This window comes from Podarcis pityusensis, assembly GCF_964106645.2.
Source record: "Podarcis pityusensis genome assembly, chromosome: 13".
NCBI lineage: Eukaryota > Metazoa > Chordata > Lepidosauria > Squamata > Lacertidae > Podarcis > Podarcis pityusensis.
In genome coordinates, this window is record NC_138038.1 from 4,370,554 (window position 1) to 4,658,911 (window position 288,358).

The 288,358-nt window shown below is 43.5% G+C and overlaps 4 protein-coding genes and 4 long non-coding RNA genes across 27 annotated transcripts in view; 6 read left to right on the forward strand and 2 right to left on the reverse strand.

Moving 5' to 3' along the window:
• The first annotated feature begins 12,496 nt into the window (after positions 1 to 12,496).
• Positions 12,497 to 139,195, forward strand: LOC308460592 (uncharacterized protein). 4 transcript variants are annotated; one of them, XM_080977177.1, is made up of 5 exons: positions 12,514 to 12,636; positions 64,851 to 64,909; positions 136,274 to 136,320; positions 137,556 to 137,639; positions 139,031 to 139,195. In XM_080977177.1, exons 1-5 carry the CDS (start codon positions 12,605 to 12,607, stop codon positions 139,112 to 139,114), a joined length of 306 nt encoding a protein of 101 aa, XP_080833303.1. In that variant the 5' UTR covers positions 12,514 to 12,604; the 3' UTR covers positions 139,115 to 139,195. The 4 variants fall into 4 exon arrangements, 1 of the variants encoding a protein (XP_080833303.1); XR_013978588.1 differs by lacking the exons at positions 64,851 to 64,909; positions 139,031 to 139,195 and adding an exon at positions 54,568 to 54,701 and having other exon boundaries at positions 12,497 to 12,636; positions 137,556 to 138,319; XR_013978590.1 differs by lacking the exons at positions 12,514 to 12,636; positions 64,851 to 64,909; positions 139,031 to 139,195 and adding exons at positions 47,861 to 49,255; positions 54,568 to 54,701 and having other exon boundaries at positions 137,556 to 138,319.
• On the forward strand, positions 12,648 to 35,482 carry LOC308460658. Its single transcript, XR_013978694.1, has 2 exons — positions 12,648 to 13,668; positions 34,234 to 35,482. It is a non-coding gene; the product is annotated as an uncharacterized lncRNA (long non-coding RNA).
• On the forward strand, positions 40,333 to 40,728 carry LOC308460684. Its single transcript, XR_013978720.1, has 2 exons — positions 40,333 to 40,423; positions 40,460 to 40,728. It is a non-coding gene; the product is annotated as an uncharacterized lncRNA (long non-coding RNA).
• LOC308460608 lies at positions 55,553 to 139,910 on the reverse strand. 12 transcript variants are annotated; one of them, XR_013978604.1, is made up of 7 exons: positions 139,203 to 139,910; positions 138,314 to 138,378; positions 133,164 to 136,499; positions 132,008 to 132,123; positions 126,601 to 126,799; positions 124,421 to 124,533; positions 122,077 to 123,724 (listed from the first exon to the last, which is right to left on the reverse strand). It is a non-coding gene; the product is annotated as an uncharacterized lncRNA (long non-coding RNA). The 12 variants fall into 12 exon arrangements; XR_013978600.1 differs by lacking the exons at positions 122,077 to 123,724; positions 124,421 to 124,533; positions 126,601 to 126,799 and adding exons at positions 55,553 to 56,310; positions 57,013 to 57,680; XR_013978606.1 differs by lacking the exons at positions 122,077 to 123,724; positions 124,421 to 124,533; positions 126,601 to 126,799 and adding an exon at positions 128,093 to 130,308 and having other exon boundaries at positions 133,164 to 135,999; positions 136,420 to 136,499.
• A 2,141-nt stretch (positions 139,911 to 142,051) lies between these two features.
• On the forward strand, positions 142,052 to 166,684 carry NR4A3 (nuclear receptor subfamily 4 group A member 3). 4 transcript variants are annotated; one of them, XM_080977647.1, is made up of 8 exons: positions 142,052 to 142,204; positions 144,494 to 144,625; positions 146,451 to 147,358; positions 150,895 to 151,024; positions 153,144 to 153,316; positions 158,751 to 158,950; positions 159,625 to 159,803; positions 163,508 to 166,684. In XM_080977647.1, exons 3-8 carry the CDS (start codon positions 146,453 to 146,455, stop codon positions 163,768 to 163,770), a joined length of 1,851 nt encoding a protein of 616 aa, XP_080833773.1. In that variant the 5' UTR covers positions 142,052 to 142,204; positions 144,494 to 144,625; positions 146,451 to 146,452; the 3' UTR covers positions 163,771 to 166,684. The 4 variants fall into 4 exon arrangements, with proteins under 4 accessions (XP_080833773.1, XP_080833775.1, XP_080833774.1 ...); XM_080977649.1 differs by having other exon boundaries at positions 159,746 to 159,803; positions 163,508 to 163,646; XM_080977648.1 differs by lacking the exon at positions 144,494 to 144,625.
• A 939-nt stretch (positions 166,685 to 167,623) lies between these two features.
• On the forward strand, positions 167,624 to 178,880 carry LOC308460651. Its single transcript, XR_013978688.1, has 3 exons — positions 167,624 to 168,088; positions 175,287 to 175,441; positions 178,658 to 178,880. It is a non-coding gene; the product is annotated as an uncharacterized lncRNA (long non-coding RNA).
• A 14,153-nt stretch (positions 178,881 to 193,033) lies between these two features.
• ERP44 (endoplasmic reticulum protein 44) lies at positions 193,034 to 229,465 on the reverse strand. Of its 2 annotated transcripts, none has more exons than XM_080976924.1 (12): positions 229,277 to 229,465; positions 213,071 to 213,143; positions 212,182 to 212,221; positions 211,677 to 211,792; positions 204,978 to 205,162; positions 204,087 to 204,202; positions 203,597 to 203,654; positions 202,164 to 202,280; positions 200,148 to 200,259; positions 198,488 to 198,629; positions 195,912 to 196,014; positions 193,034 to 193,547 (listed from the first exon to the last, which is right to left on the reverse strand). In XM_080976924.1, exons 1-12 carry the CDS (start codon positions 229,334 to 229,336, stop codon positions 193,446 to 193,448), a joined length of 1,224 nt encoding a protein of 407 aa, XP_080833050.1. In that variant the 5' UTR covers positions 229,337 to 229,465; the 3' UTR covers positions 193,034 to 193,445. The 2 variants fall into 2 exon arrangements, with proteins under 2 accessions (XP_080833050.1, XP_080833049.1); XM_080976923.1 differs by lacking the exon at positions 229,277 to 229,465 and adding an exon at positions 228,319 to 228,405.
• A 207-nt stretch (positions 229,466 to 229,672) lies between these two features.
• INVS (inversin) overlaps positions 229,673 to 288,358 on the forward strand; it is a 59,938-nt gene continuing 1,252 nt past the window's right edge. Inside the window, exons 1-16 of one of the 2 annotated variants that reach the window (XM_080976554.1) lie at positions 229,673 to 229,817; positions 236,708 to 236,842; positions 242,987 to 243,153; positions 257,182 to 257,355; positions 257,940 to 258,107; positions 258,747 to 258,927; positions 259,621 to 259,730; positions 263,252 to 263,423; positions 268,232 to 268,387; positions 269,456 to 269,685; positions 270,808 to 270,914; positions 275,564 to 275,776; positions 279,710 to 280,026; positions 281,610 to 282,381; positions 286,664 to 286,899; positions 287,531 to 287,614. In XM_080976554.1, the coding sequence (XP_080832680.1) occupies positions 236,737 to 236,842; positions 242,987 to 243,153; positions 257,182 to 257,355; positions 257,940 to 258,107; positions 258,747 to 258,927; positions 259,621 to 259,730; positions 263,252 to 263,423; positions 268,232 to 268,387; positions 269,456 to 269,685; positions 270,808 to 270,914; positions 275,564 to 275,776; positions 279,710 to 280,026; positions 281,610 to 282,381; positions 286,664 to 286,899; positions 287,531 to 287,614 (3,193 nt within the window). In that variant the 5' untranslated portion in view covers positions 229,673 to 229,817; positions 236,708 to 236,736. Of the gene's footprint in view, positions 229,818 to 236,707; positions 236,843 to 242,986; positions 243,154 to 257,181; positions 257,356 to 257,939; positions 258,108 to 258,746; positions 258,928 to 259,620; positions 259,731 to 263,251; positions 263,424 to 268,231; positions 268,388 to 269,455; positions 269,686 to 270,807; positions 270,915 to 275,563; positions 275,777 to 279,709; positions 280,027 to 281,606; positions 282,382 to 286,663; positions 286,900 to 287,530; positions 287,615 to 288,358 lie in introns of both variants that reach the window. The other variant, XM_080976553.1, reaches the window with a different exon arrangement.

Below are 288,358 nucleotides of genomic sequence, written 5' to 3' on the forward strand. Positions count from 1 at the left end.
TTGATGTGGTCCAAAGCAAAGCACAGAAATACATTTGGCACCAGCTTGCCTGTGGAAATTGCTGGAAGGAGACACACAAGGCGCATCCGACCATCTTAGGGAATCCACTCTGGATTTGTATGGGGTTTATTCCTTAGCCTTTTCTTCTTCCAAGGGAGGAGAAGTTTAGGACCAGAGATTTCCTTCTCCTCGATGGGCTACCTTCCCAGGTTGTTGAGCTCTATCTGCCCCTCAATTCCCTCTACAGCATGTGCAGAAACCACCTTCTTCTTTTTTTCTTCTTCTTTTTTTCTATGATCTGGTAACTTTCATTTTTTTTTATAAGATATTTATTGAAATTTTCAAGGTGTTACCAAATAAAATAAAAACAGTAGAAAATACAAAATAAAAATAATTAACAAAGTAGAAAAAGGAAAAGAAAAAACAAACCCCTTCCGACCGTATGTGTACAAATTCAAAAATGAGAAAAAGTGACAGAAAGAGAAAAAAAAATGCAAAAATACATCACACAAAATTAAAAAACATTTAGAAACAAATTCATTATTCTCATATCCTCAACTGTCATTACCCTCTTTCTTTGACCTCCTCCTCCTCCCTTTCTTTGTATCCTAGTTATTAATTATCCCAGCAAATCCTTACCATATTTCATAATATTCTGTCATTACATTACCCTAAACTGTTTTAATCTTATCTTTCTGTAATAAAATAAACCTTAAAGTTTAAAACTTAAATCTTATCCTTACCATCTTCTCATAACCATAATATTCTTTCATAATTCTTTAAACATCTTTACTAAAGCCAAGTAATTTCATTCCAACATTTTTCTAACATTCATCAATTTTATAAAACAGTTCTAATGGTAGAAAAAAGAAATACAAACAAATCCAATCTTCATCCAACGTCCCTTCCTCCTGGTTCCGGGTTTTGTCAGTCCTTATTATCCCATCGATCTAGCCCATTAACCTGGCAGCCTTATGTCCGAGGCCCTCAAGTCTCTTCCATGTCCCTTCCGCCGCTCTTCTTCATATTTGTAACTGTATTTTCCCTTGTCTCCTGCTCGTGGTGACTCCAGCTTGGCAATATTTTTAACCCTTCTCGATAGATCAACCCCTTTTCCATATTCAACGCTGAATTCCATATGGTATTTAAAAGCATGTTTCAAAGACCCTCCGAAATTAAGAGCCCCCACAATCCCAGACATCCCACGGCCCATTGTCAGATTTGAAAAGTCCAAACATCCCAGCATAGGGGGGTCAATCCAGCCCCCCATTTCCAAGCCAAACCAAACTTTTTCTTTCCAAATCTGGCTTTTTCCAAGTTCATTTGTCAAGTCCGAAAGCTCATATTCCTGTTGGGCCTGTTCTATCAGGACACACTCCTGATTTACTTCCTGAGTGGGCTCCACATATTTTCCCACTGTATGTTCAAAATTTCCCACTGCCTGTTCAAAATTTCTATTCGAAGTCGCCATCCAATTCACCTTTTCATGTAATTGTTCCAATAGGGCATTTGTTTTATAGAAAGCACACAACAAAGCTTCTGAATACATTGTCCTGCAAGGTCAAATGCCTGTTCCCACGATTGTTATCTTATAACAGCTGCCGGCTCCCTGGAGTTGGTTACAGTTACACAGTCTCCCTCTAGGGGAAAACTTCTATTTGTTCTTGCAACAAAGTTTCCCTTTTTGAGATACTTTGTCAATATTTGTTACTTAAAGATGCGAAGGGAAGCAGTGGAATCGCTATGTTTCTCTTCTTTTAGCTATCTGTCAAAATGCTTGTCTCTGGTCAATGAACTTCAAACGTCAGTTCTGACACCCCGCTCCAGGATCAGGACGGGGGAAAGTTACTTTACTTTAAACTCACTTTAAACAATCCAGAAAAGATCCCCCTCCTTCTCCTGCTGTCGAAGGGGGGTTCCACAATTTTAAATGATGAAATCCAATCCTTTAAAGACGATTTCCTAAGTTCTAGTTTACGTTGTCTTTGCTTTATTCTGTCTACAGAAGACCAGGAGACTGACTTCCTGTTTAGACCTTCCCGTTCCGTACCAAATTAAAATAAATTTTTAAAATCCAGTTCCTTTCTACTCACAAGTCCTTATCTAATGTCCAGTTGTTCAGAGTCTAAGTACTCACGGGTGCTTATTTTAGAGTTCAAATTGCCCCAGGAAAAAGGCAGCGCTCTCCGGCAACGGCTGTGCGGCTTCGCTCCACGGAAATAGCAATTGACTCACAGCACCGCGCCACTTCCCCCTCTTCACTTCGGAGCCCGTTAGTGGGTTCCTTGGAGAGTTGGGGGGGCGCTAAAGGTGCCCGCTGAGTCCCATGGTCACAGGCTTCATCCGCCTGTGATTTTTAAAAGGGTCCCCGCTTCGCCGTAGCGGAAAAGACCCGTTTCCCACAGAGCTAGTCTCTCCTGTTCAGAGGGAGTCCGCCATTGCCGATGGCGCCACCCCGGAAGTCCCAGAAACCACCTTCTTGACAGTGATGGTGGTTGTGGGGAAAGGGAAATAGGAAGAAAACAATTAACTAAAGCAATATACATGGCTATCTAAAGTTCGTGGACGTAAGACTCTTCAAGTTCAGTATCAGAAATCACCACTGCATGCTGTCTCAGATCCATCACTGCAATATTGAGATGCCCAGATCGTATCTGAGAACCTGAAGCAGAAAAATTTGTCAAGTCAAGGAAGCAGAACAGAAAATCCCACACAAGGAGGAGATGAACACTGTGGCATATATTATTAATTGTGAATTATTCACTCAGCTGCACAGAACACTGTAACCAGGGCTATTGGCTTAATCTGCAAAGTTTTCACATCCCTGGATTTGAAAGCCGGTGGTAACAGTCATCTGAGCTGACTGAATATAGCAGTGTTTTCCATGTTCACTGGCTCCATTGCCCCTCCCCCACCTTGTCACAGTGCCTTTATATTTGCTTTATATGTGTCTATGAATGATAGACGCGTAGCAGCCCTAGAACATCTTCAAAAAACTAAAGCTGATCTAAAGAGGCAGATCTTTAGGAAGGCCATAAATGCCGTGGTGGCTAATCTGTTAGAAAGTGTGCCCCAAGTCAAGACCGCTCTGGTGTGTGCTGCAATACTTACACAGATTTCCCTGCTATGGGGAGGTTTTGCTTCTTGAGCGCTGACCCAGGCAGCAATTTATCTGTCTGTTTGTTTGTAGTACTAGTAGCTTTCAATAAGTTTAATCAATAGAATAACCAACTTGGCTGATTGGCTAAAGTGGGGGCCAGTTTAAATAAGTGAAGATACAAATTAAGGACACCCAAGTTTATTTTAGTGTACTATGGCACAGCGGAGGGAGAAAGCCTTTCTTTTCCTTTTGTATGTTAAATTGCAAGTTATCGTGCACTATGTTTAAAATCTCAGAAAATGCACTGCTACTGACGTTTTGCTAATACACACATTTTATTGAGATTGGATTGCTGAATCAGTCCATTAAAGGGGAAAATTATTCACCAGCTACAAATCCTTTCTCTGGTTGACAGCCTTGTTATTAATAATACGGTATTTCCTCAAGTGTTTCCCAATGAATCAAGAGTACATGACTTTTGTGTCACATGTTGGCCAGTCATGTACTAATGATTATCCTAGCAGAGAACGCAAAGGAGACCAATTAAAGCACCAAAAAATATATATACTATGTTTCATTGCAAGTCAATACAGCCACTTCATATTTTTGCTTTTGGGTATGAGCACAGGAATGACTCCTGAACAATTTGTAAAAGAAAAAAAAAAAGCTTCAGATAAATTGAAACACGATGACAGTCTCTGGGGAGAAGGAATAAATTCCTTGACATTCAAGGGAGCAGAAGGAACAATATCAGGTACCTCCGTCGTAAGATAAAAGCAGGGGGCAATTGAAAATGATCTTTGATGACTTGTGACTCAGTATCACGGCAGCCCAGGGTGCTAGCTGACTGTTATGTATCCCTTGGAGAGGGAAATGAATAGCGCAGAGCCGCAAAGAATGTGCGCAGCGAAGAGGCGGGAGAGAAAACTCAGCCTTGCAAATGTCACTCTGGGTGTAGAATGACTGTGAAGGTGTGCCAGGTCTTGATATTACCAGGTAGGAAGGCAGGTGGGCAAAGGGAGTTTTTACACAGTCTTAAAAGAGAGACCCAGGAATCTGGCATGACCACGATGATTTCCCATCTCACTTTTTATGTTTCAGGGAAGCTCCTGAAATTTGCCCTGAGGTTTCTGAACTAATGTGTGCTGAATTTATAGACATGTTTGGTGGAAGAACTGAACCAATTATCCACTCCTGTAGTCTTGTCACACTGTTAATTTTCTTCATGGAGCAATTACTGTGCTCTGATCTCAATAGTTAATGCAGAATTTGGTGTGTGTGTGTCTATAGCAGCCCTTTGCTGATTTAGCTACCGACTGGCCAGGAGTGATTATCAGTATTACAATTTTAATTTTTTCTACTTCGCCTAATTTCCCAAAGGAAGCCAAAGTGGCTAGCAAATAAGTTAACAGCTGTATAAAAACAAATCATATTCATCAAATTAAACTGAAGAACAAGTACAAATGTGAAAAACTGAAACAAGTTTAACAAAAAACAGAATTACAGAACAGCCATCAAAACATTAAAGTAAGATAGCAAAAAACAACTCAGCTAAAGTCCCTTTCAAGAAGGCCCAACATGGGGTTGTGCTGGGTCCTGCAGTGTGCTGAGAGAGGATTATGGCTCCCCATTAGTGACCAGGTGCCTCCAGGCTTGAGAGGTCAAAGCAATGTTCCCTTAGGATGTTCAAAGGATCACGCTGCACTCACTTCTCATATATTTCAAAACATGCTCAGATACGGTTGCCATATTTCAAACAGTGAAAATCCGGACAGAAAAGTTGTTGAGCTTTTTTGGCAAAATAACAAAAAAAAACCCGTTATCCAGCTATTTTTATGGAAGATCGGTAAAAACGACACTGCTGACATGGATTGCCATATGTCAGGATTTTCCCAGACATTTTACCAATTTCTGCCAGGACACTGTTGCCAACTGCAGTATTCCGGTTATGTCCGGGAAATTCCAGACATATGGCAACCCTAGCTCAGAACCCATCGGAAACTAGGCATGTCATGGGCCCATTCTGAGAATATTTCTCCACAACCAGAAACTGAGGTTGCAAGTTCTGGTTTGGGTGGATATGTGAGGAATTTCTTCAGTTTGTACAAACCTGTGATTAGCAGGTTAATTTGCCAGACATCAGCTGGATATCTTTGATATTGATCTCAGTTCAGGCTCTCAGGCCTTGGTCTGAGACAATAGCTCTGTTCCCCCTTATTGCACATTCTCTGCCAGAATTTGTAAATCCATTCCGGATGGTCAAGGCCACGGCAGTGTTATTGGCCCTGCCCCGCAGTGTGGGACTCCCTTGCAGACGACTGCAGTGCCTAGAGACAGTCAGGCCAGTGACCAGAGGAGAAATGACCACTGGGAGGATTGCAGCACCACCACCAGACGCCTTCATCTGCTCCATCTGCAATGAAACATGTCTCTCCCATATCAATCTCTACAGCTGCAGCAGGCGCTGCAACTGGCCAACAGTTTGACTTTCACCCCCCAAACTAAACTCCTCCATTGTCTCCCGAAACAGATGGATGCCAACCAGTAGGCAAGCCCAGAGAAGGTATATGCAGAACAGGCTAACCCGAGTCTTTGACTCATCCACAATGGATGACTGCAACAAAGGCGGTGGGTCCAGTGGCTTAATGTGTGGTGGCATCTTCAGCCTAGTTATAGGATGGAGACTGCTTTGGTTATCCTGAGGGATGGCCTTTACCCGGACAAAGGAGGTGTCCTGCTGTGCTGGATCTCTCAATTGCTTTCAATACCATCAATCATGATATCCTTCTGACCTGCCAGATTGGAGTGAGATTGAGTTCCAGTTCTTATCTTATTTGTCTTATACATTTAAGACAAATAACAAATGTTGGAAATGTAAAGAAAAAGAAGGAACATTTTATCATATGTGGTGGGAATGTAAGAAAGTAAAGAACTTCTGGGAAATGATATATAACGAGATGAAAAAGATGTTGAAATATACGTTTTTTAAAAAAACCAGACACATTTTTACTTGGTATTATAGGTCAGGACATTAATAGGCAAGATGTTAAATTGTTTTTATATGCAACAACAGCGGCAAGAGTATTGTTAGCCCAGAAATGGAAGCAAGAAGAAATTCCGATGAAAGAAGAATGGCAGACAAAATTAATGGACTATGACAGGAATATTCGAAACCTGCGAGACCAGAGATTTACAGAAGATTGGGAAAAGTATACGAACTATCTGAAGAGCAATTGTAATCAACAAATTACTATAGTAGGACTACAATAAGTTTTGTAAGGAGAAATATACGAAACGTTACAAAGTAGAAAAAGAACAGAGATATTAGTTATGAGATTTAAATGCAATAGGGAAAGTAAGAAATGGATACTAAGTGAGTAGATTGGAAAATTTTCAGATGAGATTGATGGAAGTAAAAAAAATGGTAAAAGATGTAAAAGTATGTTTAATTATTGTTGAAAATGATATGTTAAAAAATTAATAAAAAATTTTATATACGAGATTGAGTTCCAGTTCTTCCTTGAGGGATGGTTTCAAAAGGAGGTGCTGGGAAACTCCCATCCTGACCTCCCCACCACTTTGCTCTCCCCCCCCCCAAGCTACAGTAAGACAGCTGTTGGGAAGTCAGGTAAGGGCTGCTGCCTCACTAGGCCACCTGCTACTGCTATTCTCTGTTGCAACCTGCAAATGCTGGGTTATTTATTTTATTTACTCCCAGCACCGGCCTCTGCCAAATCCTGTGGATGCTCCCCATGGTCAGCAGAAAGGTAGATCGGGAAATTGGGATTCCATCTGCTTTGGATGAAGCTGTACCACTCCAATTGAAAAATCAGCTTCATAGTTTAAGGATTCTCCTGGATTCACAGCTAAACTTGGGTGCTCAGATTCCTGCGGTTGCCAGGAATATGCCAGCTTTGTCTGTGCCTAGAAATGCCACATCTGACCACAGTGACACATGCCTTAGTCGCATTTTATTTGGATACTGCAACATTATCTGCATAGGGCTTCCTCTGAAGGCTGCAAGGCAACTTCGGTCTAGACGGCTGCAGCCACTGATGGGGGTTTGGCTGCGCCCAAACTTGAGCATTCCTTATTGAAGGTGACTTGTCTGGAACCTTGTGGATGATCTTCTGCCAGCAGGCAAACATCTTTTTATTTGAACAGCTATTTGGCCTACGCAGCTGATTTGTTTTTCTCTGTTATATAAATCTGTCTTTAAACTTTAAATTAAGTCCAGCTTCCTTTTTATTTATTTCTAATCTAATTTTTGAAAAATGTGATATTCTTCTCTGTCATGTATTTGGATTTTATTGTAAGCAAAGGGGGTGGGGTTTAAAATAGAAAAATAAATGTTTAATCCGGCCAGCCCAGAATGGAGTTAGGCCTGTGCTCTGGGATAGTTCATCTTCCTGAAAGTTTTGATTTAATGGGAAAAAATGTGAAGTGAGATCTTGTTTCTTTTTTAAGAATTAATGAGTGGTGCTAAGTGCTGTGAGTTTAACTAATTAAGGCTGGCTTGTTGCCACACCATCTTGGGCTCTGGTATTTTCAGCATTTATTTAGTAAGGCACATCAGACTCAGCAGCACTAAACACAGGAGACGTTAAAATGAATCCCAGTTCCTGCAAAAGGGGGCACTAATGACCATTTTAACATCATGTTGCCTTACCCCATCCGTAGATAGGTGATAGCTGCTTGTCAAATTTGGATCTAATTAAAACCATTTGATTAAAGGAGATCCAGTGATGCAGTTACTAAATGTAGATTATCATAAGGTCTTTCTGGCCCTCACATCAGTACGATTCTAGGTGCTGACACTTAAAATTGTCTTAAATAGCTTGTAACTTACACGAGCCCCCAAAGACGAACTTGAAAGGAGTTACGTTCTCCACAACTGCATTGCTTTTTAGAGTGACAAATGGAAAGCCAGCTTCAATTCCGCAGGAGCCCAAATTTTGCCCAAAGACCAATACAGTGGTATCTCAGGTTAAGTACTTAATTCGTTCCGGAGGTCCGTTCTTAACCTGAAACTGTTCTTAACCTGAAGCACCACTTTAGCTAATGGGTCCTCCCGCTGCCGCTGCGCCACCGGAGCACGATTTCTGTTCTCACCCTGAAGCAAAGTTCTTAACCCGAGGTACTATTTCAGGGTTAGCGGAGTCTGTAACCTGAAGCATTATGTAACCTGGGGTATCACTGTAGTTGCCCTCCCAGCAGATGTCAAGACAATAAATAACTATTTTACTTTTAAAAAACAACTGAAGTAGGGAAGTTTTTAATGTCTGATGCTGTATTGTTTTTAATATTCAGTTGGAAGCCACCCAGAGTGGCTGAGGAAACCCAGCCAGATGGGTGGGGTATAAATAATAAATTATTATTATTATTATTATTATTAATTATTTATTATTATTATTATTATTATTATATAAGCAGCAGGGCAGTCCATTGGCTCTGCTGAAAGCCCAACTCCACTGAACTCCTCTTTTCCCTGAACAGTTTCTATTCCCGCTGATCGTCATATTACGCAACTTTAACTCTTCCCTCCTTACCCTTTTTCCTTTTGTGCCATGTCTTTTAGATTGGCAGCCTGCAGGCAAGGGCTGTCCTGTTTTTATTGATCAAACGTAAGCTGTTATGTGGAAGAGTTTCTGGCTGAAGAGCAGGCTGCGAACATGTTGTAAATTATATTCCTGCTATTATATTATCGGTGGTGATTGACACTGTTGTGATTTAATGGTATTTAATTGTGATCTTCTGCCAGCTGAAACCATTTTTGATCACCTACTCCAGAAACAAATGGGGAAAGACGTGATGTAAATGTCTTAAATAAAATCATCATAGTTCCATTGTGGGGAAGGATTTCATAATAGTTTAAGGCCTGCCCACAGAGGACCAAAGAAATTTCAAAGACATACTACAGTCACAGGACATTGCCTAAGGCCAAACACACCCCAGCTGACTTATTCCTTCCCTGGGGTGCATGACATAGGTCTGAAACTGGATTTTCTTGTGGAAAACCCGCTGGTTAGCAATTCTGCTATGCGTCAGTGGGAGAGAAACAAACGTACATTTGCTACTTATGCTTTGAATCCCATGTAATCAGGTTATGCAAGACAGAGTTCACAGCTGAGGTAGTAGCCACAAGAACATAGCTATGTAGTTTGGGACCCAGGACCATGATACAAATTTGCATTTGTTAATATTGAGGTATTGGGTAGATTAAGATGGCAGATAGCTGGAGCGTAATCAGCACTGTGCTTTGCAGTGCACTCTGCTGCCCATAGAAGCAGATACGTGCAGGTTTGGGGTGGGTTCCCCCCCCCCCCCAATTATAAAAAGAATATGGGACTGTAGATCTGGAGCCTGTTGCAAAAGACCTGGGGCTATGGCCCCCTGGCTAGGCCACCTTTTAACAATGTCCCTGGCCACCAATATACATCAAGGACTCCAGTACAACTTCGAAATTAATCTGAGTCTCTTGCACGCTTGTTCTTTCACTTTCTGCTTGTTATAAATATTACCGGAAGCAGCCTGTGCAGACGTAACTGTAGCACACAGTCTGTTATTTTTGAACAACCATTCGTGAAAGGCTTAGAAACGCTCTCACAACCATAACCTCCTTCCAGGCATCTAAAAGCCTGAAAATGTAACGAAGGAAATAAATATTGTTTTGCTCCTCCAATGGTCCTGAGACGATGATAATAATAATGTAATTTGACATGCAAGTACTTTTCTCTGAGTTAAAAGCTAAATGAGGGTTTGGGGTTGTTTTTTTAATGTAAAGCATGCATTGCCCTGAACACAATGGTCTGCATCTATTCTATAGACACAGGATCTTAAATCCTATTGAAAATCAATGGTGCTTGGCTCCAGCTGTGAGCTGGATTGCTGCCAATGTGTGAATTTTCCTTCCACTGTGAGGCACACAGACACAGGGCCAGTTCCCACTCTATGTGGCAATGCTATACACACAGCTGGGCATCAGGGCTGTGTGCCCTTCCCACTGCTCTCCGTCTTAATTACAAAGGTGTGTGTGTGAAGTGAGCTGTATTGCTGTTCATCCAAAAGGGCTGGAAGAATTACAGAGGTCCAGCATATCCATGCCAGGCTGTACATATCCATTGCCTCATGCCCCCTATTATATTGGTACATGGGTGGGGGTGGCAGGGAGAGGGGAACCCAATGCCTCGCAATGGTGAATTTGTGAGCAAGCCCACAACTTTTAAAAGCCACACTTGTACTTCTGGCTACAATTGCTCTGACGTCCTCCAAAGAACTCTGGGAATATCTATTTTCCTGAGCGTACTTTTGCAGATTCCTAAAATCTGTGGTGGGGCGGGCGAAAAAGAAACCAGCTGCCTAAACTGTTGCAGAAATAATTACTTAGTGAGATTTCAAGCAGATTAAAAGCATAAGAAGCAACACACTAAAATTACAATGTCTCGCTTCAGGCAAAAGCAGTTTTGTTTTGCTTTTTCATTCCCTGTTGCTGGGAATGGCTGAAAAGTAACTGAAACTTGCACAGGAGCCAACTCCTAGGAGCCCATGAAGAGTCTGGGGCTTCTTCAGTAGCAAAACAGGTGACAAACGCCGGCACCCTGTCTAACTCTTCTGCGTAAAATCACCAACACTTTTGTTTGATCAAACTTATCCTCGTTGATATCTACAGGAGCCTGGCTAAAGGAACCTTTAAAGACTGAATCTTCCTTTTGGACACAATTTGAATGAGTTTTCTGTTTGTGGCTTCTGTAGTAGATCTTGTACATAGCTCTCTCAATTTTTGGATTATTAATATAAGATTTAGTACGTAGAATGGTTTGGTAGTGTTTTGTGTGCCGCTTATGTGCCGCTTACTTTATAAGCGAGAATTGGCAGCATAGGTTCATTTTTTCAATACTATGAGTAAAGCATGGAATCTAAAAACCCTACAAAGGGCATTCCGTGCATTCAAATAATTAAGGGTTCTGAATAAGCAATATTCAGATAATGAGAGTTTTGCTTCAGCTAGTATATACCAAAAATGGAAAAGAAAGTAAAATGTTAGATTAGTCATTGCCTTTCAAGAAGTTATCACCATCATACTTTACAAGAATTACCCAAAATCTGTCAGTCCCATTTCCTTTAATGAATCAGGTAATCTGGGTTAAAAACATTAATGTATTAAAAAAAAAAAAGTTTTTTAAAAAAGATGTAAGCATGCTTCCGTTCATTTTTTATACCAAGGTTACCCTTTTTAGTCCAGTACCTCTAACTTGGATGAACCCGACTGCTTTAATTTATAAAAATGGCAAGGGGCTGATTTTTTTCAAAGGCAAAAATAGCATCCAGGCACCCAGCAACTAAAAGGGGATCCACTGGAGTGAAGTGCCAGGGTGTGGGGTAATCCTCACCTGTGAAAATCTGTCCTCGCGTGTTTTGTCTGTAACTTTAGCCTCTGTTGAGCTATTCATTCTTTTATGTAAGTCAGAAGCCGCTGGCAGTGTTCAAGAGTAACCGGAGAAATCATGACAAGAGCATATGAGCGTACAGAAAACCCAGATGCATGATGGAGGTATCAAATGAATCTGGCATTCCAGGCTGACACACAAAATGAATGACTCGAATCTCAGAAGGGGGAGTTCCTCTGGGGCCAGATGAGGTTACCAGAGAAAGCCAGGGAAGCCCTTGCTGCCGTTGCATGAATTATGCATCTCTCACATGCTGCACATTTTTCAGGACTTCAGGGTGCAGTTGGTTTTCCACTGTGCTATTCATTAAAATCAAACGCATTCACTGTCGTCAGTGAAAACAAAACTCACCCCATCTTGAACTGCTGAAAAACATATTGCTATTAATAAAAAGCAGAAATTGGAATTTGCCCGTCTCCTGTTCAAAGTGCAACGTAACCGACACAGGGTGCGGACATTTGTTTTCCAAGGACGTTAACGTCTCGTGAAAAAATGGCAGTGATGACAATGACACCAAGGACATGCTCAGCAGTGGCTGCATTTTAGAGAAACGTCCGGGCCATAAGCCAGGGGGGGGGGGGGTCCCTCCACAATCACCAACTATCCGAGTATGAGGGAAATGGAGCGGGCAGTCCTGGAAAGCAGGTTTGCCAGCAGCAACACTGAGCGGCCTCTCTTTTGGTGATAATCTGGGAATCTGCAGTTATACAATAGCATTCTCCAAGACTGGGCTGCTGAAACAGATTACTTCATTCTCTCAAAAGCAAGCGGATAAAAAGAAAGGAGGCAGATCTGGCAAAGGCTCAGTAAATAAAAATAAGAAGCATATGATGCCCGAGATTCATGTGAACATAAAGTGACGTTGGCAGCCCCCACAAATAGAACTCCAGATAAAATTAGCTTTTGTCTAAATGTGGAAAGTGTGTAAATATAGTAGCAGGTTTCAATTTACTACACAAGCTCACAAGCTCCAAGTTGCAGCCACCTATTACAGAGCTCGTGCGTCAGAGGAAAAAGGGGGCAGGGAGAGAGAGAGAAAGAGAGAAGAAGGAAGACAATGCACTCTGCAATTAGTAGCTTCAATGAGAGGTAAATTAATTTCCCCAGCTGTATTGTGGTTATTATTGCTGTTTAGAAAGTGGACAGGGGTAAAATCGCATTGAAGTGCAGATGTCAGCGTGGTGTAAATGGTACTTTAAAAAGGCCAAAGAGTGGAGGAACAACAAATACAGAGGCACCTTTTCAGGCAAGGAATTTTAATTGCAAACACAAATGCTTTGTAAGAAGAGTCCCTGGAAAATACTTTTGTGTCATTTAAGCTGCTGCAAATGACAAGAACAGACGTGTCTGAATCCGTCTGCTCCAGACTGATGTGTTGTGGGGTCACCTGAAACTAGAACTCACTTCAAGCTCTTAAGGTCTGCGCTTGGAGGAGCTAAAGTAAAGAGATTTCAGGAGGGGGCGAGATACTCAGCCAGATTTAATAGCTTGCTTTAGAAAACAGTCAAGATTAAATTAACAAAATCTGGTGTATTAATGCTATAGTATGTGGAATCACTGACAGTGTGTTGCTCTTGTGGGCAGGGAGAAAGTAACACCTTTTCCAAATGGAAGCAGCTGTGCCAAAGGGGGAAACAGCAACACGGGCCACTGGTTATTTTCATTTTAAGAGAAAAACACGTATTTGTGATAACCATCAGCAAATCACCTTATATAAAATGTCAACATTAGAACATAACTTATTAAGATATATTTTTTAATTTATTTATTATGAGTAGTGGTAGTATAAAAATATGCAAAACGGGTTCCAAAAATACACAGAGGGCTTCATGCTTCAGGCAATTAGGAAAATGAGTAAAACATATCATCTGCATTGATGGACATGAGGAGCCTTCAGACTGACACACGCAAACGAAATAGCGCAGGCCCTCTTGACAAAGGGCATTCCATGACGGAGGGGCCACCACTGGAAAAGCCCCTTCCTTTGTTGCTACAAAGCGCAGCTCTGATAAGCAAAGCCCTTGCAGAAGAACTTCAGCAGATCTCAGAACACGGGCAGACAGGGACGGGAACTGGCACGCCTTCAGGTGCCGAGGGCTCCTCCAGTTTAGGGATTTAAAGGTAAGTTCCAGTGTCCTCCTGCACATAGGCAGAATAATAGCTATAGTAATAACAAATGTGTTTAGCACTTAAAAATCCTGGCAGCAATATTCCACACTAGTTAAAGCTTTTGAGTCATCTTTAATGACAGCCCCACATGTAATGCATTGTCGAGGCTTTTCGGGATTCCTGTGCCTCTAACTGAAAGTTTATTATTTGCAGACTCATCCCATTTCATTGCCTGTTAATCTCCGTTTGTGGGGATTCGTGGTGGAGAGTCTCTTAATGGCCTCGCAGTCGCTGCCTGCTCCGTGATGCTGTTAATTCATTGTCTCCAGTCGTGGCTTGTTTGTTTTAATAGTGAAATAGTGCTTTAAAAATAACAAAGGGGTGGAGGATGATTTTTTTTTTTTTTGAGGTTGTATTTTGTATTATATCGTAAGACGGCCTGGGGAAAGGATGTTTTCTTTCTTTTTTTCTGTGAAAGAACAGGAATTCAAATGCTTAAAATATATATTGGAGGAATGCCTGTGTTTAAGTACCTATCATATCGTGCTTTTGCAGGGCTCAAAAATATTATCTCAACAATCTTAAAATGGCCCTGTATGGTATTGGCAATATTAATATCCTCCTCACGCAAATGTGAGGCTGAAAACAAGTGGATGGCTGAAGGCCGTCTAGTGAGTCCATGGCCAACGCGAGGTTTAAAACAGGTCCTACTGACTCGTGGCTTTAGCTTTACACCAGCTCTGAGCAGGTGGGCTTTTTAAATATCAGGGCATGTTGTTGCTGTACACACAGATATCGCCTCCCCTGAGGGAAGCAGTTTTAGGATGGAGGCCTCTCTGTCACACACTCTCATCAAGGAACTTTTTCTTTTAAAAGTCAATATTGCAGAAGGTGTTTTTTGTTGTTTTTTTACCTTGACACATTAATTTTAAGTAACATTTCCCAGTGGACAAATTCAAAATGGGCCCCCTAAGGATGTCCATTTATTAGTGACTAAATCATTATCACCACTGTAAGTTATGTTGCACCTTTGGAGCGGTCAAAATATTTCACATATATTACCTCAAGAATTCTGTCAATCCTTTTTAGTACTAAGTAACTTAATATCATTATCCCCATTTTGCAGATGGAAGACTGAGGCCAGGACATGAGTGGCTTGCATAAGGCCACTTAGTGTGCTTGTGGCTACAGTTCACAAAGCAGACAACATCTGGGAAACTCATGACCAGATTCCTTTAAATTCTGCTGTTTAAAAAGCTACTAACTAAGCCGGGGGGGGGAGGGGGGGAGCAGGGAACAGGAAACAGGACAGTTAAACCATAAAAATGACATGGGTGGGGAGGTTAAGCACCCTTTCATTCCCGTGCTCCTTTCCAATGCAAGTCAGATCCCTTTGTGGCATCTGTCTTGTCCCTCAGCCACTGTGCTGGCCTAGATCTCAAGTACCGGCCCAATGAATAGCACTCCTAATAAATGGTGCTTCTAGCAGAACAATCCTGCCAATTGCTGAGCTGTTAAATCCATTTTCAGATCAGGTGCAAAAGCACTAACAAGCTGCCGCATTGCATAGCCAGTGGCTTGCGAGTCAGTTTGGGTCATTGCGCTGGTACATCTGCTGAGTCAGCTGCTTTCCTTACAGTTCCCATTGCTGGCTGTAGTGCGATAGGGACTTTCCTAATACGGCCTTTTCTCCTGGCAGCACTATGCCGTGGTGACTGGAGCAGCCGAGCGAATTCACCCCACCAAACATTCTCCACTTTGAAATAATGGCTGCCGATAGCAAGCATGGCACTACCGGTCATTGTTGCGGGGAGAGCAGTTCCCAAATAGCGCATCCGTTCCATGTGTTCAGTTGCTATCCTAACTTGCATCATTTGGGGAACAGGTGAGCTTCATTTTGCAGATGCCCGGGGATGTTGATGGCCAACATAAGTGAGAAACTGCAACAGTGGCAAAGCTGGAATAGAAGAGAAGATAGGTTTGCTCCAGGCCAAAGATTGCCTTTGTGAGTCACATAGGAAAGTGAGGCTGCTCTGTTTCCTCCAATCCGGCTTCGCTCTGTAACAACTTCACTTCCCTTCTGCTAGCAATGGCCTTATAAGGCTTGTTTGGGCAATTTTGCAAGATGAATAGTTCCGTTATAATAAGTTGCCAAAATCTTAAATAATGATCTCTTACAAATCTTGCAAGAGAGGAGGGTTGGCTGCCTTACAACGTTCTGGCTAATGTACAAATTGAAGCTACAAACTCCCACCGCTGCCGGCACCAAAAAAGGAGCTTCCTGGGAAACATCAGCCAAGCTCTTAAGATTCGCAGCTTAGCATTATCAGAATCTATTTAGTCAGCTTCAAATACCAAAACACACGTGAGGGACTCTGGACTTCAAAACCTCAAGAAATCTCAAAGCTGTAGTGTTTGTGTTGTTGTTGTTCGGACTTTTACCCCACTCTTCTTTCCAAAGAACTCAGGGTACGGCATCATAAGTAACGCAATATAATGGGGAAAGTATTACAAAAATTTAAAACAACTAAAAACAGATTTTCAGGATCCAGGAAAGGTCAGAGTGGGAAGCTGAGGGCAGGAGCACTTCAGGAAGCAATTCTCAGATTTCTCTAGCCACACCGTCGGAAACGGGGGCTGAAACTGCCCCCCTCCCAAGCCATTTTTTCTGCAAGGACCCCCACCCCAGATTTTGGCTGCATCAGCAAAAGTATTTTTTTCCCTAAAGGAAACATGGTGTTGGGGCGGGTGGAGCTCAGGGGTCAGCAAACTTTTTCAGCAGGGGGCCAGTCCACTGTCCGTCAGACCTTGTGGGGGGCCGGACTATATTTTGAAAAAAAAAAAATGAACAAATTCCTGTGCCCCACAAATAATCCAGAGATGCGTTTTAAATAAAAGGGCACTTTCTACTCATGTAAGAACATGCTGATTCCCGGACCGTCCGTGGGCCAGATTTAGAAGGTGATTGGGCCGGATCTGGCCCCCGGGCCTTAGTTTGCCTACCCATGGTAGAGCCCATCATGCTCTACCTTGAGCTGGCCCCGATTCTCAGCTGGCGTTTCCTTTCCCTTACATTTAAGTCAGCTGGTTCCTCTCCTGAGAGTCAGAGAACAGTCCCAGGGCTGCCTCCTGTCACCAGCCGGCCCTGATGCTGTTTCCCCCATAAAGAAAAAGAAACACACAAGCATCAGCTTCTCTGCTGGGATTATTTTGGCTGCATCCGTTCTAAGGTTCATCTTTCTCCTGCAAAGTATGCTTATGTTCCTGATGTTTATTTTATTGCATTTATATCTCACCTTTTATCCAAGGAGCTAATAATTTGGTGTCATCAGGAAACTTGACTGTCTCACTGCTCACCTCTTAGAACCATGGGACCTTGTTCAGTTGTTCAAAGCAAAGGCTACAATCTCAATCCTTGAGGGATTCCACTTTCTACATCCCTGCACTGGGAGAACTATCCATTTATTTCTACTCTCTGCTTCCTGTTCTTTAACCAGCTACTGACCTCTTTTCTTATCCCGTGACTGCTTACTCCTAAGGGGCTTTTGATCCATGAGCGATATATTCAAAGAACCCTAAAAGGCTTTTTAGATGAGACTTATCCTTGCCGAAGCCATACTTCTTTTTCTTCAGCAAGACTTGTTCTTCTGTATGCTTGATAATTCTATCTTTAATTATCGTTCCCACCAGTTTTCCCAGAACAGATGCTAAATTAACCAGATTCTAATTTTCTTCAGATTCCATTATTAAAATTGTCGCATTAGCCACCTTCCAAGTGTCAAATATGAAGACTGATCTTAGAGAAAAATTACATATTTTTGTTAGAAGATACTGGGTTAAGAACACTTAGGTGGATGATTTCCTTATTTCCCCACGTTTTTAATTTCTCACTAATGCTTCACCTGTTGTCACTGTGATTTGCTGCAGTTCCTCAGATTCCCTTCCTGAGAAAGGGAGTCACAGTGTGACAGTGAAGACAGACGCAAAGAATTCACTCAGCTTCTTTGCAATCTTCTTTTCCACCTTTAGCACATATTTAACTTCCTTGTTGTCCAATGGTTCGACTACCTCCCTGACTTGTTTCTTGCTTCTAATGTTTTAAAGAAATAGTTATTGTTGGACTAAATGTTTTCAGAGAGTTTGGGAATTTTTTCACCCCTTATTGTCTGTTTGCATTTCTTTTGCCAAGGTTTATGTTCCTCGTTCTCTTCTTCTGGACATTCTTGCCTCTCATAGTTTCCTCGCCTCTGCTCATTAACCCTGCTGGCCATCTCTTGGCCTTGCTGGTCCCTTTCCTGATCCGCAGTGTACAGTCCAGCGGAGCTTCTGTTGTTGTGTCTTTTAATAACCTCCAAGCACTCTGGAGAGATTTGACCCTCTTGACTTCCCTTTCGACTTTCTTCTGTCCCCTCATTTTTGCAAAGTTGCCTCCGTTGAAGTCAAATGCGTTGGACTTTCTTGGCAATTGCCCAGTACGTTGAATATGTTAGGACAGTAGTCACTGTTCCCAGTCAGCTCAACAAGACTTACACCTCACAGCTTTGTATTATTTCCCTTTTAAGCCATCTCCACAAAGCTCTACACATCCTGATCCATAGAAGCAGGTAGGGGGGTGTTATTGACTTCTGTCAAAACACATCCGTGATCAGTGCTCTCAGCTGAATGTCATTCATCTGAACCAGGCCAGCCGCAAAGCCCAGGGACTGCTATCTAGCCTCACTAGGCTCCCTTCTTATAGTAAAGCCTGGCAGTCTGGAGGTGGTTATTCTTTGGATTCTGTCACAAAAATCAGGAAAATTGAGCCATGTTTCTTGAGAAATTTCTATTGCTCCATCTGATTGGGAAGAGATTTCCTCAGAGCTGCCAAATTTCAAATGCTACTCAAACATTTGGCAACTGTGAGCGATGAACAGGGGTTCCATTTACGCTGAAGAATTTTCTTGCCAACCATCTTTGTGCTCAGGAGACTGTTTCCTGCATTGATGTTATGTGGTTTTTTGTTCAGTTTCCTAAAATAAATATTGACGGGTCACCGGGAGCCTCCTTATTAAGAATCATGTTTATTCATAAATCCCCAGAATTTATTTCCAGGCACAACACGGACCTACTCCATTAGCTGCTTCATTATGTATTCCCCACCTCTTATTATGCTACATTTGTGACTTGTGGGTGAGTCTCATATATTTGGATTATAAATTTCTCATATTATGTTGATGTTGCTTGTATAATCTGTTTCACCTTTTCTTTATGTGCACTTTCTTCCTGATCTTTTTTTTAAAAAAAAAACTTATTATTTCATCATAAAATTCCAACCTCCCTTTCCTCCCAGGAAATCAAGTTCATGGTTCTTTCTCCCTGTTTAATCCTAACAACAACCCTGTGAAGTAGGTCAGGCTGAGAGACTTTTCTCTCTAAATCCTAAAATAATAAACATGAGGACTGTTCAGATAAATAATTAGCAAATGCATATATTAATCTCTTTTCAGAAAATTAGATGTGTTAGACTGTTGTAACAAAAATAGCCGAGGGAGGGAGAAATCTGTTAAACTTGCTCCATACCAGCCTACAACAGTGTTGAAGAGCAGGACAAGCGCATGAACGCTGGGGCAAATGGATCAAGAGATGGAGGACTCACACTTGTATTTCCCACCAGCTTTATTTTTCTCAAGCCACAGAGCTGAACTGATTTAGACTGGACTAGCTGTGCCTAGAGAGGTGGCTTGATCTCAAGGGTTGCCAACATGGTGCACCCAAAATGTTGGGCTTCCAACTTGCATCAGTCCAAGTCAACATGGCTAATGGTCAGGGATGAGGCGAACTGTAATCCAACAGCATCCTGAGCGCACCAAACTGGCTATCCTTGGATGAACCTGTTAAGTTGTGGGTTGACATAGCAGACAACACAGCAATTTCTCCAAAGCAGCTCTTTATTTTGTAAGCTGGAACAGAACTAACTGAGGAGCTCAGTCAGCCTGCTTATATAGAACTCCAAAACAATGTAACTGTTGCCATTTTCTAAAACTATCCAATCACTGAACGTCACTTTTCGATCCTTCATTTGCATAACAATCTACAGTATCCCCCTGCTGGCCCAGGGTGAGAACTTCAGTACATAACAGAACCATTTCCCTCAAACATCATTTTCTGCCAGTCTAATTCTTGCCCCCACCAATCTGCTACTGGCCCCGCAGGAAAAAATATAAAGAAACATTTTCTCAGAAAACCACCATTACCCTATAACTGCTACTATTCCCCTGGAGGAAAAAAAAATACAGGCGAGAGCATCTGTTCTGCTCATAGGCACATGCACAGGGTGTGCAGGGAGTGCCCAGGCACCCCATGATTTTATTTTTTCATGAGGATCATGGCAAGGAGGAGACACAGGCAGAATAAAAAGGCTGGACTGGATCTGCAGCAGCACCTGTCTCTTGAGGCAGTGGCGGAGTGAAGGAGGAAGCCACTTCCAGAGATGGAGATCTGTTCCTGCTTTGTTCCTCTGCCTGCACCTCTGTTTTGGTGGCTCTGTCTCAGTCCAAGCTCCACCCGCCTTTTGTGCAGAGAGGCCTGTGGGGATGGCAGGCTGATTTTGTGGTGCGCAAGCAAAGAGGAGGGGAAAGCGTCTTGCCCTCAGTCCTCCATATCTTCCCATCTCCGCCCAGTTCTTTTTCTCTACAGGAATAATATTCTCCTTTGGCTTCTTGACCGCTCCTCTTCTTGTTGCCCTGTTAGCTTTTTGCCTCTTTACCTCTTTCCTTATTTGTCTTGCCATTCTCTCTCCTCCATTCTTTCTTCACTGAAATAAATAAATAAAATTTCCCCAGGTGCAAACCCTAATGAAATGTGCTGCACATGCTCCTGCTACATGAGTAATAGCAGCTGGGGGCAGGGAAGCAGATAAATGCCCCCACTCCCCAGTTGTGGCTGTTCTAATCCAATTTCTGCAGCTGCTTTTGATAACTTTTAGGTAAAAATAAAAACACCAGGAGATCTGATCCTGGAGCTCCTGTCATTCATGTCCTTTGGCCCTTACTAAGATTAATGCTTCTTGTAGCATAAGGTTTGTTTACTATAGCCCATTCAAAGTGGCTTCCTATATTCATTTGGCACATATACATTGGTGTTTAAGGATGCATACTTTCCATATTCATTCCAGAAAGACCCATGTATGCGTACTACCCACTGCAAAGGCAATTATTTCATGATATTTGGAGCCACCCTAGTACACTACCTTGTGTGTCCTTTTTCCTATACCAGTGATGTAACTCTAGCAAGATGGGCATCAGAACTTGCACAAAAGAAATACTCTGAATATATGTTGTTCTCTGACCAGCTGTGCTGATTATAGATTGCAACAGGGAGAGATGCAGATGGATCTTTTGATGGTTCTTGATTTTGCTTAAAAGGCTGCTAATTTTGAGATGGTGGTTTTCTGTAACGCAGCTGGCAGTTTCTCTGAATTTATGGTAACATATTTCAAAGGACCAGTTTGGGTTACTTACACCACTCATATTATTTCACCTGATTGGGTAGATGTTCGCAAGGGGTTACCAATGTTAGATGTCTCTTCTCTTTCTGCCCCAAAGACAAGAAATAGGATACAACCATTGTGTAAATCCCTTAATTTCCTTGCTTGTCATAATGAGACACAGTATTCAGTTTGGGGTGATGATGTCTCATTATCAAGCCCCCAGGCTTGATAAAGAACTGGGGGGGGGGGGGATACTAAGTCGATCTGCTCTAGATGCCTTAAAGCATTGCCATGATTTGGTTGTCACGATGGATTTACGCAGAAAATAAATACTAGGTTGTTACTATATGCTTATTTGCACTCCTGGCATGTCTATTGTCCTTACAGATTATTAATGCATATCTATTTAACCTTATTATGTTAAAAAGATTATAAAGAAGAGAGATAATTCAGCCACCTCTTTGAGACTGACGCTCCTCTCTTGCAGCTTTTCCTTGGGAATGTTTAAAAATGGCAGTGATCAGAGATTGAGAATGCGTAAAGCTAAATTAATTGTGAAAATGTTACTTGAATGTTGCATTCCGTGCTTTCAGTGTGGGCCATCTGTGGGCTCAAGTGTAATAGTAAGTGTAGACTCTCATGGGTAGGCAAACTAAGGCCTGGGGGCCGGATCTGGCCCAATCGCCTTCTCAATCTGGCCCATGGACGGTCCGGGAATCAGCATGTTTTTACATGAGTAGAATGTGTCCTTTTATTTAAAATGCATATCTGGGTTATTTGTGGGGCATAGGAATTTGTTCATTGTTTTTTTTTCAAAATATAGTCTGGCCTTCCACATGGTCTGAGGGACAGTGGACCAGCCCCCTGCTGAAAAAGTTTGCTGACCCCTGGTAGATCATCGAAGAGGGACATTGCCTATCAGCTTGTAGAGAGAGCTCCCCTCAAAGCCAGAAGGAGGTGGAGGGCCATTCTGACAGAAATACGGTGGTACCTCGGGTCACAGGCGCTTCAGGTTACAGACTCCGCTAACCCAGAAATTGTACCTCAGGTTAAGAACTTTGCTTCAGGATGAGAACAGAAATCAGGTGGCGGTGGCATGGAAGCAGTGGGAGGCCCCATTAGCTAAAGCGGTACCTCAAGTTAAGAACAGTTTCAGGTTAAGAATGGACCTCCGGAACAAATTAAGTTCTTAACCAGAGGTACCACTGTGATAGAAACTTAGGACTTTTGGGTTAGAGTGTGGTGCTGAGAACGCCAAGGTCTCAGGTTCGATCCCGGTAGGGGATAGCTGCATATTCCTGCGTTGCCAGGGGTTGGATTAGATGATCCTTGGGTGTCCCTTCCAACTCCATGATTCTTTGAGACATTTATGAGGGCCCAACCACACTTTCATTTGTCCCATGATTTCTAGTATTTCATATCCATCTACGATCAAGGGTCCGAGAGGTCTCTTTTTGGTTTACAGTATTTGTTTTGTCTTGTCTGTGGGCGTGGACATGGGAGCTCCACTACCCATTGGCTCTGACTTGTCTGCGCTGAGGAAGCTCCCTGGGCTCATGGAACACAGGAACGCCCCTCCACATGAGTATTGGAGGTATTCCTACTGGCAACGGTTGTCCTTGAACCTATGGAGGGTGATGGGGTCGAGGACAGGACCTAGTTCTCTCGCGTACACATTCTCCCCTCCTAGCTTGCACTCTGAATGCCTGAATGAGGCTCTTGTGACCACTGATTCAACAAATTTTGAAATCACCAAACAGAATTACAATGCGCGACGGGAGAAAGGCATGATAAAACCACCTTTACAGATGTTTTCGTATGCAGTATATGGGAGGTTAATGCAATCTGAGTTAGATTACTGAATTGGCTTTTTATTATTGAATTGTATCCACTTGAGCAATTATCAAACCAGGTGCTGCTGATTGGAATCAATTATTTGTTCACCTGATCACTATAAAGCTGACAAGGGCATACGATTGCCACTTGAGGGTGCTTCCACTACTACTGAAGCCTTGTTGAAAGGTATTTATTAGTTTGTGATGCTCCAAAAATTCTCCCCTATTTGGCGAGGGCAAAAAATTTAAACTGGCAGGGGAGAAAGTCTTGATTAGATTGTCGTGTAGCCTTAATGTCTGGATAAATTTAAGAAAGGTTATTCACGGTGTTCCTGCATTAAACTTCTTGGGTACTCCGGGGGGATACTGCCCTACAGTAATATTTCCTTCTTTATTTATTTCCTAAACTTTATTCGCCGCTTGATTGTAAAACAAACAAACAAACTTCAAAGCAGTTTACAAAAGATAAAACAAGAAAATCAAGAAAAAGTCAAAACCTTACTTTGAAACATACAGAAATTAAAATACTAAAACAGATAAAAATTACCTCACCTTACCTCACCTTTCTAAGCATCTGGGTAGGCTTCTCTAAGCAATGTTTTTAGAGGGAACTGAAGAGAGGCTCCTGGTTAATCTCAATAAGTAAGGAGTTCCAAAGTGCAGGCGCTGCCACGCTAGTTGACCAAGTTCTTGCCAATGCAGAAGAGATATTATGTGGCACGGAGATAGTTTATTGGAGAGTAGTTTAACAACGCAGCATGAGCTGATTTTCAGCAGCGATGAGAGAGTAAGCAAAAGCATTAATAACATGAGATTTGGCCAGAAGGACACATCCTTACACAGGTCTTTTGGATGTTAGCAGTATTTTCTGCCATGTTAAGTCGAGGGGTTTTACATGGTGTATTGCCTAAAACCTTTCAGCCTGGTTATTTCATTATTCAATAGACCATAGAGTTTAGAATCGCTATACAAAGGAATGTAGAGTAATTATGAGTTGTGCATGGATTTTTGCTCCTTTCTCTAATTCCCTATTACTCCAAGCTCCAGGGCTTGTGGATTTTAATATGGCATACTAATATGTTGCATCTTGATGTATGAAAGTATAATATTGTTGACCATTGGTTTAGTTATTATAAATAAATTTTACAATAAGATGTCTTTAACATTTACTCACTGTTAACGGACAATATCTGTGTTTTTCACCAAAGATTTGTCAAAACTTTCTGAGCTTTTTTTAATACAAAAAATAAATAAATACATGCATCTCCTGGAATCTGTTGTACTGATTCCCTAAAGCTATACCTAAATGGAAAGCCACGTGGAACTGGGTTTTGTGAAGGCTCTAAGTTGCAATGACAAAGGCAAGAATCTTCAAAGCCAAGCCTGTCAGACTGACTCACGTTGATCGTGTCTGATGGTGGGCCTTTTTCATGACCTTGTATTTTCTTCAATGGAACATGGGGAACCAGGAATAAAAACTATACCACAAAAACATTCCCTGATAACTTCACACATTCAGTTTTACACACACACACCAGCAACCCATATCATCACTTTGCAGTGACTGATGCTCCTCAGGGCTTAGAATCATAGAATCATAGAATCATAGAGTTGGAAGAGACCACAAGGGCCATCGAGTCCAACCCCCTGCCAAGCAGGAAACACCATCAGAGCACTCCTGACATATGGTTCTCAAGCCTCTGCTTAAAGACCTCCAAAGAAGGAGACTCCACCACACTCCTTGGCAGCAAATTCCACTGTCGAACAGCTCTTACTGTCAGGAAGTTCTTCCTAATGTTTAGGTGGAATCTTCTTTCTTGTAGTTTGGATCCATTGCTCCGTGTCCGCTTCTCTGGAGCAGCAGAAAACAACCTTTCTCCCTCCTCTATGTGACATCCTTTTATATATTTGAACATGGCTATCATATCACCCCTTAACCTCCTCTTCTCCAGGCTAAACATGCCCAGCTCCCTTAGCCGTTCCTCATAAGGCATCGTTTCCAGGCCTTTGACCATTTTGGTTGCCCTCCTCTGGACACGTTCCAGTTTGTCAGTGTCCTTCTTGAACTGTGGTGCCCAGAACTGGACACAGTACTCCAGGTGAGGTCTGACCAGAGCAGAATACAGTGGCACTATTACTTCCCTTGATCTAGATGCTATACTCCTATTGATGCAGCCCAGAATTTCATTGGCTTTTTTAGCTGCCGCATCACACTGTTGGCTCATGTCAAGTTTGTGGTCAACCAAGATTCCTAGATCCTTTTCACATGTACTGCTCTCAAGCCAGGTGTCCCCCATCTTGTATTTATGCCTCTCATTTTTTTTGCCCAAGTGCAATACTTTACATTTCTCCCTGTTAAAATTCATCTTGTTTGTTTTTGCCCAGTTCTCTAATCTGTCAAGGTCGTTTTGAAGTGTGATCCTGTCCTCTGGGGTGTTAGCCACCCCTCCCAGTTTGGTGTCATCTGCAAATTTGATCAGGATGCCCTTGAGTCCATCATCCAAGTCGTTGATAAAGATGTTGAATAAGACCGGGCCCAAGACAGAACCCTGTGGCACCCCACTAGTCACTCTTCTCCAGGATGAAGAGGAACCCTTAGGGGAAAACTAGACATTACCTTAAAGCTACTTTTGGGTTCACACCCTTTAATACTGGAGGTGGTTTTAATTGGATCTGCAGCCTTGATTCTGAGAAAAATCCCACACCCCAGTGGCAGTAGAAGAAGATTTCAGGACTTCCCATTTCACGAGCCATCTTTAGTGCAGTCTCAAAAGTTAAGTTGACTCCCTGCAACAATTCCTCTTGTATATCTTTGGAGATCAACCCCACCGTCTTTTATCATATCATCTGCATCATGAAATGCACAGTCCCTTGCTATAAAACAAAGCGGCGTTAACCATCCATCTATGGATTCAGCCTGTACTTGTTGGCTCTCAAAAAAGTGTTTTCTCTGCACAGGGACATTCATATGTGGAGTGCAACATGCTTCAAAGTTTGCAAACAATATCTCAAGTTTCTTCTTGTCCTCAGGGGCTGGCTTGCCACTTGCAGTCCGTGATCTGCAAATATCTCTGCCCTTCTGGCCTATGTATGTCAGGAACTGTGAAGCCTCGTGCTCCTCAGACCACTTGTCTGCTTCAGGGCCTGCGGAAATCAGTTCCATAATTCCCCTCCATTGTGACCAATTTTCTGCCACATTCCCTGAGACAAAAAACCAAGCGTCTTGAGCTGGAGGCCATTCTTTCAGGTGCTCCTGCTGGGTCCTGCTTCTGCCTGGCTTACGGTATAAGGCAGATGGCAGGAGATGCGGGGGAGCAAAGCAGCAGCTGAGGCTCCAGGCAGCTGATACTTTCATTTCCTCTAAACACCTTTGGACCCATGTGGCCCAAGAGACAGGCTGTTATGGGGCAGGGGAAGGAGCAGGCCCCAGCCCAGTGGTCCATGAGTTTGCCCACATGCCAAGTTGGTTGCTAACACTGGCCCTGTTTTCTGACATCTCCCATTATCTGCTGCTCATGTTGTGGGCATTTGGGAGATCTTTGACCAGCCCCAACAACATCATTAGGGGTGGGCAAATCTGTCCATTCCAGTTCCTCTCTCTTCCAGTCCTGTTCAATCCTTCACATTTCCAAATCAGTTTGTGAATTTCTCCTAATATGCACTTTCCTCTGCAGAGCAATGTTCGCCTAATATTTTTGTATTTTGTTTTCACTTTACCCTAGTAAAAGCATTTTTGTACCCATTAAAAAAGGTAAAGGGACCCCTGACCGTTAGGTCCAGTCGTGGCCGACTCTGGGGTTGCGGCGCTCATCTCACTTTATTGGCCGAGGGAGCCGGTGTACGGCTTCCGGGTCATGTGGCCAGCATGACTAAGCCGCTTCTGGCAAACCAGAGCAGTGAACAGAAACGCCGTTTACCTTCCCGCCGGAGTGGTACCTATTTATCTACTTGCACTTTGACGTGCTTTCGAACTGCTAGATCGGCAGGAGCTGGGACCGAGCAACTGGAGCTCACCCCGTCGCGGGGATTCAAACCGCCGACCTTCTGATCGGCAAGCCCTAGGCTCTGTGGTTTAGACCACAGCGCCACCTGCGTCCCGTGCATTGTTTAGATTGTTTAGGACAGTGCAAATTCGGCAGCTTCACCTTTAAATGAGAACTGTATTGAATTTCCCTCTCTTGGCACCATCAAGACAGAATGATGTCTTATAATAGTAGAGTAATACATGTAAGCTCTGCCTGATACTTTGACTAAATAAGACTATAAAATGGTTTAATGTGCTCCATAGAAGTAGACACCATGCCATAGCACTGATGATCCCCAATGCTGGGATCAGAATGACTCAAGTGTCTGCTAGTATAACACAAAATTAGATCTCCTTTTCTACCCTAATTTGTGTCTGTTAGTATTAAACGTGACAAAGGCAAAAAACTTTAAAGATATTCCTATGGGCAATGGAACAAATCTTACAGTGCCAAAAGAAGATTAATCACAGATAATTGCAGGACAAAAAGAGAACACTCACATTGTGGCATGTATGGAATCCGCATATTTTCTGGAAAAATTAGATTCTAAACAATAGCTGGATTCTTCCATTCAGCCAGATCCCTTTCCAATAGCTCTGAGGGTACCGTATAGGATGAAATTTGGCGCCATTTGCAAAAACAATATGAGTACATAGGAACTTGAGCGCACCTCTTTTTTGCTTGAACTACTCGATCAACTTTTTTTGTGAGAATCCCATGTTCAGTACACTTCCATGAGGTACCCCCCTGTGTCCCGATTTTCCAGGGACAGTCCCAGAATTTGGATTTGATCCCAGAATGTCCCGATTTTCCCTGCCAGCACCAGGGACGAGCTCAGGGACGAAGATGAGCCTGTGGTTGTCCCAAGTGACGACAATGGCAGGGTGGCGGCTGCGGGGAATCCTCCCATTGCCTCTCCCTGGCTGTCACCACTGCCCTCCTTCCCTGGGCAGCTCACAGCAGCTGCTGGTGAACGGGCAAGAAGGAGGTGAGGCTGCTGCCACCGAGGCCCAGCCCAACGTGGCGTGCCAGCTCTGAGGGGGCAGGCAGAGGGCAGGGCCACCCTGGGTGGAAAGAAAGGGGGAGAGGAGCAGAGCGCAAGGAGTCTTGGTGTGTGTGTGTTTTAATGCTTTGTGCATCCATATCTAATATTGCCCCTTTCTAAAATGCATTTGGGACACGGGTGGCGCTGTGGGTTAAACCACAGAGCCTAGGACTTGCTGATCAGAAGGTCGGCGGTTCGAATCCCTGCGATGGGGTGAGCTCCCGTTGCTCGGTCCCTGCCAACCTAGCAGTTCAAAAGAACGTAAAAGTGCAAGTAGATAAATAGGTACCGCTCCGGCGGGAAGGTAAACGGCGTTTCCATGCGCTGCTCTGGTTCGCCAGAAGCGGCTTAGTCATGACCCAGAAGCTGTACGCCTGCTCCCTCAGTCAATAAAGCGAGATGAGCGCCACAACCCCAGAGTCGGCCACGACTGGACCTAATGGTCAGGGGTCCCTTTACCTTTAAAATGCATTTATTGGTGTGTGTTTTTCTTTTAGTACATCTACCAAAGTATAAAATAAAATAAAGTGGGATAAAGGGTTTTTTTCTCAGGACACTGGAGAGTGTGTGTGCTGTGTCCTGTTGGTGTTGTGGTGTGATAGGAGTCAGGGGAGTGAGAAATGTCCCTATTGTCACCCAAGGAATGTTGGAGGGTATGCCAAGTTTCAGAGACTTTACCTGATGGCTATCATGTGGCCCAGTCCTGCATCATATTATTCACTCTGCTCTTATGGGGCTCATGTGGCCTGCTTATTTTTGGTGCCACCAGAAAAAGAAGCTTGGAATCTAAATCATCAGCATGAGGCGGCAATAGCTTTCCAACTGCTTATACCAAGTAAAGGCTGCTGCATAAGCTTAGATTGCATCTTATTTCACTTCCAAAGGCCGTAGCTGAAAAAAATCTTTAACGTGAAACAAAATGCGTAAAATATAATAAAAACAGAGAGATGACCCACAGAACCAGTAATGATTGACAGATTGTGTTAAAGGGTATGAATGATCAGAAACAGCTATAGTTCTTTCAATGGCTGATCTTCAGCTTCTATAAACAGTAGAGCCAAAGTATGTGTGGCCAATGCTCAGCACAGGGACCATTAAGTGGTATGGAGAGTGGGAGCTTGTGGCAGTCCTTGGCTGTACCGTGAGAGCCAGAAAGCCTGGACTATGGAATAAAGGCCGACTCACTCTCTTGCCTGGTCCACAGTGGCTCAACAGATTGCATATCTGTAACTGCTCTGAGCACAAGAATGGCATTGTCGCATACTCTGGGCTTGACTTGCTGCACATGCTATCTTGCCACCGCTAACCTACCTGCTCTTAGGTAACCCTCTGTGTTCTGTCAAGAACTGGACAAGAAATTATGGCGTGATTTATGGATGGAATTTGGCACTTCTGACTCCAATGAGCTTTTTCTGCATTGGACCATCTCATGCATTGTTGAGTGTTTGTTTTAAAAGCCCAACTAATTATATGCAAAAATGTGCATATTACATGTATCCTATGTGTAAGAGAGTTAGGCTCCATGCACTGCTAAATTTCTGTTCCATAATTTGGGAAGTAATAGAAATTTTTATATGGCATTATTGTATGTATCTGCTTATGTGCTGTATTTTAGGAAACCAGGGGTGTATATGCACATCAAATGTGAGTGTAATATTGGGTATAATAAAAAAAAATCCACTATGCTAAAATTGTTCATATTTTTAGCAGAACCAGGCTAGGGGGAGGAGGAAAGAGAATTCTTACTTCCAATTTGAGATCAAGGAGTGAGGCAGGGGTTAGGGAAAAAATCCATGTGCATAAACTCGACATTAAGATTTTCAGTGAAAGCCATCCCTAGTTCTGTCCCTCCATCTTTGGTACTATACAACTTGTGCCCCCCCCCCTCTCTGTGTGTGTGTGTGTGTGTGTGTACATCTTGTTCTCTCTTACTTCTCCCAATGTTTTGCTTGTTTATTTACTGCAATAGTCTTATACATTTTATTGTATGACAGGCCATCATATGGCGCCCTGAGGCTGCTTCTCAGTAACATGGCACCTCATGCATGTTATCAGAAAGCGTACTTTCTTTCCTATTTCCTGCCCAGAGCGTCCTTCATATCTAAACACATTCGGGGGGGGGGGGAGTCATTTTATGCACCATTGCAAAACTTTGTATATTAAATTTATGGTTGCTTGGCATATAAAACACGAAATATTTATTGCATTTTTAACAACCAATATTTATAGTAACATGTCACTCACTTGGTATGTACTTTGCATATGAACCTGGTACATGCCATGGATACTCATTTTGGAACAAACTGCTCTAGCAAACATTCAAAACCGCAAAGACATGGTGCAAGTGTAGAAGAAAAATGTTAATGTATTGTATGCCTATGCAATCTAAGCATACTGTACTGTAATTGGTCTATGGCTGTTAAGGCAGCCCTGTTTAGGGTAGTTTTAAATGTTTGATGGTTTGTCATTTATTTATTTTTTTTTTATTATTATTATTATTATTATTATTATCATTAATTCTGTTGGGAACCGCCCAGAGTGGCTGGGGAAACCCTGCCAGATGGGTGGTGTGTGTGTGTGTGTGTGTGTGTGTGTGTGTGTGCCACTTTCCATGAAACTAAAAATGGAGCCTCATGAACCAATTGCCAGTTGTTGGGAACAAATGACAAGAACTCACAGGTTCGTCACCATCCCTGGTGCTCCCTTGTCCTGAATGAAACTTCTGCCTTATCCAACCAAGGCTGTTCCATCCTGTTTTCACTGTTAATACATTTATTTAGATTTGTAAATTTAGCTGCTCAAAGCATTGTTACTGGAAAACTGCTGGGGGGAAATCATATTGTATCTGGGCAGAGGCTGTGAACAGATATTAAGCAGTCAGGGCAAAGGGCACCTGTCATAATTTGGTCCTTTGCACATTTTTTCCCAATAAAGTGCTTTGTGGGAAAGGTAAAATGTGATAGTTTGGGCTCCAAAGAGAAGAAATCACTACAAAAAAAGAGGGTCAGAAGACCAATTGACCAATTGGTGGAATCTTGCATACTTATGGGAAAGCAAGGATCCCACAGAAACCTCTCCTGTTCCACTGGATCTGCTGCCAGTGCTCCAAGCTCTCTCAGCTTAAGCTTGCAACTCAACAAGCAGGGCATTCTTGGTGAAGGCACCACATCTATGAAACTCCCTCCCTCCTGTAAAAGCAGCAGTGGTGCATGCAGGGGGGCGAGAACAGGGCTCTCCTGGTTACTATTGCCATTACCAGCAAGTTGGGGAGAAAATTGAACAAAGGTTATCTACAAAGATTGCAACTCTGACCATTGCAGACAGTTGGTTACATTCCTCCCCCCCCCCCCGAAAGCTCATGTCTGAATCCAGAATCAAGTTGATGAAGGTTGTGGTTCTTATTAAGTGATTAACGGCAAAGCAGTCTTTCTCTTCTTTCCCCTCCTCCTTCAGAAGCATTCAGTATGAAAATGTAATTTAAAACTGGAATTACATGAGTTTCAAACAGATGGCAGAATGTATGCTTGTTCTTCCTAGCCTATTTTGATACTTCCAGTGTGCCATTAAAAAATAGGAATAGTTTAAAGCAAAAAAAAGAAAAAGAAAAAAGATTAAAGACAATGGATAGAATCTTTAGACTGGAATTTTAAAAGAACATAGCAATTCATGGGTGGGGGGGGGGGAATAATTTGCCATACTTTAATGAACAGTATCCCGGATGCTTAAGGCAAGTCTGCCGATAGGTTTCCCTAGGAAATTAGCAGAGCAAATATAATGACCTTGAAATTGCACTTTAAAATGTCCCATATATTTTGCAATTTGGCTTTGAAGCAGTAATTACATTAAAAACAAAAGACTATAATAGCTTGTGTTGTAGTACATCCAGACAGGTCAGGTACTGTACATGGCTGAAAAAGGGAAGTGGCAGAATTAATTGGGTGGTATTTGTTTGCATTTGAATAAAGCAGACAGTGTCCCCGGGGGAAAATCCTGGTCAAAGTTTACTGAACAAGCCAGTCTGCAACTTGAGCAGAAAGAAACTGAGGGGTTTTGCTTTTTGATGAGCCCTATTCAGAGCTGGACTAGATTCAGCTTAACTTTCACAAGAAAACTTTCTACAGCTAAATAACATATCTGAGCATGCGCAGCCTCAGGGCAGATCACACCACCGTCCCTGGCTCCTAGATTAGGGTTACCAGGTGTCCCCGGTTCCCAGGAACAGTCCCCGGATTCACCAATCTGTCCCCGGAATGTCCCCGGATTTTAATTAATGTCCCCTGATTTATGCCTGGGGACTTCTGGCAAGCAACATGGTGGGTGCCAAGGCAGCGAGCAGCACCAGAGGTCCCGGCCACGTCAAAGTTCCAGACAGCCAATCCGCTGGCTGGGGGGGGCTATTTAAACCGAGGCGCGAGCCACAGAGCTTCCTTCTGGCTCGCTTCCTTGATCAACGCTCGCCCTTGTGCAGAGCCGCCTGCAGCAAAGGAGCAAGCGGGGCTCTTCTGCTGTGGGCTCTGCGCACCCAAGTTGGGGGGGGCAAGCAAGGCAGTGAAAAGGAGGAGGAGAAGCCTAGAAAAGAGCTGTGCTGCTTTGCGAGACAAAGAGAGAGAGAGAGAGAGACGGAGCCTTGTGTGTGTGTTTTAATGCGTGTTTTCCCAAGACCAACAAGCGCCTTTACTCGATCTCTCTCTCTCTCTCCCCCCACCCCAACCTCTTTGGGGGGGGTGTTTGTGTGTTTGTAGATGGGCTTCTCCGCCTGCCTTGTGTCGAGGTGCACGCCCGACAACTTTGGGGTTCCCCCCCTAAAAAAAGGTCAAGAACTCTGGGCAACCCTTTCTTAAAATACCGTATTTTTTGCTCTATAAGACGCAACAGACCACAAGACGCACCTAGTTTTTGGAGGAGGAAAACAAGAAGAAAAAAAATATTATGAATCTCAGAAGCCAGAACAGCAAGAGGGATCGCTGCACAGTGAAAGCAGCAATCCCTCTTGCTGTTCTGGCTTCTGGGATAGCTGCGCAGCCTGCATTCACTCCATAAGACGCACACACATTTCCCCTTACTTTTTAGGAGGGAAAAAGTGAGTCTTACAGAGCAAAAAATACGGTAATAAAGCATGAAATTTTTTAAAAAAGTGTCCCCAGATTCCTTGAAATAAATCTAGTAACCATATTCTAGGTAACACCTCGACTTTCCCCTTCTTGCTAGCTGACTTACGGACCACATAAGTTACCCACTGAATGCTCTCTGCTGCTGCAGGTCCAGCAATTCAATGTTATGTTAACCTGCGTGAGATACATATATTGCTTTCAGTATTGTACAGTAATACTCTCCATTTGATTATGCTCTTTGAAAGGCTGAAAATGTAGATGAATCCCCTCCATGCTGTAATGCCATCATCAGGACCATCAGATTTGACTAAGTAATGGCATCACTAAGGATTATTAGAGTGAAGGCTATTTAGTTATATATTTGTTATTTTTATCCCACTCTTCAGACTAGCATTTTGTCCCAGTCTGAAATAATCAAAAATTTAAGCAAAGCATCTCTCTCTCTCTCTCTCTCTCTCTCTCTCTCTCTCTCTCTCTAACTCTGCAGAACTTAGTTCCAATAGTACCAAGTTTGCTTCCATAAAAAGCTGCATTGAGAGGGAAACAGAAATAAAGTCTGACCAATTTAAATCCCAATGGAATTTTTAACACTCCATATGTTAGGCAATGTTCCTCTTAAATGTTTTAAAATAACACTGAGCTCATAAGCAACTACTAGGCTTTCTTTCACCTGGAAGAGGTGGCAGCTAAGAACAACTTTTGATCAATAGTTCTGTGCTGATGACAATGGACTTTGGATGGACTTGGGCGGATTTCTTAATACTCTGCAGCAGTTCCAGAAGGTCTCGAAAAGCGACTTGCCCAAGCGAATCTATTTGTCAAATCTTGTCAAAATTATAGTTCTGGAGGCAGAGCCTTGTGGCCTTCCTGCCTTTGACGCCTAGGCTGCCAACCCTACAATAGTTCTGGCAGTGAACAAGTACACCGCTTCCTTTGTTCATTTAATTTCAACCATTTGTATGCTGTTTAATCACAGTATGATGAAACAGCATGCAGGAGACCCAATACAATAATGAATCAAAATTATAAAATCAGAATTAATTCAGTTAAAAAGTCTAAAAGTATTTATTTATGTTTGTAATCTTTGGTTAAGGCTGATCGCCGAAAAATTGATGCTTTTGAATTATGGTGCTGGAGGAGACTCTTGAGAGTCCCATGGACTGCAAGAAGATCAAACCTCTCCATTCTGAAGGAAATCAGCCCTGAGTGCTCATTGGAAGGACAGATCCTGAAGCTGAGGCTCCAATACTTTGGCCACCTCATGAGAAGAGAAGACTCCCTGGAAAAGACCCTGATGCTGGGAAAGATGGAGGGCACAAGGAGAAGGGGACGACAGAGGATGGTTGGACAGTGTTCTCGAAACTACTAACATGAGTTTCACCAAACTGTGGGAGGCAGTGGAAGACAGAAGTGCCTGGCGTGCTCTGGTCCAGGGGGTCACAAAGAGTCGGACATGACTAAACGACTCAACAACAACAACAACAAGTGGCAGAAGTTCAAAGGGGGGCTGTCTGCCCTCAACTGGAAGGGAGTTCCACAGATGTGGGCCCATGACACTCAATGCCTTGCTCTTGAACCTTCTTGGCATAGAAGGGAGAGGTGGACGCATAAATGGGGTAGAGAAAGCAAAGGTAAAACGCCAATTTATGTTGAATTTATTTTTTATGGGGGATTTACTATGCCTTGGAATTTGCCATTATTGCACATTACCAGCTGCTAAAGACAAGCACAAAGGGGTGCTTTCCTCCCTTCGATCTCTGCTTGTGTGCTCTCCTGAGGCATCTGGCAGATCATTATGGGCTGGACGGGCGTTTGGCTAATTGACTGTGGCAGCGCTTATTAGCTATGGCCAGAAACAGAATTCCGAGTGAGATGGACAATGTTTGTAGAGCAGATTTGCCAGTGAAGAGAATATATCGCAATTAACTCTTGATCTCCTTAAAAAATTACGGAAGCGTTGCCATCAAGGATTTTCACCTTTTAACTCTACTTTATCTTGCAAATAGTCTGGCTGCAATCCAGCCCACAACCATCACACTTCAATCCCATTGAAATCAATGGGAATTAAGCACAGGCAACTGTGAGCTGGATTGGAGCCATGATTCGAAACACTTCAGTTCTGCATTTCCTTTTTCATTATGATAGATAATAATTTCTCTCTTGATGAACAGAAACTGAAACTCCATTAGGAAGAGAGAGAAAAAGACGCCACAAGTAACTTTTGAGGCATTTAATCAAAACCTACTGGTATTACACGAGGAAGATAAAAATGTGCATTTGTTGAAGTGTTGTTGGTTATATACTGTTAATGACTTTTCTTTAAAATACAAGTCTTCAGCAAAGTTGAATAGTTTATAAGTATTCTTTTTTTAAAAAGTTGAACCAAAACAATCAACCAGCCGCCTGCCCACCCCAGTTGCAACACTTTCAGCATTAATTGAATATTTTAAGTTATGCATTATTTTCATTGCAAGTTTTACACAACTCTAAAAAGTGTGGCTAGCCCACATCACAACAATCAGTATTCTCTGATTCTTGGGATATTTTGCCACATTATGCTGAGGCAAACCTCAGCTACAGGAAGCCTAGGGACATCACAGTAACCGTATGGATTTAGCTGCATGACACCTGGGTTCACAGAGTTCTTGAATTGGAAGGGACCCTGAGGATCATCTAGTCCAGAGCTTTCCAAACTGTGTGTTGCGACACGTTAGTGTGGCAGCTGCTCCTTCTGGGGCCAGAAAGGGCTTAGTTTACCCTCCAGTTTGCTAGGGAAACTAAATTACAGTGGTACCTCGGCTTAAGAACTTATTTCGTTCTGGAGGTCCGTTCTTATCCTGAAACTGTTCCTAACCTGAAGCACCCCTTTAGCTAATGGGGCCTCCCACTGCTGCTGTGCAATTTCTGTTCTCATCCTGAAGCAAAGTTCTTAACCCGAGGTACTATTTCTGGGTATTTAGCGGAGTCTGTAACCTGAAGCGTCAGTAACCTGAGGTACCACTGTACTGTGTCGCAAAATGATGGCTGTCTAAAAAGTGTGTCACCAACATGAAAAGTCTGCACAGTTCTGATCTAACCCAACCACCTGCAATGCAGGAATATGCAGCTGTTCCATGCAGGGATCCCTCCTGCAACTTTGCCATTGTCAACACCACGCTGTAACCGACTGAGCCATCCAGGCTGATGTGTTCCTTGTGCAGATATGTTTCTTGTATCATGATTTACCATTGTAGATGGACACATAAAGCAGGTCTATGGTTTTGTGTGTTTTTTTAAAAAAAGTACTGTGTGAAGTGGCTTTGTACAGACTTCCTGTGGTTTCATGCTTTCTCTCGCATGACACAAGATTGGCTTTGTTATGAAAATACATGTCAGTTTTGTCCAGACTCACATGGTTCAGGCAGGCTTAATTTGAAAGTGCCTTTTGTGGGAATATTCAGGGATGCAGGAGAGGATATATTGTTTGATTATATCCTTTCCAACTTGTGTTAACAAATTCTACAATTTAGCAGAGTAACATTCCCCTTTTTAAACTTGCACAGCGGATGCATTTGCTCAGGCTCGCAAAAGCCTCTAAAATACGTTTTGTTGGCAATTTCCCCCTTAGTCCCTCATAAAAGATAGACACGACACAGTCTTCTATAAAAGTATAAAAAGAGTTTACTCACACATTCTGTCCACAAATGGATCCCAGAAGGCAGACTTAAGTTACAAAAGTAATATACACCTAGAAACTATCCCATAAGGAGATAGCCCCTTTGTCCTCTCTTAGCCAAGAGAGCGTCTTAGGCTAAGCAGATGTTGCTTCTTCGATGAATGTAGTCAGAGAGAGAGATGGCTGACCAGTCCTGCTCTTTTGTTACCTGGGCAGGTGAGGTCACGCCCACCTCTAGTCACATGCAGAGGAAGTCTGTCCCAGCCTAGAAAACAGACAGACCCAAAAAAGAAAATAACAGAACACCTCTAGTCATCACATACAGCTCCCAAGTTAAAACAGTACAACGCATCATCAGAGATCTACAACCTCTCCTGGACAATGACAGTTCTCTTTCTCAAGCTCTGGGAGGAAGACCTTTCATTGCCTACAGACAGCCACCCAATCTTAAACAACTCCTAACCCACAATAATACTACAACCAGACTTAACACGGACACTGGCACCAGAGCCTGCAATAAACCCAGATGCCAACTTTGCTGCCACATACACCCGGACAACACCATTACTGGCCCCAACAACATCACACATACCATCTCGGGACTATTCAATTGCTCATCATCTAACATTGTGTATGGCATCAAATGCCAACAGTGTCCTTCAGCTCTCTATATTGGACAAACAGGCCAAACCTTACGCCAAAGAATAAATGGACATAAATCTGACATCAAGAATCACAAAACAGAGAAACCAGTAGGAGAACACTTCAATCTCCCAGGACATTCTATACAAGATCTCAAAGTAGCTGTTTTACTACAAAGGAATTTCAGAAATAGACTGGAAAGAGAAGCTGCTGAATTGCAACTCATTACCAAACTTAAAATCATGGAGAGACCTGGTTTGAACAAAGACATTGGATTCTTATCCCATTATACATGACTAAGCCATTTCTCACCTTCTCACCCCTTGCCTTTTCCTGTAAGACCTATTACAGTCGTTAAGAGTCGTCAGCAGGCTCATCTCAGCTATCTGCCAATCTCCCATTCCCACCACCCTTCTGAGTAATACCCCTCCCCACCTTCTCACTATATAGAAGGATCTGGCAACTTCTGTTTCAGTGTATCTGAAGAAGTGTGCTTGCACACGAAAGCTCATACCAAGAACTAACTTAGTTGGTCTTAAAGGTGCTACTGGAAGGATTTTTTTATTTTGACTATGGCAGACCAACACGGCTACCTATCTGTAACCAGCCTAGAAGAAACAGGAAAGTCCGACTGGCTGGTCCAGACATCCCCTTTTATGTCCACTCTAGGGATGTTGTACTTGACTGCTCTTGTGTTTCACACCCCACACCTTTAGACACAGATTTGTTCAATTCATCTTTTTTAAAAAAAAAAACAACATCCCCCCTCACAAAGAAGCAGACCTGCTTTTGCAGCTTTTAAAAACAGATTCTAACTTCCTAACTTTACAACTCTCCTACTCAACCTATTTTTCCACAGCTGCAAGTGTGTGTGTGTGTGTGTGTGTGTGTGTGTGTGTGTGTACACATATGGAATAGGAAAGTTACTGTTGGGTGAGGGGAGGAGGGGGAAAAATAAAAGAGATTTGATCAAGATAATATAGGCAACATTGGCTTTTGCATTCATATCTGACTAGGTCATGCAAATCAGCCTTGGCCTGTCACACATAGCGTTGGATTGGTGCCACTGTGTTGAACGGCATAAGATAATGTATTATCTTTAATATCTCTCAGAGATTTAATCTTCCTTAATTTTGAATACATAGGTTATGCCATCTCTGAGCAATAACATTAATGAGGTGGATATAATTCATCTCTTTGGGGCTTTTGTATACATATATAAAAAGTAAAACAAATAATTTTGTATGGGATCTGCACACTCATCAGCTACAAAAGCAAACAGTAAAATATATTGGATATGGATAATAATTTCAAAAGTTCCAGTACAAGTATTGCCATGTATGGTTTTTTTGCTCTGTTGCTTGTTTTTTTAATGTTAATAGTGAAACTTGACTGAATATCTTCACAGGAAACTTACTCCATTTTAAAATATGGAACAGATTCACTCTTGTGTTATTGTAGGCAATGTGCCCACCTAGACTGAGCTGAACTTGGTTCACCACCGTTAATTAATTAACTTGGATCATTGCGCAGTAGTTTGTTACAATACAAATGTGGGGAATCGTACATGTGAAAAGGATCTAGGAGTCTTGGTTGACCACAAACTTGACATGAGCCAACAGTGTGACGCGGCAGCTAAAAAAGCCAATGCAATTCTGGGCTGCATCAATAGGAGTATAGCATCTAGATCAAGGGAAGTAATAGTGCCACTGTATTCTGCTCTGGTCAGACCTCACCTGGAGTACTGTGTCCAGTTCTGGGCACCACAGTTCAAGAAGGACACTGACAAACTGGAACGGGTCCAGAGGAGGGCAACCAAAATGGTCAAAGGCCTGGAAACGATGCCTTATGAGGAACGGCTAAGGGAGCTGGGCATGTTTAGCCTGGAGAAGAGGAGGTTAAGGGGTGATATGATAGCCATGTTCAAATATATAAAAGGATGTCACATAGAGGAGGGAGAAAGGTTGTTTTCTGCTGCTCCAGAGAAGCGGACACGGAGCAATGGATCCAAACTACAAGAAAGAAGATTCCACCTAAACATTAGGAAGAACTTCCTGACAGTAAGAGCTGTTCGACAGTGGAATTTGCTGCCAAGGAGTGTGGTGGAGTCTCCTTCTTTGGAGGTCTTTAAGCAGAGGCTTGACAACCATATGTCAGGAGTGCTCTGATGGTGTTTCCTGCTTGGCAGGGGGTTGGACTCGATGGCCCTGGTGGTCTCTTCCAACTCTATGATTCTATGATTCTATGATTCTATTCTATGAATCTTTGGCTCTCCAGATGATGCTGAACTACAAGTCCCAGCATCCCTGGCTATTGGACTTGCTTGCTGGGGCTGAAGGGAATTATAGTCCAACAACATGTGGCGGACCAAAGGGTCCCAACTCTGAAGATGGGGGTGTTGTAAAGCTGAACACACAAAAACAGGACAGCAGTCGTTTTACCCAATGCTTTAATTGTTGCATTCCACTGCTTTTTCTTTACAGCAAAACCAGATACAAAAACAAAACCAGTTTGCCATCTGAACATGTATAGTTCCACATTTTAAATTCATTTAACTCATCATTATTGTTATGTACTGAAGTTCTCACCCTGGGCCAGCAGGGGGATACTGTAGATAGTTATGCAAATGAAGGATCGAAAGTGACGTTCAGTGATTGGCTAGTTACAGAAAATGGTTACTGTTGCATTCTAGTAGAGCTCTATATAAGCAGGCTGACTGAGCTCCTCAGTTCAGTTCTGTTCCAGTTTACAAATAAAGAGCTGCCTTGGAAGAATCGCTGTGTCGTCTGATATGTTCGCCCACAACTTAACAATTATTTTATTCACTTTCTGCCTCGGACCGATCACCAGCTATCAGCTGAACCTACCCTGCACGGTTGTTGTGGAGATATTGAAGGAAATATGGAACAGCTGCAAATGGGACTTAGTGCTTGCCTTATAGCCATGAAACTTAGCTTCCTTTAACCAAAGTACAGTGGTACCTCGGGTTAAGTACTTTAACCAAAGTACAGTGGTACCTCAGGTTAAGTACTTAATTCATTCCGGAGGTCCATACTTAACCTGAAACTGTTCTTAACCTGAAGCACCCCTTTAGCTAATGGGGCCTCCTGCTGCTGCCGCGCCACTGGAGCACAATTTCTGTTCTCATCCTGAAGCAAAGTTCTTAAACTGAAGCACTATTTCTGGGTTAGCGGAGTCTGTAACCTGAAGCGTATGTAACCTGAAGCATATGTAACCCGAGGTACCACTGTAATGCATCTTTGTAACCCAATAAATTGTTTTTGTTCCTGAGTATGTGTCAGAATAGATAATTGCTAAGTGGCGAAAAAAATATTTACAGCCTTTATCTGGGGAGTGAAGAAATCAGGGTGGAACAAAGCACATGGACATAACTAGTGAATAATGGAGGAATAGTCTTCCCTTGTGTAAAAAAAATATTACGAGTCAGCTGTTTAACTCATTTAAGAACTTAGTTCCATTCAAATAAAGAATTATGGACCAATACAATGTATCAACAGAACTTAGAAATATATTGTGGAATTATAATTGGTATGATAAAGAAATAATTAAATCAAACCCATGCCCAAAAATATTCACTCAATGAATAAGTACAGAAGGAAATTAAGATCAGGATTGGTACCTATTAACAGCAGTGAGTTTCAACCAAGAAACAGCAGATCAAAAACCCCGGCTTAGCATGCAATCCCAGAACAGTAATAATCTAATTGTACTAAGGAAATGTTTTTTAGGGGGTATTATTAAATCCTATGAACAGATAAGTAATGAAATGGTGCAGTTTCATCTCTCCTCTTTAATACTTTCAAATAAGAGTACCCATTTGGTAAGGGAGCATAAACAAATTATATTATTATGAGCATGAATAGAACCATAAATATGTGCCAAGATATTTGAGGGAATATCCATAATTATGGAATAGCCATAATATTCCAGATGTTAGAAATGGGTTTGAAAACATCACATAACACAACAAAGTCTTAATAGACTAGTTTTTCACTGGTATCGGATACCTGCATGACTTCATCATGTACACAGCAGATCAGAAAGCAATTCTTGGTGACATGAACACGGGAACTCACCCTGTCGTGTGGATTCAAACTGCCGACCTTCCGATTGGCAAGCCCAAGAGGCTCAGTGGTTTAGACCACAGCGCCACCCGCATCCCCATAACTATAAATACAAAACACATAACTATGATCTGACCATGGAGCCACTGGCTATATTGTTTGGCTACATTCATGATACAGTCTTGCCCTTGCTTTCCAGCTACCAAGGAAAGGACCGAGGGAAACTCATGGCACATGCAACATGGTTGATAATAGAGAAGTAGCATAAGCTTCCACAACTTGTGTGGTCAGCCAATCAAAGCCCACGAGTCCTGTAGTGAGCCCTACTCTTCACAGCTCCTGCCCTATTTTTGCATACCTGTGCAGGCAACAAAAACAGAGTGATCAACCTGGTGACACAGTTTTCTGTGAGCTGGTAGTGAGTGGTGTTTGGCTTAGAGAGCCATACGTTGTACTGCTTTCCAATTGTTACGTCTGCCATCATTTGGCAAAATTCTGAAATGCCAGCCAGCAATTCATTTTGGAGCTATAATTTCTGCCTGTGTTTTTTGGTTTGTCTTTTAAAAAAAACCTTAATGGCCATTGGCATAAACATAGTGAGCATTTCTACTCCATAAGCAGTTGTAATTCTTCTGCCAATGATAGAGCTTTCAAAGGTTCACCCACCCACCCCCCAGACTGATGGCAACCCCAATTCTCAGTACCCTCGCCAAACTACAGCTCCCAGGATTTTGGGAGAGAGGGGGGAGAGCCAGGACAGTTAAATTGGTGTGAAACCAATAGAAACATGCACCTCCAGGCACTGGCAGAGGAAGAGGGAGCGGGGGGGAGCGCTCCGCCCCTGGCACCATGATCCCGGTGGGGTGCCATCGCAGCTGGCTCCCCCCCCCCACACACACTGGGTGCCAGGCCTCTGCGGGTGCTGCGCCACACCCCCAGGACGCACACCAGCCATGCCTACGCCTGCTCTCCGCCCCCAGTGCCGGGGCATGAAGCTCCCCCACTGCCTCCAGGGGGTGAAGTCAAACCACTGCGTTTTCAGCACTGAAGTGTCCTCCTTGGGGTGCAAGTCTGGGCAGTGTGTAGAGAGGTCCTAGGCTGCCCAGACGACAAGACCCCTCTCTCAGTCTCACTTATGTGGTCCAAAGCAAAGCAGAGCAATATGTTTGGCACCAGCTTGGCTGCAGGAGTTGCCGGAAGGAGGCGTACAAGGCGCCATCCAACTGTCCTGGGGACCCCACTCCGGATTTGTGTAGGGTTTACTCCTCAGCCTTTTCTTCTCCCAAATATATCCTGCAAGGCAGCAGAGGGTTAGTATCAGAGTTTTCCTTCTCCTAGGTGGACGAGTCCCACCTGTCCCTCATTTTCCTCTATGGCACATGCAGAAACCGCCTTCTTGACCATCGGACCCACTATTAATCTTGTCTGCTCAATCCGTCAGAGCCTGACTCACCAAGGGTTTGAGACCCATTGGCTACCCTTCGCCTGCCAATCGAAGCTGTTTCCCAGGTTGTGGCCACTGTGGCATGCTGAAAGCTTCTAGGAGCCACAGGTCAGAGCTGAGCACAGGGTGGGGACCAAAGGTGGACAAACTACCCCAGAAGCAGTGTGACATGTTCCCCACCAGAGGTACTACCCCTCCCCTAACACCCCATACACTCCCAAAACTAAAAGGTTTGCTGCAATTTTGGTGCTGCTGCAATTTGTTCGTGCCAGCTGTTTTGAAAACAATTGCCTGTGTGCATAAGCAACCTCCGTCTTGAATTTTCTCAGATAGAAGAGTCACTTGGTAGTGATGAATAATTCAAGCCACTCTACTACCAACCAACTTTGATAAGTATAACCCAGTGTCAGCCAGACCACTAAGGACTGATCTGGAATGTCAGCACCTAGTGGAATTCACTCGTTTTTATGCTGAAGCATTTGCTTGAACAAAACATTCCCCTGCTTGAGTTAACCAGTGTGTATGCTAGACGGAAATGCTAGACAACAAAAATTAGATTCTTGATGGAGTCCCCAGGAAGGGAGAAAAAGGGTACCAAAGCCCTTTGGATGTAGAGGGATGAGAGAGCAGCAGTGAACCAAGTTAAGCCTGCAGCCTCTGCACTTGTTGGATTGCGAACAAGGGTCAGGGGGATGATCCCCCCCCCCCTTATTGTTAGCTTTAGAACATCATCTCAGGGTTGCCACCTTTTAACTTGGCAAATTATCATGCACTTCAGCAATGGAGCAAAATGAGTGGGACATAAACAGACTCAGTGGATAATGCTGAATGAAATATACCATTGATCTGACCTGCTATAAAGCAGCTTTAGAGGTTCCAGCTCCCTACTTCTTTCTCTCCGCAGAACCCTTTCTTATTTGCGTTCCCAATCAAGAGGAGACATGTGTGCTCACCCACACAGGCTTACAATCCAATCCCCCTTAATATCTTTGCACCAAACAGAGAAAGGTTGGGAGTGGCAGGTACACTGGGACATGCCCTCACGTGTCCCTGCCAAATAGGGGTTTTGAATTCAATGGTTCGGGTCCTTCTGGTCTGGAGGGTGGGACCTGAAACAATGGATTCAAGTTACGAGAAACACCAGGAAGAACTTTCTGACAGTAAGAGCTGTTCAACAGTGGAACGGTCTCCCTCGGAGGTTGTGGACTCTCCATCTTTGGAGGTTTTTATGCAGAGATTGGATGCCCATCTGTCTTGGATGCTTCAGTTAAGATTCCTGCATTGCAGGAGATTGGACTAGAGGACCCTCGAGGTCTCTTCCAACTCTACCATGCTATGATTCTATGATTCCATTAGTGGCACACACCTGTGTTCTGCTATGTGCAGTTGGAGCCAATAATTAGAGGTCCTTAGACCAGTCCCCCGAATTACACAGTTTGACCCACAGTGCAAAGCTCAAACTCCCCCCACCCCCCAAAAACTTCCCAATGTGCACCTGCACACCTGTGTTTCATTTGAAAGCCCTTTCTGTCAAACCTTCATTTTTCACTGGGGTGGAGAGCTTGTTTATGATAGCGCTCCATTTCCCCCTTCCTTTGCAAGGGCTCCTTTTAAATTTGCCCTCAGTTATATGTGGTCAGAAAGCACAAATAGAAAATGTTGCAGGAGCCATAGGTTATGGTGATTATTCATTAGTATTTTGCCATACATTAAGTACCTGTCTGTGTCCTTTCCGCATTAATAGAAATCAAGCAAAGGTACGGACCCACCCCCAAATCAATCCAAATCACATCCTTAATTTTTTTTTAAAAGCACAAGACAGAGGTCTCCATGTAAGTATCATAACTTTTTTTAATGTGATGGTCTGCTACATGCCGCTGGTCTAGGGGTGTACAATAAAAATTGAGTGGTTCATAAGTCACATGCACTGTATTGGCTTTTGTTCTCCTGCAGCTGTGTGCAATACGTAATTTAAATTAGTTATAATTGCCCTGGAAGTGGGTGGTGTTGGAAAGTAAGAAGAAGCCGTTTTGAAGTTGGTTGGTTAATGATCAAGCGTTACATAAATTTTATGTCTTTGCTTAGTTAGTCTCACTGCCCTTATCCTAGGGGGTCAGCAAACTTTTTCAGCAGGGGGCCGGGCCACTGTCCCTCAGACCTTGTGGGAGGCCAGACTATATTTTGGGGGGGAAATGAACAATTTTCGCCCGCCCGCAAAGAGGCCTGAAGATGCTTCGCTTTACCTGTCCCAGTTGTCGTCCCAATAGCCACAATTGGGCTTCTCCAGCCAGACAGGTGCCATGGCGGGGTAGGAGGCTGCACTGGCCGGCGACGACAGACGCAGCAGCCCCAGCAGAGGAGCCATGGGTGGAGGTAGGGGAACCGGGGTGTCGTCGGAGCTTTTACCCATCACCTGCTGCTGCTGCTTCCCGAGAGGCACCGCAGAGAAGAAGACGGAGCCACCTGCCAACCCACAAGTGGCGGCCGCGGCTACTAAGTTGTGGGTGAACATATCAGATGACACAGCGATTCTTCAAACAGTTCTTGTTTATTCACAGGCCAGAACAGAACTGAACTGAAGGGTTCAGCCAGCCTGCTTATATAGAGCTCCACTACAACGCAACAGTAACAACTTTCTGTAACTATCCAATCACTGAACGTCACTTTCAATCCCTTATTTGCATATGTGGACCTGAGTGAAAACTATCTACAGTATCCCCCTGCTGGCCCAGGGTGAGAACTTCAGTACATAACAGCGGCCACTGCAATAACCCAGCTGAATGTCATGGGAGGAATGCAAGAGGGAGGCAGGCAGGCAGGCAGGCGGCAGTGGCGAAGAAAGCGTACAAGGAAGCGGCGCAGAAAAGGGCTCGAAGAGGGAAGGAAGAGCATACTGAGGGAGAGGGAGCAGGAGCAGGAGGAGAACATAGCAGCATCTGGCATCACATGCCCCCTTCACAGCGCCGCCCTACTGAGGCAGGCAGGCAGGCGAGCCGACTCCCGCCGTCGACGGCGCCCAGCGTGGGACAAGATTGCTCCATCCCTGAGGAGAAAAGTGCCTCCGTGTGAGGGAGAGAGAGGGAGAGGGAAAGAACACACACACTGGCAATCCACACTCTGGTGATCCACATGTCGATTCCTGGACCGTCCACAGGCTGGATTTAGAAGACAATTGGGCCTGATCTGGCCCAAGGGCCTTAGTTTGCCGACCCATGCCTTATCCCCTCTCCCCATTTTGGCCCTAGTTTTAATGTTAAGTTTGCATTTCATTTATAGGTTTGTTCTGTATCTATCTTGATTAGCATTTTGGGGGGGCGCACACACACACACACATGTGTGCCAGTTAGTCCTGTGAGAACAGTCAGTGCACAAGCAGCCCACATACTGCGAGTATAATTTCTGAAGCTTAGCACTGGCATGAGACGTGCCCATAGCAGCCATGGTGCCACCCAAGGCAAAGGTGCTGGCAGTAGCAGCATCACCATTGGCCAGACTCCTCACCTCTAGTCAGACTACTCCATCCTGGTACTTGCTTGTAGTGATGGGCAGCAAAAATGGCATCCCAAAAGGTTTGTGCTTTCCAGCACCGTCACCACACATGGTGGTATGTGCCAGCTGTTGGGCATCCTCACCAAGAGGCTCGCTCCAGTGGTTAGACCAGTCTTTGTCATCAAGTGTTATTCCCCAGTTTCCCTCCCAGACTTTTAAAAGGTCACTTAACTTAAATCTCCACCATTGAGGTCTAGTAATATAGTATATAATGAAGAAATTATACCTGATTAGAAGCTGCTGAAATCATGTTTTCAAAAGCTGTGAGTGAGGGGCAGACATGCTAAATCATTAAATTTGCCACCATTGAAACCAACACTGGTAGTTGAATCCCCAGCTCAGAAACAGGCCTACCATTAATATATTAAAAAATCATGTAGGTGAAGGAAAAAACTTTCTAACACCACGATTGCCAGGGTTCAAGCCTTTGTTTGCTATAGAATTGTGGATGAAAATATTATGGTTGCAATGAGGAGTAATAAGTGTAATACCTCTACATATCCAACTAATAAGTAAAGAGCTACCGAAAGATTTTTCTTGCATTGGTTTTACAGTAAAACACTAATTAGGAGACCATTTATGGAAATATTTTCTATTTGCACCCATGTCTTTATTTTACTGTCTAAACTAATAAATATTAAATGATGAAGCTGGTTGGTCTCGCTGAAAGTCTGGAATCCCTCACCCACCTTTTTTCATTTGTATGTAAAGTAAGTTCATTTTCAGTATTGACTTTTCCCCATTAAAAATAAAATGGTCCAATTCTCTTTGCCAAATTTTAAATTGTTTGTTGGAGATCCATCCTGTGTGAAAAAGAAAAGTTAACTTAGGCAATGTGTTCATTTTTACAGCAGCTATATGCACTGTTAGAGGCAGATACAATTTCCTTCAGCAATTGAGATCAGACCTTATCATGTTCCAAACGTGTCTATAATTTGCAAGGAATAAATTATTTATGGTCCTTTCACTTTCACTTTTTTATTTTATCTTTTGAAAAAAGCAAGCTTTAGAAATTTGATGTGGTTAATTCCTACAAATTTCATGCACCTATGTGAAGGAACAAAGAAGAAACAAACCTTCTTGGTTTCCCAGTGCAAGTCAATGGAAGGATCAAATATTTGGATTTCCAAATATTCACTGGGATGGAATCAGATCAGATCAGGTCTGAATTGATCCAAACTGAATTGGAGCCTGATCAAAAACACCAAATTGGGGGACAGGGGACTTACACAGCCCTAAAATTAGTATACTCCCAATTGTATCAATTGCAAAGTAGCAAACTAGAATAGGTATGGTTTATGAAAATATGGCGCAATTTCATTCTCCTATTTACCCATGCAGCCTCTCTTTAGAAAATGGTCAACTGTACTGATTTGTGAGAATAGCTCATGGAGCCCATGCAATGAGAAGGTTGTGGAGAAAAGGTAGAAACAAACACTTTTGTATCTGTTATCAAGCATTTGAGTTCAATGTCTACCTGTACTAAATTAGCTTCAGCAGCATGGGCTTATTTATGGGAAGAAAATTCACATGCAAAATTTTCAAGATGAGTCAGTCAATTAAAAAAAAATCTCTAGGGTAACTAAGTATTACATGAATAGGAACTATGGGGAAAGACCTATGGAGAAATTGTCTCTGCATATGTTTCTCAGTAAAGCTGGAAAAGTGTATGTATATCCAGAGAATCCGAGTGGTCTCTCTGTGTGTGTGTTTATATCAAGACACTCAGACCTCCCTAAGGCCCAAACTCGATCTGATGTTAATTGTGTGTAGACACAATTAATATGCATGTTTTAAAATATATAATTAGCAGTTGCAGTGCCAGCCAAGCATCAAAGAGACTTCAGAGTGTGGGGAGGGAAAGCAATTATTTCCCCCACACAGCCGACCCTACAAAAATGTTCCCAAACTGCTGTAGTGAGGCTTCCCTCCCAATGCAAAAAAAGAGCAGCCAGTGAGGGGTTTTCAGCAAGAAACTGGTGTGGGCTCCCTAACAGGGGACATACCTGGATGGGGGCCTTTGAGCTGCTCCCCGCCCCTCCCTGCCATCAAAAGAAAAAGTAGCCAGCAATGTGAGATAAAGTTTGACCCCAGTTTTTGGTGATGGATGAGCCAACAGTGGGGCGGAGGGAGACAAAGGTAGCAAACGAGAGAGGCAGAGACACAGAGACAGCGTAAGGGGGAGCAGATGTCATGAGAGATGAATGCAAGTAGATGCAGCTATAAATGCATAGAGGTAGGTACAACTATGTAGTTGCAGTAGCAGAAGCCACAACATCCTGATAGTACAATGGGGCTTCCTGTCCTCTCCTCCCCCTGTGGAGTCCTCTGCACCCCACAAAGTAGCTCATGGTGGTTGGGAGAATCCCCCTGAACAGGACAGAGTGGGAGGACTGGGGAAGTCATTCCATCAGGCAAGCAGTAATGGTTGCACTGACAGAGCAATCTCCTCACTACTTTGAATATCAGCCCTAGATTGAGGTTACCAGATTTTTTCCAAAGAATCCAGGGACACTTTTTTAAAAAAGAGGGGGGGAGTTATTATTTTTTTAAAAAAATTAAGAAGTAATGTGTTCTCTTCTGTGGTCTCCTCTGTTGTGCAGCCTTCCTCTGGGCCCCTGCCTGCTCTCTTGGAGCACTAGCGACCGTGGAGTAGACTCGGATCGGGCCCGGGGTCAGCCACATGTCCTTGCCCTTCCGGTGCTCTTCTACCTCTCCTCCTCAGCAGCAGCACGGCAAGGTCGGGGCTCCCTCTTTTTTCTCTTTCCTCTTTCTCTCTCTTCCTTCTCCTTCTCCGCTCCTCCTTCTCCCTGCGTCGGCTCCAGGGTTTTTCCTGGCCCCAGAGCGCTGTTGGGTGGCCGGGCGCTCTCGCTCCTGGCTCTATTTGGGTCGTGGGGGGGGTGTCAGCGGTTCCCCCAGTTGACGCACCAGACGTCCCGGGTTTCCCCTCTGCAGTGGCAGCGGCAGTCTCAGCAGCCCAGAGCCAGCCTCGTAGCGCAGTTGGCTCTGGGTGGCTTCAGGTGCTGCTCACTGCTGTGGCGCCCGCCATTTTGCCTCACCGGAAGTCCCCACATGATGCGTCTTGTGCCGTTGAACCAATCACACAACATTCATTCCCTACTGATAAATCTACAACACTTAAAATATAAATCCGGGGACATTAAATGAAATCCGAGGACATTCTGGGGACGGATTTTGTCCAGGGACAGATTTGTAAATCCGGGGACTGTCCCCGGGAAATGGGGATGTCTGGTAACCATACCCTAGATGTTTAGTCAGTTGCCAAATTGTATTCATTGAGCCTAACCTAGCAAAAAGAAGAGTGTCTGTCGAAGCACTCAAGAAAGTATAACCAATAGGCCAAACTATACATGGTGCTCTGAGTGATGCAGCCCCTTCGAGAGAAACTAAGCAAACGTGATATTTGTGATGTTTGGCGCAGAGTAAGAATTTGTGGGTCTGTAATTCCTTCTGCTCCTCTGCCTTCCAGGATGATTTATAAACCTTTCTACTCGTCAGTAGTTAACTGAAAGAATCCAGTTAGTTCTTGATGGTGGCAGGAGTAATTAAAAGTGTGATCAAATTCAGTGAAACAAACACACGCATACACACACCAAACAAAAAAGGTCAGTCTCTTTAATAATGTCCCCTATGTACTTTCCTAGCAGGGAGTTTTTTTGCTAATCTAATACCTGTTAATTCTCTTTCTAATTAGGACTATGACTCACCAGAGGCTGTTTTATACTTAATTTGTTGGGGTTTTATTATATGGCTCAACAGTCAGCCAGCCATTGTGTTCCTCATGTGATCGTGGCTAAGATCGTTCAGGCATTACTCGCACACTGAAGCCCTTGGAGAGAACGTGCCACTACAATTTGTGAGTCACCCGTTCCTGCTCTGCCTCGGCCTTGTCATGTGTGTGCCTGTCAGGATTCATCTCCATCTCCATTACCCCTGGGGCAAAAAGTCATATTTTGTTTCTGCTCACTTGTCTGATTTTTCGCAGATCTTATTCCCATCTTCAGAACCTTAAGCAAGTGCCATCTTCTGAGGATTTAAGGTGGAAATATAAAGTGCTGCCCAAATTTATCTCAAAACATCTCTTTGTACATAGGGATTATCCTTCATTTAACAGTTCCATGTTTTTGATTCAAAACAATGGTCAACGATAACCTAAGCCAAATACATGTAACTGTAATATTTGAAAATATCTGTTTCTTTTTTTTTCTTCAGTTCATAACTGAAGCCCCTGCAATGAAGATGACTATAAGGAATCATAGGCGAGTGTCCAGTTTACTTTTGAGGTGTATGTGGCAGCCGGATCAACAGTAATGCCATACTTTTCACCAACTGATGGAAAATGAGATTATGCATCAATTTTCCACTTTATTGTTGTTGTTTTTTGTTTAGTCATGTCCGACTCTTCATGACCCCATGGACCAGAGCATGCCAGGCACTCCTGTCTTCCACTGCCTCCCGCAGTTTGGTCAAACTCATGCTGGTAGCTTCGAGAATGCTATCCAACCATCTCGTCCTCTGTCGTCCCCTTCTCCTTGTGCCCTCCATCTTTCCCAACATCAGGGTCTTTTCCAGGGAGTCTTCTCTTCTCATGAGGTGGCCAAAGTCTTGGAGCCTCAGCTTCACGATCTGTCCTTCCAGTGAGCACTCAGGGCTGATTTCCTTCAGAATGGAGAGGTTTGATCTTCTTGCAGTCCATGGGACTCTCAAGAGTCTCCTCCAGCACCATAATTCAAAAGCATCAATTCTTCGGCGATCAGCCTTCTTTATGGTCCAGCTCTCACTTCCATACATCACTACTGGGAAAACCATAGCTTTAACTATACGAAGCTTTGTTGGCAAGGTGATGTCTCTGCTTTTTAAGATGCTGTCTAAGTTTGTCATTGCTTTTCTCCCAAGAAGCAGGCGTCTTTTAATTTCGTGACTGCTGTCACCATCTGCCGTGATTTCCACTTTATACCTCCTCACAATTTAGTCTTTAGAAAGTGTGTCAATTAACCTAGATCCAGTTTCATCACTTTCAAAGAAACCTAAACACCTTTCACGTGAAGCCCAAGTGGTGTGGCAGCTGACTCCTTATGGTGAAATCCTGCACATCTGCAAGCTTTCTGTGTGTGCATGGTTGGCATCCGTCCGTCTCAGGAGACAATGGGGGAGTGTGCCTTCTGGGGTAAGGTCAAACCATTGAAGGGTTACAGCGTCTGCTGTGGCTGTAGAGACTGATAGGGGAGAGACGTGTTTTGTGGCTACATCAGTGGGACTGGTATGCTGGCCTTACCCACAGGATCAATTCCTTTTCAGATACCCACATCAGTGCACCATTCTCCCACAGTCTAAAGGCATGGGAGATCATGCAACAAGGAAGTAGGATGAGGCCAGTTTACAGAAATCACGGGGTAAAACTGTTTTTGTAGCACAGATTGCATTTTATTCTATAACTGAGAATGGTTATGTTCTAAATTGTTTCTTTAAGAAAACAGCTGATCCTGTGAGTAAGGCCTTTCCCACTCATGCCCACCCGGCCACTTTGGTTGGCAGAATTGGCACTGCAATAGGTGCCGCATAATACCTGCAATGGTTCTAGGGGTTGCTCGTGCGTAAGCCAGTGCAAATACCTGGCTGGATTGCCTGAGTGAACCTTTTCTGTCTGGACAGCCACTCACCCGTGGCTGTCTCAGTCGCTGGCAGAATCCATCAGTAGGCGTTTCTTAAACTTCTTCCAGCAAAGAAGCTCTTTGACGCCTAGTCTCCTCCTACTTTCTCTGCGTGAAAGCCTTCTGCGCAAGGAGGGCGTGGGCAACGGAGGACCCCTACTCTCCCCGCTGGTCCCCGGCAAGGAGTCATGGGACCGCCTCGCCCCTTCCCCCATCTGCCCCCCCTTCTCCACTGGTGCTACGCTGATTCTCTTCCCCAGAAGATGGGCTGCCTCTCCCAATCCCGGGACGCTCTCCGGAATCCCTCTGGATTTTGCTCTCTCCCTCCGGCACTGATGGCAGTCCCCTGACAATACCCATTCCAAATTTGCAAGACCTCAATCGTTTAGTGTGGCAGTGCCTACACTTCGGAACTCCCTGCCTGTTGAGATCAAGCAGACGGCTTCACTGGCACCTACTTAAAACATTCTTGTTTAGACAAGCCTACCCAGATACTAAAATAGATTAAAATTGCCTCAACTTTCTAAGTATTTCAGCTTTTATGTTTTAAAGTAGGGTTGTGAATCTTTCTTGATTTTATCGTTGTCTCTTTTTGTAAACCACTTGGAGATATATTTTTTTACAATCAAATGGTGTGTAAATTTCATTAAATAAATAATGAAGCCAAAATCACACACCTATTTGCCTCATTAAATTCAACAAGACCACTACACCGTCAGAGTTTAACCCCCCTCCCTGTCCTTCAGTGATTATTAAACATGTTGTTGTTGTTTAGTCATTTAGTCGTGTCCGACTCTTCGTGACCCATGGACCAGAGCACGCCAGGCACGCCTGTCTTCCACGGCCTCCCGCAGTGGATTATTAAGCATACCTTTTAAAATTATCTACTTTTTACTAGCCAGTTGGCGTATATGAGGTGTTGCTCCCTTGCGGGAAATCTTTGGGAGAAGAAAAGGCTCAGAAGTAAACACTAAGGGGTCAGCAAACTTTTTCAGCAGGGGGCCGGTTCACTGTCCCTCAGACCTTGTTGGGGGCCGGACTATATATTTTTTGGGGGGGGGGGAATGAACAAATTCCTATGCCCCACAAATAATCCAGAGATGCATTTGAAATAAAAGGATACATTCTACTCATGTAAAAACACACTGATTTCCAGACTGTCCATGGGCCAGATTTAGAAGGCGATTGGGCCGGATCCAGCCCCCAGGCCTTAGTTTGCCTACCCATGCACACCATCATCATAAACTTTATTGCACTAGCCAAAGGCCATGGCATCATTCACAAAGGGAACAAAAAGAAAAGCAACAATAACCATAAAGACATCAGGCACTGCAAATACAATAAACCACAGTCACGTCTCCTAGAAGTTATTTGTTGCATACGATAGAATAGCAGGGGGTTCTCAGGTAGAATATGCCAGCTTAAATGTCCGAATCACTTTTGCAATTGACCGCTATTTTATCTAGTTCTTTTCTCCTGATCTTCTTAGCTGCCAACGCATATAGTTCTACTTTATAAGTTACAAAGTCATCAGTCTCACTCAGCAGCCATTTCACCCTTTCCACCCTGTTCGAGTGTGTTCCATTCGTGAGCAGGGGGTTTTATAAAGTAAAGCCTACACAAATCCAGAGTGGAATCCCTGAGGTGGCTGGATGGCGCCTTGTACTCTTTTTTCCAGCAACTCGCTGTGGGTTAAACCACAGAGCCTAGGACTTGCCGATCAGAAGGTCGGCGGTTCAAATCCCCGTGACGGGGTGAGCTCCCGTTGCTCCGTCCCAGTTCCTGCCAACCTAGCAGTTCGAAAGCATATCCAAGTGCAAGTAGATAAATAGGTACTGCTCTGGTGGGATGGTAAACGGCGTTTCCGTGCGCTGCTCTGGTTCGCCAGAAGCGGTTTCGTCATGCTGGCCACATGACTGTACGCCGGCACCCTCGGTCAATAAAGCAAGATGAGCACCACAACCCCAGAGTCGGCCATGACTGGACCTCATGGTCAGGGGTCCCTTTACCTTTTACCTGCAGCCAAGCTGGTGCCAAATGTACTGCTCTGCTTTCCTTTGGACCACATCTGTGAGGCTGAGAGAGGGATCTTGTCATCTGGGCAGCCCAGGACCTCCAGGCCACTTCAGGGCTGCTAACACAACAGTTTGACATCACACACATCCCGGAGGTACACTCCATCGTCTCTTGAGACAGGTAGATGCCAACAACAACAATGTTGGCCAGTTGCTGGAAAAAGCACCAATGTTTGCCCTTTGCTTAAAGTTGCTGATGTAAGTTAGATTGTTTCATTGCCTCTCTATCGCCTGCCCCTGACTGCTTTGGCTTTCTCCATCGCTTGACAAAGAAAAGTGATCACTCCCATTTGCTCTCACAACAGTTGATTGGCGGTGGTTGCCTGACTGAAAACATCTGGCAACTTCCATGATGGGTCCTGCAAGCAGCTGGAGCCTCACCAGCCAATGACTCAACACCACTAGGGGTAGCACTAGAGGAAATTGCAGGCAACAAACAGTGAGTGTTCACTGATCGCCAGTTGAGCTCTGAACATGGAAGCAAACAGCAGCAGAAGCTGCTGTAGAAGCAATGTGAAACGGGGAGGGAAGGAACTAGATTCATAAATATCTAAAACTAGCTGCGGGGCAGTCAGGCAACACCAGGAACAATGCAGAAGGCGAAAAACCACAGGGATATTTTTTTTTTTAAAAGCCTCCCCCCAAAATGATGTCATTGACAAATATTGTGGAGGGGGGAGTTCCTGCAGACCACAGGAAGGAGGACTTCTGGGGGGAGGCTGCATGACCCACATAGTAGCTACCCCTGCTTTACAGGTAGATTCCAAAGACTCAGGAACCAGCAGACTGGTCGGCCACCTTAACCATTTTAGAACATCTAATGGAAATGTATGAGTATGTTGTAATCCCAGAAACCTAAATATGTCTTACCTAGAAAAAGAATTTCAGACTCCCCATTAGAGAGGACATAATGGCATAATTTGTGAATGGCTATTTTTCAGTAAACTAGATGCCTCTTCAGACTTTTAGCAGTTACAGGTCACAGAGGGCAACCCCAAACTTTGTCCATGTAAAACTCCCTTTGGGAGGTATCACTTTGTGTCTTGCATCCCAGCAGCAGCAGCCTCCCCTGTCTGAATCATATATACAAGCACAATGATGAAGGGATGCATCAAAGTAATGTTTGGGGTTCTGCCTGAGCTAAATGTGGCCGAAGGATTTGGGAAGGTCTTAAGAAACGACAAGAGCTACAAATTTAAGGAAGGAAACTGTGCGTTCAGGGTGACTGAACTGACATTTCTGGGAGATCTCTGCTGTGATCTCTGCTGTGATCTCTGCTGTGAAAGGTTGCAAGTATTGAAATGATGTCCCAGCCCAGTCCAAGCAGCTCTTGGGGATGGCTGATTATGTAAGGGAATTCATACCAAACCTGTCATCCAGCACATGAATGGAGCTGGGAAGCATAGCAGACCAAGGTGTGGACTGTGTTGATTACGATTACCTTGTTAAAATCCTATAGCTACCGTAGGCTGCTTAAAATTTCTTTAGAGGCTTTACAGAACCCTTCTCTAACCTGATGCCCTCCAAGCCCTCACGTTATTCCTGCCCATTGACTATGCCGGCTGGCAATGATGGGAACTGCAGTTCAAAATATATGGAGGGCACCAGGTTGGGGGACACTGGCTCATAGCCTGGATTAGGTGCAGTGATTCTACAGAACTGTGGTCATCCCTGAAAAACAGTGGCACACTGACAGAGGCACTGAAAGTGAAAAGGAGCCTCTTTGCCTGTCAGATAAATGACTTTATTCTGGGATCCAATGGATGATGATCAAGCGCCCAAAATACGAATTGGTCGTGTCTTGCATGCTGGGTAAATACATATGTTCTCATCCATGGTGGAGGTGCTGCCCATAAGTGCATCCGCCCCTTGTTGCAGCCAGAAGGGACTTGTGCAGGCATAAGTAAATCATGCAGTAGATACAATAAATTAGCCAAAGGTAGCCCAATATTTGTCTCCATCCATACAGACCCTGCTAGATGTTAAGAGTAGCAGCCTCAGAAGTGCAGAGAATGGCAGTTCAGGAGAGGCCTTTTTCTGTGTCGGCACTTACTGTAAATTGGGGGACTCCCTCCCCACTGAGGGGCACCTAGAATCTTGGTTGTGGATCTTCTAGGGTATCCTCCTTACTTTTGACAACTCAAGTATTTTTCTGGGACTCACATCTCTGTTTTGTTTAACTTATACTGTGCTTTTTTTGGAATTGTTCTTGTTTTTAGTTTTATGATTATATTGAAACTTTATGGTGAAGGGCAGGGTAAGAAATTTTTTATTAAAAAAAAACAAAAATGTGTTCTGAAACATGAGGTACGGCTGCTAGTTAGTGCATATGTGTGGGTCAAAGAAGGTGCAAGACTTTGCTAGGCTTTGTAGACAGATTAACAAAACAATACTGTCTCTGCCCGTAGGCCTGCAATCTAACAGACATGATTCAGAAAGAAAAAAGTTACCTATTTTTGAGGAAGCTCATCTTAATATACATATTGAAGAGCTAATTGTTCATTTTTTGATGACAGCTAGAGTCACAGGGATTTGTTTTTGAAGAGATCTGAATAGAGCCAATATTTCTTTTTGGTCTTCCAAGGTTTGGGAACTCAATTTATTAGAAAAGTTTACCGACAAACTATGCATTTCCAGGGTACAATGCCTGTTGTTGTTAGTCCAATAAAAAAAACCTAAATAGAAGTATACAGGAAAACAAGTAAATCTGGCCACTACTGATTCATAAATTTGCATTTCATCCCCAGGACAGGATAGCTATTGAGACAGAAGGTTCTGGGAGACGAGGAACCAAATTGCCTGCCTTCTCCTCCTCAGAGGTTTCCTCAGTCCCAGTTTCTGGCCTGTCCAACTTGCCTTCTGGTCAGCGTGAGGGAGAAACCGTGTGGGGACAGCATGTGCACTCTGGTCTCTCAACATCCATCCTTACGTGATACACACGGATTCTTTGGTTGGTGGAAAACAGGAATAAAAAGAACTAGACAGTTTTTATTTTGACAAGGCTGGAGGTTAATTTTAGTGGTGCAGTGAATTAAAGGGAGCCAAATTTGGCGATTTTTTCTTATCTAACAGCTGGAAGCCATGTTCCCTCAGAGATTAAAGTTCTTCAGTAGAAGAACCACATCCTTGAATCTAAGATTGCATAAACTCAGTAGAGTAGAGCATGAGACTCTTAATCTCAGAGTCGTGGATTTGAGCCCCACGTTGGGCAAAGGATTCTTGCATTGCACAGGTTGAACTTGATTACCCTTGTGATCCCTCCCAACTCTACAATTCTATGATGATATGAAACTAGTGTGCAGGTTTTCGAGTGCTTCAGAATTCTTCATCAGGCCAGGCGATAAAACATTTGCTGGTAGGAGAAGGGGGAAGACTGGTTGTTGATGAAGCCACAGAGTCTGCTTTTGAGGGCTGCAGCCTGAAATGAACAAGAGAATGTCTGAAGGTTGGGTTTTCTGAAAGTAGCATTAAAATTTTGCATAAAAAATGTAAAAAATACAGGATAAATATTTTATGCCAGTGAATCTAGGATGCTTTCAGTTATGAACCAATGGTTTAGAAGAAATTCTAACACAAAAAACACAGAGTTTGAACTTCATAGTAAAGCCTCATAGGACAATGACTATTTCTTCAGATACTGTTAAGCTTGATAGGCACAAAGTACTGAGAGGTACTCTGAGGAAAGCTGGCCTCAGAAAAGTTGGAAGCCTTTAACTAAGGCCATGTACCCAATCCTGTTTACTCTGGCTCCAGGGTGCTCCCACCACTGGTGTTTTTTTAAAGGAGTGTACACTTGATGCTAGCCACAATCTGTATGCATTCTGTATCTATCATGCTGTTTTTTAATGGAAATATTGTGTTGTGATACATTTCCCTCAAACTAGCTTCACCCTCAAACTGAGGAAAAGAAAGACCTTAGCTGTGTTTTAAGGTGGTAATGTGTACACAGCATATGTGTTTTAAGTTGGTAATGTGTTACTCAGAGTATTCCCGCTGAAGTTAATGGTCTTAACCTGGTCGTGTTCATTCATTTCATTGGGCCCAAGCCAAATAAAACTTAATTGAAGACCACCCCAAAATGTTGGTGTGCATAACTAGCAGTCCTTCATCTAAAGTTGAATTTCCTCTTTTCCTGGGCAGCTGTGTTTGTAGACTAGGCATTCACACCTGGCAGAGTCTTGATAACGTGTTCTTTTTTCAAGCCTCACTCGGGCAGTTAACCAATGTGGTGGCTCACATGATGGAGTGCTCCCTCATGAGAAAATAATCCCTAGACATAGACAACTTACATTTTAATTCTCTATGTGCAATGAATTTGAGGTGGGGGGGTCAGGGCTTTTTTTCAGCAGGAACTTGCAGGAACTAAGCTCTGGCATCTCTCAGTTCAAGCGCCATTGCCATTATTAGAGAACAATGGAGGCGCTCGTGGTGAGCTCTGGCACTTCTTTTTCTAGAAAAATAGCACTGGGGGTGTACGTACATTAATCCTGTGAACCTCCACTGCAGCCCTAATACATGTTTACCGCTAGGTTTATTTAAGCTCTGGCAAAGCATACGGCATAGTGCAAGTTGACTGGTTTTCACATGTTGCCATACAATGTACCATCATCATGTCTTTGGAAGGTTCAAAGTACCCATTATAGAGTATCTCTGCAACAACAGTAGTGCTATCCTTGTAGCAGAGATCCCATTCACTCCCTGCCCACCAACAAAAATACAGTGGTACCTCGGGTTAAGAACTTAATTCGTTCTGGAGGTCCGTTCTTAACCGAGTTACCACTTTAGCTAATGGGGCCTCCTGCTGCCGCCGCACGATTTCTGTTCTCATCCTGAAGCAAAGTTCTTAACCCGAGGTACTATTTCTGGGTTAGTGAAGACTGTAACCTGAAGCATCTGTAACCTGAAGCGTCTGTAGCCCGAGATACCACTGTAGTGTCTATCTCCACAACCTGAAGAAGATAGAAAACATAGGTCCTAATCCTTGGGAATATCCATTTCCTACATCCCTCAATTGGGAGAACTGTCTATTTATTTCTACTCGCTGCTTCCTGTTTCTTACCAAATTACTGACCCATAAGATTACTTCTCTTATTCCATGACTGCTAAGCTTCCTCAGGGGTCGTTGTTAAATACTTTTTGAAAGTCCACGTATTCAGTGTCAACTGGATCACCTCTGTCTATATGCTTGTTGATACTCTCATAGGATTCCAAAAGGTTAGTGAGACGGGACTTATCCTTCCAGAAGCCAGGCTGCTTCTGCTTCAGCAAGACTTGTCTTTCTGCATGTGTGGTAATTCCATCTTTAATAATGCTTTTCCACTCAGCATAATGCCTTCTACTCACTACAAAACCATTACAGTCGTGCCTCGGGTTAAGTACTAAATTCGTTCCGGAGGTCCGTACTTAACCTGAAACTGTTCTTAAACTGAAGCACCACTTTAGCTAATGGGGCCTCCTGCTGCCGCCGCGCCGCTGGAGCCCGATTTCTGTTCTTATCCTGAAGCAAAGTTCTTAACTTGAAGCACTATTTCTGGGTTAGCGGAGTCTGTAACCTGAAGCGTATGTAACCTGAAGCGTATGTAACCCGAGGTGCGACTGTATTAGACATTAAAAGTGTTAAGTTGTGGGTGAACATATCAGATGACACAGCGATTCTTCAAACAGATCTTTATTTGTAAGCTGGAACAGAACTGAACGGCAAACAACTCAACCGGCCTGCTTTTATAGGCAGCCGGCTGTCAACATTGTAGCAACAACAACACAGGGTTTCCCGCCTAAAAGGACTGACATGGACCTGAGTGAAAACTATATACAGTGGTGCCCCGCAAGACGAATGCCTCGCAAGACGGAAAACCCGCTAGACGAAAGGGTTTTCCGTTTTGGAGGTGCTTCGCAAAACGAATTTCCTATGTGCTTGCTTCGCAAGACGAAAATGTCTTGCGAGTTCCTGCAGGGTTTTTTTCCTCCCCCCCCCCCTTTTTCCCAAGCTGCTAAACCGCTTATCAGCTGATGGCTAAGCCGCTTATCAACTGATCTTTAAGCCGCTTATCAGCTGATGCTAAGCCGCTTATCAGCTGATCTTTAAGCCGCTTAACAGCTGATGCTAAGCCGCTTATCAGCTGATCTTTAAGCCGCTTAACAGCTGATGCTAAGACGCTTATCAGCTGATCTTTAAGCCGCTTAACAGCTGATACTAAGCCGCTTATCAGCTAATACTGTAGCGCTAAGCGCTAAACCTCTAATGGGCTTGCTTCGCAAGACGAAAAAATCCGCAAGACGAAGAGACTCGCGGAACGGATTCTTTTCGTCTTGCGAGGCACCACTGTACACGATACTCCTGGTGGCCAGGGTGAGGACTTCAATACATAACAAAAACATTTCCACTGAGTGTGGAATATGGAATCAGACCAACTAGCTGAGTGTGGCTCTGACAGACAGCATTTTCTCATACAGAGAGGGGTGTTTCCCAGATCTGCTATCTGAGATATTATAATTTAGGTGGTCGCTATTGCAGTACACTTTTGAGGTTTTGGTTTACACCATGGGTAGGCAAACTAAGGCCTAGGGCTGGATCTGGCCCAATTGCCTTCTAAATCCGGCCCACAGATGGTCTGGGAATCAGCGTGTTTTTACATGAGTAGAATGTGTCCTTTTATTTAAAATGCATCTCTGGGTTATTTGTGGGGCATAGGAATTCGTTCATTTCCCCCCAAAAAATATAGTCCGGCCCCCCAGAAGGTCTGAGGGACAGTGGTGAAAAAGTCTGCTGAAAAAAGTCTGCTGAAAAAGTCTGCTGACCACTGATTTACACTTTTCTTTAGCAGATATTATTTTTCTGGTTGTTTTAGTATGTGGGGTTTTTGTAAGTGTTCTCTTTCCTTGGGAAGAGCTGTGACCCTTTTAAAATAATAATTGGGGGGCCAGTTGCTTAGTATCTGAGCTGCGTCTCATGCCCTGTTTGTCATTTTGCACCACTTAGAACAAATCCCAGCTGGCGAGAATCCTAGTCCTGTGGACTGTGAGTCATGGATATTAAATAACCATCATATGAGCTGCTGTGTGCGGCTGGGGGTGGAGGGGCTGGAGAAAGGTATGTCACTGTAGTGTTGTACAGTATCTTATCACAGAACAGCTTGTAGAGAACAGATAATTAACATAAAGGCACAGCTCAGGTTTATTTTAGGCACAGCACGGAACAAGGATGCTTGGAACTGCCGAGAGAAACCAGTCTTTAGTTTGGAGGAAAATTAGGGTATGCGGTCTCCCCAATGATCCGTGTGGCCATTTTCAATTTAACAAGCCGGGGCGTCATGCCCAAGAAATCTCTCTACAATAGCGGATATTTTACTGAGGATGGAATAAACTAGTTTTCATGAGAGTGGCATTTTCTGAATGATGTTTGCATGTTGCTTTTAACAGCCTGATTAGCTTGTTATTGCGCAGGATGTGTTGGACTATTGCACTTCACTTTCCCCCATGGAAATAGATACACTGCACACCATCAAGCTATTGTATTTTATTCCTCATTTTGTGCGGTTTTGCAAGAAATTGGGAGTGTTTCTTTTCACTGTTGTAAGGCAGGGATAGGGGAAACTAGATCTGATCAGTGGGCTGGATCCTTGCCTATTCAACCCTCATGGGTCAAGCTTGACAAGGCCAGCCACCTGTAGATCATCCGGAGTCGCAGTGGTGTCACTAGAGCCTGATTTGGCTTGCAAGGGTCTTCGGAGTGTTCTACATGGCCCAACCATCTCCTGATGGTCAGGTCCTGCAATGCCCCTTGCAAGGCACTTCGGAAGCCTTGTCAGTCAAGCAGAGCAACACTTTGCAAGGTGCTTTGGGGTAAGCTGATCAACAGTGCCTACATGCCCCTTTCAGTCCTTACCTGCCCTGCACTTGGTGTGATATAACTCAGCAGGTACAGGTTATGTGATCCGGCTTGGCCGAAATAACCCTGTGGGCCAAATGGAGAGGCTCCATAGGCCTAATCAGGCTCATGGGCTCCCACAGCTGGTGCCTCTGAAAAGCAGGCTTCTTCCCCTTGTTTGCTGATGGGAAGAAAGAAGCCTGCGAGGAGTTCTCCTTGGTGCTGCAGATGCTCCCTAAGCAAAGCCAGCCCTCACTGCTCATCCGCTAATAGATGGTGGAGGCAGATACCTTGCTCCAAACAAAGGAACAATTCAGAGCTTACTTTAAGCTCCCAACAGTTCCTTTGAAGCTATGTCTGTACCTGCCCCACACCTAAAGTCCTGTGGGTGGGGGGCATGGTTTGGAGGATTGGCCTCATGGGCAAAATTGATTTTTAGGTTGGGCTTTTTTGATAATTACATATATGCTGATTAGTCCCAATTTATCAGACTTAAGTTCAGGGCTTTTTTCAGCCAGAACACATCAGAACTCAGTTCCAACACCTCTCAGGTGGGCACCATTGCCATTATAAGAGAACTAGGGAGGCATTCGTGGCACCTCTTTTTCTATAAAAATACACTGGAAATGTTTCTATCCATTCCACCTTTCCCCTGAGGTTCTCAAGGTACCATTCATGGGTCTTCTTTTCCCCATGTTATTCTCACAAGAACACTGTAAAGTGGCTTAAGCTGAGAAAGAGGGGACATGCCCAAACCACACATCGTGTTTCATAGAACCAAGTGGTGTTTTTAACCCTGGTCCCTCAGATCCTATTCCATTTAATATACAGGTAACTTGCATTTTTCGCAAGGGTTCAGTGGCAGGGGTTGTCTTGCCAAAGGCAAGGTGGTCCTTTTAAACTGAGATTCAGAAGCAATACAAAATACACAAGTGTATGAGAAGATTAAATATTTTATTCTAAATCGGCAAGCAATGTATACATACCAAGCAAGCCCTTCAATCTGCCACTTGGAAGCCCTCAAGAAGCGGCGAAAATGACTCCCCCAGGTAGCCTCAGTTTGCGGGGCCCTGCGGCCCATCAGTCCATGCACAAGCTTAAAAGAAACTCTGCCCAAACCGTCCAATTCTGTAGACAACCTGTGTGGCTTCCAAGACTGGCTACGTGTAGATCATCCACCAGCCACCCCCTCCCAATGCCTCACTTTCTCAAAACAATGTCCAGCATCAAAGAAGGTACCCAGCATTATCCTCCACAACTGAATAAGGCAGCTGGATGGGGGGGCTCCAGCAGGACATTAAAGACTGTTATCACATCATCAAAAAACTTAACAAGAGCGAGGGAGGGGGAAGGAACAGAGGCAGGAAGGGTAACCGTGTCAGATCACTCGCTCCTCCATACGTTTTTGTCTTCCTGATGCATTCCACACATATACACAGGTCCACACATATATGCAAAAACGTGTAAAGCCGGGAACTCCCAGAAGTGGCTCCCCTGCAAGGTGGAGAGCTGCTTACTGGGCTTGGGGGAGGTGGTGTGGTGGCTCTGCCAGGGGCCCACAGTCCTCCCGCCGCCTTCCCAAAACCTAGTAAGCACTTGCCTAACTTTGGGAAGGAGGCACGAGGGCTCTAGGACTCTGCCAGAGTAGGGCATGTTGACTTCTTCCGTTTTCGACTTTCAAAAATGAGTGGTGCTGAAAAGTCGTAACGTGACAGGAATTGAAAAGATATTTTGGTTAAATTGAAATAATTTAGTTTCACTTGGTAAGTAAAATGTGTGTAGAGTTGCATAGAAATAGTTAAAAATGATTGCCAAGTCCTTGCAGTTATACTATTATGTTGTTGTTATTGTTGTTTCTTATTATTATTTAGCATTACCTAACATTTTCAGAAGGTAAAATTAAAATTCTTGTTTTTTCAAGCTAAATGTTGTCCAATCACAAAAATAATAGCACCCAAAAACGTATTTTTAGGACCCCCTCACTGAAAAGAATTGCAGAATTTAATTATCACCTCCTAAATGACACGCCCTACTGCCAGAGCCCTCGTACCTCCTTGCAAAAGCCAGGTAAGCCCATGATCGAAGCTTTGTACAGATGGGGGAGTAAATGAAGGGAGGGTGGGTTTCCTCCCCTCTCTGTTTATTTTTTTATTTCCCCTCCCCACAACACAAAGCTGTGATCACAGAAGTAAAACAACAAAACAAGCGAGTTACCTGCACCTACACCTCATTCCATATTCTAGAAGCGAATAAGCTGGGAGAGGGAATAATTTTCTCTGGAAATCTATATGGTGACCCTTGTCAGCAGTCCCATGTGGCAACTTTAAGGCCAACTAATTCAGGCTTCATGCTTATTAGGCAGCAATCCCCATCGAATTCAGCCAAATTCTATTTTTAAGTAATGTGTCCCACAGGGCCAACCCAATACATGTTGGCACCTGAGGAAAACTACAGAATGGCATTCCCTCTCCCCACAAGGGAAAAAGGGGTGAGTGAATATCTAAATCAGGAACGGGGTGGGGTGGTGGTGGAATAAAGTTCTACATCTTCTGCCCCTGTGGATCCTGCCACCTTGTCTCCTGGGTGGCCCAGCCCTGTTGTGCAATGATCCCATAATAGAAATTGTGACAGCAAGGGCACATTCTGAACCAAGGTAAGGCACCCTGGGGTTAAGTATTTCTAAGACTGCAGTGTTTAAGTGTCTACTGTTCCTTTGCAAAGGAGGAAGATAAGAAGGGAACGAGAAGCAACTGTGACAGCAGGGACCCATTTGAACCAAAGTAAGACTGTATTCAAATCTAAGTTAGATGCTAAGTATTTGTCAAAGTGCAATGCTTAAGTGTTCACAGTAACTTTACAAGGGAGGAGGATGAGGAGAAAGCCAAAACAACTTGGTTGAGTCTCCGTGACCTCTTTGGCCGTGCCAGGTCTGGCAGCCACCAGCCATCACTGCATATAAAAACCGTTATGAGAATTATAAGGTCCAAAGTATAAAATAAATGAATAAATGTACCAGGCAAACACATACATAAATATACAAACCACATGTCTGAAACAGTACAGGAAGAAAAGTTCTGAAACCATTTTGTCTCTCCCAAATTGACCTCAAATATTCCTCTGCAGTTTGGATGGAAATGAGAAAACGTGCCTTAAGGGCACATTTAAGATATGAATAGGAGCCTGTGACCTGGACTCAACAATTAAGTATTTATCATCACAAAAGAATAGCCAGACTCTCCAGATAAACCCATCAACAGGTTTCCTGCCAGACAGAATTCTGCTGTAGACCACGCCTTCTGTGATGTATGTATGATGAATTGGGGGGTGGTCTTGGGCTGCAGGGTGGCAATTTCAAAAAGTCTATATAAGGCCGTGCGCACCGTTGTTCTGGGTTCCTCCACCCTCATGCATGTGGTGAGTGAGGACCCTGTTGCAACAGTTAATAAAGATCAGGCTTACTAGCTGCTTTGCTTCTCAATAGTCTCTGGTTGGTCTCTGATTTTCTCCTACCAACAGAGAACCTACAAAAGGACTCTGTATGGGCTCTTGGGTACCCCATAAGGGAAAAGGAGCAGTTATTTTCTTATAACGAAGCACTTGGTTATTTTGCAGGGCTAACTTGGCCCACACTTTCTCAACCATAGCCCCACTCCCTACAGTATGGGTGTGAGTTTTATCTGCATCAGCATTGACAAAGTAATTTTTAAAATGTTTTTCAAATGCATAAAACATGTATGAAATGGTCAGAGGCAGTAATGTTTCCGAATACCAATTGCTGGAAACTGCAGGAGGGGAGACTGGGGCATCTGGTCCATTAGGCTCTTCTTAAAACCTTAAAATGTGAGTTGGAAAGATTATGAAGTCCTCTCTTTGAGGCTACCTTTTGCTTCTGGATTGACAAGATATAGCTACACAAAAATCCCGGATACCTGAATTGTTTTCTACAGGGCAGCAATCACTTTTCCATCAGGGAAGACCAGCAGAAAAAGCTTAAAAACAAATCAGGAATGTCCTTCTCTAGAACTTAGAAAATGGGTGTTTTCACTCTAGCCTTTTCTTTGTCTAACATTTGGCTAGAACTGTTTTCCATAGTGTTAATCATGGCTATGACTTCATTCATTGATTGAAAACATGGAAAGGTGAGAGCAGGCTAGTTTCTCACAAAACAAATGTGAATAGTACCTGCACATTTTGTCTCCTATCTCAGATTCTACAAGTGCAATGGGCTTTTTAAAAAAAAGAAAAGAAAAGAAAGCTGGGAATCTTGAGATAGTGGCTCACCCAATGCTGCAATTGTCCCCCTTGCCCTCTCCCAAGCTTGTGGGCACCCTCGTTCTTCTGACTTCCAGTAAGGTTTTCTCTTAATATTCTGATTTAAACTATCTATTGTTGGTTTTACACATGAAAATACTGCATATTGGTGCATGCCACCCAAATCTCTGAATAGTGCAAGATTGCAGAGGTTCCAGGCATTTACCCAGGGATTGTGCTTTCGGGAGGGATGCAGGTGGCACTGTGGGTTAAACCACAGAGCCTAGGACTTGCCAATCAGAAGGTCGGCAGTTCGAATCCCCGCAACAGGGTGAGCTCCGGTTGCTCGGTCCCTGCTCCTGCCAACCTAGCAGTTCGAAAGCACGTCAAAGTGCAAGTAGATAAATAGGTACCGCTCCAGCAGGAAGGTAAACGGCGTTTCCATGCGCTGCTCTGGTTCGCCAGAAGCGGCTTAGTCATGCTGGCCACATGACCCGGAAGCTGTACGCCGGCTCCCTCGGCCAATAAAGCGAGATGAACGCCGCAACCCCAGAGTCGGTCACGACTGGACCTAATGGTCAGGGGTCCCTTTACCTTTACCTTGTGCTTTCGGGAATGAGACACAGTGGGGTGACTTTGTGATATATGGTTTATTTACACATATATACAACCTGAGCCTAGGATGGAGGTGTTCACGGCATTAACACACCAAGAAGTCCTTTCTTCCCACATAGCTGCAACCTTGGATTCAAGCAGAAATTAAGCATTGCCGTTTCTTTCTCCAGCTTGCTGCTTTACTTCTAAGTCGCATCACTGTCTTTTTCTGGCTACCAGCCAGTTGAGGGAAGGGGCTCCACACATCTGCAATCTCGCACAGATCCACTTTCCTTTGTTTCACTTAATGGCCCATCGCCCAGGCGATCACCTGGATATTCTGCTCATTGTACTTCAGGCTCCAGCTTCCAGGACACTGATCTTAGGGTGTTAGAAAGTGCTCCCTTGATATCTGGGCTTGGGTTCTTCCTCACAAGTCCAGCTGTTTTTGTTGTTGTTTAGTTGTTTAGTCATGTCCGACTCTTTGTGACCCCCATGGACCAGAGCACGCCAGGCACTTCTGCCTTTCACTGCCTTCCGCAGTTTAGTCAAACTCATGCTAGTAGCTTCGAGAACACTGTCCAACCATCTCCTCCTCTGTCGTCCCCTTCTCCTTGTGCCCTCCATCTTTCCCAACATCAGGGTCTTTTCTAGGGAGTCTTCTCTTCTCATGAGGTGGCCAAAGCCCAGCTACTGCCCAGCAAATCCAGGGTTAAATTTAGTAAAGTATTCAGTTTAAATTCAGATAAGCAGAAATTACAGATAAGCACTGGGGTTATGCTGTAATAAAGAGGGTCAGTCTTTTTGCATCTGAAAAAGAAAATGATGCCAGACTAGATGCAAATTAGTCTCATTAGTCAACCAAAAAATAAAAAGATGATAAAGAAGCTGTTAAATGAAGACCTAACACGGGAAATGTAACCTTAAAAAAACCACAAAAAATCTGTATAATTCCATAAGCAGGGAGGGTCATAGTGAGCTGCCAAGTGAGGCTATTGAATTACCTTTACTGCAGTTATTTAAGTCACCCATCTGGTAAGGGTAACATGAGGATAAAAAGGGCTTTGTTATGAATGGAAATGAACTGATCTAACTTACTTGTGGACCTTCCTACACCAAATGGTCTTTTGGGTTCAAATGCCTTGCACAGATTCAGTTATTTTTCACAACACTAATCTCTGCAATCACAAGGTAATGGTTTTGCTTGGAATAAGCCTCTATCAAGCACCCATGCAGATGGAGAGACACTCACTAAAGAGGCAGAGAAAGGGTCCTCCCCTTCTCAGCATGAGCTTGGGCCCTGCGTTTCTGTTGTGCTGAGACAGCAGGAGACAAAGGGTTGATGTAGATAACCTTAGGAAGCCAGGGAGACTTGGGCAATGGTGTCAACTAGAGCAAGAAGAATGTGGGACACAGGAGCTCCTGATCGAAGACCAACTGCCTGTGCCAGGAAGAAATTGCTTAAAGAGGCTGCCATGAGTTATATGAGCCAGTTAAAAGAACACCAAAATTCTTCTTTCACTCTGGGGCTGAAGTCAAACCACTGGAGAATCCCAGCGCCTGCTGTAGCTGCAGAGACCAGTAACTCGTAACTGCTGACTCCCGTGTTGTTTTTGCTGCATTAGCAACACCAAAGTGGCCTGGGCAGTGTGTATGGACATCCTGGGCTGCCCCGCCAAAGTATTCAAAAAATCTCTTTATTATAATATAATTAAGGAATATTTCTGTCTAGAATGAATAAGGTCGCGCTCACCTGCAGAAAGGATGGTGGGATCTGAACTCAGTGCTCTTTTCCAGAGCCAAGAGAGCTTTTGTGGGAGCAGAAAATTTTGCATTGCAGAGCACTAGAAGCCCATTAGTACTGCAAGGGTCAGGTGGGGTCAGCAAAACCCATCTTGCTGCGAATGTGGTATATAAAAACAACATGCTTGGTTTTTATACTTCAGGGTACCAGCCCAATCAGCAGATTTGTAACTGAACAGATTATTATAATGAAGCCACACAACTCCAGGCATCTCTCCTCCAAAGAAAACTCATCATATGAAGGTTGTGCTGAATTTCTTGTCGGTTTGGAAAAGGTAGAAACAAAACAATAAGAGGTTTTTTTAAAAAATTAAAAACTCATGCCATATATTGCAAGGTGGGAAAGCCAACATTACCATCAAGTTCTCAGCTTTTCCCATAAATGCTACATAATGTAAGGGATGCAATCCTTAATCTTTTTGAGGAGGGAGGGGGGCAAACCTCAGCTATTCATGCAAGTTTAGTAGCCCACTACCCATATGTTCAGGGATGCGGGTGGCACTGTGGTCTAAACCACAGAGCCCTGGGCTTGCCGATCGGAAGGTCGGCAGTTCGAATCCCCACGACGGTGAGCTCCCGTTGTTCAGTCCCTGCTCCTGCCAACTTAGCAGTTCGAAAGCACGTCAAAGTGCAAGTAGATAAATAGGTACCGCTCCGGCGGGAAGGTAAACGGCGTTTCCGTGTGCTGCTCTGGTTCGCCAGAAGTGGCTTAGTCATGCTGGCCACAGGACCCGGAAGCTGTCTGCAGACAAACGCCTGCTCCCTCGGCCTATAGAGCAAGATGAGCATGCAACCCCAGAGTCGTCCGCAACTGGACCTAACGGTCAGGGGTACCTTTACCTTTACCTTACGCATATGTTCAAATATAAATGCCAGTTCCTGATATCCTGTCCCACACTTTCAAAATCTCATCACATTCTGCATAACCAACAGACTGAAGCCAAGATAGGGCTGTGCAGTTAGAGGCAAACTCCCTTCTCTATGGCTGGGATCCTTAGGGATAGGTTTAGCCCTCACCTGATTAGGTCTATGATGCACCTTCCTTGGTCCTCCCATATAAGAGAAGAGCTGTCTGTTTACTCCTGTGGAGAAAAGTTAAAAGATGTGCTTCGGGGTGTGTTTGTGGGGAAGGAAAAACTAAATGGTTCTTTGCCCTGCTGATAAAGGCCACGTGGACAGGATTGTACAACAAGGCACTCCCTCCACCTCCAAGGGCCTTGCAGTACACAAGCCCTCTCACCGCACATGAATACACATCAGCCATCTAGCATTTTTCCAGCATCCAAACCCCACTGCCATGAAAAGCAAATCACAGAACTCTGCACAATACTTAGCTCATTAATCTAGTCTTCTGCCCTCCCTTCCCATCAAGGGCACAATGAGAAGGGAACGCAGCTAAAGAGGCTCCATGTTTTCTCTGAATACTATCCTGTGATTTCGAATACTTTGTGCTAAATCTTGCTTACCATAATTGCATGAATAGCTACAATGAAATCAAGAGGCATAGTTGCATTGTGGTTTCATGTGGGTCAAACCCCTTTGAGAATAGCATTATTTGCTCTGTTTTAACAGTTCCTGGGCAACAGTGCAGAGGCTGAGGAGGCATGAGAAAATCACAGTAAATAAGAAAAATGTACTCAACCATACAATATTGAACAACAGAGATATAGTTTCAAGAAATAGGATGCTTTATTGCCTTCCTTATTTTAACACATTCACTTGTGCCTAGAAGTTGCGGGGTTTATCCATAAAATTTAAAGCAAAACAGGAAGCCTTGCCCCACAATGCGGCAGAAACCAGGTTGAAAAAGATTTCCAAACAAATTTCCTTCTGCTAGCATTGTTGAACTGTACCATGGTATTTTTTAAGGGACGAGGGTGGCACTATGGTCTAAACCACAGAGCCTAGGGCTTGCCGACTGGAAGGTCAGTGGTTCAAATCCCTGCGACGGAGTGTGCTCCTTGCACGGTCCCTGCTCCTGCCAACCTTGCAGTTTGAAAGCAGCGGGAAGGTAAACGACGTTTCCGTGCGCTGCTCTGGTTCACCAGAAGCGGCTTAGTCATGCTGGCCACATGACCTGGAAGCTGTCTGCGGACAAACGCCGGCTCCCTCGGCTAGTAAAGGGAGATGAGCGTGCAACCCCAGAGTCGTCCGCGACTGGACCTAACGGTCAGGGGTACCTTTACCTTTACCATGGTATTTTATTCTTACATTCATCCTGAAATGAGTGGTGAGAGGTTCCAGGAGGTTCCAGCATGATCACCGGAGGCTAATGGGGGTTTCTGCAGTACAAGGTTTTGCTTAGTCCTGGATTTTCACAGAAGGCAGAGTCAGGCCCCTGTCTCTTTCAGATCCCGTTCCAACCTTGCCAGTATATGGTTCTCTTTCACACTATAGGCACCACCTCTAGCCAGGGGAGGGGAGAAGCGAGACATGCTCCCTTCCAGAGGGATCTCCAGCCATTAGCTCTTTTGGGGCATCTTTTTAGCTATGCAAAGGCCCGTCCTCCCAGCCAAGAGTCATCTCTTGGACTCAACTTGTCCAGTTAGTCAGATCGCTTTATCAGTCTCTTTTTCTACAGCTGTGAAATCATAGGGCTGGAGGGGACCCCAAGAGTCATTTAGTCATAACTACAATATGATGGCTACCTAGGTGTGTAATAAGAAAAAACCTATCAGAAATAGTTGCAGGTGCCTGCCTGTACCTTGTTAAAATTATAACTACACTGATACCTCTGGATGCGAACGGGATCCGTTCCGGGGCCCCGTTCGCATCCTGAGTAGAACATAACACGCGACTGCGCGTCTGAGCGTGCATGGGTCGCGTTTTGCTGCTTCCGCGCATGTGTGTAATGTCATTTTGAGCGTCTGCGCATGCGTGAGCGGCGAAACCCGGAAGTAACGCATTCTGTTCCTTCCGGGTCGCTGCAGAGCGTAACCTGAAAACGCTCAACCTGAAGCATATTTAACCCGAGGTATGACTGTATTAAAAACTAGCTCAAATTCTTGTGCTGCATTTTTTTTAAAAAAAATCTCCCCCACCTCCTTCCAACTTGTTATTTGGAGGGTATTTCTTTGCAAAGTCTTTGCCCCTCTTCCGTGCAACTAGATGACAAAAAGAGAAGAGGCTAACATAAGGAATGACACGTTGACCCTCCCACTCCAGAACTTTGAGGCAGAAGGGGGATTTTCTTTCTTCCTAGAGGGTCCAACCCCTTTTCCTTGATCCATACAAGTTAATGGGCACATGTGTTGACATTTCTCTCCTGGGGGTGGAAACAGAATCCAGTGCACTGGGATTCCATAATGGACTCTCCCAGTCCACACTGCCTGGGGAAAATGTACCAATTGGATCAATGGAACCCACACAAGGCCAGATTCCTTGAACTAAGAGGCGCCACTCTTCTGAGTTTACAAAGGTACATCCAGATGCATGGGCAAGTGGCAAGCTAATGTGGCTTCTACCACCACATGCATTGAAAGGAACATAGCAGTGCCCCATGTTGATGGGGCTTGACGACACACCATCACTCTCAGGGAGATTTGATGGGGGGGGGATATGGCTGACCCCCGCCCCAAACGTCATAATGTACAGCCACCTTATAAAGTGGTACGAGTTGTAAATACTACTTTAAAAAAATAAAATCTCCCCAGTCCAATTCCATCCTGTTTTTCCATGAACTGTGCAGTGCAGGCAGTCTATTCAGCAGGCCTTGTAGTTGTCCTAATAACCTGTGAACCTTCCTGAATATGGAGGGTAATCCATTAAATGTAGTTCAAGAAGGCCTCTTTTCTTGATTTCATCCCTTGAACCGTTTCCATGGAATACTCTCCATATTCAGAAAATTTTACAGGTTGCCAAACTGTCAGCTAATGCTGTAATGAATGGTTCTAATTACATTCAAGTAGCAGAGAGCATTGCCATTTTAATCAAATCTGATCCTAGCGAGCTATTTGGCAGAAGCACAAGAGAGAGCCCAAAGAAAGCACAGCCAAACTGTGAGTAACCTTTTTATTCTAAATTCTGCCTGTCAACAGACTGAATACTCAACTGCTTCGAGAAGGCTTGGTTTTGTTTTTGAAGTAGATTCTGTGGCTTCACCATAAATTACCCTAAACTGCTCAAAAAAACTCAAATATTAAAGATTAACGAGCTAGGCCATTGCATCACAGCATCAGTCAGAACACTAATCCATCTTGTGTTGTGTCTTTCCTTAAGGTAGCTTGCCAAAATTTGTTCGGCTTGCGTATGGGGCAGGTCTGCTTTGCCCCATCAAGCCCAATGGAGTCCACCAGCTGCCCGCTGCAGCCAGTTACGGGTTTCTTAAATTGTATGCCTTTGCTGTCAGTGGCTATAAAAAGATAGCATAAATCAATCTTCTCACAAAAGGTAATTCTGGGGCATCATTTCCGCAGGCAGACAACAGTAGCAACATTCTTGTGGGTGGCCAGCTAATTACTTCTGAAAGCTTCCAAGAAAGAAGAGCATGTTGACAATGACTGCTTTTTGTTCTCTGTTGTATTCAGTTCTCAGTATACGCAAATTCTTAGATGGGGTGGTATCCAATGAAGTAGTTCTGGCTGTGTGGCAGAACCTCTGCTCCCTCTCTTCTCCTCATAAGCCCCCTAAATATGTTGTGGGTTTCTCCCCACACCAGGGCAGAACTGGGGAGGGCATGGGGGCCAAATGAAGACAGGAAAGGAGAGGAGAGGGCAATTGTTTGTGGGGAATTTCTGTTGAATCCTGTTAACTTTGAGTTTGAGTTTTGAGACATTAGCAGTACCTAGTCCTTAACAGCACCCAGTAGTTCAGGGGAAAGGGGGCAGGGCAAAGGTGGAAGAAGGAAGTAAGAATGTGGCGGGAAGTCATCATAAAGCTCTCTTTGAGAAATACAGGTGTCCTCAGTGGTGCAGAGTGACTTCCATCAGCTTCGGCTGGTGGTCCAGTGGCACCCCATCTGAACAGGGATTTCCTAACTTCTGTGGCCTATGCTCTGGTAACCTCTAGGTTAGATAACTACAATAGGTTATATGTGGGGCTGCCTCTGAAGACAGTTTGGAAACATCAACAGCTGAGTTGCTCAGTTGGCCAAGACATATAACGCCGATCCTGGCCACATGGCACTGGCTGCCAATTAGCATATAACGCCACATGGCACTGGCTGCCAATTGGCATATAACGCCGATCCTGGCCACATGGCACTGGCTGCCAATTAGTTTTAGGACCCAATTCAAAGTACTGGTGCTAGCCTATAAAGCCTTACATGACTGAGGACCTTAATACCTTAAGGACCACCTCTCCCCATATGATCCCATAGCTCAGTGCATGAGACTTCTAATCTCAGGGTCCTAGATCTGAGCCCCAGGTTGGGCAAAAGATTCCTGCCTTGCAGAGGGTTGGACTAGATGACCCTCGTGCTCCCTTCCATCTCTACAATTCCATGACCCTGTGCTTGTCCTCCAAGCCCCTTCTCTGTGTCCCCCTCCGCGCATGCACCCCCCAGGCACCTGCCACATACGCTGCTCCGCTAGAGTCCCTAAGACAGCCTTCTTCCAACAACTCCTGCAGCCAAACTGATGCCAAACGTATTGCTCTGCTTTCCTTTGGACCACATCAGCAAGGCCAAGTCTTGTCATCTGGGCAGCCCAGGACCTCCATTCATTCTGCCCAGGCTTGTACTCTGGAAAGGTCCCTTCGGTGTTGCTGATGCAGCAAAAGCCATGTGGGAGGCAGGAGTTACAAGTCACTGGCCTCTGCATCCACAGCAGGCCCTGTGATTCCCCAGTGGTTTGGCTTCACCCCTCGAGACAGACGGATGCCAACAAGAGGGGGGAAAGAGTGTCGACAGCGATACTGTCACTGTCAGTCAAAGTAGGACTATTTCCTAGTATTTGAATTCAGTTTGTTCCAATTTAGAGCTAAAAAAACGAGTTTCCCCTGGGAAAGGAGAAGGGCAAGGAGAAAACCACTTGCACCCGTGCTTTCTGGGCAAGCGGAAGTGTGGATGAGCCCATAGTAAACTGCCTTATAGCAGGCCATCCAATGCATCCATACCAGTGCTATTGTAGGGACACGGGTGGTGCTGTGGTCTAACTCTAAACCACTGAGCCTCTTGGGCTTTCCGATTAGAAGGTTGGCGGTTTGAATCGATGCAATAGGGTGAGCACCCATTGTTCTGTCCCAGCTCTTGCCAACCTAGCAGTTCAAAAGCATGCCAATGCAAGTAGATAAATAGGTACCACTGCGGCGGGAAGGTAAACGGCGTTTCCGTGCGCCCTGGTTTCTGTCACAGTGTTCTGTTGCGCCAGAAGCAGTTTAGTCATGTTGGCCACATGACCTGGAAAGCTGTCTGTGGACAAACGCCGGCTCCCTCGGCCTGAAAGGGAGATGAGTGTCGCAACTCCATAGTTGCCTTTGACTGGACTTAACCGTCCAGGGGTCCTTTACCTTTTACCTTTACCAGTGCTGTTTTTCGAGAAAAAGACGTGCTGTAACACATCATGAATGCCTCCCTTATTCTCTTATAAGGACAACGGAGCCCAGCTGAAAGGTGCCAGAACTGAGTTCCGGTAAGTACCAGCTGAAAAAAAGCCCTGATCCATTCAGCCCTGTAATATCTACTTCTACTCTGACTCTTTGGGGACTCAGGCAGAGGTCTTGTCTAGCCCTTCTACATCTTCTTGAACCTTTAAAAAAAATTGAGATGGCCAGGTTTGAACCTGAAACCTTTGCAAACAAGCACATGTTCTCATTCACTGAGCTACACTTACAACAGCTGTGTATTCAAACCTGAGAAGAAAGAAGCACAACAATGGGTGCTAATCTTATTCACTCACTCACCACAGTGAGTCAAGTTTGTACATGCAGTCTTCACAAACTGCTGCAATTCTGTCCGCTTTCCTGTGCATCCCCTTGCCAGTAATTGCCAGTATATGCATAAATGGAAAAGGTTTGTGTTATGTACTGAGTTGAATAGGAACCAAAATGCAGCAGTCTGATTGGTCCTAGAACAATAGGATCCAAAATGCAGCAGTCTGATTGGTCCTAGAACAATAGGATCCAAAATGCAGCAGTCTGATTGGTCCTAGAACAATAGGATTCAGAATTCAGCAGTCTGATTGGTCCTAGAACAATGCAGCAGTATGATTGGTCTGCAGGAGCCACCCAATCCGGTTCCAGATTCAAGTGAATCCACAACCTGATTGGCCTACAGGAGAATTCCGGAATTAGCCAATCACGTGCAGCCCATTGTGTAAATAATGTATATAAAGCAGATACTTGAGGGGACATTCATTCCTCCTCACCACAATGAGCTGAATAAAGAGCATGAAATCCATTCTAGACTCAGAGTATATTTCAGTTTGTGTGCCCCAAAATACAACTGGGAGAGCTGTCACCTCTGAGATGCCGTAGCATCGTGGCTGAACCGGTGTTTTGTTTTGGAATAAGACACTTTCAAGTGTCATGTGCCAGTGCCAGCACATGTGCGTAGTTCCACCTCAATTATAGCAAAATCTGCTGGGGGGGGGGGGTGTTCTGTAATGATTTTTAAGAGGGGGGTAATATCTAACTTTGTTCGCCAAAGTGTTGAGAGTCTTCTGAAACTGAAGATTTTGGGGCAGCAATTTATGAGAGGTCAAATTGAAGCATATATCAGGAAGCTACCACTGCACTTGCAGAAATAAATAATCACATATTTATTTACTGAATAACCAACAACAAATTTTTGACAGCATGCTGGCATCCATCTGTGAAAAGCTTTCCCTAGAAATGCAGGTTACCGTTATTAGATACATTGGAAAATATTTAATTCTATGGAATGTTTTTATGCAAATAACATATTAACGTGCGTAAAGATCGACTATATTGTACCATATTAGGGAGCAACTTCACAGCTGACAAATATCTAATTTTAAGACAGCTGTTCGATAAAATAAGGATGAGTTGCATATGTGAAATGCAGGTTTGCCTAGGTGCAAGGGAGTGCGTGTGCTCTGAAATGAATTGTTTGCAAGTTGTTAGAGCAGCGGTTCTCAACCTGTGGGTCCCCAGATGTTGTTGGACTACAACTCCCATCATCCCTGAGCTCTGGCCTTGCTAGCTAGGGGTGATGGGAGTTGTAGCTCAACAACATCTGGGGACCCACAGGTTGAGAAAGGCTGTGTTAGAGGCTTTTCAACACAAAATGCAAAGCAATACCCTTAACCAGATGTGCTGTTTAACTTCTTTGCTACCATATTTGTAGGCCAGAGGGCAGGGAGGGGAAATGGCATTGGTCCTTCACATCAAGTCAACATGGTCCCTCCCAACCGCTCTCTATGATTGGGTGGAAAGGAGTAATGTGATCTCACAAGGTTCCAGTTTCTGGAGCTCCAATGACATTACTCTGTCTTCATGGGACAAAGGCTATGGAACATTAGCTTTTTTATTACCGTGTTAACATGAATAGTCCCTAAGGAACAAGAATTGATTTATTAGCCAAACAACATGGCTATGAAATAGTAGCAGAATTCAGAAAACCAAAGTTCTGCAGAAGGCCCACCTAAATAAAATCATCTTCAAGGCCTGCCGAAAACCAAGCAACTCTTTTTGGAGTCTGCTCCAAATTCTGGACATTGCAGCCTAAAAGTCCTATCCTAGGTAGCTACTTACCATATATCAAACTACATGGCTGTTGAGGTTATAATGAGAGGCAGATGTGTGGATACACATCCAGATTCCTGAAAGGCTGAATGACAGTAATGAAATTACACCAGAGTACAATTTGAAAGGTAGGATGCCACCTAGCTAAGGGCCTTTTGTATTCAGGGAATACTTGCCTCCAGTCAAGTATTTTCAAATAATAGGCAGCCAGTGGGAAAACCTATCTGGACACAGGCTGCCTCAGCACAAGGTTTATGCAGGCCTCAAGACAGGAGAAGCAGCCGAAGAATTATGGACGGCATGGGAAGGTTGCAGGTATCAAAATAAGAGAAAAGTCCATCTGCCAAAACAGGGCAAGAGTTTGGTTCTTAAAGGTGGGTTGCAGGATATACCAGCAAAAGAGACGGTAACATATTTAGGGGTTGCAATAAAAAAAAAAAAGGGAACAATGGAGCTTGATTAAATTGTCAACAGTGATGAAACATGGAATTAATTATCCAGAAGAATTAAATAAATGGAGTCAATTCACAGCATATCTAAAAAGAGAAATGGGTTTTTCGGATATTGGTGTGAACAACTTCACAAATTAATATTTTCAAATGTTAATAGCATGAAATGTATGTAAGATTAACTTGTTCCATTATAAAATGACATTTTTCTCTTTTATTATTGTATATTATTGTGTGTGTGTGTGTGTGTGTATACATATACATATATATATATATATATATTTGTTAATGAAGTGTGGGTCTTAATACAGAAAAACATATTATTTTATTTTTTATTATAACCACATACCCTCCAACATTTCTCTGATGAAAATAGAGACTTCCCATTCCATAATGATAATTTTACTATTTATACCCCACCCATCTGACAGGGTTGACCCAGCCACTCTGGGCAGCTTCCAACATATATTAAAACATAATAAAACATTAAACATTGAAAAAACCACTTCCCTATACAGGATTGCTTTCAGACGGCTCGAGGGTCAGATAACTCCATCCCCTCCAATATTTCTCCAATGAAAATAGGGACATCCTAAGGAAAAGTGGGACATTCCGGGATCAAATCATAAACCGGGCTGTTTCTCTAAATCAGGGACGTCCCTGGAAAATAAGGACACTAGGAGGGTCTGTAACTAAAGGACCCATCTTTCAACAGAGCCTGCCAGATAATCACAAGGTAAAAGCGCAAACATTTCCTGTGCTAGAATTGATCAAACTCAAAGCAAATATTCCAGTACCTTTGCTTCATTCCTGCTTCATCTGCTGCAACTCATCTGCTCACAATGGTGACCTACAAAGACAGTGAAATGGTAGGACCAATTTTATTCCACAAGCCAGCTTAATTGGGAAGCTGCCTTCAGTGTGGAAGTTTCAGGGCAAAACATGAGGAAGAAATAGCATCAAATAGGAGCTCATAACAGAACTAGATTTGCAAAATCAGTCTGGGACACCAAATAACCACTGCTATTCTTCAGAATCTTGCATATATGTTTTTAGCAGCAGCCCCACAAACAGAGCAGAAATCCTTTTTTTTTTACTCCCCGACAGGCAGCCCTGTCAGTCCGTTCCTGAGTGACCATTTTATGTCTTACATGGTTACAGCAGTTAGTAACCTGCTTATTCAATAGTAAATGAGGCACAGACTAGAGCATGGCATCCAAATACTTGGATACAAATCGGTGCCAGTTTCCATTGTGGTATTTAGCAACAAAAAAGCTGTTGTTCTTCACCAGGTTTCCACCAAACGATTTTGTCTATATAGTGCTCCAATATCTGCCAAAAAGCTGACTTAGAGATTTAAAAAAATATCCCCTCCCACCCTGGTTTCAGATGGCTAGGATATGCTTCCTGAAATCGAAGGAATCTCAAGAATTGATTTAATTTTAGCCAGATAGTATCTACTTTGGTGTAGCAGGTGGAGATAAGTTTGATATAAAGTTCCTATAGGTCATCAGTGAATGCAACACAAACGTGGAACCTGACATCTGAATTTGAAGTCTTGACATGATTAGACATAAGTTTTGTGGTTTGATGGGACTAACAGGGACACAATGTTTTGAATGAAAGTAAGGGGTGGGGGGACATCTTGGGATGTGCTTGAATACTTTGTACACAATCTTAATAAAAAAGGCTGTTTTCCACAATTCAGGTGCATTCAGCCTGATAATGTGGAAGGTACATTTTGGGATATGTGGGGGTGGGGAGAGATGGGATGTAAATAGCTGTTCTCTGGTAAAGATCAGAATTTGGTTGTAATCCAGACTGTGAGAGGGTAAAATAGTATAAATTGGTAAATCCAAGAGAGGCCAGTTTGTCCTTCTCCCCTCAGAAGAGGCCCCATTGGCTTATCCCATTGGCCTAATCAAGAGATGGCTGATGGCTCTTGACACCTACTCTCAGTGGCGTAGCGTGGGGGGTACAGGGGGGGGCCAGCCGCACCGGCTGCAACATCTGGGGGGGCGCGCTCGCACTCGCAGCTCTCTGCCCCTACCTGGCTCACTCACTCTCTCTCACTGCAGTGCTGGCTGTCCGAATCCGATCCGAGCCGCTGGGTCGCCGTCCACTGTGGAGGGGGTGGGTGCCAGGCGTGCGGTGCGGAGAGAGAGCGAGGGACTATCTGGGGGAGGGACAGTGCAGCGGCCGCCCAGCGCAGCGCTGAGCGCGGGAGAGAACCACACCAGACCAGACCAGGCAGCAGCAAGAAGAAGCTGGCAGCGGCGGCAGGTTAGGGGTTAGGGGGCGCAAATTACTTGCCTTGCCCCGGGTGCTGACAACCCACGCTACGCCGCTGCCTACTCTGCTATCACTACTACTACTGATGTTAAGATTACTTGGCTGAGAAGGTGCTCATCTTTCTGTTCTGATTTGTATCAAATCTATCCTGCAATGTTAAAAGCCAGCTGTGTTGAAACCCACTGTTGCATGGCTTCATAGCTCCTTGGGAACCCCTGGAAACACCTATTCCCCAATGTCCAGTGTCTTCCTGTGAATCCTCACTGGAGAAGACATTCATTGGCAACTGGCAAATAATTTAATTGATTTGGCCAAGATCTGGGACCTCTCTGTTAAGAAGGTCCAGCCCCAAACTGAGGCAGACCTACCGACATTTTTAGTCCTTCAACCCCACTTTATTTATAGTTTGACCAGCAGGCGACTGGGTGGTGCAGTGCTATGTGAGCAGAAGGATATCTGTGGATGAGAGCACAGTGTGCAGCAGCTATCAAAAAGGCAAAATCCATGCTCGAAATCATTAGGAAAGGAAAATAAAATTGTCTTTTCTTTTCTTTTTTTAAATGATATTTATTAAGGTTTCCCAAAAAAAGGTTACATATATAAAAAAAAGAAAAATAGAGAAAAGAAAAAATACAAAATACAGAAAAAATAAAAGAGACTTAAAAAACAAATCAATCTTTCCATACCTTACATTTCATTTACTTGTTTCCCTGACCTCCTCTCGCCTCCCTTTTTTGTATTCCAGTTCAGTTAATTAATTCAGCAATTCCTTTCCCTCTTTATTTTTATCTTAATCCTTTAACTTAATATATTATAGCTTTAGATTCTCACCTGTTAACAACCCATTTTTACATACACCTTTATAACATTGCTACTAAAACCACTTAACTTCATTCTGACATCATTCTAACATTCATTAATTTTGCAGTATTTCTGTAAATAGTCTTTAAATTTCTTCCAATCTTCTTCCACCGACTCTTCTCCCTGGTCTCGGATTCTGCCAGTCATTTCCGCCAGTTCCATGTAGTCCATCAGTTTCATCGTGCCATTCCTCCAGTGTGGGTAGCTCTTGTGTCTTCCAATACTTTGCAATAAGTATTCTTGCTGCTGTTGTGGCATACATAAAGAAAGTTCTGTCCGTCTTTGGCACCATTTGGCCGACCATGCCCAGGAGAAAGGCCTCTGGTTTCTTCAAAAAGGTATATTTAAATACCCTTTTCATTTCATTATAAATCATCTCCCAGAAAGCCTTAATCCTTGGGCACGTCCACCAAAGGTGAAAGAATGTACCTTCAGTTTCTTTACATTTCCAACATTTATTATCGGGCAAATGATAGATTTTTGCAAGCTTGACTGGTGTCATGTACCACCTGTAAATCATTTTCATAATATTCTCTCTTAAGGCATTACATGCCGTAAACTTCATATCTGTGGTCCATAACTGTTCCCAGTCAGCAAACATAATATTATGTCCAACATCTTGTGCCCATTTAATCATAGCAGATTTCACCATTTCATCCTGAGTATTCCATTTCAACAGCAAGTTATTCATCTTTGACAAAATCTTGGTTTTGGGTTCTAACAATTCTGTTTCCAATTTTGATTTTTCCACCTGGAAGCCAATTTTCTTGTCCAAATTATATGCCTCCATTATCTGATAATAATGAAGCCAATCTCGCACTTTATTTTTTAGTTTTTCAAAACTCTGCAGTTTCAATCTGTCTCCCTCTTGTTCCAAAATTTCCCAATATTTCGGCCATTTGGCCTCCATATTGAGCTTTTTCTGAGCCTTCACTTCCATTGGTGACAGCCACCTTGGGGTTTTATTTTCAAGTAGGTCCTTATATCTTATCCAGACATTAAACAGTGCTTTCCTGACAATATGATTTTTAAATGCTTTATGTGCTTTGACCTTATCATACCACAAATATGCATGCCATCCAAATACATTATTAAAGCCTTCTAAATCCAAAATGTCTGTGTTTTCAAGAAGCAGCCATTCTTTCAGCCAGCAAAATGCTGCTGATTCATAATAAAGTTTAAGGTCTGGCAGGGCAAATCCACCTCTTTCCTTTGCATCCGTTAGTATTTTAAATTTTATTCTAGGCTTCTTGCCCTGCCAGACAAATCTAGAAATATCTCTCTGCCACTTCTTGAAGCAATCCATTTTATCCAAGATTTGCAATGTTTGAAACAGAAACAACATTCTAAAAATAAAATTGTCAATATCATAATGCTGTTGTACAAATTTATGATGTGACCACATATGGAATTCTGTGTACAGTTATGGTCACTTTGCCTCAAAAAGAATGTTGTAGAGTTGGAAAAGGTTTAGAAAAGGGCAACTAAAAAGATAAAGGGAGATTTTGTTTTGCTTTTAGTCCACGGAAGTCTTGGTTTTAATAAAAGCCAAAATTTCATTGTATTTTATATGTTAATGCATTGCTGTATGGCATATCTGAGGAAAAATAAGAACCCAATGAAAACTGAGCATTTTTGGTGTCGTGCTGTTTTTTTCCTGGTATGCCAAAACATGTGAAACTTTCAGAATATAAAAATACAGGGTGCCAGATGTTAAAATGTGCTAATCTTTTATGAAGTGTTCATTTTCTGCCAGTAATCTAAAAACTTAAAATGAGTATGGTTATATTTAGCAGTGTTGGGATGTTTTAGCTGTGTTGGTCCCAGAGAAGAGACAAACAACTTCTGTTGCTGAGCGGCTACGAGATCTTCTTAGATCAAATGTTCTTTATTCGTTGCTCCCAGAAAATAAAAGGCACTACTCCATGTCTTGAATTATTTGCTTGCTTCCCAAAAGGGCCAAAACCGCTCAACAGAATCCTGTGCATTTATTTATTTATTTTGCTAGAGTGACCCATTCCTTCCATCAGGGGTGCAGACAAGAGAGCGCAGGTGGCAGAGCTCAGAGAGGCTAACCCATGGCCAAAGATTGTGCACACATATAATGGGGAAAGGGTTGAATGCAGATAGATTCATCTGCTGAAAATTCTGTCAGCAGCACAGCTATCCAACATATCAGATAGATTCCCATTATGAAAGGCCTCGTAGACTTCAAGCTTCAACACAACCTTTATTTAAGCACATAAATGAGCAACAAGCAATCCAAAGTCATGTGACCATAAGGGATCCCAAGGGCTCAGAATACCCCCTCATAAGGGTGGGATGCAGGATTTTTTCCTAAATGTTGATATGGGGTGGGGGGTTCCCTAGAGATGCAGGGTATAAATACTCTCACACACACACCACCCTCCAAGCAGCAAGAGGTTTCAAGTGCATTCCTAAGGTTTGGTTTCCTTGGAATGAAATCCACGGGAGACATATGACATTTCTATGATAAAATATTGATTTATTATTTACAGTGGTACCTCGGTTTACAAACTTAATCCGTTCCGGAAGTCCATTCTTAAACCAAAAGCATTCTTAAACCAAGGCGCACTTTCCCTCCCGCCACTGGTGCCCTTCCACCATTCAGATTCTGTTCTTAGACCAAGGTAAATTTCTCAAACCAAGACACTACTTCCAGTTTTGCAGAGTTTGTAAACCGAATCGTTCTTAAACCGGACTATTCTTAAACCGAGGTACCACTGTACGTGTATAAGCGGGCTCAGCATAAGATGAAAAGGCTCACAGAAATAGCATCCCAACTAATCTTACTCTAGACAATTCAGCAACTTTGAATTCATGCAGAGAGCAAATCTGGCCTCTGTGTTTTTCCAGCACCAGCCACAGGAGAAGACTGGCTGAGTAATTCTCATTTATGCTCATCTTCAACCAGTGAAAGGAGGAGGGAAGCTGAACCCTGATTCCCAAATGGTTCTCTCCTCCCGCTTTGGCCAATCCATTCAGTGATACCTCCTTAGCAAAAGCCAGGTTGTTGACCATTCTTCCAGAGCCACCTATATCGTCTAATACCAGTGTACTGGAAGAAGCAAAGACCACCAGTGTTGAAGTAATGAGTCTTCAACATCAAGTTCGTTGGACTGGTCATGTTGTGCGGATGCCGGATTATCATCTTCCAAAGCAACTACTCTATTCCAAACTTAGAAATGGAGAGCGCAATGCTGGTGGTCAACAAAAGCGGTTTAAAGACAAATCTAAAAAAAAGTAGTATAAACACCAACAATTGGGAAACACTTGCCTGCAAGCGCTGCAATTGGAGAACAGCCTTTACCAAAGGTGTCATGGGCTTTGAAGACACTCAAACTCAGGACGCAAGGGAGAAACGTGCTAAGAGGAAGGCACGCTTGGCAAATCCACACTGTGGTCAACTCCCACCTGGAAACCAATGTCCCCACTGTGGAAGGGGATGTGGATCCAGAATTGGTCTCCACAGTCACTTACAGACTCATTGTTAAAACCGTGTTTATGAAAGACAATCTTACTCGGCTACGAGTGATCGCCAAAGAAGACGACTCTTCCTCCAAGACTCTTAGCCTCTTAGACACCTTTGGCTAAAGATGCCCAAACTGAATTTGAATATATGAAGAATTACTCAGTTTGATTTATGAAAATTAAATTCAACCATTAAAAACTGTTTGTTTGTGGAAATTACCATTCATTTAAAAAAAAAAAACAACAGCATTGGAACATAACAGAATTGGAGTCATTACAAACTGGCAACAGTGATCAGGAAAACACCTGGGGAGAGAAGTAGGTTTTCAGTAAGTGACAGGATCACACCACCCTCGAAGCCTGCTGTATTGCAGAGAGTAGCTTATTCCATAACACGAGCACAAGTCAACTGGTACATTTGTGCCTGGGCTGTGCCATTCCAGACTGAAAGTAGGAGAAACACCAAGACTGAATAAATTTCTATAAAAAGTACCCTGTACGGACAACCCCAGATGTCTGGGTAAAGAATTCAAACCCTGCCTTCTACTAGTTTTGGGTGTGCAAAGATTTATTTTCCTCTTGGGAAGCATTCAACTGTTTGAAGCTGTACAATCCAGGAACCATTTTGCCAGCTCATCAGCTACTTATGTGAACAAGACAAAAAAATAATGCAATCTTGTTTGGAAAAGTAGTTGGTATAATTGAATGTTCCATCACTGGTGGTTTTATGGACTGCTGCCATAGATACAGTTGCCAGAGCATTGCCAAAACTGTATTGAAACCTGCGCTGGTTGTTCTTATTGTAGGAAATGCCTTGGGTGTTTCAGTCGTTGAGGTTAACAAAATGGAAATCTCATTGAGTTATCTAAAATAATTGGCACATTTTCAAGTACTAGCTCTGTTACAAGAACAGCAGATTTAAAGAGATAGAATTTATGGCTCTAGAAAAACAAAAGCTCTTTTGAAATGTTTGCAAAACTGAAGTGACTAATTAGCTGGTGGTCCTTTTTATTTAGCCGGGGTTATTTTAATGAAACTTATTTACTATAGGAGAACCTTTATTCACCAAAACTTTAATTTAACTGGGCTTGGGGAGGATCTATAGAGACTGATATCCAAAGCATTTGAACTATTTTCAGAGAAGTTGAACATTGCCCTTGACCTGTGGCTGAGTATGGTCAGCTACACATTTAGCTATAGATTGTTTCCTTCTTAATACTACTCACCCCTAATGTGACTTGTGAAATTCTACATGGCTTCAATTTCTAATGTAAACTAATATCTAGCTATTGAAACTGTTGGAAGCTTTCACGACAAGCAGAACCCATTTCCCTTAATTATTGAATATTTAAGGTGTATTCTCTAGGAGTCGGCTTGGAGAGAGTATATGCTCTATTAATGGAGGTTTATAGAGGCTTTTACCATTCCTATGGTAACCCAGTAGAAAGGCTGTTACCATGGGGACCAACCAAGCCTATATAAACCTTCAGTCTTCATTAGAGTATCTCTGAGAGTGAATGCTTTAACAGTTAGCATTCTGGAATGGCTAACAATAATCTCTGCTTTTGGGGAGAAACGATTCTCTCTTCCTGCTGGAGATGGATTTAACTTACCAGCTTTCCAAAGATAAAATCTTCTGCAATCTTCATGCCGATTGTCCTAGAATGCAACTTCCAAAATTGCTGGATGCTGTAGGCCACATTACCACTGGCAAAATATGTTGCCCCTAAGCTACCCAAATGTTTCACATAGATTCTGAATGTGAGACCATTGACCAAAACACGTCCCTTTAAGATACAGGGCACTTCTAGGCTATCACTGTTTGCACATGGGATTCACGCACATACTGGAAAATTCAGGTTCTGCCATTTAAATTGATTTGGAGCTCTTACACTACAAAAACCCCAGCCCCCAAATTTGACTTTTTTCTTTTTAGTAAGAAAAGTGATAGGGGGAAATGCACTGGAAATTTTGTTGTTGTTGTTGAGTCGTTTAGTCGTGTCCGACTCTTTGTGACCCCCTGGACCAGAGCACGCCAGGCACTCCTGTCTTCCACTGCCTCCCGCAGTTTGGTCAAACTCATGCTGGTAGCTTCGAAGACACTATCCAACCATCTCGTCCTCTGTCGTCCCCTTCTCCTTGTGCCCTCAATCTTTCCCAGCATCAGGGTCTTTTCCAGGGAGTCTTCTCTTCTCATGAGGTGGCCAAAGTAGTGGAACCTCAGCTTCACGATCTGTCCTTCCAGTGAGTACTCAGGGCTGATTTCCTTAAGAATGGATAGGTTTGAACTTCTCGCAGTCCATGGGACTCTCCAGAGTCTCCTCCAGCACCATAATTCAAAAGCATCAAGTCTTCGGCGATCAGCCTTCTTTATGGTCCAGCTCTCACTTCCATACATCACTAACTGGAAATTTACCTCCCCTCAAACAAATCAGAATGAATGCTGAATAAACACATCACCTGGAAGCAACCAAAGTAAGAATATCTTCTTTCCAATGGGTTAGTCTTGGTTCCTGGTAAAGATTTGCCCTTGAATTGTTCCTTATTTGTGTTTTGGAGAGGCTTGGGGGGGGGTGCCTTGTAAAAAATGTGTTAGTGCTTAAAACGTTTATTTCACTCCTTAGCCCCTGCTCCCACAACTTCAGCATATGCATGAAAGCTGTCATGCTTCAGGATTCAGCCCACAGATAGATCCTGACTTTGGTGCAAGCACATGACTACTAGGAATGAGCAAATCTGTCCATTCTGGTGTCTCTGAGTCTCATTTTCCCAATATTGAGTTTACTTCTCCACATTTTCACAGATGTTTGTCTGCTTTTTTTTAAGTCCTCATGCAAATTAAAGCGCATTTCGGTGTAAGTGACATTATCTGTTGCTACTGATCTCAGTGAGGAACTTTTGATATGCCCTTTGAGAAGCCCTTGCCATCTTTTTCACAACCTGTGTTTTATACACATCTTTTACTGTTTTGGGGAGCTAAAATGATGGCTTTGCTTTACGCTTTAAACAAGTTAATTCTTAAGTTGTTGTTTTTTTCTTGCCTTGGCTGGTGGTGCTAAAAATTAGCAGGGAAGAGTGCATAAGCTAATCTCCTAGCACACATCATTTTGAGTTTATGGATGGTTGAGATATATGGCCTGGAAGCATTTGGTGAAGGAGGAGTGGAACTAGTTCTGAGTTCTTACTTTTCTGGGTGATGACATTTGTATTTCAAGATGATTCAATTAGGATGTCAGCAAAAATCTTTAATCTCATTAAGCAAAAGCCCCTTCGCTTCTTATTGGCTGCCTATTGGCAGTCTCTAAAGAAATGCCTTCTTCCCATCTTACTCTGCTGCAAGGGATATGTCAGAACAAATCTTGCAGTAACAAGTTGCATTAACTGCTTGATGTGGGCCTTCACATGAACGTCGAGTGGAGTTCTTTAATTAGTGTTTGAGACATGAAGTGATACAGTTCTCTTCAAAAACGATTATGCTTTGTTGACCTTTTAACATAAAACTCAAAAAAAAAACCTGTATCACTGGAAGCATCACCAAATCAATCACAGAAATATGCTCTGATCCAGCTAAGGGGATCCACGCCAGTCTTCTGTGCACATGGCACTTGCTGGGGGCACAAGAGGGGTGGGCATGCAACTGCACATCCAACTGGTAAGGGTACTGACTCTACATGCTGTATTCCTCTGGACAGCATATGCATTCTGGTGTGCATCCCAAATTCCCAGCCCATGTTCTTCCATGCAAGCTGATGTGCCACCCCACTCATGTTCTTGTTCAATTAGTGTCACACTGAAGCCTTGTTTATGTGTAACCGATTGAATTGGGACTACAGAATGCTGAAAAGCATTTGCAGATAAATAGATAAGATAGGATATGGCTCATGTCTTCTTTAAAAATTGTAACTTATTATTAACAAACAAACAAAAACCGCCTGGCAGTGCTCAGCAAATTGGCTCTTCATTATACAGACTATAGCATTTGAATAGTTAAGACACTTCTGGACCAGCAGAAATAAGGTAAAAGAGAAAGCGCTTAACCCTATATAAACAAAGGATTAAAATATTGGCTTATTAATATTTTTTCATATTTCATTTTCAATTTTCAATAATTTAACAATTTAACATCCAAATTACTTACTTATTCATCCTTTCTAGACTTCCCTTCACCCCACTCCTGGTTTCCAGTTTCTCTCTTCTATTACCTTACACATCTTTAGTTTTCCATGGCTTATTAATATTAATACAAACAAGTCTGTATTGCACATTGTACACATATACATAGTAGCACATGCGTCAAGCCTCATGTCTTACTATATATATTATATGATAGGCATACAATGTGCAATACTTGTTGTTATCCATATTAATAAGCCAATAATTCTCTGATAACAACAAGGATGAGAATAGCAAAATCCCAAAGAAATGGTAATCTCCCTAAAACTGATCACTGGCTAAGAAAAGTGTGGGACATTGTGATGTAGGACTTTGCCCTAGTCCCTGTGTGGTTCAAGCTTTCTATAAGTGACTTGGACAAAGGAGTAGAGTGGCTCCTTATCAGATTTTCAGATGACCCGAATAGATAGCTAGTACCATAGTAGAACCAACACTCAAAATTATCCTGACAGGTTAGGACACTGAGTAAAACCCAACAAGCTGAAATTCAGCAGAGATAAATGAGAAGTCCAGCATGTATGTACAAGCAAAGTATAGGATGAGACCAGGCTTAGGAGCTGTGCATGTGAATATTGCTGTCCTAGCTATCATAAATACCAGTGAGAACCAGTAGGACTTTGCAGGAGGAGCCCATCTGTCAGGATACTTAGTCTAAGCTTGGGGGTAGGTACCCCACCCCCCACCACAAGCCAGGATCAAATTCAGGGTACCCCAGTAAAGGGGTCCAGGGGCTGGCTTCTGTCTGAAAGCCCAGATGGGAGCCAACAGGCCATAGAACCCCACAAGTGGCAGCCTGGTAGGATCGCCCTATAGATCTGTGTCTTGGAGGAGAGTGTCCTTAACCTCAGGATCAACCCTGATAGAGTATCAGCCAGCAACTGGATTGGTTGATTCAGGGAACATACCCTGTTCCTGTGCCAAAGCCTACTTACATTTGTAATCAATAAAAAGTTGTGGCCATTTCGATCCCAAGACCGTGTCTTGGCTTTCTTTGCTGCTCCTGCCACAGCTGCTTCCCAGTGGGGGGCCTGCAAATACCAGTGAGAACCAGTATGGCTTTGGGAGTGCAGTCCATTTTTCAGTTCTCTCTCAGCACCACAAACCTTTTTATTTGTAAAGTGCTCTTCATCGTGGGAATGATCTTCTTCATCAAAATTTGCATACTGCCCTATGCCCATAGATCTCAGGGCAGTTTACAACATAAAATCACAATATATGAAAACCAGAAAATACGTAATAAAAACAAAAGCATCAAGTCATATTTCAACATATAATAGGAATTACAATGCGAAGCAGCAACTACAATCATACCTGTTGCTCAGGCAAGGTTCCAGAATTAAAGTATTTGAAGGAAAGCCTCAGGATTGTACACATGACATGAGGGGGGGGGAAGTACTACAAGATAGTTGGCAAATAAATGAATTTCCTTATCCTACATGTCCTAAATTCAAAATTGATTGGAGGAATTATGACAATTAAATACATGAACACAAATAACCACGTGGATTCTAACCCACGTACTTGAGAGTAAGCCCCACGTAATTCAATAGGGCTAACACTGGGTAGCCCTATTGGCTAGGTCTGTGCTTTATGAGAATCTAGGGACAAGGATTTGGGGAAGGTACAATTTGCACCATAAGGCTGGTACAGTATTCAATAAAGTATTCAATAATATGTCAGGAGTGCTCTGATGGTGTTTCCTGCTTGGCAGGGGGTTGGACTCGATGGCCCTTGGGGTCTCTTCCAACTCTATGATTCTATGATTCTATGAAAGCTGGCCAGCACTCTGAGGTGTGTGTAAATCACCCCACCCCACTCTGGCCACCAGAGCAGTCTTCTGATGAGTGGGGGGGGGTAAATCCTCCTCCTCAGCTGATTTGCATGGATCAGCTGATGGGGGGGCTGTTGTGTACCACTTTGGGGCAAACTCACTGCTGAGATGCAGCCCCTGGAAGGTTGCAAATGGTGACTTCAGCTCCCAAGCCCCCCCTGATCTAGATGGTCAGGCTGCCTTACTGTTTCCACATATTTATTATTTGTTTGTTTGTTTATTATTTGTTTGTTTCCCCTGATGGGACTCAAGTCAGCTTATAGATAAAGGTAAGAATCACAGGTGGTGCTGTGGTGTAAACCACAGAGCCTAGGGCTTGCCGATCAGAAGGTTGGCAGTTCGAATCCCCGCAACAGAGTGAGCTCCTGTTGCTCGGTCCCTGCTCCTGCCAACCTAGCAGTTCGAAAACACGTCAAAGTGCAAGTAGATAAATAGGTACTGCTCCGGCGGGAAGGTAAACGGCGTTTCCATGCGCTGCTCTGGTTCGCGAGATGTGCGCCGCAACCTCAGAGTCGGTCATGACTGGACTTAACTGTCAGGGGTCCTTTACCTTTACCTTTAAGAATCTCTACAGACATAGACAAATCAATCATTAAAATACAATTAAACATCAATGGATTAGATATGTGTGTGTGTGTGTGTATATATATATATATATATATATATATATATATATATATGTATATGTATATGTATATGTTTACAACATACAAATAATTGCAATGAAACCAGCACAGCACCAGCCCTTTTATGAAAAGCAGTCAGCTTCCAAATGCCTATTGAAACAGAGAGCTTATCTGGTAGTCTGCCTGATCCCTTAATATTATGCAAATACAGAGGGCGTATCTCTCTCCCCCCCCTTCTCTCTCTCATTATTACTCATTTTAGCAGGCTGTCAAATCATTAAGGGTTGTTGCTTTTTAAACCTACTGTGTTGCTGACTAATTTTGATGCATTATATTTTTTATGGGCGTAGTGTTATGTTTGTGAAAAGAGGACTGCCAAAGAGCATATCCTAATGGGCACTGAAAGGTAAAAAGTGCTTGATTAAACGAATATTAATAGTTTTTGATGGCTGGGGTCTACTAGTTACTCCACACACCATTCCTATTGGGGTGGAGCTGGAGGGAACCAGCTAGCAATTTGAATGCCACCAGGAAAGGAGGTGGGGGTCTGAGTTTTGTCACTAGCTGCAACAAAATATTCAAGGGACTTGTTTTGTATACTTTTTGCTGGGGGGGGGGCTCTGATGCTGCTGTAAAGAATAGTGTTATCTATCTGGGGGGGTATGCCTGCTCCAGCTTCACCATGACCCACCTGTAAATTTAAAAACAAACAGATTTTACTAGAACTTCAACAAACCACTATAAGACTCCAGTACTTCCCTCACAGGGAAATATCCCTTGTAATAGATACTCCCAAGACTTCCCATAGAAGGGTTGGAGACTGTTTTTCTTTAAGCCGCAGGGCCACATTCCCTTATACAGTGGTACCTCAGGTTAAGTACTTAATTCGTTCCGGAGGTCCGTTCTTAACCTGAAACTTTTCTTAACCTGAGGTACCACTTTAGCTAATGGGGCCTCCTGCTGCCGCCGCACCACCGGAGCACGATTTCTGTTCTCATCCTGAAGCAAAGTTCTTAACCCGAGGTACTATTTCAGGGTTGGCGGAGTCTGTAACCTGAAGCGTCTGTAACCCGAGGTACCACTGTGGTGGGCAGGACCAGAGACAAAAGTGGGTGGAGTCAAGCAGGTGGATCTCACCTTTGTTCTGTAGGATGCATTCCAGCCACAAAGTCGCATGTGGGCACATCTCTCAAGCAAGAGGCATTGTTCCACTTCAAGGACCAATTCCAGCCACACTGAAGCAACTGAGATGGAGTCAGAGCAGGCCCAGCAAAGGGGGTGGCCTCTGGGGAATCCTCAGGGACAAATAGGAAGAATCACGGGGGATGGAAGGACTGCAGTTATTTCCTGCTAGAAGCTTTATTCTGCTGGTGGAAGGACTGACTTAGCTGTTCAGGATCAAATCAGCTGCAAACAGCTGCTAACTATCAGTGGGTTTTCTTTTGCCTTCCTTTCTTGCCCTAGCAGCCTGATCCTCCTGCTGACACTGATCAGAAGATGTCTGTCAAAAGCAATAAACATAGTTTCTCAACCTTTCCTGAGCCATCCAGAGTGACACTGAAGTAAGGACCTATTGTTGACTGATTTCTAAGGCTCACTGGGCTGCATTATGTTGTTTAGGAATTAATTTATAGGTTTATATATCACACAAAAATAAAGTATGTAGGCAGTGAACATTGTACATCCTGCCAGGTACCTAGTAATCACAACAAATGTTGTTAAAATGCGCTGCTTTGTAGCAAACCACAGTGCAATGTATGCTTGCAAAAGCACGTTTTACTGCACTCAGTGCTAGGTAGGCTGGTCAGGGTCCTGTACTTTTTACATAAAAAAGAAAAATATAATTAGCCACAGCTAGGAATGGGGGAGAGCGGATTTGATTCTGCTTGCATTTAAAGGCAAGCCTATCTAATCCACACTTTGCAAAACAATATACAATCCAAAACCCAAATTTTGCAGTGCAGTCTCCAGCCAAGTAATGTGTACAAAAATGCAGATATTAGTTGGGAGGGGGCAGAATTTATTTATTTATTTATTATGTAAGGGGAAATTGCTTTGCAAAGATGTGATGAGTATGCAAAATTGCATGCAAACGTGTATATTAGGAGAAATTCGGACTGGAATCTTGAGTGGTGTCCAGAGCGCTTTCTAGTCCTGTTACACTAGATAAGTTTCCGTTAGTATGGCTTGAAGACGTAGACAAGGTGCTGGGATCAGTCAGGGTGACCACTTGCACTCTGGACCCTCTTGGCTGATAAAAACTAGCAGGCAGAGGGCAGCTGGCTGGCCCAGGGAAGTGGTTAATGCCAATCTTCTCTTCTAGGGCAAGGTTCTTGAGCAGCCCAACCCAGGTTTGGAGGGACTCGCCTCCGATACACACAGGTGTGCCAGAGGCAACCCAGTGCAGCCTAGAGATTCACACTGTTGCAGCAGAAGTTCTGAGGAAACAGAAGCCTTCAGACTCGCTCTTCCTTCCACAGCTCTTTTGTCTACTTCTTCCCCTCCTGATACATCTGGGGTCTGACTTGCGCCAAGCAGAATGTGGAGGGCTGTGAACAGATGCCCCAGGAAAGAACAGGGGAGCGAAGCCACAGCTACATACTTCGTCTCTGCTTTCTCATGTGTTTTAAAGCTACAAAGTGAATTGCAAGGTCACCCCCTAGTCAAGGTAACCCATGTGCAGCATAGTTCTATGTATCCATCGATTATGTCCCACAACTAGAGACAAGTGCCACATTCTGCCACATCATCTGGTGCAAGAAATCTGCCCACTGATGCCATTTGGCCCAGGGAAACCTGCAGTTTTATTCCTGCCTGTTAAGACATCAGCGACAGCATTATACCAAAGAAGAGATGTTATGGGCAGGTGCACTTGTGCTGATGTTCCAGGGGGGAAATGGCATAAAATTATTATTTAATATTTGACCTTATCTGATAGTTGACATGCAGTGGGAGATGCTATTTGATTGATTTATTAATTTATTGTGCAATATTGTTTGGTTTTTAGGGACTGTGGCGATCACACACAGGGCCCCCGGACGTTTGACGGTCTATTGACCCTGTGCCGCCACTGCGATTGCTTTTTCCGCTGCCACCACCCTGTATCTCACGGGGACACACGGAGTCCAGTCAGTTGTTAACATAAACAAATAATCAAGTTTATTTTTAAATGCAGGAAGAAGCTTATGGTTTCAGTTAATTTTTCTCTTGTCAGTTTCTTATTCTTAGTTCCTAACAACTCCAAACTGATTATTCCAACTATCTATCTGACTCCACCTAACAATTCCTCTCACTCTCTCACAATACAACTCTATCAACCCACACCGAAACCTCCCTCTTCCTTCTTCAACTCCCAAGCCTCAACTCTCAACTCAACTGACTTTCAAAACCTCCCACTCTAACTTTTATTTCCCCCTTGCATTCTCACTGGCCAATCACATCACACCTATTTTAACCCTTTCCTTATGACCCATCCTAGGAGGCAAACGCCACAGGGACTTTTTATAAAGTACCTCATAAATGTAATAAATAAATGAAAGCTACAACAATCAAATGCCAATTTTTGAGATAAAATTTCAAATTCTTTGTTTGAATTTCAAATGTGAAATTGCACATTGAATGGCAACATTTGAAACTTTCCAATACTGGCAAAATTCCTATATTTGTTCAGTTCTACCTGGGAATTTCTTTTTTCAGTGCAAAATGGTTTTATCTGTAAAATAAGGATGCCAAAGGCACAGGCTGCCTGAGGGGCATCTGCTATAACTAGAAATCAGAGAGCCACTCTGTCTTGGAACAGGTGCAGCCTTGCTACTCTGGGGAATGGTTGATTTCTGTTATCAATGAACTTAAAAATCATGTTTTGAGCTGGAAAGCAGACTGTGGTTAAAGATTAATGTAATATACATTAATTGGTCATTGGACTCAAGGCTTTTTAAAAGTAGTGTTTAGGTTGGAGATCAACTTAGTAGCATTCAGGCATTCTTGATCTTTACCATTTTTTTATTATTTGGAAACAAAAAACAAGTTGAGAAAAAAATTTCTAACGATGAGGCTGAGTCACCCACTGTCCTTAAACAAACCAGCCCACTGAAACTGAGGTTCGCCATCTCCTCAGGAGGGTCCACAGGTAACGTCTGCTGACGGACCACACGCCTCTAGATATAAAGGTCTCTAGATCTTGATGGCTTGCATTATGTTGCAGGTAATCTGAACCAAACTGGTTGCCAAAAATGAGGAAGCTAAAGACCAAAACACTACTCCAATATTTTAGTGTCAGTAGATGGCAGTAAAATCCTTAGCACTCCCTCCCAACTGTAGCCCAGTAGCTTAACTTGAAATGGTTTGCAAAACAAAACAAACCTGACTTATTTAATTCACACAAGCAATATCTTAATCATGGAAAAAACCAGACAATTATAATTACAGGAACATTTCTAAAAATCGGAGACTTCAAAGATGGCCTCCATTCTAATGCGACCTAGCACTGAACTTTGGTAAACTCATGTAAAAACGATTCTGCACATCAGCAAAATGCATCTTCTCTTGCTTACTACAGTTGCTCAAAGCTTCAGTCTGTGGGATCCCCTATGGGACTGCACAAGCCGTCTTCATACGCCAGTGCTCCAGATGGGACTTATTCAAAGGACCTTCTGATAGAACAAATGTTATGTCTTATGATCCCATGACCCCATTTGAAAACTTGTCTTGCTATGGAACCTCTTACAGCCATTGAGCTCCCCAAGACCTACATGGCCTGGCTTGACCCAGACTATGCATAAAATAACACCTTTTGCCAAGATTGCAGTCAGATTTCTACTAATAACTGGTACGAGTGCCACGGATAGGACCTTTATCTAACTAGACTCAAAAATTTGCATGCAAATAAGCTACGTCAACCCTAATCAATGTCTGCGGTAGAAAACACTTAACTAATTGTACCGGAAAACCTGAAAAAAGTGAACAATGTACAATCAAGGTACAATGTCTAGGTGGCTTTCACACAAAGATGGGTGTTTTTTAATGTATTTGATGGCTGAATCAGGACTACAGGAAGCCCTTGAACTGGTTAATGCTTCCAGTAGCGTTGCACATAAATTGGGATAAAGTAAGTGGGAAGAGGTCACTTTCCTTGGCAGATGCTGCTTCAGATGCTGTTATTACAAAGGCAACAACGGCAAGGCAGACCTTGGGAGTGGATAGCTGTGGTGCAGGTGAAGGTACCAATGCCAGCCATTGATGTGCAACCAGTGGCTTCAGTGAAGAATCAACCTTAGAACTATAGATAATGAGATGAAACAGCTTTACGGTATTAATATGGTGTCAAGTAGCATAAGCAGGGGCTACCCTTCACAGATGCACTGTTCAGATCTCAGCAAAGAATTGATACCACAAAGAAGTCTATGACATCCTCATACAGTTGGTCTGTGGCTGCTGTACATGGAAATGGTTGCTATTTTATGGAAATTCCTTATAGGTGAATCAACAGGAAGTTGGCATTGTGACGCTTTTAAGGCCACAACATCTTAGCCCCATTTCATGTCAGAGAAAGGGGCTTTCAAGCCCCCTTTGGTCCCTGTCCTTGGATCTAAGAGCCACAACTCATCATAGGTGAGAGATGAAGATGGCCTAACTCTTCTTATAATGTTCCTTTGTTGGTCTTTCTTTCTGCTTCTTTTCCTCCCATTAAATCTTCCTCTGTTCATCCTCCCCCCTTTCTTAGCATTCTCTGCTGCTTCTAAGTCAGAAATGGCCCTCCCACACCTGTTTTCATTTGTGTCCTCCTTCAGGGCACCTGGCCTCAATTCCAGGCAGGTGGTGAGGGCAGGGAGCCAGGCTGTCTTGGGATGTCTCCAGCACCCCTGACAGGTGTCTTCACTGGCAGTCTGTGCTAGGCATGGCCTTATACTCTGAAGCAACTAATGATGGCCTGTATTCAGATTCGGTCTGCATCTATAGGCAGCAGATCTTGTTCATGAGAAGCAACAGCCAGATACACACATGCTGTTTTCACCTGGCCATTGCATTCACCAGACAGCTCAGTGCTTCAGTTCTCTCAACTCAACAAGTATTTATGAGGAATCTGAAGAGCACTACTGGAGGTTTTACACATGGGTAAGCTCAGCAAGTTGTGTGGCTCCTAGCAGTGCCAACCTATGCAGAAAGAAACAGGAGTAGAGCACCGAACAAGTATAGCACCACTTCCAGGCAGGAAGTAGATGGTGTAGACACTCATATTATCTGTGATTGTCTCCAGGATAGAAACTCATTCAGCAATTACCCATCTCTATGAAACAGCAAACGGAGTGGTTGTTAGGTCAACAGTTACATTGTAAAGATGTTGGGAAGAATATTTTGAGGTCAATAGCTGGGGGGAAAGTACTTCACAATGCACATTCAAGAGAGGAAATCAAGTTGCAGCTGTTACACTGTGACACTTACCATAACTAATGCTGTGGAAGTAGGATCTGAGACCATACATACACATCTACAGTTACTTCTTCAACGTTTGGTTTTGGGAGCAAAGAGTATAAGTGAAGATATCTCACAAAACTTCAAATATCAGTTGTGTCAGAAACTATCATTACTTCTGGACTCCTGAGAAAGGCAAGTGAGCCCATCCTTATTGAAGCCCTGTGGGCCATAATGGGCAGTGAAATTAGAGGAGAGTCCATTAAGTTTTCCTTGCTGTGGAAGTTTAGGTGGTGGTCCACTTCTTAAAGACTGAATAAAATGTAGCCCCTCTGTGCCAAGGCAATTTGTGACATGTATGTGAATTATCTTTTTCGGAAGTACCTCTGAGATGGTCGCAAGGTGTTGGTATGCAAGTGAGCTTCACAGGTAGCAAAGCTGTTCAAACAAAGGAGGAGCATTTCCTTGCTAACAAGACCAACAAGCAGGAGCTCAGGGATAAACTAGGTACAAAATGGATGGACAGTGTTTGGATAGACAATGAAATGGTTTATGAGCAGAAAACTAGGGAAGGGTAATTTCAGAAAACTGACCTGCTAAAGCAGTCATGGCACCAGCCCTCCGGGGCTTGTTAGTGCATGTAGGTGCAAGTCTCAGAACAGCTGCAAGAAGGGCCAGGGCAGCTGCAGAAAACAACAGGATCAGAGTGTCGGGTGGGCCGGTGTCAGCTATTGCAATTCGCCTGCTTTTTCTCACAGAAACCTCACCGATGAGGCATAACACAAATGAAATGTATTTGTATGGAAGTGAGAGCTGGACCATAAAGAAGGCTGATCGCCGAAGAATTGATGCTTTTGAATTATGGTGCTGGAGGAGACTTTTGAGAGTCCCATGGACTGCAAGAAGATCAAACCTATCCATTCTGAAGGAAATCAGCCCTGAGTGTTCACTGGAAGGACAAATCGTGAAGCTGAGGCTCCAATACTTTGGCTACCTCATGAGAAGAGAAGACTCCCTGGAAAAGACCCTGATGTTGGGAAAGATGGAGGGCACAAGAAGAAGGGGACGACAGAGGACGAGATGGTTGGACAGTGTTCTCGAAGCTACCAGCATGAGTTTGACCAAACTGTGGGAGGCAGTGGAAGACAGAAGTGCCTGGCGTGCTCTGGTCCAGGGGGTCACGAAGAGTCGGACACGACTAAACGACTAAACAACAAATTGTATTTTGTGATATTTGTGATTTGATGGAAAATGTACACCAGTACATGTATCCTAGGTCTCTAAAATTACTGAAGGTGGAGAGTAACAGATGCATTTTGCTGATGTAGATAATATAGTGTGCATTTGCCAAAGTTCCGTGCTAGATCACATTAGAATGACAGCCATCCGTGCAATTTTGGGGATGTTCCTCTGATTATAACTTTGATTGTTGACATGTTCAATACACTGTTCATATGCATTAAATGACAGATTTTGTTTCCTTTGCAATAAAGTTGACATTGGGCCCCAATTTTCAGGAGATATACTGGATTACAGAGAGAAGTTGCAAGAGAACCCCAAGCCGCACTCTGGTGCCTGTAAGGGCTGATTGATCAGACAAGGTTTCCTCACTTCTGCCTTGCTAAGAAAGCAGCAGGCAACAATCTGAAGAATAGTCGCTCCGTACAGCTGGTTTTATGCTCCTTAGGAAAGCCTTCCAGCACCAATGTGTCTGTAAATTCAACATGACAGGAAATTTCTCTGTAGAAAAACATAGCCATTCCCACAGTGGAGGCCCTGTAGTGTTCGGCTTGTAGTACTGTCAAAAACACTCCTATCAGAGAACCATGAAAGAGGAAGAGAGTTCTGGTGCTGAAAAGTGCTAGGCTAAAACTTGGAAGGCCTTGCTGGTCTTGTCGCAGGTGAATCTCACCTTATAAAAACTCCCAGGGGCTGATGGCGAAGGAAAGTGGGCTGACAAATGACGGATAATGACTGTGTGTGACTTCAGTTTTAAATGTAATCATAACAGCCATTCAGAACTAGTACTTCCCATATGCCTGTGTTACACCTGAAGAGTTGAAGAAAGCACCATTTATGGTGTCAGCACTGCTCTGGCCACATTCGTGCGCCCAAGCCATTCCTTGAAAGAGCAGTTATCAAGTGGTGGATGTGAAGAAAGGGAACCACCACTCAGACTTCCAAGGAACTGAACCATGCCATGGCTGATATTCCACACCCAAAACCCTGTGAATGCCACTCCGTCCCTTTAGCAGGGGTGAAGTTGCCACCATACCACCCCACCCCCAACATTTCTCCAGTGAAAATAGGGACATCCCACACACCCTTTCTTGGGAGAGGACACAAGCTGGGTTGCTCCCAGACTTTGGAACTCCCTTCCTGCATTGTGTTTCTGCATTGTAAATTGCCCTGTGATCATCAGATGAAGGGCAGTATATAAATTTAATAAATACATAAAATAATCATTCAACCCACCCAGCCAATTCTGTCCCAGCAGAGCCCCACACATTGGATTTGCAGGGACCTGCGTAGGCCAGACTATCCTGACTGTGTCGCAATTGTGTATTTGTATTATTCCAAACCTAGCCCCCCCCCCTTCAGAATCAAGGAGAGTCAGGCTGGAGATCTTTTGCTTCTTTTGCGTATATATATTCCCCCCTTCTCTCCAAGCCTCTCAAGGTAGCATTCATGGTTTTCCATTTCCCCATGTCATCTTCACAACCAGCCTGCGAGGTAGGCTAGGCCGAGAGACAGCGACTTGCTCAAAGTCTCATGTTGAGCTTCATGGCTGAGTGGTAATTTTAGCCCTGCTCTCCTAGTTCAGAAAATATCTCACCACTTTATTCCATACTCTGGAAAGACCTTAAAGTGAATGAGCTGGAGGAGGGAAACCAACTTTCCCCATAGGTTTGGAAGTTTATGGAGCCTCTGGTTAACAGTTATGTTTGGCACCTTTTCATTGTCCCCTGCTCCACCCAGTGCCTTTTTTCTGGGGGGACACATACCCCTAAACATTTTGTGAATCTAAGTTTGGTCTCACTGAGGGACAGTACTTCAATATGAGAAGGAAAATGAGAGTACCCCTAAACATTTTTAGGGGGGGGGAAGCAGTGGCTCCACCTATACAATCTCCTAGTTGCCCTACCAGCTGCCACTCACAACTTCCTATGTAATAGGCACTGAACCATATTTTAAACACTAAACACACACAATCCTGTTCTTTCCTCCACCTTCTCTGCTGTGGCCCCAAGGAGGCATCTAATTCCCTTTTCAACTAACCACTGTTTCTCATTTTTTTCCTGAACTAGGACAAACAATGGTTAGTTTAAACTACAATTTATCCAACAAGCCATGGCTTCATCTTGGCTTGTTTGGAACTGAAAGTTGGAAATGGAATCAGATTCTTCCAGTCTCCTCAGTCATGCCAGAGGAGGAGAACGGAGGGGTAGCAACTGTTCACACAACACAGAATTATAGTGAGGTCATTATGCACCATGCCATGTGAAATTCCACCCTCACATACAGTTCAATATTTGGAGGAAAAAGAAACCTGCATCCAGCCCCCCACACAAAAAAAACCACACACACACAAAGGAGAAGTTAATGTTAATGTACAGAGGTGGTTCTTAACTGTGTTTTTCCCAACAGCATACAATTTTTTCAGACATCCTTGGTATGGCAACTTGGGTTTAAATTTCACTCACTGTACTTCAGTCATAAGGAAATTTTCTGTGTTTCTGGGAGAAAGAGTTAAAATCAGGAACCAGCTCTGTACGATTTGAAGCTCACATGCCCTGCCCCTCAACCCTGCCTTTACTGTTGCTTTTAGATAATCAGTATGTTTTGTTGAATAACCAGCATACTTCCTAACATAGCTGGAGAGAATTTCATAATAGAGTTCATTCATTATTATTAAAAACACACACATAACAGCAAAGCTTGTTTTCTTACATCATTTCAATGAGCATTTCAGAATTAAATGGCAATCATGAGACCGCCAGCCTACACATGAGGAAGTGGTTTCCTCAGGCTTGCCAGATTAAAGAGTGACATCACATTATCTTCGTCAGTACAGATTCCAGTTCTTCGATAACAAGCAAATATGGAAAATAGCTTCTTGTGTCATAATGTCAGGTTCTGCTTTCCACTCTTTCATTTATTTTTTTTAAATGTACTTGCCCTAATCTCGAGACCTGACCTCCCTGGAAATACTGCAATGAGCAACCGCCCAGGCCAAAGCTTGGGATATGAAACAAATGGTAAAAATGTTCACAGTTCTCAGTGCTGGCTTCTGCCGCAGCTGGGAGGGGAAAAAAATGAGTTGTGGGTTTCCCCTTTCTAGGGTTGTTGTTTTTTTTTTTAAAAAAGTTGTTTTTCCGATTCCTGTCAGACACTCCCAACCCCACACACATACATACACAAAGGCCAAATGAAAACAAATCGTGCTTTGCTCCTTTTGTATCAGTGGCTGCTTTCTCAATGGAGGTCAGTAGTTCTTGCCTACCATACAATAACTAGCAGGACAATCCACTATCAAATCTTAACTCGCTGACATAGAAGTGAACTCCTAGGGGCCAAGGTCCCTTTGCCCCCCAACAAAAATTTTTTTTGAAGGGGATGGGGGAGCCCCAAAGTTGATGTGCATTGCCATTCAAATGGTGTGTGTGCACTATGTCATGTGATAGATTATGTGGGGGCAGGGCTTACCTGGGTCCCCCAATATTTTAATCAAGTTTGCACCCTTGCTCACTGACACTTACACTGTAGCAAGGGCATTTGGTTCATCCTTTTCAGTGATTTGGATCCTGAACCAAATTGGGCCATTCCAGGGGGTTCAGGCTTTTGGCAAATCAGACTGAGAGACTCCTATAAAAATAAAGTAAACTTTACCCCCAAAAGTATATTGAGGCTGCGCTGAATCAGTCCATCCAGAGTGATTTGGGGCTGTCTATTACTTCCCTTGATCTGGACAGTATACTTTTGTTGATATAGCCTAGAATAGCATTAGCCTCTTTTTTTTGCTATTGCATCACCTTGTTGACTCATGTTAATACTCCCGTATTAAGAGCTCAGATTTGTCTTGCTTGTTTCCCATACTCTGTGCATTGGCATAGAGATGGAGGCAGAGAAGTGAGCCTTCTTTACTGCCTCATTACCATACACTACACATGATTATATGGTTTCACTTGCGCTCAGTCAGGTTAAAAGCACACTTTCTGCCACTTGTGGTGTACCCAGCCCTTAGTTCCTGGGCATATCAGTTGTGCAGGGCAGGTTCCACAGCACCAGACATTGTGCTCAGGGGTAACCATTTCAAGAACCTGAAGGGTCTCACTGTTAAACGGTGAGATGGGGCTTCAAAGGGGTCGTCTACTCTAGCTGCTGGGAAGAAAAAAACAGGGCACTTAAGAATCCATTGGGTTCCACTGGTTTCTGGGTGCAGACTATCTGAATCATTCCACCATCCCTGGAGGGAAAGATCAGAACTGTAAGTCCAAACTTCACCAGGATGGTAGGGTGTTATCCACCAGCACCCCCATCTTGAGAACACCCCTTCCTCTATCTGGAGCAAAGAGCAACTCTTGTGTGCCAGATCAATGAAGTACGCACAAATGTAGCAGGGATGTTAATCTTCAGTCTATTACATAATAGATGGTGAATATCTATCTTACGTGGCTCAAAGTATATGTCTCTTAGCAACCACAAGGACTGGTAGAGTCCTTTTTCATTCCCCAATAGTCAATTCCCATACAACAGGGATATAATTCAAAAGTACATGGACATCTGCAAACATCAAGAATTTCTCCAGTGGAAAATTAATATTGTTATAGCTTTGCTGTAACAGGTGGTGGTGTTCAGTCTGGATGATAGTCATAGAGCCTGTATATAGAATCATAGAATCATAGAGTTGGAAGAGACCACAAGGGCCATCGAGTCCAACCCCCTGCCAAGCAGGAAACCCCATCAGAGCACTCCTGACATATGGTTGTCAAGCCTCTGCTTAAAGACCTCCAAAGAAGGAGACTCCACCACACTCCTTGGCAGCAAATTCCACTGTCGAACAGCTCTTACTGTCAGGAAGTTCTTCCTAATGTTTAGGTGGAACCTTCTTTCTTGTAGTTTGGATCCATTGCTCCGTGTCCCCTTCTCTGGAGCAGCAGAAAACAACCTTTCTCCCTCCTCTATGTGACATCCTTTTATATATTTGAACATGGCTCTCATATCACCCCTTAACCTCCTCTTCTCCAGGCTAAACATGCCCAGCTCCCTTAGCCGTTCCTCATAAGGCATATGTGAGGTTAGTATCTATGAGGGGAAACCTGATGAACCAGCCAAGCCACTTGTTTTGTTAAGGTAATGTCTTTGGTTGGCCAGTTCAGTACTGCCATTTACTTGCCCCTAAAGGTTGTCATACAGACAAATGGGTGGGTCTTTCCCCACTTCTCCAGGTTGGATGCCATGTCATCTTAGGATGGAGAATAATAGGCCGAGGTTGGGGGAGGCTGCCCGTGAGAGAGTTTGACTGGTGCTGGAAGACGAGGACAGAGGGGGCATATCTTGCTCTGTGCTGTGATGGGGCCTTCCTGGAAACCAAATGCAGAGGCAAGTTCTGTTTTAATGCTTTGGGCCCCTCCATCCTATGCTCAGGTTGTATTTATGTGTAAATAAAACCATATATCATGACAACACCACAGTCTCCATTGACCTTCATTCCTAGGAAACCGAACCCTGGGTCAACCCTCAGGACAGCAATACCTCAAGAACCGCATCTCCCCATATGAACCAACCCAGACCCTGCAATCTTTGTTGGAGGCCCTTCTCCATGTGTCTCCTCCATGAGGTCTGGAAGGTGGCAACACAAGAACAGGGCCTTTTCTGCAGTGGTTCCCCACTTGTGGAATGCTCTCCCCAGGGAGGCTTGTTTGGCATCTTCCTTATACACCTTTAGGTGCCAGGTGAAAACATTCCTCTTCAACTAGGCCTTCGGTGGATTAACAGTCAAACGCTTTTTTATTGTGTCTGGGGGGTGGGATATTGTGTTGTTGTTGTTTTGCTTTTGTTTCTGTTTTATTATTTATTTTGTGTTTTCCTTTTGTATTTTTATGCTGCGAACCACCCTGTGACCTTCGGATGAAGGGTGGTATACAAATATAATTATTCACAAGAATCACAGGCATCCCTGGAGTCTCTCACTGCTCGGAAAGTGGGGTCCGTGCAACAATATGGACAACTTCCAAGCAAAAAGATGCTATCACTCGACAAGCCCACATCATGTACCCCAGCATTACACCTCCAGCATCTACCTGAATCAGAAAACAATAGCTTCTTGTAAAGATGCTGTGGAGTCCAGTGTACCCAAAATACTATTTTTTGCTGAATCAGCTTTAAATGTTTTTTTAACATGATCAGCAGCATTTTGCTGTTGTTTGCATTTTGAGCTTTCTATGAAACACTATGGAAGAAATAGGGGTTTTATTTGCAGGAACCTGGCATCATAATTTATAGGACACCCTTACGTATTTGCAATGGGCAGAATTTACGAGCGCATGACACAGTTGCTTTGTTGAAGATCAGGTGACGGATCTTTCCTGAATATGGCAGAAACTCTGCTTTCCCATTGGATCAAAAGATCACACTGCTGTGACAGACAGCTTGAATGTTTTGGTCTCAGACAAATGAGGAAGGCTGCCGGAGGGCCAAGTGAAACCCAACATGACAGCTGCATCAAGCAGCCTATAAGCATAAACTTTAATGCTGTTAGATATAAAAGTATTGCAAGAGCTTTTTAAATATATATTTCTGGTACTTGTTTGGTTTTGCTTCCTCTCTATCAACCATGGGTCTTTTATTAACCATTTATCTTATTGCAAAACTCCTTTATTTCACAGTGATAAGCAGAAATAGTACAGTACATCGTTACACAACAAAGTTGTTCAGCTCCCAGGTATTAAATGTCCTCTCTACCAAAACATATGCTAGGCATTTTACTGAAATGTCTTTATTCTAGTAAATAATAACGGCATTAGCTGATATTAATAAGGTATGGTTGGAAATTATAACAAATTGTTATTAATCATAAATGCAAAACCAAGAAGATATGATTAATCCTGCTTGATTAACAGAGAGTACAAGGGTGTGATCTCAAGCATTGCACGAAGGGGCAGCTATGGATTTGAGGGTGACTCAGAGCAAGCGTTGATTCATCCCCCTTCAGAACAGCATTCCCTTTTTCAAATTGTCACTTTTTACTTCAGCAGAATGCATTCTGTTCAATTCTTTTCACTCCTTTCCCTGAGCCTTGGAGCGTTCACTGGCTCCCACAGCTTTCTCTGGAAGGCCACTTTAACATCTTATGCACAACGGAGACCCCACTGCAAAGTTATCAGTTTATTATTCCGCTCTTTGTTTCTGTCCAATGGGAGCTCACGCTTTTAAAGACTCAAAAAGGTAGTTTTTCCATGTGCCCTAGGAAAGACTGCATATGAGTCCAAGAATCCTTGGCCTACTATCCTGATGAAATATTTATCATACTAAAGGTTCCCCTGTGATATAATAATATATTGCAATGTTTTCTTTCCATGAGCATTATGCATTACGGAGTGCTCAGCCCTTAGAAGCTGCTTTGGCTGATAGCGCCGTTTTGTACATTACCTTTTTAGATATATGTCTAATAAGCTTTGTGCATACTATGAAAAGATATAAAGTGTAAATGTGCAATAAATGCTTGTGTCATACAATAATGAGCAGGGCTACAGCTCCTGCTTTGAGTGCCCACGTTGTACCAATCCCAGGTTTGCCCCTGCATCTTGTGACAAATGGCCCTTAGATTTCACAGTGTCAAGCGTACCAAAATAAGGCGCTCTGTACCAATTTTGCGTGAAATTGCTAAGCTAACCAAACTTTGCAAGCTGTCCCTAAAAGTGGCCTCCACACCACATGCTTGAAGAGCAGTCCATCGAACGCAGTTTTGGGGTTTGTTTTTAGCAACCTGGGAAACTACAAACCAAATCGCTTAACGCTAAGCGCACGTAAACATGGCCTCTTGCACGCTGAGCATTTACTGTGGTGTTGCCCTGCTTTTTTCACTTACTTTTGAAAAGGCAGCTCCACAATGTCATGAACGAAACATCCCCCTCTCATTTTGTGTGTGTGTGTGTGTGTGTGTGTGTGTTGAGTTTTATGTTTAAGAGCTCCGAAAATACAACTTTTTAAATTATCGAAGGAATTGGCTGTGCAATTTCTCCAGGGGCAGTTGACTTCTTGTGTTGCTGCTCAGCTGACTCTGGCACACAGACTATTTCTGAGGCTGCTATAGCCATTTGTTTTCCCTCTCCTCTGAGGGAATCAACCCTTCTCTTTTTAAATACCAGCACCTTCATATCTGTTTCTTTCTCTTTTCTTCCTGAATTGCAGCGCCACGAGAGTTGGGGGAAGAATCACGATCAGGAGTGCAGTGCAGGGGGGAGGGAATATCTGACCCTTATCACACACACAGGTCTCAGTCACACACACAGCCCCCACCCCCTGCTGCCACCCAGCATTTGGAGTTAGGGAAATGGGGACTGTCTGCTTGGTTACAGACAGCTGGGAATTTGGAAACGGGTTTCGTTCCATTTTAAAGCAGAACAGCCACTTTTGGGTGCTGATAAATAATCAACACCTGGAAGCATGCAAGGAGCATGCATCTTGGGGGAGAGGCCTGACGTAACATTTACTCTAGTGTCAGGGGTGACACACAGATATATATTGCCCACAATTCCGCTAGCGCTGCTACCACCATGTCTCTGTAGATAGAGATGGCAGTAGGAGCAAAGTTGTGGACAGTGCTGCGCTTTGGCCGTGGTTAAGAGTTCCACTTCTGCTGTTGATGGATTTTAAACTGTTAAAAACCATCCTCTTTTTGAGATGACAGTGACCCTAGAACCGCACATGTTACTCAAAGTCATTTGCAACCTTTTTGCAGAGACAATAGCAAACAAGGTGTGCCAAAGGCTGGGCTGACGTGGTATAAAGGAAGCTTTCTCGGTTGCCATGGCAGATACTTCAAGAGAAATGTTGACCCAGCGTGCGGCAGCTGTGAAAAGGGCAAATAACTTGCTTGGGATTCTTAGGGAAGGGGCTGGAAATAAAACTGCCTTTAACTTTACACAAATGCCTGACGTGTCCACACTTGGAATAATATGGGTCACCATCTTCCCACCTCAGAAAGGATATCACAGAGCTGGAAAAGGTGCAGTCAAAAGGATCAAGGAACCAAGAGGCATTCCCTACAAAGAAAGACGTCCAACATTTAAGAATGTTCAGTTCAGAAAAAAGAGCATCAAAAAGATGTTTGTGGAATTGTGCAAGGTGTGGAAGAAGTGGGTAGTGATAAGTTGTTTTTTTCTCCCTTTCTCGTGATGCCAGAGTGGAGGTCACCCAGTAAAACTGATTAAGAGCCAATTTTAGGACAGACAAAAGAAAATACACAGAACACCTAATTAATATATGGCACTCACTACCACACAGTAAAGGCTATTAGTCACAAGAGTTCAAAGAGGATTATACATACTCATGGATGATGGGGTTACCAATGGCTATTAATGACCATGGCTAAATGCCACCCCCAGGATTAGAGGCAATATAGCACTGAATCGTAGCTGCCAGAGAACAGCAGTAGAAGTGACCCATTATCTTCAAGCTCCGACTGTCCACATTAGGTCACTTTCTGCTCCAAGACCACGTTCCATGGAAGAGCAATGGAAACGCTCGGCTCAGCAGATTGTTCCTTGACAATCAAGCCACATAGGTTTGAATGTGCACGCAAACATATCACTGTGTCTTGATACAGTCATATCGCTGAATGTGTTTCAATAATCATGCCTTCTCAAGAGCTTTAAAAAGTTGATGCAGCGCCCACAGACACTGCTGTGCTGGCCAGCAGCACCCAGCTTCCCCCATGAAAGGTCTCAGTAGATATCTCCTCAGAAATTCACAATTCACAATAGACCGCTCAGTTTGTTTGTAGTGGCTCAGCCTCTCCTTCATTGAACACAGCACATTTCGTTGGCTGCTGGGACTGGACACTCACCCCCCCCCCCGCATCCATTCTGAACTAGTAGCTAGTGCACCTTTTCTTCATTGAGGGAGGGGGGCGGCATGCCCAAACCATTTTGTGGCCTTGTCATTTTGTGTTAGGCCACACCTCCATGGCAGCCATTTAACGACTGGCGGCCACGGCGCCTTCTCCAAATGTGCCTATTGGCTCAGAAAGATTGGCAACCCATGTTTTAAGACCTCACATCACAGCCAACCATTTGGCTCATTATTTCCAAAATTCCATGGAAATTCCTGCGTAGATTCCTGCATTGCAGGGGGTTGGACTAGATGACCCCTGGGTCCCTCCCAACTCTAAGGTTCCACAGCTCCACCATTTGTGCATTTGAATCATGCCTCTCCGTCCATGCACTTTCCCGGGCAGCCCGATAAACACTTGCCTGGTAAGATAAAATAAGACTTGTGGCAGCCTGCCTTTTTCTTTTCTTTCCGCTTTTGTGGAAATGGGGGGGGGGGGGTGGTGAATAAAGCTTAGCATGAGCAAGGTTATTTTGATTACATATTTGTTGAGCTTGTAACTATTATTACCTAAATCAGTGCCAGTTTGAGGCAACTATAGTGCACAGACACACAAAAAAGCATTCTAAACAGCCCACGAAGGGAAACTATGTTTAGTGAAGAAAGTGAGAAGATAGTTGCTTTAGACCGGTATGAGTAATGTTAAGAAACAGCTGGGAAGGAATATTAGGTAATCACACACACAAGCTGGAAACTAGGAACATCAGGCTAACATACTAGTATAATTTTGTACCCCCTCCCCTTCCCACGGATATAGCAAGGCAGAAGCCATGATGTCTTCAGATTTAGAAGCTATTGGGGAAAGCAGCATGACTCATCACTTTCTTTCGTAATTTCAACTCAGTCCTTCAACTGCAGTTCCTCCTAAAGACTGGAAGTAATGAGAAAGAATAAGAAATGGAGACAGACACAATACACATAGTGTGTAGTAGAATCATAGAATCATAGAGTTGGAAGAGACCACCAGGGCCATCGAGTCCAACCCCTGCCAAGCAGGAAACACCATCAGAGCACTCCCGACATATGGTTGTCAAGCCTCTGCTTCAAGACCTCCAAAGAAGGAGACTCCACCACACTCCTTGGCAGCAAATTCCACTGTCAAACAGCTCTTACTGTCAGGAAGTTCTTCCTAATGTTTAGGTGGAATCTTCTTTCTTGTCTTTGGATCCATTGCTCCGTGTCCGCTTCTCTGGAGCAGCAGAAAACAACCTTTCTCCCTCCTCTATGTGACATCCTTTTATATATTTGAACATGGCTCTCATATCACCCCTTAACCTCCTCTTCTCCAGGCTAAACATGCCCAGCTCCCTTAGCCGTTCCTCATAAGGCATCGTTTCCAGGCCTTTGACCATTTTGGTTGCCCTCCTCTGGACACGTTCCAGTTTGTCAATGTCCTTCTTGAACTGTGGTGCCCAGAACTGGACACAGTACTCCAGGTGAGGTCTGACCAGAGCAGAATACAGTGGCACTATTACTTCCCTTGATCTAGATGCTATACTCCTATTGATGCAGCCCAGAATTGCATTGGCTTTTTTAGCTGCCGCGTCACACTGTTGGCTCATGTCAAGTTTGTGGTCAACCAAAACTCCTAGATCCTGTTCACATGTACTGATCTCAAGCCAGGTGTCACCCATCTTGTATTTGTGCCTCTCATTTTTTTTGCCCAAGTGCAATACTTTACATTTCTCCCTATTAAAATTCATCTTGTTTGTTTTTGCCCAGTTCTCTAATCTGTTAAGGTAGTAGCGTGAAGCCTGTTTGAAAGCTGTGATGGGACGATGAGCTGCTTGTGTGTAAAATCCTAGTCCCTCAGAGTTTGGTCAAGTTTGCAAACCTCTGTCTGTAACGGAGCCCCTTAAACATGGCTCCGTCAGTCGCTGGCAGATTCCGACAGTGGTTGCTTTCGGAATCGCTTCCAACATAAAAGCTCCTTAACGGAAACACGTCTTCTGGACTCTCTGCGTGACAGTTTCCGGCGAGGAGTGGGTGTCCCTACAGGAGGTCCTGAAACCTCCCCACTGTTTTCGCTGGAAGTGTCTCTGAGCCATCCCTCCAGCTCACTTTCCCTCAGCTCAGCTCCTCTCCCCCTACTGGTTCCCTCTTCAGCTGCTGAGTCTCTCCCAACCTGTGTGAGCCCTTTCACTTCCCTTCCTTCCGATGGCAGTTCCCTGACATCCACCTCCCCTCCAGGGCCCCCTTCATCCCCTCTCGCCCCCTCCTCTACGGGCGGTGAGGAGGCAAAACCCCGGAATGAACTTCCTTCATCTTCCGATGTCCCGAACACTTCTCTCCACCTGTTGCGGTTCCTGGTCTCGAAGTACTCCTCCTCCTCAGAGTCCATCTCCCCTTCCCCTTCCGAGTCCGAGAATCCTTCCAACTCCTCCTCCTCATCGGTGGTCCCAAAGTATTCCCTCCGGAACCTCTCCACAGGCTGAGGTTTCCTTGGGAACCTTTGATGGAACGTTTCTATCAATACCTCGTCATTGATATCTTCTGCCATTACCCAAGTGTTTTCTGACTCCGGTTCTCCTTCCCACGCTACCAAATACTCCACCTGATCCCCCTTCCACCTGGCGTCGAGGATTTCTGCCACATGGCTGCTGCATTCCCTTTCTTCTATGACCGGTCCCCGAGTGGCCATCCCTTCTCGTCCCCCCTCATACGGTGACAGTAACGACCTGTGAAATACTGGGTGCAGTTTCATGTGGTTGGGTAACCGGAGCCTGAAAGCCACTGGGTTGACCTGTTGAATGACCTCAAAGGGACCCAATCTCCTGGGTCTTAATTTCTTACAACCTCCTTTGAACGGCAACCCTTGGGTTGACAGCCACACCCTATCTCCCACCCTTATGGTTTCACCTTCCCTTCGGTTCTTGTCTGCCTGCCTCTTGTATTCTTCCTTCGCCCTTTCTAAGTTGAGTTGGAGCTGACGATGGATTGCTTCCATTTCTTCTACAAAATGCTCGGCTGCCGGGACGCTCCATCTCTCCCCTTCTCCCCCTGGGAAACCCCTGGGATGACACCCATAATTAGCCAAGAAGGGGCTCATCCCTGTGGACACATTCTCGGCATTGTTGTAGGCAAATTCCGCCAGCGCCAACTTTTCTACCCAGTCATTCTCTCTGTCATTGACATAACACCTCAGGTATTGCTGGAGGACACCGTTTGCTCTTTCCGCCTGCCCGTTGGTTTCAGGGTGCCGGGCAGTCGAAAAGTTGACCTCCACCTGCAGTAAGCTCATGAGCTTCCTCCAGAACCTGGAAGTAAATTGTTTTCCTCGGTCTGAGACCACCCTCAATGGCACCCCGTGCAACCTAAAAATGTGTTCTACAAATAACTTCGCTGTCTCTTCCGCCGTGACTGCATGCGAGCAGGCTACAAAGTGGCACATCTTTGTTAGTAGGTCTACCACCACCATGATGGCTGTTTTCCCCTTGGACTTCGGCAGATCAGTCATAAAATCTATCGACACTGCCTCCCAAGGTCGTTCTGGGGTTGGTAAGGGTTCTAATAGCCCCGCCGGTGCCCGCCTCTCCCCTTTGGCTCGCTGGCATTGCTCACACCCTCTTACATACTCCCGTACATCTTCCCTCACCTTAGGCCACCAAAATTCCCTGGTGACCAACCACATGGTTTTGTGTTGTCCAAAATGCCCCGCCATGGGGCTGTCGTGCAACTGCTTGAGTACCCTCCCCCTTAAGTCTCCTTCAGGGATATACAGTGCCCCTTTGTAATACAAAGCTCCATTTCTTTCCTCGAAACCCCCTGGTTCCTCTCCCTCACCCCTAAGACCTCTGAGCTTATTCTGGGCGTATTCATCATTCTCTGTTTCCTCTACCAGTTCTCTTTGTCCCACCAATGCCGCCCCACACACCCAGCGGTCCTCTGGAATGACATGTCTCTCTTCGGGTGCTCCCTCCCCCTCCAAATATTCAGGTTTGCGTGAGAGAGCGTCCGCCCTAATGTTCTCTGGGCCTGGCACGTAACAAATCTCAAAGTTAAATTTGGAGAACTCCTGGGCCCATCTCACTTGCCGTTGGTTGAGCACTCGTGCCGTCCTCCAATACTCTAGGTTCTTGTGGTCAGTGCACACTTGCACCTTATGTTGTGCGCCAATTAGCAGGTGCCTCCATCTCCGGAACGCCTCATGAATGGCTAGTAGTTCTCGGTCATACACCGTGTAGTTCCTCTCGGATTTGTTCAGCTTTCGCGAAAAAAAGGCACACGGTCTCCACTCTGACTCCTCCTTCCCTGGCTGCAGAAGCACCGCCCCAATCGCTCTGTCTGATGCGTCAGTTTCCACTCTCATCGGTTTTTGTAAATCCACATGCAGGAGTTGTTGTTCCGAGGCGAAGGCCCTTTTTAGTTCCTCAAATGCTCGCTCCGCCTCCTCAGTCCAAACGAACTTCTTCTTACTGCTGAGACAGTCCGTAATGGGCGCCGTCAGGTGGGCAAAGTTTCGGATGAACTTACGATAGAAGTTCCCAAATCCTAGGAACCTCTGCACATCCTTCCTTGTTTTGGGTGTTTTCCATTCCAGCACCGCCTGGACCTTGCCGGGATCCATGGCCAATCCCTTGTCTGACAGGCGATACCCCAGGAATTCCACCTCCTTGGTATGAAACTGACACTTCTCCAGTTTCACCCACAGCTGGTTGGCTTGCAGCCTGCTCAACACTTCTCTGACGTCTCTCACATGCTGCTCCTCATTCTCAGAATACACCAACACGTCGTCTAAGAAGGCCACACAATTCTTGTAAAGCAAAGGCCCCAGGACGTGGTTCATAAACGATTGAAAGCACGCGGAGCCTCCTTGTAGGCCGAAGGGCATAACTAAATATTCAAATGCCCCCAAAGGGGTGAACATGGTGGTTTTCCATTCATCCCCCTTCCTTATTCGTATCAGGTTGTACGCCCCCCTTAGGTCCAGTTTAGTAAAAATCTTTCCCTTCCTGACCCTTGTCAAAATGTCGTCAATCCTGGGCATAGGGAAAGCCACTGGTTCTGACACTGCATTTAAGGCCCTGAAGTCACACACAAGCCTCGGCTTGTTCGTGTTTTTTTTATCCACAAAAAACACTGGGCTGCCCCCCACCGCCCTGGACTCTCTGATGAACCCTCTCTTCAGGTTCTTGTCAATGAACTCTCTTAGCTCCTGCATCTCTCTGTCTGACATGGCGTACAGCTTGCCTACAGGGAGCTGTGCCCCAGGGAGTAAATTGATTTGACAGTCAAAGGGTCTATGCGGGGGTAGTTGGTCAGCTTCCCTTTCGCTGAAGACGTCGCGGAGATCTGCGTATTGTCGTGGTACCTTCACGTTCTCCGTTACTTCAGTCCCTGCTAGGGTGGCTTGGGCCCCTGCCAAACCCTTTCCCTCTTTGCAGTGTTCTAAGCAATGTGCTGAACCAAAAGAAACCACTCTCTGATGCCAGCCCACCAGCGGATCATGTAACGCTAGCCAGCTCATCCCCAATATAATGGGAGCTCCTCCCAAGGTGGCCACATTAAACGCTATCAGTTCGGTGTGCCTTGCCACCTTCATTATCATTGGGACGGTCTGCAAGCTGACTTCTCCTCCCAACAGCTCCCTGCCATCGATCGTGGTCACCTGCAGGGGGTTGCTTAAAGGGATCGTCTGTATCTGGTGTTCAGCTGCAAACTCTTTGCTCATGAAATTGCAGGAGCTGCCTGAGTCCAACAGCGCCTTTATCTTTAGAGGGTGTCCGTTTGGCAGCTCTAGCGCCACTTCTATCACTAGGGCGGGTTTAGGAGGTTCTGGCGTGGGCACTTTCACTGCTCTTTGGCCTGGCTGCTGTGCCCCGACGGTGGCAGCCAGGCGTTGGCTTTTACTTGCTTCGGTATTTCTTCCTCTCTTCCCTCCACAGCTCCTACCATCCCTTGCCATTCCTTCCTCTGGGGGCAGACTCTGGCAAAGTGACCTGGCTGTTGGCAGAGATAGCATTTCCGGGCGCCTTTTCCCTCCTTCTTTCCCCCCTCACTGGGCTTTGAAACTGCGCGCGCGCGCGCTGTTCCGATTTCCATCGGCTCTGCCGGCGGGAAAGTTGGCTCTGGAATGTCTGGAATGCGGAACTCCTTCCAACGTTCCCCCTTCCCTTCCCGCCTCTCCAATGCTCTCGCCTCCTGGCGCGCTCCTATGGTCAGCGCTGATTTGGTCAGCTGGTCCATAGACTCCGCCCTGGGCGCCCGGGAAAGTTCGTCTTTCACAGCCGAAGAAAGCCCTTCTTCAAAGAGCATTTGAATGGGTTCCGCCGATAGATCCCACCCCAATTTATGGATCAACATGGTGAACTCAGTCCAGTACTCACGGACAGATCGGCTCCGCTGTTTGCAAGCCATTAACTGTCTGCGGACCACTCCCTGTTCAATATCGCTGGAAAACATCAGATCCATGGCGCGAAAGAACTTCATCGTGTCCTTTAGGACGTCACTATTCGCTGCCATCAGGGGTCTAACCCAGTCTCTCGCCCCCTTTTCAAGATGCCCAATCACGAAAGCCACTCGTGATTCCTCGTCAGGGAATTCATCAAACTGCAGATTGAGGGCATATTGCATCTCTGTCCGAAAGCCATGATAGTCTTTGGGCTCCCCCCCAAACTTCTGCACCAATCCTGGTACCTTTCTGACGAGCTGGGTGTCTTTCCCCTTTTTGTCTGCATCCTGAGCCCTCCTCTCCTCAAGCCTCGCCGTCTGCAGCGCTAGCTGGACCTCCAACACCCGGTACCTTTCTTCCAGGCTTGGACCCGCTCCAGCTCCTGCTTCTCCGGTTCCGGCTGGGTTGCTCATGATGCCTTCTCCTGCACAAGCTGCTCACGGTGACTGTCGGAATGCTGTGATGGGACGATGAGCTGCTTGTGTGTAAAATCCTAGTCCCTCAGAGTTTGGTCAAGTTTGCAAACCTCTGTCTGTAACGGAGCCCCTTAAACATGGCTCCGTCAGTCGCTGGCAGATTCCGACAGTGGTTGCTTTCGGAATCGCTTCCAACATAAAAGCTCCTTAACGGAAACACGTCTTCTGGACTCTCTGCGTGACAGTTTCCGGCGAGGAGTGGGTGTCCCTACAGGAGGTCCTGAAACCTCCCCACTGTTTTCGCTGGAAGTGTCTCTGAGCCATCCCTCCAGCTCACTTTCCCTCAGCTCAGCTCCTCTCCCCCTACTGGTTCCCTCTTCAGCTGCTGAGTCTCTCCCAACCTGTGTGAGCCCTTTCACTTCCCTTCCTTCCGATGGCAGTTCCCTGACAAAAGCTCAATGTACATTTTTGTGTTGCTTTGTCCGAGGCCTGCAACAACAACAACAACAACTTTACATTCTTTCCATATGTCACAGAAAAGCAAAGCACAACAGTTCAGCCTGCTCAGTTCTTCCCCTGCCAACTACAGATGGGCAGAGTAACCCTGGAATGTGAAATCATGTAAAATGTTGACAGCAAGACAACAAATACGGTCATTTTCGAAAGGAAAGAAAGAGGCTGAATTCCCTTTCAGGATTTACTTGCAAACAAATTATGGGTCAGTATCTACCAGTGAGTACTCCCAGGCCAGCTGAATAGAAGGTGACCAGGTGTCCTGTTCATTTTGATGATATTTGTACAGGAGTACTTTCTGGGAGACGGTGCTCATATGACATTACTGGGGGTTGGGCTGGATGATCCTCAAAATCCCTTCCAACTCTACAATTCTATGATACAGGCTTCCCCGCCCGTCAGCTGCGCAGCTCAACAAGGCCCCTCCGCCCCTCCGGCTCACGTGAGGCTTGCTCAGCTGACATGCAAGGACACGGCATCAGCGGCTGCACTACCCCGCATGTCAGCTGTTAGGCGGGGAGGCTGAGCACACTCAACAAAGCCCCACTCCACCTCCAGCTTATGAGGAGACCCTCCCCGGAGCCTGAAGAGGACATCCTCTTTGGGCTCCGGGGAGGGTCTCCTCATGAGCCAGGATTCTACAGGGTGCCCCCCACTTCCGGGTTCCACTTCCAGGTTCCTGGCACTGTCTGTGTGAGCAGTTGAGTGCAAACAGGAAGCTGTCTGTATAGTATCTGCTGAGATTTCTGTTTCTTAGTCTATAACGTGTAAGAATTGATGCACTTCATAATGAAGAGGTCTGCGGCGGTAAAAACAAAATGTCCACACACTTTAAAAAGGAAGGTACACAAAGCCCTTGTGTAACTTCCTAAAGCCTATGGACAGTTCCCAGGTATCATAGTGAAAGATTGGAGAGGGGGAGAGAGAGAGAGAGAGAGAGAGAGAGAGAGAGAGAGAGAGAATGGACTACAGTCATACCTCGGGTTGAAGTAGCTTCAGGATGAATATTTTTGGGTTGCGCTCCGCGGCGACTCGGAAGTAACGGAGCGCATTACTTCCGGGTTTCGCCGCTCGCGCATGCGCAAATGCTCAAAATGACGTCACGCGCATGTGCGGAAACGGCGACCCATGCACGCGCAGACGCAGGTTGCATTCACTTCAGGATGCGAACGGGGCTCCGGAACTGATCCCTTTCGCATCCAGAGGTACCACTGTATATCTTGTTCAAAATACAAATTCTGCTTTTTTCTGCTTCCTGATCTATATATACAATCCGTTAATAGGAAGAAGAAAATATTTTAAATCCGTTCTTAAGGAAACAGAAACATATGATTGAGGGGGGAATTGGGAATTTATTTGAAAATAGGGGTGGAGGACATTCCTAGTAAGAATGATTCCTCCCACTGGCTATGAGGGGCAGGATCTTCAGAACTGTTCAGCTCCTGCCCTCCAGACTGACTGGCAAGAATGAAGACAACTCCTCGACCCCAAATCCAATGTCTGCAGAACCCGGCTGCCAACAACTTCAAACCAGAGAAATAGCAAAGAAGGAGACCTGGTCTTAGACATAACAAAACTGGGCATACACCAGTAATCAAATAATGTGTGCAATATGTAAGACAGCAGCAGAAGTCCTACATCAGCAATCTCACTCCAGGGGAAAACACAGAGAAAGGAGCAGTGCCCTCTGTCCCTATCTTCAAATGGAAATTCTCATTAAGTACCATTTCCATTTTTGCCAGATAGGGACAGAAGACATTCCTCACAGATATATATCAGAGGAGCCTCCTTCAGACCTGCTTGGGTTTCCTCTGCCTTTACTTACTGCAGCAGAAACCCTCTGGAGAAGCTTTCTGCCAAAGGCTCCATCAGCTGATGAAAGTAAATCTATTCTGCAGTGTTTTACAAAAGTGTGTGGCGAGGCCCAAGTGGATGCCCAGCAAATATCTATGATAGGAAAACTACACCTGTAAGCAGCTGTGGCAGCCGCTTCCCTGAAAGAGTGAGCAGTCATTCCAGAGGGAGCAGACTTGCACAACAAGAAATCATGGCTGCAGAAACATTTGTACCTTTGGAAGCCCCCGAAAATGCCGCAAGGAGGGACTCCGATTTCCTAAATTTCACTGTTGGATCCAAATAAAACTGCAGGGCACGACTGATACCCAGTGAATGTCATATATGTTCTTGAGAACAAGAAGGAGGAGCTCAGAGGGAAGGCAAAACCACCTGAGCATAGAACTCTGGACACAGATTTCACCTTGGGAATAAAATCAGGATCAGGGCAGAGGACAAGCTTATATTGATGGAATATGCAGGGTTTTGGGGGGGTATGCTGTCTGAAGACAAGAGTTAGCAGTTACACAGCGCATTTCTGGTGTGCCACACTTATTACCACCGTAAGTCTTACAACAGTCCTGTAACAATCCAGTATTGCTATTCTCATACCTGAAATGGGGAGCAAAGGCAGGCAGAACAATGGATTGCTTAAGGCAACTGGATGGCTGCTTGAGGTGATATTTGAATCAGGAACTTCCCATTTCACACTTTTAGCAACTTATGCTCCATTAACTCTCTGAAAATATAGCACAGAAAGCAGGGGTGCTGGGTTCTGACAGCTAGCTAATTTACAGATCCTACCCATTCTTAAGGTTTGTTCCACATGGTACAAGCTACATGGAGAGATAAGTAAATAAAAAATGAAACATACTGCTGTTGGTGAATTATTTTTAAATTGTCACATGAAGGGGAATCCTCCTTATTTGTTCTCCCAAATTATTACTATTTTGCCTCATTTTATAACTAGGTTTGCTCCTATATTAAAGTGCTTTAGAGTATAGAGTATATACAAGTCTGCCTGGCCACAAGAGGGTTAAAATATCCTTTCAAGTAAATATCCTATATAGTACCAGGTAAAAATCACACTTTTAAAGCTAACACAGTGGAACTAACCTATTCAGACACAACAAGTCTTCCTTAGGGGAATATGTCTCATTCCAGGGTTCATTCGTGGTTTCACATAGTGTGTCATGAATTTCTTGTTCAAAGAAATGTAAAACACATCCGTTTTCTGCTTTAGAGACAAACTGTAGTGCCAAATATCTTAATTTCAAAATGCAGTAGCTAAAAATAATTAAGCTTCATATAAATCCCAGTCACCTCTGTGTTATAATTTTAAATGTCCACTTCAAACTCTTTCATTTTGTAAAGAATCTTGCTGGTCTTGTCATTTTTAATATAACGCCCATCCATTCATATTATTCTTATTGACAGCTTGTACTGTGATTTTCACTAGCAAAAAAGCAAACAAAACTGACTAGTGAATACTAGCGGTCATTCATTCAGCCTGAATCCACTGAAAATTGCAGATTTTGATAAAGTTGCAATTGGCTTTTTTAGCAGAAAAGAAGCAAGTGACTCACCCCAAGCCCTGGTTCCACACAAATACTCAAACCAAGAAGCCCAAAGAGCTCTCAAAGGTCCCATACCTCTTTGTTTTGTACTGAATGTAGAGCTCTGTGTTTTCAAGTTTGTTTATGATCATTTTACAAAACACGATTACATGAGAACAACTCAGAAATTGCAAGCCTCTGCACGTTTACCTGGGAACAAATTTAGAACAGTGTCGTTTACATCTAAGGAAACATGAAAAAGATTGAGGCATAAGTGGCTTACAACAAAGGTTTATTCTTAGCAGTTGGCTAAACTGGAAACCTGAGAATATCAGATTTTATTTTCCAAACATAAATTTATGAGACCAAAGGGAGAAGACACCACACTCAGGGGCCCCTCCACCACGCCGGAGTACAGGTCCGGCTGAGAGCCCCGCTCCATCTAACTACCAGTGCGGTTGGTAAAGGAGCAGCCCAAGGAGAAAAAGCCCAGTCGGCGTGTGCTTAAAAATGGACAATAACTTCCAGCCCATAGCTTCGCAATAAGCCAGCTGCCTCTGGGGTCACCAAAAGGTAGTAGTACTACTCCCCTTGGCAGCACTGTTGCAGGACCAGGCATCAGACTTCCCAGACCCCAACCCATACAAATAAGAGACCAATAAGACTGGGTTTGAGTTAAAAACAGGCCACCACTTTATTGAATACAGATGAAGGAGGTTTGGTTTGGGCAAGGGGGCAATCTAAATACTTTCAGCCCGTCCCCCGGAAGTGATGCATGATCAATCAGGGAAGAGTTCCTAAGACTTACATCCAATAGGGTGACCCCCGCAGGGACCGCTGTCTGGGGGAGTGCCTTTGGCCCTGGCCCCCTGTACACGCAGACGTGGCCACTCTCCCCGGATCCTTTTAATGGGCTACCCCAGCATTTGGAGGGGCAGGCAGGGACTACAACCTCTCCTCCGTCCCAAACAAGGGATTGCCCCAGTGCTCAACCAGTTGTGACGAACTGCTATGAGGTAGGCAAAACCACCAGGTCAGTGCCAATTAGCCGGTGGGCAAATTCCTACCAGGCCCCTTAAAGAACGGCGACCACCGCAGCCACAGCAAAGTCATTGCCTATCAGCGTAAACGGTGGATGTGGGGGAACCCGGCGCAGGAACAAACAGGCTGTGCCCCAGGTGTGGGCTGCTTAAATGGGCAGGGGGCAGATCTGAGGGAAGCCCACCATCGGCTCTATTGGCTCCGCCCACATCCCAGCCTGCATACCCCTTCGCCAATGTAGAGGGCAGGCTAAGATCCAGCTCCTGATAGGCAGTGGGGGCATATGCCCGCTCCACTATCAGGAAGGGCACTGCAGTTTGAATTCCACTGTTGGGGAAGGCTGCTGCACCAAGAGAGGTGAGTGGACTTGTATTATATGAGGTTACTCAGGGCTTCATCCCTGCCATTCCTCCCAGGGACGAAGCTGCATGCTCCGCTACCGGGGGTGGAGAGCAGGCGGGGTTGCGGCTGGTGCCCACGGGGGCGTGGCGCACCTCCTGGGGACGTGGCATGCTGCCTGTGGGGGCGTGGCATGGCACACCGCTTGTGGGGGCACGGCACGCATCCCAGGGGTGTGGCACGCCACCCACGAGGGCGTGACGAACCGGCCACCAGGTTGTGGCACCCAGCGTGCGGGGTGCGTGGCACGTGTCCAGGGGGGCCGCCGTGATGGCACCCTACCGGAATAGTGGTGCCAGGGGTGGGCCGCTCGCTCCGTACTCCCGTTCCTACCATAGATGTCAACCTTCCCCTTTTTTGCGGGAAATTCCCTTATTCCAGCTCCGTTTCCCGCTGCTTCCCACTGCTATCCCGGATTGTTAGATATCCCGTAGACTGTCCCCGGGACAGGAGAGGCTGTTGATCCCTTATTTTCGAGGCTGCTGATCCCTTATTTTCAAATCTGAAAGTTGACAGCTATAGTTCCTCCGCCAGTGATTTCCCTCACCATTAACTCCATGCAGCTCCCTCTTCTCACCTCGTACAAGCTGCCTTTCCCTTTCCCAACCCCAGACCCGAAGCCGCTTCTCTCTTCTGCTCTGCAGTCCCACTCTGCGTCCGTGTTCCCCTTCACTCCTTGGTCCCTGCCTCCTCCCTCCCCTTTTGTGCAGCCCCCCTGCACCCAAACCATCTCCACGGTCACCTCCTGCATCTTCCTCCTCCCGCACGTTGCACCTGCTAAGCATGCTTTTTTCACTTCCTGCCCAGGTCTTAGTGAGTTTCTCCTTGCAGAAAGTTCCAAGCAGCTTACACCAAAATCGACACTGCCGCTTGCCCTGTGCTACCTAGGCACGGGTCAGAAGTTTCTGCCTTGCCCCGCTCATTTCCCAGGGAAAACCTGCTCTTTAGCTCTAAACCGGAACAAACAGCTTGGAGGAGTAGACAGCGAAGGCCTAAGGTAAAGGTAAAGGGACCCCTGACCATTAGGTTCAGTCGTGGCCGACTCTGGGGTTGCGGCGCTCATCTCACTTTATTGGCCAAGGGAGCCGGCATACATGTGGCCAGCATGACTAAGCCACTTCTGGCGAACCAGAGCAGCACACGGAAACGCCGTTTACCATCCCGCCAGAGCAGTACCTATTTATCTACTTGCACTTTGACGTGCTTTCAAACTGCTAGGTTGGCAGGAGCTGGGACTGAGCAACAGGAGCTCACCCCGTCGCGGGGATTTGAACCGCCGACCTTCTGATTGGCAAGCCCTCTGGTTTAACCCACAGTGCCACCCCTGTCCCTAGCGAAGGCCTAGCAGGGCCCAAATTAACAAAATCCATCCCATCATTTCAGACTCAAGTTAGATTTGGAATCGGGGTCACTTTGCTACATGCAGACCACATAGGGTATCGGCACCGAATTACTGAGTCAAAACGGAATTTAAAACTGAAGCTTTTTACTGTTGCAAATAACGGTGCTAAATTTAGCGCCTGTTCCCAGGACTCAGTTAAGCTCCTCTTAATATAATACGGTCACTGCTTTTCAGCTACGCAGAGCTATAAACAATGGCCAACAACTCTGCTTTTATTTAAAACTTGAAGGGGGTTATTATTTTAGCAAAGGCTTTAAGAAATCCTACCTATCAGAAAAATGCAGCTTGAGGAGAGGAACTTCCTGTTTTCATATGTGGCTCCTGTTTCCCTCAGTTGCCGGTTATTAGGCAGTTAAATATGAAATGTATTTTTAGCTCACTTGTGCCTATTATACAATCCCTACCACAGCTTAAAGAGCTTACAAATTGAGAAAATGTAATTACCGTATCAAAGATAAAGACAAGGATATACTTAGTCCCTTTGAAACAGCCAGTTGGTTGCTTTGGGCTGTTGTCTCTTTTTTTAAAGGGGAAGTAGATCAATTTTTAGATGGCTGAAAATACTCAACCATTCAGCCTAAAATAATATTTTATTTCCAAATTTTGTATCCGATTCAAAAAGGTTCCCCCCCCACTAGCTAAAGCATTAATCAATTGATTAAACTTAGCTCTAATAAAATAGAGTTGATTTAACTAGTGAAAAGTTTTTTTGAATCAAGTACAAAATTCTGAAATAAAATGTTATTTTTTAAGCTGAATGGTTGAATATTTTCAAAACTATAAAATGGACAGACAAGAAGAAAAGAAAGTGCAATTGCTTATGTGGCCTCTAGTTTACCTAGTAATAAAAAGTTATTTTCAATTTATATATATATGCGCTGCATTTTCCACAAACCCAAAATTTGTACGCAAAGCAGTTTACAGAAAATAGAGAATCTACAGAAACAGAATTGTAATACATAATAAACTACAATATCATATTCAGTTGTAGAATTATTAATTCAACCATTAACAATTCATTTTAAAAATATTAAAAAGTGAGCACAGGTTCACAATTATTGACCGTTTGGACAATTAGCAACATTAGGTCAATTAGCAACCCATTTATGCGGCCACAACAGACCACAAGTTCTCCTCACAGTTCTGCATGTGAATTTTTTTATTAAAGTTATTCATAATGCAATAAGATATAGAAGACTAATCCAAATAAAACACAAAAGCAGCTACAAAAAACACAAATCGAACGTAGAATGCGGAGTCCTCTCTTAAAGGTAGTTCTTAAATTTCTGTGCCTCCCACCCGGTTCTGCTCACAGTTCAGGAAGAAGCTTCCTCATAAAGGTTCCCGGGGCAAGGCAGGTGGAAAGAGGCATCCCCAAATAACAGATCTCTCACCTCACAGCAAACTTCCAAGCAAGGTCCCTTATGCAATGCAGAATGAGTGTGTTTCAAAAGCATTTGCATTATTCCACACGCTGGGATTTCCTCATTCTCATGTGAGAGTCTGGGTGAAAAGTGTAGAAACCTTGATATGCGATTCTTATTCCCCACACCTCGTCCACATCATCAGGAAATGACATTGCTATGATTACCTTTGTCATTAATTCACTGAGACTTAAATCACTGCATGAGTGGTATTTGGGATTTGCTGGGCACTGAGGAGTCCTTTAGGACAAGCTGGGGCTGTCCAAAAGGGATGAGCTCCACTTGAACAAAGATGGAACCAGACCAGAGGTGTTCACCTGCTGCTCCTAGAAGCCTCTGAGCCATAGGTAAAGGTAAAGGGACCCCTGACCATTAGGTCCAGTGGCAGACTCTGGGGTTGCGGCGCTCATCTCGCTTTATTGGCCGAGGGAGCCGGCGTCACAGCTTCCAGGTCATGTGGCCAGCATGACTAAGCCGCTTCTGGCGAACCAGAGCAGCGCACGGAAATGCCATTTACCTTCCCGCCGGAGCGGTACCTATTTATCTACTTGCACTTTGACGTGCTTTCGAACTGCTAGGTTGGCAGGAGCCATAACAGGGGACATAAACTGGGAATGCAGCTGCCGCAAAACAGATGTTATGTCAGATACCATACCTATCCTGAAAACTGAAAATTCAGCATAGGATGATGACAGGTCATCATGCCCATCATGGGTCAATGACCTGTTTCCCCAGTCTTTATTTAATATTTTAATTAATTGAAATACCCACTTACCGGAAAAGATTAGCATATTAACGGCACACTCCTCTTGCAGTAACTGGAATCAGAATTACGATGGTCTAGGTGCATACTTGCATGTTAAGCAGTTTGGTCTGTGCTGAATTTATCTGGGGATGGAACATGCAAACCATCAAGTGATGTTGCAGCCATCTAGTGATGAAATGCCATGTGTGAACCAGTCCTTTCCTTCCATTCATGTTGCAACAGTATGTTAGTAATTCCAGGAGTGGGGATATGGATATACTTGCTATTTGCTGAGATAGACTGAATAGACTGATTAGACTGCTAATTGTTAAATGTAAGCCCCCCCCCCCATTTCCCCAGCACGAATAAAATGACACATTTTAGACAGACTGTTCAGGCTCTCTCTTTTGCCAGTATACCCAGCAAACAGTCTTTTGGAAGAAGCTGAGTTTCTGTTGTATGAATCAGGCTTATCTCACTTTTAACCTGTTCCCATAATAACTGTATTTTGGAATATATCTACATGGAGGTGCGGAGAGAAAGCTGCTGTTTTTTCCCCTGCAAGCATTTTTAAATAGCTATCAGCACTTAATATTGTGGATCATTGTACAATTGTGAGGCGATACGTTCTACTGTGGTTGTAGAAAGGCTATTCAACCCAATTTTGGCCTTTCATTTTAGAACAGAAAAGCTGCTTCCATGTGATTGTTCCTGGTAGACAGAATGGCTCTTTGTGACGCAATACGTCAGAAATATGTCATTCTTTGATGCAGACTTGAAGGGGTAGGCTGGAAGAACAGCTTTCATAGGAAATAGGAAAACAGTTTTGTTTATACAAGGAGCTATGCAATCACTCTGGGGCTTCAAGAACTGTAATGATGATGATAATCTACATAGTGTTCTATTATTCACTTTTGAATAATACTACTATACATTTTTGAGAGAGAAGTTACCATTACTGCTCACAATAGATACTAGTCTAAACCTGTGTGTGTTAAGTGGAATATAAATTGAGTGGTTAATGTGTATCACAGCCAGCCATTGCGCACATTCACCAGGCCTCATGGAGAACATACACATAATCCTTCAATGAAGAGGGAACTGTGTACATAAACTTGCCTTTGGGCAAAGTACCGGTACACATCTCAGCTGAATTTTGTATATTATCTGGCCCTTATAGATAATTCCCAACAGGCCTTGGGGAACATGCATATCCTGTTTTGTACACTCTGTGCACATACTCCAGTCAGTCTGCAGTGTCTCCAATAAACGTGCAGTGCAGTCACGCCACGATGGGTTAGAATTTTGTTAATTCACCCAAACAATATTAAACTTTAGATGCATTATTCATCTTGCAAAGACTCATCTTGCTATCCCCCTATAACTGTCTTCCCTCTCAGTCTGCATTGACCATTCCACCTGGTCATTAATTTTGGAAGAGGTTATCCCTGAATTATCTTTCCTCTCTTTGTCCTTTACATTCATTGTGTTGGTCATATAGGAATTACACTCAACTCATTTCTCTTCTTCTGTATCTCAGGAAACATGTCTTTGCAGCCAGTACAGTGGACCCTCTAGTTACGTACCGCTCTGGATACGTAACTTTCAGGTTATGAACATGGCAAACCCGGAAGTGTATACTTCCAGGTTTCGCCGCGCACGCATGCACAGAAGCGCTCGATCACACCACATGTATGTGCAGAAGCGGTGCCTCTGCCTACAGACTTTTTGGGTTGTGGACGGACCCTTGGAACAAATTTAATTCGTATCCGGAGGGTCCACTGTACCTGTTTAACCTTTTTTTGCAGTGGTTCCCTATTTGTCAAATGTTCTCCCCAGAGACTCGCCTGAGGCCTTCCTGATCTTAAACACCAGGCAAAAATTATTCAACCAGGCCTTGAGCTGATTAACAGTCTATGTCCTTTTAAATGGGGGGGTATTGTTGTATTCTTGTTTTTATTATGTATTTTGTGTTTTTATTTTGTATTTTTATACTGTGAACCTAATATTGAAACATGGTGGCTGAACCATGTCACCTTGCAGCCCTGTCACCACAGCTAAGTAAGTCCACCAGGACCCACTGATAGAGGGTGGAATCCATGTTCCCCGGGGCCCTCTCAAACCTGGTGCCAGCTCTGAGTGGACTGTATCTACTATTTTAATGACTAATCGCCTGGTTTGGAGCTACCCTTGATTCCTTTTGCTCTTACCTGCCTGAATGATTTGGTCTCATCACACAGTTCACTACCTGCTCCGGATCATTTATGAACAAGTTATAGGGGACTCCACTTCTTACATCCATCCATCGTGACAGCTGTCCATTTATGCCTACTCTCTGCTTCCTGTTCTTCAAGCAAGCTATAAGGGTACAGAGGCATACCTCTTCTAATTCTATCACTGCTCCATTTACTGTGGGAGAGAGGCTTGTTATATTTATTATTATTCATCAATCCATTCACTCAATGCATTTATACTTCCACTCTTCAGCTGAAAAAGATCCCAAAGCAGCTTCTATCAACAAAAATAATGCAAGCCTTCAATTGAAAAGGCAAAACACAAAAGGAAAGCGGGATGGGTAGGGAAGAGGAAACCAAGCAAACTCATGCACCTCGTTCATGGTTGCAAGGCGGTCGTGATGATTTTTACTATTTGATATATTGCTATTTATTTCTCAGGCTAACTATTAGGATTCAGCGTTGCTCAGACTGATAACCTGATGTCTCCTCAAATAAGGAGCAAGGGCAGCTGGAACCTCCAGCAGATCTCCATACTACCAATGAACCTGAGGAGCTACCCCTGCCCCAGGACTGGAGGTCCTTACCCAGCTGCCTGGGTTCCTAGTCAGTTCTCCAACACCCAAGAAGACCACCGGAACAGGACAGCAAGCCAGGGAAGATCTTCAGAGTCACTGCCAAAGCACCTGGCTATCTGCCTGGGAAGAGGACATGCACAAGCACTTTTTGTGGATCAGGGCCTGAGAACTTCGTTGCTTAACTAACAGCTCTTATGACAGCTCCAATCTTCCTGATGTCAGGATGCAGACAATGCCCCAGAAAACGTCATTTGTTTGGTTAAAAGGAGAAATATTTTAGGTATAATGAGAAGGAGAATTTCCTGGATGCCAAGATCCAGGTTCGGGGCAAGTACTTTTAGGTGAGAGCCCCAGCAGAGATTTAAAATCACAATATATGCAGCATAGTAAAGTGTGGAAATATAGGCAGTTAGTACTTTAAAATATCCCCTTCTAAGTTGCTTCCAAAATTCCCCACTTTCCACAGCACAGAAAGAGACCACACGTTTGGTAAGTTAAAAACTGTTTACTTACAAACTCCTCAGAGGTCAGATTCATGTGCTTTTCCATACAGCAACAAAAAAAAAAGACGGGCAGTTTAACTTGGATTAAAAAATTGTAAGTTTCTAAATTATTTGTATAGAATCACAAAAATAGCTTGTTTAAGCCACGCATCCAGCTTAGACCTCCTTACTAGTAGGGTTCATATGGTGGAAGTGAGAGAACAAAGAGTTTGGTAGCCGTTCCTCCCAAGGTGAGGGGCAGTGTCCTAGGTAAGCCTGGCAGGACAGCTTACTCTATGGTCTTAACCTCTTTGTGCATTCATTAGAGTTACACATGTTGGTTATATGAGGCTGATTTATCCCACAAAACAGTGGTATTAACAAACTGTAAACAGCAATAAACCAAGATGAGAGCTATCACTTTATTCCAATAATGTTTTACAAATTTTCTTGGAACTGCTGGTACATTTTCTTCACGTCTTACACTGCAAAAATCTTAACAATTGTTTTCCTCATTCAGGAAAAAAAAACTGCCAAAACTTGCTCCAAGAATTAGGCAGACTACATAGTGATAAATCTTTGATGGCATAAACAATAAATGGAGCATAAACAATAAATGGATACCATGTTGTCATGAATAAATCATTTCCCCCCCAATCCCTTGCCTAATTTGATGTGCAGGTTTTTCAGCTAAAATAATGTTCCTTGCTCATTCTACCTACTGTTTAGTGGAAAGTTCCTCCCCATCTTTCCAATGCTTATTCACCTCCATCCTAATACGTTCTTTGTGAAGTAGCTCCTTATTAATAGTGATAACAAGGCTGGGCTCTCAACTTGAGCCCTATCATTTGTCCAGTTCTTTCTGCAATACAGCGGTACCTCCGGTTACAAACGTAATTCGTTCCAGAGGTCCGTTCTTAAGCTGAAACCGTTCTTAACATGAGGTGCGCTTTCGCTAATGGGGCCTCTGCCGGCACACGACTTCCGCTCGCACCCCGGGGCAAAGTTCACAACAAGGGGCATCTACTTCCGGGTTAGCGGAGCTTGTTACCCAAAGAATTCGTAAGGAGGACGGTACGTAACCCGAGGTTCCACTGTAGTCAAAAATAACCGTACCAATAGTCTTCCACAGCAGAACACTGTTACTGCATGTAGGCCAAACTCCCTCTGCCTCTGCAGCCTCTTCAGGGATTTGGAGCTAGAGAACTATATAATAGCTTTATTTAATTATTTATTAAAAATATTTATTATACTGCTGTATCATAAAGATATACCACAGCTGTTTACAACAGTATAAAAATATGAAACCAAGCGATAAAATCATAAAAAGTTAAAAACACGTAGGTAGCCATCAAAAGAGCCATTTATCTTTCATTACTTTTTAAGAATAAGCAAAAAAAAATCCCTTAGTCTTACCACAACTAATTGCAAGAGCTTCATTCTTATACGTAAAGGTTAGAATATTCCTCTAATACATGTTTCAGGCCTAACTGTGTTTGAGATAAGAACTGCATCGTCCACATACATGAGTCTGGAGGCATTCTGGCTTCTGCAAATTTTCAGTTTATGACGTTCTGGAGAGTTAAATCAGGGAACAAGGGGAGCTAGACTACAACACTAATTCCTCTCGCAGTTGCAACAGAATTTGACAGAGGACCTCCTACACAACATCTGATTTCCATTCTACTTTCCAACTGTAATTGTTCCGTGAGATAAAACAGACTTTTATCAATTGATGCACTCTTTTGGTTGTTCTGCAACCATCCCCTAGGTGAGTGGTTTTCAACCAGTGTGCCATGGCACCCTGGGGCGTCTTGAATGGTGGTCAGGCATGCCGTGGGCAACACTGGCCTCTGTCTCTCTTTCCTTCCCTCCCTCCTCTGATGCCCTCTTGTGTCTCTGCCTCCCAAAGGCTTGCACAGCTGTTTTTTTGTAGCGGCCCAGGCTACAAGTTCTCCAGGTGAAAGCAGCCTCTGGGGCTGGCCAGGGGAGATGAGAACTGGTTGCCAAGAGCCAAGGTGGCCTCAGGGTATACTTACAAGCGGGCAAAGATTCTTGAGGAAAGGGAAGAGGAGGTTGAGGGAACCCTCCACAAGGAAGGGTCTCCGCAAAAGAGGTGAGGGGTGGGCAGCTCGGCAGGCAAGGGGAGCTCCTGAGACTCAGAGCACGTTTCCCTCCAGGGGAGCCGCAGAAAGAACGCAGTTGGTCAGGGGAGCTGTGGACTCAAAAAGGTTGACAACTTCTGCCTTGGGGTATCAAATCAAAGGCTGATTTGAGACCTACCATCCATATTATCATGATCAATTTATTAATCACTAATAGGGATGCGGGTGGCGCTGTAGTCTAAACCACTGAGCCTCTTGAGCTTGCAGATCAGAAGGCTGGCGGTTCGAATCCCTGCGACTGGGTGAGCTCCAGTCGCTCTGTCCCAGCTCCTGCCAACCTAAGAGTTTGAAAGCACACCAGTGCAAGTAGATAAACAGGTACCACTGTGTCGGGAAGGTAAACAGAATTTCCGTGCACTCTGGTTTCCATCACGGTGTTTCGTTGTGGCAGAAGTGGTTTAGTCATGCTGGCCACATGACCCAGAAAGCTGTCTGTGGATAAACACCGTCTCCCTCGGCCTGAAAGCGAGATGAGCACCGCAATTTCAGTCACCTTTGACTTTACTTAACCATCCAAAGGTCCTTTACCTTTTACCTATTAATCACAACAGCTAGTAGTCATCAGAGTTAAGATGTGGGAATTCAAAACTTTCCAGCCTGTGGGTTGCATCCAACACGGCATGCACTAATTTCCACTCACACAATGAAGTTTCCTCTTCTCTCCTTTTACACCCTCAAAATCTTCCCCAGGTGATGTCCCAGCCCTCTGGAGCTGATTTTGAGGCTGCTAGGGAGAGGAGGGATGGGGAAAGTCTCACTTTGCAAGCCGAAGTCTCCTGAGATAGCAGAACAGCAGAGCTGGATATGACCCTCTGCCAGCATACATTAGAGCGAGAGAGTACAATTAAGCTTTGGCACAGGTAGGGCAGGACACCTGTGCCACGTCCTCACGTAACATCAGAGATTTCACTGGCTTATTGGCAAAATTGTAGGAATGGGGTATTGCCTAGTAGCTCTGTTCTGGGAAACTGCTAATATACTAAAGGAGTACAATGAATGTACTCCTCAATGGCTACTATTACCTATAATTGTGGGTCCTAAGACTGACATTAAATTTAATGAATTGGACATCTTTCTCAATGCTGCGGCCCATCCATCAACTGCCCAAATATGGAAAACCTCAACAGACTTGGACATTAACATTATGACATAGAAATATGTCGAAAACAGCAACTCTGGGCAAGATAACCCACCAAGTGAGAACACTAAAAGGACTAAAGACACCTGATGCATTTTATGCCACAAGGCAAAGGTTTGTTCCTTAAACAAATCAAGGAGGGGTGGACCTTTCTCCAGCTTGCCTCCACATATGGGCTTCTAGACACAGAAATCTGGAAGTCTCCTTACTTTGTTGTTGATGGTAACTAACTCCCTATATAGCACACAAAACATTTTGAACATTAATATGTGAAAATTTGGTATACATCCTGCGTTTTCTTTTGCTTGTATACCTGGTCCCTGCTTCATGCTTCTTATGTTTTGCTATAGTTTATCTATATATAAAAGCAATAAAAATATTTTTTCCAATAAAAAATGGAATCCAGTTGCTGTGCATCTGTGATATCATTTTCCTTTCCCTCTCCCCATTCATCTCAAACTATTTCCATTTATCTCCTGTGATTTGCTTTCCCCACCTCCTTTCATACCTAACTTCTACCTGAACTGCAAACTGAAGGCTGAAGTTTGGGGTGTGAGAATCCTGCCTAGTAACGGCAAGCTTCTATTGTCCCAGACTGGCCAGAAGTACTGCCTAGCAACAGTAGCCCCAACAAGTCCATTGATTAACACTGGCCAACAAAGTGCCTTTTAAATAAAAATTACAAACACAACTCATGGGCACAAGTACAACCAACTGACCTAAAACAATGACCCATTTCCCCAAAATTCATTGGATTGTATCCAATGTTAAACCTACTCAAAGCAGACCCACCAAAATTAATGACATGACTAACTTAGGTCCATTAATTTCCATACATCTACTCTTGAGCAGAACCTAGCTAGATACACCCCAAAATAATTGGGTAAATCCTTCTGGAAAATCCACCCCAGCAAAGTCTATGGAAGAAAAATGCACAATACATGTCATTTAACTAATTCAAAATAACCCATTTCCTCTCTTTTCTACCCCAAGTTCGGCAGAAACCACCTTCATACTTACTGCTTCCACACTGCCGATCTGTTGAACCATCTTCGAACTACCTGACTCCCCTCCTGATTTCTCACTGTAATGGTGGGATGCAATTCAGTTGACTTCACTTAACCATGACTATGGCCCTATAATAAATAGGACCATAAAATAAACATTTCCTATTATTTAATATAATTTTATAATATGTTATATTTTATACTGTTACCAAATAAGTGTTTTCTATTGGGTATAAAGACAACTGTTGGGACTGGAGAAAAGCTCTTCTGAAACAGCTTAGGCTGCTGACTTTCTCTGGCCTTGGGCTGTTTGACAAAACCTCTCATGGTAAGATGATGTCCTGTGTGCTGTTGCTTTTATTGCAGTGAACATAAGAAGCTCAGCTTCTGTGAGAGCTTTGAGCTGATGACAGCATGCAGTTCCCTGGAGAGATCTTTAATCTTCCCTAGCAACTGCCTTTGAGAAAGCAGCACTCGGGTTCTTCACTCGCTTTATCCTTAAAGTATGTTTGGCTCTGCCTTGAGTGCTTTGCTGAGCACATGCATGGGTGCTCAATTCATTCACAGAAGCACCAAAGAAAGGGTGAAACGAACTGCTTCGGGCTTTGTCTGCAGTGAGTGTTTTTGGCAAATCTTCCTCATTGTGCTAGTGCTGAAAAATAGCTTCTCTGATGGAAGCAGCAGTTTAGATGTCATACCTTTGTGTGGACCACTTAATCTGGATCTACTCCAGCACCACTTTTCTGCGGAGGAAATGCAGTGTGCAGACTTGGGGGTGGCGGTGGGGACAGAACACACAATTCCCCTGTCAGCAGTGTGTATTTTGTAAACAAGGGCTCTGGTTTCTGTCTGACCTTTATATTTAATTCTTACTTCACAACAGTGGTGCAACCTAATTTATTGGAGCCACCACCCCCCAAGACATTTTGCTGCCTGAGCGGCTACGCTGCACCATCTGATGACTAGAAGACCCCAGGATATCTTGCAACGTCACAGATGGTGCTAACATGAATCTCTTGGATCTCAAATGGGGACATCTGTAAAATTCTGAGGCAGGATATTTTAAAAAGTGGTCCCAGCATCTTCCTGCAAGGATCCCACCACCCTCTTTCACCTTGTGCATTTTTTGAGTCCATTGTTCACACTTTATTTATTTACATGCTGCTTACTTGCCAAAGTGGCTTCTAAGCAGTTGTCTGCTGAATCAGGCAGCGACCCAGATACTTGACTGTCACGTTTGAGAAAAAGCAATGAATCCAATATACAGACAACCAGTTCACAGAGGGTGCCTCCAACTTGCCTTTGAGTTGCTCTTCTGAAAAAGGAGTATTATCATGATAGAAACAAGAACAATTCCCTGTGTTTTAAGATTCTTCGAAGTGGCCCTCTACGTTGACAACAGAAAGGAGGATGACAATGTAAGAAGGGAAGAACAAGAGAGATGGGAGGAGCAAGATTCCTCTGCGAATTCCACCCAAAAAAAGGAGTTCTCAACCCCCTTTCATTTCTTGTGGGAACAGGGAAACTGTCTGGGTCAAGGTGCTATTCCAATTACAGGCCTCCAAGTCAGCCCAAGGCTTAAGCAGATCATTCCAGAGGACGGATAATAAATGCTTACTCTGAAAAGAATCATAAGCATTGGATGTGCGGGAAATCCCACCCATTCATCAGAATCAATTTGTCAGAGTTCCCCACCCTGATTGTTCAAGCCACAGGAACAAGCGAGGACAACAGCTTGGGCAGGACTGCCATCTTCAGTGAAGTAAACATATCCAAGAGGAAGAGGTTGAGTTTGGACCATGACTTAGTGTCTTTTTCAATTTTCCTTTAAAAATGGGTGGGGACAGGGCAATTCAGGATAAAGGTCCACACACACACACACACCCTAATTTTTCTACATTGACATCCCAGTAATTGAGAAATTTAAAGTACAGATAGATACAGATGTTAGGGGATTATATTGATTAAGATTCGGATTTAGAGAAATTGTTATTATGACCACCCAGTGTTCCAACCTGATATAAGGTGTGCATAATCCTGAGGGGCCACTTTGAAGGACCTGGCACCAGGGCAGACTGGAGAGGCGATCCTGAGTCCCCCAGCCATCTCTTAATCATTGGGCCAGGGTTTCAAGGAAAGAAGAAATAAGGGGAGGGGCGAGGGGAGAGGGCAACCTCATTTGGTACCCCTACACAAAGTTATTGCTTCATAATCTGTGTCATTCATGAAGACTATAGTCTGTCAAGATGTACAGTTTGTCAGTAACCTGTTCCGATTTAAGCAGCTTCTTGCTGAACCCAGTTATAATAATGCGAGCAAGGAAGCAGACATTTAATCATGTTTGAAGAACTGATAATGAACATCACACAAAACCCCAGGGGTTTGTCTCTGAAAGTTATAGAATACAGTATGGTTGAAAGAGAATCAAAAGATTGTGACAGCAAACAGGATTATCTGGGTGAGCTTGGGAATTGCTGGATCAGATGAGCAGGTGGGGAAAATAGATTCATAGATGTAGATCATACGTGTGGGGTAATTAATAAAAGAATTGTCTGGATCCCTAGATCTAAAGCATGGGGCTAAACATGCTCTCCAGCAACAGACAGCCCCCAGCAGAGATTTAAAAGTCACAAGCAGCAGCATATTGTGGGAATATAGGCTCTTAAACCTTTTAAACTTCTTGTTCTGAGTCGCTACCAGAGCTTCCCCATTTCTACCCCTCTTAGCACTGAACAGACCACACACCTTGGGAAGTTTTAAAATGCTTTACTTACAAAGTTCCAAAAGTCAGGTTCATGCATTTATCCATGCAGCAGCATATAAACACAGGCAAAAATATTGGGGTACAAAATATAGTGAAACAGCTCTAAGCACATGGTCTGAACTAATAGCGGGCAAGTTCAGGCTCAGGCACAAACTTTATCTGAGAGTTCACATGGTGAAAGAGAATGACCAAAGCAGGAAATTAACTCCCTTCCTTCTAGGTGAGGGGCATGACCTAGCTGTGTCTAGCAATACAACTCTGTGGTCTTAATTGCTTTTTGCATTAACTAGCATTACACATGCTATAGCTACATGAGACAGCAATTTCCCACAGAACAGTGTTTGAAACTATGGAACAAGAAGCTGGAGAAGTCACAGAGAAGACTCTATCAAAGGTGACACCTCACATGTTTTAATGCTGTCAAACATTATGGGCAAGTACATATACAATCACCTAATTTAAGTCGGGCTGCTGACAAGAAGCCCCCAGAGTCTCACAGAGTTGTGGAGAATCGTGGGGATCAGGAATGGGGTGACCCGTTTCTGAAATACAATGTCTGGCTCTTTGTTACTTGGACTATTGTGGCTTTTTGGGGGAGGCAGTGTGTGTCCAGTACAGTTTAGGCCTTTAAAGAAGACCATCAGCATTTTGAACTGGGCCCACAAACTGGTGACCAAGGCAGTTCTGTATCATAGTCTCTGGATGGCAACCACCAACAGCTTTAGTGCTGAATTCTGAACACTTTTCAGAGATCAGATAAACTGCATGGCAGTAATATGACCTTAAGGTTACCAAAGTGACCCAGTTTACCTTCAGCTACTTTCTCACAGAAATATCAGTATGCTGTAACCTCAGCTCAAGTATTAACAGCAGGAGGGCTTTATAATTAAAAGCTTCACTCATGCTCAAAACATAACCATCTTAAGCCTGAGTGTGTTTTCATGTGGCTTAGGAAACTCCTCTCATATTTAGACTGTGAACTAGTTTGCTTTATATTTTCATTAGGGGCTGTTTTACATTTGCAGCAGAAGGAGAAAAACTGAAAGCCCTAGAGGATTTGTCCAGTAACAACTTACCTCTGCCTTTGGCAGAGTCACAATTCCTGGACGGCCAGGACAACACCAGCTTTGGTGAAGATGCAAGGGCCACCCTATGTTTCTCTACTCTATCTTTCTGTTGAGGTGTATCTGTGCTTTGTTGGTTTTCTGCAACCGCCCACAAGACCTTGGTCAATGGGTGGCCTATAAACAGCAGGAACAAAAATATTAAAGCTGATTTAACTCTCAAATGTGAAAATATTGCTAGCAGTGTAATTATTTGAATGATTCTCCCTTTCTTGTTCCAACAGGCTTTGGGGAATTGATGGCTTTTAATGAAAGGGCTGGTGCTGTGCTGTTTTTACTGTGATTATCTGTATGGTTTTAATGTATTTTGATCTATCTACATAATATATACTTTTAATTCTGACAATGTTTAATTGTTTTTTGATTGTTGTTGTTTTTTCTTTGTTTTTAGCTCTTCTTTTATCTATCAGCTGCCTGGAGTCCCTGTCAGGGAAAAAGGTGGGGTATAAATATATAAATATATATATTACTACTACTATGGCGACATTTCCTTTTACGGTATAATGCATCTAGTTGCGAGCCCATTCCTTGTCTTACCCCTGTTACATTTCCTCATTGTTGCTTGGGCTTACTTTGTGTCAGGGCTCAGCATGGATTTTCAGTATCAGCGCTCAGCCCTATAAAAGACAAAGTAAGTAAAAAGAAAAGGGGTGGTAATCAAGGCTGCAACATTTAATTAATTAATGATTTAGAGTAATCATTAAAAAAAAAAATCATTGACTCAAAAAGTGTCCCTGTTAAGGGAAATATAGATTTTGCAACACAACTATATATATAAAAACTGCAGGTGGCATATACTATCACAAAAGAGGCATTCTCATTCTACTCTCACACAGAAGGAATGCCTCATAAGAAGACACATGCAGGCATCATCTAAAAACAAAGAGAACATGCTTCTTGGTTCAAAATTGTTTTGACCATATGTATATTTAGGTGACAAGGGGTGTGGGTGGCGCTGTGGGTTAAACCACAGAGCCTAGGACTTGTCGATCAGAAGGTTGGCAGTTTGAATCCCCGTGACGGGGTGAGCTCCCGTTGCTCAGTGCCTGCTCCTGCCAACCTAGCAGTTTGAAAGCATGTCAAAGTGCAAGTAGATAAATAGGTACCGCTCCGACGGGAAGGTAAACGGCGTTTCCGTGCGCTGCTCTGGTTCACCAGAAGCGGCTTAGTCATGCTGGCCACATGACCCGGAAGCTGTACGCCGGCTCCCTTGGCCAGTAAAGTGAGACGAGCGCCACAACCCCAGAGTTGATCACGACTGGACCTCATGGTCAGGGGTCCCCTTTACCTTTACCTTTATATTTAGGTGACAGCTCAATTACAATGTCTTTAATCAGACTGCAGTAATAGGCTTAATGAGAGAAAGTGCAGTTGAAGCCTGCTCCATGTGCCTTTATCCCCAAGACTCCTCACTGCCCTATTCTCTGTAGTTTCAGGATTCAGGGCATTATTGCCAGTCAGTGTTCATACAGTAACGTGGACCACCTGTTTGCTTTTCTCTCCCATCAACTGGGCACTGATTTATCCTCCAGAAGTCATGTTTGCTTCGTAGGATAAAGTCAACTTACAGAACACACACATACACACCTGCAACAGTCCCTATCTGTGGTTTGTTTATGTTTTCTCTTGTGCAAAGCCCAATTACTTCCCTGATCCGATTACATTTTTAACAGTGGGCCTGTGCTGATCAGTCGGACAATGAAACAAGGCTTTCTGCAGACAAGGCTGGGGTTTCTCAAGATTTAGCAGTTACCCAGGTATGAAGAAAAAAATTAACTGTAAGAGAGAGAGCGTCCACCAACCAAGGGCTGCAAATGTGCAAAGACTTTCCAGCTAGAAACTTGGGGGGGGGGGGACCTGACGAAAGCTACATGGGGCAGAATTTGGCCAGGGGAGGGGGGGTTATCCAGTTTTCTGAACCAGATTCAGAAAAAAAAACACAAACAAGGGAGAGTATTTGCACAAGAGCAATTTTTTTTTCCTTTCTTCCTGCCCTCCATTAAAAAGGAACTTTCTTAGCATGGAAAAGGAGGAGATATACCACCAAACTCTCCAAAACAGTATAGTTAGAGGAAGTTAACCACAGAGAAAGAGAAAACATTATTCAGAAGGGGTCTTGCAGAGCGACTGGCTATGCTGAAAACAGAAACCTCCTTATAAAGCACTAAAGTTCTGAGCCAATCACAGGGGGATTTCCTGCTCTTCCCCCTCCACCAATGTTGTATGACGGGTTGGCACCCAAGCTGGGCACTCACACCTACTTAATGCCCAGGGGGCGTGGGGGTGTTTGAACTGCCCCTGCCCCCCTGCACAGGACTGCTCAAGGTTAGGCCACCCCACCCTTATTGCAGTCCCAGGTCCCTTCGCTCCCTCATCACGTCGAAGGAGAACGGCTCCCTCCCACGTGACTTATCCTAGCCCTCCAACTTGCCTTTCATTCAGAGTGTGGCTGGCAATCAGCGACAGAAGTTGTGGGGAATGGTCTCTCTTCTGGGCCTGCAGGAAAAACAGCTGAAGATTAATCCCCACACACCAAGGAACCTTCCAGCCATGGCACCCCTGGGGAGGAAATGCAGGCTTTTACTGCAGCTACTATGATGTCCAGCAGTAGAGGGCAGCATGGAGTCACTGGCCCCGGAGCCACCAAGGAACGAATGCGGGGGGGGGGGGGGAGAGTGTGTAGTGTGCCCATCTGGAAAATGGCAACAATATTCCATTTGACATGGTGATAAGAACCACACACACACACCCCAAAAAAAACCCACCACAAAGAATTACAGCTTTTGCTCCACTGGCTCATGGAACTTATCTGTCTTATCTGCCTAATCAGAAGATTGCTTTTAAATAAATGAAAGAAAAGCATGCCTGCATCTGCGGAAAGCCTTACACCCCGGTGAGGAACTGCATGAGCAAACAGGGGAAGCCACCCATTTGCAACTTTTATCAGCTGCAAGGGGTCTCAAAAGCAAACATCCCTGCTGCAATCTTATGGAATGTAACGATGATTCCTGTGATGCATATGGACTTAAGCATATGCACTGCAGCAACCCCAGAGTAACTGGACCCTACATTTTAAAATGCATACATGTGCATATTTCACTATTAGCACGTTAAGGGTGTATTCACACGTTTTGCTTTTCTCCTCCAGGGCTGTCAGTACCAGGATATGGGAAGACTGTTTGGTTTGCAGCAAGGACCGGAGAAAAACCATTCAGTCACTTACAACAAGTAAACAAGTCCCACCGAACTCGTGAGGACTTACTTTCAAGTAAATACCGCATAGAATGCTGCCCTAGAGCTACAATCCTGTACACACTTACCTGCTAGCAAATCCAATAGAAGTCAGTGGGGCTTACTTCCGAGTAAACGCAGGTAGGGTCGGGCTGCAATTCTACGGGTATTTATTAGGGAGCCAATCCCCTGTGACTTCAGGGAAGCTTTCTTCTGCGTGCACGTGCACGGCACATCCTCATGTCCGCCCCCGCGTCTCCACCGATCGCGGATCTGCCGTTCCGGCGCTGCCCCCCGATGCGCCCGAGCAAGTGCCCGGAGGGGGCCGGGGCGCCGGCCACTGCCAGGAGGTTGCTTGGTCCCGCTCCAGATGTCCGGACTCGGCGGCTTCGCTGCAAGTCCCTTTCCCTGGGCGAGAGGGCAGCGGCCCCCTCCGGGCAACGAGCGGCACCCAGCTTCGCGGCTCCGGGCGGAGTCCCCGCCCCGGCAGGGAGATCCCCGTCCGCTCGCCATTGCGTCAGGCTGGCCCGGGGCAGCCCCGGCGTCTCCGCCCTCCCCCGCCCGCGCGGGGAATCCCTGCTCCGGCTCTCGCCCCGGGGGCAGAGGCTCCGGCTCGGCATTTTCCTCTCCCCGCCCCGGAAAAGCAGCGGCGGCGGAGGCGGCGGCGCCGCCGCGCTATAAATACCTCCCGCCCGCGCTATCTTTGGCTCGCCGGCCGCGCGGCGCTCCCGAAATAGCTCTCCCTTGCGCGCGGGCGGAGCAGCGGCCGGGCGCCCGCCCGCCCACCGCGGGGGCCAAGCCGGAGCGCAGCCGCCGCCTCGGGACCCGCCCGGCGCGCCCCCGGCCCCGCCGCGCGCAACCGGCTCCGCGGGGGCTAAATTTAGCCCGGCCGCTTGCGTCAATCACGCGCCTTCCTCTGCGTCAAGCCTCCGGGGCCCCGCCCCGCCTGGCCGGGAGCCCGCCGCGTCCGGGGCTGGGATTGGGCGCGGGGTCACGAGGGCCGGGGCCGCGCGCTGACGTCCCCGCGCCCATTGGCTCCCGGACGGGGCTCCCTCGGTGGACGGGGAGGGGGGCCGGGGCGAGGGCAGCTCCCTTTCCGTCTCTGCGCTGCGCCGCGCGATCAGGGCGCACCGCGGAGCTGCTTTGCCGGGCGAAGCAGCGGAGAAACAGGTGCGCACGGAAGTGCCCGGGCAGACGGGCGCAGCCTGGTCCTGTGCGAGGTGGCCGGGGGGACAACCCCCATTCACACGTTCAAGCAACGAGGCTTAACCCGCCTAAACAATGGCCGGGGGGGGGGGAGTCGCGCAGACCAAGTATTCTCGCGCGCAACAGGGTTTTCCCGGCGCCTCTCGCATTCCCCGCCTCGGGTCCACACTCTCTCCCGCAACCTGCAGGAATACTTTCCCGGGAAAGGAAGGCGCGTGTGGACGCGTGTGCCAGGCTCGAGTCTCTTCCGGGATCCCGCCAGGTTTCCTGCTCCTCAGCAGCAGCAGCAGCGGAGCCAGTCTATCCGGGCGGAGCAAAAGGGAAAGTGTCCGTCCTCCTTTCCCCTGGCCGGGCATTCTGCTCGCTCTCCGCCGTCTCGCTCGCTTCGCGTACAAGTCCGCGCCTCCTTCTCCGCGTTCCTGTCACCGGGACCGGGAGAGTCGGAGAGGCGGCCAGGGCCACGTTGGCCTGAGCAGAAGCAAAGGCAAGGGGCCCGGCGCAAGGAAGACGAACCGCTCAGTCCGTCAGCTGGACGTTGCAACAAAGGGGGCCCCAGTGAATATCGTTGGAGCCCGGAAGGTCGCCCAGCAATTAAGGGAGCTCCTCCGAGCTCGTTCTTGCACTGCCACTATCTAGATCTAGACAGTACCCGGCCCTGCATACCTGAAGGAGCGTCCGCACCCCTGTCATTCAGCCCGGACACTGAGGTCCAGCTTCAGGGCCTTGTGGCGGTTCCCTCCATGCCAGAAGTGAAGCTACAGGGAACCAGGCAGAGGGCCTTCTCGGTGGTGGCCCCCTCCCTGTGCAACGCCCTCCCGTCAGATGTCAAAGAGCTAAATGCCTACACAACTTTTAGAAGAAGACAGCCTTATGGTGTTTTTAATATTTTGTTGATGTCAGATGGGCAGGTACAAACAATAAAAATTATTATTATTATTATTATTATTATTATTATACTTGGAAGTGCAATAACGAGCGCTCCCCCGTGCAAAATATACACATACACACACACCAGGGGATATAAAATATTGGGGGAGCTAGGTAAGCCCCACCCCACAACCACAAGGCGCGCACACATATTTGAATTGCAATGCAGTTCCTTTGAGTACGGTGTGGCCCTCTCAAATATGACACAAACATACACACCATTTTTTAAAAATCTGTATGTATAATATTTCGGAGCCACAGATCTCGATGGTGCGTCTCTGTGTGTATACACGAGCTGATCTCGTTCTGGCACTTCCAGCCAGCCATTGTTTTCCACGTCCTCGGACCCCCGAGCGCCGTTGCCCCGCGAAGACGGCTCCGTCTTGGCCCCGAGCCGCGCGCCCCTTCTCGGCCCGCCTCTCTCCTCCTCCCCGGGGCTCCTCTGGCCCGAGAGCCGGGTCGCCCGCACACGTGTGTGCGCGTCCCCACGCCGCGCGCGGGGGGGGGGGCGGGGGTCAGGCGCGTCAGGCTCCCATGGCGTCACGATTGACGTCTCGCATTCCAGCCGCTGTATGAAGAGGCCGCTAGGGCTCCTCTCGCATAAATGACGCGCGGCGCGCAGGGAGAGCGGCGAGAGGGAGAGGTGGCGCGCGCGCTGCGGAGCCCGAGCCGGAGCCGGAGCCGCCTTCGCCGCCGACCGACGCGGACGGGCTGGGAGCGGCTCGCCCCGGCGGCCTTTCCGAGCCCGAGGCGCCTCGCTCCGCCGCCGCCGCCGCCGCCGCCGCGCCCGCGCCCCATGCCTCGGGGCGGCGCATCCCCCCCGGACCGCCGCTTCGCCCCAGCCGCCGGCTCCCTGCCCGGCCGCCGCGCCTCACCACAGCGCCCACCTGCTGCGGCTTCTCGGGGAACCGGGCGCGGGACGAACTGCATGTAAAGACGGAACCGCCACAGCGCCCCAGTACGTAGGCGAGGCGCGGCGCCCCGGCCAGCCCGGCCACTTGCGCAAAGTTTGGGGGCTTCGCTTCTCGCTCGGCGGGGCGCCCGGGAAAGCGGCGGCTCCGGCTGCTTGGCGTTGTCATGGGGATGGCGCGCGGGGGGCTCGGGCGGGCGGCGACCTGTCCTGCTCCGGGGCAGCGGAGCTTCCCGGCGGGGGGCGGGCAGAAGGCGCGGGGCGAGGCGCCGAAGGAGGCAGGCTGGAGTTGCGCGCGGGGAGCGGCGGCACTTTTCGGCCGGCGAGGAAGTGGGTCTCTCCCTTCTGGGCTCGGCTCCGCGGGTCCCGCCTTGGAACCCGGCCGCTTTGGCGATCGTGGGGGAGCAGGCCAGCTCCTGAAGTGAAGCGGAGAGACCCTTTCTCATCCCGGATCGAGATCTGCCTCGAGGGCAGCCCCGTCCGGGCCAGGCATCCTGCACGTGCCCCTTGCTCGAGGCGGTCCCTCGGAAGCAGGTTGTTGGGCGGATCCCGCGCTGCGGCGAGGCCAGCGGCAGGCGTCGCCCCGGGCTCTCTGGGGGCGAGGCGGACTTGCCCCGGGGCGGAGGCGGGTGTCTTCGCCCGGCCTCTGAGCCCCTGCCCCCTCGTCCGGGGTGCGGCGATGCCCAACCTCTTCTGGGAAGAGCGGGGCGAGGCGGGATGGACGCTGCTCGGGGGCAGGAGGCGGATGCCGGGCGAAGAAGGGGCTTTTCTAATGGACGGTGTCTAACTTGAAAGTAAGGAGGGTGGTGGTTTTTGGGGAAGAGTGTCCCGGCAGAGGACTCGCCAACAGCCCCCCATCGGGGACTCCGGAGGAAGGGTTTCCACAGGTGGGACTGGAGTCGCTTCGCTTTTAGAAAGGCGCGCCGGAGGGATGTAGGCGCGACTTGGATTTCGCGCTCTTGACGGACCGGCTCCTGGTTCTCCTGCCGTGTTCAAGTCCTTTGAGACCCCGTCGGACAGTCATTTGGTGGTCCTCCGGAGGGCGGGGGCTCAGCAAACTCCTGGGGTTTTCTTGGCTTCCTCCTTGCGAAGTTTGCGTTCTCCTTGCCGGCCCATCCTCTCCCTGGCCATACCTCTGGCTAACCGGGAAAGAAGGGAGGGGGGTGGCAGCCCCCCTCGCCTGTTCAGCTTGCCAAGGGTGCCAGCCCGTCCCTTGCCCACTTAGGAGCCGGGGGGGCGGGCTGGGGGCGACGGCTGAGGGCGCGATGGTCCAGGGTGCTTGGGGGGCGCCAGTACTTCGCGTCCTTGGGAGGAAAGTAGGGGCGCCGCGGGCTTGAGAGTCTCCAGGGGGCCCGGGACTTTGAGACCAGCAAGGGGGAGAGATGTCGAGCCGGGGCAGCCCAGCCGGCCCCTCCAGCCCTGGTCTTCAGCTGATGGGTGGGCAGCCTGAGCCAAGGAGCTGGGTGGGTCCCCTAATGCGTTTCGGTGCTGAGAAGGTGGAAGCGAAGCTGCCCCGGGGTCGGGGGAGCTTCTGGCGCTGGGATCGGGCCGGCCCTGGCCCGGCTGCTCCCACCCCAAGGCGGCCGGGGGCGGTTCAGGGGGTCCGATGCGACTCCTCCGGGCGCGAGCAGGAAGAGCTGTGCGCCCGGCTGCGCGAAGCTCAGTTTTAACTTGGTTGAAAGTTGGTGCCTTGCGCGCCCAGCGGAAGGGGAAAGGGGAGCCAGACGCGGCTCTTCTGGGGAAGGGAGCCCTCCGCCCCCTCGACGGGGTTGTTGGGGCAGAATGGACCTTCTCCGGCCACAGCAGGGAGGCCGCTTAGTGCCCGCGCATGGGCATCCCCGAGGGCACGATGCCGCCCTAGAAGGGCGCCCCTCCTCGAGGAGACGAAGGCGAGCAAAGGTTGCGCCCCTCTCGCCTTCGCCCAGCGGCGGGGGGTGGGAGGTGGCGCTCCGGGGGCGCTTGGCTTTGGCGCCGGGCGCGGGAGGGCCAGGCGTCGGGGAAGCCCCCTGTCGGGACACACGCCCCCTCCCCAGGCCGACTCCCCTCGAAGGGCGGGCAGGGGCGCTCTCGGACCCTGGACTTTCCGACACCCGAGGCCAGAAATTGGGTCGGGTGTGGCTCCGTCCAGAGCAGCCTGGGCTGCGAGATCAGGGGAGCCTCGCGGCAGGTTTCGAGCTCGCCTTTCGCCTGAATAAAAGCGCATCGGGTAGAGACGGGGGTGGCCGGGGCTGCCGACTGGCTGTCCCCCTCGAGGGCTCCCCGGACTTGCCTGGACGGCGGGCGTCCGCCTCTCCCCAGACCCCTTCCTCCGCCGACTCCCTTGTCTCCGTCTTGCAGAGTCCAGGTCGGAAGAGCCCTCTCCGGGGAGCCCCCGCCAGCCCGACGCCGACGAGCCAGCGCCGCCCCCGCCAGCCGCCCCCGCCGCCCAGCCCGCTGTCCGCACCATTCGGCCAGCAAGTCACCGTCCAGGTAACGGCGCCCAGCCCGGCCGGGGCCTCCCCGGGAGCCCGCCTCCCCTTTCCAGCGCGGCTCCTCCTTTGCTTTCTTCGGGAAAGCGCCTCTCCCCGGAACCGGGGCCGCGGGGCGAAGGGGGCTTTCCTGCCCAAGGAATGGATGTTGCTCAGGGCTTCTCGTCTGGGTGCAGTCTTGGTCTGGAGGTGAAAGAGGGCGTTTTCCAAAAGAAAGGAAAGAAAACTTGGAGAGAGGTCTCTGAGCCTCCTTTAATATATACTGTATAGAAAAATTAGATGCGCAGCACACAATTTAAAGTCGAGAGTTTTCTTTGGAGTAGTTTTCGGTCAGAAAGAAGGTAGAACGCTCCTGGGTGCATCTTTTATTGGAAGTTAAGCCTCGCTTTTTTTTTTTGCAGTGGCGCTTACTCCCTTAGTAAGTGTTTAGGGTTGCAGCCTGAGTTCTCTTTCTTTGCAAATCCCAGTAGTTAAAATCTGCAAAACATATTTTACTATAAACATGAATGTTAAATCTTAAATAACTGTTTATAGAGCAACTTTCCTTATAGTGGGGCAACAGTAAAACTGCCAGAACATTTGCAAAGCTAAGCAGAGCCTGGTATGTTTTGTAGGATTCCAACTACTTACACTGTAAATTTATTTATGGATTTTAATGGAAAAATTGAAATGAGAGCAAGAAGTTGTTTTACAAATTAAGAAAGAGGAGCTGCTATTTAAATGGGGGAGGCCATTATGATAATTGTGGATTTGTTTGGTTCCTTTACATTTATTTTGAAATAAACAAGAAACCTAAGTCTCCTGTCATGCATAATAAATATGCAACATACAGTATGTTCTTCCCTTTTACCAAAAGGTCTCTTTTAGTCCTCAAAAACTGATACTAAAACTTGATGATTTAATGTTTTATTGCATGTGTTTAATCTTTTTCACAGTTTGTTTCATTAAAGTATCAATGAAAATAACAGAAAATAAAATGGTATATTTATTATATTTTATTCAGATTCTTGTATGGGCATTTACAGTGCTATCATAGCATTGTTGCTGGTGTTAAAGCTAGTTTGATTTACCTTCACAATAACAAGCTTCAAATTATAAAAATATCAATATGCAGATCCAACAGCAATAACCATTTATCTCTAGTATATGTTCTTCCTTTCTATACCACTGACAAACATTTTCATTTTTCTCTCTTTCTGTAATGTCTTGATATTTTGATTTCTCCCCTGCCCCCTCCCAGCTTGGGTATTAGGACCTAATTGTTTGGAGCCTATTAGTTCTTCTTTTGCTTCTTGATTGATATATTAAAAATAACTGAAATGTAAGCAGTCAAGGGGTTGGGGAGCTGAATTGTGTCGTTATATCATTGGAAAACTCTGAGTAACTCTGCTCACTTGATCCAGCTGACTGAAAGCCAGTGTTAACTTTTGCACATTATGGGATGTGCAATTCTCACATTCATTCGAGGGGCTGCCACAAATGTGAGGAACTCCTTATGTGGAAAACCTTTCAGGCTGCAACTCTATATCCAGTTACTTTGGAGTAAGTCCCATTGGACTTGTGTATCTTTCATTGCCTGAAACTGAACTGAGAGATAGCACCCTAGTCATATGCATGTCTCTTTTTCGTGCGCCCGCCCCCCCCCTCGCACAGAAGTATTTTCCAAGTAGAAAATTTGTTTCATTTTGTCACATTTCGAAGCATCTCCAAGGCAGAAAATGTGTTTTAGTTGGACTTGCAATAAAGTAACACAAGGAACAAGTACTGATGAGAAAACTTGGGAGTTCAGCCATTGCTAATGGACCCTTTCCTCTTTGCCCTTGCAGATATGCCCTGCGTGCAGGCCCAGTACAGCCCTTCGCCCCCTGGATCAAGTTATGCAGCTCAGACCTTTACCTATGGCTCGGAGTACAACCCCGAGATCATGAACCCGGACTACACCAAGCTGACCATGGAGATGAGCGGGGCTGAGATCAGTGCCACTGCCACCACCTCTCTGCCCAGCTTCAGCACTTTTATGGAGGGCTATGCTGGGAATTATGAGCTCAAGCCCTCCTGCTTATACCAAATGCAGTCCTCTTCGCCTTCCTCTTCCGCAAGCCAGAGGCCCCTCGTCAAGATGGAAGACAGTCGGATGCTTGGCTACCACACTTCCTTGCCTCCCTCTGCTGATGAAGGCATGGCTGTGAACACCTCCATGTACTTCAAGCAGTCCCCGCCTTCCACGCCCACCACCCCCGGGTTCCCCCCACACCAGGCCCCCTGGGACGAGCCGCCACCGCCCCCTCTTCCGCCAGCACAGACCTGCATGGCCCCTGGCCACCTGATGAGCGCTGCCCCGATGAAAACGGGGCCTGGCCGCTTCCCACTCTTCCACTTCAAGCATTCGCCGCCCCACACGCCACCTGCCGGCGCCCACATGTGCTACGACGCAACTGCCTTGAGCCTGCCCATGGGATCGGATAGACCCCCTGCCGGCCAAGCCGCCATGGAAAACCACCCATACGGGCTCCCGTTGTCCAAGAGAGCAGCCGCCTTAGCCTTCTCGCCGCTGGGTCTCAATGCAGCCGCTTCCAGTCTTCTGGGGGAGAGCAGCGGTAGCAGCAGTGGTCTTCCCTCCCCACCCAGCAGAAGCTCTTCGTCAGGGGAGGGCACTTGCGCCGTGTGCGGGGACAATGCTGCCTGCCAGCACTATGGCGTGCGGACATGCGAGGGCTGCAAAGGCTTCTTCAAGGTAAGAACCGCCAATGTGAGCCCTTCGCTCTCCCCTCCCCTTCAGCCAGTAGCAGTGTAATCCAATACACACAGGGCCTGCTATCCCAATGCTCGTTGTGCAAAAATTCACTTATCTGAGCACGAGGATTTAGTACCCAAACCTCATTATACATAATGCAGATTCTGATATTCGAAGTCAGACGTGTGTGTGGTGCTGTAAACAGATAAGCAGCCTTAAACAAGTCTCCTTTTGGTGTTTTTCTGGGTTGCGACACCCATTTCTCCAGAAACCCTGGTTGTAGGAGGGGGAGAGATTTGACAACTAAGAAAACTCCCCCCCCCTTCCTTGCAAGGATTTAGAGGGGTTTCCCAGGTCTTTTCCTCATTTTGGAGTCAAAATTCTGTGGTCAGGAATGCATTCGAAGTCATGACTCGCTATGCAGATATTCGCCTAGCAATTTCCTGAGAACACATTGTGTTTGGAGAGCAGGATCTGTGTGTATGCGTTTAGGTAAAAGTAAGTCCCATTGTGTTAAGGAGGGTTTAAGGATTGCTATGTGTATTTAGGATTGCAGCCTTATTTGTGAGGAGGCCCCATTGAAAACAATGGTATTTCTAAGTGGATGTGGATTAAAAGCTGCACATTTCAATGGAACAAGTTTGGTTGCTTTCCATGGGCCTTGGTTGCAACCAGTTTTCGCTGAATATTGTGTCTGCTCTGAAGCTTTTACATTGTTCATTTATTTATTTTTTTAAAATTGCCCTACCTGATTTTTCTGGGAAAATGCAAGATAGCTAACAAATCAGTAATGGAACAATATGAAAGTAAGATTCAAATAATCCCCAAATTAAAGTCAACCACAGAATCAAAATATCAGAAAACTAAAAGCGCATTTGATGATTCCAAAACAGCCATTGAATAAGTACAAAACTAAGCCGGCAAATAATTTAATTATAAAGCCAGGGGCCTTTTCACCAACCACCTAAAGTGGTATAATGACAGGACCGCCGAATCTCCCCCAGCAGTGTGGACACAAAAGCAGAGAAAACTCACTGACACCAGTCTTTCCTCCCAGTGCGGAGAGATCTGAAGCAAGGCCTCAGGTGGTAGTTGGAGCATGACGGAGAAACAACACGTGGAATTAGGCAGCCCTTACAGTCCTCAGGTCCCAAACTGCTCAGGGCTCTAAAGGTTAACACCAGTGCCCTGCTGAAAGTGACCTATGGAGCAGACTGGCCAACCACAGAGAATGCACCTAATACCTTCACTGTGCAATCCTATTCTTGACTTGAAATTAAGTCCCAGGTGATTTGTAAGACAATATATCTGAAATATATATTTCAGATATATATTGAAAATACACTCTCTCACATAAATGCATTATACAAATATATATCTATATTCTTATTATATACATTTTTATATATTTTATTATACACCACCTTTGTTTCGTGTATAATAAAGTATGTTGGTTGACTTGTTCTGCAAATCATGTTCAGCATGTGAGGTGAACGGGTAAAGGATTGTACCTCAGTGTAGGGAAACAGGCAAATACATCTAAGAGTTTTCTCTTCAAATTCACTAAGCTAAGTGGCCTTAAGCTGAGAACACTCCACCTCTCTCAGGCTCAGTTTCAGGGTGAAAACACAGACCTGTATTTTCTAATAGGACGGAGAAGAGACGTGTTCTCGAAACCTTAAATGAATGTGATATATATGAAACAAATTGTGTGTGCTATACACAGTAGTTTCACATATCATGTTTCCGTAAATATGTTGGTTGACTTGTTTTTCAGACTATGTTGTGTATTTGAGGATGTACAAGGTTGCTTTAGCTCTTGATACTGAAACGTCAGCCAGCCCTGTTTCCCCTTGGGGTCAAGGGACACATGTTGCCAGAGAGTTCTCTTCTGCATGTCCATTGAGGGGAAGAGGCGGGTGCAGTGGCGTAGCGTGGGTTGTCAGCACCCGGGGCAAGGCAAGTAATTTGCGCCCCCTAACCCGTGGATTTGCGCCCCCTAACCCTAACCCCCAGATGTTGCGCCCGGGCGGCCGGCCCCCCCTGCACCCCCCACGCTACGCCACTGGGCGGGTGTAATTTCCTGCTCATTTCAGTAGGACATGCCCAAAGAAATTGGTCATGCCTTGAACTCCAAACTTCCTAGAGCCTGTATATCAACTGAAGGGATCAATCGCTTTCCTATTGCCTTTGTTGGAAGCATGTTTTATATTATGGTCACTACTTAGCGATATATTGCAGCATATTTATCAGGCTTTTGCTGTTAAAGCCCTAATTTTGGCCTGCAATAAACCACAGAAATCTTCCCTTAGACAGTTGAAACTTGGTCCCTTTATAGCAAGAATTTCCCACACTGAGTATTTAATGTGCAAGTTATAGTATAGCAAAGTCACCTACTAGGTTTTAAAAATATGCTGTTACAGTATATAAAGACAAGCACATAGCAATCCTTTATATGTTTATTCAGACGTCAGTGCTGTCGCATCCAGTGGGGCTTCCTTCCAGACAGGATTGCAGCCCTCACCGTTTTCCAGCTCTTGGTTAAAGTAATAAGTAATATTATTAGAAGGAAATAAATACCCCTTTTGAAGTTTACTTTAGGTGTCTGAATACATTACAGTATCTGTTTTCCTCACATTTAACAAAACCCAAGTTTAATCTTAATACTTGAGGTTTGTGTGTTTTTTATGACCCACCTTGCATTTATGGCTGAAAGTTGCTTTTAAAAAAAAAATCATATTGTATTTTAATGCTGCAACCCACCCTGGGATCTTAGAGTGAAGGGCAGGCAAGAAATAAAAGAATGAAAAAATAGTAAAATAATTCCATGCAAACATTATTTAACCATAGGCAGTTAACTCCTTAAAAAAAAACCATATGTATGAGAAAAGGACTTCAGCTTAATGCTTCCATTCAAATAAATTTGACTGAAAAGTACCTAACTTTGGTTGAATCATGCCCCCTATTTTTTAAATTTTGTTGCGAGCCCATGGTAATACTTGTATAATTTAACTTACAGATTTATATATTGTACATTTGCTTCTCTTTGTGTTTTATATATTCTTTGTTTATGGCAATGATGAATTAAACCAGTTATTTTGATATCTAATAATTGAAGTAGTGAGATAAATCTAAACCAGTTATCTTGATAGCAAGAGAGATCAATCTTCAGGTAATTTTGATTCTATTTTAATAAGGTCAGTAATAATCAAGGGAATGAACCAAGTAAAAATTGTTCTCAGAGGGATATTAAAAGCCCAGATAATACATTCCCCAAAGGTATGATGCGATGACCTGGTAATTTCAGATATGATTTTATCATTTAGGAGTTGACTGTCTCCTGAGCCCTGCTTCTGAGCCACCGTCGATTTTCATTGTCAGTAGCTAACACTAATAAAATTGTTTTTCCTGGAGGCTAGTGTGTTAGGAAATTAATTTTATTTAATTATGTGAATTGCACTGTCACTTTTCACACTGTAATTAAAATGCAACTTGTCAGGTCCCAGCTCACTCTTTCTTGCATTGTATCTTCCTAGAGGACAGTTCAGAAAAATGCAAAATATGTTTGCCTGGCTAATAAAAATTGCCCAGTGGATAAGCGCCGTCGAAACAGATGTCAATACTGCCGATTTCAGAAGTGTCTCAGTGTCGGCATGGTAAAAGAAGGTAAGAGTTTGCTATTATTAGCCTGCACATCATACTACAAAACGGCTTGAGTGCAAAAGGAGGGACCCTAAAGGAATTGTGATTTTTAGAAATAACAGTGAATGTCTTTGTTTTTACACGTTGTGTAACAATGACTTTACAACAGATGTTGGGTCTCTTATTCCAAATAACATGGATTGTTCAGAGGTTCTTTAGATATGGGAGCAGGAAAGTAGAACTTTTAAAAGGAAGGTTTTCCACACCAATTATTTAGTCTGCTCTCCTTGCTGTTTTACATAGTTCTTGATTCATTGAGTCTTGTCTCCCTCTATTTGAATAGCCCAGTCCTATACATAGCCTAGTTAGAAAAAAGCCCTGCTATGCTGAATGAGGCTTATTGCATTGCACTCTCATCAAATTCATGTAAATACTGCCACTTTCCTTTTCTCAAAATTATTAGGTACTTTATAGACATGAAACAAGCAGATAATATCCTTTTTGCTATCATAATTGATAATAGTGTTTCAGGGTTGCAAGCCTTTTTATCCATTAAATATAGAGATTTATCAGTAGAAGTTTTAATAGATTAATGTTGGGGCTAATTTGAAATGGTGAGGTCACATTTTAATCAATGTGATTTGGGTTTTGTTTTTTAAAAATGCTATGTTTAGTTTTGGTGTTTTCCTGTAAAAGGACATTTCCAAGAAAATATGTTATTTGTTTTGTTGATTAGAAAATAAACTACATACCCCACACAAAGGAATTGCTGAGAGCACCTTATGACTTAAATGCAACAACAAAATACAAATGAGCAAAACTAAAAAACGGCAGCAGAAGCACAAAGGGTGCTTAAGTCATACTCCAAGAAGACCCAGTGAAATCAGTAGACTGGCTTATAAGTTAGTCATGGCTAACTTTAAGGCCACGGACACAGTTGCTGACAGGCAATATATCCACAGAATCAAAAGCTTTTTTAAAAAAAGTTACCAGTTGTCAGCAGAACCACAAATAAAGAGGCAGAATAACCGAACCCCTTGGGGCAGAGAGTTCCACAGATGGGGCACCACCACAGACAAAGCCCTTTCATGTGTTCCCACCAAAGGCAATGGCAATTTAATATTTGGCTTTCCTCCATTTATGTGTGGAAGCTATTTTTAACTCCCATCGGTATCTAAAATAATTACACTGAGGGTTGAATATTATGTGTATTATCAGTTGAAAAGCAAATAATTTGTCAGAGCCACTGGCTCGAGTGTCAGACTAGGACCTAGTAGTTCCCTGTCCAACCATTAAGATCCCTGATCTTGGCCAGTCACAATCTCTCGCCATAGCCTACCTTTCAGGGCTGCTGTGAGGGAAAAATGGCGGAGAATCATGTACACCATGTCAGGCTCCTTGGGGGAAAGGAGTAAAATAAAGAAGCTTAATTTGCAGGACTTTGTCTTCTCAGAAGTAAGCCCAATTGGGTTCAGTGGCATTTACTCAGGAAGTATGTGGCTGCAGCCCTGTGCACACTTAACTGGGAGTAAGTCTCATTGAAATCAATGGGACTAACTTCTAAGTAGACGTATCAAAAATAGCTCTGTAAAACTGTTTAAATGTTGACAGTCTTGTTTTATCTAAAATCATTAATACAGACTGAGCTGAACACTTCAAGAGAAGAGAATTGCCATGTAGATCATGTTTTCAGTCAGTTACAAGATGTATTTGTCAGTATTATATTTCATTTTATCTTTAGTGCTAATTACAAATGTAAAGGTATTTGTTTTTAGCAGTGCTGTGGTTTATGCATGACAATCAAGCATGTACACATTTAAATCATGCAAGACTCATAAAATGCCTGTAATCTCCGTCCCCTATAAATGTTACAGAATAGACAGGATAGTGCTCTAGTGAATACTGACTATTGGTACAATAAGTATTGTTGTTGTTTTACATAATATCCGTTTGTGTAACTGCTGTGAACTGAAAACTGCATGTTTAAGGAAGGGAGATCGATAGACAGCTTTCTTGTCTGTTTTGATTTCCCTCGTATTAATTAGGCAAAAAGCTGACCGTGTAATGTTCACGTGTATCTTGTTGGAATTTGCCTCTGAAGACTGATGGTGTGTGTTTTTTGTTTTCTCTCCTCCTTGATCAGTTGTCCGTACTGACAGTTTGAAAGGGAGAAGAGGCCGACTGCCTTCCAAACCAAAGAGCCCTTTGCAGCCAGAGCTTCCTCAGCCCTCGCCACCTTCTCCTCCAGTCAGTATGATGAATGCCCTTGTGCAAGCGTTATCCGATTCCGCACCCAGAGAGCTTGATTATTCCAGAGTAGGTTTTGTGCTTTTCTATATAGAATTAGCTTTTTTGATGACCAATGGCTTTTAGCAAATATATTTGGCCAGCTGATACATAGGATTCTTTATCAACCGTTGTGTTTTAATGTATGAAATACCGGTAAATACCGGATGCAGGTAGAACAAGTGGGTGGTTTCTGGCCGCAGTAATGGGTGCTTTGTGACTGTATAGCATTTTGCCAGAAGTTGTCTGCTGCAGAATGGTTTCATTTTATTCCTGAAATTAGTCAGGGCTTCATGCATGATTCTGTAATACAGAGAGTAGAAAGTAACAAAAGGAACCCCATTTAATTTAAATGATTTGTGAATCATAAGTGTGTTTCAGTCCAGTCATTTGCATCTTTACTTGGAAGTAAGTCCCCTTAAATCCAATTAGTAACTGTGGTTAGAACCAAGGAGTTAGAAAGACTGGAATTTTCCCGTGGTTTCTCATGTACACCAGCCAGCACTTTTGGACCCAATCTTCCACCATTTCAAAATTTCCATATACAGTAAGCCCACAGCTTAGGCACATTTAACTTGTGCGCATTCAGCTTTATGCACTTGGCCAAATTTTTAAAAAATTAATTAATAAGAATAAAAATAAAATTAGAAAGGGGGCAAGTGGGCACCCAGGTGAAAAGACTTTGGCAATCGCACCCACATCCAATGTGTTTTGACTATATGTGATTTTGGCTTTAGGCACCACGCCCAGAATTTAACCCCTGTGTAAGTTGTGGGCTTCCTGTATCGTAAGTGAAAGCGAGACTCTGACCTCAGGAATATGCTTTGCTTCTGAAGTGAAAAGCCATCACCTCGAAATGAAAAGATAGCCCACCGCTTGACAAATCCCTAGTCATAAATCTTATCATAATTTTATGCTTTCATTTGGCGTGTTTCATTTGGGATGGTTTGCAATCTGGAGCATTAAAGTTGGTTATGTACACAAATAATAGTTAAAGCTGCCTTGGGGGTGGAGATCGGGACCCAGAACCTAAACATGTTTCCCAATTAACTTAATCAGTGGGGCCTACTTCCAAGTAATTTTGGGGGATTGGAGAATAATTTTTTTTTGTATTTTACTCACGATGGTTAGCATCCGCTGCTTTTGTGTAGTTCTAATGCATGAGATTTTTTTGGTGGAGCATCTATTTACACAGAAGTAGTTTGAGAGTGAGCACTTAAGATTTCAGCTGGATTTCATGAGTCCTATTGCAGAATGCAACTCTTGTTGAGAATGCTGATTATGTTTTAATTGGCAATATTTTGTTCCAAAATCATATTGCTGACCAGCATTTTAGATTTACCTGGGTACATAAACTTTGAGCAGTCAGCACAGCTTAGCAAAATTTTGTTAAATAAAATCCATTTAATATTAACTATTGATTAGTCTTAACTTTTGGCTAAATATGTTTGCCCAGTTTTTCCACATGCCTTACGTAGGGCTGGTTCATCTTTATTAAATACTTTGCAGAATCAATGTGAACACACAACAGTAGTTTCATGACCAGCCAGTATTTTGAGCCAGAGTCATCCTAGATAACTTGAATTGATGATCCTTAGATGCTATAAAGTTATGCTTGAATTTATTTTGACTTGCTGCTAATGTTTTAGGGCTGGTATTAGCTTACCCAACCCATAGCAACAGTATATTTAGAAACTGGCTTTCAAAAAGCAGTCACTAGGAGGAAACCCTTTCAAGGGCATCAGGCCTCATTCGGGTCTCCCACCTGTTTTTACACTGTTCCAACTCCATTTCAGACATGAGCTGCGTCAAGGCGATAAGAATCTATCCCTAAACCATTTTTTTATTCAGACAAAACTCTTGTTGAGTTCAGTGAGAATTCTGCCCCATGCAGTGACTCTGGGAGATCATAAATTAACAAGGAGTGTTTGCCTGGTGCTAAACCCAGGGTTTCAAACCTTGTGTTACCTTCATAACACAAGAGTCAAAATGACAGCATTTGCAGGGGACCAGCGGCAGGAGGGAAAGACTGAGCTCCTTCTCAGCCTGCTCATTCTATCCTGCAAATGCCCCCTGGGCAATATATACCCCCGCAGTCAGGCTTGAAAACCAAAAGTGAGTCCCAGCTGGAGGTTTGTTTAGTTAGGTATTTTTATACTGCCCTTTACCGCAACAGTCACAGGACAGTGTGCAGCAAACTGCATTGCACTGAACTGGAACTGGAGGGAAGGCTTGTGACTAAGGACCACAAAGTATGATTAACATAACTCAGCCTTTTGGGAGTGAATTCCTTCCTTCCTTTTAAAACAACAAACTTAAAATATACTTTTGGATTATTAAGGATATCAAATCAAGCAAACATAGACAGCTTAAAGTTTCATTAGTAATGTGGCAGATGAGACAGGCACAACCCTCCCAATTTAGTAGGAACTAAATTCAGAAGTTTTACATTTACCCTTCTGATGTTTACATTGGTGACATACTTAACAGACAATATGCTACCTTGGGCCACATTTGTGGTTTTTTTTATTTTCATCAGTTTCTCTCTCTCTCTGATACAGTTGGCAACCTTTTAACTCCCCTTCCTTTTATATACGATTAATAAAATTTCTGGAACACATTTCTACACCAGATATACTCTCAATCAATACACAGTCTCCACTAAAGTTTCCGAGCACCACCTGCCGTTTACTGGAGTGGTTGGTGCATTCAGCCTAAGGGCTTACACTATGGTAGACAGCAGGAGCTAGATGGGCCTCTGAACCCCCAGAATCTTTGGGGATCTGCACTGTTAAGCCTCTTGGCTGGTAATACTCTTTAGGGAGACTAAAAACAAAAAACAACAACTTTGCTGTGTTTCCTTTAAATTAAATTGCCTTTAGTTCACAAGAATTCAGTTGTGCTTCTTTCTTTCTCGTGGCACTATTTTTATTGGTTAGGGAGGACAAAAGATATTAGCAGGGCTGCCAGGCTGCAACTTGCAAACCAGAGATCACGCCTTTTACCATTAATGCATTTGAGTTCTTGCCACCCACCCCCTTGCTTCCCAGATCTCATTAGTCACCCTCTTCCCCCCACCCCCCATCTGCTGTAGGGGGCAGGGCCTGAGGTTCTGCAAATTGCAGCAGAAAGGCGAAGAGGAGCTATGGGACCTGGGAAGGATGCGGCAAGAGAGTAACAGCAACACTAATCTCTGCCACTGCGCATATGCATTTAGGTTTCAAGTTCAACCTGCAAAGAAGCTGTGCTGATAACAAGTATCACTTTTATCTGCTTAGAAAATAAATAGTTTTAGGCAAGCAGTTTATTATGGTCACAGGCCAGTGAAATTCAGTACAAAGAGGCACAACATCTAGTAACAAATACAGCCAGCAAGTTTTTTTAAAATAAAAAAAAAAGGCATCATGGTTGGGGGAGAACCTGGCAACCCTCTTGGAGACACAAGAGGATACATACATTTCAGTACGTTTCTTTTGTAGCACCCCCACCCTCCCCAGCCACTTAATTTTTTTACACTCTCTAATTACAATACATATCCAGCTGTCATCCTGGCATACAAACTTACAGGTCGTTTATATATTCCCTGCTTAACCGTGGAGTCCTAAAATGGAGGGGGAATGCAAACATGAAGGCCACTTAACCAACTTGTCCAGCAGCAGAACTCCAGCTCCCATCAGCACCAGCCATGGTGGTCATTGGTCAGGGATTGTGGGAGTTGCAGTCCAGTGATTTCTGGAGGGCTTCAGGCTCCCCATCTCTGATTAAGTATTCAAGCCCCTGATTGTAGATCTATCAAATGGGAATGCTAACATGTTTGTCAAGAAATATTATTTGTGAAAAGCTAGCGAAAAGTTGTTTTTTAATCTTTCAGACAAAAATATATTGTCAAGGGGAAATCTGAAGTGGGCCTTTGTCCCTCAATATGGCAGTAATAAGTTGTGCAGCCCTGCTCTTCAAAAATGTTTCAGGTCATTCCAGTTTTCTTTTAACTTCTCTTGACATTCGTACAAAGGTTTCACCTGAGTGGAATCCTCCAGATTTCCCCCTGAATTTCACTTTAGATTAACTTCTCTGGCAACTCTGTTGGTACGCAGTATAGCTTGGCCTCACAGTTGTATATCCTGTAGCTGTAGTAGAACATGCTTTTAAAAGGCAGAGATGAAGAATTAGGAGATAGTGGAAGGTGATGGGAACTGATCTGCAAGTAATTGAAGGAAATGGGCTGTGGGGAATGGTGACATCATTCTTCTAAGTCGGGGTGGCCTTTCTGCGGCTTTCCTTGACGTTCCTGGACTCCTAGCTCCCCTTGGCACTGGCTGCTGCAGTTGGGATCAGGAAAACTTTCCCACAACCCACAAAGTAATTGATCCTACAGATTTAGAGAAGAGAACTTGAGATGGGGTTTTAGGCAAAGCAAAACCCAGGTAACGCACAATGTGCATTTCCACCTCAACATTTTAGCATTAGTACGCACTTGCTCAAACATCACTTTCACATTGTTATAAAAGAGCATGTCTGATGGCCCTTCTGAGCGATGCGAATGCCAGACTGCCCATGAGGCAAGGTGAGGCGACTGCCTCAGATGGCAGGATCCACAGGGGCGGCAGATCTGGTCTCCAAAGACCAGATCACCCACTACAGCGCCATAGCAGCTGCAGCGTGCTCCTTAGAGGCCAAACCCACCCCCCCACCCCGTTCTTGATGAAGATCTTCACCCCCCTTTTCTTCCCGGGTGAGGAGAGTGCCATTCTGTGGTTTATCTCAGGTGCCAAAATGTTTTGGGGCCAGCCCTGTCAAGTGTTTGATGGAAAAAATCATGTTCTAGATTAGTTTTTTGGAGTACTATACTACCAGTCATTCTGTGGGGTAGATTAGTTTGAGCCAATAGCCCAGAGTCACCCAGTACGCTTTATGGGCAAGCAGGGGTGTTAAACCCAGATCTCCCTTGCCTTTCCAAATCTCTACTTTTAAGAACTGGAGTTTGCTTTCCCCTTCTCCCTCCCACTCCCTTTTCCTTACACGTTGTATCTTCTTAGATTGTGAGCAGGAGGGCAGGAACTGCCGCAACTGCTCCAGGAGCCTTTTTGGCTAAAGGGCGAGGTACAAATATGTAAGTAAATAATACATAAAGTCCACGCCAGCTCTTATAACCATTTTAGTTTCAGAGAGACTGTAATGGCAGCAAAGTGGGCTGATTAAAGGATGCTTTTGATTGATACAACTCTCATGTAAGAGTCAGGAAGCCCAGAGGCATGGTTTAGGAGTTGAGGTGCTTATGAATTGTCATATTTACTGTGTCTGTGTAGAATAAGCTTTCAGAGCTACACATATAAAAACAAAGCACACCTGACAATTTGTATAAAATCTGCTTTTGCGTGGCAGAAAAGAGGTTAAGAAGAATACTGTGATATTTCTCAAAAACGTATTTCCCCTTTTCTCTTTTCAAAAATAATTTTCATTCTAGTACTGTTCCACTGAGCAGACTTCTACAGGTACAGATGCAGAACATGTGCAACAATTCTATAATCTTCTCACTGCCTCCATTGACATATCCAGGGTCTGGGCAGAAAAAATCCCAGGATTTACAGACCTCCCAAAGGAAGATCAAACTCTACTCATAGAATCAGCGTTTTTGGAGCTCTTTGTATTGAGAATGTCCATCAGGTAAATCTGAGGTTCATTTTGTCAAGAAGTCATGACTTATTAATATTTTAAAATATAACTGTGACGTCATTAACTCTGTTGTTTCTAAAACTATAATAGCTGTGCAAGTTGAGCTCTGTCTTTGGGATAGGCAGGATCTCTCGGCTGACATGTGTCAGTCAGACTTGTTTACTTGGTCAAGGGCTTAATTCGCGTGCCAAGTAAATTATGAGTCAAGAAAAGATTCCCCAGGATAATTGGAATTCTTGATCCCTTTTCTGCGTGTGGTTTTTTTTTCCTTGGCATGACTTTGTAGAAGTTGCTTTGATTGTGCAGAGGTGGGTAAAGGAAAGTTCAGTGCAAGCATGATAGAAGTGTCCCATAGACATTTACTGCAAGCATGACTGAAGGACTCCCATTAAAACACAAACAAACCCTTCTCCCTACATACGCAAAATTAGACGCGCTGGAGAAGGGTTCTTGCATGTTTTTTCAGGGATTTGCAACTCAGCTGAAATGAGATTACTATGTGATCGGCTGTTTTTGTAGACCTGCCCCAAAGATTTAGTCTTGCCAATCCATTTTATTCAGACTTCTTTCCAAGTAAACATGTACTAGTGTGCAAATGATGTGCTGTTAACAATGGCACATACCACTCTAACAACGTTCATAATGTGTGTCTTTTTACATTCAAGATCTGATACTGCTGAAGATAAATTTGTTTTCTGCAATGGACTTGTTCTTCATAGACTTCAGTGCCTTCGTGGATTTGGGGAGTGGCTCGACTCAATTAAAGACTTTTCCTTAAATTTACAGAGCCTCAACCTTGACATCCCAGCCTTAGCATGCTTATCAGCTCTAAGTATGATGACAGGTAAGAGCACTGTCAATTTTAAAAAAAAAAACTCTTGAGTTAAAAAAAAAAATCTCTGCAAATATTTTTTAGAGATAATAAGGTGTTTCAGTAAGTGCCCATCCACTTTTACAATATTCTAAAAAGTTATGTCATTCTTAAAAAGGTAAAGGGACCCCTGACCTTTAGGTCCAGTCATGGCAGACTCTGGGGTTGCGGCGCTCATCTCGCTTTATTGGCTGAGGGAGCCGGCGTACAGCTTCCAGGTCATGTGGCCAGCAGGACTAAGCCGCTTCTGGCGAACCAGAGCAGCGCACAGAAACGCCATTTACCTTCCCGCCAGAGCGGTACCTATTTATCTACTTGCACTTTGACATGCTTTCGAACTGCTAGGTGGGCAGGAGCAGGGACCGAGCAACAGGAGCTCACCCCGTCGCGGGGATTCGAACCGCCGACCTTCTGATCGGCAAGCCCTAGGCTCTGTGGTTTAACCCACAGCGCCACCCGCGTCCCATGTCAATCTTAAATGCTTGCAAAGGCTAGACTGACAAGAGTTGCAATAGTGAATTATTCCTGTTCATAAAGCCCTTACTGCTATGTTTTCCTTGAGATCATTTTCTCTGTGATATTTCACTTGCCGAAAAATTGCATTACACGTTCTCAGTCCTGTGAGTTTCTGGCATTATTTATTCGTTAACTGATACTTTTTTGTGTCCAGTCAGAGGCAAATCATAGGCTGCAGTAAATATTTCATTGGAGAAAGGGCTTTCTTGCTAAGAATGTGACTTGTGTTCAGTCCTGATCAAAGTTAGTCTGCCTAAATTCCTGTGAAATCAATGATATGTTGGAATAAGTCCTGGATTTCAGCTCTACTGATCTTGGGCCAAATCATGCCACTTTCATTTGGAATTGTGTAGCAGGCAAGAAATGCGTAACACAGCAACACTCCTTGCAGAAGTGTTTTATTGCCCAGCAGGCACCGGTAGGCCATTTCCCATGGCGCATGGCTTGTGGGTGAGCCACTCCTCTCTTGGGGGTAGTGCGTTCAAGACAAGTACTCCTAACCCAAATCAGACCATGAGCCCACTACCAGGTCCACCTTGTTTGGATAAAGCTTCAGCCTGTTGTATCCCTTGCAACAGATGAAGCAGAGACCCTTGCTTTCCACTGTCTCCCTAGGGATGCATGGAAGCAATCCTAGCATCAGAATCTTGATGCCTCCACTGCCCAAATCTCTAAGTGAGATTTTGTCTGCGGCTTCCTATAGAACAAGGGTCCTGCTTCTAGGTCTTACTCTCCAGGAACAAGCAAAGCCCCTAGGTTCCCAAAACCATTTGCAGAAGAATAAACCACAGAGCCTAGGGCTTGCCGATCAGAAGGTTGGCAGTTTGAATCCCCGTAACGGGGTGAGCTCCTGTTGCTCGGTCCCTGCTCCTGCCAACCTAGCAGTTCGAAAGCACGTCAAAGTGCAAGTAGATAAATAGGTACCGCTCCGGCGGGAAGGTAAACGGCGTTTCCGTGCGCTGCTCTGGTTCGCCAGAAGCGGCTTAGTCATGCTGGCCACATGACCCAGAAGCTGTACGCCGGCTCCCTTGGCCAATAGAGCGAGATGAGCACTGCAACCCCAGAGTCATCTGTGACTGGACCTAACAGTCAGGGGTCCCTTTACCTTTACTGTGGTATGAAAAGCTGCCGAGGGGTCCAGGAGAACCAACAGGATTGAAGTTTCCCCCTGGAATGACTCCCAGGGCAAGGGAGGCTGTCCTTTTCTGGCCCGAGGGCTAGGCCACATGGGCTGCCGGCCACCCTTCCATGCCAGCAGTGGGGGTGGCCATTGCAGACGCACACGTGCACTTTACATGCAACACACATACTTCATGAGACATGCAGCCTCTCAGAACTCTCTCTCTCAGACAAGCACTTCTTGGCAGGTCACCTCCAGCCTCATGGGCCACTGGCTTACTGTCCCTGTAAAAGAAAACGTGGTAAAGCGTGTTCTCCATAATAGAGAGCACGTGTTGCGGTGGGGGCCAAAAAGGCCACCCCACTGTTGTTGGGCATATTGGCCACATGCTGTGATTGGGCAAGGAGTGTTGCTGGGGAGAATGTTATGTTGCTAAAGTGTGGGAGGGGTCAGAGGTCTTAAATACAGGGCTCGCAACCTGGGGCCTTCTCTTGGGCTGCGTGCACCGGATCACCTGCCCATCCTCCCTGAAAAAGGGGGGGGGGTTTCATTGTCCTCTGACCTTGCTATGCCTGTCATGGGATCGTCTGCTTTTGGGGCAGGGGCCTGGTAGGAATTTTGTCCATTTGGCTGATTGGCTGTTGCCATTTGGTTTTTGCCTACTGCATAGCAAATCGTCACAACTTGTAAGGTTGGCGGTTAGGCATTGGTTCAAATTGGTTGGTGGAGGGGTAAGTGCCTACCCCTCCATTGGTGGTGCGGAAAAGGAATTCTGTTAAAGGAATCCAGGGGCTTGCCATCCCTTTCGTCCTAGTCCCTGGAATCGGACTTGGGCCGTGCAAGCCCCAGGGGGCATGAGGGTAAGAGATGAGGGACTGATGTCCAGCTTCATTTCTCCCCAATATGGTTCTCCCTGACTGGCTTCCGCTGGAATCCGGAAGTCCATCCTGTCTCCCTGACTGGCTTCTGCTGGAATCTGGAAGTCAGTTCTGTCCCTGGGGCAAGGACAGATAGTCGTAACCAGTGCCTAAGCAACCACTCACGTGTGTGTATTTAAATAAAGTTGTGGCCAAATTCATGCCAAAAACCTTAAACAAAAATTGATGTGTGAAGTGTGAGTTATTGGGGTGGCCTGGGGGACCTCAACGTGCCACTTTCTCTTCCAAGGCAATATGGTACAGAGTACCAATTAGCAGGAGAAAGAAAGCAACAGTCAAGGAGGGCTACCTCTCCAGTTGATGGGCTTCCTGGAAGCTTCTCCGGAAAACCTTATAAAGGCTTAGAAGGACCTTCTTATGTTTTCCATATCTGTTACCACCTACCATTTGTCACAAGTTTGGTGGAAGGTGGAGTATAGTGAAAGCTTTTCTTAAGATTCAGGATTTTCTAATATAGCACTTTACACAACACAATAAAATCATTTTTCCCCAGCCCTGAAATATCTGGCTTGGAGATTGCTTTCTCTCCAGCCCTTTTTACAGGTAAATAAGCTGCAAAAAGTAGAAGATAATCAAAATAGCAAAGCTTGGTTGAGGTGCTTTTCATTTCTTAGAAGAGTGTCTGAATTCCTGATGGAATTCCAGGCCTAGCACTGATGGAGCTCACAGTGGATATTGATCTCCACTTGAATTCACTGAATAAATAATGGTTGCCATAGTTATAGAGTATTCACAACTGGTAGGGAAGCTGGGAGATCTCCAAAACACCTTCTGTGACAGTTCTGCCATCAAATCCTCCAATGAAACTATGGCACTAAAATTATGTATACATCATCTAGATCCCTTTCTCTTCACCTGTGGCCGCATAAACATTTTGGTCTCTTAACTGGAGAAGGCATTTTTTAAATACATTAGTGGTGTTTTAAAACCAAACTAGTTCATGTCTCTAACTGCCACACCTCACCCTGACATTCACATCTCAGTACTGTAGTTACTATGTAATGTGGTTAGTAATGAGCAGCCTTTTAGTATAAATAAGAGGAGCTGACACATTGATAATAAAACATGGGTGCTCACTTGCGTTCTCTCCTGTTGCTTTGCAGAACGACATGGCTTAAAAGAACCAAAGAAAGTGCATGAGCTATGCAACAAGATCATGAGCAGCTTTAAAGATCACTTGGCCTTCAGCTGCCAAAGCAAAGGACAACTTTTTGAGCCTGTGGAGTCCAAAGTGCTTGGGGTCCTTGCTGACTTGCGCTCCCTCTGCACCCTCGGACTGCAGCGGATCTTTTACCTGAAATTGGAAGATTTGGTGCCGCCTCCTTCTATTATTGACAAACTGTTTCTGGATACCTTACCATTCTGAGGTTCAAATTACCCTCGTGAAGGGCAACTGTCTACCAGAGCAGGCAAAAAAGAAGACTGAAAACTTAATGCTAACAATGCTGCTCTCATTTAACCGGCGGAAAAAGCAATTCCAGCCCTGAGTGTTGGACTTCGCCTAATGAATTTCCTTGCAAGCTGCCTAAAATGTATCTACAGGTCTGGAGCTAGGAAACTGGAGAGAGGGAGCGTTGAGTGCAGTTTTTGTTTTTTAATCACTAATATGGCACTTTTGAACGATGCTACCCCAGCAGGAAAAAATCTATTGCATAGCACCTCATCTTAAGTGGTGAGCAGAAAATTGTAGATGCTGTGTGTTTGAAAATAGTAGTGTTTGAAAACAGTAACAATGGCAAATTGTTCATGCAGGTAGTATGTCTTTTATAGTTTATACCTTTAGCATACTTCCTGTACAAAGGGCACATTAACCTGGCACAAATGAAAAATTCTCTCTCTTTTTTTCTAATGTTGATTCATGTTTCGTATCAATCTGATATAGCAAAATGACAACGGCTGTTAACTCCCATGGTCAAGTGCAATTTTTAAAGTCTTGTTTGTTAATTATAATTTATTTTAATATAAAAAGTAAATGGAAATAGCAAGAGTGGGGGGGGGGGCATAGTTTTTACATGCACTAACTTCCATGATAAAGTTTCCGAAACTTTAGATCCATGTAACATGACTTACTAACATGCCAAATTGGGGGGTGGGGGGTGGAGTGGAGAGGAAAGGCGGGAAGGAGCAATTTGTGATGAGGCCACATTCTTACGAAGTAAGTCACGATGCATAGCAACCGAAAGGGTCAGCACCATGCATAGTTACAGTTTAGAACTGAATTTAGCAAATTGATTAGTAAGGATACAAGACCTTTTGGAAGAAGAACAAGTCTTGTAAAAAATAGTCTGAATGTAAATGCTAGAAAGGTTTTAGTGGGCTGCATTTTAAACATTCCGTGTATGTACTCCCTATTTTGTATGTTTATACTGTTGATGCTATATTAATATGAAACTATTTGTTGCATAGTGTCTTTATTTGTATAAATATTTGCATGCATAATATATTGTAAAACTTCGCCTGTATTTATTGCAATGACTGCCCGCTCCTGGGAGCCGCGTTACACAGATCAACGAAATAGTGCGTTCACACTGATTCAGTTGAGTGTGGGTAGTTCACACACACATATATGTGCGCATTTCTATTAACCAGCTGTATATAAAATTCATCCTTCCACAAGTAAACTTTATCTTACTGTTTTATTTGCAGTGACTTTTAAGGCAGTACAATTTAGCACTTTGATATTAAAAATTTTGCTCATGTTTGGTAACATAAATAATATTTAAATATTTTAGTTCTTTACAAAAAAAGATTATATGCACTGTATTAAGTTAAGATTGGTAATTTTGCTAAAAAGAAGAAGAAAAGAAAACATTTTGAATGTCAGTTTCATGCCCCAGTACCTTTTTTTAGTTAACAGTCTACAGTAATTTTGTATTTTTAAAAAAACCTGTATAGAAATTAAATTATACAATCAAACAGATGCCAAATTAACTGCCTAATAGATGCATTGGACAACCTAGATATCAAGTTATTATCTCACTTTTAAAAAGGCTGGTATTTTATCTTTATATTTGGGTGTGCTTTTGGGGGGAAACATATTATTATTCTCAAGATTGGTAATGGTATCAACAGGGAAAGTTATATTATAAGTTATATTTTCAGTTTTCCTTCAGATATTTTAAAAATTACTGCTTTTTTAGTATTGACTTCATGAGCAAACAGAATAGCATGATTAAATATTGGAGGAAACAGCTTTTTATTGCAGGCAAATTTTACTTGTTGAACTGTAAAGCAATCGTATTTTGATTTTGAATTCATGCACCTAATCAGAAGAGAATTTAAAAGGCATGCTAATGTGTTTGCCACATGTGCAAAATATATAACTCACTAGAGGTGATAAGAACCTCTGACAGTAATTTAATTTTTCACTTTCATTCTCTTTCTGGAGACACACAAACCACAGTTCTCATTTGGCAGTAAATGGCATATGAAGGGTTGCTTTTTTATATAATAATAGGCAAACAAAGTTTATTAGAAAGAATATGCTTTTGTAGTTGTAAGAATTTTTTTAGTTAATATATTTTCAATATTCAAATAAAATGCAAACATTTTTGAAAGTTTGTGGTACAGAACTAGTTCAAAACACTTCTCAGAATCTCTTCTCCATTCAGTTAATTTCTGAGATGTCCAAATTTCCGGGGCTCAGAGACTGTGATGATAACTCATCATGGCATAATAAATATTCCCACAGTTAAATTTCCTGTGATCACTGTGTTTCAGTTCCATAGAATTTTTTTTTTGGGGGGGGGGACATAATCTTTGTTACCTATGGATAATTATTTTTTAAGTTGATCAGTTTGTTCATACAGGATAGTCACTGACAAATCTCAAGAGTGAAAAACGAAACGAAATGCAAAGCCAGTTCTGCTACTCCTTTTCTTAGAAACTTCTCAGTGTGAACATGCCTTGTTTCATATACTAAAATCAGGAATATTACAGCTGTTAATGGAGAGTGCCTTGTTTTTATTTCTATTTCAGATAATAGAGTGCTTCAGAAGTTTTCTGTTCCTCTAACAGCAATGCTTCTGTTTTGTGAATGTGTTAACCTGTAGGGTTGAAAGAAATGCTCTTCTACATATCCAGTGTAAATTAAAATGATTAAATTGAATTAACTTTTCCCCCAGAGGCCCTATTTGTATTGAATTTTGCTGAATTATGATGTGATTTTTTTTATCTCTTAGATCTGCTGTGGTTTAAAACCTGGGAGCAAGCTTAGAACACTGAAAATTTAGCAGGAACTTGGTTTGCGTATCTTGAGAAATAAATCATTGCATTGAAAAGCCGGCCTCTCGATAACCTTACTATTCAGTATAGAGGATATATATGCAGTATGTGGGCTTTCATTTTTTTATTTTTTATTTTACTGACTTAGTTTTTTTCTGCTATCATAAGTCCTGCCAGAGAAGTGGGGGAAGCATAAGTACAGTTTGTGTTTTTTAGACCACCAGTTCAACAGTTTAATGTCCATAACGCACACATTATTTTTGTGCATCCATAAGAATGCATGATTTTTGACCAGGATATGAGAAACAGTTGTTTCTACTGATTCCACCACACCCGACCAGCAGAATGTGTGTTGATATAAGCTTTCTCATTATTAATTCATTTATTTAAAGTGAATTAAGAATTAGAAAGCTTATATTAATACACATATTTAAAATCAAAACATGACTGCCAAAAGTATTTAAAAATGTACAGCCCACTTTCCTTTTGAAATGTGCTATGGGGAGCACCTCATGATTGGACTTACTTACTTTGTGCAGTGCTAAAATTGTTTATATGCGAGTAACTTTCCACAGTTCTGTCACATTGGACCTGCCCAAGAATATTCGAATTACTCAGGACTTGTAATAACTAACCTTGGTGGGGGGGATATCACCTGTTTGTGCAAAGGGCTGCAAACCCAAGAAAAAATAAAAAGGACTCTCAGGATGCTATGAAATGAAAGTTGAGCCTTGCTTCTATTCTTAACCCAAGCAAAGACTGGGACATTACTAAAAAAAATATCTCAAACCTCTTCCTTGCCCCAGATACTGGAGTCAGTGGGCCTGAATGTCATTTACATCAGACTGTAGTGACATCGCAAGTGACATACACAAGACTGATGTCAAATGCTAATAATATAATTGACAGTTTGGGATATTTTTCATAGCCCTTAAGCAGTCGTAGATTTTGCATTTACCGTTTAGATGGCTTCGCTTCACTTTTAACACAGGAGTATTACTATAAAAATGAGCCAAAGCTTGCAGGATGCGCCAGAGGAGTTGTGCCTGCTGCGTTTAAGCAGCCTGTTTACAAAAATGTCCCTTTTCAGTCACTTTCACTGCTGTATAGCGTCACAATCAGAATATGGGTTTGTCTGAACCAGCATTGCATCGCGATAGTCTAATGCTAAAAGTACCCCATCAACTATCAGGCAGTGTGTCAAACTAATCCGGCAGCAGTGACACCTATGCCAATTTCTTCCTCCTGCAGGCAGAGAGAGAGAGAGAGAGAGAGAGTGAAGCCCTTTTCTGGTTTGTAAGCAAGAACAGGGTGGTGCACCTGAAGGTGGTGCTTGGGTGGAAGATCCTGAGAAGAGGGGCAGGGAAGGGAAGACCTCCTGAGGTGGGAGACTGGGAGAAGACAGGGAAGTTCCCAGGTGAGAGCTGGGAGAAGCCAGCCCTTTCTGTGTGAGACAAGGGGTAAGAGCTACCTTTGAGAGAGTAGTAGTAGTAATAACAATAATAATAAAAAATATTTTATTTATATCCCGCCCTCCCCAGCCGAAGCCGGGCTCAGAGCCACTAACAACAATAAAAGTAACACAGCATTCTAAAATCAATTCATTCTAAAATCAATTCAAAATCAAATTGATGGCAACCATTGGGCTAGAGTTCTGTGAGGATTACCAAAGGAGGGGGTCAGACTGTGCCTTGTCCAAAGGCCTGGTGGAACAGCTCTCTCTTGCAGGCCCTGCGGAAAGATGTCAAGTCCCACAGAGCCCTAGTTTCTTGGGACAGAGCGTTCCACCACTTCGGGGCCAGAGCTGAAAAGGCCCTGGCTCTGGCTGAGGCCAGCCTAACCTCCCTGTGGCCCGGGACCTCCAAGATGTTTTTGTTTGAAGACCGTAAGGTCCTCCGTGGGACATACCAGGAGAGGCGGTCCCGTAGGGACGAGGGTCCTAGGCCGTATAGGGCTTTAAAGGTTAAAACCAGCACCTTGAACCTGATCCTGTACTCCACCGGGAGCCAGTGCAGCTGGTATAGCACCGGGTGAATGTGATCCCACGGCGAGGACCCCGTAAGGAAGACTTTGCATTTTCCTTTCTCTGTTTTAGTTTTTATTTAGATGAGTTTCCTTTACCTTGCTGTATCATGAACAAGCTTTAATGAAACCTTATGGGAAGAAAGGGGTGGAGAAACAAGCCGGCTCTAGCACTGTGACTAATCTTAAGTGTAGCTGCAAGCAAACCAAATTATACCAACATTGTTTCCCATCTGACGTCTGCAGGTTATTTACCTTTCAGCTTGTAGTCAACCTGTATATAAATATTATCTTTAATAACCAAATATATACTGAGCAGAAGTCCTTCTAAAGTGTGTGCGTGCGCACACACACACATACACTTTGGGTGGCGTGGGTCTAGCCTTCTGCAGAAGCTGGTTTCTTGGTTACCTCCAACCTACCAGTTTAATACTTGAACTTTCTCTTGTCGCCAGGCATTCTCTCCCTTCCCACAACACATGCAGAACATCACGACAAAATTCTTTGTGTAAAAACTCCAGCATGTCTTGGAATTTTGGCTGTGACCCCAGGCTTTCAAAGCTCAAAAAATATCAAGCAGAGGATGTGGCTGGGCCCTCAAAAAGTGAAGAATATGAGAACAAAACAGAGTCATTAAATACAATGCCAGCTGCTGCTGCTGCTTGTTTAGGCATCTCTTATTATTAAACCGCTCTAGTAGCAACTGGTGTGCTGCGTTTGTTACCTCAATTGTTCACAGGCATTGGATAGAGTCGTTCCAAGCAGCCTAAGAGCAGAAAGCTAACAAGGAAAAAGGAACTTGGGCCAATGCGGTTGCAGTCCTTAAACACACGTCTCCCTGAGCAAGTGGAATTGAATTCGGTGGAATTTACTGCTGGTTTCTCGTGTACATAGAATGAAAATGCATAGCAGTTTCCAGAACTTTTCCCAAAACTTCTTCATTTCAATTTCACTTGCCTGTGACATACCCTTCATGTACTTCAGGTTCGAAGAAACCTTTAAAAGTGTGCTTTACTTGGGATAATCATTCTTAATTATTACTTTTATACAGGGCTTTTTTTTAAAGCAGAACTTGCTGGAACTCTGTTCTGGCTTTTTTCAGGTGGGTACCATTGCCATTGTAAGACTACAAGGGAGGCATTCCTGGTGTGTTCCGGCACCTCTTTTTCTAGAAAAATAGTATTGCTTTTATAGATTAATTTAGAAGGCATCACAGAACAGAAGAGCCTCAGGTTGAAGTTCAGCCATGATTTTATTTCATTTATTTATGTACACTCTCAGACACAAGCCCCTACAAGGCACCCTCCTGGACTCCCCCCACCCAGAGTCTCCTGCCCACTGTAGAACTCAGCTCTTCACTTGCTACATTAATGGGACTCAGCCCTGTGCCTGGGACACAAAATAGGGTTGTCCTCTGTCTCACTAAGCCCCAGGCTATTGCATTAAGGCAGAACTGGAACATCGTGGGCTACTTGGGTGCGGGGCAAAGAGCATTTCTTAAACTTAATATATAGATGATACGGCTGTTATGACAGAGATAGGACAGTGCCAAGTCTTAAAATTAATTCTGATAATTAATTTCTTAGTGCAGTCCCTAAACTAACAACAACTCAAGCAATGGTGTTGCCAAGATGTCCCGGGATGTTTAAATATTTGGGCTTCCACATCCCAAAGCAAAAGGCAATGGCTTTGAGGTTTATTTCTTATTACAATCAAACAGTATATAAATTTTATGAAATAAACATACATTAAATTGATACCTTGATGAGTGCAAAGAATTAGAATGGATTCAAAAATATGGTTCAGGGGTGGGGCAGAAATCTGTTCTGGGGAGAATTTTCTCAGCACGTATGAGTCTGATGTTTCACAAGCTCCTTAAGCCTTTTTCCAGCACTGCTAAAGAAGTCTTCTCAGCCCCTTAGGTGAGTGCTGTTGCAGGCCAGTGGGCTTCTTCATGAAGGGCCTGGGTAAACCAGGGGTCATTTTTGTCACTTTTGTGATGAAAAGGTAAAGGTAAAGGTACCCCAGACCATTAGGTCCAGTGGCGGACGACTCGGGGGTTGCAGCGCTCATCTCACTCTATAGGCTGAGGGAGCCGGCGTACAGCTTCCGGGTCATGTGGCCAGCATGACTAAGCCACTTCTGGCGAACCAGAGCAGCGCATGGAAACGCCATTTACCTTCCCGCTGGAGCGGTACCTATTTATCTACTTGCACTTTGACATGCTTTCGAACTGCTAGGTTGGCAGGAGCAGGGACCGAGCAACAGGAGTTCACCCTGTCGTGGGGATTCGAACCACCGACCTTCTGATCGGCAAGTCCTAGGCTCTGTGGTTTAACCCACATCACCACCCGCGTCCCTGTGATGAAGTGTACCTGCAGCAATTCCAGTGTCCTACAGGTGCAAAACATGGCAACATTTGTGCAACCGAAGAACTGCTCGCCCTTGCATTCAGCACAAATAACATTAGAAATACTGGTTTTATCAGATAATCCAGACACACCCCTTCTGCAGCTTTGAGTAAGCCCCTTTTCTGGGAATGCATTATGGCTAGAGCTATCAGCAGTAACCGTAACCCCACAGACAACTTCCTCTACTGTGATTTGCAAGGCTCACATGTTCTGTGGGAATTTCTTGCCACGTAGCATATGGGGAACTGAGGAATAGAGAGTTAATCATTCACTTTCAGAAAAGTGAGTCTTCTGCTGGTTGTGCTGGTACAGGTTGATGAGCAAGAAATTTTAAGGTTTCCCTAGTGTCACACCTTTTGCCAAAGGAGGCTTTTGAGACTTGGGCAGTTGAGGAGGATGAGAGTGCAGGAATACACATCAGCCCACATGAGAGATGAAAGAAATCATAGCTGTAGCACTGTTAGGGGTAAACTACAGTTCCCAGCATGCTTTGGGAAAAGCCATGTGCTTTAAATGTGATTCAGATATGTGGTGTGGATGTGACCATAAGGGATCTGTGGTTCTGTAATCACATCAACTCAAACAGAAGGGGAAGAAATGGAGGCAGTGAGAGATTTTACTTTCTTGGGCTCCATGATCACTGCAGATGGTGACAGCAGCCACAAAATTAAAAGACGCCTGCTTCTTGGGAGAAAAGCAATGACAAACCTAGACAGCATCTTAAAAAGTAGAGACATCACCTTGCCAACAAAGGTCCATATAGTTAAAGCTATGGTTTTCCCAGTAGTGATGTATGGAAGTGAGAGCTGGACCATAAAGAAGGCTGATCACTGAAGAATGGATGCTTTTGAATTCTGGTGCTGGAGGAGACTCTGGAGAGTCCCATGGACTGCAAGAAGATCAAAACTATCCATTCTGAAGGAAACCAGCCCTGAGTGCTCACTGGAAGGACAGATCGTGAAGCTGAGGCTCCAATACTTTGGCCACCTCATGAGAAGAGAAGACTCCCTGGAAAAGACCCTGATGTTGGGAAAGACACAAGGAGAAGGGGACAGCAGAGGACGAGATGGTGGGACAGTGTTCTTGAAGCTCCCAGCATGAGTTTGACTAAACTGCAGGAGGCAGTGGAAGACAGAAGTGCCTGGCGTGCTCTGGTCCAGGGGGTCACGAAGAGTCGGACACGACTAAACAACAACAATCACATCAAGTGCACTATGTTCTGCGCTCAGTTTGCCCAGCTTCTCCTCCAGTGTTTCTGCCTGATGATCTTTTGAAAATGTGTATTTGGGCTTCTGTTTCTTCTTTTACCACCACTGCAATTCTGCCTGTGTTAAAGGGGCCTCCCCAGCTGCACTATGTTCCAAAAGAATCTAACATCCAAATGCAGGCTACCCGCCCTCTTATGTGTTTTGAAAAAATGTTGTTGATGTCCCTATCCTGCAGTAAGGTGCTGGTCAGAACTGGGGTTAAAAATAAGCTAACAATTGGAAGACTATTTGGCTATCCAAGCCTGCCCAGTCACTCTCTGTTTTGGGACAGATGGTACAGAACTCCCCTATACAGTGGTACCTCAGGTTAAGAACTTAATTCATTCCGGAGGTCCGTTCTTAACCTGAAACCGTTCTTAACCTGAGGTACCACTTTAGCTAATGGGGCCTCCTGCCGCCACCACCGCACGATTTCTGTTCTTATCCTGAAGCAAAGTTCTTAACCCGAGGTACTATTTCTGGGTTAGCGGAGTCTGTAACCTGAAGCATCTGTAATCCGAGGTACCACTGTAGCTCTCACACATGACATTAGGGTCACCCCCAGATTAGTGGGTCTGGCCAGCAGACTTTTGGTATGGGAATTCAGCAAGAAATTTATTAAAGAATCAACTGACTTCATTTGTTTGAAGGTTCTAATGTTGACATTAAATCTAAGAAGTTACTCACCTTTCATTACGGAAGCATGTTTGTCCATTACATAAAAATGGACATTAGTTTGTGGTATTAGACTGCATGGAACATAAGCGTTGCTTAACACACCAAGTCTAAGAAGAACAGAGAAATCTGATACAACCTTATTGACTGTTCAGATCACTCTGTTTTGGATGACTCCTTTCTGTCAGTCAAAAGGGTTTGTGACTTGTACATCTTTGGGGGGAGAGATAGATTTCAAATAACAGCATATTCAATGAGCTCCCTCTGTGTAACTGAAGATGGAAAATATGAAGAATTGATTGTAATTCACATTGTTATAATTTACACTTATCAGTATTATGTCCAAAGGTTTCTTTTTTAGTTGTGTAGTTATCACTAAAAACAAAAAACTTTAAAAATATATTTTCTAAATCTTGTTATGTGAATGTTAAGATTCATGTTGGGGGTTATGATTATTTGCTTATGACTGACTGTCGATTTGTTCAGAACAAATTAGAAATAGCTTAAAATCACAGGAAAGCATTTGATGTGTCCCATGATACCCACGTTGATATGATGTTAAACTACAGGCTGAGTGTTATGACTGTTCTATTTGCCTTGCACCGCATGCATGGTCCACCATCTCCAGTTACTTTATGTAATAAAGGATTTGCATGATAGTGACCCTATGATCCTGTCAATGTGACGTCACAATTGGTACTGAAACATAGGAGAAAAATTATGGCAGTTGGTTGTTTTGTCTGCATCTTAAGTGCTTTATGGGGGGAAATGTATTACAAACGTGCTGTCAGCTCAATTTTGAGTAGGCCCGGTTCTAACAGAGAGAAAGAGCTCCAATTTATTCATGTGAACTTGCAAAAAGGGGAAAGAAATCTGAGCGCAATCAAAGTAGCTCACAAATAGTAAGATCAATCCACTCATTCTTAGGAATGAGGATCCATTTCTTGACGCTTTGTGTAGAGAAGGCTAAATTTATGTGTTAATATATTCACAAATGAATAATTCAGCCAGTTTGGATAACACCCATGCTGAGAGTGCTTACAGCTTCCTCCCTGTTTCTAACACTGTCTGTCAATTATAATGCATGGATGACCCACCAGGACATCTCTCTCCCCACTGCACCAGGGTAAATACCGATCCTCAGCAGTCACAGCTTTCACCCATATCTAGCAGTGGCAACAGTCTGAAAAAAAAATGATCTTTCAGTTCTCAGAACAACTCTGCAGTAGGACTGCCATCAGTATGGGGCTCTAATCTGTACTCCACAAATAAACTAAGCCAACATTTAGAGACATCCCAAATTCTCCAGTCCACGTGATTAAGTCCTACATATTAAATGGAAGCTAAGACTGTTCAATGGGACACAGGTGGCGCTGTGGGTTAAACCACAGAGCCTAAGACTTGCCAATCAGAAGGTTGGCGGTTCAAATCCCCATGATGGGGTGAGCTCCCGTTGCTCGGTCCCTGCTCCTGCCAACCTAGCAGTTCGAAAGCACGTCAAAGTGCAAGCAGATAAATAGGTCCCGCTCTGGCGGGAAGGTAAATGGCATTTCCGTGTGCTGCTCTGGTTTTGCCAGAAGCGGCTTAGTCATGCTGGCCACATGACCCGGAAGCTATACGCCGGCTCCCTCGGCCAATAAAGCGAGATGAGCGCCGCAACCCCAGAATCGGCCACGACTGGACCTAATGGTCAGGGGTCCCTTTACCTTTACCTTTTAAGACTGTTCAATGATCTTTAAACGGATGCCTTCCAGTATAACAGAGGGGTTTTAACAACAACTTTATGTTTGGAATACATATGTCAGCAAGAAAATGTAGCGCGGACTATGTTGAGCTTTGTCTTCATAGTTACCATCCACTAGCCAAATCATGTATCCAACAGGTACATAAAGCATTATCACAAGATTCCCTGGTTTAAAAGGTCCAAAAACGACCAGCCAGAATGAACAAATGCTTTTATTTCCCAAAGCCACTAACTTTCGCTGAGTGCATGTCCCAGCCAGGGACACAGTTCACACGGGTCAAGTAGAGTGGCACTTTGGCAACATGTCTAAAATACTAGGATTATAAAAATGAAGAGGTAGTCAGGAAACGAAACAAAAATCTCCACTGTGAAAATCTTTAACTGGTGCAGAGCACTGCACAAAGGCAATAATGGTGACATGTACACAAATTTTCAGAACCAAAGAGAACTAATTTGTGTTGTGCAGACATCATATGACGTCTGCACATAGTTACATGCCCACTCTGCTACAATTGTGTTTACTGGCTGAACACCCCTCCATTTTTCAATATGTTGGCAGGTTATACAAAATAAATTATTCTACAAGTTGGAAACGAGGGGAATGCTAGCTTCTTCAATCCACACACTTCCTTTGTAGACCATCTGATATTATATATTCAGGAGAGATAAAGCCAGTTTCAGAGCAGGGAAGAATAAGAGAGCTCACCAGGAAAGGTAAGCCAATTTTGAGCTACTTTTGACTCTCCCAAAAGTAAACTGAATAGCTGAATGCTGAAAACTAGACACTGGAGTGTGGTAGTTAGGCAAAGGAATGCTGAATGAAAGTACCGACGTCTAATTTTATTAGCACTCATCTTTAAAATTTATTTTTCTGCCTTCTGGTCAGAGTCACAATATTCAAGGTGGCAAATGAGGACATTTATCAGAAAATATATTTTGCAGCATGGGAGTGTTTGCATGGAACAAAGTTTGAAAACTCAGGCCTTTCTCAAGGGTGGAAGCAGTCAAAAGAGTGGAAGCAGTCTACCTCTCTTTCAAATCAGAACCAGTGAAGGCGGTGAAGGTGCTGTGTGAGTGTCCGGAGGCGGTTGGAGGATGGATGGCGGCTAATAGATTGAGGTTGAATCCTGACAAGACAGAAGTACTGTTTTTTGGGGACAGGGGGTGGGTAGGGGTGGGGGACTCCCTGGTCTTGAATGGGGTAACTGTGCCCCTGAAGGACCAGGTGCGCAGCCTGGGAGTCATTCTGGACTCACAGCTGTACATGGAGGCGCAGGTCAATTCTGTGTCCAGGGCAGGTGTTTATCAGCTCCATCTGGAACACAGGCTGAGACCCTACCTGCCCACGGACTGTCTTGCCAGAGTGGTGCCCGCTCTAGTTATCTCTCGCTTGGACTACTGCAATGTGCTCTACGTGGGGCTACCTTTGAAGGTGATCCGGAAACTACAACTAATCCAGAACGCAGCAGCCAGACTGGTGACTGGGAGTGGCCACCGAGACCATATAACACTGGTCCTGAAAGCCCTACATTGACTCTCAGTAGGTCTCCAAGCACAATTCAAAGTGTTGGTGCTGACCTTTAAAGCCCTAAACAGCCTTGGCCCAGTATACCTGAAGAAGCGTCTCCACCCCCATCGTTCAACCCAGACACTGAGGTCCAGCTCCGAGGGCCTTCTGGCGATTCCCTCACTGCAAGAAGTGAGGTTACAGGGAACCAGGCAGAGGGCCTTCTTGGTAGTGGCGCCCACCCTGTGGAACGCCCTCCCACCAGATGTCAAAGAGAAAAATAACTACCAAACTTTTAGAAGACATCTGAAGGCAGCCCTGTTTAGGGAAGATTTAATGTTTAATAGGTTATTGTATTTTAATGTTCTGTTGGAAGCCGCCCAGGGTGGCTGGGGAAATCCAGCCAGATGGGCAGGGTATAAATAATAAATAATAATAAAAAAAAAAAATTATTATTATTATTAAAACAGTAGCTCTCAAATCTGTTTATTTACTTCTGCTACTTCCTTCTCTATTACTCTCACCTTCTTTTACAATTTTGATTCCCCCCCTTACAAAGTGCAGTCCTCCTTTACCCTTTAAAAACAGGAGGCTAGGGGAATGGTGGTGCAGTAAATTCTTTTGCCAACAAGTTCAAATCTAGAGCAATGCTACCAACTGGTGTGGTGTTTTTTTAAGCAAAAGGATATTGAAGACACAGAATGAAAGCTCCATTTGCAGTAAAGAGACACAGACATATACCAGAAATGGGGATTTCATTCACTGTTTCCAATGTTGTTGTTGTTGTTTATTCGTTTAGTCGTGTCCGACTCTTCGTGACCCCATGGACCAGAGAACGCCAGGCACCTCTGTCCTCCACTGCCTCCCACAGTTTGGTCAAACTCATGCTGGTAACCTCGAAAACACTATCCAACCATCTTGTCCTCTGTCACCCCCTTCTCCTTGTGCCCTCCATCTTTCCCAACATCAGGGTCTTCTCCAGGGAGTCTTCTCTTCTCATGAGGTGGCCAAAGTACTGGAGCCTCAGCTTCACGATCTGTCCTTCCAGTGAGCACTCAGGGCTGATTTCCTTCAGAATGGAGAGGTTTGATCTTCTTGCAATACCCCTTTGCTAAGAAAAGCACCTGTCAGCAGAGCTGCTCCAGATTTGATATTGAATTGCAGCAGGATGCTATTTACACTTTGATAGGTTTTGAAAGTGAGGAAGAATGAATATTTAAAAGCTATATAAAAAAAACGTTTTTAATAAATCTTTAGAAAAGCAGACATACATATATGTGCTTCAACATTTTAATGCAAAAATTCTCTTTGACCACTTACTATACGATGGAAAAATTATTCACAGGCAAAGAAGAAATAATCTTTCCCGAGTTTGATTCTTAAAAAAGATTACAAGTTTTTCTGAAGTCAGAGCAAATCATGACAGAATTTTTAAATAGAAGGTAAAATAAAATGTAACAAAGTAAAAATAATAGTGTGAATATTTTCCATCTATTTAGTTGTCACATACGTCAAGCCATTATGCAATTCAAGCACTCCAAGCCTCTTCTTTAGTTGAGATATGTGCTGTTCAAGATTCATACCAGTGCTTTCAAGGATCCAGTTCGTTTATAATAAGAATCTTGAACTGCAAAAGCCCTGTGGGCACTCCAGCCAACCAACACTGTCCAGCTTGCATTTAACCATCTTGCTAACGTGACTATCCTAAGAGAAGTCCAATGCCAGGAGCAGAGGGGAAAGCTCTCTCTCTCTCTCTCTCTCTCTCTCTCTCTCTCTCTCTCTCTCTCTCTCCTGCTTGACAAAGAAAATACAGACTCTCTAGTGAGATTAAAGAGATGCTGAGAGAAGGATCTAAGAATAAATATTGCAAAGGAGCTATAGAATGCACCATGGCATAAAAAGCCATATCCAAGTGTCAGCTAGGATAAAAGAACATACCTGAAAGGTCCTTCACCACTGGCCTTAGACACCTAAAACGTTAAATCTGAGTGATGGCACAAGGGCCATGGGGGAAAGATTACAAGGCTAGACGGACCTTCTACAAACTTTATTGGAGAAAGTATTTGTGGAATGTGAGGAAATTGTTCTCCCATTCAAACAGCAAAACATCCTTCTGTATGTTAACTCTGTGTGGTGTAGTGTTTAAGAGCAGTAGACTTGTAATCTGGTGAACCGGGTTCGCGTCTCCGCTCCTCCACATGCAGCTGCTGGGTGACCTTGGGCCAGTCACACTTCTCTGAAGTCTCTCAGCCCCACTCACCTCACAGAGTGTTTGTTGTGGGGGAGGAAGGGAAAGAAGAATGTTAGCCGCTTTGAGACTCCTTAAAGGGAGTGAAAGGCGGGATATCAAATCCAAATCCAAAGGTTGGTGGACAAAGCACAGTATTACCATACAAAGAAATTTTGTTTTTTTATATTCATAGCGGGAAGCCAGATTGTTGCAGAGTACTGGAAGGTAGAAGAATGGGCAAGGACACACAAATGGAAAAGGAACCAAACAAAATGAAGCATCATGACATGGAGAGTATGACAGTGACTCTCTTTTTGTCCTTTTCTCACAGTGCAGTTGGGAATGGTGCTGGGCTGAAATGAACATGAAAATGTAAACATATTTTGATATGGAAAACAATTATCCACCTGAACAGACGCTGTAGAACTGGTGTACTTTGTGTTGTCGTTGCTACTGCTGTTTTGTAAAAATTAAATCAAAGCGTTTGTGAAAAAAGAGAGAGCTCTGCTACTTTCCTGGTGAGGGATCAAAACGAACGTACTTCAAAGGCTAATTGGGTTGTTTCTGGTTTTCCCTCTATAGATGGCACCAAAGAAAATAAAACAATGACAGAATATGGTTAAACTATTTATTTGGAAAAGGCTTGGCAAACACTGGCCTAGAATAAAGTGGCAGCTGATTGGAGATTCCCAAACTGCAATGCGTTGCAAATGGGGAAGGTTTGTGCAACTAATTATGATGGTAGCAAACAATGGCTAGAGTTAGAATGGGTTATTAGCCCTACAGCTGAAATCCCATTAATTTCAGAGGGATAAGCACCTTCGCCTGGATTGGGGTGAAGTCTATTAGTGGCTTGAATCAGGGATGGGTACCTGTGGCCCGCCAGATGTTGTTGACTGACAACTTCCATCAGCCCTAGTGAGCATAAACAATGGTCAGGGATGATAGGAGATGTAGTCCGGTGGCTTATGAAGGAATGAAGGTTCACCACCCCAGCTGCAAATAGTTGTATTGTTTTTGTGAGCGTTAAATGACTGGGTTGAGTAAAAGGCACAGAATCAAAGCTTCAGGTTGGTTCTTCTTAAAAGCCTGTTTCCCTCCACATTTTAACTTGAAAGAATTGAATTATACATTAAACTGGAATGTGTTCATGAGTGCTCACCCACCTGATAGCAGCAGCATATAATAAATAGTTCTGTCCACGGAAACAAGAAATAGACTAGTTCTTTGTTTTAATTAAATAGAAGTCTGGGACACTTGATAAATTATACGACATGTACAATGTGTTTGCTGTAAGCTGTTTAAATGTTTACCAATGAGCTAGTGTTCTGTTTGTTTGCAAAGAAATCAGATTAATTATTTTACTACCAAATGTTCTCTACAACACACTTTGCTCGGAAAATTAGATGCTGTAAAAATACATTAGGAATTCTTAAGTAAATATTGATCTAAGGTTTCTGCCACAGGTTTTAGACAAATATATGCACAGCCACTCTATGTATAATCCACGTGCAAATTAGACATTTTTATGAATTTTCAGTTTACATATAATAATTACTTTTATTGTAGTTTTGACCATCATTGAAAGTGCAAATAAAAGGATAGATATAAATGCAATTCTCTTGTTTCCAGTAAAACGAATAGGAGATTAGAAGGCTTTTATTGTGGGGCCCTAATTCAAGCTCCCCATAGAGAAGAATGCTGTAGCCGAGAGAGGCAAAATGCCTGGCGCTTAGGCTGGATTGTGGCAAACCAGCGACAAATGCTCACCCCAAACTATCTTAAGTGCTGTTTTGAGGTTCCACCTGCTTGCACATGGTGCTACATGGTCACTGAGGGGGCTTTCGGCACCCAAAGTATGTCAGCTCCCTTTTGCCTCCTGGACAAGGATCTCCTATGGCCATGACTGTGGGATCCACATTGGGTTGCAAGGGCTCCAGTGATAGCACCCGCCTTCTGGATTCTTGTTTGGTTAGACATGGCAGGATCCCACACTTAGGCACACTTCCTGCCCACTGACAAGACCCCACTGGTCATGCAATGTGTCGGCTGCAATTCCCTCTGCACCCGTTCTACTTATGATACTGCTTGTGTGCGTGTGTTCTGCCAGGCGGCAATCCTATATACAGTGACTCCTGCAATGTGCCACTAGAATCGCATTGTACAGTAATGGTTTAGTCCTGGTCCTTTACACTGCTGAAGAATGGGGGTTGGCTTCTAGGGCAGTGCCTTCTTGATTACGTTGCCTCATTCACAGAACCAGTCTTTCTGCTGATGTGCCCCCCCCCCCCATTCATCTAGCACATCTGTTTTTCTGTGTTGAAGGCTCTACTTTTTAATTTCAGCCATTGAGCAGGATCTAGTTTATTCCTTCACATTTGTTGATTATATTGGTAAAATTGTTTTGTATCAAAATCCCTGCACATACCTCTAATCAGCAGTTGCAGTTTGTGGTTTGGCAGAGCAGAGCAGGCCTCCTTTGCTATTTGCTTGTATTAAATCAGGTAGACTGCATCAAGGATGGAAGTTGGACCTGTATGGACCTGGAGAGGCAATGAGAGCATCTCCATGGGTGCAGCTGCCCCCGCCCCGATCAAGTAAAACAATAGAAATACTTAACTAACTGACCGATCCCGTCAATTCTGCCCCCCCCCCCATCCTGGTTATGCCCATGGCCTCCATTATACTAACTCAGGTAGTGCGTGTTCAGGTAAGCATTGCTGCAACATCTGACAAATCCCTTCATTACTTTCTGCTTTCACTGTATATCTTTGGCTTCCTTTATCACATAAGGTTAAACATCCTTTGGAAGCCTTAAGCCAGAGATGGTCACAAAATTTCAATGGCTTGAGGCGTCCACCTGAAAAGCCCATCTTTGTTTTCATTCTGTTACTAAGCTCAGATTTGGTGTTAAAAGCTGTTACCAGACAGCTCAGAAGTTGGGGCTTTTCTGGTGTCTCCCGTCTCACTTGCAAGGGTCCTCTCTATGTTGCAATGTGTGATTCTCAGACTCCTCCCAGTACTTGCTGCTGCTGGAACTGTGGCCCCTTCCTGATACTAGCCTTATACACAAAGGCTCCTTTTTATTCCATTTTATTTCCCTGCAACAGGATGGCTTGGGGTAAACTCTGTCACTCTGCATCCCAAAAGGCTCTGAGACAGTCCTCCTAAAGTTGTACCAGATCTTTCTCCTATGTGATTCTCTTGCCCCTTCAAAATGGCCACTTAACCTGCTCTGGGGTGGCATGGCCTGTTGTGGCTTCCCCTCACACCACTGGGGGGATAAGAAAATGTTTCCATGGAGGCCAGCCATAGGATCCTCTCCCAGCTGGTTACTATGGACGGAGGAATAACCAGCTAACATCAAATTTGAAGTGCCCAGTCAGGGAAAGGGGTGGAGGCCAAGCCTGGGCAGATGATTTGATGGTGAAAGTTTCCACTCCAGTCCACCACTTGGAAATAAAAGCCAGCTGCACCTGAGTTTGGGAGTGCAGTTGACTGAAGAGCAACCTGTTCACCCTCCCTTGATGTTGTTGTCTCACCTGCCTGCTCATCTTGCCTGCAGACTAATTGGGCCCATTTGAAGGTTTTGTCATCCACATAGCAAATGTCACAACCTTTGGCGGAAAAGGCATTGGGTGGAATCTTAGTCCATTAAAAGTTTTGGGGCGAAATGGTGTATCACCCCAACCTATAGCAAGTGGTGGTATGATAACTCTCCTCAGAGCAAAACTATTGAACTGTAGGGACCACAAAGTTTCCCTGCTCAAGGGTAGGGGCCCAAAAGGCTTTTATTGTTTCAGTGTTCAGAGCCCATATATATTACTGGACAGACCACAAAGAGTAGCATGATCTGCTTAGATCTCAAATCTCTCCTCTACTCAGGGTCAGCCCTCTGAAGCAGAGTGAGGCAGCTGCCTCAGGCAGCAGATGCTGAGGTACAGTGAGGGGACAGCGGCGTGAGTGCCATGTGGTCTGCCTTTTACTGCCTACACTAGCCTGCTGGCCTCAAGTGCAGTAGAAGACACTGTCCTATCAACAGTAGTGGAGCAAGATTCAACTACCAGTCCAATTGCCTTCTGCATGTGCCTCAGGGTGGGACACCATCTTCTATTTTGCCTCAGGCAGCAAAATGTATTGAGCCAGCCCCGCCTCTGATAGTCTACCTTGTATTTGGAGAGCTCTTTTAAAGACACAGGCACCAAAAAACACACACAACACAGAGCATAGGCACCAACTCCTAGGCCCCCCCCCCTATGTTCAAAGGGTGTTTGGCTGCTCCCTCTGGCACCATGTCACATAGGGCCTCCTCAGCCATCAGGAGAAGCTTCCCTTCCCTTGCTACAGACTCAGACATCTCAGGTTGTTCTCTCTACTCTGAAATTTGGGCAACATTCTAGATGCCTCTCTTTATGATGCAGGATGTGTCCTGCGGGGGAAATCCAAACAAGTATTTGTGTGCTGTGATGAGTCTCCATACAGAGCACGCCCATCTATTCACATAATAGTAGAACCATAAATAATGCAGTCCGTCCATTGTTTTCTTTAACTTTTAGCAATCCTTTATGCAACATTTCTCTGTTTATCGCCTAATAGTTAAATTCCACACTCTATATAATTTTGTGCTTCCAGTACGATTTATCAGAAGCTATTAATGAACTGCCATTAAGGCTGCATGGCTGCAGAGTGTACCAGCTGAAAGCGGCTGTGGGGTCCCTGATTACAGACATTAAAATGGTGTGTATTGGCTTACTGCCGCTTCCCAGCAGGGAACCTCACTCGTAATTCCTTTGCATCTAGTCTCAGCAGGAGAAGATTGACAGGATTGAAAACCATGTCAACAGTGCTGCTGTGAATGTTGAAGAGGGAACCAAAAACTTGAGGAAGGCCGGGTTTTGCTCCTGCTGGCGAATCAATGGCACTCTGCCTCCCAGCAATCTTCTATATTAACCCAATTGATCCGCCGTCTTTACTGCGAAGGAACCAGCAATTAAGGAAATAAGGAAAAAATGACCCATAGGTAGTAGGGGGAGCGAGGGAGATCAATCTATCTCATAATGTCCTGTCACATCCAAATTGCCAGAAAATAACTTCTCTTGCCTAAAGCCTTGTGGCGAGACTGCTCTGTTTCTGTTTCTAATGAAACAGCGGCAAAACCCGGGGAAGGGTTAAAGAACCGGCCCACCATGAGCTGGAAGAGCAGTGGTGCTACAGACATATCAAGGCCCAAATAGTCAATATGGGACTGGCTGCAACCCTGATGCTTAAATGGAAGAAAGCCGCACTAGGAACAGCAGGATTTACTTCCAAAGAAATGGGCTGAAGTTTAGGGAGGGCTTTTGCATACTTTCCCCAAGATAGATCAAATAACAGCAAAATGCAACTGGCAAACTTAATGGCAAAAAAGTCTCCACTGTACCCGCTCCCTCTTTAACGTGCATCAGCTTTTCCTGCTGCACAGGACCTTGATAAAAGTTTGAAATAACTTTTACTGAAGTAAAAGGTATAGGCAAAGGGACCCCTGACCATTAGGTCCAGTAGCGGACGACTCTGGGGTTGCGGCACTCATCTCGCTTTACTGGCTGAGGGAGACGGCATTTTGTCTGCAGACAGCTTCCGGGTCATGTGGCCAGCATGACTAAGCCACTTCTGGCGAACCAGAACAGCGCACAGAAATGGCGTTTACCTTCCCGCCAGAGTGGTACCTGTTTATCTACTTGCACTTTGACGTGCTTTCGAACTGCTAGGTTGGCAGGAGCTGGGACCAAGCAACAGGAGCTCACCCCATCGCGGGGATTCAAACCGCCAAAGTAGGCAGGTGTTAAAATGGCATGATAGGGCAATAGCATTAGATTAGTAATTCCCAAACTGTGTTTCAGGGCACACTAGTGGAATTGAATATATCTTGCTAATATCATATGCCATTACAAATACACCTAGTAACTCCTGGAATGGACTCATTTGGAAGGTGACAGACTCTCCTTCTTGGCAGGTTTTTAAGCAGAGGTTGGACGGCCATCTGTCACAGATGCTTCAGTTGAGATTCCTGCATCACAGGGGGTTGGACTAGATGACCCTGGGTTCCCTTCAAATGCTACAGTTCTATGATTCTGTGAGGCTCCTGGAATCCAAAGCCTCCTTTAATGTGTTGCCTGCTACATCTCTGGTGTCTTCCCATTGCCATCTTACCTCATCCACTCAGTGCCTGCTGAGGATGGGTAATTCTGCCCAAAGGGTTGGTGTTTTTAATCACTCCGAATACAGAGGCACAGCAGAATTATCCACCTCCAGAGGCCCATTGTATGTTTACATCACTGCTCAGGTTTGCCTCCTTTCAAACAAGAAGTAGACCTAAACAGTCAATAGTGCAGGGACACAGGGGTCCTTCTGTTGGCAGGTAATTCTCACCTCTGAAAATTACTTTTCCAGGTTCAACAGTGAAGCATACCTTGCTGTTAACCAAAGGTTGGGAAACAATGAGCTGGATCTGAAGGAGCGTTTCCATGAACACAAGGCCCTTTGATCCAGTGGACCAGGGCAAATGAGTTGGGGCTCTTCTCTGATTTCCCCTCCATACTCTTCTGCTACTCCCTACACCAGGCATGTCCATTTCGGGGGCCTAATTTTGCCCGCCAGTTGATTTAACCCAGTCCCCAAGGCAGTATATGTCCTGGGGTAAAATCCTAAAAAAAGCTCAACATGTTCATTTCATCAAATCTGGCCCTCTTTGAAAAAAGTTTGGGCACATCTGCCCTACACTATTGCAGAGGGATGCAGGGTGAATAGGCAAACATTGCCTCCTTCATCTTCCTCTGCTAACACACTTAGACCAGTTGGGCTACCATCTTGGAGAAGACAACAGTGACGACCTACATCTGAAAATCCACATCTCAAGCAAGACAGGTAATAAATGTTAATGCTCTCTTTCATACCAAAGTTACGGTCACCACTTTCCTTAAGAACCACCTCAAGAGGTGTGACAATAAAGCTCAGCAGCTGATAAAATGTCCAAAAATGCACAGATGAGCAAGCATGTGGCTTAGTCTAAGAATCAAGTTGGCACCTCGAGGAGAACTGAACAACGCTCAAGGATTTTGGGGGTTTCCGAGTGCCCAGTTGTTCCATTCCCTTTTTCAGGAGCAGGGAGACTGGGACAGAGGGATGCAGGCTCTCTCATGGCCTTCTCCTCCTTCCTGGCAGCACCACTGTTGGCAGGACCTTTCAATCAGTCGGGCAAGGAAAGGCTTGTTGGGCCCCTTCTTTGGGAGACGTTTCCTACACCACTGCTTTGCCCAGAGGTTGCGCTTGTGCAGCCAGCAGCAGCAGACCCTCCAACATTCATCCAATGAAAATAGGACAGCTCGGGGGTCGGATGTCCCATTCCATAATGATATTTTTACTATTTATACCCCACATATCTTACTGGTTGCCCCAGCCATTCTGAGCAGCTTCCAACATATATAATAACACAATAAAACATTAAACATTTTAAAAACTTCCCCTTCAGACAGCTCGGGGGTCGGATAACTCTATACCCTCCAACATTTCTCCAATTAAAATAAGGCCGTCCTAAGAAAAAGTGGGACATTCCGGGTTCAAATCGGAAATTGGGATGGCTTCTCTAAATCAGGGACGTCCCTGGAAAAGAGGGACACTTGGAGGGTCTGCAGCAGAAGGCTGAGACTTTGCAGAACTGAGACCGGGGTCCCACTCAGGGTCAGCTGTTAGTGGGGCTTGTTTATGTTTCGCTCGGTACATATGGAATATTAATATTGGTTTTACTGCAGGGATGTTTATGGATTCTTTAGAGGAAAATAAAGGGGCTTCAGCATTTTTGGAGGTTTACTCCCAGGTAACCAATTTTTTTAAAAAAAGATTTGCAACTTCCCCAAACCTCTGCCCCATTTGAACTGGCAGAGTTCTCACCACAATAAGCTTTGACCCACTCCCAATCCTGCACCCACAGCTCTTCTATTAGGCGCCATATAATTGCAACTCATGACCAAATCTCATGGCTCTGCAGGTAATAGCCACTGAATAAATGCCTAGCATGTGGATGCAATGAATAGACACAAATTGATGAGGAATAGCAACAGAGGTCAGGTGCCCTAAGAGACTGACGATTCTGATGAAGAGAGATTTTATTTTATTTTAAATATTTATATACCTCCTTTATCCCCTAAGGGACGCGGGTGGCGCAGTGGTCTAAACCACTGAGCCTCTTGGGCTTGAGATCAGAAGGTCAGCGGTTCAGATCCCCGCGACGGGGTGAGCTCCCATTGCTCGGTCCCAGCTCCTGCCAACCTAGCAGTTCGAAAGCACATCCAAGTGCAATTAGATAAATAGGTACCACTCCGGTGGGAAGGTAAACGGCGTTTCCGTGTGCTGCTCTAGTTCGCCAGTCATACTGGCTCCCTTGGCCAATAAAGCAAGATGAGCGCCACAACCCTACAGTTGTCCACGACTGAACCTAACGGTCAGGGGTCCCTTTACCTTTACCTCATAAGGATTTTAGGACAGTGTAATAAGATACATCACAAAGGTATAATTTGGTAACCACATGTGTACCAAACTAGGGTTCTATTTGTCCAGAAAGCTTATTTTCTGATCATACAAGCTTACAGTTAAATATATTTAAATAATATTAGTTAAAAATATTATGTTTAATTAATTGCTTAGGGAAATGTTGATGTTAACAAACCCTAGCATGAGATCTTTATTTTGGTGGGAAATCGGTATTATTTTGAGTAGTAGCATTTTGATGCAAACAATAGACAAACATCATGTTTTTCATATTTTTATAGTTTTATATGAACATCATGTTGCATTTCTATTAAAAACTTACTTTAAAAAAATGGAGTAGGCCCCATTCCGTATACAAATGTACATATGCTTTGCATTACATAGCAATCCTGTATAAGGACTCTTGTTCTCATTACAGAGTGTTTGGAATCGAGGCTCTTTGACAAGTTCCAGTAGGACATTTCGAATGAAATTTACTCCTGGGTTTGAAGATCTAAGAAATGTGTTGCAAATTAAATTTATTGTCAATCATAACATTAATGGCAGAGATAGACCAAGCCCCTTCATTCCTGCTCCCTCCCTCCCCACCCATTTCCCATTGTCTTCCCCAGAAACCTCAGATAGATCACAACCAAATTGTGGTGGTCCAAAGTCCTTCACTTTGCCAACTGCACAACTTTTACTTCAAAAGCAGGAAAAATATAATATTTTTCGGAGGGCTTTTATGCTTTTCCAGGTTGGTCTTTTTTTCTATTTTTTTACATGACACTTCAAGTCAACATATATTTTGGAAAGTTTTTGTCTTCTGTGCATTTGGACACCTCTTAATATCTCATAACTAAACTTTGCATGATGGTTCTCAAGGTGCAGGTTTTCATCTGGCTAACATGATGACTTTTTGAATCAATATAATAAACTGAACCTTTGAAAACCGCACTGATTTTTTGTTTTCTTACAATCCCTGAGCAATGCCAGGGATGAGACTGCTAGTGTGTCTTGTGAAGATCAGGAACCCATGCAGGAATTTTAAACTGTTAAATTGGCGAGTTGGAAAGTAATAATTGGCACATTGTTATGCAACTTAAATAAAACCTTTCAACCATTGTATGTGTAACATTTTAATATTTCATTATAGGGTTTGAGAGACATACCTATAGGTGTGACCCTTTCCTATAACCATGAAATTTGGACCAAAAAACTGAGGCATGCTACTATTGGTATGTTTATGTTGGACAATTGGGTAAAAACTGTGGAGCTTTCCGTTGCATCTTCTGTTTGGGGCAGCTGGTGGAGACTTCCTTGATCATTCTTTGTTCTCTTTTTCTGCATTGGTTTTAGACCTGTAGCTCATGGCACTTTGAAACCTGCTAGAAGTCCAAATGGGGCACCTCGCTATTCTACCAATAAGCGCACCTGCCGCAGGCAGAGCTGCCAGCTGGTATTTCGCTGCTTCTAAGGGGGAAATCCTGTTAAAAGCAGGCACCTGTAGCAACGCACCTCCCACATGGGGCTTGAAAATATTCCCCAGATAATTGGTGCCTACATAAGCCTTACAGATTAGTGAATTAAACACACACACAGCGTGAGAGAGGGAGGGGAGGGAGAGTCACAGTCAAGAACCTATACTAGTACCTGTCAAAATTTTGATAACCTGGTGGACATAGTGGAATAGCAAGGGCTGTTAAAAAGCCAAAGCTGTGGCAAATTTACATGGAACATAATTTTAAATAAAATGGCACTTGTAAATAAAATACAGTACTTTACATAAGATAAATTGCCTTTGTTTTAATTACATTACCCAACCTGCTATATTACCACAATCCCTTGCACTTAAGTTGGATGTGAGCCTTAGGGCTCTCCCTGTTAGGGAAGGAGATTGGGTAGCCCTGAAAGGTGCTCTTGAATTAAAACAAATTATTATTATTATTTTATTTCTATACCGCCCTATACCCGAAGATATTAAAAAAAACAACAAAGAATTATACTTTTCAGCATAGAGCAATGGTGAGGTAAAGGTAAACAGAGCTTCTGTGCACTCTGGTTTCCGTCACGGTGTCCCGTTGCGCCAGAAGCGGTTTAATCATGCTGGCCACATGACCCGGAAAGCAGACAAACGCTGGCTCCCTCGGCCTGAAAGCGAGATGAGCACTGCACCCCCTATTCGCCTTAGACTGGACTTAAACATCCAGGGATCCTTTACCTTTTTACGTTTACCTTTAATGGTAATAAAGGAGAGGCAGTACTACCTAATCACCTCATTTTAATGCATGGATCAGTATTTAATATTCACAAAGTATTTCCATGGAGAAAATTAAGAGCTGCCAACACATTCCTGTATTATTTTAGGAGTGCAAGGGGCCTGGTGCCCAAATATCTCATTGTGTTACACTTGTCATTGGTTCTCCTAAACTTCTCTACAGGGTAGATACCAGCAAGAGTCACATGCCAGATATGTCGCTGTCTCGGCTTTAATTCATACATACATACATGTCCATTTTATCTCTATCATTATTGAGTTTTCTGGGAAATTACACAACCTAAACACAATGAAGGATTGAATAAAAACCAACTTTTAACACTGAGAAACAACAGGCTGGTCTTCACATCATTGTAACTAACTGGTTGGTGATGACACTTGCTTCTGTCCCCAAGGAGTTTGGTGACCATATATTATATGCAACTTACTGAACTGAGCACAAAACCCCTTTTGGTGGGCACATTTTAATCAGTGGGATTTCTTCATGACAGTAAAACTAGCATGTTTTAAATATTATTTTATAAAATTAAAGCAATGGTTTTTAAGAAAGAAGTGTGGATTTTGTTTTGTTTTGTTTGTTTTTGCAATTAATCCATGTAAGGTAAGTGATCCTACCTAGAAGCATTTATTTCCTAAAGAGCTGAATAACCAGCCTCTTTGAAGTCGTAGTCCTCGCTCAAGCAGGCAGCTGGAGGCAGGCAAAGGGAGAGCAACACAATTTGCACTCCACAGATCACTTTGTCACACAAAGCTTCATGTTACACAATGACTGTACAACAATGCCCAATCTTCACAGCCTTTCCCACTTAAAAAATAGAGAGGAGCACTCTAATGAGACAATTAATGATAGAGGTCACCATATATAAATATAATATATATAAATATATGCAACCAACTCCCATATATTTGAGGGCATACATAAATTGTGTAGAAACTGCTGAAACATTCACTTTGGAAGGAAAGAGTTGAGCTTCCTGTGCTTGTTGTCTTCACTTGATTAAGGAGCAAAATACATTATTATGGGCTTCAGAGTCAGGTAAAGGTATGGACAGAGTTTCTTCAGTAATTTCCTCTGGATGAAACATCTAGTAAAACTCTTACAGTGGATATTGATCTAGGAGGCACTTTGCCATTTGGGCAGTCCTTAATTCATTTCTAGTCAGAGGGAGGCAAGCACATGGGCGTTCCATTGATTGCAGCGCTAGAGTTAAGCATGCGCTATTAAAATCAATGAGATCTTAAAGTGCTTAACTGTGGCTGGATTGTGCTCCAAGTACGCTCCGTAAGGCCAGTTGATTTAAGGCCAGGGATTGACGTGTCCAAGTGCCCAGGTTCCTTTGTAGTACTAGTGCTCACTTCCTGGGGCAAAACCAACCATATTAGACAGGCATCTCTTTGCATCACTAAACTTTGAATACAACCAATCTTCATAGAATGGTTGGGGCATGTCTGACAATGCAATTAGGGTTAACTAAGAAATGTGGTTTAACAAAACAGTGAAAGAAGCCACTGCTAATCTGCTTCTAACCAAGGCAGCAGATGGCTTAGACTTCTTTTTCCTCCATCCCATCTTTTAAAAGGACGCTTAAAGGAATAATTAAATAACCCTAAAAGAATAATAAGTCTGACTAAACAAAGTTCTTACCATTCCTCCAGATGATCTTTGGGCTTTGGCAAGCCTGGGGGCCATCCAATGAAGCTAAATGGTGGGATATTTAGGACAGACAAAAGTACTTCTCCACACAGTACATAGTTAAACTATGATATTTGCTGCCAACTTATCGAGTGCCTTATAAGAGGATGTGACAAATTAATGGGTGGAAAGGTCATTTTACTTTAATACTTGTATGCTATTTTCTCAAGAGGAAATGAGATCAAACTAGCTCATATCAACAAGGCTATCAAGCTACTACTCAACTCATGGCTGTTATGATGACTCTATGCTGCAACCAGGAACAGAGGCAGTAGGCCTCTGAATTGTGGCAATATTAGCAAGAAGAGCAAGAGAGGGCTACTGTGCTGATGTCCTGCTTTTGCTTCTTTGGGGGGGGGGGGGTTCTGGTCTCAGAGGCACCCAGTTAGCCACTGTGGGAAAGATGCTGCTGGAAAGTTAAGCCTTCCTTCTGAACAAGCAGAAGTTGGTAAGAATGTTGGGTGTTTTGCCTGATCTGGTATAGTTGCTTGCCAAAGGTTGTGCACATATGAAAAACCACCACTACAAACAAGAATCCCTTTAGCGTGATCCTACCATTGTTTAACAGTAGTTTCTACAATTTACTGTAAGCACAGGCAGGTGACCCCATATTTACTCTCAATTTTCAATTAGATCAGCCATTGTTTAAAGATGTGATAGGTTGCTTGAAATGTGAGTCAAATGTAAGGCTGACTTTGCACAAAGCAAAGTTTTGCAACCAGTGCCTCCACCCACCTCATCTTTACACACGCCGCCCCCCCCCCATTACATGGTGGCAGCATTAATGTATCACCCCCCAACCCAAGGAGCGATACCCATTGCCTCTATGTTATACATCTATGATACATTGCCTCTATGTGAGGACCCCACCAAAGTCTGAAACAACATCATGCAGTCCATGTCTCAAGCTGTCTTTTCTCCATCTGTACCACAGTACAGCTACCTTAATAAAAAAATCATTTAATTGAATATTAAGCAAAATTGTTCATTTGTATTTCAGAGTCTGGTGAGGAACAATCTACATGCTGCCTTTCCACTCAAGTCAGCGGAGACCGAGGCTCCTAATCTCAGGGTTATAGGTTTGACCCGCACTTTGGGCAAAAGATTCCTGAACTGCAGGGAGTTGGACTGAGATGACCCTCATGGTCCCTTCCAACTCTACCAATTCTATAATTCTATGGAGCTCCAGGTGATAGACTGTTCCCAAACTATTAATGGTAGCAGTGAAGTTCAAAGCCAAACCCCACTCCTCCTTCAGACTGTACTACTTTGAGATGCATCTGAGGATTACTCAACAACCCACCCATAGCAAAATTCCCCTGTAGATGGGAAGGTAGCATGTCAGAAAGACAGGTTCTAGTGAAAACTGTTCCCTAGTGTACTAGTTTCTATGCAGAACATTTTTTATGCTGGAGACCACTTGAACTGTATGTTCTTCCACACCTCACACTGTGCCCTAGAAGAGACCTGTCACAATCTTTTTCTGAATGTGTGAAATTCCAAACTGTTCAGTCACGTCTACCAATCAATCTGGATAGCAATTAAAACTATTGCTATGGAAATTAGGTTTTAAAAGGCAGCTATCAAACAAATTGTACTGAAACTGATTGTCATGAAAGTAGTAGCTGTTGAACGGGTTCAGGCATTATGCTTTTTATAAACCAGTATTAAATTTATATGCCATCCTTCACTTGAGGACCACAGGGCAGTTTACAGAAAAGTTATCAGATTAAAATAATGGTACGAAAATACTGATATGTTAACAGTAAGCAGCACTCAGGCAAGTTCTTTCTTTCACTAGCTTAAAGTGTCAGAAGATCTTTAATAGTTTAACACATCTTTGTCCTTGTAAACATTTTCTAAATGCTTACAAAGCATAACTATTATAGGTACACTTCTCAAAATTTCTCATCTTTCTGTTTTTTAATTTTATTTTAAAGCAGTTATCCCATAGCTGATTTATTTTCTTCCAGCATCTCTTTCACAGTGGCTGAGTTTGTAAGAGGGCCAATGAATGTTTCTCCATTCTCTTCCCACTCCTTTAAACACACACACACGCGCACACACACACACACACTAAGGAACCACAACACAAATTATGTAAAATTGTAATTTATTTCCCTCCCAAGTATCCAGAATAGCCCATCAATAAACAAATTAACAAAATGATGTTCATGTGGAAGTAAAGGATAAGGCGGTCAGATTACACCAAAGGAAACCTAGAAGTCCTGTTAATGGGATAGTGCAAGTTAACAGCATGTTGCTGGCCATGTCAACACCTTCATTTGGATTTTTTAAAAAAGTTTTACTTAACCGTTTGATGAAATAAGAACTTTGGAAAGATCCTGTCCAAAATGACACTAACGTATTTACAAACCGCAGGGAGCAAAGAAAAAAAAAGATTCAAAATAAAAACACAGAGAATTTATGAAAATATAGGTTTCCTATTTCCACCCCACAGGAGTCACGGCTGCTGTTTTGAAAGGCTTATGAGATGGTTTCGAGCTTTCAGAGTTCATCTTTTTCCCGCAATAAGGTGTATCTATGTCCACTGGGTGCTAGCTTCTGGAATGAACTTTCAGGTGGGCTGCTTACTATGTCTTGAAGTGGCTGGAAAGAACAAAATCACAGATATGCTATAAAGAAGATATGGACTAGGAGTCACTAACCATTTTGGACCCATTTGAAAATTTGATGATGTCATGGGCACTGTCACAGAATGGTTGCCATCGGTCACATACCCATTTCCCAAAAGGGAAACTGGCAAGACTGAAACAAAAACTTGCTCAGCAAAATGAGGACAAGGCAGAGGTGGAGTCTGAACTCCAAAACTCAACATCACTCTTTTGAACCCACGAGTTCTCTGCTCCAACAGAGCACCCATTTCACAGAAAGCTCATCTCTCCTGCCCACGCTCAATATTTGTTTCCTCCCTTGGATCACCCCCCCAACCACATTCAAGCGTCTTCAGGAAACGACACCCATGCACACCCTCTCTCCCCAAGTCACCCTTCTAAACACAACCTTTACCACTGGGCCCTCTTATTCTGAAGCAAATGTCTGTTTAGTTTGGATAGCTCTGATTTTGGTATTGTCCTCTGCTGTATAACTGGATTGACTGCTGGCATTTTATTACAGTTATGTCCTGCCTTTCTTCCACCTTGGAACTCAAGGTTGTGTACATCTGGTATCCATCCAGACACTGACTAGATGCAGAACTACTTAGCTGCAATAAGATGAAAGCCTCACCTGCCTTCAGACTAGCCTAATGTGTTTGTGGAGAAGGGGAGTTGCTCTGGGGGATTCAGCCACAGAAGCTGCCTCAGGTAGCAGGAAGGTATGGTGGGGGGTTGTCAGCCAGACTATTACTGAGTGAAGTATGCTAATAGGGTTGTTGTTGTTTTTAACTCCAGTTCATCCAAGTCTTCCCAGGCAACAGGTCATGCCAGTGTTAGAAACTGAGATATGAAAGCTAGGAGCTAAATGGCACCTTAAACCTAGGTTATGGGCACAACAACGGACCATCTAGGAGCTCTTTTTTAATATAATAATAATACAAAGCTGAAAATGAATGAACTGCAGCTAAAAATATTATGTTCATTTTTCACATGGTCAAGTCCTTCCCCTGCCCAGCCCCCTGCTCACTATTCTTAAGAGTGTCTCTTTTCCAGTCATCAGAGTAGCTGGAAGTGGGGAGGCAGAAAAAGGTCTTCCTTTTCTTCCATTCTGCACTTTTAATCTGAAATCTTAGGCGCAGTATTGTGCCCAGAGCTCAGAAACTGCTCACGCTAATGGAACTCCCTGTTGCAATTGTTGGGATGCGACCGGAAACAGGGGCAATTGGCAGGCCCCCAGCTGGCTCCAGCCCACTATAGAACCTACTCCATGGTGGCCAAGAGTTCTCTTCCCACCATCATTGCATCTATACAGAATGGTCCAGAGGAACCATTGCAGGAGATCAAAGTTCCCTGTGGAGGCAATTCCCTGGGGACAACTTGCTGTAACTCTTGCTGTAACTCTTTTGCAATACACTTTGTAGACAAAATCCTCGCATTTGGATGCCCTGTTTTGATGGATTTTGTTCTACTTGAATTCTACCTTTGCCCTAGACCAGGGATGTTCAACTTACAAGAGACTGCGATCTACTCCTACTATAAAAAAACTGGCAGCGATCTACCCATTGGATTGACAAAAGTTGTTGAGCTTTTTTATTTTATTATTATTGTTGTTGTTGTTGTTGTTGTTGTTATGGGGGGGATTGACTGTGATCTACCACGGACCCCCCGCGATCGACCAGTAGATCACGACCAACCTGTTGGGACATCCCTGCCCTAGACCTTTACCCATCCTGGCCAAAGCTGACACACAGGGAGTGTGAGTTGCTGCAGTGGTAATGCCACTCTTTAGCAGAGAACAATACTATCAGGAGCCTCAAGCAGATGGTAGATCAATCTATTAAAAAATCTTGCTGGACCCAATGATGTTAAGAGAACCCCTTTCACAAGGTGACCATGTGCGTGAGGGCCTTCTCTGTGATGGCTCACTGTCTCTGGAACTGTCTCCTCCTGGGAAATTTTTGTGGCTCCCTTCACTGTGCTTAGGGCAGTTAGAACACTATCAAGGCTTTCTTAGCCTTCCTAGGTATTTTGGGGACACTGAGTGTTGATTATTGTATGTTTATATTGTTTTACTGTTTTTCTGATCCCCTTAGGAAGAAAGAGTAGTTTAAATAAATAGTGTGTGTGTACAGGATTAAAAATTACTAGGTTTTAATGACAATTACTTATATTCAATATATAAATTTAAGTTCACTTTTGATGTGGTAAAGATCAATACCCCCCCCCCCGGCAAATGGCAAATAATTCCTTCTGAACCACACAGTCTTCCCATGGAGAACAGAATGCTCATGCTTGCTTTAATACTGCCAATTCCAGACCTCGCCCAGGAGGGCAGGACTAAAGTGCTTGCTCTTACCTGACCAGGTGCTACATCAGTTGGATCTGGGCCATGGTGAAATTCCCTGTGCAGTTTCCCAGAGTGCAAATCTAGTACAAATTGCTTGAGTTTACCTGGAGTACTGAAACAAAGACAAAAAAATCCACACAAATAAAAATGATAAAGTTGAACAAAATCCAGAATGCTCACGACACCTTTGTTCTGGGGTCTGGCAAGAGGCACTCTGCCTTTCTATGATATAATCAAACCTAAGGCTGCTCACAATACAATATGATTGCCTTCTGGAATAAAAAAATAGTTCTAAGAGCATGATTAAATGCTGGCCAAGAGAGTACAAGCATCAAGCAAGTTCATATGGAATTCACTGAGCACTGCAGTATTGCTGGTTTATACCTGTTCTACTTTTGGTCCATTATCCAGCTTTCCCTCCTTTTCCTAGCAATTTAATTTTCTTTTCCCAGTCACACTTTATTCTTTTTCCTATTTGCCTATGTAATCTGTATTTTCTATGCTAATAAAAAGGATGGGAGGCTTGCATTTAGACTTACAAAAGACAATCATCCTGTCCCTTTGAAAAAAGCATTTAGCCTTTCATATAAAAACTGCGTTCGAAAATAGCTAAATCCTAAACAAAATCTAAAATAAAAAATGTATGATTATATTTCATATGTCCAAAGTTTTTTTTTAAAGTCAATAATACTGGCTTGAGAGCTAGACTAGGGCCTGGGGCAAACTACTCCAATAGCTCTTTTTTCTTCCTTGCTCCTGAGGACACAGCAAGCATTTATTCCCTTCATTAATTCCCACAGAGCTGGCCAACCCAATAACTTCATTGTATGTTCCCTTCAGCCCCCTGCTTACTACAATACAGCAGAGAACAGCAGGTGCCAAATGCACAGTTCACAAATACAAATGACTGTCAGGTAGCTGTATTGACAAAAATGCCTTTGAAAGCTTCTCCAGTGCTTGAGTAATTGCATAGACACCAGAGATGAACACTGATGGCGTATCAGTTTAAAATTCTTCAGAGATCATCTACTGTTTCCCCACACCAAAGACTGCTTGAATACAGCAACCAGTGTTTTGTATATTGTCAGTGTCTTAACGCTGAAGATTAGGGGCTTAAGCCAGTAGTATGTTAAGTGCTAAATACAGAAATCTAGGAAACACAGTAGTATAACACTGCAATATGAAGAGAGCCCAAACCAGGAGGCTCAAAACATTTGTCTCTATCATGACAATATACAAGATAAGGGCAGGGCTAACAACCCTCTACTTCCCTTGCTACTGGTCCTGCAAATGAATTGCACCCTCTTGGTCCATGGGGGAGGGGCACCCCATCATGGTTCAAGTCAGAGGGTGAGACTTCATAAGAACGTTAAGACTAGCCTTCTGGAACAGGCCAATGGCCCATGAGGTCCAGAATTCTGTTCTCACAGTGCGCACCCAAGGAGCAGAACATGAGCACACAAGCATTTCTCTGCTCCTGTATTTGGAAGCATTGCTGCCTCCAACGGTAAAAGCAGAGCATAGGCATCCAACTAATAGCCATTGGTAGCCCTCTCCTCTTCCATGAATTTGCCTAATTCTATTTTAAATCCATCCAAGTTGGTTGCCATCTCTGTCTCCTGGGGGAGCAAATTCCACAGTATGACTATGGTTCCGTGAAGAAATCCTTTCTTTTACCTGTACCAAATCTTTCCACATTCAGCTTCACTGTGAGTTCTCGTGTTATCAGAAAGGGATAACTTTTCTCTACCCACTTTCCCTATGCCATGCATACTTTTATAGACTTCTATCATGCTATGTCTTATCTCTAAAATAAAAAATCCCAAACACAGCAACCTTTCTTCAGGGAGGAGTTGCTCTATCCCCTTGATCATCTTCGCAACCCTTTTCTGAACCTTTTCCAACAACAATATCCCTTTTGAGGTGAGGCAACTAGAACTGTGCACAGTGCTCCAAGGGTGGTTGCACCATAGATTTGGGTAATGGCATCACTGTGAGAGGCAACCTCTGGGACGTATCCCTCCAGTTATTTATATTTGTTTTCTTCTTCAAAAGCATCTGATCATCAACTCCCTGCCTATGCTACTTTGAGAATCTACTGTGTGCTCCTTTCAGAACAATCCATTTTCTTTTCCTTAAAAAAATGGTCAGAATCCAAAGCCCCTTGTTTTTCAGAATCCAAAAGCCCCTCCTTCCTTTTGTAGCACTGTATGTTGCCCAAAGCTGCAACACAGGGGGACCAGGTGGAGCAGAATCCAGCAGTGCAGAGAAACTACAGCAGGAAGGGGAAAACGGCATGCATGGTAACTGTGTGAACACCCACAGGGGGCTCTCTAAAATCCAGCACATTTTAGCATTCAATTATTGTACTGGGGATGAGGGGCCTTGAATGCTGATTGCATTTTGTGTTGTTCTAATACATCCAAACCCAGAGTGGCTGGTGGGACTGGAGTAAGCATTTATTTTTACACGCTGCTACATAATATGAAAAAGGCATTGGTTGTCCACCCTCTCCTTCTCCCCACACGAGCCCCTTCCCTCTTTGCAAGGCTGGACGGCCAAGAGAAAAGAAATCATCTACTCACGCCACATCGCTGAAGTCTGGGAAGACATACATGTGCCTAAAACTGTCAATAGCAATAACAGGACAGTCTGCTGGAGTCTTCTGAATGTGGAGGAGTGGATGTCTGAACTTGTCACAATCAGCATGTAAAAAGTTTATCGTACCTTGAAATTCAGAAGCAAGCTTTAGTTTGTTTTTTAAAAATGTAAGTCGCAACAAACAACAGTATATTTAACAGGTCTTTAGATAATGACTGGTAGAGATATGTCCACGTGTTGGTGGAGATATTTCCATGTGATTGACATCCACAACAGACCAATTTTAAAAGAACTCTTTTTATAACATCCATTTATTAACCTTGCGCCACCACAAAGGTGATGAATTTTCTACTTAAGCAGAAACCATACAAAGTGTCCGTAGATAATCAACATGAAACTACTGCATACATTCATATTATACTTGCATAAATGCATTAGGAAGCCATGGAATACAGCTGGAAGTGTCTGCAAAGTATGTAAACAGCCATTTTTTGCCATCAGTTGTAGAAATAATTACACATGTCCAATGCAACTCCATTCTCAATTTGGGATGAAGCATGGTGAAGAAATGTTCCCTAATATAGATTTCTATGTGAGCTTTCTTTATCCTAAGCAAGGACTCGTCAGAAACATTTATCAATTGCTTTCCTTCTAGCCTTGTCCTTACCTCCTCCATTTCAAGCTCAGTTCTTTTTTTTCCTTTTTTAAAAAAAGGTCTGTCAATTTAGACTGTGAATCCAGTGTTAGTGAGATTAAGAGTTGGCCAAGTAACTTAAGTAACTGAAGTCCATTGATTTAAGTTGATCTACTGCAAGTGTGAGTTAGATATCACCTTGCAGTGATATCAGTAGGCTCATCCCATGTCCCATTTCATCAGCTTTCACCACTTTTCAACACCTTCACACATGCACCTGTTTTGCAGCCTCAGGTGTTGCTTAAAGTAGCTCCATTCCCCACATCCCCATTTTGACTCAAACCCTAGCAAGTCAGCTACCACTAATAGCAGCACGTTACACATGAGGCATGAATTTTAAAGCTCTGCACATGAGGCATGAATTTTAAAGATCCCCAAGCCCATTTTCAAAAATGCAAAGAACAGCTCTATGCTGCTGAGGACATAACCCTAATCGCATAGGAGAGCTACAAAGTTTGCAGAGGATGATGCACAGGAAAATGTTATGTCCTGGACTTGGATCTTGCTTCTGGGCTTCCCATAGGCATCTGGTTGGCCATGGATGAGACTTTGGTATGATCCAGAAAGGCTCTTCTTTTGTCTTTATATTCTTATAGACCCTTAACCCGTTTATGTGGAAGTTGACCGACTGTAGTCTACTGACTTGAGTGGTTGTAACATAAACCTGCCACTGTGGGCACTGATGAAGATAGGATAGAAGAAAGGCTGGAGAGCCTTTGGCCCTCTAGATGCTGTTGGACTCAGCATAGCCAAGGATTAGGAATGATGGGAGCTGTTGTCCAACAACATCTGGAGGGTTACAGGTTACCCTTCTCCATTCAAGAGGATCTCTTTCACTCACAGCAAAAAAAATAAATTCTGATTTGTCAATTAATATTGTTTTCTGGATTCAAAGGCAACACACACAAACGGAATTAAAGGCAAAGTGCAAGGCAACAACACACACCTACCCTTTTCACTTATTAACTGCCGTGCAACTTCCTGCTGGAACTTCTCTAGACTTTCTGTGTCATCTTTCATATGAAAGAGTATAAGAAAAGGAAGACCCTCTTCTGTCAATTCCTATGTGGAGAGAGAAGAATTGGCAAAGAGTGATTTCCGTTTTCTACCACTTTTTCCTTACATTTTCAGCTGAATCTGCAGGACTTCCATGTTTATCAACTCTTGGCATATTATGTAAAGGAGTATTCAAATTAGAGTGGACAGAGCTTTCACGGTACAAAACATAACTATCCAGATGAGCCTGCAACACTTCAAATCAATCTCTGTTTTAACATGGGAACAGTCTCCAAAACAAAAAAAAGGCTGAACATTTTAATGAGCTGGGAGTTCAGATACTTCTAATGGGGAAATTAAAATACCAAGTGTAAGCTAGAATCAGGTTTTTATCAGGTTCATGGTATATACATTTGACCAAATAAGGAAAGCCATCATTTGTTAAAAACAGAGGAGTAAAATTTTACTTGTTCCAGTAGTTAAAAGGTATAATTGGATCAGTATAAAAGCAATGATGAGCAACTGGTTCAAAACCCCAGGAGACAGCAAAAAGCACACATTGGCTGATATGTCAGGGTGCTTTTTACTAACTTATTTACCAAACTCGGGCCCGTCTGGATAGGTGAGAACTGCTTGAAGAAGTAACCCACGTGGGGGTAAGGGAGCTAAGGTTTTGGCCTCAAGCTGGATTCAGGTGCTCTCCCTGCTAACCACCTCAGTCCTAAATTATTCCAGGTGTTCCTTCCATTCCAGCAGGACAACAGCACATGGGATGAGCGCCTACCAGCCACCCAATAAACCAACAAGCTCTAATGTGTTGCTTTGTTCACTGGGCATATTTTTATATATAGCTCAAACTATGTTCTCTGGTCCCCTCTTCCTGCCTATCTCTATTGTCTGAGGCTCAGCGGCCTGGCATTGGTAGCAGCGGCCGAGGCAGGGATGCGCAGCTTGTGCGGCACATGGGCAAGTACATATGGGGTGTGGCGACACTGCCTTCCTGCTCACACCTTGAGTTTGATGTGCAGCTGGGGCTGGGCTGGTGTGTTTATATGGAAACATGCTCCACTGCACAGGGAGTGAGGATCTTGGCAGTAGGTAGGAGCGGCCAACTGATTTATTTATTTCTGAGCATAATCATGCGTGAGTCGACGCACATAAATGGGGGGGAGGGGAGGGGAGAGCATGACACCTGTACCTAATAGCTTGTTTTTCTCCTCAGTTCCTGTATACTCTTACACTAGATCACCACACTAACACATTTACTTATGCTGCAACCAAGAAAACACAACAAAAATCTGCAGAACCATAGCGGTGGAGCTAGCCGCCCGGGTGCCGTGCGTGACGCGTGCACCCTGCAGCCAGGGGTGGGGGCGGGGGGCGCTGCATGGAGCCTCTCTGCCGCCTCCCCCTCAGCTGTAGGGTGGCTGAGGGAGAGGCGGAGGGCAGACGAAGGTCCCACGCTGCCGTTTTAGGCAGCACGGAGCCTGCAGACGCGCAAGCCACCACGTCACTACCAGGAGACACGCATGGCTCGGGCATGCTGCAGATCCCATGGTATGTGCCAGCCCCCATGGTGTGGTGCCCAGTGCCAGCTACGTTTCATTATGTTTTTTGACTGAACTTTCATGAGCCCAATTTTTTTAAAAAAACTCATATTTTTGTCATTTTGTCACCCCCCATCAGTGATGGCACCCGGGGCGGCCTGCACCCCCATTCCTCCCGCCACTGCATAACCATATGGGTAGGGTATGCAGTATATACTATTCAAATACAAGCCATCATTCTGTACAAACAATATTTGCTCTAATTTAAGAATATACCAGACTTTGGGATTTTATAGCTTTGGGATTATGATATCATAAAGTAAATGAAGAGCATTTGACAAGTGGTTTTTTGAGACCCAAACATGTTTATCACAGTTTCTCACTTAAATACCTAGAAATATTGAACAATGAGACACTCCTTACCTCTCCATTCTCAAATGTAATTTCACGAACAAGTGGAACACATTTATCTTGAGTCCATGCATAAGCCAAGTCAAAATTGGTCATAGAGCCCAAGTAAACCATATCTGGAGCATTTTCCTGTTAAAAGGGGATTGTTGTTTTGTCAAATCACCAGTAGGGAAAAAACAAGGACATTGTGCACCGTTAAAATATACATATTATAATGTTCTGTGATGGAGATGCCATAGAGCACAGCACCCTGTGGCAAGCTCCTTCTACCCCTGCCATAGAGTCTAGGCAGCAGCATGTTGCAAGGTTCCTCACACCCTGCTTGCCAGCAGCCGCCAACGGCATCAAGCAGGGGCATGGGAAAGCAGGGCATGATACTGCAAGATCACATGGAGAGAACACCTAGACACTACACCTAGGAGGGAGTAAGTTCTCAATAGGATGCTGTTTTCAAAAGCATCTTTGAGACTTGGGAAAGCTTGGCTCTTTAAAAAGGTGCCAGACATAGATGACTGATCTGGACCATCAATAGTACCATGACCAATAATACAGTGTTTACTACTAAGATTTTCTAACTCTCTATAGAATTTAAAATGTATGTATTGTTCATGACATTCCATTCCAAGGGACACCCCCACCCTGCCCAAGGCAGCTATGGAGGTGTACACTAGTTCTGAAATGCTAAATCCAAGTTTCAAAACCAGAAGTGCTATAAGGAAGAAAATGGTTACATCTTTTGTTAAATTTAAGGAGTCGGATTTGTGAATGATCTCTTCTGCAATACACACTGTTATATGGTTGTTTTTTTAAACGGCTTCAAAATGTGGAGCTTGTAGCTAATATGTCAAAAGTTTGTCACACATCCAAGCTTTCTTTTTTTACTGAGGAATTCCAGAATCACTACACAATCTTCCTCTTTGGAAGTTTCAACTGCTAGATTTCTAAAACACCTAGACAATCAATAACTTAGATCTATTTATCTCATTTATCTAAACATTTATACAACAGCTTCCAATCAAAACAAAGCAGTTTATAGGATTAAAAACTAGCACAATAAAACAGTAAAATACTAAACAAACACCATTACCATAGAATTTACAATAGAGCTAGAACTAAAAACTAGTGCTCAGGAATGTGCGGATGAATAGGTGTGTTGCAAGCAACTTGTGGAACACCATTACCAGAGGTGCCTACCATATATTTGGTGTCATATCTATGTGCATATTGTTGGGTGAGTAGATATTAATTGCCTGTTTCAATCTTGGGCATCTCCACAATCAGGTGGTAAAAAATCCCAAACACCTATAGCTGAATTCACTAGAAAACTGCAACTTTAACATGCTCCAATTGGCAGGAAGCACCAAATCTAATATGAGGACTACATGATTTGGGCTAGCTACTTTATCAAATATAAGGATAAGGGATAGAAAAATATTTAAACTCACCCCAGGTGGCTTATAGATCACGTTGTCCCCACTAAATCGTTCTGGTTTGGAAACAGACCTAAGACAGGTAGTTACAATTTATCTTCTTATTAAGGTTAAGTACACTCAAGGTTAAGTACACTTACAAAATACAGGGCAAGGAGCAGATTTACAGTTAGTATCCCAGTCTCTACTGCAAACCAAGCCAGATAGTTTTTCCCCATGGCAGAGTATGAGCAGATTACAAAAACGGGGCATGGGGTAGCTTCTTTGAGGAGATAGTACCTTCAAATTCAGATTTTGGAAGCAAGTGTCCCTAGTTTTTAAGATTCCTGTCAGCAGGATTTCTGGAGGGATGCTAGAGAAATATAACTTATGGAATCATGTATTCACTGATGTGTGGTCTCAGTGGATTAATGCTACTCTTCTGCATTTAATACAGTAGTATTTGAGCTACCCAAATATATCATTGTATTTTTTTTAACAACAACAACAACAACAACAATCTTACCCAAATGCAGCAAGGAAGACACAGTCATCATGCAAAATATTTGCTACTCTTTCAAAAGTCTTGTAATTATCAGAGTCTTTGTGTTCAAAGTATCCAATAATATTTCTTTTACTGTGCTGTAACAAAAAACACATGAGGCATTATAACTCGAATTTTCATTTAACCTTCAGTCCTTGAGTCAGGGGGGGAAATGATTCCAATTTGTGACCAAATGGAGTGTCAGAATACGCTAAAGGTTTATGAATATATAATGAATACAAAGTCCCTCTTTGTTGCAAAATGGATTACTTGTTTAAAGTTAGCATATCTGACATCCGATTACATTATCAAGAAAGCCATAAAAAATAAGCCACTAAGGGCTGGTTTGCATGTTAAGTCATAGGTTCACTGCTTTTTGCACATGCTAGAAGAAACCTGAGAAAATCACACCTCTCTCCCTTGCTTTGCTAGGCAGCCAGAAGGATTCGACTTCCTTTTCAAAGGATGCTAGCTTAGCATTAAGTATGAACCAAATATTGTGAGTCAAAAAACCCTTAAATTAAGTCAATTTAAACAAGGCAACTCCGAACCATGGGTTATGAAGCTGACTTCTTTAACTAACCACAGTTGGTTTAATTCAGAGTTCATTTGACTTGTCCATGTTGAGCCAGGATTCTTAACAGAGTGGAGCACACAGAGTGGAGAACAGTCAACCATTGTTTAGCATTACATACAAATGTGGCTTAATACCACAAATATAGAGCATTTGTGTAACAGTTGTCACTAGCTATGAAACAGGCAGAACTTCCTAAGTGGCGAACATGCATTTCCCAAGTTATACATTGTCATTTAACATACTGAAATGAAAGGGAGACAGACAGACAGACAGAGCGGGGGGCAGGGGGCACTCACATCTAGAGACTTAATTTCTTCCAAGCTGAGTATTTCTCGAATAGGATTACTTTTCTGTTGTCGGATATAATCTGCTATGGCTGTCACCGATCTCTGACCCCGATATTCTCTCTTCATCATCATTCCATTCCGGAACAATTTTAGAGTTGGATATTTGCTTATCCTGTACCTTTGAGCTATGTCCGCTGAAAAAATAATTAAAAAACGTTTGAAAATATGCAAATTTAAATGTATAGAGTTAGTATTCTTTAACCAATAATGCTGCTATCCTCTTCTTTTAAATATCATGAGAGAAGTAATTAAAGTTTATACTTTTAAAACCACAAGATTCCAGAATATGGGTCAGTCAGAATCCCAACTTTTTCTATGTATGGTTGCTTTTAACTAATGGGGTATTTCAGACCCTAAATACCAATGTGTGGAGTTGGGACCTTGTACTATAAATAACCGTTAATATTGTACTATAAATAGTAATTCTTAACAAAATGCCTTGTTTTGACATGTAGTCACTGTCAGAAACATGGGAAGGGTTTAACCCCAATGCTAGATCAGTAATTCAAGTGTAGGAAAGTTATGTTTTCCCAATATGCACTTCAGATGTCCAGTCAGTCCAGTGTTGTTGAGGTAATAAGTACAGTACACACATTAAGGAATCTGATCAGAATTTGCTTCTTAGCAAACGAGCACCTTTTAAAACACTTTTAACACAAACTTGCCCTTGTTCAAGAACCTCATACTATTAATTGGGTTTTGACTGCAGTAATTTAGCACTTAACCTAATTTAACCAATTAGCTAAATTAGCTGTTAATCACCTACATTTTAAGAGGCTGACATACCTAATTCCAGTTACCTTTAATTTTCTTTAAACCTTCTCTTAAGGTAATTTTGTATATGTAGGTTTTTTTTAAAATACTTCATGTGATTATGGGAGTAACAATCCCAGAGAAATATGAATCAGACAGTTAAACTCAAAATAGGAAAGAGAATTGAAAATTGGACTCAAGTGTTATTTAAGTCAGAGGGGACTAGAGACGTTAGACGTTTACAAGAGGAGTTAACTTATTTGTAACATGAGGTAAGGTTCACCCAAATGGCTGCCCTGTACATACTCCAGATGTGTATTACTGTCTAGTGCTGCAGTGATAGCTGTTTCCCTCAAAAGATGGAATCTGACACTTGTAGGTTACTTCCATTATAAAGATGGATCCAAGAGGGGCCTCCAAGTACCAAAAGTAAATCTCATTGGGGGACCTATGCTTCATTGGTTCAGACACAATGGCGGCTCCTTTGAATAAGTGTCTGACAAAAGGGTGCCCTGCAAAGGGGCTGTCGATGTTGGTATGGAGAACTCTTTCTACTGCCAACAGCTGCCTTTTTAGTGTGTGTGGGGTGTGTGTGTATCAAACCCTGACCCAATCCATCTTGCATGATTCTAAAGACATGAGGTACCTCTATAGCAATGGGGGTGACTGTCTGACACCTACACTATACAGCAAACAAACCCTGTCCAAGTTATGGAAGATCTGTGGATGTCTACATTATCTGAACCACCTACTCAGATGGGCTCAATTCCAAGAGGTGCTCCTCTTCAATAGCCACAGGCAAAGTCGTAACCAGTTAGATTGTGGGTGGAGGAAGAGAGAACAAGGTAAGAAGATCCAACCACTTAGGAATTCTTCAACCTGGACTAAAGTTGATCAACTCTGAAAACTACAGGCATCTGAGGACCAGAGCCTAATAACCTTATACTTTGCATAAAGTCCATGCAATCAATGGCAGGGGAGGGAATACACATGTGTTCTCTCTATACACATTTTCTGCTTCCGTATCTTGAGATGAACTGTGGTATCCTGTTGGAGCACAATAGAAGAAGACCGATATTCCTCCTTGTCTCAACATCATATGTCCATCTTACTTCATGGACAAAAGAGGGAATGTGTGAGGATGTGCTTGGTCAATATGGTACCTATATTAAAGAATACTATGGAAATGCCACTGGTTTTGATGCCAGTATTAAAGCTATGGATCTCCCCTAGCTTTAACATGTAGCTTTAGTACAAACAAATTAACAGTGAAGTTTTTATGAAGTCAGTACAGTGGACGCTCGGGTTGCGAACGTGATCCGTGCGGGAGGCACATCCGCAACCTGTAGTGTCTGCAACCCGCAGTGCTGTGTCTGCGCACGCGTGGGTTGCGATTCAGCACTTCTGCGCATGCGCAAAGTGTGATTTAGTGCTTCTGCACATGCACGAGCTCCGAAACCCGGAAGTAATCTGTTCCGGTACTTCCGGGTTTCGGCGCATCCGTAACCCGAAAACGCACAACCTGAAGCGTCTGTAACCCGAGGTATGACTGTAGTGTCTTTAAGTCAACACCTCATCCTCTTAAACCAGAAAAGCAAATGTTTGTGGACATGCTGGGGAGTACCTAAAAAGAATTGTCACACCATGTTCCATGTCAGAGAAGTTGCTGATAAACTCACTGGGAAAACAGCACAACAATTGGCAAACAGCTGGTATATGATGTTCACTACTCAAGATACAGGTGCACTGGCCCTTCTTCTATCAGGTCATTTCCCTCAAACTACACCACCTGTCCTACACCTTGATGCCAAACAACTGGAAGCCTTAAAATGTGCTCCCATTTGTTTCTTGGCAACATGATGACAGGTAGCCCACTAGGGACTACAGTGCAGCCAATTTCAATCCAAAGTAGGGCCTGCACCTAGTGCAAATATTATTTGCACTGCTGACTATATATGCAGAGGAAGATCCTTTGTGTTGTTAAATTGAATTCAACTTGGGCCATTCCCACAAAGGGGGGGGGGATTACTTTTTGCTTATATGACATCAGGGTCATTTTGGCACCAGGTGACTGAGAGGTAGCCAGCCTTGCTTATCTGTCAAAATGGCCTATGAGGGCTGGAGTAGCTTAGGATCCAGACTTCTAGCTGGAAAGGGTTCCCCACTCTTTCTCTACCTGCATCCCTTGGACATGTGAAACATTATCCGCTACCTCTGCATGAATGCAGTCAATGCTAGTGCCTGTGCTTCCTTTGGGCCATCTGCCCTTGCAAAGGTAGCAAGAGCCATTGTAGTGAACACGGCCCTGAACACTGCCAAGGCTAATAACTCAGGAGCAAAACAACCAATTCTGCTCCCCTGTAGAAGGCAGAACAAGTTATTCCAGATTTTAGAAATAATTTAAACCATCATATTCTGCTGGGATGTGAACAGCCAATTAAAATAGCTTGTGACAAGAAAGGTTAAAACCATCTGAAACAAAAATTGCAGCTGAAGTACAGCGCCATACCAATGGATAGTTTGTAAAGTAAGCTTGCAAGATCAATGGAGGATGAATCCAAATATCCCATGGCAAGAACAGTAGGCAGTTCTGAATACATTCATCTGGTCTGCAGCCTCCTACCCACCTACCCGCTTCAGGGGGCTTCAGAGTAGCCATGTTCAGATAGTAAATAACAGCTTCTTAAACCTCATTCATGTTTTTCCCCCTTGCAGCTTCCTCTCCTACTCCCACTCTGTGCTTCATCCTGCTTCATTAAGCCAACATTTCCTCTTATAGCTAAGTCAAGCAACTCTGGTTCAATGTTATCCTGGTCTGCTAACCAACATTAAACAGAGCTCCTCAGTTTGAATATTATCAGGAAACAACAGAATTAATGCAAACTAGGATTGCTGCAACAAAGCCGGAACACAATTTGATGAGGGACATTTATGATGTATGAAGTTATGGACAAACATCTGAATCATTTTCCTAAACTGTATACAGACTACCAAAACCACCATCTAGAGACAGTAGGGTTAGCATACCATCAGCAGTGCCTTTGGAAATTATCTTTCAGAAAAGTATAAAAAATGCAAAGACATGAAATGCTGTTTGAACTAATTCACAAGTCAAACAGTGAACATCTTAAATAATTTCATTAAACCTTGACATGTGATACAAGTGGAGTCAACACAATTATAGCTACTACAATATACTTCTAAAATTGAAAACATAAAAGTGCAAACAATGTTATGATTTTTATTCATCAACAACATGTGTTGTTCATCAAACTACTTGTTGCTGACTTCCAAAAGAGTCCTACCTGAAACTGGTATAGCTGGCACACTGAATAATTTGAAACATATAATGGGGGGAGGGGGGATCTACAGGTGTACATTTAGCAAACCCCATTACATGTCCTCTGCCTCCCCCACCGCCCCGATCCCCGGTGTGGTGGCAGCGATCAAGTAGGAAAACATGCTGGTGGACACGCTCTCTGGCGTTGGGGCGCCCGAGAAGGCATCCTATGAAGGCTGCACACTGCCTTTTGCCAGGAAGCAGGAGGAGGACAACGACCGGGAGCAGGGCCGTCTTTAGCAGATGCAGAGGCTTGGGAGGGAAGCTGCGTGCAGCTTCCCTCCTAAGCCTCTGCAGGGATCGCTCTCCTCCTGCGGAGGCTTGGGAAGAAAGCTGCACGCCCGCCAGCCATATAGTTGGCGGGGCGCAGCTGGTGGGCACGCAGGGAAAGGGGAGGCTGCCGGCAAAGCCGTGCAGCTCCCCCACTCCCTAGGGCACCCCTGAGAGGCCGGCACCCTGGCACAACAAACCACTAAGACCAATGGGAAAGACGGCTCTGGCAGTTTCAAGCAGACACCTGCAACTTTCTGCTACCAGGAACCAGATCATATTAATTCAGGAAAGGAAGCACTTTATTTGGTAGGCTGCTCTTGATTGTTTAATCACTGTTAAGAGACTCCTTTCATTATATCTGCAGCATGCCATAATAATAATAATAATAATAATAATAATAGGGCATTATTTTCTTTTCCAACCCTTTCCCACAGTATTACAACAAAACTGCACAATCATGTTAACCAAAAATTAAAGTGTATTTAATTTCCAGGCAGCCTCAGCAATTAAATCTGGACCCTTCCAATCAACCACAGTCTCAGCACCCAGTTTTCTACACTTCCCGCTTTTTTGTTCTTTTAAGAAGCATGGTAAAACAGAAAAGCACTAATGCCTTCAGAATTTTAAGAATTGAATCTACACATCCTCCCAACAGAACATCTTTATATTGGTTGTGAGGGCAAGTAAAATGACATTTTGTCATTAGGTATCAAACATTGTGCAGGACATCAATAATTCTTTTTAATTTGCTGGGCCTCAAAGAGTGGAGGGATGGAGCTGCTAGGGCCCACAGTAGGCTTAAGCACCAGTGCACAAACAGAAGACAGATTTGAGAGCCTGACCACTGTGAATGCAGTTAAGAATGTGAAAGCAGCTACTTCTGCTTCCTACAGAGACTGCAGTTTCACAAGGGGAATGCTATTTGCATTGCAAATGATGCTTCTGCCCAATTAACACCACTAAAAGCCAATGTATACTATACACTCGGAAACCAAAGGTGTTGAGTTTTATTATTAAAAAGCTCATGTCTACTGTTAAGGGGAAAGAATACTTAATTCAGAATCTTTATAGTGTGTGATGCTATACAGTAAACACAGAAGGTGACATGAGACAGTTTAAATGGCAGCTCATTATATGGCTCAATTTGCTGTTCTGTGGCTGGGTCAACCATACCCATTACTGGCGTAATCAGGCATAACGAACTGTACCCATTATGATGCACAGAGAGTAACACTCATGTGTACTGGAGGATAGATGGTTTTTTTAAAAATCTAAGTTAAGGGTTTTTAAAAATACCGTATTTTTCGCCCTATAGGACGCACTTTTTCCCCTCCAAAAATGAAGGGGAAATGTGTGTGCGTCCTATGGGGCGAATGCAGGCTTTCGCTGAAGCCTGGAGAGCGAGAGGGGTCCGTGCGCACCGACCCCTCTCGCTCTCCAGGCTTCAGGAAGCTATCCGCAAGCCGTGGGAGAGCTGCCTGCACCCCGAAGCCTGGGGGCGTGCTGACCTCAGCGCCCCCCAGGCTTCGCGCAGCTCTCCGCCGGTGCGCCCTATGGGCCGAAAAATACGGTATATCCTGATTTAAAGGGAAGCCAAATAGAAACCAAACATGTTCAAACCAACACTTGAAGGCTTGGATTGCAAGATACCTTAAATTCATGTTATGTTTCCTGCCCCCTTCTTCCTGCTGCAGTAATCTGTGATGCCCAAAAATGTCTCCCTAGAAGGAAGATGCTGGGCGTAGAATGAAATGGGACATTTTGCTTCAATGAACCTCCTTGAATAGAATCCATTTATCTTAGGATCCAAGCCATTGTCTTTTAAACGTGAATCATGACCGTGTATCAAACACTGAGTTAGGGCTGCTTTTCTATGTAAAACAGAACCAGACCCCTTCGTGCTGAAAAAGCACCTCACAAGTAAGAGATTTTTGTATATTTCTTTCCAATTTTAGATTAGGGAAGGTATACACAGACCTACTTTTCCCAATACCACAAACCCCTGCATTTTATTTTATTATATTTTCTTAAAAACATATTTGCAAGAGAATGCAATTTCAAGCTTGGGGAAACTGTGTTGAATAATGCAGGTTATGGGCAGCCTTTACATACAAGGTTTGTAGAAATTCCTCTCTTTTGAAATATATATATAATTCGTTTTACTAGATATCCTTTTTAAACCACTGCAAAAGCTTGTACTTGCTCTAAAGAGGTTTCAAGACTTGCATTTGCACAACAAGACATTTAAAATGGTAACAGCTGAATGAAAAAGGATTACTCACAGTGCTGATCACAATCTACTCTGGCAAACACAACTTGATTCTTATCTGGGAAATCCTCTTTAATGACATTAGAAGCTTCCTCAAAAATAGGATGCAGCATTTGACTAAAACGACACCTGTTGAAAAGGAGAATACAAAAAAAAGGTCCAATTACTGAAAATAAAATATCTGGAGATTCCATATACAGCACCATTTGAAGCAGTAATTCTACTGTGGATTTTCATTCCCACCCACACGGAGGGGAGCAAGCGGGGGAGCCCAAGGCAGTTTCTAGTTCTAAGGGTCTAATCCTGTGAAGTATCACCCGGCCATGCTGATAGGCTACATTAGACACAAAGAAAATATATCTAGTAGAAGTTTAAAAGCAGATTGAGAAAATATTTTGTATGTTTTGCTAATTAAATATAATAAATTTAACATTGTCTAATTTCTGTTTTGAGTCTTACAACTGCAGAAGTTTGAAAGTACTGTGTTGGTATAACTGTCCAATGGAAGAAATACTTACCAATCAGCATAAAAATTCACTAAAGCAACATCTGCATTGTCTAAAGGAAAGAATGACATTTTATTGTTAAATGTTGCGACAGCAGAAAACCAAGGCCTAACTAGGCACGCACACACAAAAAAAATCAATCTTGACATTACAGCTCCCAGAATTGCAATATGGAGAATTTGAGCAAATATGAATTCAAAGTTTGAGCTAGCTTCAGTTACAAAACCTGAATTACTAGGCTAACTTTCCTCCCCATTTATTCTCTCTTTCTTCTGGAATGTGTTGCTCTATGCTGAAAAGGTACGTACATTTGGACAGCAGTTGTAAGTGGCCTTGTAAATTAATGTAAGAACCTTGAACCTGTCCTGGTAAAATTAGCATTACACAGTCACACTTTTCACACACAAAACCAAACTTATAATTGGGAAGTAAGAGTTGCAATTATGGATACTGATGAGAAAGTGAACCCCACTAAACTCAGTGCTTACTTCTGAATATACCGTATGTGCCTAGGACTGCAGTGTAACTTTGATTTTACTTTTAGATTTGTGTTATGGAAGCTTCTCCAGGCTTTTCTAGCAGTGTTATTGAGTTCCAAAGATAAAAGCAGTTTTTAAGCAATTTTTATCTGTCACTGTTGTGCTCAATTTAGGATTATTAAATTAGCTCTCTTTAGGCGTCATCTTGTCCTATACTGTACTTACCAACAAAAGTACACATGCACATAACAAACTAAAACTGAAAATAAAGAAATACTTAAAGCAATTCAGTGTTCTCCCCAGTCTACTTATGACTCTGAATGCTGGCAGGACACATACCAAAAATGAATTCAACAATATATTGCTTGAGAAAAGCAAATGTATTTGTAAAAAAACAACAGGGCAAAGGTTTGCACACTTACTTAAAGTATCATCTATATTCCCACCATCAAGGCTTGTTATTTCACTTCTTGCTGGATTAAAAAACCAGGACACCTGTAAAAGTACACACGTTTTAATAAATAATCTGACATTTATCCATATCATTCTTGCTTGATCAATTCCTCCTCCTTGTATTATAATGAAGGGAGCTCCATGCATTAAAAGAACAGGGCGGGTCATGTAGGTGACTCTCACATATTCAGCATGAACATCTACATGATACTGTAGGGGTTCCAGCCCAGGTAGAGGTCCATGTGTGTACGGTTCTTTGTTGCAAAACATCCACACTGCTGCTTCAACATGTGCAGTGAGCTCAAGAAATATGAAACACAATCCAAGTTTCCACAGTGTTGATGGCACAACGGAAGTCCATCCTAATATCCAGGAAAAGGAGCAAATATGCAAGGGCAAAATGCTAAGTCTGGCAATTCATTTATGTATTTTAAAAGACTTGCCAGGCTTTACTTTAGAAATAAATCTTAAAGTTAAGCGAAAGATCTCCACATATATGTCTGGAGATGTTTGTTACTCTTTTCTGGTTTAATGTAACTAAAATAGTGGGGCCTTTAGCATTTTGAAGTTTGCTGCCCAGGGCTCATTTGGGAGGAAGGGTGGGATAAAATTTTAATGGATAAATATATTAATTAAGAACATAAATACATAAGTTACAAAAAAAGGGGGAAACTGTAGTAAACCATGGAAAATATAAGGGTGGAAATAGGAGATACACAGATATGGTCAAAATAGGTATTATGCTAATTCAATAAAATTAAAACATGCCCAAAAGCATAAAGGTAAAGGTAAAGGGACTCCTGACCATTAGGTTCTGTTGCAGATGACTCTGGGGTTGCGGCGCTCATCTCGCTTTATTGGCCGAGGAAGCTTACGTACAGCTTCCGGGTCATGTGGCCAGCATGACTAAGCCGCTTCTGGCGAACCAGAGCAGCGCACGGAAACGCCGTTTACCTTCCTGCCAGAGCGGTACCTATTTATCTACTTGCACTCTGACGTGCTTTTGAACTGCTAGGTGGGCAGGAGCAGGGACCGAGCAACGGGAGCTCACCCCGTCGCGGGGATTCGAACTGCCGACCTTCTGATCGGCAAGCCCTAGGCTCTGTGGTTTAACCCACAGTGCCACCCGCGTCCCTTCCCAAAAGCATAGGATTAGTTTAAATATTTTGCTTGATCTACCTAATGAAAGAAAAAGGAAACGGAAACACAGGAGGAGAAGCTTTTTTTAAGGTTAAGAAGGTATCATTGCCAATAAAGCAAATGCCAAAACAATGTATTAAAACATTTTGGTTAAGAATGAAATGAAAAGTTTTGGAATTTCCTACATTAAACCCACCCACCCACACCTGGCACAGGATGAAAATTGCAGAAATTCAGCAAAACTACTGAGACGATTAAAAAAAACCCAATAAGTTATTTGTATTTTTTTCAACAATACAGTTCTTCAGACATCAACAACAACAATACATTATAATCACTGACCTCCCTTCCACCCTTCCATGGTTTCCTCCAAATATCAATTGCTGCTGCATATTATAATCCATCCATAGCTTCTTTTTCTCATTTTAATCTTGATATCCCTTTTACTGCTGAATTTACTCTAAGCCTACTAGCAATTTAAGTGAAAGGAAAATTTAAGTACAGTACTGTAGAGGACAGATAACTAATTTATGGTGCAAGGTATTAACTGCAGCTTGCAGTCTGAACAAGATTTATTAGAAAAACTAAAAAGACATACTGCTGAAATACAGAAATGGGGAAGTGTGCTTAATTAAGGTTAAACGAGACATCAAATTCATCTGATAATCAAAGGTTAATGCAGTGGGCATACAGAACAATTCTGCAGTATCACAAATGTTTCTATGTCCTGAATACTGGAACAATTTAAACTTTTGTTCTGCAATAACCAATGACATTTCTCTTTACCTAAAAAATGCATTTCTTTTGATAGTCAAGGCAATACAAATTGTTAGGTTTCCTTTCATTAAGCAGGCCAAATTGCTAAATATATTTCTGTAGTTTTCATTAGCATATCCTAGCTAGAACTTCGTTTGTGGTTTAGCCTTGACTAAACAGGATCACAACACTTTCTCTTGCATTAGCTCTTTTCTGCAAAAAATGGTAATTCTGCTACACGTTTAACAAGGTGCACGTAAAATCCCACACAAACTAGTTTATTTTCTTTAGAGTGACTTTCTCTTTCCAGTTCAAATACCCGAAGCAGCTAGTAGTATAAACATTTCATGATCAGCAATAATGTGAAGCAACACTTGCAATATAAAAAAATACACAAGAGCAGCAATAAAATGCTAGAGAAGCTATAGTCGAAGAGAGAAATCTAAGTAGCAAGAAAACCCAAGGCTTGCTGGAAAAGTATATAATCTGACTTCACATGGCAGAGGATTCCACATCGTGGGTACCACCACAGAAAAAGCCCTCTGAACCCACTACAGAAAAACCATCAACTGCACCTCAGAAAGTAGTGGCATGCAAAAAAAAAGCGTCTCCTAAGATGGACAGACAGACTCAGGTCATCCCTTGAAATAACTTTTCCCCAAGGTCCAGGCTTGGGAACTATACCCCTTCTGAAGAGGTGGGGGGACCTATTAGGATGGTCCACCCTCACGGGCAGATGGATTCAATTGGTTTCCAGACGGCTCTTGAGGGAATTTCCAACTGATATGACTGGTGCTACTTTTGAAGCCCTAGGCAACCCCTGGAATACCTTAATGACTCAGGCTGTTGACATGATTGCCCCTGAACACTCTCTCCCATTTTGTGGAGCCCATTTGGCTCCTTGATATCAGGGTTCGAAATTAGCAGGGCGTCAGGTACATTTTGCACCTAAAGATTCTCTATTTGTGAGCACCTCAAAAGGGCTGGGTGTCATTTTTTGCGCCTGGCTGACATTCAAAGATTACCGAAATGTATGTGCTTTGAAGCCTCGAAGTATGAGGATATACAATATGTTAAGGAGTTTAACAATAAAGAGTAACAGTGCTAAGCAGTGTTGCCAATAGATCTCCCCTAACCCTTTTATCATGTTTTTTCACTTCCACAGATGGGCATGTGTAGCAGTATTAAAGTATACCATTGGATTATGTAGTTCTATTGTTTATCTACCTGTCCCTAGACTCATGATCTTAAATAACACCAGCTGAATGGAATTGTTTGTAATTTTAATATTTCATTTGTAGTAAACCATTTAGAAGTTCAATACATCAAGTGATATACAAATTTGGTTGAATAAAGAAGATCAGTACTGAAAACATAACCCTAGGCTCCTTCAATCATTTGGGCAGTCAGGTACTACCTGCTAGAAGCTCTGTGGAGAAAGAGTCTGGTGGGCATGGGACCAGTATTACAAAAGTTATGCTTTTAAGTACTATATGAACATTGATAGACATATAACCTGACATGACTATGTACATACACAAGGGATCTGGGGCTATCTAAGGTGAACATCTTTAAATCAATAATCTCCAATACAGCGGTGTTGCAGAAACTCTCATACCATGAAATCGTTACTCCTAAGACTCTCTTAAATGCCATTTACATACATTTCCAGCACAGTTCCCTCAATTAGCCCTAAATAGAAACCCAACCTCCTGTCACCAAGCTTAATGAGAAAAGGTGTTGCTGAAGTGAAAAGGGCTACTAGACACAAAATTAGAAATTACAACATATCCAAAATGGGGTCAGAAACCTTTTTACAATTGACTGTATTATGTACATCAGGGCAAACCAAAGTTGGTCAGCAGAATAAGATGTGATGACAGAAAATAAAAAAGGTAAGTCTTCAGAAGTAGGCTGCTGAACAGCTGTAAGGCATGGGTGATGGTACTAGAATTTCAAGTGGCGAAGCAGTGCTGAGGAAGCTCTGTCCACCCATTCCCCTCTCATGGGCTTCAAGACTAGATATAAGCCCAGGTAAGAGAAAAGTTACAAGGACGGGTGGGCCAGAGGAAGGGTTCAGCACTTTTCATTTGAAAATTGCTCTCACACTTCACTAGGGCTGAGCAATGTCTGGCTTCCTACATCATGATATATCACCAGCTAAACATTGTGATATTTTGATACGTATCACAATGTCTGAAATAAGGATGTAAGGTGAACAGGGCAATGTCCTGAAAACTGTTACTGTACTCCTTAGGAGTCTAAAACGGATACATTTTTACTTAACTATAACTTTTTGTTACAACTGTTGGCTTGTATTAAAAAACAACAGTTAAGGATCTGGCCAAAGGTAGCATCAGATTGAAGCCACAGAATTAGAAGACATATTTATTCCATTCTTGTACTCTAATTCCTTGCAGCCTATCAGATATAGAGGCTCAGTATGCATGTCACAGTTAACAGTTTAACATGAATGTGCTGAGCTGAGCTGTTTTGCTCTACCCTGAAGATTAAAAGAAGCTTACTGTTTTGGAATCAAGGACTGTGCTTTGTCTTGCTCCAAACCAACGGTTAGTGCTGTTTGAAGCAAAACCACAGTTCCCAGTTTAGACACAATGCTAAATTAGGGATCATGGTTTGTTTTCCTCACAATAGCAAGGATGAACAAAGTGGGTGAGATCAGGTTGTGCACACTACATCACTATACAGTTTACCATTATGTGTGAATGCTGTTATAGTCGTCTCAAGAATCCACATGAACAGGAAGAGTCAGTCCACAAATCTATTGCTTCCCTAAGAAGTCTCCATGTCAATTTTCTTCCCTTCAGCAATGTTCCCTGGTTTCACCTTTTGTACGTCACTCAGACTTTCATCAGGCAGTGTGTCAAGGATTCCACTGAATGTTTGGGTTAAACCAGTCCTTGAATATACACAAATAGCATAAACCTTTGTAAGTTAGCATGCTTTTTGCTACTATTAAATATGCTCCTTTAAGTACTACAGCAGTCCTAGAACAACAGTGAGCTAATTTCCACCATCACATTTTATAAGTAGACTCCTATCTCTTTGATCTCTGTACACAAAAATTTCTACCAGTAACTGCTGAGTGGAAACTGGTAACTGAAATAAGAACAGAAGTGGAGGGAGAGGGCGAAGCAGAGCAGTTACAACTGGAAGATATGGCCTCAGGAGCATCTGTTTCTGTACTAGACAAAATTTTTGAAAAATTGGAAGCTTTGGACAAGAAAGCAGATGCGCAATCAGCAAAGATTGATAAAAACACAGAATGTCTAAATAAATTAACCACACAAGTGGTACAGAATGCACAAGCAATTGGACAGTTAACGGAGGCCTCAGCAGAAAATCGGAAATTGACTGAGGACACCAGACAAAGATTTGAAAATTTAGAGCAAGAGGTAAGACCACTCACTAAACAAGTCGGGGAACACCAGATTTATCTCTCGATGATAGAACTGCGAAACCGTGAGAACAACTTAAGGATTAGATCACTACAAGAGGCAGAAGAAGGACATCTAACTGAGTTTTTGACCAAAGAATTCTCCAAGTTCTGGAACTTGGAAGAAAAGGACTTTAAAATTGTGTCAGCTTTCAGACTTGGAAGATTTATAAAGAAGGAGAGGCCCAGAGACTGTTTGATAACATTGAGATCAAAGGAGGAAAGGGATAAGATTTTGGGACTACACTTTGTAAAATCACTGGAGGTGTTGGATAGAAGAATTGAAATTTATAAAGATATCCCAAGACTACTGCTTGATCTTAGAGCCGCCTATTCTGAACTTGTTAAACTACTAAGGAGCAACGCAATTCCATTCAGGTGGGAATTTCCCCAAGGATTATCTTTTACCTTTAGAGGGAGAAAGGTCAAAGTGAGAACACTTGAAGAGAGAGACAAATTTCTGTCTACATACGGAGAGGACCTTCAAAAAAGAATTGAACTACCTTCTGGGCCTGAGGCAACGCCAGTACCAACATCAGCATCTGTGGAACCTGAAGACCCTGAGAAGATACCACCCCTTGAAAAATAACCAGATAGTTCAGGATGTCTCTGCAACTGTTGAGCTGGAATATTAATGGTTGTAACATTCCGGAAAAAAGGAAGAAAATATTTCATATATTAAAAAAAGAACAATTGGACATTATTTGTTTACAAGAAACACATGTGACGAGGCTCCACAGAAAAGTGTTAATAAATAAAAGATTGGGCCAGGAATTTGTATCTTCGGACAAAGTTAAGAAGAGAGGCGTGGTGATATATGCAAAAGAGAGCCTGTCACCTAAATTCCTGTTTAAAGATGAACATGGAAGAATTTTGGCTATTGAGATACAATATCAAGGAGAGAAACTGCTGATATTAGGAATTTATGCACCTAATGAAGGGAAATCGGAATTTTACAAGAAGCTGCAGGAGACAATGCTGGACTATCTAGACTACAACAACATCATAATGATGGGAGATATGAATGGGGTCGTATCAACTAACATGGACAAGTCACAAAGTCAAAATGTTACAAAAGACGGCAGACTACCTAAAACCTTTTTTGAAATGATTGACAATATGGATTTGATTGACATTTGGAGGACAAAGAACCCACTAGGAAGAGAGGGAACATTCTTTTCTGAAGCCCAACTGACCTGGACAAGAATCGACCAAATATGGATTTCTAGAGGCCTGGCACCTAAGGTCAGAAAAGTGGAAATCTGCCCAAAGACCTGCTCCGACCATAATGCAGTAAAGATGGATATGACACTATTACCAACTGGATCCTTCAGATGGAAGATGAATGACAATTTGTTTAGAGATCAGGAAATTACCAAGAAGGCCCAAAAAGTTTTGAAGGACTATTTTGAGATAAACATGAATAATATGGTGGAAAAAAGAATAATCTGGGACGCAAGCAAAGCTGTAATGAGGGGATTCTTGATACAACAGAATGCAGTGAAGAAAAGAACACAAAATGAGAAAAAAGATAAGATTTTGGATAAAATAAAAGAATTAGAGAAGAAATTAAGAGTGAATCCGAAGTCACAGCCAACTCTGAGAGAAATTAAACTTTATCAAACACAATATTCTAAATTGATAAATCAGGAAATTGAATGGAAGGTTAAATTAATGAAACAAAAAACGTTTGAGTCGGCGAATAAATGTGGAAAACTGCTAGCTTGGCAGTTGAAGAGAAGACAAAGATTAAATACTGTTACAAACTTAGAGGTTGATGGAAAAAACATCCAGAATCCAGTGGACATTAGAAAGTGTTTCCAGAGATACTTCAAAAAACTATACACCCAAGGGCCGCAAGATGAGGTTGAGATTAAACAATTTTTGGCAAAAAACGGACTATCTAAATTGTCACAAGAAAATAGGACAACCCTGAATTCTAAAATAACACGACAGGAGATCGAACAAGCTATCCAGAACATGCAACTTGGCAAATCTCCAGGACCAGATGGGCTGACCTCCAAGTACTATAAGATATTGAAAGACTATTTGATACAACCTTTGATGGAGGTCAGCAATGAAATTATGGAGGGGAGGAGGGCACCGGAGTCGTGGAAGGAAGCGTTTATCACATTAATACCAAAGTCGGAAGCTGAAAAGACACAACTTAAGAACTACCGTCCCATCTCTCTTTTAAATGTGGATTACAAAATATTTGCAGACATTTTGGCAAATAGATTTAAGAAAGTTTTAAATGAAGTAATTCATAAGGACCAGGCTGGCTTTCTCCCAGGAAGACATCTGTTTGCTAATACAAGGAACATTATTGACATTTTGGAACTTTTGCAAACAGACATAAATACAAAAGCAGTTTTAATTTTTATAGATGCGGAGAAGGCCTTTGACAATATCTCCTGGAAATTTATGATGGGAAATTTGAAAGAGATGGGAGTGGGACGGGGTTTTGAGAATGGGATTGAGGCGATATATTCAGAACAGAAAGCTAAACTGATAGTTAATAATGTGGTTACAGAAGAGTTTAAAATTGAAAAAGGGACACGACAAGGTTGCCCTATCTCCCCTTTGTTATTTATTTCGGTTCTGGAAGTGCTATTGAACATGATTAGAAGGGATCGGTTGGTGGAAGGAATTCAGGTCGGTCAGAAACAATATAAATTAAAAGCTTTCGCAGATGACCTGGTTTTGACCTTGCAGAAGCCAGAGCCCAGTACGAAAAGAGTATTACAATTGATTAATGACTTTGGTCGGGTGGCTGGATTTAAATTAAATAAACAGAAAACTAAGGTTTTGGGGAAAAACTTGACTAATACAGAGTCAGAACGGTTTCAGAATGAGACGGAACTTAATGTGGTTAAAAAAGTAAAATACCTAGGGGTAAACATAACAGCAAAAAATCTAAGTCTATTTAAGGACAATTATGAAAAATGCTGGACAGAAATTAAGAGAGACTTAGATAGTTGGTCAAAATTGAAACTTTCTTTGTTAGGCCGAATTGCTGCTATCAAGATGAATGTATTGCCAAGGATGTTGTTCTTATTTCAAACACTTCAGGTTTTGGACAAAACGGAGTGCTTTCAGAAGTGGCAGAGAGACATTTCTAAGTTTGTCTGGCAGGGCAAAAAGCCCAGAATTAAGTTTAAGATATTAACCGATGCAAAACAAAGAGGGGGCTTTGCCCTGCCAGACTTAAAGTTGTATTATGAAGCCGCAGCGTTCTGCTGGCTAAAAGACTGGCTACTTCTTGAAGACACTGATGTGTTAGATTTGGAAGGGTTCAACAATACCTTTGGATGGCATGCATATTTATGGTATGACAAGGTTAAAGCAAATAAGGCCTTTAAGAACCATATTGTCAGAAAATCATTGTTTAATGTCTGGACAAAATATAAAGACTTGCTGGAAAATAAAACACCAAGGTGGCTTTCACCTTTGGAAGCCAAGGCCCGAAAAAGACCCAATATGGAGGCTAAATGGCCAAAATATTGGGAAATACTAGAAAAGGATGGAGACAATTGGAAATTGCAGAGTCTGGAGAAAATGAAAGACAAAGTGCGAGATTGGTTACATTACGCTCAGATTAAAGAAGTTTTTAAAAATGATAAGAAACTAGGGTTCCAGGTGGAGAAATCGAAATTAGAAACAGAATTGTTAGAACCAAAGATTAAGGTACTTTCAAGGATGTATAACTTGCTGTTGAAATGGAATACACAAGACGAAACGGTTAAATCGGCTATGATAAGGTGGGCACAGGACATTGGGCATAATATCATGTTTGAGGACTGGGAGAGGTTGTGGAGTAATGGATTGAAATTTACTGCATGTAACGCCCTGAAAGAAAATGTAATGAAAATGATTTATAGATGGTATATGACCCCAGTCAAACTTGCTAAAATTTACCACCTGTCTGATAATAAGTGTTGGAAATGCAAAGAGTGCGAGGGAACGTTCTTCCACCTCTGGTGGACTTGCCCTAAAGTGAAGGCGTTCTGGGAAATGATTTATAATGAACTGAAAAAGGTATTTAAATATACCTTCACTAAGAAACCAGAGGCTTTCCTTTTGGGTATTGTCGGCCAAGGGGTGGCAAAGAAGGACCAGACATTTTTTATGTATGCAACAACAGCAGCAAGGATACTTCTCGCAAAACATTGGAAAACTCAAGATCTACCCACACTGGAAGAATGGCAGATACAACTGATAGACTACATGGAACTGGCTGAAATGACCGGCAGAATCCGTGACCTGGGAGAAGAGAGGATTGAGGAGGACTGGAAGAAATTTAAGAACTATTTACAAAAGTATTGCAATTTGAGTGAATGTTAAATAAGATGCTAGATCAAAATAACTGAGCACCACTAAATTTAGAAGTTTTTAAGAAAATAAGTAAGACTGTGAAATTTAGCTTCTTCTGAGAATTATAAGATTAGGAAATATAGAAGGGATATAAGAATTTAAATAAGATGATAAATTGCTGACAAAATGTTTTAACGATGAAAATGGGAGCGGGAGATGTGAGGAAGTCCAAAGAAAATGTGAAAATATGTTAAGATCAATGTTACATTGTTTATCATGTTTATTTTTATTGTAAAACTTAATAAATTGCTTTAAAAAAAAAAAATGAAATAAGAACAGGGAAGTACTCACATTATTACAAACATACTTATTAGCACAAAGCAACATGTACCCATTTAAATATACAAATATTGCTCAAAATACCATGAGCTCAATTTATGATATCCTTTAAGCGTCACTTAAAACACCATCCAAAACCAAAACTACCTAGTTGCTTCTGTCTTATTCAGTACTTGCAGATATCAAAACTCACACAGCAAGTTTGTATCAGTTTATATAAACACACAATATGTTTATATTGGGCTTTAAAAATAACGCTGAATACTAGCATTTTTTCTAACTCTGGAATACTAGAATGGAGCATACTATTTGATGCTAGTACCAGGATTTTTATTTTTTTCCAGCTATGTTAATACAACAGTATACAAGTATATTCTAAATGTACTTTGATCTGATCAACATGGATCAGTCATCAATAAAAACAAGCTCTTAATTATTTTGTTCCCTATTCTTCTAGCTTCTATAATTTTTGCTTTCTCCATAAGTTCACTATTTGATTGTTCTCCTTACCCTCTCAGATACCCCCAATTCATCATTTTTCCTAAGTGTATCCCACATGAAACATAATCCATACACTAATGAAATTAATACAGGAACTGCCTTCCAAAACCAGAGCCATGTACCATAAAATCCATAATTTGTTTTTAATCATCAGGTGACTGCACAGCTCAAGAGATGGCAGAAAACACACAGTAATAACTCAATTAAAGGCTCACTCAATATTTAAATGGAATCTTAATCTGCATCATTTGCTCAACAGCTTTCAAAGCATTGAGCTGGTTCAAACATCACATTTGATCACAGTTTAAAAAAACCCAACAGCATTTAATGTGAATATGCAGAATGCTGGTGCACACTACTGAAAAGTTCTTGTTGCGATTCTTCCCCATACCTGCCTCAAAACAAGCCAGAATCTGGCTTATCATGACATACAAGCCTGCCATAACAAGGCAGACTCTGGCACCCAGAGAGGCCCATAATGAAAACTTCATTTAAACCACACTTTGTTTCATTTTCAGGTTTGATTTAATTTGAAATGCAAACTGGGCCATTTGCTCACTAGCCACTTGCCTGGTCATCTATGTCATATAATTATTCCCCTGGCATCCAGATACAAAAGCTGTAAGAAGTTGAGATTGCCTTGATGTGTACAGAGTTTGAAATTAGCAGGACTCCAGCACATTTTGTGCCTGAAGATTCTCCATTTGTGAGCACTTCTAAAAGTCTGGGTGCCATTTTTTGTGCCTGGCTTACACTCAAGGATTATTGAAATGTATGTGCTTTGAAGCCTCAAAGTATATGTTAAGGATAGAGTACAAATATCCTTAACAAGTATATGTTAACAATAAAGAGTAGAGTATAGTGGTAACAATAAAGAGATTAGTGTAAGTGGTAGAACACTGGTCCCAGGATTAGTCTCCAGCATCTCCAGGTAAACATGGAAAGATCCCTTGACTGAAAATCTGGGGTGCCACTGCCAATCAGTGGATAATACTAAGCTAGGTGAATCAATGGTCAATGACTTGGTATAAGACAGCTTCTTATGTTACTATCTTTGGGGATATTTCTGCAACTACAGAAGCTGGTTAATACAACTCAGTCCCACCATACCTTGGTCTCTATTGCAAAGACTTTGTAGTCAAAGTTCTGTTAACCATATGACTAAGAAATGGAACTTGAGAAATACAATTTGGTCTTTTTCAACTACAAAGGACTGGCAAGCACAATTTGTTCTGGTTCACATACAACATTAAACCATGCACTATGTGCGTGAGCCAAACTGGCCTGAGTGAAGCCTCCAACTTCTGTGCTCTCCCCTACTCTTCTCCTATGCAGCTGGCAAAAGGACTTTCCTAGAGTTCATGTTCACTTCCAAATAATCCTGGCTTCAAATGACGTAAGACTCACAGAATGTAGTCTGAAATCTTCTAGACAATTTTTAAACAAGCCAACTTCAAACCATGGGTTATGAAGATGGCTGACTAGCTAACTCTTGCAGTCAATTCCAACTCTACAATTCTATGATTCTATGGTTTGTACATGCTAAGCTATGATTCTCTGAAAGGGAAACTAAATGCTAGCAAAGCCCTTTAATATGGCGATGTGAGATAAGGGGGAAGGGGTGTGGCACATTCTAATGTGGTTTAGTGTTAAGTGCAAACCAGATATCAAAATCTCTTGGCCAGTTCTTGTTTCCTCTGGCAACACTGTTTATGGTTTTGCTTGATTCAGCAGCTGTTTTTTTATGCTCAAGAAAGGAAAGCATTTTGAGTCAGACCCAAACTTGATAGGATTGTGGCCCGATTTGAAACAAGCCAAGTCTTTTTGAAAAGGGCGGATTCATATTCCATCCCACCCACCCCCTTCAGCATTTAAGTGCTACTTATCTCTCTGCTTGTTCATGAGAAATAATAAAATTAGATGGCTTAGTTTTGGTTGAGTAAGAAAGACAGAAACAGCACCAGTCAATTTTTACAGGATTCTCCTGTTGTACTAATCTGATGAATACCTGTGATGAAAATCAAAGCTGCTTCAACACTTTGTTCCTTCAGCATTATGTCTGATAAAAACCTATCTTCCATTAGACAAGGTTAACAATACATAGACACACAAGGCTGTTTTGCCCTTTAAACTTGTCTGACAGGAACCAAAGAGACAACCTTCCCAATTTATGCCACCTAAAACTACTTTCATGGGCTAAGGAATGAGTAAGTTCTGAACTTACAATGAAACCTATTTGTTTGGGTGTCAACTTTCCCCTTGTCAATCAAATCACTTGGTGCATGTCTTCAAAGTGGATAGCTTAAGGTACCCTGGTTGCCACTGCCAAATCACTCTGCATGAAGTAAGGATGCTGCTGCCTGATGAAAGTCACAGTGAGATAAGGTGTTAGAGAAAGAATCAGTTAGTAAATTACTGTTTTCTTTTTAATTCACTTTCTGATATCTCCTTTTTCTTGCTTTATTTTAATAGACAACCTTGAATTACAAACCTGAAGTTAAAAGACCATACTTGATTGCAGGACTGTAGACCCATGTCTAAGGCAGCATTCAAAATCCGCCAGGCACATTTTGCACCTGGCTATTGGCCACTTGTGACCAAGATGCCCAGGCGCCAGAATAGCACCAGACGTCTCCACCATCTGGAGGTGTATGCCTGGGAATCCATGGATCTAGCCTGTTTTCACACACTAACAACACATTCTGTAGAATTCGATCCACTATATTTTATCTGCACAATCAGAACAAATTTCAGGAACCAAAAACTTTTATTGAAAAATATGACTTTCAAGCCATCTGGCCCCCAAACAGCAACTAGACATTCCTTTTTGATGACCGTAGCCCTGGTTTAAGGAGTCATTTGGTGCCCAGCTTATATATCTGAGTTTTTAACACCTGTCTCAGGTGCTCTGTGTAAATACTACTCGGTTTAAGAAAAATGACGGTGATTCAGCATTAAGATACTGTAAATATAGATTTTCCACATGTCCAGATTTAGGAAACTCAACAAGGTAGTATCATTTATAAATTACACAAAGCACATTGAACCACAGGAAAGAAAGGAGTGAGTAGTTAATGCCATTCTAACTACTTTTTTTTTTTTTTTTGGTGCAACCACAGCTGTGATCCTAAGCATACTTGCCCAGAGGTAATCAATTGGACTTCTAAGCATGCATGTTTGAATCAGACTATAAGAGAAGCAGTCATGATAAATTGTTTAAAAACTTCTTATGAGCAACTGCAATTTCCATAAATTAATATAGCTCTGTGTGCTCCTAGTAAGGAATCAAACCTAAGGGCCATCAACTCTCCTCTTTTTTGCTATCAGTACAGTGGTGCCTCGCAAGACGAAATTAATCCGTTCCGCGAGTATCTTCGTCTAGCGGTTTTTTCGTCTTGCGAAGCAACCCTATTAGCGGCTTAGCGGCTTAGCGCTATTAGCGGTTTAGCGGCTATTAAAGGCTTAGCGGCTTAGCTGTTAAAAGGCTATTAAAGGCTTAGCGGCTTAGAAAAAGGGGGGGGAGCGAAAAAAAATCTCAAGACTCGCAATACATTTTCTTCTTGCAAAGCAAGCCCATAGGGAAATTCGTCCTGCGAAGCGCATTGAAAACGGAAAACCCTTTCGTTTAGCGGGTTTTCCGTCTTGCGAGGCATTCGTCTTGCGGGGCACCACTGTAATTCCTATCCATTGACAAGCCAACCATCACATTATCATCCACTTCTTAAAGAGGTTCCCAAATGTTTCACTGAAAGAAGCAATAACAGAATTCTTGGTTTGTTCATGTCACAGTCCAAGTTCATCTAACCTTAAAGAAAGAGGTACAGAAAAAGCTATCATTATAAAAGGCCAAAAAAGAGCCCGATATATGGATATTGCAGATCTATTTCAAGAAGCTGAACTGTGTAGATCTATGCACCAGACTAAAAATTGATTTTCACTGATGTGATGAAGTCCCCCAACTGTAGCTGTTCCCTACATCCCAGCCAACTCTATACTTGCATCTTTCGTACAGGGATGTCACAGTTGAATTACCTCTCAGACAAAGAATGATCAAACGGGTCAATCAGGGACACAAGGAAGCAGGAAGGAGTTGTTATCAAATAATCTTTTCAGACAGTTTAAATCGTTCATTTTAAGCACAGAATAGTAATAATTCTAAATTTATCCAACTCCGCATCACACACAAACCAATTCCTGCCAGAACAGACTGAGCACCATTGTTCTTCGGGAGTTATAAAGTTTAAATCCCTGTAACAGAAAGCACTCTCCAGGGCCAGTTCACCCATGAGGTAAGGTGATCTCTCAGCTGGCAGCATCCCCAGGGGCAGCAGATCCCAATCTTTATTCCCTCCATGTTCCTGATGTAGATCTTCCCTCACCCCTTCTTCCTTGGAGAGGGGTGGGGCACCATTTTGTGGTTTGCCTCAGGTGCCAAAATGTCTTGGGCCTACCTTAAGCCATCCCCACTCAACAGGTATGGAAGTGATCCTTACTTCTCAGAGTCTGGAGGAAATTAGATGGTTGCATTTTGCACCCCAGACATCATTTAACACTGCCTTGGTATTTTAATCACACCTCAGAGCAAAAGAGCTTTGACCAAAAAATTCAAGCAGCATCACTTATTTTATGCACTAGTTAAGTGATACAGAACAGTGGCAGGCAGGTAGGCACACACACACACACACACACACACACACACACACAAACCACCTGTGGTTTCCAGCAACTAGCATTCAGAAGCATTGCTGGCTCCAACTGTGGATGGAAAAGTATAGCCACCATGGCTAGTAGCCCTTGATAGACCTCTTCTCCTCCACAAATTCTTCTAATCCTCCTGTAAAGTCATCCAAGTTGGTGTCATCACTGCCTCCTGTCGGAGCAAGTTCCACAGGTTGACATAGCCTGACTTTCACACTTCAAACTGGACTTGGGGCTGGGGGGGGGGGGGAGGTGTGTCCGAAACAAGTCTCCCCCCCCCCGACCCCGGTTTTTCTCGGCCGCAACTCCTAGCTGGGACCCCGGTTCCTTGAGGAGTTGTGAAGTCTGAATCCCTATAACGGACAGCCACCTACACCCTGCAGGTGCAGAAGCGGCCCTTACCCTCCCCGGGTCTGGAGGAAATTAGACGGTGGCAACTTTGTAGACCAAGGCCTCGCACGACGCCTTCTTGGGCTCTTAAACCACATCTCGGACCAAAGGCATCCAAGCAGCGCAACTCATTTCGTGCCATAGTTACGCGATAGAGAGAGAGGAGACCCACAAACACACAATAAAATGCACTTCAGCGTGGCTGCCTCCAGCTGTGTAAGCCATGCCACAGTCGCCGTGGCTCGTCTTCCCCTAACCCTCTTCTGAAGCCACCCAGGGCCTCAGATGGGTCTGGGGGGCACGGAACGAGGCGCCTTCCTTCCCCTCAGCTCGCCGGGCCCCCACGCCGGCTGCCGGGCCGATTCCGGGTCTGAGGAGCCGGCAGCCTATCAGGCTGAGCCACACCAGCGCTAGCGGCCGCCCCACCCCGACCCGCTTTCACAGGGATACCGGGCGAGCCGGGAGGACCCGCAGCTCAGCGCCCCCACAGAACAGCAACGCCGCCCCCCCAGTATCTCCGCCTCAGGCAGCTCTGCCCCCCGCCCCCCCCCCGCCCGCCTTGCTTCTCCCCTCAGCTCACCAGAAAGAGGAGGAGGCGGCGGCGGCCGCCGGGCTCGGGGAAGATGGCGGCAGCTCTCATGGCGGGGGGGGGGGGCGCGTGAGGCGGTGGGTGGCTCGGTCTCCCTGCCGCTCCGGCTCTGTGGCTCTCTTTCCCCCCGGCCTCCAGGGGAAGTGCGCGTTGGGCGGGCGGGCGGGCGGGCGGGCGCCGACACGGAGAGGAGGAAGACGAGGAGGTCGGCTCTGGCTCTGCGCCGCCTCCCCTTCCTCCCGCCCGCCCCCTTTCCCCTCACGCGAACCGACGCCCAGTTCCGGGTTCGAAGGCACGCCGGGAAACGTCCCCCGAGTTGGCGGCGGCGGCAGGCTGGGCCCGGCGCGCTCCCGCCAGCGCCCTCTCTGGCCGCCAGGCGGAGCGGCAGGGCCCGAGGGCCCGGCTGACGGGCGGCTCCGTCGCCTTCCCGTGAGGCGGGGGGAAGGGGTGGCCTGGGCTGGCGAAAGGGCCGCTGGGGGGGAGGGGAGGGGTGTCTTCCGCGAGGAGAGGAGCTGGCGAAGCCGCTTGTGAGGTAGGTGACACGGGCAGGAGAGCGAACGTGTGCACGCAGCCGGCTGCGCGTGTGGTGCTGTCCTGGGCGCCTTCTTTGGCAACGGGGGTCGCTGTGGAATAAGGACCACCAGTAGCCATAGGATTTCCTCTTGCTCTGTCGTTGTTTTGTCCTCGGAAAAGCTCTTGGCAAGCGGCTTTCACCCGCTCGCTTCGCAACACAACAACCCCGCGAAGTAGGTCGTCCGGCCGAGAGGCGCCGGCGGGCCAAGGTGGGCCTGCGCCGCTTCTCTCCTCCTGCGCCGCCTGCGTCTTCGGCCCCGGGGCTCGTGGGCGGCGGTTCTTGCGGGGGCTTCACGGGGAGTAAGAGCCCATCATCGTCTGGCTGGGAGGGAAGGGAGGGAGACGGGCTTGCGCTAAAGTTTCCCGGCAGCAGGATCAGCCTTGCCAGGAGATGAGGATGATGATGATAATTATTTATTATTTATACCCCACCCATCTGGCTGGGCTTCCCCAGCCACTCTGGGCGGCCTCCAAAAAAATATAAAAATACTGTAATCCATCAAACATTAAAAGCTTTCCTAAACAGGGCTGCCTTCAGATGTCTTCTAAAAGTCTGGTACAGTTGTTGTTCTCTTTGACACCTTTGATAAAGTGAGAGAGGGCTGCCTCAAGCAGCAGGTTTGGGCGCCAGATTTCAGGCGGCTTCATTCCTCACAAAACAGCATGGATTTTCCGCCTCGGGTGCCAAAACTCATCTTGGATGTGCCCTGTGAGTTTCAGGGCTCCACAGGGATTTTAACCCAGGTCCCAACCAGCCCAATCTGGCGCTTGCCACCTGTGCCCTCAGACTTGTGGGCTACGGCCAGTGTGGGTGGGAACATTACAGCTTGTTCTTGTGCAAGCATATCTGCTGGGATTTACCCCCTTCTTGCACCAAAGGATGAACCCCTGCAAGCCTACAGTCTCCTCTTCTCCCCAGAACATTTTTTGTACATTGTGGACCGCTTTGAAGCAGCTTGCTTTATAGGAAATGCTGCTATTCTCAAGGAAGGGATCTTAAGATTCCCCAAAAATGTTTGGTTTTTAAAGGTTGAAATTCTCCAGGGTGACACTTGGGTACTAAAGGAGGAAAATCTAAATTGAGTTTATTCCAGTGGTTCCCAACTCCCCCCAGCCTTGCACCACTTGAAAATTCCTGAGGGCCTGGGCAGACCACTTAATGATTTTTCTACTTCTTGTAACCATTGCAATGTGCTAGATGCTGTATGATTTCTCACTGCTTTTATTTTTTACATATTGTATGTATTGCATTACAATCTGAATTCAATATATAAGGGATAAAAGAAAGCAGTATAAATATTGAATGTGACAAATGTGCTTCACACTCTGTCATTCTGACTCCTACTTCTTTCAAGCACACTGTAGTGGTTAGAGTGTCAGGCTGGGACATGGGAAACCAGGGTTCAAATCCCCACTTGAGTATGAAATTCACTGGATAGTCTTGGGCCAGTCACTACCTAACCTATCTCATGGGTCGTTAGTGGGATTAAATGCAGAGGGTGGAATCCTGTTCACCACCTTTAACTCCTTGGAGGAAAAGGTGGGATATAAATGCAAGAAATAAATAAGTTGTTTCCTCTGTCCATAACTTCCGGTCTATCCCACTCACTTTTAAGGTTGACTGCCCGGGTGTTCAAACATGTAATGCACTATCTGTGACCTATCTGACACAGGTGTGGAAGTTTAATAGAATGGAGTGTCTCAAAAGGGAAGAGGAGACACTTGGCATACTAAAAGTGTACAAAGAACCTTCTAATTGTTTTCTACTTGTCTGGATAGCTCATCTCCTGGTTCACACTGAAAAGCTACTTTTAAATCTCCCCAGGAATGAGAATGAGAACTGTCCATACAGGTGAAACTCAAAAAATTAGAATATCGTGGAAAAGTTCATTTATTTCAGTAATTCAACTTAAAAGGTGAAACTAATATATGAGTTAGACACATGACATGCAAAGCGAGATATGTCAAGCCTTTATTTGTTATAATTGTGATGATTATGGCGTACAGCTGATGAAAACCCCAAATTAACAATCTCAGAAAATTAGAATATTGTGAAAAGGTGCAGTAGCTATTCAATCCATAACACCTGTAATGGGTTCCTGAGCCTTTAAATGGTCTCTCAGTCTAGTTCAGTAGGAAGCACAATCATGGGGAAGGCTGTTGACCTTGCAGTTGTGCAGAAAGCCATCATTGAGATCCTCCATAAGGCGAGAAAGCCTCAAAAGGTAATTGCAGAAGACGTTGGATGTTCCCAAAGTGCTGTATCGAAGCACATTAATGGAAAGTTCTGCGGAAGGGAAAAGTGTGGAAGAAAAAGGTGCACAAGCAGCAGGGATGACCGCAGCCAGGAGACTTCAAACATGTTGGGGATTTTCACAAGGAGTGGACTGAGGCTGGAGTTAGTGCATCAAGAGCCACCACGCACAGAAGGATCCTGGAGATGGGCTTCAAATGTCGTATTCCTCTTGTCAAGCCGCTCCTGAACAAGAAACGTCAGAAGCGTCTTACCTGGGCTAAATAAAAAAAGAATTGGTCTGTTGCTCAGTGGTCCCAAGTCATCTTTTCTGACGAGAGCAACTTTTGCATCTAATTTGGAACCAAGGACCCAGAGTCTGGAGGAAGAATGGGGAGGCACACAGTGCCAGATGCTTGAAGTCCAGTGTGAAGTTTCCACAGTCTGTGTTGATTTGGGGAGCCATGTCATCAGCTGGTGTTGGTCCACTGTGCTTCATTAAGTCCAAGGTCAATGCAGCCATCTACCAGGAGATTTTGGAGCGCTTCATGCTTCCTTCCGCAGATGAGCTTTATGGGGATGCTGACTTCATTTTCCAGCAGGACTTGGCACCTGCCCACACTGCCAAAAGTACCCAAACCTGGTTCAATGCCCATGGGATTACTGTGCTTGATTGGCCAGGAAACTCGCTTGACCTGAACCCCATAGAGAATCTATGGGGCATTGCCAAGAGAAAGATGAGAGACATGAGACCAAGCAATGCAGAAGAGCTGACGGCTGCTATTGAAGCTTCCTGGTCTTCCATAACACCTCAGCAGTGCCACAGGCTGATGGCATCCATGCCACACCACATTGAGGCAGTAATTGATGCAAAAGGGGCCCAAACCAAGTACTGAGTACATATGCATGCTTCTACTTCTCAGAGGTCCAATATTGCTCTATTTGCAATCCTTGTTTTGCTGATTTCATTGAATATTCTAATTTTCTGAGATTGTTAATTTGGGGTTTTCATCAGCTGTGCACCATAATCATCACAATTATAACAAAGGCTTGACATATCTCACTCTGCGTGTCATGACTCTATCTCATATAGTAGTTTCACCTTTTAAGTTGAATTACTGAAATAAATGAATTTTTCCACAATATTCTAATTTTTCGAGTTTCACCTGTAGAACTCAATGGAGAAATCCAATATTTTACTGTAGCTAGGAATGAGCAGGAGTTTATCTGATAGGTTAACCAGATGCAAAAGGAGGCATGGTTCCTTCAGCAGAACTAGTAGAGAAGAGGAAGTTTCAGCAGCCTCTGTTATACACAGCTCCTGAAGATGCATTTGAACACCCCAGTGACCTATCCCAAAAGGTACAGCATAGAGAAAAGTTTCTTGAGTTTCTAACCTGATTCTTAGAAATGTTCAGATGCACATTCCACAGCAAATTAATTCATTATCCATATAGCAGGTTGGAAACAGCCCTGTAGTGTAGTGCACACTGAATATTGTAGATTGGGCTCCAAGTGGTTTATAATAAACATGTAGTGTTGTCTACCGGTATTTGATCCCTGTCGATCACTGAGTGTTGGCCTGAAATGTTGAGAGTGCAAAAGCCCTGCAATTTCATTCAGTTCATTTTATTTCCTATATTATCCCCACCTTGCTGAATGAGCAGTATGTAACAGCCCTGCAGCAGAGTAGTTCAGTCTGCACCCATATTGCAGGACTGTGCTGACATAGAAAAGCTTAGAGCAGTCCTACAAGCTCAATACTGCACACCAAGAGGTAAGGCTGGGCTTGGATTGCCAGTCACCCCCCCCCCCCCGCCCAGCAACTTTAATACTTTTCAGATTGTATCAGAGGTCAGTCTACTTGAATTGCCTCTTCAGATATTTCCTCCAACCTCTGCCCCCAGGCCAGATCAACCACAATTGTACTCAACTTGTTCAGAACCTTTTAAGGAATTTTGCACAAAGCATAAAAAGCCACATTAGGGCAGGGACTCCTGTTTTTGGTACTCATTTGGTAGTTAAAAAAAATAATAATCCCTGATCCAGTGGCTCAGATAACACATACCAGGTATACACTGTAACATTTTGTTGTGGAGCCCTATGGAGATAAAAAGTGTAAGAATCTGTTCCTCTCACCTCAATATTGCATTCTCATGGCTGCTTTTGTTAAAAGTAAACAAAAAGATGGGAGAACACATACCATATTTACTCGAGTCTAATGCACATTTTTTTTGCCAAATTATGTTGTGAAAATTAGGGTGCACATTAGATTCAATGGTGCATTTACATTTGCCAGCAAATACTTTTTGGGTTTCAAGGTTTTGAAAATTGAGATGTGCCTTAGATTTAATGGCACGTTAGACTCGAATAAATACGGTGTGTGAATGAATATCACATGAAGTTGGGTTTCTCCCCCCGCCCCCGGTGCCATTCCTAGAACTTTAATAATAGCATGAGATGCAAAAGTTAAGCAGCTCAGGACTTATTTTCATGCCTGGAAAAGCTTTACATGCTCAGTTTCAGAGTATTGGGCTGCTGCTGCTGCTGCTGAAGGTGCACAATTTGGGTCGCAGCAGTATTGCTCCTACCACAACATTTGGGGATTTGTACAGAGATAAGTTTTGGGGGTTGAGTGGCCAGGTGGGAAAAAGGTCAGGACTCCTTCATCTTTAAAGTTGTGTAGAAGTGAACATTTCAGCTGGTGCAGCTTGCAGGTGTAGTTCCATACAATTGTTAATATTGCAGGAGCCCTTTTCTTTTCTTTTCTTTTCTTTTCTTTTCATCTGGCCACCCTACATGAGGTCCATTAAGAGAGTTAGTGCTATTGAGTTTTTACAAGTAAAGTTGCCTGGTCACATTGTAGAAATTTGCCCTGTCCATTAAAACCTCTGAGCAAGTGAAGATTCATTTTTCTTAGCTTTGACTGATATATTCAGTATAATAAATAAAGGGCCACAAATTATAATTTATTTATTTAAGTCCATTTATTTGCTTTAGGTTACAATGGATCTATATGGTAGCTTGCGAAAGTTTAATAGTATGATAGAAGAATTTTTAAATGATAAAATGACAGTCAACCAATGAAGTCATTGTAAGACAACAATGATTAACATTAAATTTCTCATTCATTTTTGCCGCTATCCAAAAGACTCTGCCTGTTGTACCTACTGTACCTCAAGCTGTGTGGAAACACACAAACTAGGAAGAGCATAATGTGTGGGCAGGCTTATATAGGAGAAATTGGCCCTTAAAGTATCCTGGTCCCAGAGCATTTAAGACTTTAATAATCAAAACACACTTTGCATTGGGCTTGGAAACAAAATGGAAGTGAAGTTGTCACATTACTTAGGTAGTAATGCTTCAAACAGCCTGCCCTGTTGAAAAGCTGTTAATAGATCTGCTTGTGTGTATTCTCAAATACACATGTGTTTATGAAACTGACCCTTAAATAACCTTTAATCTGGAGATGATAATCACATTGCAGTGGTTATTGCACTAGTTTACTACTAATCAAGAAATGCCAATATTGTCTTGCTTGCTTGAAGGAAATGGCAAGAACTGATGAATACAAAATAAAATCTTTATTTACACAGTGTTTATTGTTTACACAAAATGGTGGACAGTAAGGAAAAATGGGCTTGTGTTATGAAGTATCAGCACAGAAATATAAAATAACAAGGTGGCTAGTTGTTGAAAACTACATAGGCTACCCAAGTCTGTGTTGCGTGGACAATAAACTTAAAATAAGTCCTATTGCAGAGATAGACATAGATGGAGGTGGATAGTGTGCCTTACATAGAGAGGAGATGGGTGCTAGGGAACCAGAATCCCGACCCTCCCATTTCCCTATTTGAGATAGCTTAAAGCACAATTGCCAAAGGCCAGCCCATGAGCTTAACGACTAAAAAATAATTTTATATAGGTGTCCCAAATACATTTCTGTGCTCACCGTCTCAAATTCTCATTGCATCTAATAGCTACAGTGCTCTCTGTCGCTGGCTCTGCTGAAACATTGCTTAAACTTCCTTATTTTCCCCAAGTTTATTATTTAATATCTATTCATGTTGATCCATGATTAGTCATGTGGTTGTATGAGACTTTAAGACTTCTAATCATTTTCCCATCTCCCTATGGTGACAAAATTGTCTGCCTAAGCGTTAGTCTTTCCACTGTAGCATATTGCCATGTAGCAGCATCTTTTTGAATCAGGTTTGCCGTGAATATAAATCATTTTTTTTCTCTTCCTCACAGAATTGAATGTGCAAATTTAATGCCTCTTGTTGGTCCTAAATGCTCAGTATGGGAGTTCAAATTAACTCCCAAGTATGTCGAAACGAAGTGGGCTTGTGGGACAAATTAAGTAGTTTGCATTAAAATAATAGCAGAGGTTCTTGATTGATAACTACGTAGCTGTGAACTGAATCCATTGCTATGTAAAGCTTGTAAAGAAGAGTCAAGCTTTGAAAATCTAAAATGAAAAATGAAAAAAATGTAATTAAAGTATGAAAATATGCTGAGTGTTGCATCAATAAAACTGCATTCTTTTTTGCACAAAGTTATAGTAACCATCATCGTTATAATAATGATAATAATAATATTTTTATGCAATGCAGGTTTAACATCTGAACTCTCAGAGAAGAGTATGAATGTTTCTGAGGCTTGGCTGCTCAGTGGCTCCTCACTAGCATCTCAAGTTCACGCCGCTGCTGTTAATGGACATAAGAGTGCTCTTCTAAAACAGATAGCAGGTAAAAATGTTTCCCCTGGCTTTTCAGAGTCAAATTTTTATTAAACTTTAAAATCTTCACATATATATTCCAGATTCCAAATTAGTTATGCATTTATCTTTGACTTTCTCCTCATGCTGTTTTTAATCCCATCCCTGTCTTTTTATGTAATTTCAAATCCATGAGAAGTAATAGTATTTAAGTTGCAGTTCTGTTTTTAGCTTTTTCTTGGTTCTGTGGCTTAGGAAGATCCCCTGCCCAGCCCATCAGAGGACAGACTGGTAGGCTTCTGCCAACTCTCTCTTCCTCTTTCCATTCTTGTGTGTGACACTCTAAAGCAGTGTTTCCTAAAGTGGGCGGTACTGTGCCTTGGGGGACACTGGAACTATCCAGGGGGTGGTAGTAGCCTTGGGTGCAATTGGGGGGCATTGGGATAAAAATAAGGGGGTGGTAGAAGCATAAAGGTAGAAGAGAAGAACATTTTGAAGAACTGTTCTTACAGGTTTCATCTGTTGTGTAATAACATTTACCGCCAGGTTGGCGCCGTTGCAGGATGGCGGCAATGCTTCTCCTGGATCTGGCGGTTGTGTGTTTTTCCCAGGCTTGAGTGAACCCTTTTGGGGTTCACCCAGGCTTGGGAAGTGTTATTTGTAATTTGTTATTTTAATATTATCCTTTGTTATCATCATTTTCTCTGTGTAATGCAGATGTTACTATGGTTGTTTTAATAAATGGTTTTATAATTTCAAGCTTCAAGGTGTCTTATTTACAGCAACGTCTTTCTTTACTATGTCTTAGGACATAGGTAGAAATCTAGATGCATCAAAGAATGCAAATTTGTTGGTGCATCTTTCTGTTTGTTTGCTTAAAGAAGGTATATTTCCAGGGGGGCACTGAGTATTTTTTTTTTCCTGAAAAGGGGGCAGTAGGCCAAAGAAGTCTGGGAACCTCTACTCTAAAGTCTTGGTGTGTGTATGTATGGAATTACTTTCAGTTGCTTTCCATAATACTAGCGTGGTGGTTTTTCTTCGAAATTAGTTCATAAAAAATGCTTTTGTTTTTTGACTGGTGGAAGCTTGTCCAGTAGAGAGAAAGGGACAATATCAGCCTGGCCTCAGCCAGTTTCTCCTACTTTACAACCAGTCCAAGGAGCGGCACTGCCTGTCAGCTTCTTCCTGCTAGTCCTTATGTTGCCCTTGTGGAACTCAGCAGGGATGAAGACAGGGACAAAACTAGAATTAATTGACTCTTCCTGCCATTTGCTGTAGCTCTGCCTCCTGTTGGTCATACTTCCTTCCACCATACTAGCCTCAATGAGCACCAGCCATTACTGTTTCTGCACATTTTTGGCTTTAGTTCAGCTGACTGCTGGCATGCAGCCCTCCACGTACTAACCCCAAGTCAATGGGGCCCTCAAAACACGAATACTTGGACAAAGGACATTGTTGCCAGAGGAGCCTAAAGATTGGTAGCATAACCTAGAAATACCTTACCAATCTAAGAAACCTGTTTTGATTGTAATGGTGAGGTGCGTATCCTGTTTCCTTATTAACAATAGAAGCTGTAGAGAAGCTCTGTTCAGGTAGGGAGAGATACTTCCAAAAGCATAAATATGATAACACTGTCAAAGTTACTGAATTGTGGTCTTTTGGGTAGTCTAAGCAAGGTTTTTTGTTCAGAACTGTGTCGCGAATTCTTCGCGGCACTTTAGCAGAAATGCTCAGAGTTCCAGGTTCTTCAGTGCAATATTATTTATTGTGAGCTATATATACAAATAGGGACGCGGGTGGCACTGTGGGTTAAACCACAGAGCCTAGGACTTGCCGATCAGAAGGTTGGCGGTTCGAATCCCCGCGACGGGTCATGTGGCCAGCATGACTAAGCAGTTTCTGGCGAACCAGAGCAGCGCACGGAAATGCCGTTTACCTTCCCGCCAGAGCGGTACCTATTTATCTACTTGCACTTTGACATGCTTTCGAACTGCTAGGTTGGCAGGAGCAGGAACCGAGCAACGGGAGCTCACCCCTTTGCGGGGATTCAAACCACCAACCTTCTGATCGGTGAGCCCTAGGCTCTTGCAAGTTTCAAGTTTCATTCGTTATGTTGCACATTTAGGAATCCTGCCACCTCAGTAGTACAGAGCTCATGGACCTGTTGCTTCAGGTCTTAAGTTTGTAGCCTGAGAAGTCAACCAGTTTAATACACAACTTGCATTATTTGTAGCCAAATAAATAGTGTAAGATAGTACTTGAAATGAACTATGCCTTAGATCCTAAGTTGCTCCTCTATTCACTGATAATAATATTTTCCAGCTGAATCAATAAGTATTTGAGAGGAGTGTCTATTTTGAATCGTTTTAATTTTGTTTTAAATTGATCTTCTCTTTTTGCTATTTTTAATTGTTCATCACCATGAGGTGATTGCTAAACTAAGGATTAATTAAGGCTCAATTAAGATGATTAATAAATTGAGGATAATAATAGGAGGTGGGCGATGTCTGCCAATTCCCCGCTTCATCTTCAACCCCTGTACCATATCCCATAACTATCACATAGGTTCTCCAACTCCAGGAATGGATTCTTGGGGCATGTAGAAGGACTAGCAATAGAAGTCAGAAGAGGGAAATCTATTATGTTCACAGAAGGAATGTTAGGATTCAAGCCAAGGTGATTATTTTTTAAGTTTCCATCCTGTGCTAGATTGTACGATACATTCTGCAATAACTTCTTGTGACCAAGACCATGAAGTACACTGTTTTTAAATTTCTCTTTTTTGAACTAATTGGATCTTTTTTGGGGGGGTATACTGCTCTTTATTTTTGCCCCTTCTGTTCAGCTCTATAAAAGTTACAATAACCCCCCCCCACTAAAGATCAGTTTGTACAGTCAGCAGAATAAATTGATAAAAAAAAATTCTAAATAATACCTGTTCATAAAAAAACCCTCCCTGCACATATAAGATTAAAATGCAGTGAAACCTTGGTTCCCAAACACCTCCATTGTCATACATTTCGGTTCTTGAATGCCGAAAACTCAGAAGTAAATGCTTCCATTTTCGAATGCTTTTCGGAACCCGAACATGCGACGCAGCTTCCACTGAGTGCAAGAAGCTCTTGCAACCAATGGGAAGCAGGGTCTCAGTTTTTGAAAGTTTCAGAACCGAACGGGCTTCCAGAACAGATTTCATTTGAGTACCAAGGTACCACTGTATCAGTGAGAAAGGTTCCACCTAGCCTTCCCCCATTGTGTTTCCTTTTTAAAAAAAATTCAGGGTCCCCTGTCCTCACTTCCTTGCAGCACATTTAGACATGTAATCCCCACTTTGAAGCAGATTAGCCCAGAAAAAGCTTTACCACTTGACAATGATAAATGTAACTGGTCCTATTTTGTGTTGCCTATCCTTCATGATTTCAAAACCTAGTACAGATTTATCTGTTTGCATTTTTAATAGTGCAGCTACATTGAAATATGCCAATTTATAGTTACTCATTTCTGACTTCCCCCTCTATGGGCAGATATGAGCAGATGATAATCCTTATCTTCATGTTCAGCTTTACCTGCTGATTTCTCCTGTTAACGAAAGGTACGGGAGAATTCCATGTTGTGTTCGTCTGTTTTTCTAGTCTGGTGGCCACCCTAGCAACAAACAAGGCCATTGCTATAAGAATTCTAAGGTATCAAATATTGAATAAGTGTTCATAAATGCACAAGGTAAAGATAAATACATAAGTATATAAACCACACATCTGAAATAGCACACAAGAGCAATCTAGAAGCCATTTTTACTCTCCCAAGTGACTTCAAATGTTCCACTTCAGTAGGAGGAAATGGGGAAAGCTTTCCAATTGTCTTTTCACTCGCAAATCCCATTAACAAAACTGCCTGGAATCTAGGGGGTTTACCCCCTTCCTGCAAATCTAGTCTGGCAGGTTTCTGTTAAGTTGAGCAAACTGTCAATAGATGTAAATTTGTGCAAGAAATTCAGGAACTAAAGTATTTACTATCTGAAAGGAATGACCACTCTGCCCAGGTAATGCAATCAGTGATGACGGATCAGGTGGTCTCCCACAGAAATTTGAGAGTGCTGCTTCTCTCATGTCTCCCATTATTTCTGTGGCAGACCACCTCCTTCTGTAATGTAAGCGAGATATGTCAAGCCTTTATTTGATATAATTGTGATGATTATGGCGTACAGCTGATGAAAACCCCAAATTAACAATCTCAGAAAATTAGAATATTGTGAAAAGGTGCAGTAGCTATTCAATCCATAACACCTGCAATGGGTTCCTGAGCCTTTAAATGGTCTCTCAGTCTGGTTCAGTAGGAAGCACAATCATGGGGAAGGCTGCTGACCTGACAGTTGTGCAGAAAGCCATCATTGAGATCCTCCATAAGGAGGGAAAGCCTCAAAAGGTAATTGCAGAAGAAGTTGGATGTTCCCAAAGTGCTGTATCGAAGCACATTAATGGAAAGTTCTGTGGAAGGGAAAAGTGTGGAAGAAAAAGGTGCATAAGCAGCAGGGATGACCGCAGCCTGGAGAGGAATGTCAGGAAAAGACCATTCAGACGTGTTGGGGACTTTCACAAGGAGTGGACTGAGGCTGGAGTTAGTGCATCAAGAGCCACCACACAAAGAAGGATCCTGGAGATGGGCTTCAAATGTCGTATTCCTCTTGTCAAGCCGCTCCTGAACAAGAAACAACGTCAGAAGCGTCTTACCTGGACTAAATAAAAAAAGAACTGGTTGCTCAGTGGTCCCAAGTCCTCTTTTCTGATGAGAGCAACTTTGCATCTAATTTGGAAACCAAGGACCCAGAGTCTGGAGGAAGAATGGGGAGGCACACAATGCCAGATGCTTGAAGTCCAGTGTGAAGTTTCCGCAGTCTGTGTTGATTTGGGGCGCCATGTCATCAGCTGGTGTTGGTCCACTGTGCTTCATTAAGTCCAAGGTCAACACAGCCGTCTACCAGGAGATTTTGGAGCACGTCATGCTTCCTTCCGCAGATGAGCTTTATGGGGATGCTGACTTCATTTTCCAGCAGGACTTGGCACCTGCCCACACTGCCCAAAGTACCAAAACTTGGTTCAATGCCCATGGGATTACTGTTCTTGATTGGCCAGGAAACTCGCTTGACCTGAACCCCCTAGAGAATCTATGGGGCATTGCCAAGAGAAAGATGAGAGACATGAGACTGAGCAATGCAGAAGAGCTGAAGGCTGCTATTGAAGCTTCCTGGTCTTCCATAACACCTCAGCAGTGCCACAGGCTGATAGCATCCAGGCCACGCCACGTTGAGGCAGTAATTGATGCAAAAGGGGCCCAAACCAAGTACTGAGTACATATGCATGCTTCTACTTCTCAGAGGTCCAATATTGCTCTATTTGCAATCCTTGTTTTGCTGATTTCATTGAATATTCTAATTTTCTGAGATTGTTAATTTGGGGTTTTCATCAGCTGTACACCATAATCATCACAATTATAACAAATAAAGGCTTGACATATCTCACGAGTCATTGGTATCTAAATGTAGATAAAACCCTCTCTTGGTTCTACCACTTTCACAGGCAAGCTTGGTGGGGACCCGGGAAAGGTCCTTCTCGGAGGCTGCTCCCAGACTTTGGAACTCCCTCTCTAGAGAAGCCAGACTGGCTCCTTCCTTGTCCTTCTTGTTCCAACAGGCTTTTGGGAACGGCCTGCTTTTAATGAAAGGGCTGGTGCTGTGCTGTTTTCATTGTAACTATTTTTTATAGCATGTGTATAAATGTATGTGTGTGTAGATAGATATATAAGATATATATAATTATATCAATATTTGATTGTTTTTTAATGATGCTTTTTTCCTGTGTTTTTAGTCCCTGTCAGGGAAAAAGGTGGTGTAGAAAACAACTACTACTACTATCCTTAGTGGTGTCCATATTTTGCAGTTTTTAAAAGACTGTCTGACATTTTCTTTAAAAATGTCATCCAGGATAGAATCCCAAAACAGACAAAAAAACTGATCCCTGACCTCAGGAAACATGTCAAATTTGTTTAAGAGATCTTAAGTGTTGCCCAAATGTATAAGAAACCAGACAAACTTTTTTCTACCCAAAATATACAATAGATGTACATATTTAATAATACTTATGTAGAGCCAGCACTGCAATTCACTTTGTTGTTCTTATAGGTAATCCTGATCTGAAGGACAAAGAGGACCAGTTTGGGAGAACTCCACTAATGTACTGTGTGTTGGCGGATAGGCTAGACTGTGCTGAGGCTTTGTTGAAGACAGGAATAGATGTAAATAAAGTCGACCTTAACCAGAGAACAGCTCTCCATCTTGCTGCACAAAAGGTAACAATACAATCTCACATGCCTACTCAGAAGTAAGTTCTGTTGGGTTCACTGGGGCTTATTCCCGGGTAACTGCGGATATAGGATTGCAGTCTATATGATGTTCCAAGACCAGATTCCAAAGAAATGTGTAACTAGCACTGTAAATCCAAAATAATTTTGAGTGTCCCTTTCTCAGATACAGTGGTACCTCGGGTTAAGAACTTAATTCGTTCTGGAGGTCTGTTCTTAACCTGAAACTGTTCTTAACCTGAAGCACCACTTTAGCTAATGGGGCCTCCCGCTCTGCCGTGCGATTTCTGTTCTCATCCTGAAGCAAAGTTCTAAACCCAAGGTAATATTTCTGGGTTAGCGAAGTCTGTAACCTGAAGCATATGTAACCTGAAGCGTATGTAACCCAAGGTACCACTGTAGTAGCCTTCCTTTCTACCACACCATGCCATATGGCAAACTACTTTTTAAATTTAAGTAGGATTTTAAAAAGTGTTTTGGATATGTTGGGGTAGTCTGCTGTTCATAGTGGAAGACCTATCAAATTTCACAAGTCTGTGAATTCACACAAAGTTGTTCTTTGTATCCAGATGTTTAGCTGACAATGTCACTAGCAGAGAAATCGGATCTTAGTTTTAAATACTTTATTTCCAGAATTGCAAAGAATCTGCTACTCACTCAGGAGTTCAATAATGCTAAAAATATCACTAATTGTTTACTTAAAAGCATGTGTGCATTAAGCATTACACTCATGACTAATAATATAAATGCAAGATGTATAGTAAGTGCTTCAGGATTAAGATATTTCATATGATGGCTCTGGTAAATGTACATTTAAATAAAGAGAAAAATGCATTTGGTAACACCTTGAGATTAATTTTTAGAAGTGTTTTATTATAAAATGACATGCTCTTTCATGAAATGTGAAGTTGGAGCTTGGGAAGATAAGAAAAAAATTCAGTTGAACACTGATGACATCTGATGGGAGGGCGTTCCACAGGGCGGGCGCCACTACCGAGAAGGCCCTCAGCCTGGTTCCCTGTAACCTCACTTCTCGCAGTGAGGGAACCGCCAGAAGGCCCTCGGAGCTGGACCTCAGTGTCCGGGTTGAACGATGGGGGTGGAGACGCTTCTTCAGGTATACTGGGCTGAGGCTGTTTAGGGCTTTAAAGGTCAGCACCAACATTTTGAATTGTGCTTGGAGACGTACTGGGAGTCAATGTAGGGCTTTTAGGACCGGTGTTATATAGTCTCCGTGGCCACTCCCAGTCACCAGTCTAGCTGCCGCATTCTGGATTAGTTGTAGTTTCCGGGTCACCTTCAAAGGTAGCCCCACGTAGAGTGATTGCAATAGTCCAAGCGAGAGATAACTAGAGCATGCACCACTCTGGCGAGACAGTCTGCGGTCAGATAGGGTCTCAGCCTGCGTACCAGATGGAGCTGGTAAACAACTGCCCTGGACACAGAATTGACCTGCGCCTCCATGGACAGCTGTGAGTCCAAAATGACTCCCAGGCTGACCACCTGGTCCTTTAGGGGCACAGTTACCCCATTCAGGACCAGGGAGTCCCCCACCCTTGCCCACTCCCTGTCTCCCAAAAATAGTACAGTGGTACCTCCGGTTGTGAATCCTGAGGTTTCCACAACTGGGGGGACTGCTTCTGAGCATGCAGGGAGCACGGTAGAGCGTTTTTGTGAATGCACACGGGGCAAAACACTTCCAGGTTTGCCGCTTTCGCAGCCCGAAGTTTACGTAAGCCGAGGGTAACTTAAGCCGCAGTGCTACTGTACTTCTGTCTTGTTAGGATTCATTCTCAATCCATCCTTCAACTGCCTCCGGACACTCAAACAGGACATTCACTGCCTTCACTGGTTCTGATATAAAAGAGAGGTAGAGCTGGGTATCATCTGCATACTGATGAACACCCAGCCCAAACCCTGTTGCTATGTAGAAATGCAACAGGTTAAATTGCCAAATTGCGTATAGCCTACTTTTGACCTTTGTACCCCACACTCCTTTCTAGAGGTAAAAGTGTCACTTAAAAGTGTAAATGAAGATTACCGAAAGAGATACACATACAGATTTTTTTTGAAAAGTTCAGTCCAAGAGAAAAAAAGAAAGATTGATTATGAAGGACACTGTAGCCTATGCAAGTGAGTTGAGGATTACTTTTTTAGAGTAACATTGCAGTATTTTTAAATGTTTTTATTTATCCTTTGGAAATCCAGTTACATATTTCCCATGTATTCTAAGAAGAGCCCAATAATCTGTGCTTACGCTGTTAAGCAAATTTTGGAGGAAAGATTTGGAGTGGAAAAACCATTTTCCAGCTCAACCTGATCTTTATAATTACGAATTAATTTGCATGGCATTCAAATTAGGATACCAGCCTGGGCTAGAATATGGCAAACCTACACTCAATCACCATTTCTATTTATTCAAAGCAGCTGTTTGGGAGGTAGTTTTAATCCATCTTCCGATCAAAGTTGCTATCAGCCCCACTTGGGTGGAGGGAGAGAAACAGAGAGAGCCAGTGTGGTGTAGTGGTTAAGAGCGGTAGTCTCGTAATCTGGGGAACCGGGTTCGCGTCTCCGCTCCTCCACATGCAGCTGCTGGGTGACCTTGGGCCAGTCATACTTCTTTGAAGTCTCTCAGCCCCACTCACCTCACAGAGTGTGTGTTGTGGGGGAGGAAGGGAAAGGAGAATGTTAGCCGCTTTGAGACTCCTTAAGGGGAGTGAAAGGCGGGATATCAAATCCAAACTCATGTGGTCATTCAGTTATTGCATTTCTTTTCTTTTTTTAAAGGAAACTTTTTTAAAGTGCTTATGTTTGGTGGGGAGGTTTCTCAGTGACATCACGGAGTGGGGAAGCTTTTACTAGCGAGCTTATTTTCAAAGGTGCAGAACGACAGTTGACCCTGGAGAGAAAAATATATGTTTGGCTCGATCATAGGAAGCAGGGCCGGCTCAAGATATTTTGGCACCTGAGGCAAACCACAAAGTAATGCCTTCGCCCTGCCAGGGAAGGTCTACATCGGGAAGAAGGGTGGGAGGAGTTAAGAAGCACCTCCTATTTGCCAAGAACCCGGTGTAGAGGTGGCATTGGGGGGTTGCTGAGGAAGTGGCATATCTGGCCTTCACGGAGTACACTGCAGCCATTGCTGTTCCGGTGGCGGTGGCAGCAGCTGTTGATGCATTCCTTGGAGGTCAGATCTGCTGCCCCTGCAGATCCTGCCATCTGAGGTGGTTGCCTCACCTTTTCTCACGGGTGTGCCAGCCCTGATAGTGAAGGCATTTCCAGTTTCCACTGTTTTTTGTTTGTCTTCTTGCATGCCTAGAAAGAAATGAATCCTTCCCCCTGTTGAGTCACTTCTTTCTTTTTGTACTCAGAAAGTGCTGGTTCAGAAAAGTACCGTATTTTTCGCTCTATAGGACACACTAGACCATAGGACGCACCTTGTTTTAGAGGGGGAGAACAAGAAAAAAAAATTCTCCCCCTCTCTGCTCAGCGCCCCTTCAGCGAAGCGGCAGGAGAAACGGAGCCCCTTCCATTTCTCCTCCCGCTTCGCTGAAGGGGCGCTGCGCAGCTCTCCCTCTCTGCTGAAGCCAGGAGAGTCTCGCTCTCCTGGCTTCAGCAAAAGGAACCCGAAGCCTTCGGAGCGCAGTGTGAGTTCCCGCTGCGCTCCAGAGGCTTCAGGCAGCTATCCTTGAAGCCTGGAGAGCGAGAGGGTTCGGTGCGCACCGACCCCTCTTGCTCTCCAGGCTTCAGCAAAAGCAACGCGAAGCCTCTGGAGCACGGAGGGAGCACTCCCTCTGCGCTTCAGAGGCTTCACGTTGCTATTGCTGAAGTCAAGGAGCCTGCATTTGCTCCATAGGACACACACATTTCCCCTTAATTTTTGGAGGGGAGAAAGTGTGTCCTATAGAGCGAAAAATATGGTATTTCTTGAGCTATATCCCACGCCTGCCTTCTCCTGCAGCTCCACAGCAACCTACCTTCACTCTCCCACCATCCCTACATTATCTATTGAATGCAAGTTCCCTGGTGGTGATTTTTTGTTCAGTATAGTACCAACTCAGGTTTTTTTCTTAAATAACTTAGAATTCATAATTGGTCAGTTTTAAGTTTGGTCTCTGGGACTATATGTGCCCGTTTAGAGTACAAGTGGGGAAGAGAAATGCAGGATATTAAGAGCCTTAAGTGTTGACTGAACCCAGTCAGTTCAGTGGCAAACAGTTTGTGAAACTGATACCAGAAGCCATTTGTGATGGGGCATAAGGGTCTGATGTTTAAAGAAAAAGCCAGAAAATCCTACTAGATATGCTCAAACACTTGTATGTGTCTAAAGTAACTCTTTGAAGTCTAAACATTATAAACATAAGTATTGTTGAGGAGGAAGCAGCAGCTAAAACATTTTAAATTGCTAATTTCTTGAGTAAAATATTAAAAAAAAAGAAATTAGGGCTGGAATCCTATAGACCTGCAAATAGGTCCCATTGAACCCAGAGCACTTCCTTCTTAGTAGACACTGTATACTCTATAGGAGCACGGTATGAGAACCCTAGAATAGTCAAGCTTTCTTTGTCATTTATTGTGACAGGTTAAATTTATCATGTCATTCTTAATACATAAATCCTTCTTCTCGGGCTTTAAGAAAACATTTCTGACACAGATTTTACTGTGCAACTATAAAGAGTCAGAAATATTTCTTTTTATAAATAGTTTTGCACTGTCTTTTATAAAACTCCGTTTTATAGTCCTAAAAATCCTCCTCTTAACAGAAAATTACAAGTCTGGGAAGTTAATTTCACCAGTTCCCGTTTGAGCTGTTTATGAAGGGCATCAGTGCAACCTAGTGGAGAACCAGGACATCAGCATTTGCATGTCTCAAATGTTTGTATTGACAAATGGGTAGTCTGCTATTGACATCTGTGTCCCCTGGCAATACTTCCATTCCAGCTTACCCTTGCTGGTCAAATGCCTTAATTGTTCTGGCCTTTAATTCAGTCAAAGTTGGAGCACAATTGGAAGAGAGAAAAGAAGGAGCAGGTCTAGCAGAGCGTCAAGCTTGAGTTGTGAAACTACTGGCAACGATCAACCTGTCATAATGTTATGATTTGTTCATTTTTATACCATTTATTAGCCTTTACTTGTTGTGCCATTTGGCCTCCAGGGCAGATAAAGTGCTGTCTAATTTGGGAGGTTTGCTTCTGTCAGAGTGGCCTCCACAGAGAAGGTGTTAGCTGCAGTGACAAATAATCAATAGCTGTCGTTGTCATGAAGAACGTGAGTAGTTGGGCCTTTCATCTGGAGGATTAGAGGTCTAATTGGATTGAGAATAGGGAGGGTGGGCTGTTGTATAACCCTGTCAGCTATGTGAAGCTGTCAGATGTCAACCTTATTCATACTGAAAAGAAGGTGGATGGTTGGTCTTTCACAGCTTGCAGAGTGAAGTCATACAGAAGCTTTTGAAAATGTAATAGATGGGGGAAGTAAAATAGGTTAATGTATGCTTTGACCTCTTTTTTGTTGTTGTTTAATTATACGTCCATGTAGTTAATGAACCTGTGTAACTTGAAATGATACTCTCTTTTTTGGTAGGAAACTCTGCTGTTAACATAATACAAATTCTGGCTGATTATTTATATCTTAAGTAAAAGCAATTTTAACTACTCAGATGGAGGTTATATAAATTTGAAAGTTTTCAACTTGAAAGATATTAAAACCAACCATAAAGGAAGGAGATGTTTCAGAAAGAACTACAATATTTTTGTAAATAATAATTATTTGAAGAGATCTCAGCAGTAATAATGCATGCCCAGAACTTCAGTGTGCTCCTATGAAGCACATAAAGAATTCACCATTGCATCATTTTGGTAGTTGAAACATTTCTTTTTCTTTTTTTACCCATTTGATATTATTTGAAGAAAGATTTCTTATGGTTTTCATGGAGATATTCCATTAAGAATATTAAGTCCATTAAGTCAGGAGATATTCCATTAAGAAAGGTATATTTTTAAAATCAGCTTTTCCGTTTAAAAGGTATTAAGAAGTCTTCCCTCAAAATACTTTTTAAAGTTTTATTTGCCTTTACCAAGTCCATTTTGTTGAAAATTATTGGCTGACAATAGATACCTAGTACAGGGTGTGGTACAATCCTCCTGGAATATAGCACTGAAATTTAAAAACCTAAGTTAGTAATGTCTGTTAATTTTAGTGGATGTCTTCTGAGTAGGACTATCAATAGATACAACCCTAACAGAAGAGCAGTGCAATGTTACAATTGTTGCATGATCATGAAGCCTTAATGCAAACTATTGCCTGACAAAACCCATGCAGTTGTTTTGAGGGGGGGAAAGACCATTTAAATATAAAGGTAAAAGGTAAAGGACCCCCGGACAGTTAAGTCCAGTCAAAGACGACTATGGGGTGTGGCGCTCATCTCGCTTCAGGCCAAGGTAGCCAGCATATGTCCACAGACACCTTTCCGGGTAATGTGGCCAGCATGACTAAACCGCTTCTGGCGCGACGGAAGCCAGAGCACACGGAAACGGCGTTTACCTTCCCGCCACAGCAGTGCAGTAAATATTTATCTAACTTGCACTGGTGTGCTTTCGAACTACTAGGTTGGCAGAAGCTGGGACAGAGCTCACCCCATTACAGGAATTCGAACCACTGACCTTCCAGTCAGCAAGCCCAAGAGGCTCAGCAGTTTAGACCACAGCGCCACCCGCTCCCTTTTTAAATATATTTCCATTTAAAGGCAGATTTTGAAGGTCTTGCCTGTATGTCAGTTTAAGAACTTTAGAAGCACCATCTTCAAAAGTTTTCAAGTGGCTCAAAGGATTTTGCCATCCCAAATAAATAATTATTATGTATGTACATGTGCACACAGCTGCCCAAGATAGTCCCTGGTACTACAGGTGTTGGGAGACCCAAGTTATGCGCAGATGATGAAGGTTCATGCTCTGGACATTTCCTTTTGTAGCCATCTTCTAAGGCGGTGGTTCTCAACCTGTGGGTCCCCAGATGTTGTTGGACTACAACTCCCATCATCCCTGAGCTCTGGTCTTAAAAGCTAGGGGTGATGGGAGTTGTAGTTCAACAACATCTGGGGACCCACAGGTTGAGAAAGGCTGTTCCAAGGGAAGGATTAAACACCTTTCTACACCCTCCATGTTTCTCATTTGGAGATGTCTTCTGAATTTCCACTTGCTTAACAAAGAAAACATACCATTGGGAATTCTGTGCTTATTGGCAGCATATAGCCTTGCCCTGCATTCAGGGAACCTCCTTAGTTAATCTAATTGCAGTAGGTTCCCTACAGATTCTGTAACCAATGGACAATAATGTTTTCAAGTAATGACATCTTAAAACATTAATTTTAAGGGCCCTCCTAATGCATGAAAATTAATGTTAAAGTCTTATGTCAATGGCTTAATTCCCTTGTCCAAAATATTATATCAATAAAAATGAAACCTGCCTGTTTTCTCTACTCCCATTCATCTAGGAGTCCTCTAAGCCACCACTGTCACCAAGAGCTGTACTTCTGAAATATAGTATACCACTGTTGAGTCATTGTCTTGAAAAATTTTTTGAATCTCCTTCTGATATTTATAGTGCTACCCTGTACCTGTGCATGTCTGAAAAATAGATTATCTTGTTAGAGACGTTGTGTTTCCTTGAAAGGTTTCAGACCCAGTAGTGCTAGAACTACTCCTGTTATTTCTTTGATCCTGTTGCATGCAGTCCTCCTCTTGGAAATGAATTCCTCTGACTGTCCCTTAGCTAAAACTGAACTGGCTCTTGGTACTTGAATATCGGTAGAAAAACTTTCTGGCTGCATGCTAAAATAACACAACTGGGAAAATATTTTTATTAGCTTATACAGTTTACTAGCTCTGTCAAAACTGTGCATCTGCCCCATCAGAAGACATCTTCTACTTAAGATATTTTTGCAACAAACAACTCTTTTGAATGCACCTATAATCCATAGATTCCCATTCTGGAATCTCCACAAAATTCTCCAAGCACTACAAAAGTCCTCACCCTTTAAACCCCTCATATTGGCTTCACTCCAGATTCTTTCTTTAAAAGTGGTTTTCCTAGCAGCCATCTCTACCACACAGAGGGTTTCAGAATGCAGTGATCTCTCTGTCAAAGACTTTGTTCCATTTTCCACAGTGCTTAAGTAATTTTTCACCCAGACTTAATCTTTATCCGCAAGGTCTTCTGTATGGCTTAATAAATGATCTTACCTCTGCCTCAAACCATCCCACTCTATGAAGTGGGCTTGGACATCAAAGAGGATCTACATCTCCCACGCTCAGGTCATTAAACAAACCGCTACTGTTTGTCTCCATTCACTTCTCTACCATGAGGAAGAAAGTATCTAATTCTTTTCTATCCACATGGATCAAGACTTACATTGGCACTCCACTTAGTCACTCCAATACACTTCACAGCACACTCCACTGAATAAGCTGCTTCTATCATGAGAACTGTAGGTCACATGGGCCACAGAAAAAACATTCGTAGACTTATATGCCTTGGAAGAAGCCACTTTTGGGAAATGAGTGCTCCAGTATATCCTCCTAGTTTACCGCATAGCTACCTAAATCACTAAGCTATATATAAGCTAATTCTTTTGGCATAGGGACAAGTATTGTCAGTTCTCCAAAGTGTATAAAGATCACTGCTGCTTGGAAAACCTCCAGTATATATGTTGAGCCCAGTGATACTGAGTGATAAGCTCAGAAGCAATTGCCATAGCCAAAAATAAGCAACATGATGTGTATTTACTACTGCAACAAAATGGTCTTGAGTCGTCCCTCTCTTTGGGTCAGCCTTGTAATAAGCCCACGTATGATACTAGCTCGAAATAATTCTGAATCAGATTTCAGTAGAAGCTACTGTAAGTGTTTATGTGTAAGTGGATGTGTGTTTTATCTTGTGTCTTAAATTCATGCAAGATAAATTGTTTTTAGAAGCTTCTGCCTGAACTTATCTAAAAGAGCAATGGAGGAAACCTACTAAAACCACTACTAACTGCACCTAAAATGACTTGGAAATGAAAACATTTTATGCGTTATGTTAGAGAATTGAACTGAAAGCAGTCAATTGTTTCCTATAAATTTCAGCACAGGCTTTTGAACAACAAGCAGAACAAGGAAAGCTTGCACCAGTTGTGCTCAGTGAGCTCAAAAGTCAAAGGTTCAGTTTAAAGAGGAAAAGTACACGGAGAAGTGGCCTCTTTCCTCTCATTTTTACTGTGCTTGTACATGTACCCTTTCACGGTGCACCACTTGATAGTTCAGCTTATTCCTATGGAAACTAACTGAACAAAGCTAAGGTTTCAGTGGGCATTTGTAGAAGAAATGTTGTAACATTTCAGCCATAGAGCAGCTAAGCATGCTGCCTTGCTTTCAGTGAAACCACAGTTGATCACCAGAATGGGTTCCAAGTCGCAGATGTTCTTGGCTGGTTTGCTGCCTAGGTTGCTTTGCCAGACGGACAAACTCTTTAAACTTGGAAAGTGACTAATAAAATTGCCTTTCAGCTGAGTTTTCTTTTGTGTGCTGAGAGTTCTGTCTTTGGTGTCCTGGATGGTGAAGGTGACATTGCCAAAAGGGTACTTTCCTTAAGATTTACCGTAGGTCCACTGTTAAGATGGGTGGTGCTGTTGCCATCATTGACTTGAAAAGGATTAGCCACACATGGAATGCTTTCACTAAGCAGCAATTTATGTTAAAGAAGGTGCTTTACAATTCTACTAGTTATCTAATTCAATCATATTCACTATTAAATTGACATCACTGATTTAGTTTATAAGGTCCTATATTCTATCAGCCTTATAAAAGGCCATAGTGTTTGTTATATCAGTTCTGTCAAGGGAAAAAGCATTGGCTTCATAAAATCCCAGTGTAACAGAGAAGATGCTGGCAACTTGTCACTCACTTCTAAACATACTTAGTTTGTAGTGGATTTAAACATGCACCTTCAGTGACCTGCAGTGTGGCTTTCACTAAACTCTAAGCAAATGAGATCATTTTCAGGAACAACCACACCAATAATATGCTATCAATAAGTAACTGCAGGGTAAGTTTTCAGTTGTATTCAGAAGTAAGCACCAATATCTGCGCCAGAACAGCAGTATATGGATTTGAAAAATAATTTCTTTGAAATAAACCGGTCACCAAAAATGACCAAACATTTATCCTGTTTCTGTGCGTGAAGGGTGAGTGTTGTACTGTGCAAATGAAACCAGAAAACATTTGTAGTAATGTGTGACTCTAAGACAACAGTTTTTGGTTATACATATTTTCAAGCAGATGCCCATTGAATTAGATGGCTTTCCAATATGGAATTTTCATTGGAAGCACTATCATCTCTATCCACGCATTCACACATGACGTGTCAGTGGAAATCCATCAGATACAACAAACGCCTTAGAGTGGCTTTAGTCAGGCCCTGGGGAACATGAGGACCCTGTTGTAACTGGGGCAGGTTTCCCAGAGGAATTTGCCTGGAGGAGAAGCTGTCTCAAACTCCAGTTTCAGGGGCTCTGGCTATCCAGATTGATAGTCTGTTTGAGGCTTGATATGTTCATTTATTTATTATTGCATTCATACCCCACTTTTCCTCCAAGGCGGTGAAGGTGATGTATATGGTTTCCCCCCCCCCCTTTCCCATTGACCCTGTTTGTGACTCACCCAGTGTCACCCATTAAACTTCATGAACGCATGGGGATTTGTATCCTGGGCTCCCAGGTCCTGCTCCGATACTCTGATGATGATGATAATTAATAATAATTTTAACAATCATAATTATTTATACCCTACCCATCTGGCTGGGTTTCCCCAGCCACTCTGGGAAGCTCCGAATTGAATTTTAAAAACATGATAAAACATCAAACACTAAAAACTTCCCTAAACAGGGCTGCCTTTAGATGTCTTATAAAAGTCAGGTAGTTGTTTATTTCCTTGACAGCCGATGGGAGGGCAGGCGCCACTACCGAGAAGGCCCTCTGCCTGGCTCCCTGTAACTTGGCTTCTCGCAAAGAGGGAACCACCAGAGGGCTCTCAGAGCTGGACCTCAGTGTCCGGGATGGACGATGGGGGTGGAGACGCTCCTTCAGGTATACTGGGCCGAGGCCATTTAGGGCTTTAAAGGTCAGCACCAACACTTTGAATTGTGCTCGGAAACGTACTAGGAGCCAGTGTAGATCTTCTATATTATATTATTAGTGTAGATAATGTTTGGAAACCATATCTACACTTAGTTACTTAGGCACTGAATTACTTTGTTACGTAGGTAATTCCCAAGATGTTATATCAGACTGAACAAGAACAATTCAGTCTTCTTTACTATTCTTCCCATTATTGTTAAAAATATAATTATGTACTATTTTATTAATTCCACTGAGTGTATTTAAAAATCAGTAAATTAATTTTGTAATTCCTATCATGCTTATTCAAAAATTAAACTGAAATCAGTGGGAATACTTCCACATGAATATAAATCTACAATCCTTTTTTGTTCAATATCTATGGAAACTCACATTCACCCCCAAAGCAACATTGACAGTTCTCTAGCTGAAGGGTCACCCTCCCTCAAATAGATGACTTTTGACTTGAAGGGTAAAATAATTCCAGTCCCCTGCTTAAGATAATATCCTATTATAATCTCCTCACTGCATGGTTCTCCTTGAAGGAAGAACTGATAGACAGATTCGATTTTTAATTTCACTTTTTCTCTTTATATTATCCATCTATTTATTTATCTGTCATTTTCTTAACAAAAATATTCAACAAGAAAACTCTTATTTCAAAGTATGGAAACATTTTGTTTTGATGAGGCTCCATAATTTTGGAAACTTGCGCTAAAAATAATAATAATAGAAAGCAAAGAACATCTCTTAATTTACATGATAATGAATTTGCATCTATCAAGTAAATGTTTTATGTTTGGTTTGATTTTAGTAATGACATTAGAAAAGAGTTTCTTTGCTTTAAAAATATTTTAATTAATTACAGAATTTATCATTTCATCTTTAATTCAGAAAATTGCTTCATTCTGGGAATATTTATTCAATTTATCCAAATTCCTGTAGCTAGATTTAATTTCAAAGCAAGTATTATCCCTCTCAATAGAACATTTTCAGGAGAACACATATATGGTTAATAAATCTAATTACCACCAGATGGTTTCCTAGATTTTAACATGTGGTAAAGTATTTATGGGTAAGGCTTCCCAATTCAAATAATTTCCTCTGGAGTACTTTCTCAAGATGCAGTATATATTTTGCAAAACCTTCTTCTATTTTGGGTACTGCTTGGCTGGCACCCCTGCCCGAAGGCTTTCTGCAAGTGTTATACCTGTGGGGAGAAACACTAGTAGTTGCTTACGTTTCTGTATTCATGAAGTCTCTTAAAAGTATATCCCAGAGTAAGATGGTCTGGAAGCACGTCCTACTAAGTGATAGTTAACATTCACTGTGGTTTCTATGGTTATGAATTTTTATCTGAATGAATGAACTCCCCATCGATAAGAAAAATCTTAAGAAATTACTGATGTGGGAAAGGTTTAAAACTCTTATCTCTAGCCAACCAAGTGGCTCAAAATCCCCCCCCGCCACCTTTTTCAATGGATAAAATGTAAACTTTTTGCAAGCCAGTCAACACTCAGGACAAAACTATAAGAAAGAATTAGACAGATAACTTGTTCAAAAACTAACAATACTCTAAAAACTGTGTTACTCTAGATCCTGGCTGATTAGGAGAAAGTAATGACAACCTACTACTTTGACTTGGGGTTGCCTGTAGTACATATGAAAAGGATCTAGAGAGTCTTAGTAGACCATAAGCTGAACATCAGACAACAGTGTGATGCAGCAGCAAAAAAAAGCTAATGCTATTCTAGGCTTCATCAACAGAAGTATAGTGTCCAGATCAAGGGAAGTAACAGTGCCACTCTGTTCTGCCTTGGTCAGACCACACTTAGAGTACTGTGTCCAATTCTGGGTGCCATAATTTAAGAAGGATATTGACAGGCTGGAATGTGCACAGAGGGCTGCCAAGATGATAAAGAGTCTTGAGGCCAAGCCTTGGGGGAAATGGTTGAGGGAGTTGGGTGTGTTTAGCCTGGAGACAGGCGGGATGCAGATGGCTCTGTGGGTTAAACCACTGAGCCTAGGGCTTGCTGATCAGAAGGTCGGCGGTTCAAATCCCCGCAACGGGGTGAGCTCCTGTTGCTCTGTCCCAGCTCCTGCCAACCTAGCAGTTCGAAAGCACGTCAAAGTGTAAGTAGATAAATAGGTACCGCTCTGGCTTGAAGGTAAATGGCATTTCCGTGCACTGCTATGGTTTCACCAGAAGCGGCTTAGTCATGCTGGCCACATGACCCGGAAAAACTGTCTGCGGACAAACATCGGCTCCCTCGGCCAGTAAAGCGAGATGAGCACCACAACCCCAGAGTCATTCACAACTGGACTTAACTGCCAGCGGTCCTTTACCTTTACCTTTTTAGCCTGGAGACAAGAAGACTGAGAGGAGATATATGATAGCCATCTTAAAATATCTAAAGTGCTGTCACATGGAAGATGGAGCAAGCTTGTTTTCTGCTGTTCCAGAGGGCAGGACTCGAACAAATGGATTCAAGTTACAAGGATGGAGATCCTGACTAAACAGTAGGAAGAACTTTCTAACAATAAGAACTGTTTGACAGTGGAATAGACTCCCTCAGTAGCTTGAGGACTCCTTCATTGGGTGATTTTAAGGAGAGGTTGGATGGCCACCTGTCATGGATGCTTTTGTTGATATTTCTGCATTGCAGGGAGTTGGACCAGAATAACCCTCAGGGTAACCTTCCAACTCTACAATTCTATGATTCTAGTCACTTGTCCACAGGACTATAAACTATATATTGCCATTACCTCTAATGATTGCTTTTCAAAATTATTACATGTTGGTTTCATAACGCTTTTTAGTCATTGAAATTAACTTTATTCTTCCCCTTCCTCATTACATTGCTTAGGGAAATTATCGCTTTATGAAGCTTTTACTTGCTCGTAGAGCAAACTGGATGAAGAAGGATTTGGAAGAAATCACTCCGTTACACTTAGCTACACGGCACAAGAGTCCCAAGTGCTTGGCTTTGTTGCTTAAATACATGGCACCAGGAGAAGTAGATACGCAGGACAAAAACAAGGTAAAATCAGACTTGTAACTTTTACTGTTGCTGAAACCTCTGGCTCCTCTTAGTGGTCTCTGTGTCATCTGACCAGAACAAACATTGGAACTTTCCTTACTGCCAGGGAACTGGTACTTGTGCCCCTCCCCAAATCAGCTGCACATGCTATGAAAGATAGAGACTTAGAATTCACTTCCCTGTGGGATCAGCATTTCAGTTAGCCATCAGTTTTCAACTCACTCCATCAGACTACTGATTCAGGATTGTCACTTTGAATCAACTCCCTTTTTCATTGCACTAAGTAATGCATAGTGGATATCGTTTTGTATCCCACTTTCTCATGTCATTGTGTGCTTGGAATGAATCCTGAACTCCCCTCTGTGTTTTATGTACAGCATACTTGAGATCATTTCTGTGCAGTTGGTCACATCCAGAGACTAAACAGAAGTAAACCCAGGGCCTCTGATAAACCAGCATTCCCTCACTTTCAACTGTCCTCAGTCTCCATAATTTGTAAATTGTTCATTTTACATGGTTTCTGAAGTTCACAAAAGCAGAATGTTTATTTCATTTTACTGTGCATCTCTTCTAATTACCCCCAGCAAACTGCTCTTCACTGGAGTGCCTATTACAATAATCCAGAGCATGTGAAACTTCTGATCAAACATGATTCTAATATTGGAATCCCAGATATTGAAGGCAAAATTCCACTTCATTGGGCTGCTAACCACAAGGATCCAAGTGCAGTTCATACTGTTAAGTGCATTTTGGTAAGGCTTTCTTTTCAAATAAATACCAATCTGATCTGATGTACCTTTTTTTTTAGTGGCAGTTGTATGTGGGCACCACAAAGAGTACTTGGAATCGTTTTAGGGCTCATAGTCGTAAGGGTTGTCTCTGTCACAAGAGACACTCTAACGTCCTTTTGAATGCCTCCCAACTTCACTTATTAACGTGGATTCACACTGGTGCTGCTAGATTTGAGAGAGCCCTGGGCAAGGTGCCTCTTCTTTAAGTCCATTGCCATCCCTCCCACCCCAGGTCAAATTGAAGCCTGGCCAGCAAGCACCTCCCTAACATAATTTTGGGTTTAAATGTCTTGAGTACATGCAGCTGTAATGTAACCTCTTAATTCCCATGGTGACCAAACCCCCAAATGTTAATAGCAGGGGGCATGTTAATAATTAATTTTAATTTTTTATATTTAAATGCTTGTTATACTTATATTGTCCTTTGTATTTTTTATATATATTTTTTATGATCTGTGATGTTGTGTGTGTTGGCGCTGGTCTGTGACCGTATTAATAAATTCATTCATTCAACCTCTTAATTGTAAAACCATCCTCTCTTAGCTGCTACGATCTCATAATGCTAATCGCACCTTATCTACCTGGCACTTTTGCAACTAGGATGCTGCTCCAACTGAATCTCTGCTGAACTGGCAAGACTATGAAGGACGAACTCCCCTTCACTTTGCAGTTGCTGATGGGAATGTAGCTGTTGCTGATCTGTTGACCTCCTATGAAGGTTGCAATGTCACCTCTTACGATAATTTATTTCGAACTCCCTTGCACTGGGCAGCTTTACTGGGTAAATACTGAACGACTAAATTTCTAAATTTCTTCTTGGGCATATGTATCAATTTTTGGGAAGTCGAATTTGCTAAATTGGAGCTTGAAACATTGAAGAAGTTTGACTGGTGTGAAAGAGGGGGAAACAGGAACATAAAGGCTGCTTTATCCTAACTCTGACTATTGGTCCAGCTAGCTCAGTATTGTTGACACACTTTGGCTGGCAGCGGCTCTCCAGTTATCGGTCTTTCCCAGTTATAGCTGAAGATACTAGGGATTGAGATTCAGACCTTCTCCATGCAAAGCACGGACTGTACCACTGATCTACAGCCCTCCCCATAACATGCAGTGCGACTTGGCTAAGGAGAATCTTGAGGTTGATTAAGATGCACACAGATACGGTTGCTTGTCAGATTTGTACGGTTCTAGATTTAGCAGTCATACTGCTGATCTCTCTTTCAGTAGGGGAAATGAGCAGATAACATGTTGTTGAACAGCCCAAATTTGCCAGCTTTGCTTGGCTTTTTGTAACTTCCTACTTATTTGTATCAATGCTGCATTTTACAGAGCTCCATAACTAAAATAGATAGGACCCTGCACTGATGCACATGCGCTGGTGGAAAGAGAGATAACAGCATTCTCATAGGATGAGGGAAGAAATCTGGAGCACATATAGGGAGCTAAGTCATATGTATTCTGCTCTCTCTTTTAGGTCATGCGCAGATTGTCCACCTTCTTTTGGAAAGAAACAAGTTTGGGACCATCCCATCTGACAGTCAAGGGGCAACACCTTTACACTATGCAGCCCAGAGTAACTTTGCTGTACGTGAAACAAACAGGTTATGTTGAAATATTGATTTGTATTGTGGGATGCTGGAGCCAGTGGGGTGATGCAGGCAGGAGCAACGCTTTGTGGGAAATGGGCTCCTTCACCTCAGTTTTTTCTCCTGCCTGACGCAGCAGAGCGTTCTCCTCGGCTCTCCTGCTTCAGATAAGCCTCGACCCCCGCTGTTGGATTTACTTATTTATTTTGTTTATTTTTTCCATTAAAACCTAGTTTTTCTGCCCCTGGCTTTTGACTGTGGCTGAGGCGCTTTTTGGCCACCGCTTGCAGGGTGCAGTCTAGCTTCCCGCGCACTGCCTCCATTTCTAACTCGGTCACCTCCATTGCTGGGGTCGCCTATCTTTATTTTCTACAAAATTCTTGTATGACAATTTCTTCCGTTGTCACCTCAGCATTGGGTGAAGCAGTTCCTTCCTGCCTGACATCCCCGCCCTCCCCTCTCCAGCCCTCTCTGATTGCATTTCTCTCAAACGGCACAGGAGTGAGTGGCAAGAGGCTCTTCTCCCCCTCCAGTACGTTTTTGACAGCGATGGAGTTTGTGGCTTGGCAGTAGTATACCACAATCTCCCAGTTTGCTGCTGTTGCAACTGAGAACATGGCGGTTGAGTTCATCCACTCCCCCCACAGCAGCTTATTTAAACGGCCTGAATAGTTTTAGCCCTTTAAGGGACAGCTGCATTGCTTCTGCCATTCCTCTCCTGGTTCATGGAGTGACAAACGGAGAGGGATTGTAAGCCTATTGTTCCTCCTCCTAATTAACCGGGTGGCAACAGAATGTATTGAGTTTTCCTTTCTCTCTGTGTGTGCCTATCTCTTTCAGTTAGATACGGAAATGGAGGACGATTGGAGTGAGGGTTCAACCCATGAGGAACCCATATCTGTGAGGCTATTTCAAGAGGCCAGTGCCCCTATTCTGAAGCGCAAAATAATGCATGCTCTTGAGTTAACTTCTCAATCAGATAAAGCTACATTTTCTAAGCCAGAGAGTGATGTGTCTTTGTTAACTGACAGTCACTCCTCTTCCAATTTTATGCTAGCTCCTTCTATTTTGAAGGCTGTAACCAAGGCTGAGCTTGACGCTCCTATGCGTTCTAAAAAGAATACTATCTTGGCAAACAAGTTATATTCCTTAGTATTTGGCCTATATTAAAACCCCGTACTAAATCTGTCCTCTCGGAATCTGGTTCCCCATAAGGGGGACGCCCAACTCCGTGACATCACAGACAAAAGACTTGAGTGGTAGTGACTTGTTATGGTATGTCTCACCCCATTGGTTCCAGCATCCCACAATACAAATAGAACAATTGGTCTTACCTGGTGGAGATTTGGGAGTGGGATGCTGGAGCCAATGGGGTGAGACATACCATAACAAGTCACTACCACTCAAGTCTTGGGGGCCCCATCCTGGGGTGCTTTACACTGCACTGATGGAGGTTTATGGCTTGTCAGTTCTTCATTTTCCTTACTCACAGATACCTAACACTGTTTCTTTCGCTTCATTGAGCCGAGAGAGAGAGGGAAATAGGCAGGGAATTTTATTCTTTCAGAACTTGGTCGATACTTGCTGCTTGGTGAATCCGAAAAGGTGAGGGGAACAAGCCTGTTTTCCGCAAAGCTTTGCTCCTGCCCGCATCACCCCATTGGCTCCAGCATCCCACTGCCAAATCTCCACTTCAGGTAGCACCAATTGTTCTTTTTCAAGTCCTGTCATTAATTGGCCTGACTTCTGGTGAAAACACTTATACTAAGGTGTGTTGGCAGTGGATAAAAGAACATTGTTAAGAAAATGGAGATTTGGGCGATGTTTATATTCTTATGGTGTGCACACACTTCTTTTGTCGCATTGTTATCTTTGATCAAACAATCTTTGCCATGTTTTTGAAACAATATGGAAACCTGTTTTCCTTAGGCAAAGTGGAATAAATGTTTACAACAAAAGATAGCAACTCTGCTTTCCAGGTGCTAACTTTTTGAAATAAAAAGCTATTGTCGAATTCCAACTAAGCCAACTAATTACAGTTGCTCAGAGCAGACCCACTGAAATGAATGAACCCAAGTCCGTTAAGTTGCCCGCCAGGGCACCCTCCCCACGGGATTCTGCCGCCTGAGGCAGGCTGCTCCCCTCTGTCTCAGGGGCAGGCTGGCCCTGGATTGGGAGCAACTGAGGAATAAATATACATCATGAAATATATCATGTTTTGGTATCCACCCTAAAACTGTCAAGGTCTGATTAAGAAAAGGATCAACCATCTGGTATTGCTGAGAGCCTGAGGGGCAAAATGCATTTTCTCATGAAGAAGTAGGTCTTTTACTCCATGATTAAAGAGAAGGTTTGGTGTATCGGATACAGTGTGGGAAGCATGAAACTCTGGCTCAGTTTAAATAACGCTTTTTACCTTTTTGATTAAGGGCTTGTATAGCCTTAACAGTTTGTTCTGTTGCCTTTTGGCAGGGAAGGAAGACAGCAGTATTGTGAACATATGTCAAAAGCCAAGAAGTTTGTATGCACATCTACTTTGTTGTGCCAGGGAAGTAATATCTAGGACAGGACTTGGTCTTTGAAAAGAGAGAGAGAATGAGAGAGATAAGAGAAGGGAGAGAAGTTTATCTGCATCTTCTCCCATCAAGGCGTAGCTTACCAGGGGTGCAGTCCAACTGTCTTTCAGTAAAACATGATGACTTCATTGCATATTAACAAGTAAGGGTTTGTTGCATGCCATACAGTGCAACAAAATGAAACATCTCGGAATCTGTTCACACAGTATTTTACTTGTACATGTGAACAGTCCTGACCATTCTCGGGCATGTGTCTTACAGACAAACATAAATGTGTACAAGGTGATTATGGAGATGGCTGGCAGCAGTTCCCATCACGTGGTTTATGTGGCACATTTGTCCATCTAAGTTATAGCTGAGGATGCTTTTTCATGTACAGAACAATATTGTGTGAACCAGTCCTCAGAGAGCTTTAAAAATAAAGTTTGAGGAACTTGTGAAAATATCTAAATTCAATAAACAGAACGAATGCTGCTGTGGATACATTTGTCATCATGGAGGCTGTATTATACACTTGTATGAATTTTGTGTCATACTCAGCAGTGAAGTACAATAATGGAAGCCTAACAAATTATTTAAAAGGCTTGGTAGTCTTTTTAAAAATTGAGAAAGAGAGGCTAATTTGACTGAAATCCACAACCCACTTTTTCGCTTTATTAGGAATACTAAACAATTAGGGGGGTTGTTGTTGTTTTAAAAAAGGAGTGAAGCCTAATAGGCTTAAATAGTGTTGAGGACTCAGAATCCCCCAATGCTCTTTTAATGGCAATATTTCCAACCCGTTGTGAAACTTGTGATGTTTCCTTGAAAGGAAGAATGAAGTTTTCTTGCTTAAGCAAAAAATCTTTGCTATGATGTGACAATAGTTTGATTTGTGAACCCTAGAGCCATATATTATTTTCATTTCAATACCATCCTTATTCAGAGAAGATTTGTGGTCTAGGAAACCGTGGAAGCATTTTTGAAGCATCCTTCTGTGAAAGATGATTCAGATCTTGAGGGAAGAACATCTTTTATGTGGGCTGCTGGGAAAGGCAGCAACGACGTCATCCAGACAATGCTGAATTTAAAATTGGACATTGATATCAACATGGCAGACAAATATGGTGGCACAGGTAAGAAAACTAACATACTTTTGAAGTTCTTATAAACTTGGTAGGTGCACTACTGTTTTGAACACTCATGTATGCAATATGAATTCTAGATTCTCCTAGATTCTCTAAGGATGCATTGTACAAGTATTGTACAATGAGCAAAAGATTGTATTGAGCAAAATAGGATGGATTGTAGATTAATCAAAAGGGAGAATAGTTGCTGTAGGTTAATGCTAGAATCCCTCCCCCAACCCCCATCCAAGAGGGACTATTATGTCTTGAACAGCAGTTTCCCTCCAAGCTGCATGGCAAAACTGTTTTGGAAACTGATAGAAGTTTCAAATGCAGTCCATTTTCCTAATGGCACTGAGGAGGTGGGGAACGATTTTTGCATTCAAGCCTTTGGACACAGCTAAGGCAGCTCTTCAGAACCTGGTCTGAAAATTCAAAAAATGTGACGATAAATGGAGATAAAGTTTACTAACTAAACTATGACTGGTTGATATACAGAATCATTGGATATACAACATGAACATGGCCATAAACCTTTGGATGGCCATAAATCTTTTTATAGAATAAGTATAATATAGCTATGATTAATGATTAAAGGAATGTTAAACATGATGGTGATATTAGGGATGAAACTTTCTGAATCAAAGAATGCCCCCAGACCATGGGCTTGCTCCAGAGGAACTGCCGTACCATCTAGAGCAGGATGCACACCAGATTCCTGGACGCAGACACTGCTGACCAATAATGCTACCCTCTTTTCAGGATTGAGCTTCAGTTTGTTGGTCATTAGTACTGCCTCCAGAAAGCAATTTAGAATTGATACCACTTCATCTGGTTCAGATAGAATAGAAAAGTAGAGCTGGGTGTCACCTGCATTTTGATGGCACCAGGTTCCAAATCTCTAGCTGTCCAAATCCAGTGGCTTCACACAGAACATTATCAGATGCTTGTATTTGACATCTCACTAGAACCTGCACTATGTGTAGTGTCAAAATTGTGTCTTATCCTCCAAATGCCTTGCAAATTTGTCACAGCAGGCATCAGGTTTGTGATAGCTCCTAGCTGTGACTCAAAAGTCAGCAGCTCCCTCAAAATTCTTGAAAGCTCTGCTGACCTGCTGAGGAGTAATGGGATATTCTTATGACATTTGGAACCCAAGTGTCAGTTGGTTAGGAGAGAGAGAGAGAGAGTTTTGTTTCAGTTAGTGTATTTGTTATAGTAGTTCTGTGTATGTTTGCTGAGTGAGGCAAGTATGACAATGTAAGGCAATTGTATCTGCATACTTTATTGAACAGATAATTTCCTATGCTTATGTATTTAGTTATTCTTGAAAACTCAATAAAAAAAATTTTTTTAAGCTGCTGGATAGTTGCTCAATGACACAATATTGGTAGCAAAGTGAGCCACCTTTGCTGCCATCACTGTCACATGGTAGATTCAATTATGTTCTCTTTTCTGTGTTTGGTCGGTCTTGGTGTGAGTCTTGCACTCCATCTGTCATCCAACTGCTTCGTAGTTCAAAGTTCCACAGAAAACCACTGAACTTTGGACTTCACACCACTGGAGAGGGTGCCCTGGAGCTGTCATGGCTCTTTCCATCTCACCATTCTAGTGAGACCATAGCTTCAACAGGAGCACCAGCAATGTCAGATTCCACAGGTCTTCCACCAGAGCATAACAACCAGTCCTCTACCTCTGCAAGGCGAACAGTCACTTCCTGTCCATGTTTGACCAGAAAGTAATCTGATAACTCCCTCTGCAGCTGGAAAACAACTAGCCCACTCTGTGGCAAAAAAAACACAGCAAGGGTATGCCTCATGATGTATTGAGACAGACCAATGGCTGTCATGGCTTCATGAAATCCTGAGCTGGCCCTACTAAGGCAACCAGGGGCACTCCAACAATCTGCAATCTGGGGGCACTCCAACACCACATCTGTGATCACCTTTACAAGGTCACACAGTGCAGAAGGATGGACGTTACACCAGCAGAATCACCGTTCTGTCTCTGTCTCTATCTCTCTTTCCTTTTAGCAGTAACAACTTTTCAAAGCTGGTACCTAAACAACCTTTGCTTCACATGCTATTTTCTCTTATGGTGCATCTTGCATTTCCTCTGAACGCAAGGGACTGACCCTTTTTCTCCTTGTAGATTCAAGAATGAAGGCAGCTAAATACTGGAAACTTCCTAGAGCCGAGCTAAATTGGGATGACATGAAAGAAAATGACAAGTGTCACTAGCGGAGAAACTTGCCCACCAGAGCAGACTTTTCATACATTTAGCAAATCAATATTTATTCACAAATATTTGGTTGTTGTTGTTGTTGTTTAGTCATTTAGTCGTTTAGTCGTGTCCGACTCTTCGTGACCCCCTGGACCAGAGCACGCCAGGCACTCCTGTCTTCCACTGCCTCCCGCAGTTTGGTCAAACTCATGTTTGTAGCTTCGAGAACACTGTCCAACCATCTCGTCCTCTGTCGTCCCCTTCTCCTTGTGCCCTCAATCTTTCCCAACATCAAGGTCTTTTCCAGGGAACCCTCTTCTCATGAGGTGGCCAAAGTATTGGAGCCTCAGCTTCACGATCTGTCCTTCCAGTGAGCACTCAGGGCTGATTTCCTTCAGAATGGAGAGGGTTGATCTTCTTGCAGTCCATGGGACTCTCAAGAGTCTCTTCCAGCACCATAATTCAAAAGCATCAATTCTTCGGCGATCAGCCTTCTTTATGGCCCAGCTCTCACTTCCATACATCACTACTGGGAAAACCATAGCTTTAACTATACGGACCTTTGTCAGCAAGGTAATGTCTTCTTTTTAAGATGCTGTATAGGTTTGTCATTGTTTTTCTCCCAAGAAGCATATTAATTTCATGACTGCTCTCACCATCTGCAGTGATCATGGAACCCAAGAAAGTAAAATCTCTCACTGCCTCCATTTCTTCCCCTTCTATTTGCCAGGAGGTAATGGGACCAGTAGGGACGCGGGTGGCGCTGTGGGTAAAACCTCAGTGCCTAGGACTTGCCGATTGTATGGTCGGCGGTTCGAATCCCCGCGGCGGGGTGAGCTCCCATCTTTCGGTCCCAGCTCCTGCCCACCTAGCAGTTTGAAAGCACCCCTAAGTGCAAGTAGATAAATAGGTACCGCTTTATAGCGGGAAGGTAAACGGCGTTTCCGTGTGCTGCGCTGGTGCTGGCTCGCCAGAGCAGCTTCGTCACGCTGGCCACGTGACCCGGAAGTGTCTCCGGACAGCGCTGGCCCCCGGCCTCTTAAGTGAGATGGGCGCACAACCCTAGAGTCGGACACGACTGGCCCGTACGGGCAGGGGTACCTTTACCTTTACCTTTAATGGAACCAGTGGCCATGATTTTAGTTTTTTTGATGTTGAGCTTCAGACCATATTTTGCACTCTCCTCTTTATATTATTAATTAATATAATAATTAATATTATTAATATTTGGTACTCATCAATTATTTTTCTCAACCAACAGTTGGCTATACAAGGACCACCTTGGGTGCCCAGCAAGTTCTAGAAAGTTTGCTTTTAAATATTTTACATGTATGTGCTGAAGTATACCAATGGAAGGTCCCACATTGTTGGTAAACATTAACTTTTGACGTGTTGGTACTTGATTTATGCTCCCCTCTCCCAAAAATGATGATGATCTGTTTGTAAAAGAAATAAAAACCATTTAACAAGTGCAGAACCCTCCACTTGCTGACACTTATTTTCACTTAGCTATTCTTCTCAAATGCTTTCCTCCTCAGCCAAGCTCTCTTACTGGAATGGACCTCAACTAAAATAAAAGTGTTTGGGGAGTGGCAAGCCGCAGGTGCAGCAGTTCTGCACTCCTACCCAACCCTTGCTGTTAAAATTAGACACACACTCTCTCTCGGGGAAGTTTTACTGTTTAACCACACAGAATTTCCATAATCATGTCTCATTTGGCGATTTTAAATTTGGAAGAAGTTGGGCTAAAGTATATATTATCCACCTGCACATGTTTCCAAAAGGGTCTGTGATACGGATGCTAAGAAATTTGCTTAGTTGAACCCAGATCTACCATTGCATTTGAGTCCATTCAATTCAAGTTTTAATAGAATTGCAAGACATTTGTTATTGTCTAGCAAAATGATACCAAGGGAAAAGAATGTCGATTAGTATCGTAGGAGCAGCACAGGGGCAGCTTTATAACTTTGCCGTCACCATATACAATGGAGAGGGATCCAAGTGTTGGTGGAACAAAGGTTTCATTGTGACCAGCTGGCTGAAGAATCTCTTCAGTCACTGTGACTCCCTTCAAGAAAAATGAGCTTACTAGGAAATACTGAACAGAGGCTTGGAAGCAAGTTGCCTGCGTCAGACTGAATGATGGAGGGGGAGAAACCAGGCCTTGCTGACATAGCTGCTCCTTTATTTAAATGTATTGTTGCAAACATCTCATGCATCAACCAGTTGAGTAGTTTACTGCCTTGTGCTCCACAAGTGTAGTGCTGAAAAACAGGATCTGGAATGTACAGTAGGGTCAGACCATGCAGCCAAGTTCTTGCAGCAGGTGGCATTTTTGCCAGACTTCTTTTTTCCTAAACAGCCAGTAACCCGATTAGATTCTTTTCACCAACGTAGCTTAAACTGTTTCATCAGCTAGTGCAATTTATTTAGTGATAGTATTAAGAACACATAAGCTGTATGCATAGGTTAGAAAATAAGGGAAGATGAGTGTAAATTCCCCTTCTTGCCATAGTGTTTAAGTTTTGTTACATTCACAATTCTAACTGCTCTCCTCTAATTTTTACATGCCCTGTTTTTTGTCCATCTTTCAGCATTACATGCTGCTGCCCTTTCTGGCCATGTCAGCACCGTGCAATTGCTGCTAAAACACGATGCCCAGGTAGATGCTGCTGACGTCATGAAGCACACTCCCCTATTCCGTGCCTGTGAGATGGGACATAAAGAAGTGATACAGACTCTCATTAAAGGTCAGCTGTGACACATTTATAGACTTGTTCATAGAAACACTGCTGTCTTCAGTTTTTGAAATGAAATAAACAGCAATGACAGACAAGAAGAAAGTGAATCCCCAGTTGGCACAGGAAGAGAGTTGAAAGAAGGTATTTATCATGCATCTACATTGAAAGATCAGGGCAGAAAATTAGATCTTCCACCAAAATACTTCCTAAAGCTACATTTGAGGTAAATTTGGATTATGCTGATCCTTTAGATTGATAACATTAGATTAATGTGGAAGAAGTTGCCTCTGAGTTTGTCATTGGCTGTTTGAACAGTATTTATATGTCATGTTTTAAAACTAACTGAGAGGGACAGTTTGTCATTGAGCCTAAACTTCACATTTGACACAAAGCTAGTTTTGCAATTTGTTTCTGAAAAACTCCCTCTCTCCATTAACTCCCATAAATAATATTGGAATTGGCTTCCAGCCAGGCATTTTTGGTTAGGCAATCTTTAATTCTAAAACTTTTTCTGGTCTTTGCCTAATGGGGCACAAATATGCAAATCTTCTGTCATTGTGTTAGGTGTAGTGTTGCCTTTCTGGAGCCAACAGGCAAAGCTCTGTATATTCTACTAAAAGAATTTGACAGTCATATACAATCAAAATTATTCACCAAGAAAAACTGAATTTTATATAAATCAAGGAAATATGGATAGTTTAGCTTATTTTGTAGTTGTTACTATTTACCTAGTTTATATTGATTTTTTTAATCATGGAGAAGAAGAGGAGCTATGAAGCTGCAACCTCTGGAAATCTCATTCAGCTACTCCGCTGCCTCTGAAATTTCAGCAGGTATTGCCCATATACTTTCAAGAATAGCTTCCAAGCCCATGTAGGTTAGAAGCATGTCTGTGTTTTAATTAAGACCAGTGTTTTCAGGAAGCTGAATTCTGTGGCTAGTTCTGTCTTTTGTGTTGCTGTGGAATTGTGGCACTCCTTTTAGACTGTTTCTTGTGTTTTGTACGGTTTTATAAGCTGCTGCTAGAATCAGGCGTCATACAGCGCTGGATAATCAAAAAATCTATTATTGTTGCAGGAGGAGCAAGAGTTGATTTGGTTGACCAAGATGGCCACTCTCCCTTGCACTGGGCAGCTCTGGGAGGAAACCCTGATGTTTGCCAGATATTGATAGAAAATAAAATAAATCCAAATGTACAGGATTATGCAGGTAGAACTCCATTGCAGTGTGCTGCCTACGGAGGCTACATTAATTGCATGGTGGTGCTGTTGGAGAATAACGCAGATCCAAATATTCAAGATAATGAGGTACATGTCTCCTTTTTTGTGCCTTTGTAATATGAGATCAAAACAGTGCTGTTGAATCTTGCTTTTTCTCACCACTATTAGAGATAACTTCTCTTTGCGTTGTTACCAAAATGTGAATATGACCAAAGATGGCATCTCCTTGGGGATCCCTGTCCCCATCTCATACTGTGACATTGCATGATGGACTTGCCACGTGAACTGAGACAACCCCCTAGGGAATTTTCCTAGCCGCCGCCACAAGCACCAGTGACTTGGGATGAGAATGATAGGGATGCCTCACATTACGTGCAAATGGTAGTGGAAAACGCAAAGGGAATGAGTGCCATACAGTGACCAGGGGCAGTTTCATTTAATTGTGCCAATAATTTCCCCTAGTTGCTGCAGCCACAATATAGGCAGGGCTGGCCCACCCATGAGGCAGGCTGAGGCAGCCATCTCAGGCGGCGGAAGCCCAAGAGGCAACAACCCCCCCACCATTGGCACCCTACCCACCCCACTGGCAGAGAAGTGGCAGCAGTGGTGGTTTCTAGTGAGATCATGTGCACTCCATGAAATCTCATGAGATCTCACCTGAACCTGCCATCATTGCACTGCCTTTAATAATAAGTAGGAGAAGGACTTGTGGATTTTTAAAAACAATTTAGACGAGTTAAGAATTATATTCAGTTTTTAATTAGGTACATATTTTAATTTTAAAGACAGCATCTGATGAAGAGCATCTGAGCTCAGCACACCAGGATCTGATGGTTTCTGCTACAAGATCATTGATACCCACTTGCACATAATTCAGTTTGCAATTAGTATAATCCTTTGAAATTAGCACCAGCAGTTCTCATTGGCTGTTGGGAGAGAGACCGGGAAAATGTGTTCTTTTAATCCTCCCCAGCTTCTCAGCCGCTTTTGATACCCTCAACCATGGTATTCTTCTGGAGTGGTTGTCCAGGTTGTCCATTTTGTGATACGCCTCAGGCAGCTGGCCTGGTTTTATATATATTCAAAATATTGTGATTTGAATTTTGCTATAGCGCTGACATACCGACAGATCATTTTTATATTTGCACTGAAGTTTCAGAATATAAAGCAATTATTTTACATACTTTTCGTCTGCCCTACTGATTATAGGGAAGGACAGCATTACATTGGTTGTGCAACAATGGTTACCTTGATGCTATAAAGTTGTTGCTGGGATTTGGTGCTTTTCCTAACCATATGGAGAACAATGAAGAAAGGTATTGAATAATTTGTCTACTATCTTTATGTTCCATCTTCTTGTTTGTTTAATGCAAGGTGGTATAGCATTGCAGATTGGGAAGCCACTGGTTTGAATTTTGTCCCTCGTGATTTTTTTTTAAAATGTTTCCTCTTCCATTGGAGAAGAGAATTCAGTTGGAGAATCAATGGGAGATAAAATGGAGGGAGGTACTTGGATAGGAGTGAGTCTCAACTTTTCTCCAATTTGGGGGTCTATTGGGGGACCAGAATTGCCTTGGGTCCTTCAGATCCTTGCTGTTTCCCCGATAAGGGATGGGTTTTTAGGTGAGAACTATATTTACACAAATTATGTAAAGCATCCCAATATGACAATTCAGAGCCTGATTCTTAGATTTTAAAGTCACATTATGCAAGTTGAGATTCCATGAGTAACCTTTCATATGCAAAATACTCTCCTGAAAGCAATGTGATTAATGATAAAAAGAGGGCTAAGCAGACCTGTACTGTGATAAAATTAATTGACCACATTTTAGATTGGAACTTTAAAAATTATTAATTGAACTGGTTAGCTGTAATATTTAAAAACAGATATAAATGTTTATAGATGTTGTTTTTCAGAAGAGGCCATTCCAAGACTCATCTTGGATCTTGACATTCAAATCTCTGTGCTCTCTTCTTTGTCTTATAATTTCTATTGACATTTCAGTTTGAGACACTCTAATCTGACTATCAGCCAATCACCATGTGGCAAGTCCAATTTGGTTGGCTTTGTCTCTTTTCTTCTGTATTTTCCTGTATTGTGTCCTTCCTGGTTACCATCAGGAAGAACTTTAATTTGACCATCTTGTGCACTGACACTTAATGGTTCAAATTGATGTATCATGTATGGATTGGTTTTGTCTGTAGCAGGTAACTTTAAGCTTGTAGACACCTTTGCCTTGCATGACTGTTTGTATAAATCTATGGAATGGGTACTGGCTATTGCCAAGACAAGTGGACTTGCGCAGAATGTGTGCAGGAAACAGCTTTTATTGAGTAAGCTTTAAAATAAATGTAAATGTATATAAATATTACATATATATTCAGCCCAGCAGGAAAATGCTTTTGTTGAAGACCCCAGTCATTACACACACACACACACACACACACACCAGTTTGCAAAAAAAAAACCCAACCCATTCCATAGCCAATGAATCCTCATTGGGCAGTTAGTTTGTTTTCTAAGTGTGCAATTTAACAGCCAAATAACACAAGTTCTTATCCCAAACTACTGTTTACACAGAAGGCAATAAACAGTTCAAGTTAACCAGAATGTTTTATAATGTGAGGGAAGTCCTTTGTTTTCATTTTTATCCCTGTACATGAAAACGCTGTTACATTCAGTTCTAAAGGAGTCTTGTGCTTTCAGACCTTCAGTCAATTTTATGTTATTATTTTATTTTTCCATTTGTCCATTTGTCAAAGAAGATTCCTGAATTGCACAGGGTTGGACTAGATGATTCTTGGTCCCTTCCAACTGTACAATTCTGTTAATCTAATTTCTTCCAGTATCTTGTTATTATTATAAGGCTGGCTGCTAGTAGAAGAGAATTCATTAAAGGTTTAAACTGTAATTTAATGCTGTCGCTATGAAAAAGATTGAGGGAAGCCAGCTGGATATTTAGATACATTTTGTCCAGTAAGTGCTTTTAATTGGACAAATACTTCCTCCCGGAACTGAGCACCTTTTCCACGTGTCCACTACATGTGTTGATTAGAACCTAACATTTCACACCCTCTCCAACATTTTAGTGAGGAGGAGGGGCTAATATGGGCTACCCATACCAGTGTGAGATGCCATTTTTGCATTATTTCAAGTACTGCCCCTCTCATCAAGGCCAGGACTGATTTCACAGAAAATTTCCTCCACAGGGAGGTCCACATCTCTTCAATGATAGTCATCTGTCCATCACCTTCCCACATCCACCTTAAACCATCTGCTGCAACCATGTCTATTTGAAACACTAGGCTACTTTTCAGGGCTTACATGACCCATGCTTTCTCAACCACAATACTTCTCCTGCAGTACAAATGGTGGATTTTATTTGCATTTGTAAAGCAATTGTATTTTAATGTTTACATACTTCAGGAAAAAACACAATATTTTTTTCAAGAAAAAGAGCCTGCTACAACCTTTTGCTTTTCGATGGACCTGCTACTTGCACATTACATTAAAATCCTGGATTTCTAAAGTGTTTTCTCTTGGCAATATTCTCATCTCCATAAGAAAAGCAGTAATAAGTTCAAAAGTAGCCATGAAATCCTTTCAAAATGAGCCAGTCTTTCTCCATTATCTGAATCCAGAGAAATCTCTAGAGAGACATGCACCAAAACAGACCCCAAAACGGCTTCCCTTTCAATCAGGAAGTACCTTCTTTGTTGTCTGGAGAAGGGACTTCCTGGATCATGTGACTTTGGGGTCTTCCCTTGGGCTGACATCTCTCAATTACTCTTTAGCACTCATCAGTTACACTCTGACTTTTCTCATTGGCTGAAAACAATGAAAGGCAGGAGCAGGCTCTTACTCACAATGCAGTCGCTTTGAATGGTGCCTGGGCATTTTGCCGCATAACTTTGATTCTATAAAGGCTGCAGATATTCTTTTAAAAAGCAAAGTTCAGAGTCCACACTCCCTCTTGACTCTGGGCCTGGTACACAAGTACCCCCTCAGGATTACACCAACACTGTAATCGTTTTAGGCTGCAATAACTGGAAACCATTCAAGCTGCTGTACAAAATGGAGCTAAGGAAATATCCTGTTTTTCTTCTGGATTCCGTTAGGAGTCCAGATTCAAGTGGATGATAGTGATCTTATCCTTAAGGTGCAGGTCACAACAGGGTGCTGAGGGTTCCAACTGATCATTTAGGATCCTTATGAAGAAGATTCCTTGTCAGTTGAAAAGATTCCTTAGTTAGCACTTCCTGAGTACTGTGACGGCAGACAAATGATTTGATTAATAAAAGCTTCTTGTATCGATTGGAATCATTTTATCTACTTCTTCGGAGCAACCCAGTCAGATGAGTGGGATACAAATAACAAAAATATTATTATTATTATAAATGCCTACTTTTAAATCACAGCTGCTCTTGAATTTCTCACCTCTTCTTCTCAAAGTTTCAAAGCATTTGGGCATTTCACAGCACAATCCTATACATGTCTATTCAGAAATATGTCCCATTGATTTCAATGTGACTTACTCTGAAGTAAGTGTATTAGACTGAAACCTCTGCATTCACACCCTTCTTTTATATCTGCTGCTGTAGAATAAAATGATACTACAGTGGTACCCCGCAAGACGAACGCCTCGCGAGACGAAAAACTCGCAAAACGAAAGGTTTTTTCGTTTTGGAGTTGCCTCGCAAGACGAATTTCCCTATGGGCTTGCTTCGCAAAACGAAGCTTGCCCCGGGGACAGCGGGTCTTCTCTTTTGAAGCAAGGGGCGGCGGGGAGAAGTGATCTTCTCCCCGCAGCCCCAGGTCCGGGGGCAGCGGGAAGCGCAGCGCTTCTTCCCCGCTGCCCCCGGACCTCTTTTGAAGCAAGGGGCTGCGGGGAGATCGCTTCTCCCGGTGCTCCGAAGCGGGGCGGGGGGCGGGAACACCTTCTGAAGGCGGGCGGGGGGCGAAAGTCTTTGTCCCCCCTGCCTGCCTTCCCAGGGGCTTTTAAATCGCCCCGGACAGCGGAGAAGTCCTCCACTGTCCCGGGGCGATTTTAAAATGCCGCCCGCCAGCATTTTAAGATCGCCCGGACAGCGGAGAAGTCCTCCGCTGTCCCGGGGTTTTTTAAAATGCTGGGGGTGGGAAGAAAAGCCCTTGTCCCCCCCCCCCAGCCTTCAGAAGAGGTCCGGGGACAGACTGTCCCCGGACCTGGTCTGAAGGCAGTTTCCCTAGGAACGCATTAATTGATTTTCAATGCATTCCTATGGGAAACCGTGCATCGCAAGACGAAAAACTCGCAAGACGAAGAGACTTGCGGAACGAATTAATTTCGTCTTGCGAGGCACCACTGTATTCTGTCCATTTGGAGAAAGCTAGCCTTGAAAGCAGGCGGTGAAAGTTGGAGGCTAGTGAAGATGTAATGGCTCTTGATTTTTCAATTGCACCTGCACTGATTTCTAATGTTGTCCTGTGGGTGCTGCTGACTGGCTGTGGGAAAATACAGCATGGGGGGAGTTTAGCACGTTGGGGAGTGTTTATGCTGTCATTTAATGATGGACCACATGGTTTGAAGATGTAGTGGCCTCTGGTTCCAACGGCTGCTACAGCTGATGGCAGCTGGAAGCCCCTTTCCAGCCTGTGCCCCAAATACATGGCAAGGAGAGACCTGATCCCACCTGCCCATACACCCCTGCTGCGCCACCGTCAATTTCTCTGCCAGAGGAAACAAGGAAATTGCAACACCAGTTGCCCTCCTTCCTTGTTTTGTCAGCGAATCATTTCCCCTGCTTTTCACCTCACAAGTGCAAGCAACATCAGATCAGCATAATTAATCATATAATACTACAATATTCCAAATCCAGCAAAGCAGTGGGGCTGATGTACTGTTTGAGAAACTGTTTTTTGTTTCGTTAATTACAATGTTTCCTTGTTCTGTGGTTCAAATATGTACTAATGTTTTATTACTTTTAGGTACACGCCACTCGATTACGCCTTGCTGGGAGCTCATCATGAAGTAATTCAGTTCATGTTGGAACACAGTGCGCTATCCATAGCTGCCATACAGGACATTGCAGCTGTAAAAATCCAGGCCGTCTATAAAGGATACAAAGTTAGGAAAGCTTTCCAAGATAGGAAAAATCTTTTAATGAAGCACGAACAGCTGAGGAAGGATGCCGCTGCCAAGTAAGTGGCGCACATGTGCAAAAAACCCCAACAAATAACCTCTTTAAAATGAAGTCATCCCTGAATACCATTGTACAGAAAATCTGCTATTTCTGCTGTTGCTTTTTCCTGTAGGTTTTCTCCCTTTGGCTCTGGATTCATTACTTTAAAACAGGAGTCAGCAAACCTTTTCAGCAGGGGGCCGGACTATTTTTTTTTGGGGGGGGGGAATGAACGAATTCCTATGCCCCACAAATAACCCAGAGATGCATTTTAAATAAAAGGGCACATTCTGCTCAGGTAAAAACATGCTGATTCCTGGACCGTCCGTGGGCCAGATTTAGAAGGCGATTGGGCCGGATCCGGCCTCCGGGTCTTAGTTTCCCTACCCATGCTTTAAAAGGATAGGCATAAGGAGGAGACAAGAAGAAGCAAGTTAAAAGCTACAGCAGCAAATAATGAGATGGTTTTAAAGGAATGCCTCTGTAGAATTAGTGGAATAGAATACTAGGAGTGCCAGAAAGCTTTAGGAATGGAAAATAAAATAATATTAACAAACTAATAAATAACATCAACTCCACCTATTGATATAAACTTTTGAAATAACTGCACCTATGTTACTTACACATTTTATTAATTTTAATAATACCGTATATACTCAAGTATAAGCCGACCTGAATATAAGCTGAGGCACCTAATTTTGCCACAAAAAACTGGGAAAACTTATTGACTTGAGTATAAGCCGGTTCACCACATCACAAACCTGGTGGTGGCAGCGGCAGCAGCGGCAGAGGAAGAACAAGCAGCCCCAAAGGGTGCTTTCAGGCTGTTCGTTCATCCTCCTCCGCCGACAGGGGCAGAGGCGGCGGCAGAGGGACAAGTGGCAAGAAAGGAGCCCTTTCAGGCTGCTCGTTCCTCTGCCGCCGCCATTGACAGCCCGAAAGGGCTCCTTTCTCACCGCTCGTCCCTCCGCCACCGCCCACCTCACTCGCGTATAAGCTGAGGGGGGCTTTTTCAGCATAAAAAATATGCTGAAAAAGTCGGCTTACACTTGAGTATATACGGTAAGTATTTTTACTCATTGTTAGCCTTCACTCTGACTTAAGGTTGTTTTGTTTTCTGTAATATTAGATTGTGGACATTAGGCATATTCCCACATTTTCTTTTGCCACGAGGTGACTTTTGAACCAGTGGAGATCCACACAAATAGATCCATCTTTATGTTTTGGCTTCCCTAGCACCAATGTACTAGGCAAGGAGAGCAACAATAAAGGAACGTTTGCTGGGAATAATGCATCTGAATTCAGTGAAGCTGTTGAGTTAGAATTCTTTAACAGATTTTGATACTGTTGTATTGTGACTCACTAGAGACTAGGAGTGACCCAATACAGAAACTATTTTTTCCACTTTGGATATTTACAGTAGCCTTCCATGAGTTTCAGGGTTCAGGTCTGAAGCAGAGAGGCGGAGGTTCTCCACACAGTTTAGAACTTTGCACAGTCAGGCTTCTGACTCATCCAGTTCACCTTCATGGGTACAGGAGGCTCTCCAGACCTTTGCCCTGAAGCCTGTGGGCATGTAAATTGGGTAATGATCAGGGCCACACGATAGGCAATATTCTCCCGCTCATCCTCCATAGTTACACATGAGCAAACAGAATGCCCAAAATAGGGCTATAGTCGTGTTCCAGTTTAGCAGCAGGGGCCTCTAGCCCTGGGAATGCGTCATGCCCAGTCTGATTGGGTATCTTATTTAATGATGACCTGCACAGTAATGTGATGTACCTACTACAGTAGTACCTCAGGTTACATACGCTTCAGCTTACAGACGCTTCAGGTTACAGACTCTGCTAACCCAGAAATAGTACCTCGGGTTAAGAACTTTGCTTCATGATGAGAACAGAAATTGTGCTCCGGCGGTGCAGCAGCAGCGGGAGGCCCCATTAGCTAAAGTGGTGCTTCAGGTTAAGAACAGTTTCGGGTTAAGAAAGGACCTCCGGAATGAATTAAGTACTTAACCCGAGGTACCACTGTACAGCTATTTCTTGCATCGGGCCTACTTGATCATTCCCCCACACAAACCAGGCGATGATTGCTTGGTTGTGTGTACATATGTACATGAGGGTGGGGGTATGGGGAGAGAGAGTGTGTGTGTGTGTGTGTGTGTGTGTGAGAGAGAGAGAGAGAGAGAGAGAGAGAGAGAGAATATCACAAACACACCTCGACTGAGGCTACTGTTTTCCTATTTCATGCTTCTGTTAAAGAGGCTCCAGCTCACAAAAGCTTGTAGCAAAATACTAATTATTTGTGGTCTTTAAGAAGCCACGTGGCTCTTCGTTGTGTTGAATTGCTCTGTTAGCCAGCCTGCCAGATGGACTTCGGAGTGACAAGGCTAAGGCTTCTACTGCCGCTGAATGTACCTTGCTTGTCTTGTTTCCTTTATGGAATGATGAGGGGAGCCCTCGTCTGTGTGCCTCTTTGAAAGAGAAGGAAATAATTGTGCTGTGAATAGCAAGGCCTAATTTATCAGATCAAAATGGCAGACGGATCTATACTGGGTACGAGACAGACACCCATATGCTTTCTGTTTGGTGATACTATTATTTGAGAATGAGCCACTTCTGTCAGTGCCAAAGGCTGAATGCTGAAGTGCCTCAGCCTGCCCAGAGTACAGTCTGTGGCTCCGTCAGCAGCTCTTCATGCACCCAGATTCAATCAACTGCTTGATAAGATAGCAATGACAGATAAAATTCAGACTCTTCCTTGACACCTTGTACTGACTTCACCTCTTGCTGTTACTTGTGAATCACAACAACCGATAAAGGCATGCCACATAACTAGCCTGTCATTTATCAGCAGTCTACAGCATGTTGCAGCATTAAAAGTTTAAAATATCAGGGCTACATGTCCATTTTATAGTCTTTTTTTTTTTTTACTGCAGCTAGGTTTTTTTTTGTCATGGTGCATAATTTATTTAAATTAAAATATTAATATGCGAGCATCTCGACGTAGGGTGAAATATAAAACAATAGCATCAAAATATACAATACAGTGAAAACCAGAATACAATCAAGTCATCAAAATTTATTTAAGAACTGCAAACTATGTACGTTTTGCCTGAAGCGGGGCGGGGGGGTGTTCCAGAATGTGAGTGCTACCAGAGAAAAGGCCCTCTTTCTGGTTATTACCACCCCCCAAACTGTTCCCACAGAAGGATAATGACTCCATCCACAACAGGCAAAGTGCCTAATTCCCAGACACAGGAACCACCCACCCACAAGATTCACCTTCTGTTTCCTGGCTCCGATCCAGCCCACCAGTAGATTACTGGTCCAGAACCTTCATTAACACACCTGACTCAGATGATACAGAGAACAAGGGGAATACCGGTGATACTGCCCTCCCAAGTTTCCTAATGACTGTCTCATATAGTAGATGTTAAATAGCATTGAGAACAAGATGGCACCTAGTGGCACCCGAAAGCACAGTCACCCAAATTCTCTAAAGCTGATGGTGAGAACCAAAGAGGGTTCATCTTTTCCATCCAGCTTCCTGCTGAGTTCTCAGCAGCAGTATTGAACTGAGAACAGAGGAGCAATCCTGCACCTTCTCTCTCCTTTTCCAGGCTTCTTTTTAAAAAGGAAACATCTCTTTGTTTTCCTGCATTGCTCCTGGCCTTTCATAATTTTCTTACTGGTTAGGGGGCAAGTCGGTACAGGGAAAGTAAGATGGGTAAGGCCCTTTAGTTTTTTCCTTGTAATTCAATAGTGTGTTTTCAGTGTTATAATTTTCATGCTAAACTACTTTACAGGGTTGTTCATCCACTAGAGGAAAAGTGCGGTACAAGAGGGATTATTGTTTGTTTGCTGTAAATTCTCCTGTTTCCAGGAGTGCCTTTCATTTTAATACTGTGCTTCAGACAGTTTGAATGAACAGTATAAACTATTGCTTATAGGAAACGTGAGGAGGAAAACAGAAGGAAAGCCACAGAACTGCAGAAAGAAATGCGGAACTCCAGGTCCAGCAAGGGCCAGGTTCAGCAGCAGTTCACTTCTGAGACAGAGAAGAGTCCCTTGAGACTTCAGACAGCGCAAGGCTGCACCCAGCAAGGGGACGATGCCCTTGGTAAAAGGCCTCCCTCTGGCAGCCTGTGTCAAACCCAAACAGGGAAAGTCAAGAGAAACTCAGCCACAGCCTTGCCAAACAAAGTGACTAGCAAGAACAAACATCACTCCGAAGAGCTGTTTGGTGAAGATCAAAAAAAGGAAATGGGTTTGTAATCTCAGTGTTGTTGTTGTTATTAATTAAATTTATATATTTGATTTGTTTCATTACATTTCTATGCTACTTTTCATTCAAATCAATCCCAAAGCGGCTTACAAGCAATAAGTAATAATAGCATGATAGAACACAATAGAACATCACAAGTACAACATAAATCATATAGAATAATTAACAAATCATCATATACTGCCCTTCTTCTGAAGATCATAGGTTGGTTTACAGTATAAAAACACAAAATCCATAATATAACATCACCAACAAACAACACACGCCCCAGACACATTTAGAAGGCCATAGATAATTATAATCAGCCAAAGGGGAAAGAGGAATGTTTTTGCCTGGTGCCTAAAGATATGCACTGAAGGTGCCAGCTGAGCCTTCCTAGGGAGAGCTGTCCACAGGTGGGCAGCCACCACAAAAAGGCCCGTTCCCATGTTGCCATCCTCTGGGCCTCCCATTGATAAGGGCTGGTTGCCATTGAGTAAGGGATGGGCAGTCTAAGAGCAGCTCAGTCAGTGTCTGGCCTGAGTTTTTGAGGCTCAGGATTAGGGTAGACTCATGGGTGTAGCCCGGATTTGTTAGGGGAGGCAGGCTTTATGTTGCGGGGGGGGGGGGGAGAGAAAACATCAGTTAAGCATTTTTATTGATTTACTTGATTTAGGGGGGGACGGCTGATCCCAGCCCCCCTTGGCTATGCCCATGGGCAGAGTCCACTGCTTTATAGGATCAGCTGAAAAATGATTGGGCTGTTGTGTCACCTGACCAGTGCAATGCCATCCCCTGGTCTTCTGCAGCGCTTGTGTTGCAGCACAGCAGAGAGCAGGCCAGCAGCTCCCCACTCCAGCAAGGTGCCTAGTAAGAGCCCAGGGTGTCGTGGGTAGCTAGTCTCCAGTTTCAAGACTTCCGTTTCTTTGCTTTGCTACCTTAATATCAAAAGAGGGTGAAACTCACTCCTGGCATCTCCAGAAGAATGGATTTCCTTTTCATAATTTTGTGAGCTTCCCTTGCAAAGGATGTTCCTTTATTGGGGGTGATACAAGCCAGGGGGTGATTTTTGACCTGGAAACTTTGTATGTATATGCTCAATAAGTGCCATAACAATTATATAATTGTTTCATTAATTATATAATTAATAAAACTATAATTACATTTTATAAGCTCTTATTGAATAGAATAAGGAGAATATGTGATTGCATGAATAAGTTCTGTATTGAATAGTTTTGATAATGCACTTTGTTCCATGAACTATTAGATCTGCAGGTAACATTATCAATGAGCATGAATTAAATTCTTAGCAGAAAGCTGTACATAAAACAGTTTTGACCTTTTGAATGCTTTGTTCTCTAACTTCCATGGTCTTTTTATTTTAGTTAGTTATGAAACATGTAAACAATGTTTTAATTGTAAAACTGGGTCCCCTACCTTGACTTCCAAAAATGATTCCCCTTGAATACAATTAAGCTTTTACATTTATCCTAACTGTATTGTGTCTCAGTATTCGTCAATCTGACTAACTGCTTTTAGGAAATTAGAATTATTTAAATTATTATTTATCTTTGTCTCCCAAGAAGTATCCAGGGAAAACAGCAAATGCAAGACTGTCTGCGCCCCTTCCCGTTCCAGTAGAGAAAATGATGGGCATCAAGTTGTATCTGCTAGCTCAAGCAAGAATGGTAAAAAGCACAAGGAGCCTACTGTGAGAGCAAATGCCACCTTCACACATGCCAGGAAAAGGCATGACTCTAGTGCTAAAGCTGCCTCTTCTGGGGAAAGATCAGAAAATCCAAGTCAGTCATTAAACAACAGTATAGACCATTGTGAAGAAACAGGAGTTTGGGTTCAGAATAGTAAATGCACTGATGGAAGCACAAGGAATTCAAGACACTCTGAGCTGGCCCTTAAAGGCACCCCACAGCAGCAGAAGGCAAAAAGCAAAGATGACGAGAAATGGTCCCGAGCTGGGTTCAGCAGACCTGGGAGTGCCAAAGTGAGAGGCGTGAATATCAGAAAGGACCTTTCAAGTGCTGCCGTTACACAAACCGGTAAGGTGGCAAATAACAAAGTCTGTCCTTTGCTGGTCAATGACGCAAGGACTGCAAAGCTAACACCCAGCAGACGGGCACTGGACAATGGCCATGGAGACAGTGCAAAACCCAGCAGGCAAGCTCTAATGGCACCCAGGAATTCAGAACATCAATTGCACTTTCTTTACTGCAAGAGCCCAGCTACCGAACCTGTCCCTTCAGAGGTCTTGAAGCAAGTGATTGAGAAGGAAAGGGCAAGAAAGGAGCTTTTCCAAAAGAAGAACTGTGCTGCTGAAATAATTCAACGGGCTTGGAGAAGGTACTCATTTATTTTGCTTTATTACAAATATTTTTGACCCTTCATCAGTATAGATAAAGAGAGGGATGCAGAACACAAAATGAAGGCAACCAACCAAAACGTAAAATAAAGAGTACACAATAAAATACACCATCAAACAAAGCAGAAAAAGCAACAGAGAATGTTGAACAATACCCAGCTTACAAAACTCAAAATGCGGGGACACTTGGCTATTTCTTCTTGTTTAGCTGATTTCATTTTAATTACCACTTCTCATTTCATCAAGTCCTATACAGTTGTGGCTATACTTGAAGTTCTGGCATTCTTTGATCAACATGAAGCCAAGCTTGCAGTTGATATATCAAGGGCAGTGGATGGAGGCCTATTCAGTAGAAAAACAAGCCGCTATGCCGAATGCATTAGTTCATCTCTTTTCATCATCTAGCCACTTCATGTATTAAAAGGACTTGGCAGTGAAGGATGCATGACTCAAATATCCTCTTTCCATGTTTTCAGATGTCATGTGAAAGGGGAACGTGCATCTAATACGTTTTTGAGACAGAACTTGTCCTTGCAAGAAGCCATGCTGGCTTTTGCTTCAGCAAGACTTGGTCTTCTATATGCTTGGTTATTTTATGTTTAACAATACTTTCCACCAGTTTTGCCAGAACAGACGTTAAGCTATATGGCCTATAATTTCCAGGATCCACCTTTTTGTTATATTGGCTACTTTCCAGCCCTCAGGTATGGAGGTTGGATCTGGGGGATTAGTTACATATTTTTGTTAGAACGTCAGCAATTTCATATTTGAGTTCTTAAAGAACTTTCAGGTGGATGCTGTCCAGATCCATTGATTTGTCTGTTTTAATTTTGTCTGTTATGCCTAAAACTTCCCTCATCACAATTGTCTGCCTAAGTTCTTAAGACTTGCCTCCTGCAAGTTAGTTCAGGCACCGGGATCTGTCCAAAATCTTCTGTTGTCTCTCTGTTGCTGGTTGGCTGCAGCCATTTTAGAAGAAGCCATGGCAGGACTAGGGAGATAAACGTTCCCATGGGGAATAAATGGAAATTGCTAGCTTGTTACGTGAACGCTTGCCTAACAAATGATTTCCTGGGAGTGCATTGTGCTCAAAAAGTGGGATCTGTGTGTATGCTCATGAACTGGTGGTGACAGACCAAGAGCAAGACCTTGGGGACACAATAGGTAGTGCAGTGAAGATGTAGACCCATGGAAAAGGCAAATTCCATGCTTTCCATTAAGAAAGCATCTGAAACTAAATCTGTTATCATACAATTTGATGGTGCAACCGCATTTGGAATACTGTGTACAGTTCTGGTCATCACGCCTAAAAAATAATAGTTGTAGAGTTGGAAAAGGTTCAGTAGAGGGAAACCAAAATGATCCAAGGGGATGGAGCGACTCCCCTACGAAGAAAAGTTGCAGCGTTTGGGACTTGTTCGTTTAGATAAAAGGTAAGAGGCGATATGCTAAAAGCAGGCCTTTGCAGGGTGGCCAAGTACAGTCATACCTCGTGTTGCGTTAGGTTCATGTTGCGTCTTTTCGGCTTGCAAACGTGGCAAACCGCGTTGGTATACTTCCGGGTTTCGCCACACGTGTGTGCGCAGAAGCGTTCTGCGCGCTTCGCACATGAGCAGAAGCAGCGCTCTAGTTATGGACTTTTTGGGGTGCAAATGGCACAGATTGAGTCTGTAACTAGAGGTACCACTGTACACTTGCCTTGGGCCTCGGAGAACTAAGCTGGCCCGGGGGGGGGGGGCGCCAGGGGCCAGCTGCCTTTTTTGTTCAATTTTATAACTTTATTCTAATAAGACTTGTATGATAGAAGTATTATGCCTGGCATGGAGAAAGTGGATAGAGAAAAGTCCCCACCTCTGGTAACACTAGAACTCACGGACTTCCAGTGAAACTGAATGTTGGAAGATTCAGAACAAAGCCAAGGAATTGCTTCTTCACGTAGTGCATAGCGATGGCCACCGACCTAGATGACTTGATAAGAGAATTTGACAAATTCATGGAGGAGAGGGATGCCATTGGCAGCCAGCCATGATGGCTCTGCTCTGCCTCCACAGTTTGAGGCAGCAATACTTCCAAGTACCAGCTGCTGGAAGCCACAGGAGAGGAGAGGGCATGGGGGTTGAATTCTCCCTGTGGGCATCTGTTAGGCCACTGTGAGAATAGTCTCATGTCCTTAAGGTGACATTGTGGCATGCTGGCTAACCTAGGAGCTAAGTTCATTCCTTGCAATCCAAACATGGGCCTATCAATAGATGAAACACACAGTTAATGTCTAAGTTCGTGGTTTTTTCCTTCAAGCTTCCTAGTCCCTGTTCTTTGCTGCCCTTGGCAATAGTTTAATTGTAGCAAAGCAGATATAAAATGCATGCAAAACGAACACCAGGTCACAGAAAACAGCTATCAACATTATTTTACCACAACCCATCATAAATACAAAATTAATGGGTGATATAGATCCAGATCTTCACAAATCTATGTGTTGTCCAGTCCTTATTATTCATCTTTGCCTTTCCTCTGAGCTAAACAACTACCAAAATAAACTGAACTTCATGAGCAATGTTTCCATGCAGGAGATCCACAATGCAAGCAGGGGTGGCCAGTTAGCTACAGTAGACATGTTGTGGTGTAACAACTGAGTAAGGTGGCATGTATTTCTATTACTAAACATAATTAGCAGAGATTTATAAGCATCAACAAAACCGAAATAATACTATTTTAATAAAAATATATATATATATTTTATAAATATTTTATTGAAATTTTTAAGTTACAATATAATAATCAAACAAAATTATAACAAAACATAACATACTTTCTTATCTTCTTGTGACCTCCTCACATCTCCCGCCCCTACCTTCCATGTTAAAAAAAAAAAATTTAATCAGCAAATTATCACCTTACTTCCATCCTCACTGTCTAATTATCAATTAAATTTATCCAACTGTTTGTCCAAAATAAAAATTGTTTTTTCTTACATTTTCTTATCTTCCTACTTCTCTTCATCTATTTTGATGGTGCCAAATTGTTTATGATCAAGCATCCTGCTTAGCATTCATACAATTTGCAATGTTTTTGCAAATAAATCTTAAATTTTTTCCAATCTTCTTCTACCGTCTCCTCTCCCAGATCTCGGATTCTGCCGGTCATTTCAGCCAATTGCATATAGTCCATCAGTTGCATCTGCCATTCTTCCAGTGTGGGTAGATCTTGAGTTTTCCAGTGCTTCGCGAGAAGTATCCTTGCTGCTGTTGTGGCATACATAAAGAATATTCGATCCTTCTTTACCACCCCTTGGCCCACCATACCCAGAAGAAAGGCCTCTGGTTTCTTAGAGAAGGTATACTTAAATACCTTTTTCAATTCATTATATATTATTTCCCAGAAAGCCTTCACTTTAGGGCAGGTCCACCAGAGGTGAAAGAATGTTCCTTCCTTTTCTTTACATTTCCAACACTTATTATCAGACAAGTGGTATATTTTTGCAAGTTTGACTGGTGTCATATACCATCTATATATCATTTTCATTACATTTTCTTTCAAAGCATTACAAGCAGTGAAGTTTAGCCCAGTAGTCCACAACCTTTCCCAGTCCTCAAACATAATATTATACCCAATGTCCTGTGCCCACTTTATCATGGCTGATTTTACCGTTTCATCTTGTGTGTTCCATTTTAACAGCAAGTTATACATTCTTGAAAGTACCTTAGTCTTAGGCTCTAACAATTCCGTTTCCAACTTCGATTTCTCCACCTGGAACCCTAACTTTTTGTCAAGTTTAAAAACTCTATTTTAATAAAAATAATGCAAACCATGTTTTGGCACTTTTAAAGACTAACAGGCTTCCTATGGCACAAATGTGGTTCAAAACCTGAATCACCCAATAGTTTGTAGATCAAAGGTCTGGGAGAAGAGTGCTGCAAGGACACCCCCCAAAAAGACCCTCAGGAGGTGGGACCTGCTAGGCTGTTAGTCTGATTGAGTTTTCCCCCCTTTCTGGATTAGAGGTTCTTCGTAATTAAGACAAAACTTAAATACGTGCCTGGCAAGCTTAAAGTTTGATGTTAGTTATATCAAATTAATGGATCTTATTATTTAACTCAGACCTTCCTTTGCTGAAGAAAGCTCTTTATCCCACAAAAGGGATCCAATTAAGGGGGAATTTTGTTTTCCCAGTTAATAATGAAGTGAAGAGGTTTATGGGAAACTTTAGGGTTGGTAAGAGGACACTTAAAAATGAGCATTCCTCTCTTTCTTTTCTTCTTCCAGCTACCAGTTAAGGCGACGGTTTCTTCAGCTTTTTAGTGTCAAGCGGCTGTGCAAGGACAATGAAGAGAAGTGGCAACAAGAAACAGCTGCCTTTTGCATTGAGGTTGCTTGGAGGAAGCAGCTGAGCCAAACCCCTTTGAAATCAATTTCCTCCAGCAAAAGCCTTAAGTCCACGAACAAAAGCAACTCAGCTTTAAACTCTACACAGAAGCCATCCACCTTGAAGCAGATATACGGTAGGAAAGCATTTTCTTGGGTACTTATTTTGAGGAGTTAAGGATTGCATTTGCTTGTGTCATATTCTCCAGTTAAAAATGTTGGAACATAATGCAACTCCTGCATCATCAGAAATGGATATATTTGTCCTGCAGATGTACACTATCTGAATATATTTGAAACAGAGCTGGGAATCCACTGCCCACAGCTCACAGGAACCTCCTGCTCTTCACCCTGGCCATTTCCTGAGAAGTAATTAGGCTTAAAAAAAAATACAAAGCCTCCATTGGTGCCAGTGGAAGCTTTTTAAAAACCTAACTGGAGTTCAGGGTGTTGGGAGGGGTTTTTTGAGAAGTTAACTCTTCCCTGCCTCTCACACTGAGACCCCCAACAACATAAAAACCCAAGCATCATTTAAGCTGTTCTCTCTTCCTGTTCAGGTGGCATTCTCAGAGGGCATTGCAGCAGGTCTTAAGAGTAAGGGTGGCAACAAAAGGTTAAATGAGCATGCTAGCAGTTGTATTTACACTGTTCAGTTTTGTTATGTCCCCCTCTCTAAAGCTAAACAATAACTACAGTAGAACAAAGAGTGAAAAATGTAGACATACAAGCACAAATGTTCACACTTGATTTGAAAACTTGTTCTTAAAGGGCGCTCTCAAGAGGGAAGAGTGTATCATCCAGTGAGACCTCCTTCTTCAAAACACAAGCTTTCTGAACTACAGATACTATCAGGTACCACTTGTTGGCCTAAAAATCAAAATTGGTTGATAGCTGGTGTACCCTTAATTAAATGTGATATATTTGGTTTAGAATCAGAATGGGCCAAACAACACCAGAAACAACTTCATTACTTCGGTTTTATTGATCAGATCCATTCACTAGATTAGGGGGTGGACTTGCACTTAATTTATTTCTTGCTACAAAAGTGTGTAGATTTTGGATTAAACCAACAATCGGGAAACCTTCCTCAACAAAAGTCGGTCAATTGATTATTTGGAATTGGGATGAACATTTCTTAACAATATGCTGTAGATGGCTGTAAATTACAGTGGTATTGTTCCTTATTATTAAGTTGTAGTGTAGGGTATTAATTCATTTTGATGATGCTGAAATGTTGATCTCCCTTCTAGTTTTCAGCCTCCCAGTTAACTTGCTGTGACTGGAGGCCTTTGTAATCTCAGAAAGGTTCTTTGTTGTGCCCTCCTGAATATAGCTTGGGGAGTTATCAAGACTTTTCACCTGCCAACTTTCACACAGCCATCTATGCAGGACCTTAAAACTTCCTCAAATGTTAATTCAACTTGTGCCCCCCTCCCCAGTCTCCCCCTTGAGTTTTCCATACAGTCCAATTGTAGGCCTTGCAATTTCTCGATGCATTTGCTTTTTCATAACTTGGTGATGAGTAAGACAGTGATAGGGATTTTGCCCAGTCTGTTCAGAACAGTACTTTCATTCACCAGATGGTGACTCAGGAAA

Excerpts from the sequence above, each read along its gene's own strand:
- NR4A3 (XM_080977646.1), top strand. The coding sequence starts at position 146,423 with ATGGACCCTTTCCTCTTTGCCCTTGCAGATATGCCCTGCGTGCAGGCC. Across the intron at positions 151,025-153,143 it reads TGTCGGCATGGTAAAAGAAG|TTGTCCGTACTGACAGTTTG; the intron begins GTAAGAGTTTGC and ends CTCCTTGATCAG. Across the intron at positions 159,804-163,507 it reads AGCTCTAAGTATGATGACAG|AACGACATGGCTTAAAAGAA; the intron begins GTAAGAGCACTG and ends GTTGCTTTGCAG.
- LOC308460592 (XM_080977177.1), top strand. The coding sequence starts at position 12,605 with ATGCACTCTGCAATTAGTAGCTTCAATGAGAG. Across the intron at positions 136,321-137,555 it reads AGTCCCTGTCAGGGAAAAAG|TGGGCCTGTGCTGATCAGTC; the intron begins GTGGGGTATAAA and ends CATTTTTAACAG. Across the intron at positions 137,640-139,030 it reads AAGATTTAGCAGTTACCCAG|GGCTGTCAGTACCAGGATAT; the intron begins GTATGAAGAAAA and ends TTTCTCCTCCAG.
- ERP44 (XM_080976923.1), bottom strand. The coding sequence starts at position 228,390 with ATGGTGGCTATACTTTTCCATCCACAGTTGGAGCCAGCAATGCTTCTG. Across the intron at positions 203,655-204,086 it reads GTCTTCCTTGCTGCATTTGG|GTCTGTTTCCAAACCAGAAC; the intron begins GTAAGATTGTTG and ends TACCTGTCTTAG. Across the intron at positions 202,281-203,596 it reads TGATCTATAAGCCACCTGGG|GAAAATGCTCCAGATATGGT; the intron begins GTGAGTTTAAAT and ends CCCTTTTAACAG.